Source organism: Bubalus kerabau, chromosome 3 (genome assembly GCF_029407905.1).
Source record: "Bubalus kerabau isolate K-KA32 ecotype Philippines breed swamp buffalo chromosome 3, PCC_UOA_SB_1v2, whole genome shotgun sequence".
In the NCBI taxonomy this organism is placed as follows: Eukaryota; Metazoa; Chordata; class Mammalia; order Artiodactyla; family Bovidae; genus Bubalus; species Bubalus kerabau.
Window position 1 is genome coordinate 41,242,670 of NC_073626.1, and position 269,872 is coordinate 41,512,541.

General features: G+C 49.2%; 7 protein-coding genes, 1 long non-coding RNA gene and 2 other non-coding genes across 19 annotated transcripts; 4 read left to right on the forward strand and 6 right to left on the reverse strand.

Moving 5' to 3' along the window:
• Window positions 1-652: 652 nt before the first annotated feature.
• Window positions 653-40,394, reverse strand: C3H6orf89 (chromosome 3 C6orf89 homolog). 6 transcript variants are annotated; one of them, XM_055571555.1, is made up of 10 exons: window positions 40,234-40,390; window positions 30,414-30,515; window positions 30,213-30,285; window positions 29,498-29,705; window positions 28,819-29,032; window positions 13,960-14,114; window positions 13,689-13,828; window positions 12,387-12,516; window positions 9,226-9,349; window positions 653-6,014 (listed from the first exon to the last, which is right to left on the reverse strand). In XM_055571555.1, the coding sequence occupies exons 4-10, from the start codon at window positions 29,684-29,686 to the stop codon at window positions 5,920-5,922; spliced, it is 1,047 nt and encodes a 348-aa protein (XP_055427530.1). In that variant the 5' UTR covers window positions 29,687-29,705; window positions 30,213-30,285; window positions 30,414-30,515; window positions 40,234-40,390; the 3' UTR covers window positions 653-5,919. The 6 variants fall into 6 exon arrangements, with proteins under 6 accessions (XP_055427530.1, XP_055427531.1, XP_055427536.1 ...); XM_055571556.1 differs by lacking the exon at window positions 30,414-30,515 and having other exon boundaries at window positions 40,234-40,381; XM_055571561.1 differs by lacking the exons at window positions 30,213-30,285; window positions 30,414-30,515 and having other exon boundaries at window positions 40,234-40,394.
• TRNAE-UUC (transfer RNA glutamic acid (anticodon UUC)) lies at window positions 21,798-21,870 on the forward strand. Its single transcript has one exon. It is a non-coding gene; the product is annotated as a tRNA-Glu (tRNA).
• Window positions 40,395-44,125: 3,731 nt separating the features above from the next.
• On the forward strand, window positions 44,126-64,757 carry PPIL1 (peptidylprolyl isomerase like 1). Of its 3 annotated transcripts, XR_008711612.1 has the most exons (5): window positions 44,126-44,439; window positions 47,539-47,693; window positions 62,743-62,811; window positions 63,572-63,843; window positions 63,985-64,757. XR_008711612.1 is itself a non-coding variant. In XM_055571563.1 (4 exons), the coding sequence occupies exons 2-4, from the start codon at window positions 47,540-47,542 to the stop codon at window positions 63,790-63,792; spliced, it is 444 nt and encodes a 147-aa protein (XP_055427538.1). In that variant the 5' UTR covers window positions 44,127-44,439; window positions 47,445-47,539; the 3' UTR covers window positions 63,793-64,757. The 3 variants fall into 3 exon arrangements, 2 of the variants coding, with proteins under 2 accessions (XP_055427538.1, XP_055427537.1); XM_055571563.1 differs by having other exon boundaries at window positions 44,127-44,439; window positions 47,445-47,693; window positions 63,572-64,757; XM_055571562.1 differs by having other exon boundaries at window positions 44,130-44,439; window positions 63,572-64,757.
• A 14,331-nt stretch (window positions 64,758-79,088) lies between these two features.
• Window positions 79,089-181,609, forward strand: CPNE5 (copine 5). 2 transcript variants are annotated; one of them, XM_055571564.1, is made up of 22 exons: window positions 79,089-79,183; window positions 94,377-94,417; window positions 96,161-96,207; window positions 121,942-122,045; window positions 123,494-123,533; window positions 123,750-123,826; window positions 125,574-125,633; window positions 127,678-127,728; window positions 128,009-128,072; window positions 144,193-144,296; window positions 148,573-148,677; window positions 158,024-158,065; window positions 160,784-160,859; window positions 165,161-165,214; window positions 169,161-169,222; window positions 174,086-174,132; window positions 176,145-176,326; window positions 176,932-177,059; window positions 177,303-177,405; window positions 178,146-178,203; window positions 178,616-178,689; window positions 179,923-181,609. In XM_055571564.1, exons 1-22 carry the CDS (start codon window positions 79,089-79,091, stop codon window positions 180,139-180,141), a joined length of 1,833 nt encoding a protein of 610 aa, XP_055427539.1. In that variant the 3' UTR covers window positions 180,142-181,609. The 2 variants fall into 2 exon arrangements, with proteins under 2 accessions (XP_055427539.1, XP_055427540.1); XM_055571565.1 differs by lacking the exon at window positions 127,678-127,728.
• On the reverse strand, window positions 147,839-152,129 carry LOC129645973 (uncharacterized). Its single transcript, XR_008711613.1, has 3 exons — window positions 152,066-152,129; window positions 149,384-149,549; window positions 147,839-147,916 (listed from the first exon to the last, which is right to left on the reverse strand). It is a non-coding gene; the product is annotated as an uncharacterized LOC129645973 (long non-coding RNA).
• Window positions 181,610-184,764: 3,155 nt separating the features above from the next.
• Window positions 184,765-185,793, reverse strand: LOC129647236 (galanin receptor type 3-like). The gene has a single exon (XM_055574418.1). The coding sequence runs from the start codon at window positions 185,791-185,793 to the stop codon at window positions 184,765-184,767; it is 1,029 nt and encodes a 342-aa protein (XP_055430393.1).
• A 5,276-nt stretch (window positions 185,794-191,069) lies between these two features.
• RAB44 (RAB44, member RAS oncogene family) lies at window positions 191,070-229,459 on the reverse strand. Its single transcript, XM_055571571.1, has 14 exons — window positions 229,383-229,459; window positions 218,329-218,546; window positions 211,573-211,684; window positions 209,690-209,864; window positions 207,865-208,011; window positions 207,002-207,092; window positions 206,500-206,595; window positions 204,052-204,239; window positions 201,812-203,274; window positions 198,176-198,257; window positions 196,738-196,852; window positions 195,543-195,644; window positions 193,317-193,393; window positions 191,070-191,673 (listed from the first exon to the last, which is right to left on the reverse strand). The coding sequence occupies exons 1-14, from the start codon at window positions 229,405-229,407 to the stop codon at window positions 191,583-191,585; spliced, it is 2,982 nt and encodes a 993-aa protein (XP_055427546.1). The 5' UTR covers window positions 229,408-229,459; the 3' UTR covers window positions 191,070-191,582.
• Window positions 229,460-231,766: 2,307 nt separating this feature from the next.
• On the forward strand, window positions 231,767-231,872 carry LOC129648178 (U6 spliceosomal RNA). Its single transcript, XR_008712759.1, has one exon. It is a non-coding gene; the product is annotated as a U6 spliceosomal RNA (small nuclear RNA).
• A 4,471-nt stretch (window positions 231,873-236,343) lies between these two features.
• LOC129647237 (BLOC-1-related complex subunit 8-like) lies at window positions 236,344-237,048 on the reverse strand. The gene has a single exon (XM_055574419.1). It carries the CDS (start codon window positions 237,046-237,048, stop codon window positions 236,740-236,742), a length of 309 nt encoding a protein of 102 aa, XP_055430394.1. The 3' UTR covers window positions 236,344-236,739.
• A 7,616-nt stretch (window positions 237,049-244,664) lies between these two features.
• On the reverse strand, window positions 244,665-262,470 carry CDKN1A (cyclin dependent kinase inhibitor 1A). 2 transcript variants are annotated; one of them, XM_055571569.1, is made up of 4 exons: window positions 262,345-262,470; window positions 260,327-260,457; window positions 247,949-248,395; window positions 244,665-246,477 (listed from the first exon to the last, which is right to left on the reverse strand). In XM_055571569.1, the coding sequence occupies exons 3-4, from the start codon at window positions 248,382-248,384 to the stop codon at window positions 246,428-246,430; spliced, it is 486 nt and encodes a 161-aa protein (XP_055427544.1). In that variant the 5' UTR covers window positions 248,385-248,395; window positions 260,327-260,457; window positions 262,345-262,470; the 3' UTR covers window positions 244,665-246,427. The 2 variants fall into 2 exon arrangements, with proteins under 2 accessions (XP_055427544.1, XP_055427543.1); XM_055571568.1 differs by lacking the exons at window positions 260,327-260,457; window positions 262,345-262,470 and adding an exon at window positions 252,908-253,045.
• Window positions 262,471-269,872: the final 7,402 nt, after the last annotated feature.

Consider the following 269,872-nt stretch of genomic DNA (forward strand, 5'->3'; position numbering starts at 1 on the left):
CCAAAAATTATTATTTTTTTAAAAACTGAAGAAAAGAGAGAATACTAAACACTATATAGGAAATGGCCACATTTATGCATTTATATAAAATTGTGCATATATCACAAAGAAATTATCAAAAAAGAATGAACACACAAAAATGACTTAAATCTGCAACTGAGTTAACAGAGTGCCCCAAGTGGCCTCAACCGTGGGGCCTGGGGGTGAGCTAGCGAGGGCGCCAGCCAGTGAGGGGGCCTCGCTTTCCTCCTGCAAGGACCAAGGACACATGGGTGAGGCGACACTGTGAGGGCACCTGGGCTGTGTGCAGCCAGCTGGCAGAAGGAAAAAGGTGTTGAGGGTCTCATTTGAATTTTGGGCAAAGTGCAAGAACAGGGGAGGGTATTAACAGGAGGACTGAAATTTGAGAATTGAACAGGAGATCAGAAGCCATTGCAGGCAAAGGGTTAGAATGGGGGTAAAAGAAGCATCTGTGAATGTGAGCGAGTGCAAAGCTCAGTGCGGATGTGAGACAGGACCCAGGCCGGGGTGGACAGGTGACCTGGAGGCCCACAGCAGAGGCCTGCCTCAGGAGTAGGATGTGACTATCAGTCTCCAAGTTGCAGGAGAAGAGAAAATGGGACACCAAAGGATGACACCAAGTACAGGCCAGTTCTTATCAACCAACATACACACTTTTAATTGCAAAAAGTAAAAATTTTTGTCACATGAAACCTTAATGTACATACATTCTTTACAAGTTTGTGGTACATTAACTTACAATCAACATTCCAAACTGAACACAGAGTAACATCTTAGACCACTCGGACAGGTGTCCACTCCTCTGCTCACTGGGAACCCCCGGGGCCCGCCACCCCTGGCTCCCTAGAGAGGAACTGCAGCCATCCTGGATCCCGTCCCTGGTGGCGGCAAGGACTTTGCTGAGTGCCCAGTTCCCACTCCCTTCCGCCCTAGGCGTCTGTCACTGACCTTGCAACAGGAAGGACGAGGAGGAAGAGACCATGGCTAGCGTTTTTCTGAGGATGAGACTATGGAGAGAAGTTTGGAGGGAAGGTCATCTATGACGGAGGTTGCGCCTTCTCTGGGAATAACAACATGTGTCCACCCAGTTCTGGTCACCAACTCTCACAGGTAAGTGTTTGTTCCTGAAATGGCTGGAAGTGCTCTGAGGGGCTGAAGCTTGAAGGCTGGGACCCTGTTGAGCTGTAGGTCAAGGTGGCTTTGCAGGCTGACCTCACCTCCCCCCCAGAGCCGTGGAGAGGGATAAGGAGATAAATTAAGCCTGGCGTGAAGCAGATGTCCCGACTCTCCAATTTCTGTCTGAAACTCAAAACTAAGCTGGTTTCCCTTCTCAGCACGGGTGTCTGCAGCTATGGCCCACTCTTGGATTGACACTGGCTGACAGACAGACAGACGCATGAAGGCAGGAGTGGCCTGTGGGCAGCCCCATCACGTCTGGACAGTTCCAGGCCTCCGCTTAGGAGTTTCGTAACATCTCTTCTCTCCAGTATTCTGCAAAGATCTGGACATCTCACAGTCTCCAGAGAGGGAGACATGATGGGTGTAGTTAGCTCTAATGCTGAAATTATGCTGGGCAGGAAAACCAGACGCAAAGCAACCTGGACGACAGACGAGCTGGCTGGAGGGCTTCTCACTAGGGCCAGCACTTAGGAGCCACGCCGCGCCCAGGGCGGGTAGACTCAGATGTGGTGCACGAGGGAGACCACCTGTCCATCTTCTCTGAGATGCTTCTGCAGAAGCAGCTGCTGGATATGGAGAGGCTGATGGCGACAGAGCACAAACTTTCCATTTGTGACAGAGCTCGCTCTGTAAGCACCTCACCTGCCTAGCCGCCTGGCCCTGAGGTGCATCAGCTCTGGACCCGATATCCGTGGGTACGAACGTGGAGAGACTCTCAAACCAAAATGCTATGTTAAAGCACATCTCTGGCACTCCCTTCCTCCAACCAATTTTAGTGGGTGAAAAAGCTGAAAAGGGGAAGTTAATGAGTGTGGAACTTATAAGTCAGGAGAGTCTGTCTTCTAGCGATAGGAAAACTTAAAAGTCTAAAATATTCCTGTTTAAGAACTGATTCTCGAAAGGTAGACAAGATCGACTCTCTCCCTGCACTAGTCTCTTTCCTCTACAACCTGGCCGCCTGCTGGGTGAGGATTACATGAGAAGCAAACGTCTACTCTGAGGGTTTCAATTTTCACTATGGAAGCCGCTGGCTAATGAGCAAAACTGCATCCAGACTGTATTAAAATGACTGAGGGACTTCCGGTGGTCCAGTGGTTAAGACTCTGTGCTCCCAGTGCAGGGAATGTGGGTTCAATCCCTGGTCAGGCTACTAAGATCCCACACCCTATGTGGTGCAGCCAAAAAAAAAAAAAAAAAAGAACACTGCCTATATAAAAAACATAAAATGATTGAGGCCATCACCTGCAACTAAGGAATTATTTTGTTTTAAAATTGCTCCTACACCGAGGCCTATGCTGGGTTTTGGAAGAAGGGAATAGAAAACCACGAACTAAAAAAACAAGTGATGCAAACTCCAAGGGGACCCACAACTGGAATTGGGCTGAGTCCCTCTGCTGGTCACACATCTGGAAACTTGCGATGATGGGAAAATGGCTGGAACATTCACTCCTAAAAAGCGCTTTCAGATGGGGACGAGGGAAGGGCTTTTTATAGAAGTCATCTGTTAGCTTCTGTCCATTTCTGTCTCAAACAGTTTTGAAAACAAACCCTGAAGAGCTCCTGGCTTGCTGACCCTGCCCCTAGGTTCTCCCGCTCAGCTGGGCACACTAGAGTCAGCTAGACCCACGGCTTTCCTCCTGGGCACCACTCTGCACTGGCGCAGGAAGACACTGCTGTGGAGCCAGCCATCAGCCGCCGACAAAGGAACTGTCCTCAGCCCCAGTTTCTTTACTTGTAAATGAGGCTCTCATAGCTGCTTCACAGGACTGGGCAAAGATCAGAGGAGATCACGCGTACCCAGACACTCTGAAGCTGGAACAGACTATTTCATTATTAAGAAACATTACTATGTCTTTCTCTCAGAAATGACCCCAAATTTGTCTATTTCATAGACTCTTTTGTATTTCACCAAAGAGGCAGATTCTGTTTTCATAAACCATGGTTACTTTACTCTCTCCTCCTGCTGAACAAATTGAGAGTGGGGAGAGGGTAAGTTCTACTTATGTTCTTCATGAACCAGGACAGGGGTAGTGTTCTTTTCAACATCCGACTCTTGGGGACCTCAGGACACCTGGATATAATGCCTCAAACTGGGGCCAAAGCAGCCTTTCTCCCCAGAGAGCTGACTTCTCCCCAGAGAAATGCAGTACATGAGTTTCACTGCCATGTCACCTCTTGGTAAACACTCAACAAACTTGGGAGCAAGGCCCTCTGTTTCAAGCAAGCCCTGTGACTGTTCTTAGGGTGGTGGTAGACACGGGGGTTTCCATGGCTCCACCAGCCCCCTGACCCTGCTTCCTCATCTTCATGAGCCTCCTTCCCACACTGGGTCATGTGGAGGAACTTTTGCTGCTTCCACGGAGGAGCTGAGAGCGAGGTGAGCAGGGGTGACCCCGCGCCACCCTCACACAAAGCCTTGGGTAACTGGAAAGGAACTAGCTGGTTACTCACTGACCACTGACCAGTCAGTGGTAGATTCTGCTTTTCAGAATTACCTTGAGAAGAAGGTACATTACTTAAAAAACCTTCTTTGAAGAATTTCACCCCTAACATAAATCTATATTCAATTCTGAACTGGACAGATTTTAAGTAAAATGAGTAGTGTACACACGGAAAGTTTCTACTTATCTGCTGCCAGACCATTCTTTGTTGAAGACAGCTGACAGCTCTGGGGACCTCCCACAGAAGGCCTCAGAACAGCAACACACACACAAGGCTAGTTCAGTTTTGAGTTGAAGAGGGCATTTTATGATCATTTAAGGTGTGAAGGGCTGTAGTAAAATGGGGAAGGAACACCTTGATGGCATTTTTATGATCATTTAAGGTGTGAAGGGCTGGAGTAAAATGGGGAATTTGGATCACCAAAACAGTTGCTTTGCTCCTAAGGAACCCTCTCTTTTGTTAACCCAAAAGTCCTAATTTAAGAGAACTCTGAGAGACCTCTAAAGAACTTGTTTACATATCACCAGGGGCAAGGACATTGCAAAGGCTCTAAAAGTATGCACAAAGTTGGCCTCCGAATGGTCCCTCTGATTTAAAACCTCTTAAATTGTAACTGCTTAGCAGCGTGCCTTTTATACGGACATGAAGTTTTGTTTTTCCTGTATTACTGCACACATGGTACTGATTCTTTTAAGCAAAAATTCCCTCAGGTACAGTTCATCCTACTTTCACTCAGGTCCGTGGAGGAGGCTCTGAGCGATGTGAACCCTCCCTGTCCTTTACAAGCCCCTAAACAGGCCATTCAAGCACACACTGATCCTCACTGACGCTCATGAGATGTGTAGAGAAAGAGGGCCTGGGACAAGGTGCAGGGGTGCCTCCAAAGGATGACGAGGACCCCACAGTGAGTCCCATCCTCTTCCCCCACCACTGTCTGCCTCTAGTCCGTAATTCAACACAGATGACACCTCCACTATCTGTCTGATTTCTGAAGTTTAGAACCAGAGGCTGTAGCGTGGTCTGCCTCTTTTCCTTCAGCTTGGCAATGGCATGATCAGAGGCCAGATATTTAACAAAGTCAATAAAGGAATAATAAAGGGGGAAAGGAAACAAAAAAAGAGTGTCCTTATTTGTACACTTAATACATACAAAAAGCATTTGGGGAAAACAATGAGCAGAGCGAATCATCCAATCAAAAGGAACACGGTTTTGTATTTTCATAAGAATTAAAAACACCTTGCCTTGGTTCCCAGTACAGAGAGAGAAATCATTTCAAGACAGAGAGCTGCACAGTCGCACGCCCAGCTGACCAGCACTTTGCGTCTGGAGTTCCTTCCCTAGCCACGTGACAACATCACTTTGACACATCTGTAAAACATCTTCTCGGCAGAAAGTCGGACCCTAAAGATCAAACCCAGGGAGGTGCCCTCTCCCCGGGCCAGCACTCTTAACTCACCCCCTTCTGAAGACATTTGGTAAAAGCAACACGGCTGATGAGAGCAGTGCTGCCTCAGCAGTAAAGGGCTCTGGTTGGGCCAAGGGAGGGGTGCTGGGAGCCCAACTGCTGAGAAGCCAGCCAGACAGGCGAGGGAGCAGGGAGGGAGGGAGAGACTGAGAACCTGACCGAATGGAGGAAGGTATTACCTTAGGAATGACCGCTTCAATTATAATCAGGCTCTGACCTGGCACCGGAGACTCCGAGAGCCACGCGCACTTGGGAAAGAAGTGCACTTCTCGAGTGCAGTTTGAGGTTATTTGATCCTTTTCACTGGTTCGATATTCCACTGTGCTTGGGAAACTGCCATGACTTCTTTAACCATCCGTGGCTTTCCAAAAGATGTACAGGGTGGTGTTACCAGGGAGATGGGACAGGCAGGCCCACCTGGCAGAGGATGGCGCTGAAGTCAGGACCTGCTGACTGCCCTCTCATGGCCAGGAGCCAGCAGAGAGGATCATGCCATGCAAGTGAGGGAGGGCACCAACCCTGCTCCCTGCCTGAAGGCAGCCTCAAGGCTTTGGTGCCAAGGGGCTGGGAAGAGGCCCGTCTCTCATAGACGGGTATGGGTGGCGGAGTCCTGGCCAAGTGGCTGGGCTGGAAGAGTTGGGAGGCCCAGGCTCCGGCCTTTGCCTCCAGCACACAACTGGCTCACACATGCATGCACGGGGCAGGTGACTAAGTAACCAACCCCTGGAAAGTGGTTTCATCGTTTTTTGTTTTTACTCTCCCCCTTTCGATCTGGTCTTCAGCTCTCAAAGCTGTTCCTTTAGATCTGTGTCCTATAGCTCTGACAGGGTGGTTCCATCGCAGACAACCAAAGGCTGGACCCCTCTGGCTATAATGTAGACCTTCCAGTGGGTGGCACCAGCGTAGCCTTGAAGGGAGACAGCGACAGGAAAGCGTGTGAGTGGTAGGGACTGGGCCGACTTGTGGGCACGAGCTAGGCGGTTCTGCAGAGCTGCCCTCAGATTCACCTACAGGCACAGAGGCCATTCCTGCTCTGGAGGTCTGTGAGCTCTTCCTAGCATAAGTGTCCCCAGCTATCATATGGGTTCATCCAACCATGAACCAAAGTGTTTCAGCGTCACCCCTCACCTGGGTAACTGTGAATCACAGTTCAGCAGGTTTACAAAAGCAGGATGTTCTAGATACGGCTGATGCATCTGTGTGTGCTAAGTGGCTTCATCTGTGTCCGACTCTGTGTGACCCTATAGACTGTAGTCCCCCAGGCTCCCGTGTCCATGGGATTCTCCAGGTAAGGATACTGGAGTGAGTTGCCATGCCCTCCTCCAGGGGATCATCCCAACCCATGGATCGAACTTGCAGCTCTTACGTCTCCTGCATTGGCAGGCGGGTTCTTTACCACTAGCGCCACCTGGGAAGCCCTAGATAAGGCTGATGTGCATGTGTGTGTGCTAAGTCACTCAGTTGTGTCCGACTCTTTGCAACCCCACAGACTGTAGCCCATCAGGCTCCTGTGTCCATGGGATTCTCCAGGCAAGAATACTGGAGTGGGTTGCCATACTCATCCAGGGGTTCCTCAAGGGGAACTTCCTGACCCAGGGATCAAATCCGCATCTCCTGAGGCTTCTGCACTGCAGGCAGATTTTTTACCACTGAGCCACCAGGGAAGCCCCAGATAAGGTTGATATGGAGCATCAATTCTCAGGGTAATTTTTTTTCAGCAAAAAGACAGGATGGGTTCTAAGGGAGGCCAGGGCGCCCTGTCCAATTCTCCTGAGGTTATACACAACATGGTCTCATTATAGAACATCCAGATTAACCCAAACCAATACTTCCTAAATTGTATTCTGCAAACAGTAGCACCCTATAAGACAGTGCAGGGAAAAAAGGGTTCTGTGGTCAAGTAAGTTTTAAAAACACCAGATCCCTCCAGGGCTTTTCAGAGCCTGTTGTACACTAATGTGTACCGTGTTTCAACAAGACAGGCATTTCCCAAAGTCGGTGACTCAAGAGCCCTATTTGCCAAGGGTCCTTCCCAGGGGCTGTTTTACGAACCCTAGAGTCATGACCTGTATCATTTGAGCAATGATATCTAGGAATGGACTAGAAAGGTAAAATTTAAAAACTTTAATACATCAGTAACTTCCTGATGAAAAATTTTCTAGAGAAGGATATACACCACTCATCTTTAAACTGGGAGCACTGAATGGAATGTAACCTCTGTTTGGTGACTCAAGAAGGGTCACTATGAGCCATGACTGTACCATCACGGCAGGTAACATGGGCTTAGCAGTGTTAGCCTCTGACGCTTGACACCCACGTCACTCTTGAAAATGCCGTCCGTCATGGGTTTTCTGGTGATCGTGAGCACTGCCCTCTGAATCCAGCCATCATGGGAAAATGCTTATTTTGTCAAAAAACACAGAATCTGCTTGACATGGTGCTATTCTTGAGGGTCTCTGAGGTGCAGGAGCGGCCATCTGTTTTACAGCCACTAAAGTTACTCTCGTCCACTGTCAGGGTCTGCCTTTCTGTCCTCATTTTTCCCTGCGGCAGCTGCAGCCATTGCTTCTGTTTCTGCCGCCGCTTCCCGAGTCCACTGTCCTCCCCAGCGCTCCCCACCCCCAGCCTTCTCCTGACTTGCCCTCTTCCCTGGCTCTCATCAGCCTCCACCCCTTCTCCACGTTCCTATCACGTTCTGCCCTTCACGGACACTGCCAAGCACAGGGCTCCTTTCCCCCCTCCAGTCAGCAAGCTGTCACAGAACGACAAGGACCAGTCTCTGGGTTCTGGGCCATTCTGGACCAGCCACACCAGCCTTTGATCAAACAATCAAAGCTTCTTTGATCACTGCCCCCCAAAAAAAAGTCACGCATCTTTTTTTCTTCCTTTTTTCCTTAATTCTATAATTGGCACTCGGGATGCTTGTGGGAGCTGAAAACCTGGAATTTGGATAACGAAAGTGTTTCTGTAGCTGTCTGAACTGTCAGGCATTTGTAGAACATAAAACAGAAACTTTTTCAAGCACAGCTACACATTCCAAAACCAGAATGCCATACAGACTTGTGCAGCATCACTGCACTACAGAACGACGGGTTTGGAGGAACTTCCACACAAGAATCCTCTTTTCTTGCAGTAATCCTCAAGGGCCAGGCCAGCTGTGCTCCATTATCAGCTAAATGCTTAATTTGTGCATTGTTTTCATTTTTAAATTGAAATAAAAGTTATGAAACTTGGATTAAAGTTTGGCAGTTTTCAGTATGCACCCTACCTCCAAGTGAGGTGAGAGGTTTCTAGGGACCGGGGTCTTCCAAATAGAAAAACTAAAAAGAAATAAACTGGAAAATCAGTCTGGGCTCTGTCAGGGAGTCAGGGCTCCCCTAGGTTTTGTGAGGCAAGAAAAACAAGAAGGGCAATGGTGATGCTTGTTAATTTATTTTGCTTCTGCCAAGACAGTTCTATTGTCAAACTGACAGTGGTTCATTCAAGTCTGTTTCTTCGGAACCAATTTTTAGATGGTTAAGGCACAGAACAAGTCACAGTCAGGAAATCATGGAGCCAAGGGTGGGTCATGACTGTGAGGCTGTGACCAGACTGTGGGATCCACAAGGAAGGTAGTATTTCCTTGTGTGGCTGTTGCCCTTACATACTGCCTGAATTGTTTTACTAGCAAACTGGGCACAGAAAGGGTTTCATCAAATCTGAATAGGACCTCCTCTGGCTTGTCTGTGTAAAAGGAGTCACTTAAAACTGATGCTTTGCCTAACTGACGGTTGGGCCTTGGAATGGTCACCTCTCCTCTCTTGGTCTCAATTTCCTTATCTGACAAGAAAGTATTGCTCTGAATATTTTCCATAATAATTCCTCCTAATTTGAAATCTCTAAAGCCAATGGACACATGCATTCTAAATGTGCATATGACCCACTTCTCTTTGCTACATTTTCTCAGTAATTACTTATCATTACACCTAAGCATAAATAATTGACCTTGCTAATAAAAAAAGCTATTTTTGACTTTAATAAATATTTGTAAAGGCAATATTTAATTTTTAGAATGCTTTTTTGAGTTAAAAACTAAAAAGACCCTGTGGCTGCCCCTGCCCTCTGGGGGCTCCACATACCGATGTCGCCTGGCTCCAGCGGCATCGCCACGGACTGGCAGTGGCTGCGGCACTGGAAGGGCGGGAGGAGCTGCAGCATGGCCTCCCCGCTGCCGATGGTGAACAGGTCATGCATCCTGTGCATCTGGAGGAAAGGACACGGGGGAAGGGAAGGAAAACCAAGTCAAATCCTGGGGCGTGGGAGAGGAGCAGACAAAAACTCTTATACGTGTGGCTCTGGGTTTCCTAGCAGTCTAAGCAAAGAGGAAGACAGAACCAAGAATAAAACTCACAATTTTGTTCGAAAGACAAAAAACAAATTAGTTTCTGCTAAGCATGGCATCTCCCCGTACTGAGTCTAAGGAAAGATTTCTATTTTTTTTTTTTGGCCATGTCAAGGGGGCATGGGGGATTTTAGCTCCCAACCAGAGTTCAAATCTGCATTCTCTGCCATGGAAGCTCAGGGTCTTAACCACTGGACTGTCAGGGAAGTGCCATGGTAAGATCTCTTCTAGGGTTTTTCTTAAAGAGACATTGTGTAGTTTTGTAGGCAACATCTGCAATGTCAGCCCTGTAGCAGAAATGGCTCAAGTTTCATAATTCACAATTTCTAGCCATAGTTTCCAAGTAGGTCATAGGCAAAATATTTAATTGTATTTTAACAAAAGTCTCGCAGAGGCCAACATGCGGTGGTCTAAATATGCAGTCATCTGAGGGTCTGGTTTGATTCAGACAGACAGTCTGCATATCCTCTGGGCAATAGTCTGTGGAATATTATTTCTTACTGTCAGACTTTTCAAGAGAATCGGACAGCAGCAAGTTCAAGTTTACAATTTTTTGGCAAGACCCAGGTGAGCAGATACATGACGCTACTGATTAAGGACTAATAACAGTAAGATCAGCCTCTGATTTTGAAAGCTAAGGATGTACAACTGCACGGGTAACTACAGCTCTCTGAGGGCATATGGACTGTAGTCGCCAGGCTCCTCCATCCATGGAGTTTTCCAGGCAAGAATACTGGAGTGGGTTGCCATTTCCTCCTCCAGGGGATCTTCCTGACCCAGAGAACAAGCTGGCATCTCCTGCATCGGCAGGTGGATTCCCTACCATTGAACCATCAGGGAATCAGTCCTGCTTCCAGCAAGCATTAAGTGCAACCTGCTGTGTGCCTGGGGTTTGGGAGGGGCAGGGAATAGAAACAAAGGGATAGGGTGCTCTTGGTCAGACTTCTCTTCCTGTCTAGATGGCAAGAGAAAACCCCAAACCCTTATGCGCCCTTACAAAGCAGGAGTCAGAAGTCTGACTCCTTAGGCCATGTCCTGTCTTTCCCTACCATTTGGGTCCTCCAAGCCCGAGAATGTGGCCCTGGCCTCTCTTGCCTCCCAACCCTGGCCTCCCCACTGCTCCGCACAGGCCCTGGCCATGCTCGGTGTCCATGGCAATGCTTCGGGCCACCGCTGCTGCTGCTGTAGTGCAGGAGGACGAGTGTGCGCAGCTGCGGGACTGGCAGAAGCCCTGTCACGAGCAGTCTGGAAGAAATTCCAGAAGACCAAAAATTAAGCAGATGTATCTCTATTTCACACAGGCCTGAGAGGGGCTGGGACCACGCTCCTCCACATTCAGGATGAGGAGAAACAGACAACAGGATGGACTGGGCCAGCCCAAGGCAACATCCTGGAGTGCGTGAAGTGGGCCCTGGAGCCCCTCACCTCTTCCCCCAGGGTCTCTCAACAACGGGACCCCACTGCTTCTCTTCTATCCCAAGGCTGCCTTTTGGAATCTGGGCCCACAGACACATGACTTTACCAGAGTCCAGGGCCCAGGGATGTGGAACAAGGGTGGAGTAACGTGGCTGTGGAGAAAGGAGAGCCTGGGCCAGGGTGGGGAACAGATGCTCTAAGAAATCAGACTCTCAGGATTTCTGCCTATTTGGGCCACTCCCCTTCCAAAAACATCCTTGAGAACCACAACAAGATGATTCTGACAAGCGTCTGCGGAACTCTGTATTCACCCCTTTGGCTGGGCTCCCTGGTGTCCCTGTTCGGCAGACTGCTGAAATTAAGATCCAAGTGGGAAAACCCAAGACAGTGATGAAGGCCCTCACCCGTAATTTTTTCATGTATCATAATTATGAAGATGAAATCATACCAGGGCCCCGAGTTCTAGCCGAAGGCAGCAGAATAAACTTCTTTAAAACCTGAGGCCAGAGCCCAGCACCTCCACCCTACAGCTGGCAGGCAGACGTTCTTACTTCTAGACAAAATGATTGTTTTTTAAAGGCTTTGAAATTCCTTTAACACGATTCAGCACATTTGGACCCAAACAATAGTGTCAGGAGGTTAAAGACACAACCCAGAGTTGGTAGGGGTCGCAGTTCAGCAAATTTAATTTTTTAACAAAGGAAAGTTCATCCTTTTAATTATTCCAAACCAATCCAGACTCAAAAAGCTTCCTCAGGGTTGAGACTCAATAAAAGAGCAATTCAGAGAAAAGAAAACAGACACAAACACAGAACAGCTCTGCCCAGTCTGCTGGCCCCAGAGGTAGAAACGTGGGCTCCGGGTACTTGGCCACGGATGGAGGTGAAAAGGCAGCGTCACACACTGCCTCAGGCACGTGTTTGTCAACCCTTCTGTTCCCAAACCACGCTCCCAAGCTTTTTGCACTCCCTTTTTACTCTCCATCTGAAGCTTCTCATTTATTTCTGGGGAAAGCCAATCTGGGAGTGGAGAATGAGGTGAGACCTCTTACTAACTTGCTGTGTCCTTGGGCAAATCATTTAATTTCTCACAAAATGAGAAACGTTGGACTGTTCATTTACACACTATTCATTCACAGTCTGCCTGCTCTCTACTTAGAGGTAGAGAAGTCTGACTGCATGCTCAGGACTCTTTAAACTTGAGGATTCTACTTCCTTTAATGTAGAAACATAGCTTGCCCCCAGGTGTTAAGGGCAGGAAATAGATCTGCAAGTTACCAGACTTTCTGGAAACATGCCTTCAGTAAAAAGTCAGGCCACTGCAGGTGTGTTGGCAAGCAGCAGGAAGAGAGAACTCCAGATTCTGTGGATGACCCTTCAGGTCACCCTCTAAGTTGACATGCAGGGAAGGCTTTGTTTATGACATCAGCCAAGGTAACAAACGAGAAAAATTCTAGATCCAAATCTTCTCAGAATTTCCTACCTTACTCCCCACAATAGGTTCTGGTTGAAGAAGGAAGCATTTTTTCAAGGAGGCTTCTTTTGGAAACGGCAGATAGGTGAAAACAGGGAAAAGCTCATGTAAAATGTGTGATCTGTTCAACGGTCTTCTCCTGTAGAATGTGTACAAGAGGGAAAAAGTAGTTAAACTGGGCAACCCAGCCCAACGCCATGGCTAAAGAGAGCTCGGCGAGGGTGGGAAAACTGTGGGTGGTGGGTGAAGAGGGAAAGATGTCAGGACAACAACGGAAGTATTAGGACCATGAAGAGCAGTCATGCTGAATCAATTAACTGAAACATCACACACACACACTCACTCTACAGCCACAATTTGTCTTGTGTGGGTGGGGTGTTTATAAAATCCAGCTAAAACAACATATAGAGGGAGAAAAGAAACACTCCATTCATTCCCTCTTGGCAAAGAGACTGAAGTAACAGCAGGCAGGGCAAGAGAGGAGAAGGGAGGAGGAGGGGGCAACAATCATGACCCTTTTGAAGTGGAGCAGTACGACGTGGGAAGCCTGTATCAGCTCGTAAACCGAGTATTTGATCATGCAAATAAACAGCAAATTTAAAGAAAGGCAGAAACAGAGAAACTACCCAACAAAAAGCCTGAAAATGCAGTTTTAATTCCCTTTGGAATGATTCTAGAAGTAAACTTGCGTTCCTTTTATTTGTAGAAAGCAAGGTTACCCCCAAGAAATAGCCCATGTCGTCTATAAGACCCGAGAAGGAACAGGGAGATAGATGCGGGTTTCAGTGTTGGCTGGGTGACCTTAAGCAAAGTACTTAACCTCTCTGATTCCCACTTTTCCTGAACTGAAAAACGACAATGACAATTCCGACTTCCCAGCGCTATTATGAGCATCTCCAATGAGTAACAGACACTAAGCACCAAGGCACGCTGCCTGGCACAAACAAATGCCACGAAATAACCTTCCCTTTTATTCTTTGTGCTCTCTCTGCAGTCCTCAACACTCAGGACCCACTCAGCATGAAAGCAAACGCTAAACACTGCAGTTAGATGTGAGTGATGCTTCTATTAGGCAATCTCAGTGTCCACCACGGTGACGCCCCTCTTGACACACCTCTTCAGCTCATCTCCTTCTCTCCATCAGTTTTTCCACACTGTGCTCTAGAGTTATCACTTGACTTGGAGGGTGTGCTGTGAAGTTTACACAGTGCCGGGCATGGCAGGGTCTCGGCAGTAATTAGTACCATTTTGACATTTGGTCTGCCCTCTTTCTGTACACACACATGGCTGGGTGCCCCTTTCCGCACTCACCATGGATACGGAAATGGGAACCACCGTCCAGGAAAGCAGCGCCACCACTTGGTGAAAAACCCTTCAGTGAAGCCTTCTGTCACCTCCGGATACTGGCACAAAAAATCCTGAAGCCCCTCAGTCGACAGGGACTGTCCCGTCTTGGGGAGGCAGAAAACAAAAGTGCAACAAGACAACACGGAATTACTTATCAGGAATGTCCCAGGGCCTGGTGTTTTCTAGCCATTTAATGGGTTATGAAGGCAGTGGGAGAACCAGCCTTTCTGCGCACCTTGATCACTAGAGGATGCAGTCTCTCAAATCTCCTTGGGGTATCTTCCAGGAGCATCACCTGGAGGGGTAATTTCTGGGCACAGCCAGTGCAGTTGGCAGGGGTGGGGTCCGACTCATTCTGCTCACAGTCATTTGTCCACCAGGGGTCAAAGTCTGAGAGAGGAAGGGATGTGGAGAAAGCAGATACAGCAGGTGAATCCAGGAGGCCCAGCAATGGAGACACAGAGGCATAATAATTTTAAAAGCTCACAGTGATCACCACGAGCGACCGCTGAAATAGTACATATCAAATAAGTTAACCCTCAAGAAGGAAACAGAGAGCCTAGCTAGGGGACAGAGGTGGAGAGGGGAGGAAATCCTTTTTAACACGTACAAGTATCTCCAAAGTCAAATCAACAACTAAAGTCAGTTTGGGGAGCTGTATTTGTGACATGGGGTTGGAGATGCAGTTGTTTCCCAGTTTTCTAACCTGTGACCAACAGGTCTGAACGGGCTACAGCACGTGGGGGAGGGGCGGGCAGGCAGGGTGGTCCCACTGCCAGTGATGCCAGCATTTCTCTGATATCCTACACCCTGGGCTCACAGGTACAAGGCCAGCCCAGGATGGCTCTGGGAATGAAGAGTGAGAAATGGGTGCAGAGAGAAGGGATGGAGAGGAGAGACGGGACTTTTCAGGGCCCATCTGTGGAGTAAAGTAAATGGCCTCTGCTCATCAGCACTCTGTTCCAGTTTGGGGGAGGGGAAAGGGCTACTAACCGTGGCTTCCAGCCCCAAGGACTGCAGGGTGGTGAGAACTAGAACTCCCCACTCAGGCTCTGATTGAGAGCTTGCTGGCTCGCCCACACCCTACTCTGGTGGGTCCTTCTTTGAGGGGTTGGCTCTGTTTCTATGCAGCCCTTCTTGGTTTTCTCTGCGTTCCTTCCCTCTGAGACTATTCTGTTCATAATATTATTTCATTATGTCTTGTTTGCTTTCTGTTCCAGTCTGGGTTTCATCTGTGTTCTCTGAGTTATGTGTTTGTGATAGATCTTTAATTTGAATCCAAAATGTTTCACCAGATGGTTTCTGATTAAAACCCAATGAAAACCCAATCAGGAGAGAGCCTAGAACAAAAGACAACAATCGAATGTGGCTGAAAGGAAATCAGCTCTTTGAGCCAAGAAACAGACGTGGAAACTGACTCTTAACACAAAACATTTTCTGTAGTGAGCACAAGGCAGGAGTCTGCAGGATAAGGAACACTCACCGGGGAGGGCAGTGCATGTGCTCAGCGCGTCCCGAGCCCGCATCTCCTGCAGACAGACCCTGTGTCTCCTGCAGGCAGCACCACCCACTATTCTCACCCCCGGGAGGAGCACACAGCGACCACCGCAAGCCTCCACGGACAGCAGAAAAACCTTCAGTGGCACCTGTTTTAGCGGCACGCTGAGGCTGTGGTTACCCTTTTACTTTCCCTTCTGAAGTATTTTCACATGTTCCTTACTAGAGGTCAAATATGATGAACTCTTGTCAAAACACAACTCCAGGTAATGGACATACAATGAGGCATAAGTCATCATGTTCAGTCATTCAGTCGGGTCTGACTCTTTGTGACCGCACGGATTGCAGCCCACCAGACTCCTCTGTCCATGGGATTCTCCAGGCAAGAATACTGGAGTGGGTTGCCATGCCCTCCTCCAGGAGATCTTCGCAACCCAGGGATAGAACCTACATCTCCTGCGTCTCCTGCATTGATAGACAGGTTCTTTACCACTGAGCCACCTGGGAAGCCCCAAATGCAACTTCAGATCAGATCAGTCGCTCAGTCGTGTCTGACTCTTTGCGACCCCATGAATTGCAGCACGCCAGGCCTCCCTGTCCATCACCAACTTCCAGAGTTCACTCAGACTCACGTCCATCGAGTCAGTGATGCCACCCAGCCATCTCATCCTGTCGTCCCCTTCTCCTCCTGCCCCTAATCCCTCCCAGCATCAGAGTCTTTTCCAATGAGTCAACTCTTCACATGAGGGGGCCAAAGTACTGGAGTTTCATATTCAGCATCATTCCTTCCAAAGAAATCCCAGGGCTGATCTTCAGAATGGACTGGTTGGATCTCCTTGCAGTCCAAGGGACTCTCAAGAGTCTTCTCCAACACCACAGTTCAAAGGCATCAATTCTTCGGCGCTCAGCCTTCCTCACAGTCCAACTCTCACATCCATACATGACCACTGGAAAAACCATAGCCTTGACTAGACGGACCTTTGTTGGCAAAATAATGTCTCTGCTTTTGAATATGCTATCTAGGTTGGTCATAACTTTCCTTCCAAGGAGTAAGCATCTTTTAATTTAATGGCTGCAGTCACCATCTGTAGTGATTTTGGAGCCCAGAAAAATAAAGTCTGACACTGTTTCCACTGTTTCCCCATCTATTTCCCATGAAGTGATGGGACCGGATGCCACGATCTTTGTTTTCTGAATGTTGAGCTTTAAGCCAACTTTTTCACTCTCCACTTTCACTTTCATCAAAAGGCTTTTTAGTTCCTCTTCACTTTCTGCCATAAGGGTGGTGTCATCTGCATATCTGAGGTTATTGATATTTCTCCCGGCAATCTTGATTCCAGTTTGTGTTTCTTCCAGTCCAGCGTTTCCCATGATGTACTCTGCATATAAGTTAAACAAACAGGGTGACAATATACAGCCTTGCATATCTGAGGTTATTGATATTTCTCCCGGCAATCTTGATTCCAGCTTGTGTTTCTTCCAGTCCAGCGTTTCCCATGATGTACTCTGCATATAAGTTAAATAAGCAGGGTGACAATATACAGCCTTGACGTACTCTTTTTCCTATTTGGAACCAGTCTGTTGTTCCATGTCCAGTTCTAACTGTTGCTTCCTGACCTGCATACAGGTTTCTCAAGAGGCAGGTCAGGTGGTCTGGTATTCCCATCTCTTTCAGAATTGTCCACAGTTTATTGTGATCCACACAGTCAAAGGCTTTGGCATAGTCAATAAAGCAGAAATAGATGTTTTTCTGGAACTCTCTTGCTTTTTCTATGATCCAGCAGATGTCAGCAATTTGATCTCTGGTTCCTCTGCCTTTTCTAAAACCAGCTTGAACATCAGGAAGTTCACGGTTCACATATTGCTGAAGCCTGGCTTGGAGAATTTTGAGCATTACTTTACTAGCATGTGAGGTGAGTGCAATTGTGCGGTAGTTTGGGCATTCTTTGGCATTGCCTTTCTTTGGGATTGGAATGAAAACTGACCTTTTCCAGTCCTGTGGCCACTGCTGAGTTTTCCAAATTTGTTGGCATATTGAGTGCAGCACTTTCACAGCATCATCTTTCAGGATTTGGAATAGCTCAAGTGGAATTCCATCACCTCCACTAGCTTTGTTCGTAGTAATGCTTTCTAAGGCCCACTTGACTTCACATTCCAGGATGTCTGGCTCTAGGTCAGTGATCACACCATCATGGTTATCTGGGTCGTGAAGATCTTTTTTGTACAGTTCTTCTGTGTATTCTTGCCATCTCTTCTTAATATCTTCTGCTTCTGTTAGGTCCATACCATTTCTGTCCTTTATCGAGCCCATCTTTGCATGAAATGTTCCTTTGGTATCTCTGATTTTCTTTAAGAGATCCCTAGTCTTTCCCATTCTGTTGTTTTCCTCTATTTCTTTGCATCGATCGCTGAAGAAGGCTTTCTTATGTCTTCTTGCTATTCTTTGGAAGTCTGCATTCAGATGTTTATATCTTTCCTTTTCTCCTTTGCTTTTCGCTTCTCTTCTTTTCACAGCTATTTGTAAGGCCTCCCCAGACAGCCATTTTGCTTTTTTGCATTTCTTTTCTATGGGAATGGTCTTGATCCCTGTCTCCTGTACAATGTCACGAACCTCATTCCATAGTTCATCAGGCACTCTATTGATCAGATCAAGGCCCTTAAATCTATTTCTCACTTCCACTGTATAATCATAAGGGATTTGATTTAGGTCATACCTGAATGGTCTAGTGGTTTTCCCTACTTTCTTCAATTTAAGTCTGAATTTGGCAATAAGGAGTTCATGGTCTGAGCCACAGTCAGCTCCTGGTCTTGTTTTTGCTGACTGTATAGAGCTTCTCCATCTTTGGCTGCAAAGAATATAATCAATCTGATTTCGGTGTTGACCATCTGGTGATGTCCATGTATAGAGTCTTCTCTTGTGTTGTTGGAAGAGTTATGACCAGTGCATTTTCTTGGCAAAACTCTGTAAGTCTTTGCCCTGCTTCATTCTGTATTCCAAGGCCATAAACTTGTGTTGAGTCAAATCCAATTTAAAAGTCTTAATTCTCACAGAAGAAAAGCTGCCAAAATAGAGCCCTGAGGCAACATACTATGTTACAATTATACAGTTTCAGTTTCCAGAGTACTTGTGAGGGAGCGGGAGGGAAGGGAAGAGAAAACTAAAGTGATCAGCAGCGAGCCCAAAGTGAGTTGTATTTTCGCAGGTAGTGTACTGTTTACTCTTACCATGTAATTATTGAGGAGGCATCACTATTCTGCTTTTACAGATGAGCAAACTGAGAGTGAAGGCGAGAGGAATCACCACCCAAGGGGGCGGGGTGGGAACAGCACAGAGGCTGCTGAGGAAGACAGTGCCGAGGGCTCTAGGGCTTCCTTCTAGGAAGGTTATTCTGCGGCATGACTAGGGTGTCCTGCAAGAGGGAGGCTGGCAAGAGGCAGACCCAGTCAAGCTTTGTTTTTGTCCTTTTATTGGGGAGGGAGGAGGTGTACGGTGATGAGAGGGGAAGTTTAACGACAGTGCAACTGAGCCAGTGGCCTTGGGAACAAGGGTGATTCCAGAGGCAGTGATGACAAAATCCATGGCTCTCGGCAGCACTGTGGAGACCATCTATACAGGCTGAGATGGTCCAAGAGCTCCTCATTTAAGGGAGACCCTGGAGGGCTGCAAATACTTATTATCACATTTTTCTGCAGTAACATGTCATATTCCAAATGAGTCCGTTAATTATGACAATCATATCAGGAGTGAAGTGCTAGGAGAAATTCTAATTTATACAAAGGCGCTTCATGGGCTGTGCTTGTGCTTAGTTGCTCAGTCATGTCCGACTCTTTGTGACCCCATGGACTGTAGCCCGCCAGGCTCCTCTGTCCATGGGGATTCTCAAGGCAAGAATACTGGAGTGGGTTGCCATGCCCTCTTCTAGGGGATCTTCCCAACCCAGGGATCGAACCCAGGTCTCCTGCACTGCAGGCGGATTCTTTACCATCTGAGCCACCAAGGAAGCCTGCTTCATGGGCTAGTAGCAGCAATTCTGAACCTAAGAGTATCAAGAGATTATTTTAACTTTCACTTAATTTAGTTTTATTCTGAGCTTTAGGTATTCTTGGGATTTCCAGGTAGAGATGCTTGAACAGCAGGTTGAGGAAGAAAACCCAGAGAGGAAAAGAAAACAAGAACAGAATACTAAAAAGAGAATTTAAGAAGGTGGCGGAATACAAGATAGAGATCTCTAGACATGTGAACATCAACAGTGGTCTTATATTGCATCTGTGTGTGCTCAGTCGCTTCAGTTGAGTCTGGCTCTTTGCAACCCTATGGACTGTAGACCGCCAGCTCCTTTGTCCATGGGATTCTCCAGGCAAGTATACTGGAGTGGGTTGCCATTTCCTTCTCCAGGGGATCTTCCTGACCCAGGGATCAAACCTGCATTTCCTGCACTGTAGGCAGATTCTTTACCCACTGAGCCGCCTAGGAAACCCTGTTCTTACACTACTAATCATAATCTTTTAAAAACAGAAATGGAAAATGATCTCATTCATAATAACTGGCAAAAAAATTTAACAAAAAAGGTAAAACTATAAAATTTTACTGAAGGATATAAAGTAAGACCTAGATAAATGACTAAATGTCATAAAGATATCAAGTCTACTCAAAAACACATACACATACATTTAATACAACTGGACAGAATTGTGTCCGAGTCTCCTATAGGTGAAGGTGGGGATGAGGCAGAGCTGTGACAACTGCGTTCTCAAGTTTCTCTAGAAAGAAGCAAGCATGAGAATAACAACAGCAACAAGCCACCACCTGCCAAAGTAACTCTAGGAGAGGTTCATGTGCCTAAAGGCATCCTAGAGTAACAAAAATGAATTATAAAGTACGGTCACGTTTATAATCTATGGGGAATACACCCCTTAGGCACAGGTACAGTTAGAGAATGTAGTAAGAGCCTCGTGATAGACACTGGGCATGGGGCAGACCCGAGGACCCTCACCTCTGACTGCTCATGGCTCACCTCTGTGCTGTGCAGGAGGAGGGCAGGTCTGGAGGCAAACGGCACTGTTCTGTTCTCTCTGTGTAGATAATATGGACAAGTAGTCCACAGAAAAACAAATACAAATGGCCTAAAAACACAACTGAAAAGACATCCACCTTCAATGATAATTGAAGAATTGCAACTTAAAGTGAGATACCACTTTTCAGTCACTTGACTGGCAAAATAATAATATCCAGGGTAGATGAGCAACACATGTTAATGAAAGTTACACACGGACATAAGTTTATGAAGATAATTTTTTAGTATTTATTAAAATGTAAAATGTCCATGCTTTCTGACCCAGGTATTCTACTTCCAAGAATCTGTTTTACAGAAATAATAGTGAAGTGTTAGTTGCTCAGTCATGTTTGACTCTTTGCGATCCCCTGGACTATAGTCCGCCAGACTCCTCTGTCCATGGGATTCTCCAGATAAGAAAACTGGAGTGGGTTGTCATTCCCTTCTCCAGGGGATTGCCCTGACTCAGGTAACAAACCTGGGTCTCCCACATCGCTGGGAGATTCTTTACCATCTGAAACACCAGGGAAGCCTCACAGAAATAATAGTACATATATATAAAAATATGTGTATATGAATGTCCCAAATCTTTTTTTTTAATAACAGCAAAAAAATCTGGAAACTGTTAAATTAAGCAATACTCAGACAATGGAATAATATAAACTCCTGAAAAATGTGTATTCTGGGTTGAACAGTGTCCCCCTGCTAAAATTTAAGTCCTTCTGGAACCTCAGAATTTGATCATATTTGGAAATAGGTTCCTTGCAGATGTCATTAATTAAAGATGAGGTGATACTAAAGTGGGGTGGGCCCTAAATTCAATCTACATGCATTCTTATCAGAAGAGAGGCCACATGACGACTCCCAGAGGGAAGATGGCCATACAGAGTTATGCAGCCACAGCTAAGGATGCTGAGGACTGATGGCAACCAGCAGAACCTGGAAGAAGCCCAGAAGGATTCATCCCTAGAGCCTTTGAGAAGGAGAAGAGCCCTGAAACACCTTGATTTTAGATTTCCAGCCTCCAAAACTGTGAGAAGATTAATTTCTGTTGTTTTAATTCGCCTGACCTTTGGTACTTTGTTACATACAGCAAGCCAAAAATATTTACATAAGCCTTCCTTGTGTGTGTGAATCAAAAAATATTTTATATTTATAGATACAAAGTATAGGGATCTGCACAGTCATGGAAAAACTCAGAAGGATGGATGTATATTCAAGTTATTACCAGTGGTTGCCTGGGTGGAGGAGGTGGGAGGGGTAGAGGTGAGAGAATTTACTTCATTAAAAATATATTTTTGGATTTTCCTGGCAGTGCAGGGGTTAAGACTCTGTGCTTCCAATGCAAGGGGCACAGGCTTTATTTCTGGAAGAGAAATAAAGATGCCACATGCCATGTGGCATGGCCAAAAAAAGTTAAAAAAAAAAAGTATATTTTCAAAAATCAAAATCTTATGTCTTTTTTTTTGGTCTTCACATATGTTTTATGTATTTTCCAAATAAAAATGTCTTTGGAGGGAATTCCCTGGTGGTTCAGTGGTTAGGACTCTGAGCTTTCACTGCCGAGGGCCCAGGTTCAATCCCTGGTTGGGGAACTAAGATCCTGAAAGCCGTGAAGTACGGTGGGGGAAAAAAGAATAGATACGTGTACATGTACAACAGAATCATTTTGCTGTACACCTGAAACACAACATTGTTAATCAACTATGCTTCAAACATTGTTAATCAACTATGCTTCAATTAAAAAAAAACATTTTTTGTATGTCTTTGAAGACCATGAAGACTCAAACCGAGAGTATTAACTTTAAATGCAGAGTTTAGTTATCGCGGAAGGCAGGCCCCTGAAGAGGCCCCTGACAGAAGAGGAACCTGGGCCAGGTTGGTGGCCAGCCAAGGAAGATGGGAGGTGATGCGGAAAAACAATCCCCAGAATGGGGGTAGTTCATACACTCCATCTGAATTAAGGGGAGCTCATGCACTGGAGAAGGAAATGGCAACCCACTCCAGTGTTCTTGCCTGGAGAATCCCATGGACAGTGGAGCCTGGTGGGCTGCCGTCTGTGGGGTTGCACAGAGTCAGACACGACTGAAGCGACTTAGCAGCAGCAGCAGCACTTCAAGAGGAAGAGCTACTCTGGACTTCTCTGCAGCCTTTGTCACCAAGGTGGATAAAGAATGGGCTCATATTTGTTTCAGAAAGGGATTGAGGAATGGATAAGCAGTGAAGTGACCAGGAGGAGGGGGGCTGTGTACAGTTGGGGCTCCTTTTCCCCTTCTCACAGAATTTCCAACAACAAAAGGAGAAAAGACCAGACTTCAACTTGGCCTCCATCTGTCTGAAAAGGTTTTGCCTGCTGTGTGCTCTGTGAGCAAAATCTCACTCACACTGGAAAATAGCCAACAGCACACAGCAGACCATCCCACACCACCCTGGTCCACGGCTTTTCTTCAGCTACCAAACACGCTGCATCTCACTTCTTTTCAGCCCTCCTCGGAGTCTGTCCACTTGTCCTCCAGCACCAAACAGAAAGGAAGCTGGATGGCAATCCCTAACTTTCTTTTGATTTCTAAGGTTTCCTTACTCAAGGTATCCTCCTTATACAAGCTATGTATGTTATACTGAAAAAAAACAGTTGTGCCAGAGAAGTGAAACTCCACATTATTAGAGTTCGATAAAAGACAGGATCTGGATTCCAAATTTTCACTCTGATCACGGCATCGTTTCACTGTGTGAGATGTCAAAAACAGTCTTGTGGACAAAACACAGCCTTGAAGGTAAGGAGGGCAGAAACTGTAACCTCCCAGGCTTCTCTGTGAGTTGGGCACTCTGCAGAACAGTGGCGAGCCAGGGCCTGTCAGGAGGCTTCCTGGTGCCTGAGAGTTGTTTACAAAGGAAACGCAACCAGGCTGGCTCGCTGTGTATATATATATATATATATTTCTTTCCAGGAGCACAAAAACCTCCCTATGGGTAAAAAGGATAGGGAAGAAGAAAGACACAAAGTCAAGGCCAGCTCCACGAGAGCGGGGTGCCGGAGGGGGACTGTTTTGTTCTCTGCTCTGTTGAGAACAGTGCCTGGTGTACAACAGGGTCTCGATACACACTCACTGAATGACTGACTGAATGAATGAAACTTTGACTTTTCAGAAGATTTAACGATAGGATTGGGCTTCCCAGGTGGCACTAGTAGTAAAGAATTCGTCTGCCAACGCAGGAGATGCAAGAGATTCGGGTTCGATTCCTGGGTAGGGAAGATCCTCTGGAGTAGGAAACAGCACCCCACGCCAGAATTCTTCGCAGGAGAATTTCATGGGCAGAAGAGCCTGGTGGACTACAGTCCATGGGGCCGCTGAGAGTAGGACATGACTGAGCACACACACACACACAACAATAGGATCAAGTCCATCAGGAGAAAAAAAATCAGATGATCTGAATTTGGAGAAAAACCTCAAAATAAGAATTAAATAAATATAACCTCATGATTTCTTAGATGCCTCATATTAGAAATGTACCTAAGAGAAGCCTGCAAAGTCCACAACAAAGCCTCTGTGACATTCACTGGTGCGTGCTCAGTATTTAATCAGGCTATGCTCCAGCAGCTCATTTTGCTTAGCACTTCCGGCTCCCTGGGCATGAGGCAGGGGTGAAGCCTTGACCTTGGCCAGGCCCCCTGCAGGAGTGGCAACAGGCCCAGAGGCACTTTCATACACCATAGGGATGGAAAGAACCCAAGAAATCATTTTGCCAACAGCTCTGCTGTCAGGAAGCAATGCGTATGAACAATTCCAAACTGTAGAGTTCAACTATTTTTGTAAGTCCTCCTCGTACAGAAATTTGTCTCTAGATGTGAGACTTCAGCTAAGTTAGTCAACCCCCTTGCATATCAGCTCCCTCATCTCTGAAATATTAACATAAAATGTTAACTGCCTTATGTGATTGCTGTGAAGACTGAGGAACACAGGGTGCAGTACATGACACAGTGCCTGGTATACACACTGCAAGTGCTTGACGGAGCTGTCGTCACTTTACTCTTTTATCTGCAAATAAATAGGTCTGAGCACTGGCCTGGACTCTAAGTCTGATTAGTTCTAAGTCAATGAACGATCTACTATTCCCCAAACTCCTTAATACTGGGAGATCCACTTCAACCACCCCTTCAAAGCTCATGGATACGTAACCTTCCAATTATGCAGTACACATACAGAGATGCACCTTCTAACTGTATGTGAGGAACTGACCCAGGCCTTCTCAGGATATATGAGTGCTACAATTAAAAATCAGAAATGCCCAAAGTAAACAAAATAGTTCAGTCTAATAGTCTAGTCAAGGCTATGGTTTTGCCAGTAGTCATGTATGGATGTGAGAGTTGGACTATAAAGAAACCTGAGTGCCAAAGAATTGATGCTTTTGAACTGTGGTGTTGGAGAAGACTCTTGAGAGTCCTTTGGATTGCAAGGAGATCCAACCAGTCCATCCTAAAGGAAATCAGCCCTGGGTGTTCTTTGGAAGGACTGATGTTGAAGCTGAAACCCCAATATTTTGGCCACCTGATGTGAAGAGCTGACTCATTTGAAAAGACTCTGATGCTGGGAAAGATTGAGGGCAGGAGGAGAAGGGGACGACAGAGGATGAGATGATTAGATGGCATGACCGACTCAATGGACATGAGTTTGGGTGGACTCCAGGAGTTGGTGATGGACAGGGAGGCCTGGTGTGCTGCAGTTCATGGGGTCGCAAAGAGCTGGACACGACTGAGAGACTGAACTGAACTGAACAGGCTGGAACCTGGCTTGTCTGAGGGCAAAGGGAACAGGCAGTAAATGTGATGTGATGGAAAGAGTGGCAGACTCAAGTTAAGAAACTAAGGTTCAAGTGCTAGTCTGTCATGTGTAACTGGGTAAGCAAGCTATTCCACCTCTTCCAGCTCAGTTTCCTCTTCATAAAACAGGGGCATGGAAGCAACCTAAATGCCCATCAAGAAAGGAATGGATAAAGATGAGGTACATATGTACAATGGAATATTACTCAGCCATTAAAATGAATCAAACAATGTCATTTGCAGCAACATGGATGGACCTAGAAATCGTCATGCTGAGTGAAGTCAGTCAGACAGAGGAGGTGAAAAACTGTATGATACCCCTTATATGGGGAATCTAAATAGAAATGATACAAATAATCTTATTTACAAAACAGAAACAGACACAGATTTACAGAACAAACTTATGGTTGACAGAGGGGAAGATTCCAAGATAGAGAATTTGGGATGGACGTGTACACACCACTGTACTTGAAATGGAAAATTACCAAGGACTTACTGTATAGCACATGGAATTCTGCTCAATGTTATGTAGCAGACTGGATGGGAGGGGAGTTTGGGGGAGAATGGACTCATGTATATATATGGCTGAGTTCCTCTGCTGTTCACCTGAACAATCTCAACATTGTTAATTGGATACACGCCAATACAAAATAAAAAGTTAAAAAAAAAAACACAGGAGTATGTACCAGATCAACTCTAATGTTCCTTTTGAGCTCTAAGACAATGATTTTAGGGAAGGATAAAATCCAAGAGGACAGATGGCAGGGTCAAAATGGATATAAAGGTAGGAGGTGGGAGATGGGGGTGGGAGAGTGGGTAAGAACTAAAAATGTAAATGTGAAGGGAAAACTATAGGTTAATAAGAGAAAGGATTGGGACTCTCTGGTGGCCCAGTGGCTAAGACTCAGAGCTCCCAATGCAGTGGGCCAGGGCTCAATCCCTGGTCAGGAAGCAGAACCCACACGCTGCAACTAAAGAGCCTGTGTGCTGCAACAAAGGCCTGGCACAGGCAAACAGAATAAATCAATCAGTGTTTTTTTAAAAAAGAGAGAGAAAAGATTAAGTCAAATAGTAAGTCAAGGCTTCCCTGGTGGCTCAGTGGTAAAGAATCCGGTAAAGGATCTGCCTGCCATGGTTCCATGACTTACCAGCCTTGGATTCTCAGGCAAGTGACCTAATCTCACTGTACTTCAGTGTCTTCTGTAAAACAGACATAAAACCAGAACCTGCTGCCTGGGAATAGTGTAAAGATCCAGTGAGCCACCACATGGAAAGCCCTTTGAACAGGGCCTGGCAACTGGCAAGTACTAAGTAAGTCAGCTTAGTTATTTTCTGCTACAGAGTGGGGTGTTTACATGACTCACCACAGAGTCACCTCATTCACCCTATGAAGAGGATTCAGGGGCAGGGTTTCCTACCCAAGGCTGAAACCTAGGAAAACAAAACCCCACTTCTGTTGCGTTTGTTCCCTGGGCAGAGTCAAGAGGGAAAGCCGCCAGAAGTCAGGAGGAGACCTCACAGCGCTGGTGTGGTGCATCTGGAGTTGCCGCTGCCCCAGCAAGGAGCGTCAGATGGTCGCTGGGGGCACCAGGCAGCCCTTAGGAAACGGCACGCTGAAGGCTTTCTGCTGGGGAGCCATACTCACTTTACATTCTCTTTCTACATTGACTTTAAAGGTGCTGCTAAGTAGTCCTAACTGAAAGGCCGCTGCTTTTTGGTACATGACAACAGGAATGATAATTTATGTGTTTTGCTTTTCTGGCCCTCTTCCAGGACCAGCAGTTTGCATTTCTTTTTTTTTTTTGGCCTCCCAGGATGTGGGATCTTAGTTCCCTGATCAGGGATCAAACCCATGTCCTCTACAATGGAAGCTTTGAGTCTTAACCACTGGACCCACCGGAGAAGTCCCTGCGCTTCTGTTATCTAATTCTCCCCAACATGTTTCCATTCACCCCTTATTTCATTATGCATTCTTAAGCTTCCCTCCAAATGCTATGCAAGATGCTGTTACATGTCTACAGCTTCCCAGAATTATGAGACATAGGAAAATAGGGTAACAAATCTCTGTTTACAAGTAAAAGCAGCTTTGTAGTAGAATCAACAACATTAAAGACCTAAAACCACACCCTTCCATCCAAAGCTCTCTCTTTACAAGTGCGCTCTAAGGACTCATTTTATTTCAATATGCAAGGCAAAATATTCATTTGGAGTGGCCAAACAACCTGGCTTGTTGAACCTGGCTTGTTGACAAGACACTGATGTTTCTTGAATTTTTAAACCCTGATACACAGAATGAGCAATCACTGTCCACTGACTATGTTTCCTTAACTCAAGAGTCTGTGAAGATGTAGTTTATAAGATGGGGAGAAAGAAAATAAATGCCGTGAACCTGGTCCTAAACACTGCGGACTTCCTCCCACGTGCCACAGAGCAGAAGAGGAGCTTCGGGAGGCTGGGAGGGGAAGACAGGATAGGGGCTGGTGCATCCGAGGAAGCAGGGCAGGCTGGCCTCACTGACCAGTTTCTCTGGCTTTTTCTTCACGTGCTCTGGACCTCCCTGATAAAAGAGTTGGAGCTCTGTTGATGACATTTCAAAAATAACCTTCCCAATAAACATTAGAAAGTTAAATCTGGAATTTAAAAGTCTAAATATATGAGTTGATTAAAAAAAAAAAAAGACTTATGAGGTGGGGTTTTTGTTTTACAATGTTCCCTTCCTCTGATTTTGATATAATTCTGGAAACCTCTTAAGGATTTCCCCAAGTGTACAAAAATAGCTTTCAAAGGAGACCCAAACCAAGTGATGATTTTTATGACTGATTAGGTCTTGGCTTACAGAGCAGCACTATGATTATAAAGCTTGGTTTCAACTCCTAACTTTTTTTTTTGGAAAACAACATTGAAGAGAAGACATACTTCTTTAACAGTTATTTTGAAGCCTAAAGTTTCAGAACATGGTTATACAAAAAGTTCTATAATCCATTTGTGGTGTTAATGTACATATTCCTTCACACAGGCGAATAAGATAAACAGATAAAATAATAGATGACTAAAATAAAATCCCCAAATAATATCCTGCTATTCTTTCTCAAAAAGTAAACTTCAAGTCTTACTGCATTACACTATTTTCAAAAAGGCAACTCCTCAAATGGTCTATCGGAGCAGGAATTCCTGTGCTACCACTGTACTGTTACTAAATTAAAGTGTTTCTTAAATTCAACTTATTGGCAAAGTTGTATACTTATGAATCATGAAACAGAAAAGATTCAACTGAAAGAGAGGGATACACCTAGACAAAAACCTAGCCCAACGGGCTAAGGACTATTAAGGGGTTGGACTCAGATGCTTTCAATAAAGCAATAGCTACTTATTAAAATATCTATTATGGATAGGGATCATAGGAGATAAAATGGTAAAGATACACTCAAATCCTTCCTATGAGGAAAAACTCTCATCCCCAACATGTGTGTTTAAGAATCAGGGGGCTTGAATTTGACAACACCAGATGTGTTTCTCTGACAAGTTTCTTCATCCTCTGAGCCTCAGTTTCTCAATCTGCAAAATGGGGTAATAAACCCCATTCCACAGAGTTTTACTGAGGATGGAATTAAATGAGACAACACAGCAAAGTGTCTCTCATTAGATGTCAATAAATGTGACCTTCTTTCTCATGACATACTGCCAAGAAAGCTGTATCTAATAAGTAGTGAATGTAGTGCTCTACCTGGAAAGGGTCGGTCTTCCTTGCCCCCACGCAGAGGAACTCCCTTATTTTCTGGCATATATTTCTTGGTAATGGGCAAAGACATCAGCCGGATGTGATGGATGAGTGAGCGCCAGGTGTAAGCTCCGGAAAGCACTGGTTCAGGTGCTAATGGGCTGAAAGGTTGAACCACAAAGTAGGCAGTGAGCAAGATTAATCCCAGGGTTATGAAGACCTACAGGGAAAGACAGGAAATGGATTAATAATAGTCCCAGCAAATGAAATACTTTAATGCCAAGGGGAAAAGAAAAAAAAAACAAAAACAGGCATCTTCTACTATGTCCAATGTGTTTTAAGAACTAATCCATTTTCATAAACAAGCCACTGACATTCACTTCTGAAAGGATTTAAAGCCTGACAACTGTGACAAGTGCAAGGCTCAGCAAGTCTGTATCACATGGATCCAGGGCCATGCTCACCATTTAAAAATACACGCAAATACAGCTATCCATAAGTACACAGCTTTCATCTACAACATTTAACAGAAGAGTCAAGTTTCCTAATCATATATGGTGACAAAGAGTAAAGGCCAATTACTCATAGGAAAAACCAAGGTTCAGTGGTGGAATCAGTCAGCAGTAACATCTGGGGAGAATGTTGATGGGTCTGTGCTCTGTCTAAGCTATTTCCAAGTCTTTACCTTGTACATAGCTAGAAGGAGTGGATACTGGGGTGGCCCCCTCTGAGGTTCATTCTTCTCCAGCAGCTGTCTGATAAATTTTTCAATTGCCTTCTCTGACATGCCACACTGATGGCCCGTCTGTCTTACCAAATCAACAGTCTCTGAGAGTTTGTCATAAATGCTGAGCTCATTAGCGGCAAGATCCATGTCTTCCAATGCAGAGTCTCTGAGAGACAGAGAGAAAATAAATGTAAAAAGATGGTTTCTTTAAAGTACTTCCTTCTCAAAGCTACATCCTTTAGAACAGTACTTCTCGGCCACCTGTGGGGAGGGACCAGTTCTGTGTTTTTCCCAATCCACTGCTGACCAATTCTTTTGTAAAACATAATGAATATGTCGAGATAATGTCAAGATGTGATACAAATTTTTAAGTGTTTCTTAATTGTGGGCTAGTAACAAAAATGGTTTACAGACCAGCATTGGTTCCCAAACACTTTGACGAATACCAGTTCAGAGCACAAAAACAAATCCTTAATGGGACTCTGAAATGCTAGTGCCCATCCAAAATGATTTTTTTTTTAAATAAATATTCATTTGTCTGTGTTGGGTCTTAGTTGTGACACTTGGGATCTATGTCGTGGCATGAGGGATCTGTTAGTTGAGGCATGTGGGATCTAGTTCCCTGACCAGGGATCAAACCTGGGCCCCCTGCATTGGGAGCGAGGAGTCTTACCTACTGGACCACCTGGGAAGTCTCCCAAAAGATTTCTGAAACCAATCACAGGAGATCTGCTACAGGTAATTTACTAAAATAAAAAGAAATAGACTGTAGAAAGTGTTATTGATCAATTACTTCCTTCCTTTCACATCAAATGAACCTTTTAGCAACATGAGAGAAGGAACTGATCACTGAAGGCAAGATTTACTGAGGAACCTGCTGATAAGCTTCGTTCCTGGCTGAGCAAGGATTTCAGACAACACAAAACCACGGCATGGGGGCGCTTCACACTTGGCAGGCTGCAGTCCTCATGCTTTTCTGCAAATAGAATTTAAACAACAGAGGGCATTTCATTTGTATTTTACATGTTTTAAGAACCTAAGATCTACATAACTCATTTTAAAATTCAATTTGTGTTCTCACACTTATTTTAAAGCCAGGCCGTTTCACAATGGCCATACAATAAAAGGCAAAAAGTAAAGGCAATATAGAATTCTCCCTGGATCACTTGTAAAACAAAATAAAGCACTTCTCTTTAAAAAGCACTTGGGCTACGGAACAGTGTTTTTCTTCATTTATAGGAGGAAAAAACTTTCCTGGTGGCTCAGACGGTAAAGCATCTGCCTACAATGTGGGAAGCCTGGGTTTGATCCCTGGGTCGGGAAGATCCCCTGGAAGAAGGAAATGGCAACGCACTCCAGTACCCTTGCCTGGAAAATCTCATGGACGGAGGAGCCCGGTAGGCTACAGTCCATGGGGCCACATAGAGTCGGACATGACTGACTTCACTTTAACTTTTTCACAGGAGGAGAAACAGCCCTTGGGATCCATGCTGTCTTCTGTCGGCTGGGAGTTTTGCTGTTGTTGTTTTCATAATGCACAGGGTCCTCTTATTTCACAGATTTCATCCCTAAGGTGTTTCTAACATGGAAAAGCACTAACATGGAACAACTCTATCCCTTCCGTGAGGAGATGCTGCCCTCTGTAGAGCAGAAGAGTCAGGAGATTCCACAGAGGCGGCGGTCTGCGCTCCACAGGCCAGTGCACACCCCGGTACAGCTCCTCCTCGAACAGCGCCCTAGTCCTCAACTGCCTGCACGGCAGGATCACCTAGAGAGCTTTCAGGAATGCTCATACCTGGCCCCAACCCAAGGCTGACCAAATCAGAGTCAGACTTCGAATGGTGGGTTAACAAACAGGTAACCTAGATTCTGAGGACTGGAGGGGTCCCCCACACATTTTAGGGGACACAATCTTTCTCCAAACTCTCTGCCGTTGCTCAAAGGGTTTTCTTAAAGACCACATAGGGCTTCATTTTAAGGTTCAGGTGAAAGGGTGGTGAAAGTCTACTGTGCATTTTCGGGAATTCCCTGGTAGTCCAGTGGTTAGGACTTGGTTCCTTCGCTGCTGGGGGCTGGGGTTCAATCCCTGGTCAGGAAACTAAGATTCCATAATCTGTAGGGCATGGCCAAAAAAAATAATAACAGAAAATAAAATGGATATTTTCAACAAATGGTGCTGGAACAACTACATATCCACATGCAAAAGAATGAAGTTGGACACTTCCTTATACTACAGATAAAAATTGATTCAGAATGGATAGAAGACCCAAAACTAGAAAACAAAGGGGAATCTTTGTAACACTGGACTAGGTAATGGCTTCTTAGACAGGATACCAAAAGCACAAATAGCAAAAGAAAATTAAATTGGACTACATCAAAATTAACAACTTTTGTGCTGCCAATGATACCACCGAGGAAGTAAAATGACAACCTACAGAATGGGGGAGGGTGGTTATCTGCAAATTATATATCTGATAAGGGACTAGCAGTCAGAGTTCATAAAGAATTCTTACAACTCAATTATAAAAAGATAAATACCCAATTAAAAATGGGCAAAATATCTGAATAGATATTTCTCCACAGAGGATAAACAAATGGCCAAGAAACTCATGAAAAGATGTTCAACCTCATTAGCCATCAGTTCAGTTCAGTTCAGTCGCTCAGTCGTGTCCAACTCTTCGTGACCCCATGAATCGCAGCACGCCAGGTCTCCCTGTCCATCACCAACTCCCAGAGTTCACTCAGACTCACGTCCATCGAGTCAGTGATGCCATCCAGCCATCTCATCCTCTGTCTTCCCCTTCTCCTCCTGCCCCCAATCCCTCCCAGCATCAGAGTCTTTTCCAATGAGTCAACTCTTCGCATGAGGTGGCCAAAGTACTGGAGTTTCATATTCAGCATCATTCCTTCCAAAGAAATCCCAGGGCTGATCTCCTTTAGAATGGACTGGTTGGATCTCCTTGCAGTCCAAGGGACTCTCAAGAGTCTTCTCCAACACCACAGTTCAAAAACATCAATTCTTCGGCGCTCAGCCTTCTTCACAGTCCAACTCTCACATCCATACATGACCACTGGAAAAACCATAGCCTTGACTAGATGGACCTTTGTTGGCAAAGTAATGTCTCTCTTTTCAATGCTTTTCAATATGCTATCTAGGTTGGTCATAACTTTCCTTCCAAGGAGTAAGTGTCCTTTAATTTCATGGCTGCAGTCACCATCTGCAGTGATTTTGGAGCCCAAAAAAATAAAGTCTGACAGTGTTTCCACTGTTTCCCCATCCATTTCCCATGAAGTGATGGGACCGGATACCATGATCTTCGTTTTCTGAATGTTGAGCTTTAAGCCAACTTTTTCACTCTCCACTTTCACTTTCATCAAGAGGCTTTTTAGTTCCTCTGCACTTTCTGCCATAAGGGTGGTGTCATCTGCATATCTGAGTTTATTGATATTTCTCCCGGCAATCTTGATTCCAGCTTGTGTTTCTTCCAATCCAGCGATTCTCATGATGTACTCTGCATATAAGTTAAATAAGCAGTGTGATAATACACAGCCTTGACGTACTCCTTTTCCTATTTGGAACCAGTCTGTTGTTCCATGTCCAGTTCTAATTGTTGCTTCCTGACCTGCATACAGATTTCTCAAGAGGCAGGTCAGGTGGTCTGGTATTCAAGGAAGTGTAAATCAAAACCTCAGTGAAATGTACCTCTCACCCACTGGGATGGCTATAATCAAAAAGTCAGAGAATAACAAGTGCTGGCAGTGGAACTCTTGTACACTGCGAGTGGGAATGTAAAATGATGCAGCAGCTTTGGAAAAGTCTGGCAGTTCCTCAAAAACTCAAATACAGAGCTACCATAGGAGCCAGCAACTCCACTTGTAAGTATGTACCCTGATAATTTAAAACAAATTCCCACACGAAAACTTGTTTACGTCACAGTATTCATAAAAGCTCAAAAATGAAAGCAATCCAAATATCCAGGAAAGGATAACAAAATGGATTTCAATAATATTCATACATCAATAATATCCACAAAATGGAATATTACTGGATAAAAAGGAATAAAATACTGACACATACTACAACATGACTGGAGAAGGCGATGGCACCCCACTCCAGTACTCTTGCCTGGAAAATCCCGTGGACAGTGGAGCCTGGTAGGCTACAGTCCATGGGGTCGCGAAGAGCTGGACACGACAGAGTGACTTCACTTTCACTTTTCACTTTCATGCATTGGAGAAGGAAATGGCAACCCACTCCAGTGTTCTTGCCTGGAGAATCCCAGGGACGGGGGAGCCTGGTGGGCTGCCGTCTATGGGGTCGCACAGAGTCGGACACGACTGAAGTGACTTAGCAGTAGCAGCTACAACATGGATGAACCTTGAAAACATTATGCTTAGTGAAAGAAGATAATTACATGACTGAATTTATATGAAAAGTCAAGGACGTGCAAAATAGAGACAGAAAATATTTATTAGGGGTTGCCTAGGGGAGGGGGTGGGGAGAAATGGGGAGTGACTGTTAATAGATACAAAGCTACTTCCCGGAGTGACAAAAATGTTCAAAACAAATTGTGATTGTTGCGCAACTCTGTGAATAAACAAAACCCATTGAACTGTATATTTTAAGTAGGTAAGTTTCATGGCATACATAAATTATATCTCAATAAAGATATTTTAAATGTATATTTATAGAATTTGAACTTATCACTGTTGTGGCATTTACTATACTCACTGCTAAGTCACTTGGCCTATTTCCTCATCCAAAAGACATGAGGATTGAACCAGAATGTTTTTAAAGTTTCCTCTAGCTCTAAAATTCTAGAGGTGTATGACTATTTCTGGAAGTACAAAATGATAATATGATACTGAATACACACACTTCTTGCAAGCTGTACATCCTTCTTCCCTGAGATTCTGATGCATTTCCCGAGATACCAGAAGGATAGTTACTAATAATTTAATGAAGTTTCTACGAGCACATGGCGGGTCTTGGTAATAAGCCTTCTTTTTGTCTTTGGTAAAATCAGTGGTTCTCAACTAGGGGCAACTCTCCTCCCCCTTCCCCCAGGGGTATGTAAAAAGCTTGAAGACATTTGTGATTGACACACTTCAGGGGTACTACTGGCATCTAGTGGATATGATGTTAATTAAACAACCAAAACAAAAAATCTTGTCCCTTTAGGTCAAACTAACAGAGCAGCTCCCTTCCTGGGATCTGTTGAAGGTCAACCCTCAACACAAGGGTTTGTATTAAAAAAACAAAAACAAAGAACTTGCCTCTTAAAAAACAAACAAACACAAAGTCAGGGTTAAGCATCAGGTATATTCATCTAGACTGAGTGAAATCAGCTGAAGCTTGATGGCAATCCCTTTCTCTCTAGTAAGAAGGTCCAACTCTGGCAGAAATGAGCTTTGCCACAGAGAGAAGTTTCGATGAGCGAGCTCGACTCTTAACAGTGGCTTATACCTGAAAGGGCATAGGCAGAATGACCTGCAGAGTTATAAAAATCAAGGTATCATGCAACACCCTTTATACACTGAAATGCCAGAAGCCTGGGAGTGGGACCCCGGTATGGAAGTTTCCAAACCTCTTTCCTGCTGATCACAGGCACACCCCCAATTAGGAGACATTGCTGTGGAACAGTACTTCTCAAGCAGGTGATTCTGCTCCCCAGGGGATGTCTGGAGACCTTTTCGACTGTCAAAACTGGAGGAGTACTCAACATTTCCCAATGATTTTTTTCTTCTCCATGCCAACTTCAAAGTCCCAAGAGGAGGGAAACCAAAGGGAACAGACAGGAAAACCTGGAATTTCTACTTTCTCTCATAGTCACAACTCATGTCTCGCAGCAAGTCTCCTAGGCTTGTATTTACTTCTGATCTTGAACAAAACAATTTCTTACGTAACAGATTATCATCTTCGGTGGGGTGGACACACATTAGTGCACTTGGCAATAGACTGTGAATGATACATTTTTCTCCAAATAAAGCTATACATCAACACACATAAACAAAAACTGTAGGGGGCACTACAGCATCTAATGCAGAAAGACTAAACCTCTTATGATGCACAGGACAACTCCCCATGACAGAGAACTCAAAATGCTAAGAGTGCTGAGGTTAAGAAATCTTGCTTTCAAGAGAGGCCCGGGGGAGATAAGCCAGGGGGCTGTTAATATCTGAAGGATTACTTAAGGAATAGAAGGAGGCAACTGACAACTCTGAAGGGATGTTCTCCACAATTCCTCCTGAGTCTCAGTCTAAGAAAACACAGGACAGAGCCATAGCTGGTAGAATGACTCCAACAGAACTCATCAATAAAGGTGGTTAAGGCAGAAGACAGGATAAGAGGCCAGACAAAATGTACATTTCTCCTTTATACTGTTTAAAACAGAATTTCTCTATTGATATAAATATGTCCTGAACACTGATACGACATCACCCTGGATGTCAAATCCAAAGCTGTTTCCCCAAATAAACAGCTATACCATCTAGGCAACTCTAAGATGCAATACTGACTCATCTAGTTAAAACACAAAAGCTGTATTCAGAAAGAAAGTTTCAAAAGCCCATCTAAATATTTCCCAATCTTCAACTACGGTAGGAACATACAGAGTACCTAACAATAAATTTTCTTTTTCCACATACTAGGTTCTTTAGTATTATGCTAGCTATGTAGCATGATAATCCATTCTTCAGTGTTATGAATATATTCCATTTTATTTTTTCCAATGATTCTCATTGACTGAAGACGTATTTCATTAAACCGGAAAAAAATGTTATCACTGAATTGTAATAAAAACCAAATTCCACATTTAAAGGAAAGATAAATGATAAAACATTAAAATGATACAATTTAAAAGAGGAGCAATTTAAAACTGTAATAACTGCTTTAAATTTACAATTAAGGGAATTCCACTTTTTTGTACTCTTATCATCAACGTTCCTCTTTCTGGACATTTCTGCTCATTGAGACTTGAAGAGTCTAGTGTTTTCTTTGCTCTCTGAAAATATACTGTTGTTCTCTGAATTTTTTATTTTGAAAAATTTCAAGCCTCTAGAAAAACTGTAATAGTACAAAGAATGTTTGTATATCCTTAACTTAGATTCACCAATTGTTAACAAACATTTGGCTATATTTACTTTCTGTCCAACTGTCTTTTTTTTTTACCAGAACCATTTGAAACTTATTAATGTAACACATCATGAAATCACTTCTAAATGTTTCAACATGTACCTTCTGAAAATAAGAGTATTATTCTACATAACCATCAGCATCACTGTCATACCTATTAAAATTAATAATTCTCTAACATTACTTAATATCTAGTCCATGGTCAAGCTTTCAAAAAAAAAAAAAAAAAGAAAGAAAGGCCATACAGCTTTGTTGAAATCTAGGCACCAACCAATGATCACATATCACAGTTAGCTGTTATGTCTCATTGGTCTATTTAAATCTACAACAGATGCTGGTGTTTTGTTTTCTGGCCTTTTATGACACATATTTGAAGCAGGAACCCCCAGATTTTTAAACATATCTCCTCGTCTCACTTTTTCTAGTTTCTATGGTTTAAAAAAAAAAAATTCTTCCTCTCTAGATTTCCAGAGCTTATACTCTTCCTCTCTTCGAAGTTAAGCTCTCAAACAAACAAAAAGTTTCACTTCCCTCTCGTTTCTCAGGTCTGCATTTGTTTCTTTTCCCCTCACGCCACCGATACTGCTTTCACTAAGGTCACCAAAGGCTTTCTTCACATGCCAAGTCCAAAGGACACTTTTTCAGCTATCTCTCTGCAGCAGCTGCCATTCCTATCCATTATCTCCCTCAAGTGCCCTCAAATCTTGGCATAATTCTCTTGTTCTCATTCTCTCGGAATGTTGGTATTCATCACGGATGTCCTTGACTGTCTCATGCCCTCCATGGCTTTAGCCACTAGCTTTAGTGATTCCTAAATCTCTTCTCCAATCTGCTGCTGCTAAGATGCTTCAGTCGTGTCCGACTCTGTGCGACCCCATAGAAGGCAGCCCACCAGGCTCCCCCGTACCTGGGATTTTCTAGGCAAGAACACTGGAGTGGGCTGCCATTTCCTTCTCCAATGCATGAGAGTGAAAAGTGAAAGTGAAGTTGCTCAGTCGCGTCCGACTCTTAGAGACCCCACGGACTGCAGCCCACCAGGCTCTTCCGTCCATGGGATTTTCCAGGCAAGAGTACTGGAGTTGGGCGCCATTGCCTTCTCCACTTCTCCAATCTAGAGCTCTCCAAAACTCAAGACCTATCCATCTAATCAGCTACCAGACATCCTGGCCCAAATTTCTTATAGTCCCCTACGTGTTATGTGTCCATACCTGACTTATTATTTTTCCCCTGCAAACTGTTTATCCTACTATATTCCTTTTCTCAAATAATAGAAACATCAGTTTTCCAAATTTAAAACCTCTCCTCCTGCTTCCTCATCCCCACCAATGAACCAATCACCAAATCCTCAATTTTATATCCTGTATAGCTCTCACATTCATCACCTCCTCTTTAGCTCTACATTAGTGGCAGTCAAGGCCCTCAACATCCCTCCCATAGACCATCACAAAGATATTTTAATTTCTATAGTTCCAACCCCTTTTCTCCTTTCTGAGCCAGTCTCTAGAAATTATTTTTCTAAAACACAAATTGGCTCACATTGCTCATCTATTTAAAGCACTTGAGCACTTTCCTTGACTTCCACGCCCAGCTAGGGAATAATTTAGCATGGTGGTTAAGAATACCGGCACTGGAGTCAGAAAAAGCTGAATTCAAATACTAGATTCTCTATCTATTGTGTGGCCACGAGACACTGTTTTAACCTCTCTAAAGCCTCAGAGTTTTTATCTATAAAATAAGGATAATTGTGTCTTTCCAACCATGTTGTTAAGCAATTACAAGGTGATATATCTAAAACATTTGTCTTATTACCCAAATTAAATACATAATAATTACAATAAGATGAAGTCCAAATTACTTAGCATGACCCACTGGTTACTGCCTATCTGTTCAGTCTTGTTTCCCATTCTTTCCTCACATTCTTTGCTGCCATACTATTTTACACCTTTCTGCTTCTGTACATGTAATTTTCTCTGTTTATAAAAACTATCCCCCTGTGCTTTGTCCAATGAGTGAACACTATTTCTGCCCTTTGAATCTTAGCCCTTCATTTCTGCCCTTTGAACCTTAAACACAACCCTATTACCCTGTATTACATCTATTCCTTGTCTTCCTTGCCACGAAACTGTTTCTTGAAAGCAGATTTTTTGGAGAAAATAACAACACAAACTAATAATAGACATGGAAATTCACCTCAGAGATATGGAACCTTATCACTGCCTGTTGAACAATTTATAGAAAACACCTAAAGTAATCATTTTGTTCACAAACTAATGGTTATTTCACTTCTCATTTTTTAAAAAATACATCAGCCTAATGAGAGTTTAGGTGAACAAGATAGGAACTTCACACTTGGATTTTTTGTGTGTGTGGAGCTTTAAGTAGCTGTGGAAAAACAGGGATTTGAACTGAGTCTTGAAAACTGTTTTGGTCTAAAGCAGAAAGGGCAAACAGGGCCTGTGGTATTTGAATTGGTGGATGTGAACTTCAGTCAAAACTTCAATGTAGCAAAGCTAAATTTAGGTTAAAGCATGTCCTTCCTTAAAGGGAAAGTGTCATAACTCAAACAAGCAAATTTATTAAGGGCGAGATGTCCATGGAAGATTCCACTATGGGAACAACCAAATGAGCAAATAAGAAAAGACAGAAATTATTCTGGAAGTAGTCTCTATTATGAGTGAAAGTGTTAGTTGCTCAGTCTGTCTGACTCTTTGCAACCCCATGGACTGTAGCTGGCCAGGCTTCTCTGTCCATAGAATTCTCCAGGCAAGAATACAGGAATGGGTTGCTGTTTCATCCTCCAGGGGATCTTCCTGACCCAGGGATTGTACCCACTTCTCCTGCACTGCAAGTGGATTCTTTATCATCTGAGCCATCAGGGAAGCCCCTATCATGAGGAGAAGGCCGAATACCTTAAAACTGATGTACTGGCAAATACCAAGGATATGCAGGCTCTTAGACCAGAAAAGAGGTGTGGCTTGCAGGACTAATGATCTTAAAATACTAGGCAACATGAAGCAGGCAAATTTCCTTGTTCTAAATGGAGATTACAAACATCTCATTTAATCAAGCCAATAAACCAAGTCATATTCCTTTCTGAAATCCGAGATGCCACGTTTATCATATACCAAGACCACACTTAAAAAAAAAAATTCCTTCCCTAACAATTATCAGAAAAAGATGTTTCGGAGTGGGGCGGGAAATCTACTGTAAACATTCAAAAAAAAAAAAAAAAAAAAGACAAATCTGAAAGGGCAATGAAATATAGACTTTGCTAGGACCGCTGTTTTGGTCATATTGTGACCCCGCGAAACAAGTTCAATTAGGGCGGAACTCTCGGAAAAAAGGAAGAAGTTTTAAGAAAGTTGACCCCGGAGAGTTGGTGAAGGGTGCTGTCAGTCAGTCCGCAAAACGCCAAAAGCTCAGAGAAGAGGTCAGCGCAGGGGCAGGAGTGGCACTGGCGCGGAAAGGTGGGCTGCGCGAGGATTTTACAGACGGGTGCGGCGACAGTGTTGTCACGAAGCTGCCTCCCCCCTCCCGGCCTCGGGCCCCAATCACTCACATGCGGAGCCCGCGCCCCCTCGGGCTCCTCCCGCCTCGGGGACAGCAAGCCGCCGGGCGAGGAGGATAGGCCGACAACTTCCTACTTCCGGGCGCGCAACCCGGAAGCAACTCCACAGGCGAGGCAGCGCTCCTTCTTCCCGCCGGAAGCTTCCGCCAGAAGTAGATCAGGCGATGTCTCGGAGAACTTGGGAACTATCACGAGATCTGGAGAGTTCGGCTTCTTGCTCCCCCTGGCGGCCAGTTCTTCCCTCTCGGTCTTCTTCAGTCCTTGCCGGCGGTCTCTTTGTGAGCCAACAATTATTCTCTGCCAGACATTACAAAGGGAGAGGGCAATGGCACCCCACTCCAGTACTCTTGCCTGAGAAATCCCATGGATGGAGGAGTCTGGTAGGCTGCAGTCCATGGGGTCGCTAAGAGTCGGACATGACTGAGCGACTTCACTTTCACTTTTCACTTTCATGCATTGGAGAAGGAAATGGCAACCCACTCCAGTGTTCTTGCCTGGAGAATCCCAGAGACGGGGGATCCTGGTGGGCTGCCGTTTATGGGGTCGCGCAGAGTCGGACAGGACCGAAGCGACTTAGCAGCAGCAGCAGTGATTACAAAGGACTTTATATTCATGAAACTGCTTAAACAACCTTCATTTACCCTCTTACTAACCTAGCTGAAGTTTATGGAAAGGTTAGATTGCTCGAGATTACACTGGAAACTCGCTCTGCTCAGATTCTGATCTGGAACATGCCCTGTGTGAATGTTGAACTGAACTGGATAAGGCATGCCTGCTTAGTCATGTCTGACACTCTGCGACCCCATAGCCTGTAGCCCTCCAGCCTCCTCTGTTCATGGAATTCTCCAGGCAAGAATACTGGAGTGAGTTGCCATTTCCTGCTCCAGGGGATCTTCCTGACCTTGGGATTGAACTCGTGTCTCCTGCATTGCTGGCTGATTCTTTACCACTATGCTACCTGGGAAGCCCAACTGCATAAGGACGTGGTCCCTAACATAGGTTATTGACAGTCTACTTGGTGAGAAGAAAATCTGAGACAAGCATTTAGACAGTGATGGAATGTGGCACCAAATTAAAGATAAAGAAGAGAGAAGGAGAGTCTACTACAGACAGGATGAGTAGAGAGGAGACGGAACAAGGGAGATTGGGTTAAGTTTGGTAAAGCATTGCAAGGAAAAAGACTAGCTTGGGCAGAAGTCTGAAAGTGGGAATGCTGATTCCACATATAAGGCTTGGATAATAAAATAGTCCAAAATCTGACTGGAGAAGTCAGTGAGTGGTCAATGATGAAGGGCCTTCAAGCTCAGGCCAAGTGATTTGGGATTTTAATAGGCAGAGAAACCATTTAATACTTCATGGCAATATCATAGTATTTCAGATGAGGGCTTTGGCTGCTGTGTGTAAAATAGATTACTAGAGGGAAACCAAAGGGCAGGGAAGCTCCAGCAAAGGAGCTTCTGAAATAATCCTGGTGTTAAAGGTCTGAAACAGCAGTGGGAATGGGAAGAAAGGAATACAATTTGGGGACCTTTGGAAAAAAGAGTTGACATGTTTGATGATGTGTCATTTACAGGGCGCAGAGATAAAGAGGATGATCCTTAGGATTCCAGCTCAAAAAATGTTATAATTTTGGATTATGTTGTTATAATTATGATGTTATAATTTTTAATAAGGGATATTTATTCAGAAGACACATTAACTTAGATACAGAATAAATGAAGTAAGTACAAGCTGCAATCTAATAGTGAACTTAGAACAGGAATCTAGGCCTCTTTGTCAACTCTGCCCTGAAGCCACTGACACCTAATGTTCTCTTGGGAATAAAAAGTCCAACCAAAGCTGAGCCTTTTGAGTAAGGATTTTGGAATGAGCCAGCAAGGTACTGTCTTATGCTTCTGTTAAACCCCAATGCATCCTCACCATGCCCTAAGCCTCCCAAGATATGTAGTAAGGAACTACATAAGGTCCAGAGAAAGGAAACTCAGATAACAACAGACAGGACCAACAATGAAAACTTTTCCATCCAGCTCAAAGGCCATAACGAGGGCACAAACACAAGACTGCAGGAAGTGTAAATTAATGATACATTAGCACAGCTTTCATCAGTCTAAAATGTAATTTTCTTTTCAAAAAAATAATTTTATTCATTTATTTATGGCTGTGCTGGGTCTTCACTGTTGCACAGGCTTTTCCCTAGTTGAAGAGAGCAGGGGCTACTCTGCGTTGCAGTGCGTGCGCTTCTCAAAGCGGTGGCTTCTCTTGTTGAGCTGCATGGGCTCTAGGCGCACAGGTTTCAGTAGTTGTGGTTCCCAGGCTCTAGAGCACAGGCTCAGGATTGTGGCACACGGGCTTAATTAGTTAAGTTAGTTAAGGTGGTGCGTGGGATCTTTCTGCAGCAGGGCTTGAACCTTTGCCTGCTGCATTCCAAGTGGATTGTTTACCACTGAGCCACCAGTGGTAAACATTTAGGGAAGCCCCTAAAATGTAATGTTCTGTTTATTATTCATTCAATGAAACTCGAGCATCCTATGTTCAGTCCTCTGCGAGGAGGACACAAAGATGAACAAGGCTCAGTTATTCTCTCAAGGAGCGCACTGTCTACTTTGACCTTTACGATCTTGTATACCCTTATTCCTGCTTGGCAATTAAGGAAACTGGGATTGAACTGTGGTCAAGAGCACGGGATCCCAGCTCTAGGACTTTGAGCAAGTTATCTCTGGAAGTCTCAGTTTCCTCAAAGTAAAAGGGGGAATAGTGATATCTACCTCTTGTGGGTTTGAAGATTAAGTGTTGTCAAAAGCTCAAAAATAAGCTACAAGGATATATTGCAGAGCACAGGGAATATGGCCAATATTTTATAATAACTATAAATGGAGTATAACCTCTACAAATTGTGAATGAGGAAATTTTCAAGTCTGAGTTCCATTTGTGTTTGATTTTTAACGGTGTGAAAGTACACAATAGTGCTTACTGGATGCCTGGTATAAAGTAAGCATTCATTTAACTGCCATTATCAAGTGGTGTGCAAAGCATTTACAGTATGTTCACTGATCCCATTTCTTTCTTGTCCTCCCTCCAAACTTCCTCTCATTGTCTTTGATAATGTGTAAACACTCCTAACAACCTTGGACTACCATCTATCCCAGCCACAGTCACTTTAATCCTTGCTTCTAGCCCTGACCTATTTGATCTTCATTCTCCTAGCTTTCCCTTCCTTTATCTCTGATTTTCTTCCCAGTCCTTCCCTCTTCCCTCTCCCCAGACACTTTCCTTTGGAGACTAAGCTTGATTTGCTTTATGGCTATGGGGCTATGGACCTGTTGTTGTTTAGTACCTAAGCCATGTCCAAGTCTTTTGGGACTCCATGGACCATAGATCAGGCTCCTCTGTCCATGGGATTTCCCAAGCAAGAATACTGGAGTCGGTTGCCATTTCCTTTTCCAGGGGATCTTCCTGACCCAGGGATCTAACCTGTGTCTCCTGCATTGGCAGGTGGATTCTTTACCACTGAGCCACTTGGGAAGCCTGACTATGGACATATAAGTTATTTACCTGCTGAGCCTCAGTTTTCACATCTGAAAAATGGGAATAACATCAATTTTACGGGGCTGTTTTGCGGAGTAGGTAACATAATAATGTCCAAGTGCTATGTAAATATACAGCGCCTTACATTAGTGTTAGTTTCTGGCAGCTCTCATCTCTATCCCCTTCCGTTCTCTTCCTCTTCTTGGGTCTCAGCACTATTGTGGGACTAAGAAATTCTTCCAAACGTAAGGTTAGGCTTTAACTCTATTAGAAGTGCAGATTGGACGGTAGGTCACACCTCCCCATGCCTAAACGAACCAATCAGAGAGTCCATAGAATGGCGCGGTCCCTCTCCACTCGGAGATCACCTCCAATGGAGCCTGGCACTTTTCTCCGTCCTAGCAGACAGCTTGCTTTAGCCTCACGCTCTAGATTCTCGGCCTTGGAGGTGCGGGTGGGGGTGGGGGTCTTTTCTCTGCCTGGTATCAAATCCCCCCAATTTTGGCATCTCTCGAGTTGAACGGCGGGAACCGGAAGCCGGTTGCAGCAGCCGCGGGTCCCGGCGAATCGACGCCGGAAGTAGCGATCGCCTCGGGAGGTTTCCGCCAGCCTCACCATGGCGGCGATTCCTCCAGACTCTTGGCAGCCGCCCAACGTGTACCTGGAGACCAGGTGAGGGTCCGGCCTCCGGGGCTGGGCTGGTGGAGGTGACGCGGAGTTTCAGGCTTAGCCTCGGGGCTGGGTTCCGGGCTCGCGCCTTCGGAAGGCCAGCCTCCTCGTGGAGGGGCGGTAGTGAAGGCCGCCTTGGGGCTGAGTGGGGACCGCCACTGCCCGCGTCCGAGCTGCACACCCACTTGCGACAGCGGCCCGAGTGCCCGCCTCCTACCCCTCCGTTCATTCATCCTTCATTCAACCAGCGCGCGTTCAGTCTACAGGCCAGGGACGTGGGATCGGAGGGTCAGAGGTGGATGAAACAGCCTTGCCTTTAGAAGCTTACAGTATAGTGAAGGAGACAGACATGTAAATATTAAGGGTTGTAAGTAGCTCCGTTATTTACACAGATTTTTAGGAGAACACAGGAAGAAGCGCATTCATTCCCTCCTGTCAAAGTGATAGTATTGAGCACCAAACAGCGAGTGCCATGTCCCCTGTGTGTAGCATCACATTTAGTTTACTCCTCTTAGCAACTCAGATCATGTAGGTACTATTCCACCTTCTCTCTAGTTTTAGCAGGGGAAATGTCAAAATTTACAGAGTAAACTGCTTGATTAGTCTTGTAGCTAGTAAAGTAGGGGAGTCTCATTTGGAGCCTGATCTGTTTGCCTGCTGCGCTAGGTTCTTTAGCCCCATTCATTCCATTGCCTCTTTGGAAAAAGTTAAAAGAGATCTTTCCGAAGTAGGACAAATAACCTTAAGTAATTTCTTACTGCTCCAGCAATTTAAAATTGAAATTTTGTGGTCTCACCTTCAAAGGTGATTTTTTTCATCCCATCTTTGCCTGCCTCTCTCTGCCTACAGTCTTCCATTTGCACATCAATAAGCCAGAGTCCAGCCATTGTCTTTCTGCCTTCCTCTTGCTTGTGCTGCTTTCCTTCAGAGCACAGTTCTCTTAGATGCTGTTTTTGCCCCCTGGCCATCTTGCCTATCTTCTTACAAGGGAAAATTCTACTTTTTCTGGTCAACTTGAAAGTATGTAATTTCTCAACTACCTGTTTTTTTTTTTCTTCTTCTAGTTACAAAATAAATGAAAATTTAAATTCAAGCAGTTGTAGAAGTGTATACAGTAAGAAGTGACAGCCACTCCTGTCTGTAAACACACCACTAATAGTTTGAAAAGACCCTGATGCTGGGAAAGATTGAGGGCAGGAGGAGAAGGGGACGACAGAGGATTGAGATGGTTGGATGGCATCACCGACTCAATGGACATGAGTTTGGGTGAACTCTGGCAGTTAGTGATGGACAGGGAGGTCTGGCGTGCTGCAGTCCATGGGGGTCGCAGAGAGTTGGACACAAATGAGCAACTGAACTGAACTGATGTTGGATGATCTGCAGATCTTTTTCTCTGTACAAAAATACATCTCTTTTATGTTCTATATTTAAACAATAATAAGACTGTATGATCATACTGTATGTTTTTTCCTGTAATTTGCATGTAATACATGCAGCCTTCTGTATGGATATTTCATATTTTAGTCATTCCCTCTATGAAGGACATTTAAATTGCTTCTCATTTTTTTGTTAGGACAATTACTGGAATAAACAGCCTTGCACCTATTATATCCTCAAGCACTTTTGTAAGTTTTCACGTAGAGTAGAAACTTTAGAAGTTGAAATTGCTGGCAAAAAGTATGCACATTCCAGATTTGTATAGGTTATTTTCTGATTGCTGTTCCAAAAAGTTATTCCCTGTATTTTAAAAGTATCCACCAGAATGTTCCTCTGTAAGAGGAAAAGCACTTAGAACCGTGTCTTGCACAGAGTAACTGTTAATCTATGTTAAATGTTAGGAGTGTAAAGAATGAATTGCCACTAGAAAGGCTTTTAGAAAGCTATGTTCTAGCACATACCACATTTATTTATAGAGTCCTTATACTGCGCTTCACACCAGGTATTTAGGCTATACAGAGTTGACTCAGTTCTTACATTCTTGGAGCTTGAAGTCTAAGTGTGTGATGAAATGGAGGTAGATAAATGAAATTAAGATAGGAAAGCACCTATCTTAAATCTTATTTGTTCCTTTTTCTTAGCCGCATTTCAGGGGGAAAAGAGCTCATTGCATTGTTGTTGCTCAGTCATGTCTGACTCTTTGCAATCCCATGGACTGCAGCATGCCAGGCCTCCCTGTCCTTCACTATCTCCCGGAGTTTGCTCAGGTCTGGGGCAAGGTTTGCAGTAATCAGGTTTTGCCTTTGTTGCACCCTTCCTCATTACACACAAATTGTACTTTTTTTTTCCATTAATTTTTTTACAAATTTATATGGCTCAAAAATCACTGAAAGCCTTTCTGTCTCTCATTTACTCAGTTTCCACCCCATCCCCAGAAACTTGTGCTGTGCTTAGTCACTCAGTTGTGTCTGACTCTTTGTGACCCCATGGACTATAGCCTGCCAGGCCCCTCTGTCAATGGGGATTCTCCAGGCAAGAGTACTGGAGTGGGTTGTTGTGCCCTCCTCCAGGGGATCTTCCCAATCCAGGGATTGAACCCAGCTGTCCCGCATTACAAGTGGATTCTTTACCATCTGAGCCACCAGGGAAGCCCATGAATGCTGGAGTGGGTAGCCTATCCCCACCCAGGAATGGAACTGGGGTCTCCTGCATTGCAGGTAGATTCTTTACCGGCTGAGCTGCCAGGGAAGCCCCCAGAAACTTATGTATATGTAAATAAATGTGAATTCCCAATATTTTAATATCCAACTTAAATAAAGTTATAAACTGGGTGTAAGATTTTTCTCCCTAATTTAGGGGTTGGTTATATTGGTTTCCAATGATCCGTGATTTGTTGTGTATAAGGCGTTAGGATTTTTAGTTCTCCATAGTTACTTTGCTTGAAAGAAGGACCAGAAGCCCCAGCATGTTTTCCTCAAAGGAGGTGTCTGTGTTTATGTTATTTGCATTGTGTTGTTTTCCTTTGCTGAGCATGAACTCTGACCTTTATCATCATTTCACGACTCAATAAGCTTGCAAATGAAGACTTGTGGAGCGGTCCCATAACGTTCCTGTGTGCCGTGACCTTGTTCTTGACTGGAGCTCTACTGTCCTCTCCCCCTGCAGCATGGGGATCATCGTGCTGGAGCTGTACTGGAAGCATGCTCCAAAGACCTGTAAGAACTTCGCTGAATTGGCTCGTCGAGGTTACTACAATGGCACCAAATTCCACAGAATCATCAAAGACTTTATGATCCAGGGAGGTGACCCAACAGGCACAGGTACAGTTAAGTCGGTGATAGTTTCTGAAGTCTCATCCTGTTTATAACTGGGTATATGGCAACCAGAGCTCTCTTCCAAGTATCAGGGCCTGGGTTAGTTGATTCTGGCGACCACTTCTGCCCTTGCTACCACACACTCTTCCCCAAACACACGCATATGATGAGAAACCAGTCTTGACTCTTGAGCTTTACAGAGTTTCTCATAACTTCTATGTATTGCTTACTAAGAGTAAATAATATCTGCCTGAATTGTAGTAAGTAGCTCACGTGGTAAAGAATCCACCAGCAATGCAGGAGACCCCAGTTCCATTCCTGGGTCAGGAAGATCCCCTGGAGAAGGGATAGGCTACCCACTCCAGTATTCATGAGCTTCCCTGGTGGCTCAGATGGTAGAGTCCACCTGCAGTGCGGGAGACCTAAGGTTAGTCCCTGGGTTGGGAAGGTCCCCTGGAGAAGGGCATGACAACCCACTCCAGTATTCTTGCCTGAAGAATTGCCATGGACAGAGGGGCCTGGTGGGTTGCAATCCATGAGGTTGCAAAGAGTTGGACACAACTGAGTGACTAAGCACACAGTCTGGATAATCAGAAGAAAGATATTTGCAACGTTTTAAGGAAAAGAAAATAGTGGATTCTTTGATTCACTCATTTAAAAAATGTTGAGTGCCTACCTTGTGCCAGATATTTTTCTGAGTTCGAGGGACATCGCTCAGAATAAAGGGAAAAAACCCTCCTGCTCCCAATAAAGCAAGAAAAGGATTCGGTGGTAGGATTTTAGTGGGATTTTAGTGGAAAAGTCAGGGAAGTCCTGTCTGAGAAGGTGTGGTTGGAGCAGGAATCTGAAGGAAGTGAGGGAATGAACCTTGTTATTGAGAGAAGAACATTCCAGTAGGTCCAGAGGCTGTGAGGTGGGAGTCCCTGTAGGAGATCAATTGGGACCTTGTAGGGCATAGTAGTAGAGACTTCAGGTGTTATTCTGAATAAGAGGGGAGCCATTAGAAGGTTTTGAGCAAAAGAGTGACACAATCTGACTTATTCTTTTAAAAGATCACTGAATTCTGTTTGGGGAATAGAGATGGGGCAAGAGTGAGAGCTGGGAACCAGTTAGAAAGCAGCTGTCGCCAGCCAGTGTCGAGGTGGCTGGGACTCGCGTGATAGTAAAGATGGTGGTGAGGAGTGACTGGGTTCAGGTTATGTTTTGATAGAAATAGAGCCAGTGGAATTTGCTGAGGTTGGAAAGAGGGAGGGGCAGGTGGGTGAGAGAAAGAGATGGTTAGGGATGACTTCAAGGTTCTTGACTTGACTTTAGTAAAATGGGAAAGCTGAGAGAACAGCATGTTTGGATGTGGACCAAGAATTTGGTTTGGGTTTTGGGCACTATGTTTGAAAGACTTGTCAGATCTTCTGTAGAATAAGTAATGGGATATGAATGTGGAGTTCATGGAAAGGTCTAGGATCGAGGTATGAATTCGGGAGTTACCATCATTTGGGTGGAATTTATTACTGAAATCGGTAGATGCCAGCATTTATACCTTTCAAGGGCCCTTGCCTCTCAGTCTGCATTTTCTCTGCTGATTCCTACTCCTGCTCTTTTCCCTTTAAGTCAGCTTGGGTCTCTCTGGCAGCTTTTTTCCCGCCTTTTTCTTCTTTGTCATTCTCAATTGTCCTTTGTTTATCCTTTATGACTAAGAGGCATTTTAGTTTTTTGATATATATGGACACATTTCAAAATACAGAATATAAAAGAAAGTAGAAAAAAAAGAACCAAAAAATCAGTCATAAGGGGGAATTTCCCGCTGGTACAGTGGTTTGGACTCCATGCTTCCATCTCAGGGGGCTTGGGTTTGATCCCTGGTTGGGGAGCTAAGATCCTGCAAGCCGCGCAATGTGGTCAAAACAAGAAAAATCGCAAAAAAAAAAAAAAAAAGAAAAATTGCTCATAAGGATACCTCCTAAGGATCCCTCCTAAGGATCCCTAACCACCATTAGCTATTTCCCCCAGTATCCCACTTCTCAGAAATAATGAACATTAACTTTTGGTGACCATTATTCTAGACATTTTGCATTTCAGATACCTAGTTAAAAGGATGGATCGCCAGCTAGATGGAAATAATTTCAAGAGAATTAGGCTATGTTATGAATACTGTTGTTTTTTAAAGAAAAAGTGTTGCATTTAATTTTGTATCTATTTAACAGAAAAGTTGACTTCTTGCTCTGAAAGATGAGGCAATTATACCTAAATTTATACCCATTCCTATTGTTTAGGGAAAACTTAGTTTTGTCTACCTCCTGTGTTGGGAAAAACTCAGTTCTACCCTCCTGGGCTTCTCCTTTACTTTTATGTGCTCGCACAGAACACTTTACTTCTTACACTTCTGGTCACCAAATATATGGAGTTTTTCTCCCCACATCAAGCAATTCCTTGGACACCAGCTGTGTTTGATTAATTTGCTAGAGCAGGCCACAGAACTCGGGGAAACATAAGTGCTTACTTACCAGTTTATTAAAGGATATGACAAAGAATACAGATGAACAGAGATGCTTCAGGTAAGATCTGGAAGGGTGCTGAGATTGGAACTTCTGTCCCTGAGAAGTTGGGGTGCATCACCCTCCCAATGTGGATGTGTTCGTCTGCTTTGAAGCTCTCTAAAGCCTATACTACTGGGATTTTATGGAGGCTTCCTCCTGTGGGCATGATCAAGTATTAGCTCCATTTCTAGGCTTTCTCCTTCCCTCTCTGGAGAAGGGGCTGGGGCAGACACTGATAATTCTAACTTCTAATTATGACTTGGTCTTTCTGGCGACCAGCCCCCATCCAGGAGCCCCCCAGAGTCACCTCATTGAAACAAAAGATGGTCTTCGTGCTCTTATCACTTAGGAATTTATAAAGGTTTCAAGAGCTGTCTGTTAGGGACAGGGTCAAAGACCAAATATTAGAACAAGAAATACTCTTAGTGTTCTTATCACTTGGGAAATTACAAGGGTTTTAGAAGCCCTGTGCCAGGAACCAGGGACAGGTATCTATATTTTTTTCCGTTATCTCACATCTGTCCTCCCTCCTTTGCTCCCAATTTTGTGTTAGTTTTGTTTTTCCTTATCAGAGTTTAGAGCATTTTCTATACTGCACCCATGAGTCCTTTGGTTACAGAGTGAGTTTACATTTTCAGAGGGTTCAGTGCTCACCACTAGGCTTTTCTATTCGTAAGTACTAGGAGGCAGAAATGGCTTTTATTGCAAGGGCTGGAGGGTGTTATATTTTTTAATTCAATCATGTTTAACAATGTCTTCCAGTTAAAAAAAGACCATGACTATGTACACTTGGGCCAGACAAAATCCCTCAGATTTTTGCAGACAATTCTGCTCCATTGCCTTCTGGTTTAGAACATGGCTGTGGAAAATACTGAGGCCAGATTTGCTCCTTCATTCAATACAGGGAAAAATTTTTTTTTGTATTTCTGAATATTTTCTCTTTTATACTTACTGGGTTTTCTATTTCATGGAACTAGTTTTTCTTTGTTTCATCACCTCTACCTTCCATATCTGTCACATTTCTTCTGAGTAAGTGAGGTGATGTTTTTCTATTTTTTCTTGCACCCGCTGAAATAATCTCAGACCTTTACTCTCTGCCTTATTCAACTTTGAGTCATGTCTATTCTGTTCTCTACTGCTCTGACTTATTTATTAGTGCTGTCTTCGTGTCATTTGGCTCTCAAACTTTGCTCAGCTCTGCAATCTTTTCACCTTATCCTGTTGATTTATATTACCTTGTCTTTGAGCCCTTGTTTTGTTGAATTTTTCTTACTGTTGAAGTGTCTGTAGCTGCGACAGCCACGGAGAAGCTCTTCTTGGGTTATTTTTCTCCCTCCTTTTTCTCCTTCCGTTTGTTGTATATGTTCGCACAGTCTCCGTGCCACTTCTTGTCGCCTTATCCATGCTTCGTGTCGGAACCTGCATTGAGCTTACCTTTTATTCGCTTGGGTACAGTGTAAGTGGACTCTCTTTGTCACTGTCCCCACCTATGTGGGACCGGCTACCTTTCCCATACCAAATACTCGGTTGCCAACTTCTGCTCTGTCTTCCCAGACTCCATGCTAGTGGTGGTCTTCTGCCCTGGGCCCTGGGCCGCCCTTGAGTGTAGCTGGAGCCGAGGAAGAAGACTCATACCATTTATCGTTCTCAGCTGTGTTTCCACAACAGAAGATAAATTAGCAAGAGAATAGCCTACAAATTCATTTCATATAAGTTGTGCATGACATTTCCTTTACAAGGAAATGGAGACCTGAAAAGGTCTGAGCGTTTCTTTGCAAGCGTTGATCAAGTGGAAAGTTGTTGGAAGATGTTATCGGACGTATGAGTATGAGCTCAGTGTAGTAAACTAGGGGAGACATAGCAAGGCTTGTTCATTCAGATTTCTCTTGATGTCCTTCTTTCTTGGAGGTAGGAATGTTCCGTTCCTCTGGGTGTACGAAGGGTGTCTCTCACTTGAGGGTCTTTATGCCCACTTCAGGGGAAGGTCAGAAAGTCCTTCCTGCACCTGCTATTTCTCAGATTCCTTCAACTTGAAATATTCAGTATGGAACCTTATTTTGGAGTAGTGTATCCTAATCCCCTATCATGGCCCTGTGTTTCTCCTGCCCACTAAGGCGGCTGTTGCTGGTAGCCTGACCGCCACTGCGGAATGCCTGTGGTGTGTGGGCTTCTGCCTTCAAGAGCTTCTCCTTAACTTCTTCAGGGCTATTCACCTCCTCCCCTTATTGGCTTCATAGAATTGGAGGGCATGTGTAATAATTCTCTGAGTGACGTGCTTCCTTTCCTGATTTCTACTTTTAAGGAGTGCAGGAAGAAGAATCTCTTAATTCTTTCCTTGACTGACTTTTCAGAATCTTTGGAATAAGATTGTCTCTCTTTTCCAATTTGGTTTTTGCTGATGAATTTTTGACTTGGAAAGAGATTGAATTTTGGGGGTTTGCTTCATCCATTATTGGAGGGGGCAGAGTCTAATTCTGCTTCACTCCACTTTCTTGGTCTGAAAATGTCCTGTCAACACGTTGATGTACTTCTTTCCTGTCTTCCTCGTCTCCTTTGTTATGAGATAAAATTTTAATTTATAACACCAATAGAACTGAGAGTGTCCTTGATTAGTGTACAAGAATTGGAAGTGACTCAGATGTGAGTGCTCATATCAGAGCTTTCCAATATTTCTATACTTGGTTCTCAATCCTTCATAATGTCACATTTCCCTGATGTAATTTTAATGAAATTGAATCACTCAAAAGATTTCCAAATAATTGCATCCAACCTCAAGTATAGTGAGTAGTTGAGCTAAGCCTGCTGGCAGGCCTGTGATGGAAGGCAAGCAGGAATTGGGCCCTCCTGGGTCCCGAGTATGGACTGCTAGCTGATTAGGTAACACAAGATATGCTGCGTGTGGCATCCTGAGCTCCTCAGCAGGTCAATGAATCATTTCCATCCCCAACCGTCCCTCAGTCTGGCTTCTCTGTAACTATACTTTGCATGATCTTTCTGATACACCTTTGCCAGATGTTTTCTGAGTTTGGCTATCTTTGACCTCCTGTTCATTTTAAACCATTTTTTTCTTTTAAATCTCCCTTATTGTAATAATGCTGTGTTGAAAGCGTCCTTAGCCCTCTGAATGTCTCCTGTGTCTTGTCTGCTGACTTGTCTCCTCTCCCTGTGTGACCTAGCTCCCTTCAAGCTCTCCTTTCACTCTTCCCGCTCTGCACTTGGCCTCATGGTGCTCGCCGGCTGCCGTGATTGCGCTGATTAACTACATGCTGATTATGCTGTGCATCGCCCTCACTCTGATTTCATCTCCCCTCTTAGTAGCTCCAGGAACACCTAAAATGTAAAGTGTTGAACAGCAAGCTCATTGTTACTTCTATTCATTTGATGAATGTTTGGTAAGAGTCTGTGGGGTATCCTGTACTATTCCAAGGTCTGTGAGGAGTATTTAAACATTAGAAGCCAAGGCATTTTTCTCTTCCTTGCAGAGCTCCCTGCCCTGCCAGGAAGACAAGATACTCGTTATAAGAAACAATGGGAAAGTAATAACATGGGGGCTTCCCTCATAGCTCAGTTGGTAAAGAATCCGCCTGCAATGCAGGAGACCCCGGTTCAAATCCTGGGTTGGGAAGATCCGCTGGAGAAGGGACAGGCTACCCACTCCAGTATTCTTGGGCTTCTCTTGCAGCTCAGCTGGTAAAGAATCCGCCTGTAACGTGGGAGACCTGGGTTTGATCCCTGAGTTAGGAAGATCCCCTGGAGAAGGGAACAGCTGTCCACTCCATTATTCTGGCCTGGAGAATTCCATGGACTGTATAGTCCAAGGGGTCGCAAAGAGGTGGACACAACTGAGTGACTCACTTTCAGAAAGTAATAATACAATAAATATGCACATTCGTGGTTATACGCTTTCGGTTATCTATAGAACATAGGTTGGAATAATTCATAATAAGAGGAAAGTACAGTGGAAGTGGGACTGGAATGGGATGGAAGCATATTTTGAGGTGAGCCTTAAAGGAAATGTAGAATTTTAACTCTTGAGAGGACAGGGAAGGGCGTTTTAGATTTTAGAATGAATGCAAAGAGGAGGCGCAAGGGAGAGAGGCCTCTGGGGTGTGAGGGAGAGCCGTCACCCCGGCATCATGTCTCGCACTGGGACTGGCGGTGATGCAGCCCAGCTACCTCTCCACACCCAGGACAGATGCCGGAAATGTGATTTCTAAGGCCCCTGAACTGCGTGTTTAAGGGATAGTAAGGAAGGACCAGTTAGGGACAGAGTGCAGAGTAGTAGGAGAGAGTGGGGTTTAGATCAGGCCAGTTCATGAAGACTCAAAGACAGAAGTTCAGATTTGATCCAGCATTATCGGGGACCATTTGGGATGCTTTGTAAGGAAAGTATGTGAGGACATTTAATCCACCCGTGGTACATGGCAAGGTAATGTAGTGTTGGGGTGAACAGAGGGTTGTGGAGCCTGGTGGGCTTGGGGTTGAATCTTGGCTTCACATGAACACTTCTTAAATGTAGACAAGTTATGTAACCTTGCTGAGCTTCTTATCTGTAAATGGGGAGTATGGTTATATGTACCTCATGGGGTTATTGTGAGTAGTAAATGAGCAGATGTTTGTAAAATGGTTAGCGCAGACTTGATACAAAATATGAGCGCAGAAACATACGGTTTTTATTATTCATTTTGGTTATTAATTCATTTAACAAATGTCTGTTGGACTCCAGGCATTATTTTAAGAGCTGGGGATACGGTAATGACTAAGAAAGCCCTTGTGAAACTCATTCTAGTAGGAGAGAGGGAACAAATAAGTACATAATATGGGTGACAAATGATATAGAAAAAAACGATGGATAAGGGGGTAAAGCAGGGATTCTCAATCTTGGCATTACTGACAAGTTGGGCAGGACAGTTCTTGGTTGTGGGAATGTCCTGTGCCTTGTAGGATGTTTAGCTGCTTCCTTGACCTCTACCCCCCAGATGCCAGTAGAATCCCTCTGTGATAACCAGAAATGTCTGCACGTATTGTTCAGTGTCCCCAGGGGGCAGAGTGTCGCCTGGTTGAGAACCACTGGGATATGGAGAGAGGTGGTATTGTGGATAGTGTGATTAAGGAAGACCTCTGGTAGGCTATGTGAGCAGAGCTCCGGATGAAGTAAGGTAGTGGCCGGGCCATCCAGAGGGAGCAGCAGTCAGAGGTCTCAGTGCAGTGTGCTCTACACGAACAGCAGAGGCCGGTGTGTCTGGGGCAGGTGGCAAGGGCGAGAGTGGCGTGGGGCCCTGGAACGTGTTGTAAGTTGTCGTGAAGACTTTGCATTTTGTCCTAAGTGTAGAGAAGTGTCACTGGAGGATTTTGAGCAGAGGTCTGCCATGATCAGACTTGTTTTAAAAGGATCCCCCTGACTTCCACGTGGAGGATAGACTAGTGAGGAAAGCTGGAGGCAAGGCCAGAAGCATGGAGGCTAGTTAGAAGGTTTCATTGTTGTCAAAGCTAAAGCTTATGGTTTGGACTATGGTGATAGCGGTTCCCTTGGTGCTGGTCCTCTGGGAAGCGCATGCCTGGATAGAGTTAGGGGGTCAAGAGATTTAATGGGGTAACACCTGTGAAAGATAAAGGGGTGAGGGAGCAAGGACTGGAAAGAAAAGTCTTCATGTAACAATGCAGGTCTAACATCTGTGATAGAGGAGAAGGAAGCAGAGGAAAGTGAAGAGCTGCAGTAAAGGTGGGATTCAGGAAGGGTGACGGCAGCTGTGAGACGCTGCTCGCAGATCAGCAGGGTGAGGCCTGACCACCGACTGTTGGGCTTAATGACGACATAGTGGTACCGACGACCTTGACAAGAGCCGTCTCCACGGAGTGGTGAGGGCAGGCATCTGGATGGAGAGCATCAAGAGGCCAGAGAAGCGGGGTGGAGTTTTTCTGGGAATTGATGCAGAGACATAGGGGGAAACTTGGAGACAGTGTTTGTTACTGTTGCCTTTTTTCCAAAATGGGAAATAGTAATACCATGCTTTTATGCTGGTAGGAATGATGTACTAGAAAGTTGATATAGGAGAGCGGAACATCGGAGTTGCAGAGTTTTTTAAAGGTGAATGGGCTTGATAGGTATGTGGTGGTAGGATAATCATTTGGACAGTTGGAGTGTATTAATAACGGAAGAGGGAAAGTAAACGGGTAGAGATGTAGGAAGGAAAGAGGATTTGGTGGTGAAAATATGTGAAAGTTCTCATCTTTTTTTCAGTGAAATAAGAAGCAAAGTTACCCATAAAGAGCAAGGAGCAGTCAGGGAGTAATGGAGGTTTGAAGACGAACTAGAATAAGCTCAGGCAGACTGACTTCCAAGGTGGATCATGATCTACAGTCACCTCTCACAGAAAATGTTCAGATTATCTCAAAGGGGGCTCATCATCACTGATACCGCTGTGTGTGCTTCATGTTATATATCACATGGTTTCTTGCATTATCTCATTTAATTCTTGTAACAGTCTTATGAAATATATGAAATATAATTCTATGAAATATAATTTCTACTACTCTTCCTATTTTACAGACAAGGAAACTGAGGCTTAGAGAGGGTAAGTGTCTTGCTTAAGGTTGCACAACTAGTCCGTGGTGAAGTGGGACCCAAAATCCAGATCTCTTTGGCCCCAAAGGCAAGTGAGCCTGAGAGGACTCTTATCTTAAGAACTGTAAAGCTTCTTGGGAACTGTAGTGTCATTTGCTGTGTTAGATCTGGTATCTGGCATTTGCCCTGGCAATCCACTAGCAGCCCCACTAGTCAGCTTCCCTTTCCTACTGTTAACTAACAAAGTGGTTGTATCAGTTTCGGATCCTTTCGGCTGCAAGTAACAGAAAACCACAGAGGCTTTGTTTTTTTTCATGTGACAATATGTCTGGAGTTGAGCAGTTGGGGGCATTGGTTCCCCTGCCTGGTGGGGTTGTCAGGGATCCAGGCTTGCTGTGTCGTTCCACTCCTCCATTCTTAGTGCTTTGGCCTTTGGTATCAAACCTGTCTTATGGTTGCAAGATGGCTGCTGTTGCTGCTGACATCACCTCTGCTTTCCAAGGTGGAAGATGAGAGACAGAGGAGTCTGTCCCTTTTTGTCAGGAAAGCTGTAGCTTTCTTAGAAGTTCTATTCAGTGGCTTCTGTATACGTTAGTAAGTCAGAACTGGGTCATCTGGTCACCCCTAGCTGCAAAAGGGACTGGTCAGTACCTGCCTTTTTTGTCTCTGAGGTTGAGGCAGGCTGTGGAGAAGGGGTTGGAAATGCTCAGAAGACAGCTTCAGTACCTGTTAGAGGCTCCTTGCTGGAAGAGAGGCTTTGATTGGATTGTGGTTAGTCACCTTCTCGTGTCAAATGCCCCAAGCAGAGCTTTCACACGGGCCTCCTAATGAGTAAACTGGCTGACCTTTGGCTGCTTTAGGGCTGGGTATTGATCCATGATCCCATCAGCTATGGGAGAGGTGGGGACAGGTAGCACCAAGTTTGGTGATCTTTGTGTGGGAAACCACTCTGCATGTCTCAGATGCCACTTCAGTTCATCTTGAGAGGTTTCTGTAGTTGGTGAACAGGAGCAGGAGGAAGAGACATCAGAGGACTTTTGGGAATAAGAAAGGATTTTTGTTTTGTTAGTTTTAAGAAACAGAAAGCACAGGTCATATGGAAACAGTTTAAGGAATTTCAACTGCAAAAAAATTCTTTGTGCCAGAAGATCCCATTAAAAGAGTGAAAAAAGTAAACTGGAAAAAAATACTTGCAAAAGCATTAACTGACAAAGGATCAGTATCTAGAATAATCCTACTAGTAAAATACACACACACACACACACACACACACACACACACATTGTAAAATGTCAGACCACTCAGTTGAAATGTGGCTATTGACAGAGGAGGAAAGCTAAATAACCACTAAACATGAAATTATGCACAGCTCCAGGGAAACGCAGTTTAAAACACAAGAGAGCTGACACATGTTAGAAAGCCTGGCAAAAGGACCTCAGGCAGTGAGAGTGAGAGCGCTTGGGGGCGGTGCACATTGGGGCCACATCTGACAAGATAGTTGGGGAAATGTAGTAACGGTGAAACGCTCATAACCTGTGAGCCTGCACGTCCCCCAGTGAGGTATCGTCCCTGAGCGCTCCTGCACTTGTGTTCGGGAGACAGTAGAAGAATGGTTATTGCAGCATAGTTTATGATAGCAAAAACATGGGCAAGATCCTAAATATCCATCGCCATGAGAAAAGGTAAGATTGCAGTGTAATCAGACAACAGAATGAATACTACGGAGAGCTGCCTGGAACAAAATGGATGAATATCACTTACAGTGTGAGCCAAAAAAAGCTAATTGCAGAATAATATATAGAGTATTGGAGAAGGAAATGGCAACCCAGTCCAGTATTCTTGCCTGGAGAATCCCATGGACAGAGGAGCCTGGTGGGCTACAGTCCATGGGGTCGCACAGAGTTGGACATGGCTGAGCGACTTAGCATAGCTCATTTATATAAACCTAAAAGCATGCAAACAACAGTATCCTTGTTTAGGGATGCAGACAGTATGTAGTAGAAAAGAAAATGCACAGAAATGACAAATTCCTGGTCAGAATAGTATCTGAGAGGAAAGTGAGCTCCATCACAGCCCTTGTTAGCTCTTGGGGAACAGCGGAGTTGAGAGAGGGAAATGGGGTGGGGGGTGTGTGCTTGGGGTCTTTGGATCTGAAACCGTCTGGTGTCATTTCAGGAGGTTCCAAAGAGTTCCCAGTACCACAGTTCTTTACATCTCAGCACGGAAAGAATTCAGTGAGAGGCAAAGAGATATAGATAAGTGATTTATTAGAATAGGACGCTTGTGTGTTTACAGGTGGGCAGGCGAGGGGTTGCCACGTCCTGAGAACTTGCTGGGCTACAGTTTTATAATCAAAGGAAAAGCGGGGAGCCAGGGGAAGAACTTTTTTTGTCTTTTCTGAGTAGACGTTATGTTTCTATCATCAGTTCCTCCTCCAGGTTGCATAGGAAGGTTTTTCATCCCTATATGGTTAAGTTAGGTCCACAAATTACTGTGTATTTTATGTGTGCAGAGAGCGCGTCCTGGGGGTCATTAACTTACTGAGCTTACTGGGCAAGGATGTGGGGCTAATGCCACTATTGTTTGGGGGCAGGTCTCATGCTTCTAAGCAAGCCTGCTCTTTATCATTAACTTGCAGGGGTCTCCCATGTTTTTTCTACTTACAGTCCCCTAGTGGGGTTAATTACTTAATCACGTACTTTGTCCCTTTACTCTGTCCCTATCAGACTAGCCATATTTTCTTTCTTTCTTCTTTTTCTTTTTATTTATTTGGCTACACCAGGTCTTAGTTGCGGCATGCAAACCCTCAATTGCAAATTCTCAAATGTGGGGATCTAGTTCCCTGAACAGGGATTTGAACCTGTGCCTCCTGCATTGGGAGTGAGGAGTCTAGCCACTGGACCACCAGGGGAGTCCCTGCACACTTTTATTCCTTGAGAGCAGGGTGCACAGTTGTTTGTCATATTATTCTCTGTATTATGTCTGAAATATTACATATTTTGAGTAAATGTGTGAAAGAGAGGACCAAGGAGTGAAAGAACTTGGAGAGTAGAGTGTGGAAACAGGCCTGTGCTTGTGCCAGAGGAGCCCGCAGTGCATTTTGACCGCAGAGCTTCCTAGTTGTTGGCTTTGTTTGTGATCATTGACCTGTTGTGCTCTCGCACCAAAGAACTCTTTAATTACTCCTGTCCTCCTACCGTCTCTCCCCTATTCCACATGCCCAAAGGAATGCTTTGATTGGAATTATTTGTCTTTCTGACATTTTGCTGCAAACCCTACTGAACTGAATTAAGTTATGAAAAGATAACATTATGACTAAACTCTTCACGGCCCGAAGTACTTGTCAAACTATGTACTGGTCAAACTATGCCTAGTGAGTAAAAAGGGGCCTCCAGGCCCTTTCTTCTCATCTCCTGGTTGCTTAAACTCCAGGCTTCATCCATGAGGCTCTGGCAGTCCTTGACTTGCAGAGATCATACTTATGAGCTGCTGAACTTCACCCTCCGCTTGCTCATTCAAGCCCTGGGGGTAGGGCTTGACCTGGATTTGTCCCCATAGCCCTCTTTCTCCTCTTTCATCTTCAGCCCTAGCCCTGCAGCTAACCCCCCTACCTTCACCCCAGGCTCAAGCAGGAACCTTGACCCTGTAGTCAGAGGGAATGTATTGGTTATATAAGTGCTGTTTGGAGGTATACTGACAAGTTGGGATTTTTGGAATGAATTTTTACATAGTTTGGTAGCTCGGTAATTTTCCAGAAGCTTAGGTAGCCTGGGCCAGGTGGGAGGTTTCCCCAACTCTGTTAGGATTCACCCCCATGCCTCTTTACATGAGAACAGTGTTTCCTTCCTGAACTGGGGGCTGTGACAGGCTCCCTGTGGTGGAGCATCCTAAAAGATAAAGCAAAGGATTTTTTTTTTTACCATGGAAACATCTTAGCAGGGCCCAGGGCTCTCTGGGGGTGGACATGGTGCTTTAACATGCTACTTTCACAGCAGGCTATAAAAGAAAGTGAGCTCCCTGCCTCTGGCCAGTTTCCTGGCTGCCAGGCAAGCAGAATAAGCTGGTAAAATCCACTGTTCACTTTGTTTCAGGCTGTTTTGTCTTGACTGGTCAACTTGAAAGTGAAAGTGAAAGTCACTCAGTCATGTAAGACTCTTTGTGACCCCTGGACTGTACAGTCCATGGGATTCTCCAGGCCAGAATACTGGAGTGGGTAGCCTTTTTCTTCTCCAGGAGATCTTCCCAACCCAGGGATTGAACCCAGGCCTCCCACATTGCAGGCAGATTCTTTACCAGCCGAGCCACAAGGGAAGCCCAAGGGTACTGGAATGGGTAGCCTATCGCTTCTCCAGCAGATCTTCCCAACCCAGGAATTGGACCAGGGTTTCCTGCATTGCAGGTGGATTCTTTACCAGCTAAGCTCTCAGGAAAGCCTCGAGAAGCCAAAATAGTTCAACAAGGCATATGGTTGACTAAATAATTGATTAGGAAAGTTATCTCCTATTAGGACATTTTTTCCTATAGTAAATTCTTATTTAACATATCATTTTTTTCTAACAATAAACCTGGGTGCCCAGCATAGCAAGAGTATGGACTGTTGTATCAATAATATACATAATGTGGTGGTGGTTACCAGCAAATTGTTCCCAGTGCCATGTTTCTTCATATCCTCCTTATGTTGTAGCCACATGTTCCGGGAAACAAACTCACTCAGAAGGACAATGCAGATAGTGGAGTGCAGTTTGTTACACCGGCGGGCCCAAGGCAGAGTCTCCTCTTAGCCGAGGACCCCGACCAGTTTTTGTGAAAACTTTATATACCCTAAGTGTACTTGTTCAAACCCACCTCCCCAAATTCCTTGAAACGAGTCTGGACAAGGTAAAAGACAGATAGGATCAAAGTTAACCCATGATTTATGTCTCACAAGACTAGATAAACAGTGGATATTTATCAATAGCCCTGCGGTCATATCCCTATAAACATAATGGAATTTACCACTTTGTTCTGTTACAGAGATAATTAGCATATTCTTTTAGGCAATGGAGAGTCCAAGTACAAGTCTTGAGGCTCTTTTATCCGGGGGTCTGATTTTCCATTGGTATGCCGCTTTTATAGACACTGGGCACAGAGTTCAGAGTCCACTGGGAGGGTGACCATGCATGTAGCCTAATGTTCGCAGCCTGGCCTGAGATGGAGTCCAGCTCTGTCTGTCTCCTCCTTCACTTACAGTATGTGGCCTGTCCTCTTAAAGAATTCTGCTTACTGTAATATTATTATTTTCTGCCACATTGCCACTTAGCACTGTCCCTTTTTCTCCTTAAGCTAGTTATCTTTGACTTAAATGATTCTTTTTCCCCTTCATCTAGGTTAAGGATAGTGAATAGGTTTCAATTCTTATGCCATCTCTGATCCATTGAAAACAGCTGTCTGGAGTTGTGGGTGGGTACAGATTCAGAGGCCAATCTGAGCTCTGCAGGGAAGAATGCTGATTAATTAGCAATGTCTGTGACAGGCACAGGGTTAGGTCTTAGACCACTCCTGTCTGAAGTACTCATAAAAATGTAAAAAATTAAGAAAGCTCTTAACACGTCAAGTCATGAATGGTGGTTATTGTAGATTGTTAGATTCAGGAGAATTTGCTATTCCTTTGATAATGATCTATGTTTTCTGTATTTTGACAGTGAACATGTATTACTTTAATAAGCAGGAAAAAAAAAAACAGTGTTATTTTGAAGAGAGACGTCCTACCTAAATGAAACTGGTGATTTGAATGTGCTGTGTCAGTGCTTGATTCTGCTGCTGGCTGTGTGGTTGCAGTGTACTCAGCAGGCGGCTGGGTGTGCGCAGTGATCTTCCTTTCCTGTACTCCAAACAATCTTTTGGCCCTGGACCATAGTTCTTGTTGTGTGGTGGGATGTGAGACTGACTGACTGGTTTCCCATCTTCTAACTGGCAGGTCGAGGTGGTGCATCTATCTATGGCAAGCAGTTTGAAGATGAACTTCATCCAGACTTGAAATTCACAGGTAAGTGTATGATCTGGCTGGACTGGGTAGGAAGAGGGAGTGGATTTTAAAAGCTCACTCTTTTGGCAGTGATTCAGGGTGACTGCCTGACGCCATGGCGTGGTGCCATGTAGCTGCCCAGCTGCAGTGCCCCAAAGAGCTCTGGCCGATTAGAGAAAGCGGCGCCTCTCGGAGTCCTGAGCGATTCAGAGCACTGGTCTGAGTGATCTCAATTCTCACTGCTTGTTGAATGTTGCAAGAAAGCAAAAGATTCTGCAAAGAAGCAGGAGACCTTCCTGGATTTTTGAGGGGAATTGAGAACCTGGTCCAGCAGTTAGCAGGGATCATGATGGATATAAGCTGAGGAATAGGTGAAGACAGGGCTTCCCTGGGGGCTCAGAGGGTAAAGTGTCTGCCTGCAATGAGGGAGACCTGGGTTTGATCCTCGGGTCAGGAAGATCCCCTGGAGAAGGAAATGGCAATGCACTCCAGTACTCTTGCCTGGAAAATTCCATGGATGGGGGAGTCTGGTAGGCTACAGTCCATGGGATTGCAGAGTCGCACATGACTGAGCAGCTTCACTTCAGGTGAAGACAAGGAAGAGGAGGCCATTGGGGTGGTCCAGTTGTCAGCCTCTGTGCTAGTAGAGAGCCTGCCCTGAGAGCAAGGTTGTCCGGTTGGGTGCTTGGTGTGGCTTCTTTCTATCCCTAGGCTGGTATAGCAGGTCCAGGCTGGAGTGTCAGGGTTACTCATACTCTTTCCTCTTCCTTTTTGCCACCAGGGGCTGGAATTCTCGCGATGGCCAATGCAGGGCCTGACACCAACGGCAGCCAGTTCTTTGTGACCCTGGCTCCCACCCAGTGGCTTGATGGCAAGCATACCATTTTTGGCCGTGTGTGTCAGGGTATAGGCATGGTGAATCGAGTTGGAATGGTGGAAACAAACTCCCAGGACCGCCCCGTGGACGATGTGAAGATCATTAAGGCATACCCTTCTGGGTAGACCTGCCCTCTTGGCCACACCCTGGTCTTCAGAGATGGCCCCAACAAACCAGTATGCAGATGACCTAAAATGACTCATAACTCTAAACTTCATTTTGGCCTTGCAAATCTGAGGCACTGAGGAGGCCTGGGGTCTTGGGTGAGTTAGAGATGGAAGTGTATTTTGATCAGATGCTTCTTTTCTCTTCCCCAGTGCCTGCGTTGACTGAGTATTTGCAGAAACGCTCTTACACGATCTTTCACAGACAGCTGCTCACTGCACATGACCCACACTGCTCCTTCTCGTGTGTGTCTGCTTTATGGACTTCAAACAAAGTGAAGCCAACTCTGTCATTTAGCAGTGCCTAACAACCTCTTGTAGAAATTTATATTCTGGCCTACACTGCAGTCTTTAGTGGCTGACAGCCATAGAATTCAAAACCAAGTAGTGTCTATCAGCCTTCTTAACTATGTGCGCCCCCTATTTCAGTCTCTTGCATTTGTTCTTCCAGGGATTGTATGCATCTCTGTATATATTTTTCCTCTCAGAACATCAACACTGCTGTTTCTGACACTTAGACATCCCACGCAAAGCCACATTGAATTTTTGCCAAATGAAAAATGCATCCAACAATCAAGTTTCTAAGAAGGTGTCAAGTGGGGAATGATAATGTGTAATAATCGAGAAATGAATTTATTAAAAAGCAGACACATTGACCATTTTTTCTCCAGGAAGGAGTAGAAATCTATAGTGAGCATAAATGCAGACTGTGAGTTCTCCTTAAAAAAGCAGTGTTCTCATAACGGAGAAGCACCACTTAAGTTTTTTTAAACTAAAACTTAAGAGAAATTAGGTAAAGAGAGTTTATATATATATTTTTAATCTTTGTAATTTTTTTTAAGGAGGGAGTGGTGAGGGAAAGGAAGTTAATACCTATGGAATGCATAGAAACTTCCAAAATAAAATGCCATTGATGGTTGAAATCACTGCTGTAGTCTGATCTTAAACATTGTACAAGGTTCTGACAGCCATTTGGACCTCAGAATCATCTCAAGTAGTACTTATTGTAGGACTGATCTTTAGGTTTTCATATCATTTTAGGTTTGGGGATCTCTAGTAGATTTCTGCCATCCAAGACTAGGTTTAACTTTTAAAGGGAGGTACCAGAGAAAGTTAAGTGATGTCAACCAGCAGTTCTGAGTGAGGGGGACGCCCCTGTGGATTAACCAGGTGGATGTGCTGAGATACCTGAACCATTAGGTGGACTTGCAGGAGATATACCCGCGTGTCATCATGAACCAGGGGCAATGTGTGTTGTGGTATTTGCTTTCTTAAATGGATAGCTCCTTGACTGAAAGAGGATTATAGCTTAAATGTTCCTCCTGATCCCTCTCTGATTTTGGAAATGGTGATTTACTTTATGGAATGGCCAAACAAGGTTCTGTTCCCCAGGCTTTCCCCATGCACATCTTTCTCTTTTCTCTCAATGACAAGAAAGCAAAACCCAGTAACAAACTATGTAAATGACTCTGTAACCTCCCAGAGATGGTTTTAGGGTACAGAGTTCTATTGTAGGAAAGTAGAAATACATTTCTTTCAGCTTGGACTGGGTGGACATAATTGGATCCTCCTCTGGGAGCAAGGAATAAGACACTCAACCACTCACCTTCCAGAATTATAATCCTGAAAATCCCTGTTTTCACCCAGGTCATGGGAGTGGTGGAAATGTGTTATGGCTACTTTGAGAAGTAAACAAGGTTGTGATTACGTTGAGAAGAGAGCCACACAGGCACAGTTCCTTGTTTCTGGATGAGTATACCACACGTATGCCATGGTGATCATACATGCAAGCACATGCCAGTTTTCAGAAAGGATGTGACCTCAAAGAGTAAAACTTGAACTGAGTCACAGTTTCTAGTAATTCTGCCAAGTAGCCAGAGATGTAGAAATTCCTGATTCTGTGTAAAGGGAGCTTGTGTAAAAGGAATCCTGGTTGACCCTTTTGTCATATGAATGTTCACGTCCTCTCTGGAGAAGTACAGTTAGGACAAGTCTCATGGAAGTGGGATGTGCTGGGACACAGCTCATTTCAGTCACAGCTCAGATAGATCAAGATGAGGGTAGGTTATGTGGAGAACGCAGAATGAGTTTGTAACTTAGATGGAGATTAATGAAATAGGTCATGTACCCAGACTGAAAAGTGCATGGTCCCCACGGGGTCTAGCCCAAGCTTCTCACACTTTGCCACACATAAGAATCACTGGGGAGCCTGCCCTTAGAAAGCGGATCCAGATTCAGCATCTGGCCAGAGATTTCTGCATCTCTGACCAGCTCCCAGGTGATGGTGATTGCTGGTCCAAAGACCACACTTTGAGTAGTGAGAGGCTAACTCTCACGTTTGCCCATCATGATATTGGGGCAAGGGGTGGTTCTTAAGGGCATGGGCAGTCAGGACATTAACCTTTTCTTCTGCCTCCTAGACCAGTAGTGTTCTCAGAAGATTAAGAAGATTGAAGGGATTCAAAGCACAGGGTGAGCTTTACCGGCTCTTGGCTTTGGCAGCTAAGGTGCAGCTTTAAGAACCAGTGCCCTTCCACCTTCCATTCCCATTTAGTGTACCGTGGACATCAGACCACGTGTGACCCTGAGATCCTGTGGGCACCAGAATGACTAAGATGGTATGATTTAGTAGACATCACAGAAAGGCAGGGATATGTCGTCATCGGTCATGACACTGAGGGTAAAGGGCTCTGAAACCAGACTGCCAGGCCTCAGAGCCCAGCGTCACCACTCAGCAGAAGTATGATGAACGTGTTCCTTAATCTCTCTGTGCCTTGGTTTCCTCAGAATGAGGGCAGTGGTCCTTACCTCTTAAGGCTGTTGTGAAGATTTAATGAGCTGGAGCAAATACTCAGAACAGGGACAGGCCTTTGGGAAACAGCTGTCCTTCGCACCAGTGGTCCTCGAAGCCACCGCACACCTCTCCTGCCTCTTCACCCCAACATTTCAGCGGCCTGAGGTTGCACATCGCTCCCTCCCACCAGGCTAAACTCCGAGAGCAAAAACCCTTGTCTTACTCCTCTCTGGGAGCCCCCTCAGCACCTTATGCAATTCTTTGAGAGGTTATTACTGAATAAATCAAATTAAAAATTGTTCTCTGTCAGGAAAAGGTTGAGATCCATTTGCAGAAATAGCTTTACCAACCCAAGCTTTAGCTTGTACGGCAGCAAAGCCTTTCCACTAAGCCCTGTGGAAGTCCTCAGCTTGATTTATTTTTGGATTGCGTCTCCAGAATATGTCAAAATAGCTTTCCCTGCACACGGGAAACGATTCCTACCCCCAGATCCTCGAGCCAATCCGAGCTGTCACTGTGGCCCCTTCTGGCACTACATTCTTGCAACGTGTGGAGGAGGAAACACTGAGAAGCACGTTTGTGTAAGTGGCAGAGTTTACTGCCTACGAAGCCCTTCAGGGTCTCAGAGCCCTGTTGCCTGTAGGGTAGGTTACTATTCATGTCGATACCAGGACAGGAAATTGTCCAGCAACATTTTTAATTTTTTTAACAGATAAAAGAGGGGAGGGAAAAAAGCAAAATGTATAGGGGAAGAAAACAGGGTCTCGTCCTAAGGCTGGCTCGGTCTGATTTTGAAAAAATGGGTCCTTATTTGTTCAAGTAGGTAATTCATGATCCCTAACTGCATCCCTAAAACCACAGAGAGCCAGTTTATGGACAGTGAGCTGTAAGGCTTTTGTGTGACCATTGGACAAATCACTTTACCTCTGAAACTCTGTTTTCTCATTCATCAGGCGAAGATCAGAATGAGGCCCCTATTAACCCTAAGTTTCTAAATCTAGGTCATTCTGAGAAGATTCCTTCCACTGCCAACTTTCCATTTAGCATGCTGTTTTGGAAATTTGCCACTAGAGGCCAGTGCGAATACAATTTAGCCTTACAGTCTCTTAGGGAGGCAGAAGCCTACCAATGGCTTTCAGGATTGATTCTAAGCCAGGCCAGGCACCCCTTTGATGTGGAAAACCAGCGACTGCTCAGACTGTGTGGGGCCAGAATTGAGATGTAAGCCTGGCACTAACAGGCCTGGGAAGGCTCTTTCTCCTGTCTACAGGACTAGGTGGAGAAGTCCGCCGTGCATAGGAACGCGGAATGAGCCCCGGTGCCCAGGGCCTGGTTCTGTGATATGCCCCATGGTAAAGAGCCAGGTCCTTCTTAGCCACTTTATATCCCTCAGCAAGTAGCTTTGGAGCCGTCTTTTAGGCCCAGCAATAGCAAGTACTTCCATAGAGGCAACCAGAAGGACCCTTAAAGAAAAGGAGATGCTGTCGCCCTTGCTCGGATCCATGGTCTGTGGAAGCTGCTTATGTGTATTTTTCTCTTAATCCCCAAAACCAGCCTCTGAGGTTGGCATTTAGTATGCCCATTTGCAGATGAGCCAACTGAGACCCAAAGACAAGTAGAAAGCCTTGGACAGAGTGAAAGGGTGTATGGAATAATGGATCCAGGGTGGCATAGCTAGTGAAAGGCAAGTTCTCTCGAACTTGAGAACTTCTGATGCAAAGTTCAGCCCTTTTATCTCTACCTTTGACATTCAGAGGAGGAAGATGAGGTGCAGAAAAAGAGAACGATCTAGGTGCAGGGCACGGGTGAGGACCCGAATCGCCTGCCTTGCAGGCTATCCTGTCCAGCTGCTCTATCCTAGAGCATCCTCAGGTCAAGTTGGCCAGGAAGCCCCAGCCTTAGCCATCTTCTTGAAGGCCCTTCTGAGCAGAGCCTGCCACAGTCCTGCCGAGGTTCAGCAGGAGGAGGTGAGGGAGGGAGGGAAGGAGCACAAATGACCCTAATCAGTGTGTTTATTAGATCATAACTGTATTAGCCTCACCACTCAGCTAATCTCAGAAATCACTTTCCCCTCTGCGAGGATCTGGCCACAGCTCCATTAAAAGCTGGCTGGCCTGAGTACCTGCGAGGGAGCTCTCATACAGCAGAGGCAGTGGGGAAGGAGGGAGAAGCAATATTTCTTCCTCATTACGCTGATGGGGAAAATGGCCATTTCACAGTCACTGTATAAGGAAAGCCCCCGAAGAAAAGGAAATCCAAGACTCACAGTTGTCCTTTTGGCAATATTCAGCTCTTAAGAGAAAACGTTCCCTTTGTTCCTCCCCTTTTCAAAAGCACGTGTAGCTGTGTAAGCTAGAAGACGGTAAGGAACTCGTGTTTAGGGAACATGCCACGCGCTTTGCATGTATTACTCCATTTAATCCTCTCCAAAAGCCCGTGAACAAGACATCGTGATGTCCGCTTCAGAGATGAATCCGTTTTGTAGATGAAGGCTCTGTGTTGATTGACTGGGTCTTGGCAGGGCTGAGCTTCGGGCTTTGGGTCTGCTCTCTCCCTTGGTCATACCCGAAACCCTCCCCCCAGGAATGCTTTCCTTACCATCCTGTGCCCCCCTCCTCTCTCCAGCTCAGGCAACATGGAGGCTGGTCATTTCAAGCCAGGTTGTTGCATGACCTTGGCAGGCTTCTTCCATCTGTAGAATGAGAGGGCCAGACTTGGTTTCTCACCATGCTGTGGTCTAAACTTGGGCAGTTTTATGATGGTATTTCCTTCTAGCACATCCTCATCTAATTGGAATCTCATGCCAGTTTGGAGGGGATAGGCGGAATGGGTATTATTATCCCCATTTTTTTAAGCTGGGAGAACCCAAGAAGCAGAGATACAATGAGGGGTTCAAGGTCACAACGTTGAGTGGTCGGAGTGGAGACAACCCTGTGCTGCCCCCTTGCCCCCAGGCAGGCGGCCAGGCGAGCCCTGAGAGGCCGTCAGCAGCTTCCAAAGCCTGACGCCTGAGCCTCAGCCCGGCTCCTGATAGGCTTATCGGAGAACAGGGGACACACGCTTCCTGTAATCAGGGCAATTTTCTTAGCCAGGGGTGGAGGAGGAGGAGGCAAGATGCGAAGTGTGTCTGACAAGCAGGGCCCAGAGTTAATAGAACTCGGGGAAATCGCAGCAGGCAGCTGGAGACGCCAGCAGGCGCACCCCTGGGGCAGGGCCGCAAGGACTTCAGCTTCCACACAAAGCCAAGCTTGTGGCATTTCGTGCACGTTTCTGTTTTCTTCTGCAGCCAGGTGGGCAGATACAAGCAGTTTGGCATGAAAATGAATTTATAGCTTAAAAAAAAAAAGTTTTTACCCTTGGTGGCTTTTCAGACTGCCCCAGTGCAGGTCCAGCCAGGGGATGTGCTAAAAGAACTGCAGGGTAAGGAAAAATCCAAGGGTGGGGGTGAAATGACGGCCCCCCCTCCCTACCCATCCGCCTGAGGCCTATGCAGACCCTCAAGCAACCAGGCCAGGGGGAGAAATGGGAGGGGGTTTGGGGAATAGACTCAATCAAGGCTTTCAATCCAGCTATTCTATCCCACCCCCCGGGCTGATCAGGAGAACATCAAGTGTGTTGGTGGGAGGCTGGGACTTCAGAAAGTGACATAGGCTGCTTTTAAGCTTCTGAAGATTCAAATGCGAGGATTCATTCTCCATTTCCCAAGATGCACAAATAAGAGGAAATGGCTGAGATCAAATGAAGAGAGAGTTCAGGAGGCCCAAGAGCAGACTGGCTGACTGAGAAGTAATATGTTCAAGTGTAATTAAATCCAGCAAAAAAGAAGAGAGGGAGGCCGAGGCTGGGAAAGGCCAGGCTATGGAGGACCAAGATCCAAGGACCAAAGCCTTCAGGGTACACTCCCTGTTAAGTGGAGAAGAGAGAAAAATCTACCTAAGAGAAATGTTTTGGAGGTTCAATGGAAGGAGAAACTTGGTGACCTTGGGTGAATCCAGGCTGGCTTCCTGGAAGTGATGGTACCTGACAGATGGGTAGAATATGGGCCTGGTGGAGAGAAAATGGCAGGAAGAAGGGCCAGGGCCAACCATGTGGCTGGTTCTGGTTGGGTGTAAAAAGCTGATAGTGGAGATGGAGGTTCACCTGGCCCCTATCACCAAAGGCCCGGAGATGGCACAATTGCGTTTATAAAGTCAAGGGGACCCATCCTTTCTTGAAGGAGCTGAGCTAAGAGAAGAAAAGATCTAGGAGTTCATTCTAATCTGAACAACTGTTAGTTTTTACCTCCAGTTGCTACTTGTTGGCAAAATAACCTCGGCCATTTTCTTTCCCTCTGTAGGACTCAGACTCCAAATCTGTAAAATCAAAGTGAGTTGCATTATCTTTCAAGTCCTTTGTAGCACTGAGGTTTCCAATACCACAATAAAGAGCTAAATACTGGGTTAAATGTTGGAGGGGAGGATCGAGGAGGGCAGAGAGTGACATGCTGTGATGTCTGTGCTGTGGTGAAAAGTAAAAGGGACAAGGCTCTGAGCACAGATCACATCGCGCCAGACTAGGCCCCGCAGCCACATGAGGGGCCACGTCACAGACACCAAGACTCCTCGACAAGCCCTGAATAAAGGCTGAAGGAGTTGGCCTGGCGTCAGGCAAAGACAGGGGCTGGGTTTGCATCCTGTCCTCTGCCACTTGTCTGTGTGAACTTGGGCAAGTTAAGACCCATATTCTATAGATTCCTAGAAGGTAACTCAAAACAAGTGCTCCAACTCTACTAGACAGAGCTTCTGCGGAGACTGGGTCTCCCTCATCTCTCTCTCCCTGGTAGTGAACTAGCCCGGCTCGTGGCACAGAGTTTATCAAATGGGACAATAGCATCATAGAGTTACTGTGCGGATTCGGTGTGTGATGGGTGTTAAATTCGTATTGCTGTGCTTATTACATGGTAGGTTCTCGGTAAACAAAGTAAATGGATAAGATCTATTTCCTTCTCTGTGCTAGTGGCCATGGAGCCCAGAGAGTCTCAGTCTGAAAGTTGTCAATGCAACAACTGAATTCATAATAGATGCTCAATAAATGCTGGATGGATGAAGGCTCGGTGTGAGATGTATGTGGTGGTAACCCTGTTTGGGACTGCTCAGTAGAAACCAAGGGTCCTCATTGAATAAGTCAGTGTTTCAGAGGGGAGAGATGAACTTATGAACTTTTCATATAGTCATATTGAGGAGCAGATAGATGGGCCCCAGGGTGAGCAGCTGGGTTTCGTTCCCTGTGGACAGAAACTCCACAACAGCAGGAGCGAGAGAGGAGGCTAGGTCCTGCCCAGGTAAAGGATAAGAGACCGCGTATTTCTCATTCTCGAAATCAAGAACTTCCTGACTATAAAGCTCGTTGGAGGTCAAAAGGAGTGATGTCAACTACCCATAGGCCTCGTCATTGGAATCCATCTTGACTAAGAGATGATCACACATACATGGGAAGCTCCTGAGATTCACCAGATATGGACTCAGAACCAGACAAATCAAAATGATCAGCCAAAGGAAACCTGGAAGAAACACCCCATGGAAGTGATTCAAATTACCACGAGGTCACAACACTGAGCCTGCCCATAGACTCTTTTCCTCCTAATAAACGCTTTACTTTTTTCACTACTCTCTGTCTCTGTGTGGAAATTCCTTTCTGCACAGCTGATGGGCCAAGGCCTTGTCAATGGCCACTGGTCAAGCAGCTAGGATATAGCCCCTCACTGCTGCTACCCAATCCCCATCTCTGGCTGGGAACCAAAACCCTACTTCAAGCCGCTGCAGGCCAAGTCCAGCTGACGTCAGTATGATCAACTGAGCACCTATTATGTGCTACGCACTATTTAGGAGCTGGGAGTGTAACCACAAACAAGGCAAGGTTCTTGCTTGTATAAAACTTGTATTTTAGTGGGGAAAACAGAGAAGGATATCATTCTGAGGAATAATAAAGGAGGGTCAGGGGCAAAGAGTAACAAGGCACTGTGTTAGGTATAATGGCCAGGAAATCCTCCTGCAGACAAGGCAGAGACCTGAGGGCCCCAGGGCCAAGTGTTCTAAGCTGGGACTTCCCTGGTGGTCCAGTGACTAAGACCCCATGCTCCCAATGCAGGGGGCCTAGGTTCAATCCCTGGTCAGGGTACTAGATCCCACATGCTGCAACTGAGACCTGGGGCAGTCAAACATAATTTTTTTTTTTCTTTTTAAAGTATTCTAGGCTGAGGGAACAGCACTATAAAGGCCCTGAGACAGGAGCCTGCGGGTCAATAAGGAGGCCAGTATGGCTGGAGTGAAGGTTGTGATGGGCTGAAGTCAGAGAGGAAAGATGAGCTGAAGTCAAGAGAGGTCACAGGCCTTTTGGTCCACAGCCCACAGCCCATCAAGTCCTCTTGGCACAGAGGGAGATGGAACCCAAGGCAAGGTCTCAAATAGAGGAGTGACGCAGCCCTGGGGTGGGGGTGGGGGCAGGGGCACAGCCTGGATCCGAGGGGCTAGGAAAGACTGCTGAACCTGCAGCAGGAGTGCCCTGGGGCTTCCCTTTGCCCGGATGACTGAGCTAGTGGAGCTCCCGTGTGGGAGAGGCAGAAAGGAAGGGTGGGGTGGGGCTCTGGTTGGGATGGTGGGGCAGCTCCAGGAGGAATGGGGGCTGGAGGTGCGGAGAGCTCCATGGCCAGCTTGTGCCCCTGCCTTCAGCCCTACCAAACAGGGCTGCTCCCAGACCTTCTCAGGCAGGTCCACCTTGCACTTGGGCATCTGACCTCACTGTTACTACTGGAGTGTCTTATTGAGGGAAGAGGCGGATGACCTTAAGTTCTTTACTCCCCTTCTCTAAACATTTTAGTGAAAGAAGGGGTTTAATCAAGATGATCTCAACCATGCCCCTGCTAGCATTTCTAGTAATGGATGGAATCAGACACTGCATCTCCCTCACCTCTCTACTGCCATGATGGTTTCAGGTTCCTGCCACGCCCTCTGTCTTTCCCTGTCTCCCCAGGACTCCCATGCACTGTGGCAGGGTCTTCACTTCCCAAGGGCACCCAGCCAAGGGAGTACGCAGAGGCTCAAATCCAGTCCACACTCTGGTCCACGAGCCATGTGCCCTGGCTGGCTCAGGACAGCATTTACCCAAAGGCCTTTTTCCAGTTTGTTCTAAGATGCAGTATGGACGGCCCCCACTCCCTGTCCCATGCACAGTCCTTCTTCTGCTCCTTTGTGTTCTTTTCGTCTTATCATCCCCAGCCTTGTACAGGGCGGATCTGAGGGCAGCGTTTACACAACAGGGGGTGGGGGGTGGGGTAGGAGACGGGCAGCAGCTGCCTCATCTGTGAGCTCTGCCTCCTAAGCCCCGTGGTGCTTTTCCTCTCCTTATCAATGCTGCGGGTTGCCTCTCGAAATTGCTCTGCCGTCATTAACACCGCGGATTAGGTCAGATGAGAGAGCGTTTGCAGTCTTGGATGGCAAAGGCAAAACGCTGATGCTGATTATTCCACATCTTCTGGGCATGGCCCAGTCCGTGCTCACAGTCTGTAATCAGAGGGACAAGGGTTGGTTACGTGGTGGGGTGGGCAGGGTGGTGGTTGGCTCTAATCTGGCTGCCGGGCCCAGACAGCAAGACTGCAACCCCTTCTGGCCTGCCGGCTGGCTTCCCTGAACTTCACAGGTGACCTCAGTTACTTGCTGCCACTATCATAGCCCTTAAAGGAGAAATGACCTCTCCAGTGGCAACGCCCAGAGGCTGCTCTTGAACCATCAGCAATTCATTTGTGCAAGGACTGTGAGCATTTTGCCCCAGGCCTGATCAGCGAGTTTTGTATTCTGGGGTCACTGGTTAACCATGGAGCTCAGGGGTGTCTTTCAGACTCGCCCTCCTCCAGTGTCCCCTCCTGAAAAGCCTCAGTGGCCAGAGGAGGCCAAGGTCCATGGCTTTGCATCATGGCCCCTCACCTCCTGGCCTCCCATTCTATCTCTGCCACCTTCATCCTGCACTCCAGGGTCTCCAAACAGCTCTCTGGCCCTTAATCTTGCTGGTCGCCTGCCAGAAGCACCTGCTCAGCCTTGTCCTCCAGGCAGAAGTCCATCTTGTGTAGCAGCTGCTGTCCTGTCTGTACCCTCACCTTTACCATTTCAGTGGCCCAGCCCACCTCCCGCTGTTGGCACCTGTACTCCTCTGCCTGCAGCTCTCTCTGGCTTCTGGAACCAGCATTACCACTCTCATTGCCACACGTCAGGTTAGACGTGTGCCAGGAAATGAGCACTCTCCAGAGGCGGCACTCAGCCACTGAGCCTGTGACTGATGAAAGCTGTTGTGTCCACACCCCACCCTGCTCCCTCACCCCTCTGGTGGGCTGAGTGTGAGGTGTGTGCTGCATGGTCTCCCAGAGCGCCCTGGTGGGAATGAGCCTAGGTGCCTGCAGGGATAACCGGCTGGATAAACCACCCCTATTGGCTGCCTGCCCCGCCTCACCTCCACACTCCCCACATGGTATTTCCTTCATCTCCCAAATAAACTACTCACATTTAAAGCTTTCTCGCAGGGTCTGCTTCTAAGGAAGCAAACAGACATCATCTTCAACGTCCATCTCAGTATCAGCTCCTTTTTGCAGTTTCTTCTGAGCCTCCCTTGCACCCACTCCTGGGGAAGAACTATTGGTCACTCCTCTCTGTGGCCCTGGCCCTTTATGTCTGCCTCATCAGCATTGCTCTTGCTGCACCATCATTTATTTTCTGCATGTCTTGGGGTCCCCACTGGCCTGGGAATTCTTTGGGGACGATACTATGTCCTTTTCATCACCTTTTTAATCCTCTGAGCCTGACACAGCACCCGGCACAAAGAAGTTGCCCAATATAATTTTTTTCCCCAAAGAGCCACGATGGAAATGCAATAACTAAGAGAGAGCAAAAGAAAAATAAACACCATATATGAATGCATATATGTGGAATCTAGAAAAATGGTACAGATGAAACTATTTGCAAGGCAGGAATAGAGACATAGACTGAGAACATTCATGTGGACACAGTGGGGGAAGGGAGGGTGGGATGAATTGGGAGATTGGGACTGGCAAAAGAGATAGCTAGTGGGAAGATAGCTAGAACAGAGAGCTCGGCTCAGCGCTCTGTGATGACTTAGAGGGATGGGATAAGGGTGGTGGGGTGGGAGGGAGGCCCAAGGAGTGGATATATGTACACATCAAAATTATTCATTTTGATGTACAGGGCTTCCTGGGTGGCTCAGTGGTAAAGAATCTGCCTACGATGCATAAGATGCAGGAGACACGGGTTCAACCCCTGGGTCAGGAAGATCCGCTGGAGGAGGGCATGACAACCCACTCCAGTATTCTTGCCTGGAGAATCCCATGGAAAGCGAAGCCTGGTGGGCCACATTCTATAGGGTCGAAAAGAGTCGGACATGACTGAGTGTGCACACATGCGCAGCAGAAACTAACACAACATTGTAAAGCAATTATATTCCAATTTTTAAAAAGTATTTTAAAAAGAAATAAATCAGTGAATAAAACAGAAAAAAAGAAAAGAAAAGAAAAAGAGGGAATGGAGAGAAACAAATTCCAGAATCTTTCTAGAAAGAGACACAGGGGCTGCTATGCCCAATGCTGTAACATTACAAGGTTATGTGATAGAACTTCAGTCTCACTATTCACCTGCTCAACAAGCTGCAATGACTCCCACTGTTGTCCTCCTCAACTGGACCTAATTTCATGGATGTCTGTCTTTTTTAAATATTTATTTATTCATTTGGCTGCACTGGGTCTTAATTGCAGCATGCAAACTCTTTAGTTGTCGCATATGAGATTTAGCTCCCTGACCAAGAATTGAACCCCGGATGCCCTACATTGGAAGCATGGAATCTTAGCCGCTAAACCACCAGGGAATTCCTATGGACGGCTTTTATGACCCTTCAGCACCTGGCTCCATCCTAAGAGGCAATCAAGACTTCTGTTCAGAGTCAGGCTTTGGTCTCAACCGCCTGGGTTCAAATTCTTGCTCTGCCAGTTCCCAGCTGGGTGATTGTGGGAAAGTTACTTAGCTCCCCTGAAATAATAATACCTCACACCTATACTTGAGAATTTATAATCATGCACAGTCCTTGTAAATATATTAAAACCACTGAATTGTATACTTTAAAATGGTGAATTTTATAGTACACAAATAGGATTAAAAAAAATTAATCACAGTGTCTGGCCCAGGGTAGGCTCTTTGAAAGCAAAACGGTGGTTATCATTGTGACCAAGGAAGCTTTCCAAGGGAACCTAGCACCTGGTCAGACACAGAGTGGGTATTCTGTAAACACTGGTGGACCCAGTGGATAACATATTCACAAGTGTGTTTGGAGCATGTCTAGGACAGCTACGTGGGGGAAAGCGGGGAGTCGGGGACATAGATTCCAAGCCCAGTTTTGCATCCCTTGGGAAAGGAGGCCCAACTTATTCTTGGTGAAGACAGGGTCTTAAGCCCAAACCAAAGAAAGGAACCTTTCAACCCCGCAGTGCCCCACCACCCTGGGCATCCCCTCTCTGTTCTTGCTGTCGGGGCCCAGGTCGCAGAGCCTAGTCCAGCAGATCCTAAGCCATGGGTAAACGGAAAACACTTAACCCAGGCTGACAAACGTGTTCTTATATTTATCTTTGACTCTGGCTGTATCCGATGTTCTGGGAATTGACTTCAAACAGAATCTCGAGCGCCGGTTAAGGCCCAGCTGCCAAAGCCAGGCCCGGAGGGCGCGGCTTTCCCAGAGCCGGTCTCAGGCTTTGATCCCCCCAGGACCCTTCCCGGGCAGAGAGGCTCGTCGGCTCTAAATGCCGGGGCGATGGGGAAGAGGGGGTTCTAGCTTAGTAAAGCTGAGATTCAGGCTGAGGAGGGGCCGCGGGAGATTTCCTAGGTAAGAGTCTCTCTGAGAAGCCCTGGAGAGACGCTACAGCGCTACAAACCCAGGGGCTTATCCAGGAGGGCTAGACCCCGGCAGAGTGGAACCGCAACCGGCCAGGCTGGAAGGGGGGCCGCCAGAGAGGGGCCTCGACTCTCTCCTCGTTCCCCTGCCTGCGATCAGAGCCCGACACACAGCAGGCGCCTACTTGGTGCAGGTTGCAGAGAAGCCTGGAGAGCTCGGGCCGCCCTCTGCCTGGTTGGAGGAAGCTTCTAGACCCGGGGGCTGGCTAAGCCGTGTGGTCACGACGGGCCGGGGATGGGGAGGGCTCTGTCGCGTGGCTTAAGTGGCCGACTCCGCGTGGCCAGGCCCGGCGGGGGCAGGGGCGGATAGGGGAGCGCCCATGTACCCACGCTGCCTAGGCCTAAGGACCCTCACTGAGGCCGCCCCTCCAGGCACTGGGGTCGGCCCCACACGCTTCCCCAGGAGATGTAAAATCTGTTTCTGGACTGAGACCCGCCCCCTCCCCCGCGTTGGGGCGCACCCTCAGCAGAGACACCCCCCCCCCAAACCTCTGGGGGAGATGCTGTCTCTGTGCACAGATCCCTCCCCACCCCCGCTCCGCAGAGACCCTTCCCAAACAGATGCTCCTAGGTTCAGACATCCCTCTGGCTCCCGGGGTACCGAGACCCTCCGGGAGGTGGGGAGTGGAGCACGGGCGCAGACGAAGACGCGCACGGCCGAGACCATCTCTAGCCGTCACCCCCTAGCCTCCCAGCATCTGGAACCGCGTCCCCAAGCCCGCCACACGCACACACACACACACACACACAGATTCACACGCTCGCACACACACTCGCGCGCAGACCCCGCCCGCGGCCCCGCCCCGGCCCCTGCGGGCGCCCCCTCCGGCGCTCACGGACCCAGCAAGCGGCCCGCCCCGGGTGGCGGGAGGCGGAGGCTTCGGGCAGATTTGATTTTCCCGCAGCCCGGGCGCCCCAGAGCCAGAGCCCGAGCCGAGGAGGTGGCGCTCGGAGCAGCGTCCCCAGCCTCGCCGCCGCCCGCGCGGAGACCCAGCGAGTGGCGCCGCAGCTCCGGCGCTCCGGGTTCGCTCCGCGTTGCCTGAGTCCCGCCGCCCCCGCAGCCCTAGCTCCACTCGACCCCCCACACCCCCTCTCCCTCTCCTGCACCCCTTCTGCCCCCACCCCGAGCTCCCCGCCCCTTTCCCGGTGCTCTCTCCACCACTCCGCGCGTCCCTCCCGGCGCCCTGGCTTCGGGCCCCTCCGCCTCTCCCCGCTGCGCCCCAGCTCCCTAAGCGCTTTGCCCCTCAACACTGGGTCCCCAGCCTCCTCGTGGCGTCACCCGCACCCCCTCCTCTCTCCTCGGCCCCCGCTCCCTCCGCCCCCTTCCCTCTCTCACTTCCCACGCCCCCTCTTCGCTCTCCTCTCTCCTCCCTTTGCCGCCCAGCCCCGGCTCGGGAGTTGGGGGGAGAGCCCAGGGTTTCCGTTGCTCCGGAGGAGGCGTGAATCGCGCAGGGATTGACTAATTTGGGGTGGGGGCACGGTGGGCTATGGAACAGCCCGAGGACATGGCGTCGCTGAGCGAGTTCGACTCCTTGGCGGGCAGCATCCCGGCCACCAAGGTGGAGATCACCGTGTCCTGCAGGTGAGCCGCCCGCTGTCTGGGTCCCCCCGCCCCGCCCCTGGAGCCGGAGCCCCGTCTACCTCCGTGCGCCCCCTTCCAGAGCGTGCTCGTCTCCAGGACGCCCCTCTGCCTGTCGGGCAAGAGCCCATGCCCAGCCACGGGTGGCCAAGGCGGAATGGGAAGCCAAGCTCAGGGTCTTATCCGGGAAAGTTTGCACACCAGGCTGATGTTGCGAGGAGATAAGAAGACGCGGGGGGTAGGGATCCGGGAGCCCGAGGTGGGAGAAGAAGGTAGTGAACGAACACAGCAGGGTCTTCACGCCGTCTGTTTCTGATCGTCCCCTCCCCAAATGGAGAAGAGAGGGATTTGCCTCATCCTTCCCAGGCGTGCCCAGCCTCTGCCTTCTGCGCCCTCCTTCCCTGTCTTCTCCCCGCTCCTTCACCCCAACTCCACCCTCTCCTCTCTCCCTCCCCCCACCTTGCAGACCCCAGGATCCTAAAGCCTTTCTTCACCTCCAACAGCAAAACCAACTCGGGAAAGGATCAGATTGGCTCACTCATGCTGAGCTGTGGATGACTGATAACAACTCGAAGTGACACCATTAAAAAAAACAATAACTGGGGTATAAAATCTTAAGCCAAAGGACTAGGACAGTGAGTGTGGAAGTTTAGAGTCCAGCAGGGGAGGGAGGGGAGTTTTTGTGGGCTCCCACCCCTAAATCCTCAGCCAGGTCACACAGGCTTTGGGAGTCACTGGGGGGAGGGCATCGGAGCTGGGTCTCCCCAGGTTCTTCCATCAGAGAGGAAGGCTGCCCCAAGCAGTGAGGGGCACAGGTGGGCTAGGGGGGGATGTCTCCCCTAGTGCAGTCACCCTGCGGCTGGCTTAGGGTCACTGCCTTGTGGGGACTGTGAGGAACACTGTGGTCAGTGCAGACCCCACCTCTGCAGGAGATGCCATTCCCTTGCCCAGAGTGACCAACAGCATCTCTGGGGTCCCGGGTGCGCACTTGTCCCAAATCGCCTGCCCCATCCTCTTCTAGGCCTCTCTTTGGTCGGACATTCCACCCACCTTCGTGGCACCCCCCGCCCCCCCCCCACAACCCTGTATTCCCAAGTTGTGGCCCTGGGGAGATGTATGTAGATGAACCAGAGGAGCTGGGCTGGGGTGTGAAAGAGGAAGGATTCGGGGAGCAGGAGTGGGGGTTAGGGGAGTAGGAGTGAGAGCTGATGCGGTGGAACATTGCTATCCCCTCGTGTTAAGGCCCTTCTGGGGGCTCCTGTGATAACGCCCACGTTTCTGCCCCATGGTCCCACACACAGTTTTGTCAGGATCATTTCCCAAGGCCATTTGCATCTTGTCATTACTCCGCTGGGAGATTCCTGATGGCCCGTTAGCTCGGGTCTCACTTCCTCAGCCATCCACAGCTGCCCCAGCCCGCCCTTCCTTCCCCTGCGGGCATACAGCCTGAGGCTCCTTCCCAGCCCAGCCTTCAGTCATGCCCCTGTCAGAGCTGTCTCGGGGTCCTTTTCACCCCAGAGCTTCTGAACGGCACCTTCTCCATCAGATCTCACCCAGTCTTCATTTCTACCAGTTTATGTTCCCGCCCCCCATCCTGAAAAGCCTAGCCTTATGCTCCCCACTTCCAGCCATCCTTCTCACCCATGGGACACCCAACCCAAATCACTGCCTCAGGTGTCCACTGAGTCCTGAGCACTCAGCCTGGGCCAGGGGATCTCTCGCATACTGAGCCCGGAACCTCTGAAGACATCTCGGTTGTATAGACTTCATTCCTCTTCCCCTAAAGTAAACTGTTTTTTTCTTTCTTTCTCTCTTTTTTCTTTTTGGAAGTGGGAGTCCCCACTCTGACTCAGATTCACAAACCCTCTACTTCCAGGGCAGGGAGAGGAGGCAGAGGGCACAGGGCACCGTGGCTTTGGATCAGACACCTTAAGATGGAATCTGCTCCACCACCTGGGACAAAATTTTAGCCTCGATTTGTCCCATTTGTCAAGTGCAAACCACCTGCAGCCCTAGGAGGTCCCATATTCATTGAGAAACCTTACTTGCCAAGGTAGCTCACGTGCTTGGAAGCGTGGCTGGCACGTAGCAGATCCTCAGTAAATCCTGTTGGAGGAATTACAGGACTAGAGGATCATGAAGCATCCAGCATGCTGCTTTCCACTTGTTTCGCATACAGTAGGTGCTCAATAAATAGCTACAATGATTACTGTAAGGCAGTAGCATTTGGCCCCTCCTGTTTACTCTCTGAAAGTAGAGGTGTTCAAAGACTCAAACCTTTGGCCTAGGTGGTACCCAGGGATGCAGTTGAGTTCCTGGGGGATGTGGTTCTGGGATCAACCCTGGTGCTTATTCCTTTTCATGGGATATCAGGCTGGGGATGGGGGCATGACCCAGGCCCTGCTCTCCCACCCTCCCTGAAGCCAGAGGGTGGGGAAAACGGGGTTCTGGTAGGAAGGGGTGAAGGGAGGAGTCATCTGGAACAGAGAGGAGGCAAGGAGCACAATGTGGGTGGGCTTGAAATCGTCAATCCGTCTCTTTCCCTCAACCAAGTCCAACTATCCAGTTTCTAGAACAGATTGAGAGAGGGAGAGAGAAGAAAGGAAAAGGAGGAGGAGGGGGAGGAGGGAGAGCTGCACAGAATGGCTTTCTCCAGCATATTCTATACTGCATGGCCACCAATTACTGGAAGTCCTGGCCTCTTCCATTGCATTCCATGGTCAGCATTGACTGAGCCCTGGGGGAGGAGGCTATGGGATGCCCCTGCCCTGAGCATCTAGGTGACAGGGAATAGTGGGCAGGGGCACGGAATAGTAGGGCAGGCAAAGGTGCTGATGGACTGAGTTCCAGAGGGCTTCAGAGCAGGCATCTCAGGATGAGGGGGCCAGTGTTTCAAAGGAACTGGAAACTGTCCTGGGAGCTAGTTCCCTCCCCTCTCTGCTTCTTAGGAAGGCCCCTGCCACCCCTGCAGCCCTCGGAGGTCTCTGCTGTTGCCTGAGGGAGGAACTGACCCCGCACCATGCCTATCCTAGGACACTGCTAGCTGAGCCAAGCTGCTTGGCACGGGGACACTTGTGAGCCCCAGCACAGGATCACAGTGGACGCCCACCCACGCCTCTGCTGAAGGCAGATGACACCGTGGGATGGACATGTTTCAGCCCCTGGTTCTTTGTGTTGGTATTTCTTGGGCTAATCTATAGTCTCTGTATGTGTGTTTTTGTTAATCACTCAGTCATGTCCAACTCTTTGTGACCCCGTGGACTATAGTCCATCAGACCCCTCTGTCCGTGAAATTCTCCAGGCAAGAATACTGGAGTGAGTTGCCATTCTCTTCTCCAGGGGATCTTTTCTACCCAGGGATTGAACCCAGTTCTCCTGCATTGCAGGCAGGTTCTTTACTGTCTACTCCCAAATAACTGTTTTTACCAATTTTGGTAATGTTGTTCAGTTGTTCATTCGCGCCCGACTCTTTGTGACCCCATGGACTGCAGCACGCCAGGCTTCCCCATCTTTCACCATCTCTCGGAGCTTGTTCAGACTCATGTCCATTAAGTCAGTGATGCCATCTAACCATTTCATCCTCCGTCCCTCCCTTCTCCTTCTTTGGTAAACTCAGGGTCAAAGATTTTAAAGCCTCTGGTTGTCTGGCTCAGTGTTTAAGACCATGAGTCTGTGGGGTCTGTCTGCCTGGGTTCAATCCCTGTGATCCTGGGTAAAATACTTAACTTGGGCCATGGTTTCCTCATCTGTAAAGGAAGTGTAATAATCCCTATCACAGTAGAAGGATTAAATGGATTAATTCAGGAATAGTAATTTATGTGCCTATTATTTGACACCTGAAAATAAATAAAAATCTGTCTTTATAGCTGGTTTGTGTGGGTCTTGGAGATCTGATCCATCTAGGAAATTCTATTTCCCCCACTCCCAGCTTTATTGACATATATTTGACATACGGTGTGCATTTAGAGACTCTGAGGAGTTGTTTTGGGAATAATGGTTTGTGAAAACGGATTCCAGCAGACATCGTAGAAAATGTGAGCCACGAGCTTCTCCCTCCTCTGACGGTCTGTTTCAGACCTTTCCTGACTTTAGTAGTCTCCCTGCAGACCCAATCAAAACTTACCTGTCAAAAAAACCCATAAAACCTCATCTGTCCAGTGCCCTGTTCCCAAGGCCCCCACTATTTCTCTATGCCTCATCTGATGCAGGGATCCAGACCAGCGTGTTGGTTAGAAAGGGCAATTTGCATTTTTTATGTAACAGAAACCTGTGCACATCCCAGGGGTCTTGCTGGCAGAAGCAATGCACAGTTAGTTCTACATGGTGGGATTCCTGAGACCCGCAGGGCAGGCAAAGGGGACAGCCCAGTGGCGGGCAGTGGCTTAGCCCTGCTGGGGTCTCTCAAGCGGCTGCCCATGCTCCTGCAGCAGACGTGGGGCTGGTGGCAGCTGTTGCCTCTGCCCCAGAGATGTTGTTTTCTGCTCTCTGTTCAGGTTGGCATTTTGCTGCCCTAGGGCTCGAGAGGCAGCCTAGCTCCAGAGCGGTGCCCTCAGCCTCTCAGAAGGCGTGTGAATGGGCTCAGAACACTGTCTTCTGACAGCCAGGGCGAGGGTGGTTTTGGCGAAGGAGGGGGCCTGGGGGCAGTGTGGCAGCTGTTAGAGCCAGTGCTGGGGAAAAGAGACATATCCAGCCACTGAATATGTCAAGATACCATTTAGAGGAGCCAGGGGAATAATAACGGTGGGATTTATTGAGTGCTTACTACATGCTAGGCACTTAACACCTGTATTAGGCTGAACCACATGCAGTTGCCTATACTCAACTGTTTTTTAACCTACCCAAATAGCAATTTGGTCCAAACTCAGATTTTTATTAGTTTTCAATTGCTGTATAACGAATCACCACAATCATAGGGCTTAAAACAATGGCCATTTATTATCTTACCGTTTCTGTAGGGTCAGCAGCCCAGACACAGCACAGCTGGCTTCTCTGCTCTGGGTCTCCCCAGGCTGAAATCGAGGTGTGAGCAGGGGCTATGATCTCATCTGAGGCTTGGGGTCCAAGCCAAGCTCATTTAGGTTGTTGGCAGAGTTTAATTCCTTGCAGCTATAAGATGAAAGCCCTGTGTACTTTTCGGTTGTCAGATTGGGGCTCTTAGCTCCTATAGGCCACCCTCGGGTCCTAGCCACGTGGGCCTCTCACAGCATGGCAGCCTGCTTCTTCAAAGCCAGTGGGATAAATCTCTCCAGAGTCTGCAACTTAATATAAAGTAACAGGAGTGAGTATCCTATCATATTCCCACTCACACTCAAGGGGAAGGGATTGTGCAGGCTTGTACAGCAGGCATGGGAATCTTGGGGACCGTCTTGAGTTTCCGCCTACCACAATGACTGCATCTTTTGTAACCTTCCAACCACCCTGTGAACTAAATAGTAGTATTTTCCCTTTTCGCTGATTAGAAGATCAGGGCTCAGGTTCAGGAACCAGTACCATTAGTGTGTTTCAGAAAAAGGGATCCAAATCCAGTTTCCTCAGACTTCAAAACCTTGAGAGCTTCTTCACATTGAGGATTAGGGTGTCCAATGATGAGGATTGCAGTAGGGCCTGGGTTCCAACCATGGTAGATGAAACCAAGAAGTAGGTACTCTATCTCCAGAGATGAAAGAGGCCTTCTTGCTCAGTGATGCCTTTGATTCTAAGCGGCAAACCCAGAGGAATCCCTAGGAAGCAGAGGCCAGAGAGGGTCACAGAATGGCAGCTGGCCTTCCACGGCATCCAGACTATAAAGTAGCAACTTATCATCTGTCCTCTCCCAGCCCCTTGTTCTTTCTGCTCAGACTTAAGGCCATTGCTAGAGATGGCCTACCACTGGAGAGAGAGAGTGGAGAGGAGGTGAGGGGAATAGGTGGAACAAGCTTTGGGGCCCAGAGGAATCAGGTTCAGTTAGGAATGCTTTGGCTGTAAGTAACAGGAATTCTGATAGTGGATCAAACCCAAAATACATTTATTTTTCTTAAATCACAGGGAATCTGTAGGAAGGTCTTCTCAGTTCTGGTTTGTCTGCTCACTTTGCCTAAGCACCCAACTGCCCTTCTATCTTGTCATCATCCAAAAGGTGGACCTCATTGTTACAGAATAATTGCCTCTGTTCTAGGCATCACAACAGCATCCCAAGACAAGAAGCAAGACATAAGGCCAAAGACCTCTCTTTGAAAAGCTCTTTTTTAATCTAGAAAGCACAATCCTTCTCAAAAATTTCTCAGCAGACTTTCCCTTCTATCTCAGTGGCCAGAGCCAGGTTTCATGTCCACCCCTAGACCAGTATATTAGTCAGTTTGGGCTGGTATAACAAAATACCATAGACTGGGTGGCTGAAACAAGAGAAATTTGTTTCTCACAGTTTTCAAGGACAGAAGTCCAAGATCAGGTTGTCACATTCTGGTGAGGACTCTCTTCCTGGCTTCAGATGGCCACCTTCTCACTGTTCTCACATGGCAGAAAGAGAAAGTGAGAGCTAGAGCCAACTCTTCCTATAAGGGCACTAATCCCATCATGAAGGACCCACCCTCATGACCTCAATCAACACTATTTCCTAAGACCTCGTCTCCAAATACCAGCACATTGAGGGGTGATATTTCAGTGTATACATTGTTGGGGTTACACAATCAGTCAACAGGAACAAGGGACAGGAGCCTACCTTTTCTGACTTCAGGGCAGCTGCATCAGATAGCTGAACCAGTGTGGATTCTGTTAGGAAGAAAGTGAGGAATATTTGTTGATTGGATAGCCATGGCCTCTGCCACAAGGAGGAGGCTTTCCAAGTGATCCATAGGTTCCCTGAGATCCCTGAGGCTAAAAGGGGCCTAGAGTTTGGGGTCCTCAGATTTTCCTGCATTTAGTAGACAGCCAGTGTTAAGTGACTGGGGACTGATTTTCTAAGCAGAGCTTGGCTGGACTCTTGACAAACTCTTTTTCTGCTAGTTTCCTGGTCAAGACAAAAAGACTTAGACTGATTCCAAAACATTTCAAAGTGCCTCTGTCCCCTAATATCCCCTCTGTCTTCCCACAGTCCTCTCTGCTGGCCTTGCATAGGCCTGAAGTTCCCAATAGGAGAAATTTTAAGATTTGATGAATGGGACAGGAGTGGGCATAAGGAAGTGCTGCCTACATTTCTATTGTAAGCTATTGGCTTCTCAGCTTCACAGGACAAGTATATGACTGCATGCACTGGTGAGGAAACTGAGGTTAAGTAGCTTGTTCAGGGTCACAGAAATTACCATGTGTCAGTGTGGAGATTCTAGTTTGAATGGATCTGAGGCAGAGCTCAGGCTCTTTTCCTCGGTCACGCAGCTTAGGAGGGACAATTATTACAATAATTAATAATAACAAAAATGCAAATGGCTCCAGGAAGGAGAGCTCTTTAAGCCATGTGAAAATTGCTTTTTAGACCTTGGCGAGGTTGCTTGGCACGGAGACAGTGCACGGGCGTGTGGAACAGGATCTGAAAGGGGAGATGGGCGAGTGCCAGGGGCTGGGTGCCAAGGTCCCTCTCCTCCCCAGCTCCCTCCTTGCCTTTCCTGAGATTACTTCTGCCTGTTAGGACAGGGAGCAGAGCAGGGAGAGATGGAAAGCCCTCCAGTTCTCTTCAGCTGTTCCTTTGCGAGCAGCCCTGATGAAGCTAGGGGACAGGAAATCGGGGAGTGAAGATGTGAGGGGCACTGCTGGCTGGGGTGGGGATTTGGGAGACCCAGGGTTTTGGTAACACAGGCACCCCTGCCTCCCCATAGCACCTCTGAATGGGCTCCAGCTTCAGAGTTCAATCTCAGTGTTCCAGCTAAGCTGGAGGACACTGGCATACCTCAGCCCCAGCTACCTTCCTTATAAAAGGAGACAGTGTCTGTCTCCCTGCATTGATATGTAGGGTGAATAGGGTATCATAGGTTAAGTACCCAACAAAGGATTTGGTGCAGGTTATATCCATGACTGGGCTTCCCTGGTAGCTCAACTGGTAAAGAATCTGCCTGCAATGCAGAAGACCCCAGTTTGGTACCTGGATCAGAAAGATCCCCTGGAGAAGGGATAGGCTACCCACTCCAGTATTCTTGGTCTTTCCTGGTGGCTCAGATGGTAAAGAAGCTGCCTGCAATGTGGGAGACCTGGGTTTGATCTCTGGGTTGGGAAGGCCCCCTGGAGGAGGGCATGGCCACTCTAATATTCTTGTCTGGAGAATGCCCATGGTCAGAGGACCCTGGCAGGCTACAGTTCATGGGGTCGCAAAGAGTCAGATACGACTGAGAGACTAAGCATGCACATATATCCATGGTTAATGTGGCCCTCTTGCACCCACTGCCTACTGGGGGTTGACCAGATGTTTGGTGTTGAATTGTTCTATAGAGAAATAGGGTGCTTCTAACAGGCCCCTCAAGCTCTGGGGTCTCTCCAGCCTCTTTAGGATTCCTGTTTCTCCCTGATAGTGACTCAGTTGTCCTCAGTCTGTTCTCCTCAATGAGGAGATGGGCAGTGATGGGCTGAGGACATGTGGGTGCTCACGGTCCTAATTAAGCCCAGCAATTAGGGAACAGAGAGGGGAGAACACAAGGAGTCCCTACAAGACACCTTATCCTGCACAGGGCTTTTGTGAGCACTTATTGTGTGCTAGCGTATTAAAAAGCACAGATATCACTTTGCCCACAAAGGTCCATGTAGTCAAAGCTATGGTTTTTCCAGCAGTCATGTATGGATGTGAGAGTTGGACCATAAAGAAGGCTGAACACTGAAGAATTGGTGCTTTCAAATTGTGGTGTTGGAGAAGACTCTTGAGAGTCCCTTGGACTGCAAGGAGATCAAACCAGTCAATCCTGAAGGAAATCAGCCCTGAATATTCATTGGAAGGACTGATGCTGCAGCTGAAGCTCCAATACTTCGGCCACCTGATGCAAAGAGCCAACTCATTGGAAAAGACCCTGATGCTGGGAAAGATTGAGGATGTGAGGAGAAGGGGATGAAAGAGGATGAGATGGTTGGATGGCAATCACTGACTCAATGGACATGAGTTTGAGCAAACTCTGGGAGATGCTGAAGATCGGGGAACCTGATGTGCTGCAGTCCGTGGGGTTGTGAAGAGTTGGATATGACCGAGCAACTGAGCAACAATAACATTGTATGCCAGGCACTGAATAGCAAATTACTGTGTGTGGGACACTGTTCTGTGTTGCATGTATGAGTCTTAATTCTTAGAAAACTTGTAGGAAAGAGGGGCTATGATTACTCCCACTTTACAGATGGGGATACCGAGGCACAGGCAGACTAAGTGAGGTCCTAGATACACGGGAAGAGCTGGTTTCTGGACCCAGCATTGAAGATGCAAGTTATACGTTCATCACCACCAGCTTTTTGCCAGAGGTTGCAGGGATGCTTAAGGACGCTGTTGGAAAGAAACTAAACCATATTTCCTTGGTCTTTTGAACCTGATGAACCTCTTTGAGAATGTGATAAAAACTCTCCAGAAGAAGAATGCGTCCATACCGATCAATATGCCACATTTTGCTAATAGTTTAAAGGGGTTCATGGACCTCAGTTAGGGACATACAGTCAAGAAAAGCTGAGATACATCTTCTTGGAGTGTTTCCTTATTCTGTATCAAGAGTCATTGCTAGTAAATCCATGGAGCATGTATGGGCTTTGTTTGCATGCATGCTCAGTCGCTCAGTTGTGTCCGACTCTTTGCGACCCTATGGACTGTAACCCGCTCCTCTGTCCATGGGGATTCTCCAGGCAAGAATACTGAAGTGGGTTGCCATTTCCTCCTCCAGTAGATCTTCCTGACCCAGGGATCAAACCCACATCTCCTGGGTCTCCTGCATTGGCAGGCCAATTCTTTACCACTAAGACACCTGGGAAGCCCATAGACTTTGTTTAAAGATTGAAGATGTGATAATCAGTTCACCCAGCAATTTAGGTCAGAGGAAATGTACCCAACCCCCTCAGACTGGGGCTCCCCGAGGGCAGAGCTGTGTCTCCCCTCAGACTGGGGCCCCTGATACAGGGTCCAGTATCCTCTGAGATTTGGTATCTGCTAGACAAGGCTGTGTTTCCTCTCAAATTCAGGCTCCTTGATGGAGGGTTATGTCTCCCCTCAGATTGGGGCTCCCTAAGGGTAGGACTGTGTCTCTGCTCAAATAGGGCTGGTTGAGGGCAAGGCTGTGTCTCCCCTCAGACTGGGGCTCCCTGAGGCAGGGCTGTGTCTCCCCGCAGACTGGGGCTCCCTGAGGCAGGGCTGTGTCTCCCCGCAGACTGGGGCTCCCTGAGGCAGGGCTGTGTCCCCCCTCAGAGTGGAGCTCCCTGAGGTGGGACTGTGTCTCCCCTCAGACTGGGGTTCCCTGAGGACCCGGCTCTGTCTCCTCAGATCTGATCTGCCTGAGGGAAGGCTGTGCTTCTTCTCAGATTCAGGCTGGTTGAGGCAAGACTGTTTCCCCTCGGATGGGGCTTCCTGAGGGCAGGGCTGTGACCCCTCTCAGATTGTAGCTTCCTGGAGGCATTGCTGTTTTTCCACAGAAGAGACTCCCTGTGTCTCTTCCTCTTTCTGACCAGAGAGCCTCACCTTCTATTCTGACTCTTTTAAGCCCCTCCTCGGGAGGGTGTCACTCTCAGGCTCTGTCCTTTAGTACTTGGCAGGAATTCTCATTTTGGCCTTTCTGTCTTTGCTGGGGTCTTCTCCCCTCACCGCCCAGGGCATGGTCATTCTTCCTGCAGCTGTTTCAGAAATTATTCTGAGGGGAGAGCGGTGAGGAAAAGAGCGTTGGCCTCGGCTCCCTGACCTTGATTTAAGGAACAAAAGAAGCCAAACTTTAGGTTGCAGCTTGGACAGCTGAAGTATTTTATGCTTTGGGGGAAAAAAATATATTTTGCCTGTTGGAAAGAAAGTCTCTTTGAGTTCTCCAAAGACTGGAGAAAAGCACTTGTGGTCTGGTCTCTTTGTATCCTTGCAGTTTGAGCCCTGCTTCATGGTAGAGGATCTGTTTTTTTTTTTACCCCATGGCTTCTTACTACCCCTGCGCCTGTGGGCAAGTCACTCACCATGCCTGAGCCTTGGGGTCTCAGTGCATCAGCCCCAGTGGGAAACTGGGAATGTAGATGATGGGATGGGCTTCCCTGGACCTCTAAGTGTAGAAGTGGCTTGTGTTGCTCCTCCTGTCTCTCCTTTGTCATCAAGTGAACCTGAGCGCTCACCAGGAGAGTGACCACTGTGCTCAGCACCAGGCTGATGATGACTAAACTGTCTGATGAGCCTCACTATGTCCCAGGGCTTCACAGCAGTTCTAAAGGAGGAGCTATTTATAACTCCATTTTACAGATGGGGAAACGGAGGCACAAGGAAGGCAAGTAACTTGTTCAGAGGGGGGATGTGAACCAAGCTCGTGTGACTGCAGCCCACACACTTAACCATCAGGCTCTGCAGCTAAGTGGAAGTACAGGGGCCGACCCTGAGCATGACCCTGTGGGGAGACAAGAGCCTCGCTCACCCGTCTGGCCATTCCTTTTGGTTTTCCTTCATCCACTCAATTTGCCAGGGCCCTACTCTGAGTCCAGTGCTGGGTTGGCCTGGAGCAGCGCTGGGGTCGCTGCCCCATGTGAGAGACAGTGTGTGTGTGCGCTAAGTGACTTCAGTCGTGTCCAACTCTTTGCAACCCTTTGGAGTGTGGGAGACAGAGGCACCCTGATTTTGCAGTCCAGGGTGTGCCGAGTATGGTCATGGGTCCTACAAGCCAGAGAATGGCACAGTACAGGCCAGAAAAAGCTCTGAGGAAATAGTTGTTGGTCAGTGTCTGTCCAGGGAAGGCAGAGTTTAGAATGAATAGGAATGCTTCTGGAAGGAGGGTAAGGATAATCTCAACAGAACAGAGGGAAGCAGGTTTGCATTAACCTCAGGGCCATGGCCAGGATGACCCTAAGTCTCAATGAGAGTCCAAGGTCACTGGGCAGGGAGCCACCGAAGCTAGGTGGCTGGGTTCTAGTTCTTAGTCCAACCGGGTGTGCTCACCAGGAGAATCCCCATCGCCCAGACCGGCCCCATCTGCTTCTCTTGGAAGATAAAACTCCATATCTGTGTCTCTTTCTCTCAGTCACTTTCTCTTTCTTTCATGTGCATGCATGCGCGCGCGCGCGCGCACACACACACACACACACACACACACACACACATATGGCCATATCTAGGCTGGAATCCAGAGTTTGACTCTCTCTCACCTAGACATGACTGAACCTGAGTTCCAGCTAAACTTGAAGGATACCTAGAAGTCAGTTGCCTTCTCTCCGAGTCTCACATTCCTGATTTATAAAGGAATTAGAAAAGGTGACCTCTGAGGTCCCTTCTAGCTTGAACATTCTAGGATTTTATGTAATTACAGAATTTCATTATAGAATTCAAAGATAAACCTCAGCACTTGCTTGAGAAGAAGAGTCCCCCTACTCCCCCACCCCTCAACCTACTTTATGACTTTCCAGCTTCTCTCCACGCCTCAGGTTCCACCACTGCAGAGTCATCTTTGGAATTTAGGCATTTTGTGTAATTCCAGACCAATGCTCCTGCCCTGAATCTAGCACACTGAGGAGGAGAGGGTCCACCTGGGAACAGATCAGCCCACCTCAGTGTGGAAAGAAAGTGAAAGTGAAGTCGCTCAGTCGTGTCCCACTCTTTGCGACCCTGTGGACTGTAGCCTACCAGGCTCCTCCGTCCATGGGATTCTCCAGGCAAGAGTACTGAAGTGGGTTGCCATTTCCTTCTCCAGGGGATCTTCCAAACCCAGGGATCGAACCTGGGTCTCCCGCATTGGAGGCAGACGCTTTAACCTCTGAGCCAAAATAGGTGGTGTCTTACCTGTGGCTCCTCCTGCCTGTTTTTCAGAGCTGCCTGAGTGTGTCATTTCAGCTGATGCTCACTGCAGAGGGCTGGGAGGTTTATCATATGGTTTCCAAAGTGACAGCTGCTGGGAGCAGTTCTGGTAGAGGGGCAGTGGGGGCCGACATAGGGGTTCTATGCCTTTGGGGTTCCAGAGGGCTAGCAGGGTAGCTACCTTCGGGGCAAGGCCCCTGAGTGAAGAGACTGGAGCAGAGGATGGGAGTCTGTTGGGAACCAGAGCTGGAATGATGGACCAGCACAGTCTGGGCCTCCCTGGAAGCAGAGCATGCTGTGTGCTGTCCCCAGGAGGCTGCTGCGCCTGTCAGTCTGTCTGTTGGTTGGTCTTGGGCTCCCACCTCAGAGTGAGGGGTGTGGGTGGTGGGGCTGGCTGTGGGTCAAGGTGTCCAGACAGGCTGTCTCTGCTGATGGCTTCAGTGTTGGTGACTTGGGGGAAGGTCTCCTTCTAGACCCCTCTGGCTCTACCACTGCTGGCCATGCCCTGTCCCTCCCTGGGCCTCAGTCTCCCCCTCCTCAGGGAGAAGGTGAAGGGATAATCCTGAAGGTTTATCTGTTACCTGATCACAGATAATCCGGCTCTGATACTGGGAGTTGGCTGGCAGGAAGCCACATAGCCCTGTGTCTGTGGCTTCTCCTCTCTGTGGAAAGGGTACAAGGGGTCTGTAGTGGGGGAGTGGGGCATGGGAGTGGAGAAGGGGGATGACAAGACCCCCAGGGACATCTGAGAGGGAGGTGGGACATGGATGAGGTGGTTGGCAAGGGCAGAGTGGGACTCTAGGGCAGTGTAGGAAGGAGTCAGTAGCACCAACAGGTGGGCGGGGTGGGGGGTGCCTCACAGGAAGCCCCTTCAACAATGAACCCCTTGCCCAAGTCAACAAGGGTCTTCAAGGAGCAGGTCTCCCGGCGGGGCCCTCTGGGGGACTGTGTGGGACACAGAGTGATCCCCAGGGGGTTGTGAGGAAACTGGGCATTGATGCCCCAACTCCTGCCCATCACTGGCTGAAGGCTGCCCCGGGGAGTGTCAACTCCCTGGTTATTTGCAACTCTGTCCACCTGGGAGAGCCCTTGGAAGAGAAGCAGGAGGAACTAGGGGTGTGGATGGGAACTCTGAGGGTTGAGGAGGGAGGGAAGGCCGAGCCTCTCTATTGTACAGATGAGGAAACCGGCCCAGAGATGTGGGGTCACTTCCCGGCTGGAGACCAAGTTTCCATCGGGCCATGTTGTGTCCTGCACAAGGACGACCGCAGGTCACTGTGCAGCGAGGGATGCCAGGCGTGCAGGGCACATCCTTGCCCAGTTGCCCTGTTAGATGGGATCCTGCCTCCCCAGCACCAACCTTGCAGGACCCTGAGAGGACTGGGAGCTAATATTTGCCCAGCACTGAGCGCGGCGCATGGGGCTCAGTGAGTGGGAGCTGTGATCGCACAGAGGCAGGGAGGGAGGGGGATCCACACCTGTCTCTCTGCCCCCAAACACTGTGTCCATCATCTTTTTTTGTTGTTGTGGACCATGTCACGTTGCTGGCAGAAGCTTCGTTCCCCAACCAGGGAGTGAACCCTGGAGAGCACCACGGAATCCCCTGTTGTGTCCATCATCTTACTGCATGACTTCAAGTCTGATTGTTAGGGCCATGTGTGAGCTCTGACCTTGATCACCGAAGGGCCCTGTTCAAATGAGTCTGCATCTCCTGGGAGGTGTCATTAATTAATCCATAGGCACAGGGGAGATAATAGAGTCAACTGGCTCTAAGTAGAGCCCTGGGAGAATGGAACAGTGAATGGAGAAGTTTTTGATGGCTTGATTTCATTTTATTTTTTCAGAGACAGAGAAGTGGTAAAAGGAGAATTTCTAGAACAGAATTTTTAGGACATTGGGCAAGTCGGGATTTGGCCCAAGAGCGAGGTGCTGTGCAAGCTAGGGTACTGGGGTCCACAGGAGTGCGTGGTGGTGGGGGTGAGAGGTAGGGAGCACAAAGTACCCTAGGAAGGCTGAGCTGAGCAACCTCGTGGGCCCACCCAGCTCTAATGAGCCCTACTAAACCACTGTGGGAGTTGGTGATGGACAGGGAGGCCTAGCGTGCTGCAATTCATGGGGTCTCAAAGAGTCGGACGCGACTGAGCGACTGAACTGAACTGAACTGAACTGAAACCATGCAGAAGGAGCCTCCTGCTTCCTGTTTGCCTGAAGCCAAGCCTGAGGCTGCCTCTGGGTCTCAGTAACAGCCTGAATCCCCTGAGATCCCGGGGCTGTGCTAACTCCTGCTCTCTCCCCGTCTTTCAGGAACCTTTTGGACAAAGACATGTTCTCCAAGTCTGACCCACGTAAGTCCTGCTCTGACAGTAGTAACAGTAGCAACAATAACAACTGCATTGTGTTTGGTTTATTTTGTTCTTTCCCATATTTTATTATAAGATAGTCAATATACTTCCCTGTGCTCTACAGTAAGACCTTGTTGTTCATCCATTTAATATATAGTAGTAATCCCAAACTCCTAATTTATCCCTCCCCACCACCTTTCCCCTTTGGTAACCATAAATTTGTTCTCTGTGTCTGTAGGTCTTTTTCTGTTTTGGAAATAAATTCGTTTGTATAATTTTTTAGATTCCACATATAAATAGTATATGATATATGTCTTTCTCCGTTTGGCTTACTTCACTCAGTAGGACCATCTCTATGTTGCTGCAAATGGCGAAATTTCATTCTCTTTTATGGCCGAGTCATAGTCCGTTGAATATACGTACATCTTCTTTATCCATTCCCCTGCCCGTGGACATTTAGGTTGTATCCATGTCTTGGCTGTTGTAAATACTGCTGTAGTACATGTACTGGGGTGCATGTATCTTTTCAAATTGGAGTTTTCTCCAGATATATTCCCAGGAGTGGGATTGCAGGGTCTTACATCAACTCTGTTTTTGTTTTTGAAGAAACCGCCATACTGTTTTCCATGGTGGCTGCACCAATTTACATTCCTACCGACAGTGTGGGAGGGTTCCCTTTTCTCCACAACTTCTGCAGCACTTGGTACTCGTAGACGTTTTTGTGATGTCCATTCTGACTGGTGTGAGGTGACACCTCGCTGTAGTTTTGATTTGCATTCCTCCGATAATAAGCAGTGTTGAGCATCTTGTCGTATTCCTATTGGCCATCTGTATGTCTTCTGTGGAGAAAAGTCTACCTAGATCTTCTGCTCAGTTTTTGATTGGGTTGCTTGTTTGGTCTGTTATTGAGCTGCATGAGCTGTTTGTATATTTTGGAAATTAAGCCCTGTTGGGTCGCATTGTTTGCAAATATTTTCTCCCAGCCCACAGGTTGCCTTTTTGTTTTGTTTATGGTTTCCTTTGTTAACAATGGCATTAAGAGTACTACATTGGCCGACACGGGAGCCAGTACTGAGTGCTTACCAAGTACAAGGCACTGTTCCCGTACATCAAGGCTGTCTGATGTTTCACCGACGCCGTCTGCAGAAAGAGAACTGGTGGGGCGGGAGGATGTGAAACCTCAACACAACCAAGCGGGTGGGGAGGGCTCAGGGTGTTTGGGGCCAGAAGGTCTCAGTCCCAGGGAAACCAGTGCGATGTTTGTGGCCTAGGGGCATGAGCACTGGTTTTGGAGCCCAGGGTTCTAGCTCTAAGCAATGCCGCTCAAGTATATGACCTCAGACAGGTCATTGGCCTCCTCTGATCCTCAGTTTCCCCATCAGGAATGTGGGGCTGATGGTAACAATAGACCTCCTGAGGCCGCCTTGGGCTCTAAAGGAACAGGCAAGTCTCAGATGCCCCTTCCTGCCACATCTCTGCCACTCAGTCCTCCTTCAGGCCCACCTGTCCACCCGCCTCACACTTCACACTTGCTCTGGCCTAGACTCGAGTGGCCTGACCCTCCTCCCAGACCCCTATATTCTAGGCCCCCTACTCCAAGCTGACCTCACCCCCACCCAGACCCAACAAGGCTAACCAAGACCGAGTGTCCTGAGGTGCTTGACCCCCCAGAGCCCTCCCCATCTGGGGCGCACATCCTTCTCTTGGCCTGGAGCGTTAACCCGTTTTTCTCTCCTCTCCTCACAGTATGCGTCATGTATACTCAAGGGATGGAGAACAAGCAGTGGCGGGAGGTAGGTACAGCCCCGCTCCCACCCTGGAAACGCCAGCCTGTCCCTGATGGTCTGTCCGTCTGTTCATCTAACTCTGGAGTCCTCCCACCTGGTGACTTATTACCAACTCCAGCATCTCAGCTCCCGAAGATAGTAAGGCATGCAGAGTCTTAGCCCTGCTGATGCAAGAAGAGACGAGGTGGTGAGAAAGTTCCTGTCCTCAGGGAGCCCCCGTCTGACTGGGGAGACAGGGAGTCCCGGCCCACCAGGGTCGTGGCCTGAGGCGTGGGTACAGCATCTAGCACTGAGTCGCCGCCTCAGCGGCTTTCCTGGGGTTTTGGACTAATGTGAGTGAGCGTGGCTTTAGTTAGGTGACTCCCTTCTGCTTTGAATCAACTCCCAACTCCTTAGTCTGAATTCCCAGCTCTGCCATAACTCAGGATGCCCACGTTTCCAGCCTTGTTTCAATTCCGTTGTCCCCCAGAGTCCAAGTGTCTTTTGCTCCTGGTGACAGGGACTCTAAGGAGAGGGCGGACTTGAAGGGCTTACTGTCAAGAATCACAGAGACTTTTAGTGGGCGGGTGCTAGATACCTTTAGTCTATTCCTCACCCAAAAGCCAGAGGAATCCTATTACAACCCAAGACAAACCCTGTCCCTCCTCTAGTCAGAGCCCTCCAGCAGCTCTTGCAACACCGAAGTCTCTGTGGTGGTCCACCAAGCCCCACGGGGTCTGACCTCCTTGAGCTGTCTGACCCATCCCCTGCTGCCCATCCCCTCCGTCACTCCACTCCAGCCACGCCTGCCTCTTCCTGCCTCAGGGTCTTTGCACTTGCTGTTCCTTCTCTCCGGATGCTCTTTTCCCAGACGTTCATGTGGCCCCCTCCACAATTCCCTCAAATCTGGACTCAGACATCACCCCATCAAGGCCTTCCCTTGGCTACCCACTCTAACATTTCAACCTCTCCAGCACATATGCACTTTCCTGCTTAATTCTGCCTCCCTACCACTTTCCTCCCTGCCAACACCCCACAGCATGTGTGATCTCAGTTCCTCAAACAGGGATCAAGCCTACACCCCTTCCTTTGGAAGCTCAGGGTCTTAACTGCTGGACGCCCGGGGAAGTCCTGCCTCCCTATCATTTTTCACTATAAACCATAAAACCAGTAGGTGTTAAATGGCTGTTGGAGGAGTGACTGGATTAGGAAAAAGGCGGGTGATAGAGGCCAGCAAGAATGTGGCAGCTTTTGTCCCCTTCCTAACTCTGCTTCCTTCTTCCCTCACACCTTCCATGCCAGTTGGTTTTCAGGTGCAGAGGATAAAAGGGGGAACGGGCCGAGGGGGAGGGTCCTGGTAGCCCCTGGCTCCTGTCTGAACAAAGAAGGAGCAGACCTCCTTACTCTTGGAGAAGAGGATCTGGCCAAACAAGGATGGCGTGAAAGTCTGGGAGGTGAAGAATGTTTTCTTCCATGGTTGAAGGGGTGGAACCTCTATGAGGAGGTGGGGGTGAATTTATCCAGAGGTGGTTTCCCGTGGTCTTTGTGGTCTTTGTATTGTGCACACTCAGCTCGCTCCTGGTGATCAGAAGAGGATCCAGGATGGGATGAGAGGGGTTTGACCTTGGCAGCCCCACCTGTGCCCTTCACAGGGAGGGAGGAGGCCCGGGGCTCTGAATAGAGACTTGGCTTGGGGTCTCCACTGAGAGAGGCTGGCGCTCTATCCAATGGGACAGAGGCAGCTTCAAAGAGCAGAGGGACACAGGTCTAGCCCCCGGGGCCTGCAGAGAGGGAAGGAAAGGAATGGTGCACTAGAAAAAAAAGTCAAAAAGCCAAGAGCCTCCAGGGGTGGGGCTCCCCGGTGGCTTGATGAGAATGAGAGACTGCCAGGCCAGTAAAGCTTCAGTAATTCAGACTCTTAGTCATGAACTCTGGAGGAAGTCATGAACCGCTTCCTCTTTGGTGGACTGGCCGGAACATCACCTGTCCTGCTCTCTGCTTCTCCCACCTTCAGATTTGGCAGAAGCAAGTGGCCGAAGTGCGTAAATTTTACCCATAAAATGTATGGGCAATATTTCCCCAGGGACTGGGCTATTGTTAACTTTTTTGCCCTCTCCAAGACTCTAAACCAGTTAAAAGTCTAAACCAGATTGCAGGGGAAATGTTTATTCTAAATTAACTCATTACTTTTGAGGCCTTTGGCGGAGCTTCACAGAGAGCAGGAGTGTCCTAACATCTCAGTGATTCATTCAGGAAAGTATGGATGGGCCTCTTTGGAAGAGCGCTGCTCCACGAACCCTTAATTACACTCTGTAATGAGGCTTGTCTCATTTGGGTCAGGGTCCCCAGTTGTCCACGTTGCATCTTTTTTTTTTTTGGCCATGCTTGGGGCATGCAGGATAGTAATTCCCCACCCAGGGACTGAACCCGTGCACTGAAGCACGGAGTCTTACCCATTGGACCGACAGGATTGAACTGATAGGAAAGTGCCCACGTTGCATCTTGTTATCACACACGCCACAGGATGAAACAGAGGAAAGGAGACAGGCCTTGGAGTCAGATACACCTGTGCGTTCACTCCTGGCTCCAGCCCTTTCTGGAACAAATTTCTTAGCCTCTGTGTTTCCACACATGGAGATAATATGGGGATAACACCGACCTCATAGGCCTGTGATGGTTGTAGGGCAAGGTGGCTATAATGTGCCTGCTGTATAGTCATTGTTTGGTAAATATTATTGTACAGCATCGGCCAGATTGTTGGGCCTTACTGGTCCCTCTTCAGTCAATATTTACAATAGGAAGCATCCATGAGGTGCTGAGGGAAAGAGGGAGACAGGCCAAAAGAAGAATTTCACCGAAAACACAGATGGAACGGGGAGTGTTCAGCCTGGAAGGGGAGATCCCCATGCATGAATAATGCGGAAGGAGGATGTGATGAGAGGTATTGATGAGAACAGAATGGGCGTTCAGAGGAGAGAACGTTACAGTCAGGGTGTCATTCTGGTTTTTAAATGCAATTGGAACCTAAACACCAGTCACCTGTCTAAGGGGTGCTTGACAGGGATCAGAGGAGACTGAGGGTTGGAAGAAACTTTGGGGCTCAGCAGGCTCACCCTCCTCGTCCTGTAGAGGAGGGGGACTGGCCTCGGCTGTTGGAATTGGAGTGCTCGACCCCAGCGCAGCGGGAGCGTCCACTTGGGGGAGCTGAGTGAAGCTGGGTTTCAGTGAAGCCGGGAGACGTGGTGCTTGCAAGGGCCCAACAACAAAGGTGGAGGTGAAAGCACAGGCTTGGAGGGGACGGGAGTAAGCAGGCCAGTCTAGGTCTTGGGTGGTCGAGACATATGATAAAAGGCTATTTATAAAGGAGTGCGCGGGGCTCAAGGAAACCAACGAGGGCTGGTGAATCGCAGAGGCTGGCAACAGTGGGAGCTCTCCAGGCCTGAGGCGGTAAGGGGAAGGCCGGGGTGGTTCCTGGAACCCCAGGGCAGGGCCCTCAGTGGAGGTGTGAGGTCAGCCCGGCCACCCTCTCTCTCCCCACCCTCTGCTCTCCTGCCTTCACCTCCCTTTGGGGGAACCTCCTGGGAGACTTGGGGCAGGGGCTGCGGATCCAGTCCAGACAGGTTGGCCTTCCAGGCACAGAGCAGGGTGGGGAAGGGCTTGAAGTGCATCCAGAGGGGCAGACAGAGACTCCCCAGACGGGCAGCGAGTGAATTGCGTGAGGCTGGCATTCAGGGGGTGTTGTGGGTAAGATACAGGGAGAGGCAGCTGAAGGGAGCTCATGACCATCAGACTGAGGACTGCTTGGCGCTTGGCTCATAGGGTCAGAATGTCAGAGAGAGGCTGATCCTGTTTATAGGATCCGTCAGCACCATGTCCAGCCTTCAGGGGTGAGGGTGGCAGAGCTCTGTCAATGGGCTACCCTGGGACACAGGCTTCAAGCTACTTCTAGAGAAGGGACGTTTCCCTCAAACACATCGAAGGCCCTACTGCTTTGCCTGATTCTTTGTGTGACCTGCAGAGGAAAATATCAGGAATGGAGAGGTTAAAGAATAATCCAGACCCACCTCGATGGAGTGGCCCCTGCTATGGAAGACTGCTTTCCCTGGTAAACACAAACCCATTCGCATGGCTCCACATTTCATTGCAAAATGCCTCTGCATGAGCTTGGATTTTGGCCGAGAGCTACTCGTGCCATGGCTGGAGGGTATCAAGTGCAGGCACCGCAGTTTCTCCAGGGAGGGTCCAGACCCCCCTGTTTGCATAAGGCCGCAGAAGGATGAAAGCTGCTCTCGCAGCCCCTGGCTGTGGAGTTCCAGCTGATTTTAACTGTTTGGGTCATTTTAATGCCTTCTGAGAAAGCTCCATCTTCCCAGCACCTAAATCTGTCACTGCACTTTATGAAAATTGACTCAAGATGTAATTTTAGCCCAGGAAATTGAGCACTATTTGCATCAAGGCTTGCCGGGGCCTTCTGCATGTCCCGGGAAGGGCAGGATGGCCAGGCAGGAGGAGTCCCAGAAACGCTCTCACTTAGGAAGAGGGGGCTGTGCGTGGGTCCCCATTTGAAAAGTGTAGGGGTGGGGGTGATCCCTGCCCCTCCCTTGCCAGGTGGCTGCCCAGGCTGAGGGCCCCTGGGAAAGGAGGAGATGGGTATCATGGAATCTGAGGGTGTCCCCTGATGATTGACCCACACCACCCGCAGGGCATGCGGCCCCAGCCACCACGCCCACGCGGCCCTGCCTGAGTGCTCAGTCTATTTTTGAGCAACCTCAGCCTGCTAAACATCTTAACACCAGCTGGGAATGACAGTTCATCTCTGAATGTTCAGGATGATCTTCTTCAGAGCATCTTGACATGAGCCTCCACATAACTTTAACTCAACCTGCTCTGTGCTGGGGGATGGAGGCTGGTGACACAGAAGGGGACTAGATACTGTCTATGGCCAGAGCCCCCTTTCAATTCAGGGAGGTAACAAAAACCACAATAACAGCAGTAGTAACGCTAATAGCAAACACTTAGCTAACAGTGATGGACCCTGGCACTGATGTAAGCATTTACCATTGTAACTCATTTAATCCTCACAGCAACCCCATGATAGAGGTAGCCGCAGCATCATTGTTATTATTATTATTGGCCCCATTTAACAGAGGAGGAAACTGCAGCACAGAGAGGTTAATGTGAAAGGAGTTTCTGAGCATGACGTCAGAACTATAATAGAATTATATATAAAGGGCAAAATTCCACTTGTTCCTAATTCCATACTCGTTGTGCAAAATAAGCTGGTTTTCTCTCCCACGTGTTCTTTCAGTGTTTGAGGACAGCTCACAGGGCCCTGTTAGTCTGCTTTGGGGCAGACTTAGAATGTGACCCTTTCTCTCAAAGTCGTTCTTTATTTAAGTGTCTCTTGTCCCTTTGCCAGTCTGGGCACACTTTCTGGAACACATGTCTGTTGTCAGTGTTCTTTCCAAAGTGCGTGTCCTGCTCTGTCCCCTTCTCTAGCTGAGAGCACCGTGGGTTGGCTGTCTCCTCACCGGGTCTTGGACTAGACGATCGTGCTTTCTGTGGGTCTGTTTCCAAGGTTTACATGTCTGTCGACACTGTCTAGAATTCCACTGGCCTCTTCGACAGATGTCTTTGACTTATTTCATACTGAGTTTTGGGGCTCCTGGATCTTTCTCACATGGGCTGCTATCCGAACAGAATTCCTCTAGCTCAGATTTGGCAATTGCGTTTTTGAATCTAGATGCGAGGTTTTACAGTTACCTCTGTTATGTGTCATTTGGCAGATCCAGTCTGTTGTTATGGTCCTTGACGATCACGTTGAATTATGGTTGTGCATTCAGCATCCTGGTTCTGCCTTCTGGTCCTGCGCCAGCTGCAGTCATTTGTCCACGCAAGTGATAGGGGTTGAGTGAAACGGAGTGCTGTGCTCCTCCGCTCGAGACCTTTTCCCAGATTGATCTAGTCCCGAAGGACATCATGAATAACGGTCAAACGACTTGTCAGATGACACCCTGAACTTGATGTCCAAAACCCTGCATTCCTATCCCAACTCTGAGATTTGCTATGTGACCTGGGTGAGGTATTTATCTTCTCTGAGTCTCATCTTACTCATGTGTAGAATGAGGTTAGGAGATCTTCTTGGGAGGACTAAGATAACGCTTGTGAACTATCAATGGTAGAATATTATTGCCCGGCTTGGGCACCTGGCCCTTCATAATGGGAATGGCCACACTTGGAGACCCTGGGAATCAAACCAACATGCCCTCCCAGCATCTAGGACTCATGAATGACAGCCAATATTCTGTATGTAATATGCAAGCTTCCTGGGAAACTTGAGTCCCCTCCTCAGAGGCTGTGGGACCTCACTGGCTCCAAGGAATGAGGGCTTCCTGGGGGAGAGGGCTTCCCGGGGGAGGGGGCTTCCCAACCCTGCGTGTGAGGGTCCCTCGTCAGGAGGGGCTCTTTCAGGAAAGGCCAGACACCGGGATGTCATGCCTGTGTCATGTGCAGAGCACTGCAGTGTGGCATACCAGCCACCAGGATGGGGACCGCTGGTGGCACAGGAGCTCTTTCCCAGCCTTGAGGGTGCCTTTGTCCCCTGCGGTGTTTATCCGGGGTGTCTTCTCAGTCTGCCCACGAAACCCTGCCTCTCTGTGTGCCTCATCCCCCCTTCTAGACCCTGATCATCCTCCCTGCCTCTGGCCCCAAAGGTCACCCCCAGATTCATCGCCAAAGTCTCCTTTCTTGCTCCTCCTGAACAGAATAGGCTTTCTCCTGGCCTCCAAAGACTCTCTGAATCACAGCTCAGGAATTCATCCATTTCCCAAGGCTTCGACATCAACCTCTTAGCCTAGGGTTAGAGCCTCTCCCACTTGGACTCCGCTAAAAATGGCCATAAGATAGGAGCTACCAGGGATTCAGCCCTTGCGGTGTGTTCTGCTCGCTCGTCCCTACCCTAACGCTGCAGCCACAGAGAGGAGATGTGATTGGCCCAGATCACAGAGAGGAGCTGAGGCAGGGCAAGGGGAAGCAACTTGTGCATGGCCATGCACTTCATCATGTCGGGCTGGGACTCAATCTGTTATGAAGCCTCCTGACTCTGGTTGGCCGTCCACAGCTGCCGGACCTTTAGGGGAGACACCTGTCCCCACGGTCAGGGCTGGGTCAGGCACATCTGTTTCTGCTCAGCCTTGACACTGGGCCTACATAACCATGAAATCAGGACCCAGGCTGATTTCTCCACGTGCGCCGTGAGTTAGAGTGAACCATGCGTGCATGCTAAGTTGCTTCAGTCACATCCAACTCTTTGCGACCCTATGGACTGTAGCCCACTCCTCTGTCCAAGGGATTTCCCAAGCAAGAATACTGGAGTCGGTTGCCACGTCCTCCTCCAGGGGATCTTCCTGATCCAGGGATCCAACCTGCGACTCTTAACGTCTCCTGCATTGGCAGGTGACTTCTTTTGCCACTAGCGCCACCTGGGAAGCCTAGATTGAATCATTCAGATTTGCAATTTGAAAATATTGGCAGTTTCACATGGTCTGACAGTTAAGGTTAGGCTCTAACTTAATATTAGCAAGTGGTCCCTAGTCACACACCTGTCCTTACAAGCTCAGAGAGGTCCCAGGGCCTGCCTCTAACCTGAGACGCTTCTCAAGGCAGGCCGAGGGGATGCTCCTGGGTTGATGATGATCAGGCCACGGCAGCCTCCATCTGTGGGAGAACCTGGGGTATCCCAGACCCACTCCCAAGGCATGAGGTCACACTGGTCTCTGCTGAGTTTTGCTCCCTGCTTGTTCAAGCACTTAAATGCTTATACAGACCTTCTAACCATCCAGTTGTCTCTCTACACCTTCCTGTTAGCTGTGAAAAATCATTGCTAACACCCCTCTGTTAATATGGCTCTCCACTGCCCAGAAGATAGTGTATTAAAGGTGAAACCTCCTAATAAGGGTCTTTCCAGTGTAACTCCCACTTGTAGGATGGATGAAACTCATTAAAAAATAATTTAAAATCATGTGATATAGACAATAGAAAAAACCCTCTGCTGTTTGACTCCAAGCTTTTTCCTCCTACCTCAGGGCCTGGTACCCACTTAGGGAAGAAACTCTCCTTTGCTCTGACCCTCTCTCTGCAGCCAGCATCAGAGCCCCCAGTCTGGGGTACTGCCCACTCTCACTCTGTTCCTCCAGAGGTAATTTTCCACCATGCCCTTGCCTTTATCCAACTCTGATCCACCTTCAGCTCTCTATCTTAGCAGCCAAGATTGCTCCCTGATAACTGATGATTTAAGCTACTCAAAGAATCAATCAAGATGTACAGAAAGTCTGTATAACAACAGGCCTCCTTTACTGAGTGCCTGCCGTTACCCTGCATCTCAGACTCATCATCTCTGATCCTTGTAACAACTCTGCAGGCAGGTACAGAGCATGCCCAGACCGTGTAGTGGGGGTGGGGTCCTGGGCAGTTTTAGGAGCCAGACAAACCTGGGTTTGTTTTAGGACCCTGATACTTGGAGCTCTGTGGACTGAACCAGACACTTATCCTCTCTGAACCTCAGATTACTCACATGTAAAATGGGCAACTAGCAATACTCACCTGCTCGATTGTTTAAGGATTTGAGATAACACAGGGTAGGTTGGGTGCTTCGCTGTTAGATCAGCTGGTAAAGAATCCACCTGCAATGCAGGAGACCCCAGTTTGAGTCCTGGGTCGGGAAGGTCCCTTGAAGAAGGGATAGGCTACCCCCTCCAGTATTCTTGCCTGGAGAATCTCTGTGGACAGAGGAGCCTGGCGGGCTACAGTCCATGGGGTCGCAAAGAGTCGGACATAGCTGACTAAGCACCACACCGTATGGTGTAGGCTAAGCGGAGAAGCCAAGTAGGCACTTGGTAAAAGATAGCTCTTGATCGTAGATCACTGATGGGCTCTGGGTGCCGGGCAATGTACCAGGCAGTTTATATACGTTCTCTCAGGTGTGGAAGCCAAGAGAAGGGAAGTCACTCAAGTAAGACACTGTGGTAACCTCCAGGGTCCAGAGGGTAGCAGGGAGGTCCCTGCTCTCAGAGGCCTTACAGGAAGCTCTGTCCCTGGTGTGCAGAATGATTGCAGGAGAAAGGACAGAAGCAGGAAGACTATATGCAGTGTTGTGGAACTCCTGGGATGAGAGGGGGTGGAGAACTGACATGTACACAGAAAGACTGAAAAGCCTCCTTTTATTGATCTTGATGAGGGTGTTGGATCAGATCCTCTCGAGGCCCCAGGTTTCAGACTACAACTAGTCCAAGAGCTGCCCGAGAAGTTTAGATTGGAATTCTCAGCACTTCACAGCAGGGAGAGATCCAAGGGGAATTCCGGGGGGAGATGGCACCATACCTGGGACTCAAAGGATGGTGGGAGGAAGAAAGGGCATTCCAGGAATGGGGCCTCACAAAAGCAAAGCCTGGGGTGTGAATGGCCTGCATGCATTCACATGATGGCTGTGACTCGGTCTGACTGCGGCCCAGGGTGTGCTGGAGAGAGGTTAGCAATCAGCTTGAGAGGAAAGGAGCTTGGGACGGAAGGGTGGCGCCTGCTGGGAGTCCTGTTGGGGGTCTGCAGTCTTAAATGTAATCATGGTTTCCAGAGTGAGCAGTCAGGGAACAGGCATTTATGGAGCACCTACTATTCGCCACACACTGGTCCAGGCACGTAGTGGAGGGCAAGACAGGCAGAGTCCCTGCACTGGAGAGGATTAGGATGGTCAGCAAGGAAATTGATTTCAGGTACTGGTTGATAAGTGTTGTGAAAAAGATAAGACAGTGTAATGAGATAGAGAGTGACCGGGAGAAGGGAGCTGCTTTAGTTAGAGGGGTAACGGGCAAGGCCCTGCCGAGTTGAGCATTGAGTAGTGCCATGCCTAAGTCTGGGGGTGGGAGGTTCCAGACAGGGAACAACAAGTGCAGAGGCCCTAAGGTGGGAACAGTCTCTCTATACTCAAAGGACAAAAGAAAGCCGGTACCATTTGAGTGGCGTGAATGATAAAGGCAATGGGCCGTGTGGTCACAGAGCTTGAAGGGGCAGATTCTGTAGGGCTTTGTAGGCCATGTAGGAGTTCAGACACTGCTCTTAGTGCAGTGGGAAGCTATTTGAGGGTTTTGAGCAGGGGAGTGATGTAGCCTGGCTTGTGTTTCAGAAGGACAGCTCTGTCCCCGGTGTGCAGGATGATTTCAGGGGAAAGGACAGAAGCAGGAAGAGAGTTTGCAATGTTGTGGAACTCCTGGGATGAGAGGGGGTGGGCACCGGCAGTGGGGTCAGGTTGATGCAATGGCCAAGAGTTTAAGAGTGAAATGAAATGACCCTCCACCCACTAGGCTGTGAGCCCAGTTTGGGATCCCTGATGACCAACATAGGACCTGGCCCTCATCATAAAACGTAGACCTTTATCAAAAGATGGAAAGTGACAAGTGGACCATTATTATTGTTAAAGCCCAGAGCAAGAGACAAGCCTCTCAAGGAGGAAGACTACCACACCACCATGGGGTTGGTTTTCCAGACTCTCCCCTTTTTGCAATCTGCCTCTGCAAAGAAAGGCTGCTCTTGGGAACTTCCCTGGTTGGTCCAGTGGTTAGGACTCCACACTCCCAATACAGAGGGCCTGGGTTCCATCCCTGATCAGGGAACTAAATCCCATGTGTCACAGCTGAGACCTGGTGCAGCCAAATAAATAACGGTCACTCTTGAGCCTTGGGTCCCTTGGGCAGCCTTTGGTGGGTTTTGTTCCTGAATTTTCAGCTGAATTTCAAGGGTTTTGACTCCTGTCATCAGCAGCAGGCAGTCCAGGACAAAGGCCTTGCTTCTGGGAGGGACCAGGCGGGGCCACAGATATCTGCTCCCAGTCTTAGGCTTTAGAACCTGCATTATTACCGTATCTCTTGAAATCCTGACTTTTCTACTTCTCAACCTCTCTGAGCCTTAGTTTTTTTCATCAGCACATGGGACTCTGGGACCCTGATGCCTGCTCCTTTGGCTGTGATGGGACGAAATGACAGAATCACTCAGCTCAGTGCCTTGTTGTGCTCAATGCTTAATTTTTTTTTATGAATCCATTTTATTTTTGACTGCTCTGGGTCTTCGTGTTGTGCGGGGGCTTTCTCTGGTTGTGGAGAACAGGGATGACCGCGCTGCAGTGCTTGGGCTTCTCGTTCCAGTGGCTTCTCTGGCTGCAGAGCACCTGCTCTAGGCGTCTGGGCTTCAGTAGTGTGGCAAACGGGCTTAGTAGCTCTGTGGCTTGTGGGCTCTTCCCAAACTAGTGATGGAACCCGTGTCCCCTGCATTCTTATCCACTGTACCACCAGGGAAGTCCCGTGCTCAACACTTTAAGGATGATGATGATGATGATGATGATGCAGCAGCACAGTCAGGCAAAGCTGTGGGGTGGCTCTGTCCCCGGTCCTGCTGATCCTCAAGAGGAGGATGACGCACATTCCTACTGCCTCGTGCAGTCCCCACATCACCGCACCCCGTTATCCCCGGTGGCCCTCACCACAGCCCTGATGAGGAAGCCGAGACATGGAGGGGGGGTCCCTGCTTCACCCAGAGACTGCTAGAAATTGGCAGAGCCGGGACGTGCTATGGTCTTCTGAGTCCGAGGCTCTGCTCCTCTCATCTGCCCAGGCCACCGACTTTCAAAATGGGCTTTTCTAGCTCTAGGCTTTGAGGTGGTCCCTCCCGGGCCGACTATGAAATTTGTGAGTGGCTCCTGCCGCCCCTTCCCCCATTCAGCCAGAGGTGTTTATTAGTTCTGTGTCACACATTAGACAGAAGCCTACGCTTCCATTTAGAGAAAAGAGTCAGCCTTTCTAGTAAACCCCGAGGATCTAGGCCAGGTCCCTTGATAGCTGAGAAATCTATTTACTCTTTGGCGTTAGCGTCCAGGCACACTTCACAGCGCTGCGGCTAAACTGCTGAGAGCGTGGGCTCTGAAGTCAAGGCAACTGGGTCCAAATCGAGGCCACCACCTTCCCAGTGGGGGCTCTTAAGCAAGTGCTTAGGCTCACAAGCCTGCTGTGGGGATTAAAGGAATTGATTCATATAAAGTATCCAGCACATAGAAAATGCTCAATAATGTCTCTTCCTATAAGAAGCTGTAAGTTAGACACCGCCGATGGTATCATTTCACTGATGGTGGATCCGGAAGGAACCACTGCCCCAGCCACTTCAAGAATCTGGATGTCATCTGATAGGAACCGTAGACATTTTGGGGTGTGCTAAGGAATAGGTGCTGTTATGGCAGGCTTTCTCAGGTTCCCCTGCTCCCCCAAAAGTGCTATAGCCAAACCCAAGACCCAGCGGCCTAGGCAGGACCCGGAGGACAAGCCAGGGGAGGGTGTTTCACCAGCAGCTTGGCAGCCAGGCTTGTTGGTAAATGGACCATTCCGCCAGGAGCTGGGACAATTTAACAGATTATCTGGAACGATGACTAATTAGGAACTAAGCTTTTTGGCAGGATGTCTTTTATTATAAAGCTTGGTAAAATTTCACAGGCCACTGCCAGTGTCTGGGGCCAGATCGGGAACCTTCTTCGTTCAGGCCTGATCACCAGGAAAGCCGTTGGAGCCCCAGGTCCCCTGTCTCCACCCTTGCCCTTTCTCACCTAGAGGCCTTGCCAAAGCAGGAAGTGGTCTGGGAGGCCATAGAAGTCATGGTTGGCTCTGGGTGACTTTAGGTAAGACTCTTGCTTTCTCTGGGCCTGGTTCTCCTCACTCTCCAAGGCAGAGGTGGCCACAGAATCTTGGACCCCCTCCCACGAGAGAACCTGAGAGAAATTTCCAGGCCCGAGATGGTGGCAGACCTGGCAGGGGACCGGGTGCTGTGTGCCCTATCCCTCAGCCCGTGCCCTCCTTCCTGATGCCCAGGCCTCCGGCCATTCTCCCCAGCCCTGGGTGCCCACCGGGTCCCGTGTTTGCAGTGCCAAGCAGATTCCCCTGTCCCATTTCTGTTTGAATCAGATGGCTTTCTGGCCTCTAATTTTAATCCCGGTGAACATGATTCATGAAGGTCCAGGGGTTGGGCCCTGCAGTGAAACTTTTAGAATCCCCCATTAAGAGACATCAGTAATGTATGAGAATTATAGGGGGACTCCAGCTGGTGAAGGGTGGGCAGCTTGGTGGTAGAGAGCAGCCTGTCAGCTCCCACCTCCCTCTGTCCTAGCCAACATAGCCACCGGGGGCCTCGCAGCTGAGGGGAGGTCTCCGAAGCTTCATCTAGCTGTAATTTTTAAAAAGGCAAGAACTGTGTAAAGTAGTGGTCATTAATATTGTTCGGGCTTTCAGAGCCACCCACTCATTCCTGAGCCAGGGGCTGGTGGTGAGTGGACACTGCAGGACACAGTGCCTCCGTCACCCCTGGGGGCCCTGGCCCTCTCTTCCGACCTCCTGGAGCTCAGTTTCTTCATCTGTAAAATGGGGATGGTAATAAAGTCATCTCCCCGGGGGTCGGTGGGGGCGTTAAATGAAATTGTGGATGTCTGGAAGTCTTTTGAAGATGAGACATCATGATGAGAAGATCTGATGAAAGGAAGAAACCTGAGGTGCGGGGTGGACAGGGGGTGTCCACAGGCTTCCAGGACACAAGGGCACTGCTCAGAGCCAGAGCTCCACCTGGCCTGGGCTCCTGTCACCGCCCTTTTCTTGATCAGCTGTGTGACCTCCATCAGAGCACCCCCTTTCCCCCTTCCCTGCCGCTCTCTTCTCATTGGTTGAGAGCGTTTGGTTCCTTCTGGCCCTAAAATCTTCAGTTCTAAGTCAGCTTGTTGTGTGTGCCATGTGCTCAGTCTTGTCTGATTCTTTGTGACCCCATAGACTGTAGCCCACCAGGCTTCTCTGTCCATGGAATTTTCCAGGCAAGAATATTGGAGTGGTAGCCATTTCCTCCTCCAGGGGACCTTCCCCACCCAGGGATCAAACCTGCGTCTTCTGTATTGCAGGCAGATTCTTTACCCACTGAGCCATCGAGTCAAGCTGTTAATCAGTGAATATTTATAGAAATCACAGGAAGGACCAGGACTATGGTGTGTGTGTGTATGTGTGTATATGTGTGTGTAGGGATTAGAGGTGGGGTGAGAGTTGAGCAGAGGAATAGCTCGGGGGCATCCACCTGTACTACTCAGCCCCACAAGAAGAGTTAACCAGATGGAAGGGACAGTAAGCACTGAAGATGTTCAGGAGTTGCATGCATAATACTAAGTTGCTTCAGTCGTGTACAACTCCATGACTCTTATCAACTGTAGCCCACCAGGCCCCTCTGTCCATGGGATTCTCCAGGCAAGGATATTGGAGTGGGTTGCCATGCCCTCCTCCAGGAGATCTTCCCAACCCAGGGATTGAACCCACATCTCTTATATCTTCTGCATTGGCAGGCAGGTTCTCTACCGCTGAAGCCACCTGGAAAGCCAGTTCAGTGGTTGAGCTGGGGCAAAGACTGGATAGGACATAGTCCTAGCCTCATTCACAGTATTAACCTCTTATTGGTAAGTGACTGGACCAACTCCTAACTGACTAGGAGCCAGACTGCCTGGGTTTGAATCCTCTTCATTCCAGACATTTGCGGTGTGACCTTGGGCAAGTATCTCAATCTCTCGGAACCTTATCTTAGTTTCCTTATGTGTAAAATGAAGGTGATGATAGTGCTGCCTCATCGAGTTATTATGAACATTCATTGCAGGCGGATCCTTTACCACTGAGCCACCAGGGAAGCCCAGTATTATGAACATTAGATGAGTTAATCTGGGGAGAACACTGAGCCCCTGGCGCCTGGTAGGGCTTGGCAACAGTTGATGTCAGTATTGAAACCCACTGGGCGGCAGATGCTCCAGGCAGCCTTCCATACACATTTCCTTCTAGCCTTGCCCAGGAGAAGGAAGGAGGCTCTGTTTTATTGATGGGGAAATGTGCTCTCTGAGGGGTTACCCAGGTGGTCTCACATAGATAAGAAGCAACAGAGCCCTGGCCAGTGTGAGGTTCCTGGGCCACTGGCTTGGCTACCCCTCTATACCTCCCTGGCTGCAGCCCCCGGGGCCCCGTATCCAGGGTCATCTGCATGGAGCTGCCTGACAAATTGGGAGACATCCCTGAGCTGCTTGCTGTCACTGCCCCAACAGAGAGTTGTGAGGGAGAAGAAAGGGACTAGGTTTTAGAAATCTGAAAGGAACAGAGAGAGCCTCTCCCAGGCTGGCTTAGTTCTGCATCTCCAGTGTCTGAGCTGGGAATGAGCGGGCCAGGACTCTCTCCCTCCACAACCACTAGCAGTCTCCTTGTACAAGCTTCCTGCCCTCCCTTTTCTATCAGTGAGCAGAGTGGATTTTCTTTTTTTTTTCTAATATCTCTTTATTTTTGGCAGTCTCGGGTCTTAGCTGCAGTAGGCAGCTTCACTCTGGTTGTTGGTCCTGCAACTTGTGGGATCTTAGTTCCTGACCGGGAATCAGACCCGAATCCCCTGCATTGGAAGGCAGATTCTTAACCACAGGACCACTAGGGAAGTCCCCAGACTGAATTTTCTTCTCTAGGCCTGGGTGGCTAAGCACATTTTACACATCCTACTGCCTTTTTCTAATGGAGGCCTGGGGGCATTGCTAGGTGTTGAGGGGAGCCCACGGGAAGGGCCGAGCCTGGATCTTAATGGAGCAGCTGGTTTCTAAGAGCAAAGGGCCAGCACCGCCTTTTCCCCTCAGCCTCACCCTGTATGTCGAAGATGTTTGGAGAGAAACCACATAAAAGTGGGGCCACCAGGAGACTCAAGCACAGAGGACCCCTTTAGATGGAGGACCGAGACCTTCTAAGGTGTGGAGGGTGAGTAGGAAATGTTAGTGGTCAGGGCCAGGAGCATCTCAGAGACAGGGCAGAGTTCAGAGACTTGGGAGACATACACTTCCTGGGTATGAAGAACCAGAGCATGGACTCATACATTTACAGAGGATGTTTTATGCCTCGGGCTCTCTTCTAAGTATGTCGTTGTTGTTCAGTCGCCCCGTTGTGTCCGACTCTTTGTGACCCCACAGACTGCAGCACGCCAGGCCTCTCTGTCCCTCACCATCTCCCCAAATTTGCCCAACTTCATGTCCATTGCATCGGTGATGCCATCCAGCCATCTCATCCCCTGACGCCCTCTTCTCCTTCTGAAGTATATTACATACACTAAATCATTTAATAATGCTCTGACAACCCTATGATGTGTGGATAAATGGTCATTTCCATTTTATGGAAGGGGAAATTGAGGCTTAGAGAGGTGAAGGTGTTGCAGGAGGTGGGACCCCTTTCAGGGCCTGAGAGTGGGCTTTTGTCTAACACTCAGAAATGAATTGTTCCAGAAAACACATGTGCTGACAAAGCAAAAGACTTTATTGGGAAGGGGTGCCCAGGTGGAGAGCAACAGGTTAAGGGAACCCAAGAGAACTACTCTGCCACGGGTTCACAGTCAGGTTTTATGGAAAGTGAAAGTGAAAGTCGCTCAGTTGTGTCCAACTCTTTGCAACCCCATGGACTATACAGTCTGTGGAATTCTCCAGGCCAGAATACTAGAGTAGGTAGCCGTTCCCTTCTCCAGGGGATCTTCCCAACCTAGGGATTGAACCCAGGTCTCCCACATTGCAGGCGGATTCTTTACCAGCTGAGCCACCAGGGAAGCCCAGGTTTTATGGTGATGGGATTAATTTCTGGGTTCTCTGACCAATCATCTTGCTTGACCCTTATTTGGTCTGATTCAGGGTCCTTCCTGGTGACGTGTGCATCTCTCAGCCAATATTCTGGGAGGATTCCAGCACAAAGGATTCTGGGAGGCTGGTAGGACATATTATAGGCTGGCATCTCCTCACTCTTTGGCCCTTCCTGAATTCTCCCGATTAGTTTTTCAACTGTAGCACCATGTTCCTTATCGGGACCTCCTGTTGTGAGGCAGCTCATGCAAGTGGTTATCATTGTGCCTGACCAATGTGATCAATTTCGGTCAGCGGTTCCCTAACAAAGGAATTTGACCAAGTCACACAGTCAGTGAATAGCTGAGCCAGGATTTGAACTTAGGAAGTCTGGCCTCAGACTGCTGTATTAACTACTTTATTGCCTTCTGTGGGAAACCCTAAGATCTGTCTTCAAAGCTTGAATCAGTGGTTTATAAAGCTTTCTGAAGATATGCTTCCCTTTGAGAAATTGATGAAAATCATGGCTTCTCTCCCCAGAAAATGAGGACATGTACAGACATTTGCATTCAATTTCCAGGCATCATAGCCCCCTCAGAGCGGGTTCTAATCTGGCAGTTGCCCTTCCCTGCTGGGCTCTCAGGCACCTGTGTGGATGGGGCCAGGATGTCTACTTTCTACAAAGTAAAGGCTGTGATGGGAGCCTTGGTCCCTGAGAGTCCCCACAGAGTCTCACAGGTGGGATGGTTGTGCTGGGACCCTGCATCCCAGAGGGCTGTCACGGACCTTGGATATCTAGGCTGCCTGACAGGAGTCACAGACTTTACTGGTGACAGGAATGTTACAGTGTCTGAGAAGAATGGGGTGGAGGTGGGGACTGTTCTTGGTTTATGGTCCGTTAAAGATGGAAATTGTATGAGTGTGTGAATGTGTTTGTGAGAGAGAAAATATATCAGCCAGGGGCCCAGCAGGAAGGAGAATTCTAGTCAACTGGTTTCACTGAAGAGATTTAATGGATTTCTTTCAAAGGTGTGGGTGAGGTTGAGGACACCCACAAGGAACGGTGCCGCACTCCGGGCCTGGCAAAGACAGGGAGCTGTTCCCACCCAGGCTTGAAGGGGCAGCGGGAGGAGACAGTGTTGCTGTGTGAGAGTGGGAGGTGAGTGAGGTCAGCGGGGAAGCAGCCCCTCCCAGAACCATGGTGCTGAGACTAGGCGGGAGCCGGAAGTAATAGCCCAACCTCTCTCTCCTCCCGTCTGCCAGTGCCTCCCGCCGTGTGTGTATCCGACTCTTTGTGACCCCCATGGACGGCAGCCTCCCCCCAGGCTCTGTCCATGGGATTTTCCCAGCAAGAATACTGGAGTGGGTTGCCATTGCCTACACCAGGGGATCTTCCCAACCCAGGGATCGAACCAGAGTCTCCGGTATCTCCTGCATTGGCGGGCGGATTCTTTACCACGGAGCCACCCTCTGGCCAAACCCAACTGGAACCCCCAGGGCAAGGGAACCGGATGATGGAGTTTGGTGGGAAACAGTCTCCTGGAGTGTAGGGCAGGACCGAGAAGGAGCTGGGCAGGCCAGGGCAGTAGCACTTCTCTCTTTAGCAAGAGAACCAGCCTCCAAAGCAGTCTAGGCCTAACCGCCAGCCCAGTGCTGCCTGCAGGTTGGGACACCCCTATCTTGATTCAGGCCTGGCCCCTCTCGGCCTTGTAGCTGGATGTGGGAAGAGAAGACCTTGCTTGACCGTCCTAGGTTCTCCATCCCAGCCCTGCACTGGCCCTTGTCCCAGGACACCCGCCCCCGTAAATCTCCACTTCTCTGTGTAGCACAACCCCTGAGAGCCACTTAATTTGGTCCTCAGAGAAGTTCCAAGTCTGCCTCCCCACTTTGAGGGCCTCACTGGAACTTATGATATGTAATTAATGCTGCTTAATTGATATTCTTGGGGCTTAGTCATAGGGGTTTTAGGGCCCCTTGGGAGCATCTTTTGTGACACGTCAGGAGCTTTTCCCACTGGGTTTGGTTGCCAGGACAAGAAGTAAGCTTTTCAGAGGGTAAACACCCTGAATTTCCAGGCTTTTTTCTCATTTGTGCTTTCTCTTTCTTCCCTCTGGGAGGCTATCCCTGTCAGTGGGGTCACAGTCCCCTCACCACCCAATCATTCAGCCCCTTCCCCTGTTTCACACCCCAGCCTGCTCAGTCCTGCACTTGCCACCTACCCAACAATTCTCTAGGGTTCTCTGCATTAGAATCACTTGGTAAAACAAAACAGATTTCGGGCTTCCCTGCAGCTTTGTTAATCAGAGAGTTCCTGAGGCCCCCAGTGTTCGGTGGTCTGTTCCCCAGACTATAAGCAGTGTCAGGCCCCCTCCCATCCTTAGAGACCAAGCATGGACAAAGGGCTTCAGCGGCGCAGGTCCTTCCTGGGAGCTGGCGGACTTGGCTCCGGATTCTGGGTGGTGAGGGGTTAACCTACTCCCCCCTCCCCCCTCCCCCCATCCCACTCCCCAGCAGAGCCAGATCTCGAGCCTCTGTGTGCTTTCTTCCCACTGCTAGTTCCCTAGCACTTCATCTCTCCAAGTCCCTTAGGCTTGAAAGCGCTCTAATTCCATGTAGAATGAAATACAGCCAAATTGATTACAAAAAAACCCCCAAAACTATCAGTTCATCTGTGTTCTGACCATCATGAATAGAAGTGTAAATTGGGTCTGACAGAGACCCGGTGGCTCCTTGGATTTTTTAAGTCCAAGTTTTCATGTTTTTTTCATTGTTAGTAACCCAAGTAATGAAGGCTATAAAACATCTTTAGTAAGTCCCTGGGTTGAAGATTCCGTACGCGGTAGTTTGTAATATGCATATGTTAATTACTCCGGGTCCTGGTAATTCATCACCGCCCAGCCCGGCTCGCTTGCCCCCTTTCCTGCTCTAGGAGATACTGGGTGCCCTTGGAGTCCCCCTCCCTGTCCTGTTTCCAGGGGAACTCCATTTTCTTCTCTGGCAGAGATCAATCTCTAGGGAATTCCCCTCTATTGAAGCCTCGAGTGCCGTTTTAAAAGCAGCGCTGTCATCTTCCCTAATGGGTGTTTTCCTTGGAGTCTCTGCCAGGAGTGGAAGGAGGAGGCAGGCTGCACAAAGGCATACTTGCTCTTTCTGGGCTGGGATTTTTATATAAAATCCTGCCGGAGGGATTTTTTTTTTTTTTTTAATGTGTTTGAGAGAGGAAGGCATTGTATTGAGGAGGAGGTAGGTCCCTTTCTTAAATGAGGATTCTCTGGAACCTGGGTGTTTTCCTGGAATAGTCTACATTCTAGAAAGCTATTAGGAGAAATTTTGTTTGCATCTGAAGACAAGAGGTATTAAAAATTAGCAAAGGCAGGAGAGGAAAATTCGGGAACTCTTTTGGAACCAGGGTTATAGGTTATAAGATTGTTATGGAATTTGGTGGGTGGGGCAGGAACTCAGTCTTAATTCAACTCAAAGTCCTCCCCAGTGACTGGCACACAGGGAAGTTTCTATAAATGCTTGCGAAGTAAACCTCATATTTACTTGGCTTTCATAATGCTTGAGGACTCTTGGCAGTTAGATGAAGGAAAAAACATAAGGAGCTTTGGAGTTAGACATACTTAGGTTTAGACCCAGCTCTGCCTAGCTCTGTGACCTTGGGCAAGTTACTTACCTCTGATTTTCAGTTTGCTCACTTGAAAAATCCCTGGAGAAGGAAATGGCAACCCACTTCAGTGTTCTTGCCTGGAAAATCCCATGGACAGAGGATACGGGTGGGCTACAGTCCATGGGGTCACAAAGAGTCGGACAGGACTGAATGACTGAGCACACACTTGCAAAATGGGTAACAACTCACAGAGTTTTTGTGAGAATTGAATGAGATGAATTCAGTCACTCAGTCGTGTCCGACTCGGCGACCGCATGCGCTGCAGCACGCCAGGCTTCCCATCTTCGGGAGTTTGCTCAAACTCATGTCCATCGAGTTGGTGATGCCATCCAACCATCTCATCCTCTGACGTCCCCTTCTCCTGCCTTCAATCTTTCCCAGCATCAGGGTCTTTTCCAGTGAGTCAGTTCTTTGCATTAGGTGCCCAGACTTTTGGAGTTTCAGCTTCAGCATCAGTCCTTCCAATGAATATTCAGAACTGATTTCCTTTAGGATGGACTGGTTGGATCTCCTTGCAGTCCAAGGGACTCTCAAGAGTCTTCTCCAACACCACAGTGCAAAAGCATCAATTCTTCGGTGCTCAGCTTTCTTTATAGTCCAACTCTCACATCCATACATGACTACTGGAAAAACTATAGCTTTGACTAGAAGGACCTTTGTTGGCAGAGTAATGTCTCTGCTTTCTAATATGCTATGTAGGTTGGTCATAGCTTTTCTTCCAAGGAGCAAGCATCTTTTAATTTCATGGCTGCAGTCATCATCTGCAGAGATTTTGGAGCCCCCAAAAATAAAGTCTCTCAATGTTTGCATTGTTTCCCCATCTATTAGCCATTAAGTGATGGGACTGGATGCCATGATCTTAGTTTTCTGAGTGTTGAGTTTTAAGCCAGCTTTTTCACTCTCCTCTTTCACTTTCATCGAGAGGCTTATTAGTTCTTCTTCACTTCCTTCTGTAAGGGTGGTGTCATCTCATGTCTGAGGTTATTGATATTTCTCCCTGCAATCTTGATTCAGCTTGTGCTTCATCCAGCCCAGCATTTCACATGATGTACTCTGCATAGAAGTTAAATAAGCAGGATGACAATATAAAGCCTTGACGTATTTCTTTCCTGATTTGGATCCAGTCTGTTGTTCCATGTCCGGTTCTAACTGTTGCTTCTTGACCTGCATGCAGATTTCTCAGGAGGCAGGTAAAGTAGTCTGGTATTCTTATCTTTTGAAGAATTTTCCACAGTTTCTTTTGATTCACATAGTCAAAGGCTTTGGAGTAGTCAATAAAGCAGAAGTAGATGTTTTTCTGGAACTCTCTTGCGTTTTTGATGATCCAACGGATGTTGGCAATTTGATCTCTGGTTCCTCTTTCTTTTCTAAATCCAGCTTGAACATCTGGAAATTCACTGTTCATGTACTGTTGCAGCCTGGCTTGGAGAATTTTGAGCATTACTTTTGTAGCATGTGAGATGAATGCAATTGTGAGGTAATTTGAACGTTCTTTGGCATTGCCTTTCTTTAGGATCGGAATGAAAACTGACCTTTTCCAGTACTGTGGCCACTGCTGAGTTTTCCAAATTTGCTGGCATATTGACTGCAGCACTTTCACAGCATCATCTTTTAGGATTTGAAATAACTCAACTATAAAGATCCACTTAATCTACTGACTATTCAGTAAGGGGCTCAATAAATGTTAGTTTTCTTCCTTCATCCTGCATGCATGCTAAGTTGCTTCAATCCTGTCCGTATGGACTGTGGCCCTCCAGGCTCCTCTGGCCATGGGATTCTCCAGACAAGAATACTGGAGTGGGTTTCCATGCCCTCCTCCAGGGGATCTTCCCCACCCAGGGACTGAACCTGCGTCTCTTATGTCTCCTGCATTGTCAGGCAGGTACTTTACCACCTGGGAAGACCCTGTGTTCCTACTGAGAATCTGCTATTCTTAACACCATCTGCACCTTAAACTTATGTAGGGAACTTTTAAAAAATACAGTTGTTCAGACCCCACCCATTGAGCCTTGGATTTAATTGGCCTGTGGTAGGGCTTGAGTATGGGTTTTTGTTTGTTTTTTTTTTTTTGACCCTGCCTCAAGCCTTCTGGGATTTTTAGTTCCCCTGCCAGGGATCAAACCCTCACCCTTGGCAGTGAAAGGGCAGAGTCCTAACCACTGGACTACCAGGGAATTCCGAGCATGGGTTATTTTGAAAAATCTCTTGTTAAAGGATACATTTTTTAAAGATAAAATAATGATTCCCACAGAAATATAAATTGAACACATAGCAAAATTTTATTCTACTTATTCATTAATGAGGGAACCAGTAAGATGTTATTACTGGTTCAAATCCAACAATGCGAGCACATACACAATCACGAATGCTGAGATGAATTTACAAATAGATGCAAATCCACTGGGTAATAATCAAATAATCAATTGCATTCCACTGAGGGAAATTTATTTGCATTTCTGTGGATAAGAATCATTTGCATTACGTTATGCCTTCTGTAATTTACAGAGTTGTAAAAAAGCTCAGAGGTAATGAAAGATGCAGACCTCTATGAAATCAGATACCTGGACTGGTATGTGAAACAGGACACCCAGGGATCTGCTTTTTGGTACGTTTCAATGACTTCCATGCTTCCCCAGCCAGAGGAGTGCATCCTGCCTTAGACCTTTGCGTGTAATTCTGTGATGACTGTTCTCACACTGTCTTGTAGTTATTATTTGAGTCTGAGCTGTCTCACCTATGACAGAGGAGTCCTGAAATACAGGATTCATATTCTATTTATCTTTATAGCCCAGGACCCACCACGCTGCCTGGCCTACTTTATAAATGCTTGAAAACTGTTGAATTCATCATTGAATTGAATTGGATAACTCAAAGAAACAAGCAGAACAAGTAGTGTTCTTATTTATTTATTTTTGGCTGCTCTGGGTCTTTGTTCCTGTGCTCAGGCTTTCTCTAACGGCAGCGAACAGGCTTCTCATTATGATGTCTTCTCTTGTGGCGCGTGGCCTCTAGAATATAGGCTCAGTAGCCATGGTACCCAGACCAAGAATCGAACCCATGTCCCCTGCATTGGCAGATAGATTCTTTTTAATTTTATTTTAAACCTTTATTAAACTCTTTATTGGGTTATAACCACTTAACAATGCTGTGATAGTTTCAGGTGAATCACGAAGCAGCTCAGCCATACGTATACGTGTATCCATTCTCCCCCAAACTCCCCTCCCATTCAGGTTGGGTAGGCTGATTTTCAACCACTGGGCCACCAGGGTAGTCCCAGAACAAGTAGTGCCATTTTCCATCTTCTGATGAGGAAGCTGAGGCCTTGAAAGTCTCTGATCTTGTCACATAATCAGCTTGTGATAAAGTTGGAACTCAAACCCTCTCATCCATTTCCTCCTTCGATCTTACTTCATTCAACAATGAGTAGCTACTCTGCACCAGTCACTGGGAGCAGTGGGCTTCTGCTGTCCTTGCTCTCAGAACCTTACATGTAGAGCAACATGCTTAGAGAACGTGAGCCAGAATGCCCGAAGTCAGCAATTATTAGCCTTATGACTCTAGACAAATTACTTGGCTTTTCAGTGCTTTCATTTTCTCATCCATAAAATAGGGAAGCCTACCATAAAAGGATTAATTAAGGGAATATGGTGCAAAGTGTTTACAGCAGCTGCTGGTGCTATAATCATCTGTGAAAGATGAGGAAAACTTGGATCCTCCCATTGCTTGAGAAGCTCTATCTATTGGGATGAAAAGAGTAGATCATGGTTAGGGCATGTGGTGAGTGCAGTCATAGGGATATGAGGCAAACTACGGGAGTTGGAGAGCTGGACTTCTGGGGACCTGAGTCCTTAAGCATTAGCATGGGAAACCACATGGGGTTTCCCACATGGCTCAGTGCTAAAGAATCCGCCTGCCAATGCAGGAGACAAAGGAGATTCGTGTTCAATCTCTGGGTCAGGAAGATCCCCTGGAAGAGGAAATGGCAACTCACTCCAGTGTTCTTGCCTGGAAAATTCCATGGACAGAAAAGCCTGGCGGGCTACAGTCCATGGGATCGCAAAGAGTCGGACACTACTGATAGACTAACACACTTTAGCCACTTAAACAACAGGGTCATGAATCTGGGTTCAGCTTTGTGGAATCCTTTGCCTCAAGGTCTCTCACAAGGCTTCCATCAGGGCGTTGGCCAGGACCTCAGTCCTTTCAAGGCTGGGCTGGGGCAGGATCCCACTTCTAAGTTCATTCAGTGGTTTTTGGTAGGATTCAGATTCTCAGGGGTGGGTTGGCTGATAGCCACCGTGGTTCCTTGCCACATGGGCCTCTCCATAGGTCAGCTCACACCATGGCATCTGGCTTCATCACAGTGAGCAGGAGAGAGGGAAGGTGCCCAAGACAAAGCCATAGTCTTTTTTGGCCGTGCTGTGTCTTTGTTGTGGTCCTTTGTTATGGGAGCTCCTCTGGTTGTGCATCACAGGCTTAGTTTCCCGCTAGCATGTGGGATCTTAGTTCCCCTACTAGGGATCAAACCTATGTCCCCTGCATAGAAGGCAGAATCCTAACCACTGGACCATCAGGGAAGCCCCGCCATAGTCCTTTATAACATAACCTCAGAAGTGACTTGTGTTCTAGTCCAATCTTCATTAGAAGCGAGCCATTAACTCCAGTCCATGTTCAAGGGGAGAGGATTACACAAGGGCATGAACACCAGGAGAAGGGATCTTCAGAGATCCCACAGCCCCTGTCTCTGCCTTGCATTTACCATCAGGGCATCAAATCAGTACGCCTAAATCGAAATCAGTCCGAGAAGGAAGGTAGTCATAGAGGTAGCACAAGTTCAGTGTGCTCACAGAGAGGTGTCTGGTTGGAGGAATCAGGACGGTTTCCTGGAGGAGGCAGCATTAACAATGGACCTTGAAAGAGTGGAGGACACGCCACTGGCCGAGAAGGGGAGGCCAGGTGAAGGACACAGCATAGGCCAAGGCAGGGAAGTGGTCAGTGAGGGGCCTGCTCAGATGTCCAGATATCAACACCATCTCACTTGGGAATTCCCTGGCCATCCAGTGGTTAGGACTCTGTGATTTCATTGCTAAAGATCCCAGTTTGATCCCTGATTGGGGAACTAAGATCCCACAAGCCAAAAAAAGCCCACACACAAAACAAAAAACAAAAACACTCTCTCACTTGAGTGGAACCTATGTAAAGAAAATGAGAGTAAGGGGATGGCAGTGGAGATTAGAACCGAAGGTAGATGGCTTCCACTGTTAGATGAGGGAGCTCTCTCCTTGACGAGGGGATGAGGGTGGGGGTCAAGGGCTGGAAGAGGTGTGGTTTCCATTACTACTGGGTTCAGGACTGGGGAGTCTCTGAGTCCAGTCCCTCCAGCCTGGCTGCGAGACCCACGCCCCTTCTCCTCTTGCAGTTTGGACGCACCGAAGTCATCGACAACACACTCAATCCCGACTTTGTGCGCAAGTTCATCGTGGATTACTTCTTCGAGGAGAAGCAGAACCTCCGTTTTGACCTGTAAGTAGAAGATGGTGCTGAGGTTGGAGCTGGGGAGGAAACCACGGTTGGGAGGTGGGGCTCCAGGACTTCTTGTTGGGGCAGCGGTTTCCTCACTCAGGAAGGTAGGAGATCTGTCATATCAGAGGAAGCCCAGGGTTGACCTGGGAGAAAAGGGACTATTAGCTGAAGTCCAGCCCCACCCACATCAGGAGATGGAAGAGAGGTGGGGAGAGGGAACAAAGACCCCCCCCTCCTCCGCCGCATTTGTCTAGTGTGGAAGGGCACTGGGCAAGCTACCTGATTCTGGGGCGGGTGGTTGAGGAAGATCTTGGGGGCCACTCCAGCTCTGCCTCCAGGGAGCCCAAGTCCCCAGTGAACTCTTCCTCTGTCAAAGCTGGCTCTGGGGGCGGGTCACCTCCAGTTTCCCCTCCTGCAGAGGTTACCCGGCTGATCAGACTCAAAGCATCTATGTGTTCATCACATGGATGCAGAGCGCCCCTCTCCTGAGGTTAAAGGTGAGGTTTTAGTGGGGTTTTAGTGAGGTTTTAGTCTGATGAGTAGGTGGAGGAGTGTTTTGTTGTTTTGTTCGGGATATAGGGTGGTTAGAAAGGACTGTGCCCCCAGAGAATTGTGGATGGAATGGGGAAAAGGGGTTGGCAAAGAGGGAGCGAAGGGAAAAAAATGCAGTAAAAGGAGACAAAAGTGGAGGGAGGAATAGGAGGACTCGAGGCCCAGGGCAGTCAATGCAACCCATTGCTGGGAAGTCAGCTTCCCAGGTGGTACTAGTGGTAAAGAACCTGCCTGCTGATGCAGGAGACACAGGTTCAATCCCTGGATCGGGAGGATCCTCTGGAAGAGGGCACGGCACCCCATTCTAGTATTCTTGCCCGGAGAATCCCATGGACAGAGGAGCCTGGCAGGCTACAGTCCATGGAGTTGCAAAGAGTCCGATACTACTGAGTGACTAACACATACACAACTTATATATGGGCTTCCCTGGTGGCTCAGTGGTAAAGAATCCACCTGCCAATGCAGGAGATGTGGGTTTGATCCCTGGGTTGGGAAGATCCCCTGGAGAAGAAAATGCCAACCCACTCCAGTATTCTTGCCTGGGAAATCCCATGAACAGAGGAACCTGGAGGACTGCAGTTCATGGGGTTGCAAAGAGTTGGACATGACTTATTGGCTAAAGAACAACATAACTTATATATAATGAAGTGCTCAAATCTTAAGAACCCTACCCCATGATGCATTTTGATATCCATTTATCACCCAGATCAAAAGACACACTAGGTCTAGCACCTTGGAAGGCTACCATTTGTGTCTCCCTGCTATTATTCCCAGAAATGTCCACTGTGTTAGTGCCTGGTTTGGGGAGAGCATGGGTTCTGGCTCAGCTCAAGAAGCCAGACAGTTCAGGGCAGGCTGCCCCAGCTGCCTTCACCATCTCTCTGTGTTCCCTGCAGGTATGATGTTGACTCCAAGAGTCCTGATTTATCCAAACATGTGAGTTCTGCCAGCACCTGCCCAGCAATTCTGAAAGTCTCCTAAATGCCAAACTCTGAGTTGGCCTTGGGCTTCACTATGACACAGAGTGTGTGTCTGACGCTACATCCTGTCATTTCAGAGCCCTCGTATATCCAGGTGTGGGGTGATGGGGGAGGCAGGACGACTGTGAGCCTAGTGGGTGACAGTGGTCTTTTTTGCACCCTGGATGCGCAGGATTTCCTGGGCCAGGCCTTCTGCACCCTTGGAGAGATTGTGGGGTCCCCTGGGAGCCGCCTGGAGAAGTCCCTCACGTAAGTATACAGGGAAGTGGGGCCTGTCTGGGTTGCTTCCTCAGTGATGGTCCAACTTGCTGTTCATCCTTGCTGAGGGCTAGCTCAGGGGAGGGGCAAGCCGTCAGCCAGTCATCATGGGCAGTCAGAAGTATGGAGACTGAAAGGGCCTTGCCCTTGCAGGATGTTTAACCCAATTATCTTGGAGGGACCTCGGCTCACTTATTAGAGCCCCACATTCCTTAGAATGGCCCGAGACCTTATGTAGTCCACTCCCACCCCCACCCCATCATTATATAGGGGAAGAAACTGAAGCCCAGAGAGGGAAGTGATTTGCCCAAGGCCACATAGCTAGGAAGTAGAAGAGCTAGGATTTGAACCTAGGGATCTGCTCACATAGAGTAGCCTTCAGATTGTTCGGATGGTGAAGCCCTCCCCACCCCACCCTGCCCCTGCATCATAGGGTTTTCAGTGCTTTAGGGGGAAACTATTACACTGAACAGGCTCTGCCATGAAGAGTCCCAAGGCTTCTCACAGTGGAGCCTGGTGGTGGCTTAAGGGACCAGCCAGGGTTGCCCACGCAGTGGGGTGACCTCTCTTGTCCCTGTTTCTCAGGAACCCCCAGGAGCAGGGCCCAGGCAAGAGAGGCCTGCAAACTGGGACATTTGTCCAGGTCACAGGGTAGGGTGGGCAGAAAAGCACCGCCCCCCACCCCCCGCCCCGGCTTCTGCCAATTTCACACTGGACGCTGTCCCCTCATCATGATCAATAACTGCAGAATGTGTTACTGGGGGGTGGGGGCTGTTCTCTTTCCCAGGCCCTGTCTCTGACCCCCAACAACTATGTGGAAACTTCAGAGCCCCCAGAAAGTCCTCCTTGTCCCTCAAAAGGTCTCATCCTCTGGCTTCACGGAATATAGTGATAAATAGCTATCATTTCTTGAGAATAGGGAGTAATCCCATGTTTGAGGGCTCTGAAGCTTATAGAATTTGGGTCCCAGGAGTCAGTGTGTATCTGTCTCTCTCAGCTCCCAACTGCCTGGGTCAAAAGCACCTGAGTTATTTGGGTCTGTTTCCTGTGCTGGCCCCTGGCCCTCCAGGGGTAGAGGGGCACACCTTCCGGGGGGCTGGAGAGAGACTTTGGATTGGGGAGGAGCCAGTGGGAGGAGCTTTAAAGGTCAAACAGGATCTAAAATGTGGAGATGCAGGGTGCTGGTGAAGGAGGGGACCTACTCCCCCACTGAAGCTTTCACATGTCCAAGTCTAGTTGTTTTCCTGGCTAGACCTACGAATGGCTTCCTTTCAATGGGTGTCTGTTCTGGGCCAGACAGTGTTTCGTCTCTGTGACCTCACGAGGTCAATCTCCCCATTTCACAGCCTGCACACTGAGGCTCAGAGAGGTCATGCAGAGGTTCTCAAACTGAAGCAGGCACCAGCATCCCCTGGAGGGCTGGTTTCATAGACTGCTGGGCTCCAACCCCAGGTCCAGGCAAGGGCCCGAGAATTTCCATGTCTAACACGTCCCCAGGGGAGGTGATGCTGCTTGTCCAGGAAACACACCCCAGGAACCTCTGAGGTGAAGTTGCCCAGGGCCTCACCTTGTTAGGTTTGGGAAGAATACCTCTCCTTCCCCTGGCCTGTGGCTCTTGGACCTATTCTGATGTTTGATCCAGAACAGAAACCTGTCTCCAAGAGTTTTGGTGATGCCGAGAGCTCTGGCCTCTCAGGACGGGGATACTCAGCTCATGACATGCTCTTTCTCTCCACAGAATAGGAGCGTTCAGCCTGAATTCCAGGACAGGCAAGCCCATGCCAGCTGTGTCCAACGGGTAGGCCATCAGACACCTCTGGCCCTGGAGTCCTCAGACATTCAGCCAGCTCTGCAGAAGAGGGCCTTGGGGTCCTGGTCCTGTCCCTGCTCTCACCACTGTGCCTTCTTCAGTCCTGCTCAGGGGCACAGAGAGGGTCCCGGGTCCCTCCTACAGGACCCGGGCACTTGGGGCCACTCTGCAGCTGGCCCTCCCCCAACCCAGGCTAGAGGTCTGGCATCCCCAACCCCAGAGGTCAGAGGACTTTGGGGTGCAGGGTGGGGCTTAGAGATAGGGGCTGTTTCTGGGCATCAGCAGGGACTGGGCCCTCTTCCTTCCTGTCCTCTCCCCAGGCCCGGTTTCTTCGCCCTCCCGCCTCTCAGCCTTCTCCTCCCTTGTCTTTATCTCCCTCTTCTCCAGTGCTTCCACTGCTGGACGTCAGCCTCCTCACAGAGTAGATTCTGCTAAACCCTCACTTTCCTCATTTCCTTACCAGCTGTGGTGGGCTAGCCACTTTCCCCCAGCCCCAACCCTGACCATCTGCTTTTGGCTGGCCTCATGCAAATATGGCCATGGAGACCCTCCCACTCCTTCCGTTTCCTCTCCTGGTTGGCAAGAGGGTCCACACCTGGCAGGGGCTAGGGGGACCAGGATAGGGAGCATCTGCTTGGGGGACCCACCTGGAGAGGCCACTGGCCTTTGCTGAGGGCCCCTATAAGCTGGGGTCTCAGTAGCTGGATTGTCCATCCGACTAGCAGGATGTAGGAAAGGGGCCTTCAGGGGACCCAGGGATGCCCGCAGCCCAGGAAGAGTATGGATGCTAATTTACAAGAAGAGTAGAAAAGCAGCAATTGGAGAGAGAGCAGGAGTCAGAGAGAGAAACAGAAAGGGAGAGCGAGTGGGAAGGGAGGGAGAGAGAGAAAGGCCAGGCAGGTGGGAGCTGACTGGGGCTGGAGAGCGTGGAAGGAAAGATCGGAAATAGACGAGGGCCTCAGAGGCAAGGAGAGGAGCAGATGGAGAAACATTGGACAGAGGAGGCTGGTGTGAGCATTCTATCTCCCTGGTCAAACAAATCAATCTTTACCAGCAGGCAGGGCCGGCTGGGGGTGGAAGGGCTTTGGGTTACTCAGCTGGCTGCCCAAATCTAGGGGGACAAGCTGGCCACCTGGCTGGGGCAGGGGACACTCCAGCTGCAGCCCTGCTCTGGCCACCTCATCTGGAGGGATCTGAGCTATCTCATCAGCCCCCTGCAGAGGGCCAGCTCCCCTGCCTCCTCTGTTTGAGACTCTCTCCCTTCAAGAGCTGGCACTGGAGAGCGCTCCATCAGTGGTTCTCCTGAATGTGATCCGCAGCCAGCATGTGGTCCTGAGGCTGGCTCGAGTGTGGGCTGCATTTCATCAGCTTTGCAGAGTGGTAAAGGGAGCCAGGCAGGGAGAGAAATGGTGCTCTTGAGGCCTCCTCTGCGTCAGGCACGATGTGTGTGCATATTATTTTGTAAAATGGATGCTACAGTCACACCCATTTTATGGGCTAGGAAACTGAGACTCAGAGAGGTGCAGTAATGAGCCCAAAGTCACACAGCTACTGGACAGCTGCCATTTTCTTCTCCCTCCCAGGGGCTGGGAGGGACCTCCCCCCGCCCTGGGGTTAGTCCTAAACATCGGAGTGCAATGGGCTAGTACCTGGGCGGGGTGGGGTCCCTCCTGACCAAAGGAAGAGGTCGTGGTAGAACCCCACCCTGGGAACTTGCTCCCCTAGAGAGGATTCTCTGGGGGAGGGGAGCCAACTTCACGTCCTGGTCGCCCACCTCACAGAGGAGCCTCAGGGTTGGCCGAGATCTCTCTCCCCCAGAGAGACCCCAGCCAAGAAGTTGCAGGGGAGGGAGCCATGGGAGACAGCCTGGCAAGCTGCCACCCAGAGTACACCCATCCTCCTGTTTCACTGCCTCTTACTGCTCTCCGTCCTCCGATGGATCAGAGTGGCTCAGAGCTGGGATGTTCCGGGACTCTGGGGATCAGCTGGGTGCAGGGTGGGGTGGCTAGCCCACGAGGTCTTTTGCCCACAGAAGTGGTCTCTGGACGGAAAGTTTGAGAACCACTGGTCTGGAAGCCTCCGGGTGAGTCTGGATGCTTTTCTAGGACTTTCAATGCAGACAGTACCCTTCTTGGTGGGCTCTTGGGGAGCAGGGGGTGGGGCAACTCTAGGCCTGGGGGCCTGGCCCAGGAAGCAGCGCCCTAGATCACAGGAGACTCTGTCTTCTTAGGGGCTTCAGAGCAGATCTGCTGGATGGTGGTCGGGAGGTGAGGGGAGGCTGAAGAGGGCTGATTCAGGGAGAGCTCAGGCTTGTGGCTCTGTCTTTGTCTGACTTTCCATTCTCTCATCTTCTCCTCTCTCAGCGGTGTCCCAGGGAAGAAATGTGGCACCATCATCCTGTCCGCTGAGGAGCTCAGCAACTGCAGGGTGAGTGGCAGAGGGACTGTAGGACAAGACCTGGGGTGGGGGGGTGGGGATGGAGGGCAGGCTGGCCTCCCTGGGACCCCGGGACCACAGGGTGTCCTTGGAGGCAATGGGGGAAGGCAGGGCTCTTCAGTCTACCTTGGCTGTCGTAGAAGTCCACAGCTTTGGAGCTGGAAGATGTCTCCCCTTTTTAGAGCTGAGCTGACTGAGGCACAGGGAGAGGAAAAAGCTCGCCCACGGTCAGCCGCTGAGCTGGGCTGGGAGCCCTGGTCCACTCCCCGTCACTGCCACGCTCACTTGTCCTTGAGCCAAGACTGCCTTGGCACCAACACTGGCAGCAGAGAGGCCTTTTCAGTCTGGGAGGCTGGGCACTTGGCATTTAGTTGTCATTTTTCCCTTTTAGTTCTGGAGTAGGGTGATGCCCCTACATGGGGCTGAGGGGGTGAGAGCATGTGGTTGGGGTGTGTGTGTGTGTGTGTGCATGCACGTGTATGTTGGGAAGCCAGAGTCTGCAGTCCTACGCAGCCCTTGGTTTTGCTTCTTCTGTGGGACTGCAGGGAAGCAGGAGGTAGGGACAACTGGGGGGGGAGCTGAGGGGTATTAAAGGGGTATTAAAGCCAGGGACTTTAATAACGAGGCTGTAGGGCCTCAAACTCTGCATTCAGGGGCTTCCAGTTGGAGAATAAGACACAGAATTGATATTCTTTGGGAAGTACAGCAATGGCGGCTGCTGCTGCTGCTGCTAAGTCGCTTCAGTCGTGATCTGCTCAAACACAGTTGCTCTATCTGCTTTCTCTGCTAGTCTGTTTACCTCTGTGGGTCTGGTGGACCTTGACCCCGGGACTAAACCTCCCCCACATGTACACCAACAGAGGGCAGGGCGTGCAGTAGGTGATCACAGAGGCTCTTCTGTGAATCTGTAATTGAATGAACAGGAAGCCCAAACCAAATGTTTAGGGGATGTGGGTATAACTGCTACACCTGTATATGCTGGCGATCTGGACACTATTGGAGTCCCCACAAGGGAGAGAGTCAGTTCAGTCACTCAGGTGTGTCCGACTCTTTGTGACCCCATGGACTGCAGCACGCCAGGGTTCCCTGTCCATCACCAACTCCCGGAGCCTGCTCAAACTCATGTCTGTCGAGTCTGTGATGCCATCCAACCATCTCATCCTCTGTCATCTCCTTCTCCTCCTGCCTTCAATCTTTCCCAGCATCAGGGGCTTTTCCAATGAGTCAGTCCTTCGCATCAGGTGGCCAGAGTATTGGAGTTTCTAGGGGAGAACAAGGGCAAGAACCCAGCCGATATGTAGACTAGAGCTTCTATTCAAGCTTCCTGAGCCTCAGTTTCTCCGCCTATATGCTGGGGCTTGCTGTGAGGATTAAAGGATGTGAAGGTGACCATGCCCGAGGGGGCTCTCCTCCTAGTGGGTGTCTGGGGAAGACCGAATCTGAATTCCCTGAAACCTAAATTCAGTTTGCCCTCAGCTTCTAACTCAGTCGGTGGCTTCCTCCCTGGTTTATAATTAGACAAAGTAATACAAACGAAAGTGCTTTGGAAATTCTAAAGCTCTAGATGGTGCTGGGTGCTGCTATTGGTCTAGTTTTCCGGGATTGGTAAACAGTGTGTGTTTAGGCTCTCCTCCTCCTCCCCGACTCTGCCCTCCTCCCCCTGCATCCACGGATGGCAGCAGCTTCTTTGATTTAAGCAGTTTCAGAGCAAGTGGGGGTGGGGGGCTCCCTCCCTTCCTCTTGAGATTGTCAGCTCCTTTTCTTTGGGGGCATCTTTGGCTGAGTTCTGTCTTTCCCTAGAATACTTGCAAGGAAAAAGAGACTAATTCCCAGCATCTGGCTGAATTAAAATAATTACATCTGATCGGCTTTGCTTCTGTCATCCCAGCATTCAGTAGGAGGATCAAAGGAAGAGGGTGGAGTCTGAGAGATGGTTTTTCACCAGAGCTGGGCTTCCTGCTCAAATGAATATATTCTGCTGGAGCAGACAAACCCTCCCTTCATCCATGGGGATGGTGTGGGCAGGCAGGAACCAGAGAAAGATTAGAGTTGACTCCAGAGGGTCATCAGCATGCTTTGATGGGTTATAGAAAAGCCCTTCTCATGGAGAATTTAAATACCAAGAAAGTTCCAACAATCAGAATTTGACCCCAGATATTATTCAGTGATACTTGATGTTGACAAGGCTGAGCTTAATCTCCTGAAAGGCCTCTGAATTACCAAAGAATTCATCATGGTCAGCAGTAAAACAGTGATTATTGCATGTAATACTGACCAATATTTGCATAGTCCTCACAGTTGACAGACTCTCGTGTTGACACTCTATTTGATCATTCACCATGGGATTCAGGGGGCTTCCCTGGTGGCTCAGACAGTAAAGAATCTGCCTGCAATGCAGGAGACAGGGGTTCTATCCCTGAGTCCGGACAATCCCCTGGAGAAGGGCATGGCAACCCGCTTCAGTAGTCTTGCCTGGAAAATCCCATGGACAAAGGAGCCTGGTGGGCTACAGTCCAAGGGATCACAACTGAACAAGTAACACTTTCACTTTCGTGGGACTCAGGGCTGTGTAGGTGTGAGTGACCCAGTGTCCAGATGCAGAGAAGTTGGAGTGTACTGCTTAAGACTGCAGGATTCTAACCCAAGCCTGTGGTCTGGGAGTGTTTCCCTCATCCAGTGAAGTTCTGAACCTTCATGGCACATGGAACAGCTATGGGCCTTGTCAGGCCAGTAGCCGTTAGTAGGCCTGATGAGTGGATGGACTTCTAGAGAGAGGCAGGAGGGTATTGTGGGTGCGGGTGGTAAATAGCTCCTAGGCTTCCCCTTCCCAGACCCCTAGCTGCCCCTAGGCCTGCCAGGCAGACAGACAGCCTCGCTCTGGAGCCACAAGTCCCTGGCCAGATGCACATTCTCAATGCCATCCAGTCAGGTCCCTGCACACACTGGTGAGAGTGTGACTCACCTCTCACCAGCCAAGGAAGAAGCCAAAGCTCCACCTGGCAGCTATCCGTCCCCATCTCCTTCTAGATATCATCAGCCTGGCAAATAGATGGGGAAACAATGGAAACAGTGACAGACTTTATTTTCTTGAGCTCCAAAATCACTGCAGATGGTGACTGCAGCCATGAAATTAAAAGACACTTGTCCCTTGGAAGAAAAGCTATGACCAACCTAGACAGCATATTAAAAAGCAGAGACATTACTTTGCCAACAAAGCTCTGTATAGTCAAAGCTATGGTTTTTCCAGTAGTCATATATGGATGTGAGAGTTGGACCATAAAGAAGGCTGAACACCAAAGAATTGATAGTTTTGAGCTGTGGTGTTGGAAAAGACTCTTGAGAGTCCCTTGAAAGGAGGTCAAACCAGTCAATCCTAAAGGAAATCAATCCTGAATATTCATTAGAATATTATGCTGAAACTAAAACTGCAATACTTTGGCCACCCAATGTAAAGAACCGACTCATTAGAGAAAACCCTGATGCTGGGAAAGATTGAAGGCAGGAGGAGAAGGGGATGATAGAGGATGAGATGGTTGGATAGCATCACTGACTCAATGGACATGAGTTTGAGCAAGCTCCAGAAGATGGTGAAGGACAGGGTAGACTGGTGTGCTGCAGTCCATGGGGTCACAAAGAGGCAGACACGACTGAGCGACTAAACGATAACAAAGCCTGCTTGTGTTTTCATTCATTTCATTTCATCAAATATGCTTGGGCTCAGTTCATGCCCTCCCAAAGTTTTCAATTTTGTGTGAAAGACAGAAATTGCCAGCCAGCAATGACTGTACTGCAGGGTCATCAATCCTGTCAGACCCGTTGCCTCTTTTTTACGACAAATATTTCACAGCACTCTTTACTATCCTGAAGGAAAATTCTTGGACATACCATATAATATGCCAAAATACATACAGGTGAGGCAGTCAGCCCTTGCAGCTACCTAGAGGAAGATCAGCCCAGACAAAGAATACCGTAGCTCTTGGAAAGAGTAGGAAAACAATAGTGAGTGACATTAGAGAGGCCAAGGTGTGGGTGAATGTGGGGGCCAGATGGTGTGAGACTTTGTGGATGAGAAGCTTAGCTTTAAGTCCTGATAAAGTCAGAACTCTCATTGTTCTAAAGACAAACTTCAGAGAGAGCCCAGTGTCTCCATATGTGAGTCTTGGGAAGATTCCCGGAGAAAGATAGGAGTAAAGAGGTAAGGTGAAGTGAGGGAAGTGGTGAAGGTCTTCTGATTGCCAGAATAAGCAGGTTGATCTTTGGGAATGATTTGTGTGTGTGTGCATGTGTGTGTGTATGTGTGTGGTTAGCACAGCTATGTGTCCTGCATGATGAAAAATCAGCATTCAGATATCACCCTTTTATTTTTTATTTTTAAAGGAAGAGCAGGTCCTTAGTTATTTTGGGTTGCACTTGGTCTTCTTTGCTGTGCATGGGCTTTCTCTTCTTGCAGGGGCTACTTAGTTGCAGTGCTTCTCTTGTTGCAAAGCACAGGCTCTATGGCATGTGGGCTTTAGTAGTTAGGCATTCGGGTTCAGTGCTTGTGGGACATGGACTTAGTTGCTCCATGGCCTGTGGGATCTTCCCGGACCGGGAATCAAACCCATGTCCTCTACATTGGCAGGCAGATTCCTATCCACCGTACCACCAGGGAAGTCCCAGACATCACCCTTTAAAAAAGTTAGTTTGCAATATTTCGGTCTTAGAAATCATCTTTCTGGTTAACAACAACAACACACAGAATGAAAGAAATCAAAACAAAAACATTTTTCCTGATGCTGAAAAAATAATATGTTCCCAACAGACAGTTGAAAATACAGACAAGAAACATCACCAAGAGATAATCATTGTTGACATTTTGAAGCCTTTCCTCCAAGGCTTTTTTCCTGTGTGTCCAAGTATATAGTTTTTTCTTATAATTAGTAGAATATGATATCCAGATTTATTTTTCCCATGTCATTAGATATTCTTGGAAGACATATTTAATAGCTACATATCAATTTTATGTTGTATGGATGGGCCATAATTTATTAAATCTGTTCTCTTAAAGGGAAACAATATAATTAATACCTTGAACATTCTCATAGCTGACTTCTTCCATTTTTCTTTGAACTTTAGTTGATGGAGTTTGGTTAGTATCCTAGACACACAGGCTCAATGAGTGGGAGGAAAAATGGCCAATCTGCAATTCTCCGCTTGTGAATGACCACATCAACAGATACACAACTGATTGGCTTGCTTAAGAAGCCAATCATTAAAACAGCAGAGAAAAACCAGCCTGACCTCCACGTGGTTATTCAGTCCATGTCTAGAGACAGGCGCAGCTCCTAGACCAGCCTGAACACTCGCCATCTGCGTGAGAATAAACTGCGGCCTGTGCAGACTTCAGCACCATCCCTAATGCCTTCACCCAGGCCTCTTGCTTCTGCAGGCTTACCCAGGGGGTAAGCAGGGGCTCTGGGGCTAGGCCCCTCTGTGAATGCAAGAGCCCTTCCAGAGGTCAGTGGTCACAGAATCACCCCCAACTCTGAGTTGTGTTCACCCTGGAGGAGTGCTAAATCTCAAAGTTGTGGCTAATGATTCATTTTCTTACCTTTTTTAAATTTAATTTTTAGTTTATATTGGGATATAGTTGATTTACAATGTTGTGTTAATTTCAGGTGTATGTGTGTGTATGTGACCACACGTGCTCAGTCACGTACAACTCTGTGACTCCATGGACTGTCGCCCGCCAGGCTCCTCTGTCCATGGAATTCTCCAGGCAAGAATACTGGAGTGGGTTGCCATCAAAGCGATTCAGTGATACATTTACATATGTTCATTCTTTTTTCAGATTCTTTTCCCTTACAGGTTCTTTCTTTTCAATGTCTTCATTTTTCTGACTAAAAAAGACAGTACACTAATTCCAGGAAATTTGGAAAACATAGCAAATATTAAGGAGAAGACCATAAATGTCACTCTGTTCCACATCTATTTAAAAGTGTTTCTTAAGGTACAGAATATGAGCAGTAGGGCAAAGCGATTAAGAACTTGGGCTCTGGATCCAGACTAAATGCCATTGCTTACTAGCTCTGTGACCCTGGGCAAGTTGCTTGACCTTTCTGTACCTCAGTTTCTTTATTTGTAAATGGCTTTATTTTATTTAAAATAGATTTTTGATATTTTATGTGTCATGGAATTTTTTTTTTTTTTTAAATACCGCATTAAAATCTTTATTTTGATTACTGAGATTTTTGGAGTCGCTTAAATTTTCACTGGCCTTATCCTGGCTCTCACCCTGGGGGCTGCCAGCAAGACTCAAGCCAGAGTAACCTTCCATTCTCCCCTCCTGGCTGTGGCTACCCTCTTCCAGCCTTCAGCCCACCTGCTGACCTCTGGCCTCCAAGGCCCTCTCCTGGGTCAGGGAGGGCTAACATGTTAGAGTAGGCCAGGCCACCACCCCAGAGAGAAAGGCTGTTTGTGCTGTGGTCTCGCCAGCAGCCTGATTAACATGCGGAAAGATGCAAATTGAAGCAATCCTGCTGTTAGAGAAGAACTTAATATGTTTTTTAAAAAGATGGGGTGAAAAGGCAGAAATTGCAGAAAATTATATATTGCTGGAGCTGTTTTTACCATCCCTGCAGTTGATTCCAGAGATGCTTCTGGTTTGGGAAAGGCATTTTATGTGCTCAGGGAGCCCCCCTCTCTCTGACTGAGAATGTCAAACAGCAGGATCTTTGACCCTTGGCCAGATTTTGCTGCTCCCTAATCCTGCTTGCCCAGTACATTTTATTGCCTCTTCTGGAGTCACGTGTATATCAAGGGCTGATTCATTTATTAACCCTTATTTAAGAGGAACAGTCAAAGCATAGTAAATATGACTATTACCATAAACCATGTGAAAGCGTGAAAGTGTTAGTTGGTCGTGTCTGACTCTTTACAATTCCATGGACCATAGCCCACCAGGCTCCTCTGTCCATGGAATTCTCCAGGCAAGAATGCTGGAGTGGGTAGCCATTCCCTTCTCCAGGGAATCTTCCCAACCCAGGGATTGAACCTGAGTCTCCTGAATTGCAGGCAGATTCTTTACTGTCTGAGCCACCAGGGAAGCCCAACATAACCCATAACCCATAGCCACCTTCAAAAGCAAGTCCCTCAGCAGCTCCATGTTCCTTGTCTCAAGGGCTCCCCATGGGTTGTGCACCCTTTAGAGAGGAAGGGTGCCTTGGTTACGGCTAGAAAGTCTCTGAAATTTTGTCTTATGGCCATGGATTTGAATGGCCCCATACTGTTTATCATAATGGGCTTTTGGCAAATGTTACTGGGTCTAGATGGTGTTAGGGAGGACAGATCAAGTTGAACAACCAAATAAATCTCTATCAACGCTGCACACATATTTGCTATGGGGGTGCGGTAGGGGAACGAGGTGTGGCCCACTGATGGATTTTTCCAGTTAGATGAATTTCAGAGCCAATCTTTTATCTTTTTTTTTTGGACTAGTTTGCACAGAGGAGACTTTTCTAAAATGGATTTCACACTTCTCTGACTTCTCAAACTGAGACTGCAGAACATAATTAAACTTATCTTGATGATTCAGGGTCATCATTTGGAATCTCAGTTATTAATCTTTGGAGCCAGACTGTCTGGTTTCAATCTAAGCTTCTCCTCTTATTAAGCTTTGTGGCTTCAGGAAAGAGTATTAACCTCTCTGTGCCTCAGTTTCCTTAGCTTTAAAATGGGAATAATCATTGTATTTATCATAAACACTAGCTGGACACTGGCAATTTCATATGGGTCAGCCTAGGAGTAAATGGCACTCAGAAAGGGTTGGCTTTGATTCTTTTATTTAATTTTTTTAAATTTTATTTATTTAATTATTTTTGGCTGTGCATGGACTTTTCTCTAGTTGTGGCGAGCGGGGTCTTCTCTCTGGTTGTGGTGTGCAGGCTTCTCACTGCTGTGGCTTCTCTTGGAGCACAGGCTCTAGGGTGTGTGGGCTTCAGTACCTGCAGCACATGGGCTCAGAAGTTGTGGTTCCCGGACTCTAGAGCCCAGGCTCAATAGTTGTGGTGCATAAGCTTAGTTACTCCGAAGTATGTGGGATCTTCCCAGATCAGGGATTGAACCTGTGTCTCACACATTGGCAGGTGAATTCTTTACCACTGAGCCACTAGGGAAGCTCCTTAAATTTATGAGTGTAGTTGCTTTACAATGTTGTGTTATTTTCTGCTGTGGCTCTGATTCTTTTAGCTGTTCTATGCTAGGCTCTGTGGACTGGGACTTAACATATATTATCTCCCTTGGTCTTCCAAACAGTCTCAGGGGGAAGTCTCTGTTTTCCAGAGGAAATGCCAAGACTTAGGTGAAATTGCTTGCCCCACGCTGCTCGGCTGGCAGACAGCGGGGGTGGGGTGGGAGTCTAATCAGGGGCTGTGGCTCCTCTGTACTCTTTCCTCTGTCAGGTGCTGTGCTGGGACCATGACCCTCCCAGTGGAGCCCTAAATGGTCCCTGAAGTTATGGTCTATTAAGTTCTGCATTAATATTTTTCTGATATTTCTACTCCCCTTCCTGATCTTGCAGGGCCCCCCATGGAGTTTCCTAGGCAGTAAAAATAAGAGACTGTTCCTCTGGATTTTGTGGCATCTGTTTTGGTTGTTTTCAATATATGTATGCATTTTATTGGGCTTCCCTAGTAGCTCAGACAGTAAAGAATCTGCCTACAATGCAGGAGACCTGGGTTCAAACCCTAAGTTGGGAAGATCCCCTGGAGAAGGCAATGGCAACCCATTCCTGTGTTCTTGCATGGAGAATTCCATGGACAGTGGAGCCTGGTGGGTTATAGTCCATCAGGTCGCAAAGAGTCAGACATGACTGAGCAACTAAAACACACACATTATATAGTCAGCCAGTATAAATTGTCATGTGTAGCTCGTCTGTGTTCATTCAGGTGAGGGTGTCACCCAGGTGACCCCCAGCTGTGGGAGAGGTCACTGTGATAACCACCAAGTTATGTCCTGGGGAGGCTGAAGGGACCCTGGATTCCCAGACTGTCCCCTGAGCACCAGCCTTCCCCAGATGCCAGCCCATATGGTCCCTGTGGCATTGGCACCAAAACCTAAGCTGTCCAGCTTTAAACAACAGTGGGGCATCCTGTCCACTGCATCACTTTTTAGAAGAAGAAGCAGGAAGAGGGCTTGAAGAACTGCTGGGACTCGCTAGAACTCAGAGCTCTGTGTTCCTTGCTGAGGCTCCTCCTCAGCAGAGTATGGTCCTCTCTGTTTTCTGATGTTACTAATGGTTCCATCCAGGGGGAGGAGCCAGGACCCCCTTGATGGGCATGGGATCTGTTCACTGGGGCTTTCCAGGTGACACTGTTGTAAAGAACCCACCTGCCAATGCAGAAGACGTAAGAGACATGGGTTCGATCCTGGGGTTGGGAAGATTCCCTGGAGAACAGGGCAATCCACTCCAGTATTTTTGCCTGGAGAATCCCATGGACAGAGGAGTCTGGTGGGCTACAGTCCATAGGGTTGTAAAGAGTTGGACACGACTGAAGTGACTTAGCATGCATGCACGATCTGTTTAGCCATACAAGACCTGCTCTTGGCTTAATGCTCTGCTGTCACAGTCTTGAAATCTCTTAATACTCTTTGAAAAAGGACCTCACCCTTTCCTTTGGCCCTGGGTCCCACAAATTACACAGCCAGCGCACAGTTCAGGGAGGTGAGGGGAGCCCACCGGGTCCTATGCCACCTCCTTTTCCTAGGCCTTGGGATGGAGCTTGCCAGGAAAGCATTTAGGTGCCCCCTCCATCCAGCATGAGATGCGATTGGAAATTTCTCCTGGGTAGAGCTAATAACTGTTAGAAGTGGACTTCAGTTCAGTTCACTCACTGAGTTGTGTCTGACTCTTTGTGACCCCATGGACTGCAGCACGCCAGGCTTCCCTGTCCATCACCAACTCCCAGAGCTTTCTCAAACTCATGTCCATCGAGTTGGTGATGCCATCCAACCATCTCATCCTCTGGCATCCCCTTCTCCTCCTGCCTTCAATCTTTCCCAGCATCAGGGTCTTTTCCAATGAGTCAGTTCTTCACATTAGGTGGCCTAAGTATTGGAGTTTCAGTTTCAGCATGAATATTCAGTGAATATTCAGGACTTCCAATGAATATTCAGGACTGATTTGCTTTAGGATGGATTGGTTTGATCTCCTTGCAGTCCAGGGCACTCTCAAGAGTCTTCTACACAGTTCAAAAGCATCAATTCTTCAGTGCTCAGCTTTCTTTATAGTCCAACTCTCACATCCAAACATGACTACTGGAAAAATCATAGCTTTGACTAGACGGACCATTGTTGGCAAAGTAATGTCTCTGCTTTTTAATATGCTGTCTAGGTTGGTCATAGCTTTTCTTCCAAGGGATAAGCATCTTTTAATTTCATGGCTGCAGTCACCATCTGCAGAGATGTTGGAGCCCCCCAAAATAAAGTCTGTCACTGTTTCCATTGTTTCCCCATCTATTTGCCATGAAGTGATGGGACCAGATGCCACAATCTTAGTTTTGTGAATGTTGAGTTTTAAGCCAGCTTTTTCACTCTCCTCTTTCACTTTCATCAAGAGGCTCTTTAGTTCTTCACTTTATGCAATAAAGGTGGTGTATCTGAGGTTATTGATATTTCTCCTTGCAATCTTGATTCCAGCTTGTGCTTCATCTAGCCTGGCATTTCACATGATATACTCTGAATAGAAGATAATAAGCAGGGTGACAATATACAGCCTTGACGTACTCCTTTCCCAATTGGGAACCAGTCTGTTGTCCCATGTCCAGTTCTAACTGTTGCTTCTTGACCTGCATACAGATTTCTCAGGAGGCAGGTCAGGTGGTCTGGTAGTCCCATCTTTTGAAGAATTTTCCACAGTTTTCTTTGATCCACACAGTCAAAGGCTTTGGCATAGTCAATAAAGCAGAAGTAGATGTTTTTCTGGAACTCTCTTGCTTTTTTGATGATCCAAGGGATGTTGGCAATTTGATCTCTGGTTCTACTGCCTTTTCTAAATCCCTCTTGAACATCTGGAAGTTCACGGTTCATGTACTGTTGAAGCCTGGCTTGGAGACTTTTGAGCATTACTTTGCAGCGTGTTGCTGCTGCTGCTAAGTTGCTTTAGTCGTGTCCGACTCTGTGCAACCCCATAGACGGCAGCCCACCAGGCTCCACCATCCCTGGGATTCTCCAGGCAAGAACACTGGAGTGGGTTGTCATTTCCTTCTCCAATGCATGAAAGTGAAAAGTGAAAGTGAAGTCGCTCAGTCGTGTCCGACTGGTAGCAACCCCATGGACTGCAGGCTACCAGGCTCCTCCGTCCATGGGATTTTCCAGGCAAGAGTACTGGAGTTAGATGAGTGCAATTGTGCAGTAGTTTGAACATTCTTTGGCATTGCCTTTCTTTGGAATTGGAATGAAAACTGACCTTTTCCTGTCCTATGGCCACTGCTGAGTTTTCCAAATTTGCTGGCATATTGAGTGCAGCACTTTCACAGCATCATCTTTTAGGATTTGAAATAGTTCAACTGGAATTCCATCACCTCCACTAGCTTTGTTCGTAGAGATGCTTCCTAAAGCCCATTTGACTTCACATTTCAGGATGTCTGGCTCTAGGTGAGTGATCATACCATCGTGGTTATTTGGGTCATGAAGATCTTATTTGTATAGTTCTTCTATGTATTCTTGCCACCTCTTCTTAATATCTTCAGCTTCTGTTAGGTCCATACCATTTCTGTCCTTTATTGTGCCCCTATTTGAATGAAATGTTCACTTAGAAGGCTAAAGATGTTTCTGGAAGGGTGTGAGGGACAGCCCTGAAGTCTAAGTGCCTTCATTACTGCCACTGTGTCATCTTCAGTTCAGTTCAGTCGCTCAGTCGTGTCTGACTCTTTGCCACCCCACGAACCGCAGCACGCCAGGCCTCCCTGTCCATCACCAACTCCCAGAGTTTACCCAAACTCATGTCCATTGAGTCAGTGATGCCATCCAACCATCTCATCCTCTGTCGTCCCCTTCTCCTCCTGCCTTCAATCTTTCCCAGCATCAGGGTCTTTTCCAATGAGTCAGCTCTTTGCATCAGGGGGCCAAAGTATTGCAGTTTCAGCTTCAACATCAGTCCTTCCAATGAACACCCAGGACTGATCTCCTTTAGGATGGACTGGTTGGATCTCCTTGCAGTCCAAAGGACTCTCAAGAGTCTTCTCTAACACCACAGTTCAAAAGCATCAATTCTTTGGCACTCAGGTTTCTCTATAGTCCAACTCTCACATCCATACATGACTACTGGAAAAAACATAGCCTTGACTAGATGGACATTTGTGGACAAAGTAATGTCTTTACTTTTTAATATGCTGTCTAGGTTGGTCATAACTTTCCTTCCAAGGAGTAAGCATCTTTTAATTTCATGGCTGCAGTCACCATCTGCAGTGATTTTGGAGCCCCAAAAATAAAGTCAGCCACTGTTTCCACCGTTTCCACATCTGTTTGCCATGAAGTGACAGGACCGGATGCCATGATCTTAGTTTTTTGAATGTTGAGTTTTAAGCCAGCTGTTTCACTCTCCTCTTTCACTTTCATCAAGAGGCTCTTTAGTTCTTCACTTTCTGCCATAAGGGTGGTGTCATCTGCATATCTGAGGTTATTGATATTTCTCCTGGCAATCTTGATTCCAGTTTGTGCTTCTTCCAACCCAGCGTTTCTCATGATGTACTCTGCATAGAAGTTAAATAAGCAGGTGACAATATACACCCTTGATGTACTCCTTTTCCTATTTGAACCAGGCTGTTGTTCCATGTCCAGTTCTAACTGTTGCTTCCTGACCTGCATACAGGTTTCTCAAGAAGCAGGTCAGGTGGTCTGGCATTCCCATCTCTTTCAGAATTTTCCACAGTTTATTGTGATCCACACAGTCAAAGGCTTTGGCAGAGTCAATAAAGCAGAAATAGATGTTTTTCTGGAACTCGCTCTCTTTTTCGATGATAAAGCGGTTGTTAGCAATTTGACCTCTGGTTCCTCTGCCTTTTCTAAATCCAGCTTGAACATCTGGAAGTTCACGGTTCACGTTATTGCTGAAGCCTGGCTTGGAGAATTTTGAGCATTACTTTACTAGCGTGTGAGATGAGTGCAATTGTGCGGTAGTGTGAGCATTCTTTGGCATTGCCTTTCTTTGGGATTGAAATGAAAACTGACCTTTTCCTGTCCTGTGGCCACTGCTGAGTTTTCCAGATTTGCTGGCATATTGAGTGCAGCACTTTCACAGCAGCGTCTTTAGGATTTGAAATAGCTCAACTGGAATTCCATCACCTCCACTAGCTTTGTTCGTAGTGATGCTTTCTAAGGCCCACTTGACCTCACATTTCAGGATGTCTGGCTCTAGGTGAGTGATCACACCATCGTGGTTATCTGGGTCGTGAAGATCTTTTTTGTACAGTTCTTCTGTGTATTCTTACCACCTCTTCTTAGTATCTTCAGCTTCTGTTAGGTCCATACCATTTCTGTCCTTTATTGTGCCCATCTTTGCATGAAATGTTTCCTTGGTATCATCTTGGATGACCTCTAAAAGTCTCAGTTTCCTCATCTGTAAAATGGGGAGACTAGAGGAGTTACTTCTTATATGTGTGTAAAGAGGGCTAACGCAGCACCTGGCTTCGAGTAAGTGCTCAAGAAGTCAGCCATTCTCTAATCCAGGTCTGAAGTCCTCGATTTCTCAGGAAGCTCTCAGATTCCCAGAGTTTCCCAGTCCTGTCTCCTTGTCCCTCTGAGGTAGTCAATGCTGAGGCACAAAATAAAAGCTGCCATTACCTGGGCACCTCTGGACGCTGGCTGCTGTGCCTGGGCACTGCCCCTAGGGGCTCCCTTCAGGGGACCCTTCAGCCCAGGCTAACTGGAGCCCAGCTGTGCCCCGAGTCAGAAGAAATCAGTGATTCTAAAGATATAGGAAAGCGGGCCTCATGAAGGGTAGTGTGCTCTGTGCTGAAAGAGGCATCACTTTGAAATCATGTTGCCTTCATACATGTTGAATTTCTGCTCTGCCAGTTGCCAGCTGTTCATCTTGGGCAGGTTACCTAGCTTCTGCAACCTCCAGCATCCTCATTTGTAAAATGAGCATTATTATGAAAAAGGATGATTCTGAGGGCTAAATATGCTAAGGCTGTAAAGCCCTGAGCCAAGGGCTGGCCTACACAGATGGTAACTAATCGCTGTTTGTGGAATGAATGAATGAATGAATAAGCTAGTGGGTGGAGCTCTGTTTGCTGTTGTCAGATGCCCTTGAGGGAAGGCTTGTGAGCTGGTAGAGGTGGGCGTGGGGCAGGGACAGGGGCCACACACAGGCAGGGGCAGGGAGGGAGAGGGGAGAAATACCCAGATCATCATAACTCATGCACACACAGAACTCAGTGTGCGCCGTATACTCCTCAATGTTGTCGTCAGTTAACTCATTTCATCCTCTGACAAGCCTACGAGGTAGCCTTTCCTGTATCCCCATTTTACAGATGAGGAAACTGAGCCCAGACAGGGAGAGGAGCTAGATCACACAGCTAGTGAGGGATGGAGTGGAAGCAGGCAACCTGGCTCCAGAGACCATATTCTTAACCAACATACCGTATCCACCATCCCAAGCTTTTTTCCTTTTTTTTACAAATTGATTTATTTATGGCTGTGTTGGGTTGCTGTGGGCTTTCTCTAGCTGGGGAGAGCAGGGACTACTCTCTAGCTGCGGTGGGCAGGCTTCTCATTGCAGTGGCTTCTGCTGTTGTGGAGCATGGGCTCTAGGGAGCATGGGCGCACTAGTTAGACTTTGTTGCCCCATGGCATATGGGACCTTCCTGGACCAGGGATTGAACCCATATCCCCTGCATTGGCAGGTGGATTCTTAACCACTGGACCACCAGGGAAGCCCCCTGCCCCAACATTTGACCATGTCCTTTGAGCTGTGAGAGGTGGCATCTTCATCTCTGCCACCACTCTGGTCCTCACTGGGCTGTGGGACTGATCTCCAGAGACCCTCTTCCCCACTGAGAAGAAATGGGCAACATGAGAGAGTGGGTATTTCCTGACAGGCCCGGCCCTTGAGGGCAGGCCAGGCCCCAGGGACCATCACCAGAACCCTAAGCTCTGGCCAGTTGGCAGCTGACTTGTCGGGATGCAGAGCTTTCAGGCTGAAGAGCCCACACGGGGATGGGCAAAGAGGAGGATGCAGGGGCATCTCTGCCCAGTGCCCTGTTGGCCACAGCGAGCCGGGGGGCCAGGAGCCGTGTGAGAGGAGGCGCCCAGGATCCTCACGGGGCCTGGGTACCTGCCACATGCTCTTGGGCTGAGGGTTGGGTCGGCCAGGGCCGTTAACTCATCAGAGGAGGCAGAAACCTGGGGCTCTGTTTGGCAAACTTGTGGGGGTTGCTCCCTGCTCTGAGCTGTAGGCTCCTCAGCTGTAAGATGAGGGAGCGGGGGTCACGGTCTAGCTGCACCCGCCTCAGAGTTAGATGGGTCTTGTGTGTGTCAGTGCATGTGGAAGACATGCTTAAACTCAGGAGCCAAGCAACCCTGTGAGGGAATGAGGCGATGTGGACCGCGAGGGCTCTGGGGCTGGGTGGCCAAGCTCAGAGTGGCTCGGGTTAGTCATTTCAGCTGTGAGCCACTCGGTAAACAGTGATGACACCATGTGTGTGAGCCTCGACTGGGGGGTGACGTGCCTGCAGCGTGCTCTCCTTCAGCCCTCGCCACGGCCCTCTGCGGCGTGCGCTGCCATCAGCCCCACGTCACAGAGGGGAGACTGAGGCTCCGAGAGGTCACCTCCGCATCTGCTCACGCAGCAGCAAAGTAGCAGAGCCAGGATTCTAACTGGGGCAGCCAGCTTCACAGCCCAGCTGCTCCGCCAAACCTGCCGGGGAGGGCTGTCTGAAAACAAAATGAGACCTTCCAAAGTGTGAGCTCAGGGCCTGGCACCTTGTGCCAGGCAAACGTGAACTGCTGCTGTCCTTTCTAACTGGCTTGGTGCCTGGAATCCCCAGGCCCCTGGGCCGTGTTTCCACAGGGACGGGGGTCCCTCTCCAGCCCTCTGCTGCCTCACACTCCTGTTCTCCTTCCTCCCCACTAGGACGTCGCCACAATGCAGTTCTGCGCCAACAAGCTGGACAAGAAGGATTTCTTTGGGAAGTCTGACCCCTTCTTGGTGTTCTACAGAAGCAACGAGGATGGAACGTGAGTTCTCCGGCAACACTTTCAGGGGCACGGGTTGGGGGGTGGGCTGAACGGTGATGGCTTGGGCTGGCTTGGGCCCCTGCTCTGGGTAGACATCAAGGGGCCCCAGGAGCTCCAGGGGCTCCTGGCTGCACAGATGGGGCTGGTGGGGGACAGATGGCAAGCCCTCAGTGACATTCTGAGGGTCTTAGTGATGGTGAGTGCTGTGTGTGTCAGAGATGGAGGCAAAAACAAGCGAGAATTCGGGGTCCATCTGACAGTCCACTCCTTCTTCAACATCGATCAGTCCCCATCTCTAAACCTAGTCTTCACCCATCCACAGCCCTCTGACACCCCACGACACATGTCCTCCCACTTCTTCCTCCTCAGCGTGGCAAATCTGCACCCATCTCCCCACCTGGCCCCACACTCTGCCACAAGCTTCATTCAAATTCCCTCCCATCTTTGAAACCAACTCCCCCCTCCCCAATCTCCTTCCCTCTTCTCCTTCATCTGGAAGCCACCCACAGTATGATGGAAAGACAGATGACTCGTTAGCCAATGTAGGTCAGTGATGTACACAGAGGGACAGATTCTAGGTTGAGGGTCTGGGGACCTGAGTCCTCTCCACCAACCGGCTGTGTGACCCCAGACAAGTGTGCCCCCTCTCTGGGCCCGTTTTCTCATCAGTGAAATGATCTGGTTGGATGAGGTGGTCTCCACGGTCTCTTTAAGCATCATAGCTCTGGGAGGCTGCTGCCACTTACGGCTGGGATTCTGCAGAATGAGGAAGCCAAGGGGCCAGGGAGGTTAATTAGAGAAGCGCTGCTGGAGAGGGAAACTGGGGAGCAGGTTTTGAAGGAGAGAAAGAAAATGGGTCCATGAGGGTTGGGGGTTGGGAGGGGAGGGGAAACTCAGGGAAGAATAACAGTCTAGAGAAACAGTGTGTGCAGAACTAGTGTGCCCTGAGCAGAGGGCAGGGAGGCCTTGCTAAGGCCCCTCGAATCTGAAATTCGTATGTGTGTGTGTGTGTTGGGGGGCAGGGCAGCAGCAGAGAGGAGGTGTTTAACTTCAACGGAAAAACGGATTTTTAAACCTGAACGTACAAAACAAGGGAAATTTTGTACGATCATTTGCATAACAAAAGGATTCTTTGTCTCACCAGAGGACTCCTAGCAGAATTTCTTTAAATAATCCTTGTTGACTTTGATTTGACTTGAGGGAGGGAGGGACAGGTCAGAGTGATGTTCTGGGTGCCCATGGAAATGTCCACTCAGCTCCCCTCCGGCGGGGCCGCGCCAGGGCTGGTCTCAGAGGGGAGGGCCGGGCCGGCAGCGGGGAGGGGCTTGGGCTCTGGAGCAGGAGATGGGTGTGTTGCAGGGTGTTAGCCCATGATTAATCTGGCAGAGCGGTGTGTAGGATGGATGGGGAGGGGGCGGGGGCTGGGAGAGACTCGTGACTGACACGGTGAGCAGGTGGGAGGTGCTGAGCCCGGCGAGCTGCGCGGTGGAGACTGGCAGGGGCGGAAGCGGGAAGGGAGGATGGGGCGAGAGGCCGGTGCTTGGCCCGGCGTGGCAGAACTGGGGTGGGGGCTGCAGCCACACCCCCTCCCCGGTAGAGGAACTGCGGGGAACCCAGAATGTTGAAAATAACAGAGGAGTTGGTCAGATGGGGCCGGCGATGGGGGGTTATTTGAGGGCGGGTTTCCCTGGAAGCAGGGGCTGGGTCTCTCTGGGGTGGGGGGATGGGGGCAACCCAGGGCAGCTGGAGAAACTGATCCAGAGGGAGTGAAATGTCACGCCTGCCATCCCAGGAGGGAAAAGGGCAGGAACCATCCACAGAGCAGCCCCTGTGCTGCCGGCCCCTCAAACACCTCGTGTCCTTCAATCAGAATCATTCGACTGGGAGCAGGAATGTGGTGATGGACAGCCAGGCTCGCCAGTGGCTGCCGGTCATCAGCTATGTAACCTTAGGCGAGTGTCTGAGCTGATGGAACTTTCTGGGATGGTGGAAATGTTCTGTATCTCACTGCCCCATATGGTCGCCACCATGTATAACTGCTGAGCCCCTTGAAAGGGATTAGAGCGACTGAGAAACTGAATTTTTTTTAACTTTCATTTCAGTTAACTTAATGTGAATAGCCACGTGTAGCTAGTGGCCGCCATTCTGGGCAGTGGAGCGCTACCCTCTGCGGTTCAGTTTCTTGGCGATGGGGAAAATCCTAACACTTCCCTCCCAAGGAAGCCGTGAGGATTAAATGAGTTAATTCGGGTTATTAGAGCAGGGCCTGGCGGCATTCGTTACGGTTCTTTCGGGGAGCTGGGGGAGCGCAGTCTCTCCGCTGGGGCTGCACAGCTGGAGGCAGCCGCGCTGGGACCCCAGCTGGCATCTGTCTGAGGCTGTTGGTTCTCACCGCCCACCCCCGCACCCCACCCGCGGAGCATGTGTTGAAATGAATTGAACTGAGCTGGGAGATGACTGCGGGGACCCTTTCCGCACCAGGGCCTCCTACCCGCCTGCCGGTGGCAAGTACATCAGGGGATCAGGGGCCTGTGGATTTAGCGATGGAAGCGGGGAGGTTGGGGAAGCATAAAGAAAGTGGTTTCAGGCAGGAGTCTGAAGCGGAAAGCAGACCTCACAGGGCTCAGGAACAAAGACATACAGGGAGGACTTGAGGCTTCAGAGCGTAGCCGGCTTGCTCAGGCAGTTTGGCCGGCCTGGGAGAGGAGCTCGAGAAGGCAGGTGAGGAGGCCGAGAGGGTCCACAGTAGGTCTGGTGTCTGTTCAGGTGGGCAGTGAGGGCTTTTGCGAGGTGTGAACCTCCCCCGCCCCAGCCCCGCACCACCAGTTGCTGCTCCAGAGTCTCCCTTCTGTCCACTCCCCTCATCCCGCCCCACCCCAGCCAGGCTCCTCTTCCTGCCCAACCTGCTGCCCCAGCCTGCGGGCAGCAGTGGCCCCTCCTCCCCGGTCCCCATTCCTCTCATCACCAGCTCTGGGGTGTGTGGGGAGGTCTCCCACATGAACCTCACACTCCAGCGGGTGGGCGAGAAGGAGCACAGAAGAGAAATGCTGAGCCGTGGTGACAGAAATGACATTTTGACTTGAAAATTGCCAGAGAAGAAATGGCACAGGGCTGTGTGCTTAAAGGCAGGGCCCAGGCACCTTCCCAGGTGACCTTTCCAAGCCGGGAGGTAGCTGGGGTGGGTGCTGGGGAATCTCAGGGGCACAGACCCAGCCCTAAGCTCCACTCGGGCTCCCAGCTGCCCCTCCATGGGGGCTTCCAGGGCAGGGCCCCGTTAGGCATGGCATGGGGAGTGGGCCAGGAGCTGGATGGGCACCCAGCTGGGATGAAGCCAATTCTGCACTTTCAGTTTGCAAAGCAAGCTCATGCATTCAGACTCGAAGAACCGAGAGGGTCTTAGAGATCATCTCAGCCAGGGGCTTTAATATCATTGGCTTGAAATGCCAGTGAGGGCTATGGAGACTCTCCTCTGAGAAATACATTTATTCGTTAGTTCATTCCAAAAAAATACTACATGAACACCTGACTAAGGTCCAGGCGCACTTCTGAGCGCTAGAGTTATACCAGGGAACAAAGAAGACAAAGCCTTGACATTATGGAGCTTACATTTTGGTTTCAGACTGTAAAAGAAATGAGAAAGACCAGTCAAATGTCAAATAGTGACAGATGGGATGAAAATAGCAGACTGAAAGGGACTAGGAGCTGTCAAAATCAGGGGACCAGGGGGCTGTAAATTTTAGATAATGGTGCTCTGGGCAGGTACTCATGTCACAGACATGACATTTGAGCAAAGACCTGAAGGAAGAGATCAGGTGAGCCAGGAACATGGGAATCTGGGTGAGAGTGGTCCAGGCAGCGGACAGCAAGCACGTGAAACTCAGACACCCAGTTCCACCAATGATTTCAAGGGTTCACAGATTCCTAAAGCAATGCCCCCAGATCCTTCCATGGGTCTCAGATAAAGAAAGTCTGATAGTGGCCAAGTCCCTGGGATCACAGGTGAGGAAACAGAGGCCCAGAGAGGGACAGGCTTATTCAAGGCCCCCCAGAGAGCATCAGGGGCCAGAACCACATCTCCTGACAGTCCTGCCTGGTGCAGGAATCCTCTCTGCAGCATTTTCAAGAGATGGCTATCTAACTTCAGCTTGGATGCTGCTAGTGACGGGCAGCTCATCATCTCACAGAGCCGTTCTCTCTACTGAGTGGCACCTGCCGAGACGGGCCCGCCAGCCCCTCTGGTGTCAGGACTGACGGCCCCCCTTCTCTCCTCTGCCAGGTTCACCATCTGCCACAAGACAGAGGTCGTGAAGAACACCCTAAACCCAGTCTGGCAAACTTTCTCCATTCCCGTGAGAGCCCTCTGCAACGGGGACTATGATCGGTGAGATGAGAAACTGTCCCTCTCCCCAAGCCCAGGTGCGGGACGCATGGTCGCGTGGATGAGGGCCAGCCCATCGGTAGGAGGAGACCTCCTGGAGCTGCGTGCTGGCGGCCCTGTTGAGGGCGGGCCTGGGAGTCCCTCTGCCTCCCTGGGCAGTGTCTGCTTTTCATCTCTTCACAGCCCTTCCCTCCCCACGCCCCGTCTCTTTCTTCCCAATCTGAGTTCCCATTGGTGGAAACCCTCCAAGACTGGGGGTGAGGGGTGGGGCTGGAAGGTACCAGGGATTTCTGGGAAGCCAGGGTGTTGGGGCACCAGGCCTGGAGCTCAGTGGCTGGTCTTTTCACTTTTCACTGTGCCCCAGAGGGCAGATCTAATTGCAGGCAGAGGTGGCCTGGTCCCCACCTGCCCCATTTCCTGGCTGAGGGACTCTGGGGAGTCAGGATCCTAGGATATGCTCTGCCAGACAAGTTGCCATAAGTGGGGGTGAAGGATGCAGTGCAAAGAGCTCGTGGAGTTTTTTTTGATCCTTCAAAGCCTACTCATAATACACGTCCTCACTGAGTGCAGATTGCTGAATGTGGATACCAGATACGTACTTTCTAACCCTGGCTCTGTGATGAAAAGGCACTGTCAACCTGGGCCGACTCTGGCCTGTCTGAGCCTCAGTTTCCTCATCTGTAAACTGGGTATTTAAACATCCACCTACCTTGTAGGGCTGCTTTGACGCTCACATGATACAACCTATATAATAAGGCTCTGGTTTGGAGACCTGGGTTCAATTCCTGGTTCGGGAAGCTCCCCTGGAGAAGAAAACGGCAACCCCCTCGAGTATTCTTGCCTGGAGAATCCCATGGACAGAGGAACCTGGCAGGCTAGAGTTCGTGGGATCGCAAGAGTTGGACACGACTTCGTGTTACCTTTCTTTCTTTCTTGCATAAAACGCTTCCCTGGTGGCTCAGTGGTAGAGTCCACCTGCCAATGTAGGAGACACAGATTTGATCCCTGGGTTGGGAAGATACCTTGGAAAAAGAAATGGCAACCCACTCCAGTATTCTTGCCAGGGAATTCTCATGAACAGGGGAGCCTGGTGAGCTACAGTCCATGGGGTTGCAAAATAGTCAGACACGACTTGGCGATTAACAGCAACAATGCATAAAACACCATTCAGTGTTTCATCCACAAATGTTTGTTGACTCCCTGCCATGTGACAGGCACTGCGTCAGATGCTGGGAAGTCAGCAGGAAGCAGAACACACAGTCTTCACCCTTCACCCAGCCTCTGGGAGTTTACATGCTAGTGGGGGAGGCAGACATTAATCCAATAATCACACAAAGAAACGTATAATTACAAATTGTGGTAAATGCGACGGGTGGGGGAAAGGGGTTTGTGGGACGGAGCTGTAACACAGAATTGGTCCGTGTTTAGTCACAAAAAACCAGCCTGGTTTCCTGGTGATTGCTAGAGCTGGTGGGCAAGCTGGTAGGGGCTTCCTGGTCAGGGCTGCCCAGGTGTCCCTGAGGGAGCTGGGCCTCTGCTGGCCATTCCGACAGGGACACTCGGCTGTCAGAACAGACGCCTCAGGGCACCCCGGCTGGTGGCATTGGCGTGGGTTCCCCAGTGTTCTGTTCCCAGTGGCTCCTGATGGGGTGTGTGCGGTGGGTGAGGGGACAGGAGTGAGCAGATGGTTGGCCTCCAGGCACCCCTGTCTCCCTCCCTCTAAGGCTGCTGATCCAAGAGATGAAGCAGCTTCTTTTTCCTGCCTCTTGGCTGGGACAAAACCACCACAATTTATTCCGCAGGTGGTCATGGGGCACCTACTGTGTGCTGGGCAGCTGTATGGCATTCAAGGGAATGTAGCTGCATTTCCGGGCTTCCCGGGTGGCTCAGTGGTAAAGAATCCACCTGCCAAGCAGAAGAGGCAGGTTTGATCCCTTGGTCAGGGAGATTCCCCGAGAAGAAAATGGCAACACACTCCAGTAGTCTTGCCTGGGAATTCCCATGGACAGAGGAGCCTGGCGGGCTACTGTCCATGGGATTGCAAAAGAGTTGGGCATGACTTAGTGACTAAAGAGCAGTGGCAGCCACATGTCCATTTTCAGGGGGATTATAGCCTGACCACAAGGAGCACACATGTGCATACATGTATTTTATTTTAGTAGTATTATTTTGGCCACCCCGCTTGACATGTGGAATCTTAGTTCCCTGACCAGGGATCGAACCTGCTCCCTCTGCAGTGGAATCATGGAGTCTTAACCCCTGGGCCACCTGGGAAGTCCCTGCACACATGTATTTTAGATAGCTAAATAGCTGTGCAAAATGAGGCTGGAAACAAAAAGAGGCATTTCAGTCTAACAAACTCCTGTGTCTGGCCAAGTCCTGGGCCTTCTAGGGTGGTGGGGAATTGGCGGGGTTGAAACGGTAGTGTCTAAAGGAGGCTCAGGGGAGATTGGAAGGTTCAGGGGGTCAGTTCCTGGGGACCAGGAGGAGGGGTCAGTTCCTGGGGACCAGGGCTGTAGGAAAAATGGTTGGGATAGAGAGAAAAGGAGGGGGACGTTCAAGGTGGGGGATGGAAGGATGTGGCAGCTCAAGTCTCAGGGGCATCCAGCTGACCCCCCACACCCCTACATCCCAGGGTAGGCCTCCTAGGAGCCTCAGAATCCAGCCTTGTCAGGGTCAGCCAGGAGGGCAGCCTGGCTTAGAGGCCTGGGCTCACTGTTCAGCCATCAGAGGAATTGAGGGCTGGTGAGGAGGTGCAGGTCACGAGGAAAGTCCAGGTGGGCTCCCATATCCCCAGCCCATGCTGAGTCCTGGACTGGCTTCCGCCCGAGATGGCCACAGGCAGCTGGGGCCCTCCTCCAAAGCCAGGAACAGGTTGACTGTGATGTGACTGACTGTGGTGTGAATGGAGCGGTCACATGTGTCATCCTGGCCTGGTGAGCCCTAGGGTCACCTACATACCCAACAGCCACTCAGGAGTGCTAGAATTTAGGAGGCCCCGCTGGGCAGGAGAGGGTGGGCCTTGTTCAGGAAAGCAAGGCCCCTTTCCACACCTTCCAGGACACCTCTTACAGCCTCACAGGGCACATTGGCTTTAATCCAGGAGGCCTGTCTTCTAAGCCAGCCAGATACCGGGCGCTGTCTTGGGTGCTATGGACACAATGAACTATCAGATCCAAGCCTCCTTCTGAGGTTGCTCCCAGGCCAGGGTGGGAGACAGACGGGTCATAATCATAACAGCAAAGGCTCCTATAACACTTTCGAGGTAATTGATGTATGTGAACTAATTTAATCCTCCCAACAATTAGTAACCTCTTCTGAAAAAAGGTACAAATACCACCCGCATCTCATTGGTAAAGAGACTGAGGCCCAGAGAGGTTAAGTGACTCACCCAGGGTCTTACTGCCAGTCAGCGGTCGTTCCAGAAGCTGGACCCCGGCAGGCTGACCCTAGAATCTGTGTTCTTAAACTCCAGCGCTCTGCTGACAATTGGTCAGGACATGGGGTGGGTGTGGTGGGATTGGAGAACAGCTCTCAGAAAGCTTTGCCCGCAGGCTGGGGCAGGTCTGCTTTGCGTCTGGAGGTCAAAGGAAGACTCCAAAGGCCTGACATCTACCTGGATGAGGGAGTGAAAGAGACAAAGAGGTTATCAGGGTTTGGAGCTTGGAGGATGAGGGATGGTACCACTGATGGAAATGGGAAGTGTGACAGGGAGCCAGGGTATGTGGCTATGAGACAGGGACAGTGGGGTTCTACTTAGGAGAGAGGAAAACAGGATCTGGGGTCCCCAAGGCCCCAGGGGAAAGGCACAGGTCAGGAACAGGAGAAAAAGAGGGGATGTCAGAGAGAAAAGAGGGGTCCAGAGCCGGGCAGCCATAGCCAGAGGGGAGAGACAAGAAGAGGGTTCAAACAGAAGTATCAACTGCTGTTGTGAAAAAGAGGGCCAGGGGGTGAGAACAAGGGGTGTGGTGAGAAAGGGTAGTTTTCTTGGAATGATGGGGGTGGAAGCCAGTTAATCTTTTTAAGATTTACTGAGTCTTTAGGACACGGGCCAAATTGTGTCCTAATTGGTTGAAATACAGTATCTTATTTTATGAATTTAAATTTCACAGTAACCCTAGAAGGTGGTATTAGTGAGGTGCCCATTTCACAGATGGGGTAATGGAGGACCACAGATTCTGTAACTTTCCTGGGCAAGGAGAAGGTGCGTTTCTCTTCCCCAGAAGTCACCTCTAGTCTGGCCCTGTGATTTGGGATTCCCCTAGTTTGGGGTCGCTCTAACTGTACTGTATTTCCAGTCCACATAAGGCCAAACCCAAGCAACCCAGCTGAGCAGAACTGGAGTCAGAGGAAATCACATCCAGATCAGAATGAATCTAGCCCTCCAATAGGGGGATGAAGGCTCTTCTCTTGCCTTCTGCAGTTCCCCTGCTCTGTCCTTGAATATTCTGTGACTTGAGGATTTGTCTCTGTTCAACCAAATTCCTCTAGGCCAGGCTGCTCTCGCTCACACCCTCATGGTGAATGAGTAGCTTTTAAAAGAGTGAGCAGGGTGCTGAGTTTTCACCTGAAGAGATGAGAGGATTCCCAGGAGCCAGAGAAACTCTGGCCTGGCCTGAACAAGTTGCTTCTCCTTTAAGCCCCACTGCACACTGAGCCCTGGGAGGGGCTGGGCACAGCACGAGGGCCTCAGTTAGGAGTGTCTTATCCCAGCCCACACAGGTACCCCCTGCACCCAGACAGAGGAGGCAAAGCAGCGCTGTACAGCCGGGCTTGCCCAGTGCCCCTGCCGTCACGTCTCCTGCCTGCCTGGGCCCGTGAGGCTCGATGCTTCTCTTCTTCTCCAGAGCATCTCAGAGTAATGGGCTGACTCAGTTACTTTAGGGTGAACCCTGCAGGGCCTGTCTGCCCTGGGAACTTGTAAGCATCAGGGAAGCATACCTTCTCTTGCCTGGGAGAGGTAGAGGTTCATTAGGAACAGACCCACAGCTCGGCTCGGAGGACGCTACAGACAGAGGTGCTTGGTGTGCTGGGAGGGAAGCCGGGCGTCTCTGCCAGCATCCCCCACCCTTGTGGGCCTGCTGAGGCTCACACACACCCCGCTCTGTCATCCCTGCCCCACACATTCAGAGACCCATAGGACACCAGCTCCCAGCCCTGCGCCCAGTGTCACTACTGACCAGCTCTGGGGAAAGCCACTCCCTTTGGAATTTTTTTTTTAATATTTATTTATCTGGGTGCACTGGTTTTAGTTGTGGCTCACAGGATCTTCCATCTTCATTGCAGCAGGCTGGATCTTTCGTTGCAGCCTATGGGATCTAGTTCCCTGACCAGGGATTGAACCCAGGCTTCTGCATTTGAGCACAGAGTCTTAGCCACTGAACCACCAGGGAAGTCTCTCCCTTTGGGATTTTGTAGAAGGAGGGTCTTGTTACTCTGGCCCACTTCACAAAGTTTTAGAACATCTTAGTCAGTCAACAGGTATTTAATAATATGTATATTATGTAATGGGCTTCCCTGGTGGCTCAGCAGTAAAGAATCCACCTACAATTTGGGAGCCGCAGGAGACATGGGTTCCATCCTTGGGTCAGGAAGATCCCCTGGAGGAGGGCACGGCATCCCACTCCAGTATTCTTGCCTGGAGAATCCTGTGGACAGAGGAAACTGGCAGGCTACAGACCACAGGGTCGCAAAGAGTTGGACACGCCTGAAGCAACTTAGCACGTATGCACACATATTACCTAATAGATGCCAGGCACTGTTCTGGAGGTTGAAGATACAGCAGTATCTTCAACAAAATGAACAAAAATCCATGGCCTTGTGGAGCTGACACTTATATGCTGAATGGGAATTGTTTGGGAGACGGGAGTTTAGAAAAAAGGCTTGAATGTTTTAGATGGAACAAACATGTGTCCGGTGCCAACTGTGTGAACAATGTAGTTGCCTTCTGATAGCAATTGTAAAGTGGGTGTGATCATCCCATTTCACAGAGGAGTAGTCTCCAGGGCTTCCCCAGTGGCTCAGTGGTAAAGAATCTGGCTGCAACACAGGAGATACAGGAGTCATGGGTTCGATCCCTGGGTCAGGAAGATCCCCTGGAGGAGGGCATGGCAAACCACTCCAGTATTCTTGCCTGGAGAATCCCATGGACAGAGGAGCCTGGCAGGCTAGTCACACAGCCTGGGTCACACAGGATCTAGAGGGTCACACAGAGTCAGACACAACTGAAGCAACCGAGCAAGCACACAGCAGTCTCTGAGGGTGAAGCCTTTTGCCCAGGGCCATGCAGCTAAGCTCCTGGAAGAGCTGGGATTGCCACCCAGGGCTGCCTGCCCCAGAGACCACTGTCTCCCCTTTCTGCCTCACTGCCTCCCAGACGAGGTGCTCTGTGTTCTGAGCCTTTTTATGTCAAATAAGATGTTCATTGTGTGAGGTCACTTCATTGTCCCACACCCAGGAGCCCCTTCTCCTGGGCGCTGACCCCAGAAGTCACAATCCAACATGAGCCCTGGCTGGGCCTGTGCTCAGGGATTGGGAGCCACGACGTGCAGCCCAGGAGTGGCACACGGGGTGACCTGGGGCTGCCCAGCCAGGGCTAGACGGTGACAGAGCTGTTAGTAAGTAGTCAAAGCTGTGTCCGGCTCCTGCCACTGCCCCCCCATCTCTGGGCACTTCCTTCTTCCCCGGTTCTGGACATTGCAGCAGCCAGCCTCCTGTGACACCACCACCCCTACCACCACCACCCCTCGCAGCCATCCCTGGATCCTTGGTTGCTCAGGAATCTCACCCTCAGTGGTCTCAACCTCAGCTGCAACTTCCCATCCCCTGAGGAGCTTTTAACAATTCCCTGCACAGGCTGCACCCCCCCAGGGCAACTGATTCTGAATCTCTGGGGTGAGGCCTCAACCATCAGGATTGCTAAAGCTCCCCCATGGGATCCGATGTGTAACCAAGTTTGAAAAACGGTCATTTCATCTAGAGAGGTTAGAGGCTCTGGCAGCACATTAGAATCAGCCAGGGGACTTGTAAAAACTACCCGTGCCTGAGTCCTTTCCATACCAATCGAACTTGCCTTCTGGCGGTGGGATTTTTAAAAAACCTCCCCAGTGATATTTTTTTTTGGATCTCCAAGGCTGTGGCTATGAGTGGGGTCCTTCCACAGCCTCTGAGCGTGGGGCTGTCCCTGATCTGGTCACCTGAGGGACTAGTGTTGGTGATCCAAGGGGAGGGACTTCTTGCTGAGGTTCCTGAAGGTCCCCTGCAGAGCTGGAGGGGGAGGCTCTGGGGAAGGACTGGGAGACACTGGGGAACAGGGTCCTGGCTCAGATCCTCACCAGCTGTGTGACCCTGGACAAGTCACTGGGTGCTCTTAGGGCTCAGTTTCCCCAACTGAAAACCAGTGGCTGGAGGTCATGTCTCCAGAAGATGCATAGCCGCAGCACTTGTGGAGACTTTCAACCTAGATTCCTGGGCCCTGCCCAGAACTGCCAAGAATTGGACCTGGGCGGGGGGCAGGGTCTATGTGTCTGAAAAGCTCCCTGGTGATCTGCCAGGTGTCTAGGCTAGGATGCTGCCAAGGGCACTTTCAGCCTTGTCATTCTAGAAATCAGAAGTTGCAGAGCCCAGGTACCCAGGCTCAGGTGTCCTTCATTTAAGTAAACTGCATGTGAAAAACTACCCCAAGTGTGGCCTGAATGCTAAAGTGGAGAGAAGGAGGCATTTTTATAGAGACCCAATGCACGCCAGGCGCCTTTACCAACCTGTCTCCACAGCTGTGCTGTATGGCCCTTAATTGTTGTCGTTGAGTCGCTAAGTCCTGCCTGACTCTTGCAACCCCATGGACTGTAGCCCGCCAGGCTCCTCCATCCATGGGATTTCCCAGGCAAGAATACTGGAGTGGGTTGCCATTTCCTTCTCCAGGGGATCTTCCTCACCCAGGAATCGAACATGCATCTCCTGCTTGGCAGGCGGATTCTTTACCACTGAGCCACCGGAGAAGCCCCAGGGCCCCTCACTATGCCTCCTTTAAAATGATTTCATGCTCAGTGGGGTTAAATGACATCTCCAGGTCCCACTGCTCAGGGCCCAGCATCCCGGTCCACACCCCAGCCACTTTCCACTCTTTCCAGACCACCAGCCCACCTTCAGAGGCCTAGGTGTTTTTTTTTTTATTCCCATAATAATTCACCTCAGAGAGACGTAGTGTTTTGTTTCTTCACAGGAATTCAAAGGATTTCTCTACTTGGTGGGCTTCTGTGCCTGCCCCATTTCACGTTTTGGTAACAAAAAATCCAGTTGCTGCCCAACCTCTGGGGCATCCCTCCATTTCCAGAACAGTTTCTATGCCAATTCGGGAGAATCCACACCCACCCCCAGGCCCCATGGAGGCTCATCTGAAGGCAGACAGCGCCTCCTTCTGGGAGCTCCAGAACCCCAAGGCCGGCTCCATGCAGCCCTGAGGAGCTGGGCTGCGGCCACGGGCGGGATGATGAGATATTCATAGAACACCGGCCCAGGCAGCCGCCTCTGCCTCCCCCATTTAGAACTGAAGGCTGGAGACCTCGGCGCCCCCCATGCCTCTCCCACCTCCCCAGACCCTGACCCTGCAGAGGGACCCAGGTATCTGCCCCGTCCCTGGGCATCCCTGGAGGACGGCTGGCACCAAGGGTTAACCTGCAGCCCTCCACCACCCTCCTCCGCCTCTGGTCTGCTAGCCTGCTGCCATGGAAACGGGCTAAAAATAAAATGGGCTCCCAAAGCCCAGCACGGAGCTCAGGAGTCAAAACAAACTAATTAAAGCAGCCAGGCTAAAATGTGAAGATAATTACGCCCTCACTCGGGAGCCAGTCTGGCATGGAAAAGCTCCAAGGGCCATCCCCAAGTCAGGGCCCCTGAGCCCACCCCTGACGGGTGGGGTGGGGGGGCTCCCCACCACTCAGACTCCTCGGACCCCGGGGTCCCACCACACAGTCTTGTGACTCTGCCCCAGGAGAGCCCACCCCGCTTAGGCCTTGTATCTAGGGAACACATTTCCCCTACGACAGTCCCACCCCGATAGACGCAGAATATGGCTTCATGCTGAGACCTATGCTCCCTTTGGGGTGGCCAAGGAGAAGGCGGAGTGAACTAGAGTCTGAGGTTGCTTCTCTACATCTGGCCTGAAATTCAGGGAAGTCTCTATGCAGTTTTGGGGCTGCCTGGGTCCCTGAGACCTGAGGCTGCAGAATCGGTCCTTTGTCTCCACCATGGGCCTCTCCACCACGGGCCCAAGAGCAGGAGAAGGGCCCTGTGCTCAGGCCACGCAGGTGCTGGGTCAAGTCCATCCCACCACGGGCCCTTTGCCTTCCAGGACCATCAAGGTGGAGGTGTATGACTGGGATCGAGATGGCAGGTAAGCTGGCCGAAGGACAGCAGGTGAGCAGGGAGGGGGCCGCCCCCGGGGGGAGGGCGGGCCTTGCTCTTGAGGAGAGAGCTGTGCTCAAGCCTTCCACGCATGGCAGCTCTGGGGTGAGGGGCCTGGGTTTTCCTTGTCCCTGCCCAGCTCCGCTGAGGCACCAGAAGGCCAGTGTCCTGCAGGAACTTGGTGCAAGGGGAGTAAGAGGCCTCTTTTCCTCATAGTTGTCTAGCAGTCAGCCCAGTGTCCAAAGTCTCCCCCACACTTGGGAGAATTTAGGATTTTCTGAAATGTGTGTGTTCTAAGGTACAGGCAGATGTTAGTGACCTCCTGAGCGTTGGTGATCACGTTCTCTGTGTGAGGCTAAGCATTGTGGGGTGATCTAAGTGCAGAAGACAAGCTGTCCCTCAGAGACTTCCTGAAATCCAGCAGGGAGGCCCTTGACTTCTCAGAGGAGCTGTTTGCAGGGAGCAGGGCTGGAGGGGGCAGGATTTGGGGGAGGTGAGCTTCAACGCAGACGAATGGGCCCAGGAGCCGTGAGGCAGAGCCGAGGAGGGCTGAGCCCAGCACTGGGCAGGCGGTGGGGGCGGGGGGGCGGCCAGGGTCTTCCTCTTCTGTGCATCTAAGTGCCCCCAAGGAGCCGGTATTGCTGGAAATCCATAGACAGGACCAGAATAGGCCTCTCGCAACTTTAGCAGAACCCTCACCCGCTCTTGCCAGTTGAACCAGATCCAAGTATGCCATCCCTCCTGACTTTTGTGAGCCCTGCATCCTGTGGTGCTACAGAGGGTGTCGTAGAGGGGCTTTAAGCCCTGCAGTCTCCACTGGTACCTCCTAAGTCTGGGACGTGGACAGGGGATGCCGTGGAGAGCTGTGCACACGCAGCTCTAAATCGGGCCCCAGCTTCTTCCAAGGAGCTCACCTTTCCAACATCTTCCGATAGAGAAGCTCCAGAACCAGCACCACCTCTGCCAGCTCACCCTGGCCCCTCCTCTCTCCACTTTAACCACATCACAGGCAAGTGGCCTCAGGCTTCCACCCAGCACTCACCTCATCATCTTACCCCGGGGTTCCCCATGCTTCACCTTTGCCAGGGAAGCTGGAAGTGGCTTGAAAAAGCTGGCTTAAAATTCAGCACTCAAAAACTAAGATCATGGCATCCAGTCCCATCACTTCATGGCAAACAGATGGGGAAAAATGGAAACAGTGACAGACTTCATTTTTCTTGGGCTCCAAAATCACTGCAGATGGTGACTGCCACCATGAAATTACAAGACACTTGCTCCTTGGAAGAAAAGCTATGACAAACCTAGACAGTGTACTCAAGAGCAGAGACATCACTTTGCTGACAAAGGTCCATATAGTCAAAGCTATGGTTTTTCCAGAAGTCATGTACGGATGTGAGAAGGCTGAGTGCTGAAAAATTAATGCTTTCAAACTGTGGTGCTGGAGAAGACTCCTGATAGTCCCTTGGACTGCAAGGAAATCAAACCAGTCCATCCTAAAGGAAATCCCCCCTGAATATTCACTGGAATGACTGATGCTGAAGCTCCAGTACTTTGGCCACCTGATGCAAAGAGCCAAGTCATTGAAAAGACCCTGATTCGGGGACAGATTGAGGGCAGGAGGAGAAGGGATGAGAGGAGGAGGATGAGATGGCTGGCTGGCATCACTGACTCAATGGACGTGAGCTTGAGGAGATTCCAGGAGGTAGTGAAGCACAGGGAGACCTGGTGTGCTGCAGTCCATGGGGTTGCAAAGAGTCAAACACGATTGAGAGACTGAACAACAACTGGAGGTAGCTACCAGATGCCATTGGGCCCCACCATGAAGGAGCTCATAATCTGAAGGCTGAACGCTGTAAACATGTAGACAAAACACAGTGTGGACTCGAGGTCTCACGCTCCAGCAGGTGCTTCTGGCCAGCATGTTCACCACCGCCCACTATGGGACAGTGACGGTGAAAGGCAGCCACCCACAGAAGGGACGGGAGTTCTGCTTTGCACAAGGTTCTGCTGCACTTAGCATCAACACACGCTTGTGGAGCAGAGATGCAGAAGATAGAAACACTGCAGAAAACACTTCAAGCTGCCTGGACTGACCTAGTGCTAAATGTCTTTTCAAAACACGTTATTGGAAAAATGTCAAGTGCACAGAAAAGTCAAGAGAAGAGTTTAATGAACACTTTAAGCCTGTCACCTGACTCGGACAAGTGTTCCACGTGGCCACAGTGGCTCTATCTGTGTTTTGCTGATATAGTTTCAGTTACGGACATCATGGCATTTTTACCTCTAAATATCTCATTGGGAATGTCTGAAAAATAAGGGCATTTTTCTACCTAACTACACATGTCATTCATTATAGCACCAGACACACTGAGCAATAATTCTTGAATATGATCTAATATTCATTTCATAGTCAAATATCCCCAGTTGTCCCCAAAATACCTTCTATTGCTCGTTTATTCAAGTAAGAATCCAAGTATAAGAAGTAGGTCCCATTCTCCAGGACCCTGCTCTTTGCTGGGTTACAGCTGGGTTTCTGGCCCCATGGGTGACACTCGGCTCTTCCCAGGGCCCCACCATCTCTGCTGGCGTGGACCCCTGGAGCGGAGGCGCTGGGCAGAGCTGGAGCCGGGGGTAGGGACGTGAGAGGGGGCGGGATGGGTGTGAACAGCCTCGCGTCCATGTTCTCAGCAGCGCCCTTCCCTTGCAGCCACGACTTCATTGGGGAGTTCACCACCAGCTACCGGGAGCTGGCCCGCGGGCAGAGCCAGTTCAACATCTATGAGGTGAGGTGGGCTTTGCTCTGACGATACGTAGCTCCCACAGTCTCTGAGGCCCACAGGGAGCCCGGGCTTGGGCCTTTGCATCTTCTCCTGTGAGGTGGGTGTTACTGTCCTATTTCACAGGTCAAGAGACTGAATCTCCGAGAAGTGAGGGGACTTGACCCGAGTTCAGAAAGGGGCAGAAAAGGCCAACGATATAAGTTTATCTGATCCAGATCATTGAGTTATATTCCACACCCCCAGCCCCGAAGACAGCTCTTCCAATCAGGCAAGGGGATAGAAGTGCTGGTGGGGCATGATACCAGCAGGTTCCTGGCTCCAGACCCGAGGTCCTGAGTCCTCCCTTTCATCAGAGCAGTTGTAGGGCCTGCAGAATGTCTTCTCTGTCCTAGAAGGAAAGAGAGGGACAGGAGCCGGGGTGCCTCCATCTAGACTGGGGAACCTCGGACAAGACACCCAGTCTCTTGGCAGATAAGAGCCTCTGCCCTCAGGACAGTCTCTACACTGAGCCTCTGCCTGCGTGCACTCTTCTCTCAGGATACGCTCCCAACCTCACAGACCAAGTTCAGGCCCTGCTCTCTGGTGGCCTGTTTTCTGGCACAGAAGTGAGGCAGCTCCATGGACAGCACAGTTCATGCCAGACCCACTGAACTGCAGATGCTTGTAGCCTTCGTTTACGGCCCAGGGTTCCTAACCCAGCTCTACTGTGTATAAGCTGGGTGACCCTGGTTGAGCTCCTGCCCCACTCTGTGCTGTGCACACTGAGAATTAAATTACTAGAACCACGCCTAGCCCCTGGTGAGCATTACGTCAGTGCTATCTCCTAGTATCATCTGTCGAGAGCCTGGGTGCCAGGAGATTTACATTTCACAACCGTCCTACGAGCTGGCCCTGTCCTCACGTCGCTCAGCGAGTGAAGTCGCAGAGCTGGCTTTGACTCCCATCACCGAATCTGAGTCCCTCCTTGCATTCCTCCCTCAACCTGTATCTCTGTCCTGAGCGGACAGGTCTTGTGTTCCAGCTGGACTGGAGCACCCCAAGGGCAGACTAAGTGACAGCCCTTTCTGTTGCTCTATTCACATTGGCCTGGGTCCTCCTAGGCACACAGTAGGTGCTTATTATACACCCACGCTGAATTCAGTTAACAAGGCTATTTGTGAGAATGGATCGTGGATGAATTGCTTTGTAAGAGCTCTGACACTCAGTTAATTGCTTTGTTTTCTGCAAGGACAAAGGACGGAGCTGTCTCTTTTCTCCCACCCACGCAGCAGGCTCCTCCTTTCTCTGGACTCTTTCTTTTTTTTAATTTCTTTATATTTGGCCATGCTGGGTCTTTGTTGCTGTGTGGGCTTTTATCTAGTTGTGGCGAGCGGGGGCTACTCTCTCAGCACGTGGGCTCTAGAGCACAGTTGTGACGCAGGAGTTTAATTGCTCTGCTGCATGTGGGATCTTCCTGGATCAGGGATCGAACCCATGTCTTCTGCATTGGCAGGCAGATTCTTTACCCCTGAGCCACCAGGGAAACCCCTCTCCAGACTCTTATTTACTCATTTTTTGGGCCATGCCACATGGCACATGGGATCTCAGTTTCCCACCAGGGATTAAACCCCACCCCCTGCATTGGAAGTACAGTCAACCACTGGACCACCAAGGAAGTCCCTAGAGTCTTCTAAGAAAATTTTTAGGGAAGGGAAGGGAAGGGAAGGGGTCAGATCTCTTGGAGTCTGGCCTTCTAAGGGTGCTTGACAGGCTCAGATGAGGCCATGATCTCTCAGGCTTAAAGCAGGAAAGGTTAGATCGACTTGTTTTCTCAGTCGTTGAGCCCTGCTCCCTTGCGAATGAGAGAAACCAGCACTGGCAAGCCGAAGTGCTGTCTGCACACACTGGAAACGCGGCAGGGGGAAAAGGAATTAGGTTCTGGCTGCCGAGGGGCAGGCCTGGCACGTGGAGGGCATCTCTGGGAGGCCAGTTTAGGCTCAGGAAGGCCTTTCTAGTGTCTGAAGTGCCTGAAGAGAGAATAGGCTTCTGCCAGGAAAGACCCTCATCTCAGGCCCTGGCATCGGCCTGGGTGTCCGCCGCACATGCCCAGCTGTATGTGGCCACTCCTCAGACTGAGCCTCCTAAACTACTGCGCTGGCTAGAGTCCCTGCCACCCTCGTCTCCTCTGGCCAGCCGCTTCTCCCTCCTGTGCCATCATCACAGGGACCACGGCCCCTGGGGAGGCATCCCTGATGCCTTCTGCCCGCATCCCACGCCCAGTCCATGACTGAATCCTGCTCCTCCTGCCACCTGAATATTCTGAGGCTTGTTCCCTTCCTTTCTGTCCACCCCCACTGTCACCATCTCCCCTGTCGGGGTGGGGGGCTTTGCAACAGCCCCCTAATGGCCTTTCCGCTTCTACTCAGTAACCCAAAGCTGCCTACAAAATGGTAATCGACCTCACTGCTCCCCTGCTTACTACCTGGCTATTCACCCGCTGTCTCAGCCTGGTTCACCCAGGGGAGCGGGGAGCCATCAGCCACCCCAACTGATGTCCAACAGGGCCCTTTACCTACAAGGTAAGGCTGAGCTCCTTCACACAAGCGTCATGCCCCCGCGACCTGCAATCTCTGTGCAGCTGAGGTGGGGGCGTGTATGAGCGGCTGTATACATCACAGCTCTAGGAGCCCCTGGGGTCCGGCCCGCTCCCCGTCCCTCTGCCCACCCTCACTTTCAGCCCCATTATGCCATCTGAGGCTCTCTGAACCTCCATACTGGCTCAGTCTCAGTGGCTTCATTTGTGCTGGTGCCTCCCCGGGGCTCCCTTTGCTCTTCTTCACCTGGTTGGGCCTCTACCGAGCCTCAGAGATGGCCTGTGATGCTCCTCCCCCAGGAAGGCCCTACCTGCACACCCACCAAGTCTGAAGAGGGTGCTCCTGTTCCCTCCTCCCCCACTAAAAACAGGCCTGTTACCTGTTTATCATACTACGTGCGTGCGTGTGTGCTAAGTCGCTTCATTCATGTCTGGCTCTTTGCGACCCGTGGACCCCACCAGGCTCTTCTGTCCATGGGATTCTCCAGGCAAGAATACTGGAGTGGGTTGCCATTTCCTCCTCCAGGGGACTCTTCCTGACCCAGGGGTTGAACCCACATATCTTAGTCTCCTGCACTGGCAAGCAGGTTCTTTACACTAGCGCCACCTGGGAACCCCTTATCATACTTCCTACCTCCCCCCTGCCCCGCCCCCGCCCCAAAGACCATGACATCCTCAGGGGTGGGGACAATGTCTCATTCACCGTTGTGTCCAGAGCCTGCAGAGCTCCTTGTCCTGGGAGCCACTCAGGGGTGGGGGCGATGTCTCGCTCACCGTTGTGTCCAGAGCCCGCAGAGCTCCTGGTCCTGGGAGCCACTCAGGGCCCCCTTGCACAGGAGGGCAGACCCCATACCAGCCCTGGGGACCCTGGAGACGCTGGGGACGTGAGGAGAGGGAGAGGAGAAGGCTTCGAACTCCAGCCCAGGAGTGGGGAGGTTGCTGGCCCCTAGGGGGTGCTGGTCCCCTGCATGGCGTTTGGGTGCAGCCGCTTAGGGCTGGAGAGGCTGGTACATGGGGAGGGGGGGAGGGGTGTGCATGCCCAGTGGTGCTGGAAACCCCAGAACAAACAGGATGTTTTCTCAGTGCCCACTTCACAGGAAGATCTGAGAACAAAACAGTGCTTTAATATTGAAACAGTTATAATTAGAGAGTGCACATGTGGAATACAGGCTAATTTAAAGATAACAGAAATGACTTCAAAGACATATGCTTGTGGCCAGGTCTTTTGGTGACGCCCAGACCCCCAGGAGTCCATGTTCATTCCCCTCTGGTGGGAGAGCTGCTCTGGAGTAGATGTTTGAGATGCGGTAAATTCTAGAAGCCCCACACGCTCATGGGACAGACTGAGAGATCCAGGCACAGGGTAGTCTTGGGGCTGCAATGTGCCCCCGTCTCAGCAGCCTCCCAGTGAACTGTCGTCCTACGAATCCGTCAGGCAGCACTGGGTCCGCTGCATGGCCTTCAGGCCTGTGGCGGTTCTGAGGCTGTTCTGGGTTTCTCCCCCCAGACTTCTCTCCCCCGTTTCCACCTGCACAGCTTGCCAGACCTCCCACCTGAACTTCCCACCTGTGCCTGAACTCCAGCTCTTTCTTCCTTCTGTGTCTCCCTAGTCACCCTTGACTTCCTCCTTCTCGTCTGCCCCAGGGCCACACCCAGCCCCTGACTGCTCAGAAACGCTCCTTCTTACCTGGTAACTGGGTTTTATTTTGTTTGTTTGTTTTTTTCTCGGCAGGTGGTAAACCCAAAAAAGAAAATGAAGAAAAAGAAATACGTGAATTCGGGCACAGTGAGTAGCCACTCCCTCTCTGAGGCGGATGTAGACTTCCTGAGCCCTGCGCTAGGTCTGGTGGTCTGAGTTGCTTTACTGCAGGGTGTGGGAACCAGACCTGGGAGTTGGGGGTGGGGAGGGGTGGGGCTGATGGAGCAATGGGGGTCGGGGGGACGGGCCCTGTGATTCAGGATGAAAAATCCCAGAGAGAAACTCCCGTGAGGGGCTCTTCCTGCAGGAAGGAAAAAGACTTGAACTTATTGGGCTCTTACTCTGGGAAATTCCCCATTGGGGTGCTTTTCACAGGTTGTTTCCTTAAGAGGCAGGCATTATCATCCCCTCGTCACAAGAGCGGAAACCAAGGCCTCAGGCAGGGAAGTGACTCAACCAAGGTCACAGAGCCGAAAGGTGGTAGACATGGCAGTGAGCACAACAATTAAATCTGCACCTTGCAGCTGCTATGGACACGGCCCCTCCTTAACCGAGACCATCCTGGGATCACACTGGCCCAGCGGCTTCCGGGGGCTGATCTTCAGCACATTCCTGCATTTCTTCAACAAATATTTAGTGTGTGCTCCCAAGTGCCAGGCACTGTTTGGGGCAGGAGGGAATAAGACTGATGCAAATCCCTGCCCCCCTGGTGCTTATTGTCTAGTTGGGGGATGGGGACAGGAGACAAGTGCACCCACAAATACCTGTGTGCATCAGGTGGTTGGGAGTGCTGTGGAAAAAAGTATAGTGAAGTGTGGAATCCAGAAGAATGACATGGATGATCTTACTTGCAAAGCAGAAAGAGACACAGACATAGAAAACAAACAAATACCAAGGGGTAGGGGTGGGATGAATTGGAAGACTGGGGTTTACATATACACAGTATTGATACTATGCATAAAACATAACTAATGAGAACCTACTGAGTAGCACAGGTCAGTGCTCTTTGGTGACGTAAATGGGAAGAAAACCCAAAAAAGAGGGGATATATGTAAACATATAGCGGGTTCACTTTGCTATACTGAAAAAACTAACACAACATTGTAAAGCAACTATGCTCCAATAAAAGTTAATTTTAAAAGTATAGTGAGATAAATCAATAGAGAATGCAAGGGCCAAAACTTGCTATTTTATATAAAATAGTCAAGGAAAGCTTCTCTGAGAAGATAACCTTTAAGCAGAGATTTAAGCAAGGTGAGGGAGCTAAGGATTAAGGATATCAAGGAAAAAGAGTTCTAGCTGTAGGGATCAGCATGTGCAAAGGCCCTGAGGTAGAGCCCACCAAAGCATTTATAGAACAAACCGATGTCTTAGCAGCATAAACATACCCAAGTCTGTACCCTTTGTGTCCCTCCCACTCTAGAGGGCCACCACCCCAGAGAGAATACAGCCAAACGCAGCCATTTGAGTCAGGGCAATGGCAACTCCAGACCAGACGAGGTCACAGGCAGGGGCCCCCAGGATTCCTCCGAGGAACCTTATTTTCTCCATCTGTAAAATGGGTCTAATATATCATCCCTACCCTGTTGAAGGCACAGGGTGGCTGTGGCAGACTCATGGGAGATGCAGGACTGTAAACTGGACTCTGCTGACCACCGCTTCTCTGATTATAACTGCTTCACGTGCAGGCGTGGAGTAATATTTCTTGTCCAAAGCTGCAGGGTTTCTCAGTGGGGATGTTGTCAGCCTTTGAGGCCTAATAATTCTTTGTTTTACAGGACTTCCCCATATGTGGTGGGATGCTTAGCCTCCCTGGCCTGAGCCCATAGCTAGCAGTAGAACCCCAGTCATTGTGAGACCCCAAAGCTCTCCCTCACGTTCCCAAATGCGCCTTGAGAGGGCAGCACCTTCCCCAGCTAAGAAATATTAGATGTACAGCTAAAAAAATAATAAGGTATGAAACCCACTGATCTCATCCAGCTTTCTTGCTTTAGCGATAAAGAAACTAAGACCCAGAGAGGGGACATGATGTCTCAGGTCACACAGTGAGTTAGGGAAGGGGCAGGGCTAGGCCCAGGTCTCCTGACTTTCCTTTGATCCAGCATTTCCCAATCTTTACCATAAAAAAAAAAAAAAAAAATCACTCAGCGTTCAGGATCCCTATTAAAATACAGATGCCCAGGCCAGGTCCCTGGGGTTCCATTTTAGGAAACCCAGGCTGGGAGCCCAGGAATCTATATTTAGCGCTTCCCATACTTTACTTGCTATGTGCAGGATTTCCTGGGGATCTTGCTGAAATGCCAAGAGTCTGCATTTCTACCCAGCATCGGTGTGATGCTCATGCTGCTTGTTCAGGGACCACACTCTGAGTACCAAGTCCCTGAGTCAATCCATATGGCCAGCCAAGTTCAGCAATTAACTGCTTCATCCCAGGGCCTGAAGCAGGATTCAACCCTGACTGCATGTTAAACTCAAGTGAGGAGCTAAAAATAAACCAGGGCCATCTCCCTACTCCAGAAAGCCTGATGATATTGATTTAGGGTCTTCAGTCCAGCTGCAAGATGTTTTAAAAGCTTCCTGTGGAGTCTAATGATCATAGAGGAGACGCCATGCCACAGTCCACTCCTAGAGACTAGGGAGGCTTTGTCCATCCACAGCGAATGGGGGTCTCCAAGGCCCAACTCAGTACTCACAGACTCTCCGTTATTTGGGCTAATGGCTCATCCGCTTTGTCAAGGGGAAGCCCTACCTGGTCTCCCCACCGAGTTGATAAAGATGACTGAATCTGTACCAGTAGGGGGCGCTACAAATCCTAGCGTGGAATTCTCTGACCCTGGTGAACTGTCCCCCGCCCCATTCTCGCCTCATTTAATTGACTTTGCCAAGATTGAAGGCAGAATGAGAAAGGGATAACAGAGGATGAAATGGTTGGATGCAATCACCAACTCGATGGACATAAGTTTGAGCAAGCTCCGGGAGTTGTTGATGGACAGGGAAGCCTGGTGTGCTGCAGTCCATGGGGTCTCAAAGAGTCGGACACAACTGAGCGATTGAACTGAATTGAACTGCCAAGCTTTCATTTGTCTCCACGATCCTAAATCATCATAACCCACTGCCAGGTAGTTGCCTGTCTTGGGAAAGCTGATGCCAAAGTTGGCAGGGGCATAGGTCAAGCAGCATCTGCTTAGGCAAGGGGGCCTCAGGTGCTCAGTTACCTCCAGGGAAAGGACAGGCTACTTAGGAGGGGCTTGGGTCTGAGAGGGTAGAGATCGGGCGATGCTAGAGGAATGAGGTGGGACAAGTAAGGTTTAAAACAAGTGCAAACCAAAGAGGCATATTTCAAGATTAATGCATATGTGCGTGCTCAGTCCTGTCCCAACTCTTTGTGACCCCATGGACTGTAGCCCACCAGGCTCTTCTGTCTGTGGAATTTTCCAAACAAGAACGCTGGAGTGGGTTGCCATTGCCTACTCCACGGAATCTTCCCGACCCAGGGATCGATCCGGGTCTCCTACATTGGCAGGTGGATTCTTTACCACTGAGCTAACAGGGAAGCCCTTCAGGATTAATAGGTAGTGGATTAATATGGAAGCACGAAGCTTGTCAGCACTGATCTTAGGCCTGTGTCGGGAGAACCCTGCCTCTCCCTCTGCACCCGTGTCCACTTACAGAAAACTCAGTTCCTCGGCTTGAGCCTCTGTACTCCAGTGACAGAGACAGGGCCCTTCCAGGATGCAGTTTGGCATCAAGGTCAAGAGCACAGGGTCTGGGGCCAGACAGATCTGAGTTCCCATCTTACTTGGTCACGTCCTGGTAGTGTCCTTGGACACACTGCATCACTTCTTTGAGTCTCAGTTTCCTGGGCTGGAGAATGGAGATAATAATAGTACTTCATAGACTTGTTGTGGGCACTGTTTGCAATGATGTGGGTGAACCTGGCACATGCTGGGGGCTCCATCACCATCTACAAAGCTCCCCGCACCCCCTCCCCACTCAGTGCTCCCCGCTGACCAAGCCTCTTTTTGTTTTCAAGGTCACGCTGCTTTCCTTTGCTGTGGAGTCAGAGTGCACGTTTCTCGATTACATCAAAGGAGGGTGAGAAGAGATGCAGCCTGGTTTCTTTGGCCTCAGGGGGAGGGAAGGGGCCCACACACATGGACTTGAGCCGAGCTGACCCCACCTGGCCTCTCTGAGGTCCTGGCCAGAGCCTGGGATGCTGGGCTCTGATCAGACCTCCAGTATTTGGGCTCAGACAACTCCCCAGAGCGCTGCAGGGCCCTGATGTGGCTGCAGAGGGCGCTGCTGAGCCATGGGGGAGGCTCGCTTGGGTCGTGGGCGGTCTCTGTGCCGAGGGGACCTGCAGGTGATGGGGACTCCGTGAGACTCCATGACAAAGAGAACTAAGGGCTTAGGGAGGTGGAAAGGCCCTGATCTAGGCGTCAGGAGGCCCAGACCCTAGGCCCCTCTTTGCTGTGAACTGGCTGGGGTACTTTGGGCACATCACTTTCCCTCCCTGGGCATCCATCTCCTCTGCTCACATGGAGAGGTTGGAATTAAGTGAATTCTAAGGTTCCTTCCTGCTCTGAGCTTCTGATACCTATGGTCTGTCTGGGAGGCGGTGATTAACCTGCCCAGTGTCATTAGGGACCTATGAGGAACAGGAGAAACTGGGACAGAGGCCAGGGGATGATCCCACACAAGTTTAAGGAACAGAGAGAACCAGAGGGGTTGGCCTCCGGGCCAAGGCAAGCAGAAAAACCTGGAGACTCCAGCCAAACAGCTCATGAGGAAAGAGCCTGACTCTGCAGTGAGGTCCTGCCCAGCACGCTCCCTGCCAGGACAGGTGCCAGGGCAGGGGTGTGGGTAGCCGAGAGCCCACAGGTGCAGGCAGGTGAGTGACTACACCTGTCTGGAAAGGAGACAGGCGGGGCCATTGCCAAAGGTTCATCCCAGCCAAGCCGGCGCTCGGCCACCTGGTTCTCAGGGCAGAGGGAGGAGTCAGGCCCTGGGAAGCCACACTTACTCTCCCATGACGTGCCTCCCTGCTGCCTCGAGCCTGCAGCCCGCAGGCTTGCAGCTCTCCTTGTCCCCGCTGAGCACACGCCCTTACCGCAGTCCCCCAGAGGCCTACCCGTCCCTCCCCAATGTCAACTCCAGCCCCTGCCCTTGCTCCTTCCCCCATCAGAACTGCTCTGTGGTCTATCCTATTGAAAAACCACCCCTGACATCCCATGGTAATTTTCAAGCAGCCCTCATCCTGTTTATCCTTCCCATTTGCATGCGTGCACGCTAAGTCGCTTCGGTTGTGCCCGACTCTGTGTGACGCTATGGACTATAGCCCGCCAGGCTCCTCTGTCCGTGGGCAGACTGCCCCCGATTTACAGGACACAGGGGGCCAGGGAAGATGATTATCTCCATTTTACAGAAGATGTCCGAGGCCACACCACTTAGTCAGCAGCAGGGTTCATCCCGCCATCACAGGCTGCGTTTCTTCCATAGTAATGAATCCACCAAGCTTCCCTTGTAGCTCAGTTGGTAAAGAATCTGCCTGCAATGCAGGAGACCTGGGTTCGATTCCTGGGTTTGGAAGATCCCCTGGAGAAGGAAATGGCAACCTGCTCCAGTATCCTTGCCTGGAGAACACCATGGACAGAGGAGCCTGGCGGACTACAGTCCATGGGGTCGCAAAGAGTCAGACACGACTGAGCGACTCAATCGCCGCCACCACCACCATTGAATCTGCCTCATAGCTACGAGGTGGGGTGTGAGAGAGATGGATGAGTCCAAGGGCTGGGTGCTGTGAGGTCTCGTCATCTTGCTGAGAGGGTGCTCACAGAGGCAAGCCCTGGCCCTCCTCCTCTCCTCTCTTCACACTCTGGAGAGCCTGGGTGAGGGAGCCGTCAGCTCTAGGGAGCAAGAGGCCAGCATGCGTGTCCAGGCAGGCAGCTGATGGAGGCGTTTGTCTAGGGATTCTCTCCTCCCTCACCCACCTGGACCAGAAGGAAGGCTGTGGGCGCCTCTGTCCCCTTGTCGGAGTCAGAGATGGAACTGGTTGCTGAGCAGCCTGTCCTTGCCCTTAGGCAGGAGAGGTGAGCCTGCAGGGAGTCACTTTTCAACAAAAGTACCTGTTTTTCAGTCCTTTCCTTTCCTGAGCCATTTCAGAACCAGAGCAGGAAAGACTACTTAAGGAGTGAAAAAGCCCGCCTCTCCCTCACCCTTTTTTTTTTTTTTAATGTGGACCATTTTGTAAAGTCTTTATTGAATTTGTTACAACATTCAGTTCAGTTCAGTTGCTCAGTCATGTCTGAGTCTTTGCGACCCCATGGACTGCAGCACGCCAGGCTTCCCTGTCCATCATCAACTCCCGGAGCTTACTCAAACTCACGTCCATCGAGTCAGTGATGCCATGCAACCACCTCATCCTCTGTCGTCCCCTTCTCCTGCCTTCAGTCTTTCCCAGCATCAGGGTCTTTTCCAATGAGTTGGTTCTTCGCATCAGGTGGCCAAAGTATTGGAGTTTCAGCATCAGCATGAGTCCTTCCAATGAATATTCAGGACTGATTTCTTTTAGGATTGACTGGTTTGATCTCCTTGCAGTCCAAGGGATTCTCAAGAGTTACAACAATGCTTCTGTTTTATATTTTGTTTTTTTGGCCACGAGGCATGTGGGATCTTAGCTTCCCAACCAGGCTTTGAACTCTCACCCCCTGCATTGGAAGGTGCAGTCTTAACCACTGGACCACCAGGGAAGTCCCTTCTCTCACGCTCTATTTGGAAGAGCCAGGCTGACAGGGTCCCTCAGCTGCAGTCCTGCAGGCCAGAACCACCTCTTGCCACCTTGTGGCTCCTTCTCCCTCAGAGCTTGGAGTCTACTGAATGCTCTGGCCGAGGGCAGCAGACAAGGGGGAAGGCGTGTGGGGAGGTCTCTGGCCAGCAGACCCTGGCTGGGGTCTCCTGCTCACCATGTTCTTCCCCCTTCCCGGAGATGGATGGTTCCCTGAGCAGAAGCTCAGCTCTGATCAAGTGGAGCGAGGGCTGTGGTTTCTGATAGGGACTGTCTGCTCGGTGCAGGTGAGGTGAGCCCTGCTTGCGTGCCAAGTCACTTTAGTCGTGTGGACTCCTAGTGACCCCATGGACTGTAGCCTGCCAGGCTCCTCTCTCCATGGGGTTCTTCAAGCAGGAATACCGGAGTGGGCTTCCATGCCCTCTTCCAGGGGGTTTTCCTGACCCAGCGATCGAACCCGGGTCTCTTACGTCTCCTGCATTGGCAGGCGGGTTCTTTACCACTAGGGCCCCTGGGAAGCCCAAGGTGAACCTCACCGTATATCATCCATGGTCACAACTCAGAACAGAATTTTCCTGGGTATGATCCTAGAGCCCCCTCCTCAGAATCGCTGCTTGAAGGCAGGGGATGTTTGCTGATTCTGGGGCCCCATCTCAGACCAACTCCCTCCCTGGGAGGGAGGCCCTGGGACAGTCTTTGTAAACAAGCTCCCCTGGTGACTCTACACTCACTGTGTGTGAGAATCACAAGACTAGACTTTATCAGGGATTCGTGTCTCGTCAGCTTTGTTTTGTCAGCATCTGGCACGGAACCTAGAACAGCCAAACCCTCAGAAAGTTTTAACCCTGAATATGAATCCTCAAAACCTAATTTTTTTTTATTATGGAAAAATTCCAAACACAGGCAAAAGTGGAGAGACGGTATGATAAGCCCCCAAGTACCCTCCACCCAGATTCGGCAGTTACCAGCTCACAGTCTTGTTCCACACACTCACCCTTCCACCCAATTATTTTGAAGCAAATCCAGACATCATATCTCATCCCCTAATTACTTCAGGATGTGTCTCTAAAATAGAAAAGGACTCTCTCTTTGTAAAATATAACAGCAATACCAAAATCACACCTAAAAACCTAGTAGTTCCTTAATGCCAACTGTCTAGTCAGTATTCAAATTTCTCCAGTTGTCTTATAATGTTTTTGAATTGGCTTATTTGAATGCAAAATCAAGGCAAGGTCCATATATTGCGATTGGTTGATTTGTCTCATAATTATCTTTTGTTTTTTGGTCACACCGCTCCTTGTGGGATCTTCGTTCCCTGACCAGGGATTAAACTAGGATGCCCTCAGCAGAGAAGGCGCCCAGTTCTAACCACTGGACCACCAGGGAATTCCTCGTTATCTTTTCATCTAGTGGTTTCCCCAAGTGCCTGAAGGGCTTGCTAAAACAAATTCCTGCACCCCACCAAGGGATTCTGGTTCAGTAGGTCCACTGGGGGCCTGAGACTCCTCACAGATTCCCATGTGATCCTGATGCTGCTGGCCCATGGGGGATCTTCCAGTAATGCTCCTACAGAATTTCCCACAGGCTTCCCCTGCATCCCCCACAGTGTCACTTAATGTGTTTCCTGTAAACCACTGGTAGATAGTTCTGGAAGCTCAGCTGGATTCCAGTCCCATTTTTTTGGCAAGACAGCTTCATGGGTGGTGTTTTGTTCTTCCCTCAGGAGATACACAATGCCTGTTTGTCTTTTTTTTTGTTGTTGCAGGTTAAACAGTAAGGCCAAATCAGGTTTAACCCTGAATCTGACTCCAAATTTGAGCCAGGAATACAGGGAAACCCTACTTCACTGGCCTCCAGTGGGCCCAGGGGCAGGGTTTGGAGAGGAAATAAGTAATCGTAGCCATGTGCCCAGCAGAACGTAAACATCTTTGGAGAGCTGTCCCACTGCCTCACTCTTTTGATGCTCACAGCAGTCCTCTGGGGGAGGGCGGGGCTGATGCTACGCTTCCAGTTTTCCAGACCTGAAGGAGACAAATGCTTCACCCAGGCTACATACATGGCATGCGGCAGGGCTGGGGCGGAAGCCAGGGTTCTCACTCCGGTCCAGTACGCTTCGCCCTCCCCACAGCCCTGCCTTTGGCCAGCTAACTCCCCTGTTGTCCTCCTTCTTCTAGGACCCAGATCAACTTCACGGTGGCCATTGATTTCACAGCCTCCAATGGTGAGTAGTGGGCATGGGCCGAGGAGCTGGGTAGGGGCTGGGGGCCTGGAAAAGAGAGGGCTTTTCAGGACTGTGGTAGTTGTCCCTAGTTGGACGCCAGGTCTTCCATACTCTCTGGCCTCATCCGCCCAAAGAGGAGGAACTTGGGCCTGGAGGACCAAAGATACAGCCAAGGTGGCAAAGGCATTTGCTGATTGGATCATGGTCACTCACAAAGCCGGGCTCTGGGCCTACATACCCTGAGCCTTGCTCTTGAGGACACCCAGCCTCCCTGGGGGAATAGGAGAGCCACGCTGTGGGGAGCCCTGGAGCAGAGGTGTTTCCTCACAGGATCAAACCGCACAGCCCCTTGCAATCCAGGGCTTCCCAGGTGGCACTAGGATAAAGAACCTGCTTGCCAATGCAGGAGATGTAAGAGACGCAGGTTCGATTCTTGGGTTGAGACGATTCCCTGGAGGAGGGCATGGCAACCCACTCCAAGTATTCTTGCCTGGAGAATCCCACGGACAGAGGAGCCTGGTGGGCTACAGTCCCTGGGGTCGCAAAGTGTCAGATACGACTGAGCGACCGAGCACGAGCGGGAGCATAATGTGCAGGCCAGCCCACAGGCTGGAGGGGAGGCAGAGGCAGGACTGGGAGGCGGGGCACCCGGGAGCTCCAGGCCTCACTTCTGCTCGGCTGCCCCAGCTTCCTTCCTTCCCTGACCTTCTCCAGGGTGACCGAGCGGTTGGGAGCAATCAGTGCCTAGCTGTTAGAGCCATGACAGCCTTCCTTGGATTCTGGACCTGCATTAAGCCCTGCTCAATCAGAAGTTCCTCAGGCCTGGTAGTCCGCAGGCATGTCAGAAACCTCTCTCTGCAAGGCCCTACCACGGCAGAGTGCTGAGATGTCAGAACTGGGGGGGCGGCCAGGGGGTACGGTGCTTAGTATTCATAACAATGAGGAGAGTTATAGTAACATCTGTTTAATCCTCACAGTAGTCCAGTGAGGCGGGGACTATTATTAGTATAGTATAGTGTTAGTTGATCAGTTGTCTCTGACTCTTTGCGATCCCATGGACCGTAGCCCACCAGGCTCCTCTGTCCATGGGATTCTCCAGGCAAGAATACTGCAAGTAGGTTGCCATTCCCTTCTCCAGGGGATCTTCTCAACCTAGGGATTGAACCCAGGTCTCCTGCATTCCAGGCAGGTTCTTTACCATCTGAGCCACCAGCGAAGCCTGGGGACTATTATTACCCCCATTCTACTGCTGGGGAGACTGAGGCTGAGTGGTTAAGCATTCGTATCCAAGATCACACAGCAGGAAGTAGAAAGAGGATTAATACTTGGCAGCCTGTGCTGTACTACTCTCGTTAATAAACAAGTAACTAATATATGGACCATATCAGTGGTGAAAAGGGCTATGGAGAACAAGCCAGGAAGAGGGGTGGGGACTGTAGCTTTCAATAGGCTCCAGGGAAGACCACAGCAGACCTGAAAAGGGAGGGAGGAAGGCATGCGCACATCTGTGGAAGGATGTCCCAGAGCGGAGGGAACAGCCTTTGCCAAGGCCCTGAGGCGGGGATGGCGAGAGGCTGGAACCGAGGGAGTAACGGGATGGTAGGAGATGCGGAGAGGTGTCACTGGAGGCCGGTTCCAGTGGGGCTGTGTGGGCCCTCGTAAGGACTTCAGATTCAGCTCTGGGTGAAATGGAAACATTGGGGCGTTTTGAGCAGAGAAGAGGTGTGATTAGGTGAGTTTTGACGTAGACTCAGCCTGGTGGGTGTGCTGAGTGTGGACACAGGGCAGAGACCTGGAGATCAGGCTGCTGCAGTCCTACGAGCAAGAGGCTAGATTCACAGAGGAGGGACTCAGGCTCCATTCGGAGGGTTTCGCAGCCATGGTTTGCTCAAGGATTGAACGCTCAGTAAGGGAAGGAAAGGGGTGCCGTTGGACACCCCCTTCTGCATTCCAAGCCCGGTGACTTGACATGTCCGGGCCATCCACTGTCCCCCCTTGTACCCACTTCGCAGGGAACCCCTCGCAGTCCACATCGCTGCACTACATGAGCCCCTACCAGCTGAACGCCTACGCGCTGGCGCTGACCGCCGTCGGGGAGATCATCCAGCACTACGACAGCGACAAGATGTTCCCCGCCCTCGGCTTTGGGGCCAAGCTGCCCCCGGACGGCAGGGTGTCCCACGAGTTCCCACTGGTAGGAGACCCCCGGGAGAAAGGGCTGTGGCCTGGGGTAGGGAGGCCTTGCCCATCCTGCCCACCTGAGGACTTGAGCTGCGGGCTTTGTGGGGGCAGGCTGCCTACTGGGGCTTGGAGCGGGACTTGTATCAGAGCTCAGATCAGAACCCCACTCCCCACTTCGGTCACAATCATCTCCCCTGTGAAGCCACCCACAGTGGGCTCTGCCCTCCTTTTCCCAACAAGACCCTGGTGGAGGTGGAGTGGAGTCATGGCTGAACTATTCCCTAAGACCTCAGAAATGAGGATAAAAAGGGTGTGCATTGGGGTCTGAACAACTGCAGGTAATTCTAGGATGGGAGGATGTGTCTCAGCAGACACAGGGAGACACAAGGAGCCCGTCTGGACACTGCTCACCTGGAGCTTGTGGGGCCCTTCATGGTGGGCCCTGGGGCTCTCTCCCCAGCCCCCGCCCCCGAGCCCCTACCAGAGAAGAGTCTAGGAGGGCCCAGGCCTGCAGGCCTCCTCCATCCTGGCCCAGCCGCCCCCCCAGACCACCCCTCTGCCCTCCTTCCCACCCCTCCTTCCTTCCTGGGCTCAGCTCCCCACCCGCTGTGCTCCCAGAATGGCAACCAGGAGAACCCCTCGTGCTGCGGCATCGATGGCATCCTAGAGGCCTACCACCACAGTCTGCGCACGGTGCAGCTCTACGGCCCCACCAACTTCGCCCCCGTGGTCACCCATGTGGCCAGGTGAGCACGGGGTCACTGGACAGCCCTCCCCACAGCTCGCAAGGGGCTTCCTTCCCTCCCCATCCTCTCAGGAAGGCAGGAGGGCACATCTCTTCCCACTGATTTACTTTTGGGGGTGCCCTGACCCTAAAAAGACCCCCCTCCCACCAAAGAGCTGTTGCACTAGTGTTCAGGGTCCTTGTGCGGGGGGACGGCGTGCCCAGCGTCCCAGCAGACAGACCGCTGCCCCCCGCCCTGCCGCAGGAACGCAGCCGCAGTGCAGGACGGCTCCCAGTACTCGGTGCTGCTCATCATCACAGATGGGGTCATCTCGGACATGGCGCAGACCAAGGAGGCGATTGTCAATGTGAGCGGGGGAGGGGACAGAGGGTGGGGAAATGCCTCCTTTGGGGAGACCTGTGGGGCATGGCTTCTCTTCTTCCTGCCCTCTTCAGGACCACTCCTGGTTTCTCGCTGTAGAGCCTGGAGGGCCAACAGCAGGGTTTGGGGGGCAGAGGGGGTCCAGCTGATGAAGGATCCGACTGGCAAACTCTGTACCTACCTCTTCATCACACTGGGTGGTCCACTCCCTCCAGACTCCTATGGCTCTCTCATTAATCCATCTCTGGGGCTGCTGCCCCAGACCCCAGCCCGGCTTGGCCAGGTAGAAGAGATGGGAGGTCCCAAGAGGTGGAGACGGGGTGGTCTCCCTGCACAGGGGCTCTGGCCACAGCTGGCCCTCCCTCCAGGCCCACGTAAAAGCTGTCCCACGTGATGGAGGTCCAGAGGCAGAGGAGAGGACGGGGTGTCTTGCAGAAGCAGACCTGTGACCCGCTTCCCCTCTGCCTCCCTCCTTCTCGATTCCTGCTTCCTCTCTGGCGTCCCCACCTCCCTTCCCTTTGGTCTGTGCCCTCTTTCCCGCCTCCTTCTTTTTCTGTGTTTCTCTGTGTGTGTGTCTCTTCTCCAATTCTTCCCTGACCGCCTTCCTTTCTTCTGTTGGCCCACCCCTTCCCTTCCCTACCCACAATCTCCCCTTCCTTTTAACTGGCCCCTCGGCTGGGCCCACCTCCCTCCACCTTCCGTGTCATCTCCCACGTTGCCTCCCAGGCTGCCAAACTCCCCATGTCCATCATCATCATCGGCGTGGGCCAGGCAGAGTTCGACGGTGAGTCCCCACCACCCCCCGACATGTTTCCCCAGAGGCTTCAGGCCCTTGGGAGTGACCCCTCCCAAAAGAGCAAGGACTCACACCCCGGTCTGTGTGAGACTGTCTGGGTGAGCAGGCAGGGTGTGAGAGTGCGTTTGTTTGCACAGGGAGGGGTGTGTCAAGGTGCGTACCCCACGCCCACACCCAAGGCTGTGGGGAGGAGGCCCCAAGTCACTCCTCCAGCCTCCACCCTGGGAGCCTGTGCGGGGTGGGGGCGGGGAGGGCTGCCCGGGACTGGCTCCTCCTGTCTCCTGGCTTCAGCTTTCTCATCTCTGACACGGGGCCTGGGCCGGCGGCCTCTGTCCTGCCAGGCTCAGGTGCCCTCCTGTTAGCTCCCCCACCCCTTGTCTTTACCCCCTCCCCCCAACAGCCATGGTGGAGCTAGATGGCGATGATGTGCGGATCTCCTCCCGGGGAAAGCTGGCCGAGCGCGACATTGTCCAGGTGAAGCCCAGACCTTGGCTTTCCCCACAGAAAATACAAGAGCCCCCTTAGCCAGGCTGACCTCACTCCCCCTTCTGGGGGCTTCTCTGGAAAGGGGCCCTGGAGGGAGGCATTGGTAGTCCTAGAATGGCTTGGCCATCATAGAAGGAGATAGGTGTCAGTTGTGGGGCTGGACACCCCCCCAACATGTCTGAGACTCACCCCTAGCCTGGTGTTACCCCAGCTGGAACGCTCACACCCAGCCCTCCCTGAGCCTGCAGCGTCTCCTGTAGAACACAGAGGCCTAGTTTCTCACACCTTCTGTTGCTTTCTGCCGGGCTGCCTTCCGAAGTGAGATGGCAAACCCTGTGGAGGTGGAGGCGGTGTCTAAAGGGCTGCTGCAGCCCTCTTCAAGAATGAGTGTTGCCTGGTTCACTGAATCAGTTCCAGCCTCTCCGCGGAGAATGGCAAATGTAACAGCAGACAGGTCTTTGTCCTCGGGGAATCCCTGTCCAGTCAAGCCTCAGAATGCGCCTCAGTAAGCACACACCCCTCTGTGACTGTGCTGCAGACTGAGTGCCTGGTGCTTAGGAGATTCAGAATAAAATAAAAACCCCGACAGTCTCCATACTGCCTCCTCCCCCATTAAAAAAATTCAAATGGAGGAGGGATCATTCCAGATGTGGAGACCAAAGCTGGGGGGCTAGCAACTGAAGAAGGGCAGTCTGGGAGGTGCGTGCAAAGGCCTGGAGGCAGAAGTGAGCCTGAGGCACGGGAGTGGGGGTGGGGGGGCATGGGGGAGGCAGACACCTCCTGGGAGGAAGCCATAGGAGTGGAACTGTAGGTGTTGGGCCAGAAAGGGAACCCAAAGAGACAGAAGGGACTCTGCTGAAGAGGTGGGAGGAGACCTGCAGGGTCCATTTCCCAGAAACCAGGGATTCCCTTCAGCATTTCCTGAGTGTCTGCTAAGTTCTGATAAGTGCCTCTGCTTGGTGCAGATACTTAATCAGAGATTAAGGAATCTTGTTCAGTGGTGTATCCTGGCATGAACAGTGTTCAATAAGTTATTTTTTGAGTGAAAGAATAAGGACTATGATACAGCCCTTTAGAGAATCACTATGCCGAGGAAGGCTTGGGTCAAGCCAGGCAGAAGCTGGGCAGGAGTGGGACAGGAGCCCAGGCCTGGAGATTTGGGGGTGGGGGCTGGTGTCCAGAGGGAGACCTGGCCTCACCCTGCCTCCCCCTGCTGGACAGTTCGTGCCCTTCAGGGACTACGTGGACCGCACTGGCAACCACGTGCTGAGCATGGCGCGCCTGGCCCGTGACGTGCTGGCCGAGATCCCCGACCAGCTGGTGTCCTACATGAAGGCACAGGGCATCCGCCCGCGCTCCCCGCCCACGGCCACGGCTCGCTCTCCCCCACAGTCTCCAGCCCGCACACCCCCAGCTTCCCCGCTGCACACGCACATCTGAGCGTGTGGTCTGCTCAGATGGCTGGGGCTTAGGCCAGTAGAAAGGTAGGCGGGGTGCCCAGACCCTGCTGCGGTCCACCCTGCCCAGCCTATGGAACACGTGTGCCTGGGAGGCTGGTTGGGCGGGGCTTCTGGAGACTCCTCCCACACTGCCCCACACCCCGAAGTCTGGAGGTACAGGTGATGGAGTTGGGGATCTTGGCCCCTCCTTCTCTTCTTTCACCGACGCCTGGTTCTGGACCAGCCAGGAAGATGTTAATCAGGACCATCGGGGTTTCCCCTTAGCCCACCGGGGCAATCTTCGTCTGCTCCTTTATCACCCTGAGCCTGGGCTGAGCCTCCCACCACCAGGTCCCCTGCTCCTGTAGTGTCTACTCCTGTACCAGCCCCCTGACCCCCACCTCAGTGTCTATCCTGTCCCTCTTTCCAATGAACCCCATGAGGCTGCTGGGTTTTGAGGAATGCCCAAACACGTGACCCCCTCCCTGGGACCCTTGCATGCAGTGGGAGTACTACAGACCCATGAAGGAGACGTGGTGGTAGTGGATGGAGGCCGCATGGTGGACGAGGAATGCGAGCTTATCAGGCACGGAGTCCTTTCTGGTGCCTCTCCAGCCCAGTATGATGCTGGTTCTAGACAGAAATCCACAGGCCTCTCCTGGTCTGGGCCCAAAGAGACCTTTGCAGTTGGCTCCTGGCCTCAGACACCCCTTCTTTCCCCAGAGGCTGCCCAGGGTCCTTGGGGTGCAATCCTTTACAGCCCACCTGGAGGCTTGGGCAAAAAGCAGCCCTGCTCCAGCACTCTGACACTGCCCCTCTATCCCATGGGGATGGGGGATCCCTGGGTTCAACCCTGCCTCCAGCCTCTGCTGACTGCAGGAAGCCAGGCAAGGCCTTTCTACCTTCTGGATCTCAGTTTCCACATCTGTAAGGCAAGAGGGTTGACCAGATGGCCCTGGGTTTACCTTTGGCTCTGATAGTCTTAGAGTTCACAGTCATCCTGTGTCCAGCTTCCCCCATCCCACTCCTCACTAGTGCTGCCCTTTAAGGCCGTCTTGGCTGTAGGGTCACCCTGTTCCATCCCATCACCCCATATCCACCCTAGTCCCTCTGCCTTGGGCTCCTGGCCTCTGAGCCAGAGCCCTTGCCCCTGTTGTGGGAAAGGTGAGAAAGATGATCTCATGCCTGGGCCCCCACCCCAGCTGCCCAGCCTTTACCCACCTGGGGAACAGGTCATGCATGCCAGTCCCTCCTGCTGCATGGGGCTCCTCTGCCCACTGAATCTCCCATGCCTGGTGGAGACCAGGCCACACCGCGTCTGTTGCAGACACTGCGTCCCTCCCCATCATGCATGACGGTGGCGTTTCTATGCTGTCTGGTCCTGTGCCCGTCTCTGAGACAGTCTCTGTGTGGAATTTGCCTTAAACTGAAGTAAATTGGATTCTTTTACTAAAGTTCTTTGTTTTCCTTTATCCTTTGAAAAATAGCACAGATGTTGCTGTGTGAGCGTCCAGGTGCTCCTCGCTCTCTTCTTTCCCCTCTTTTATTCAACAAAAATGTGCTGAACAGCTATGTGCCGGGGTCCGTGCTAGGCACTGCGGATGCAGCAGTAAACGAAACATGGGGGCCCCGTCTCCGTGTTGAGCTTACAGCAGGCACGCGACAGGACAGGGGAAACACAGCAAGCGCATAAACGAATAGGTAAATAACGATTTCCAGTGGTGGTAAGTGTCACAAAGGAGAATAAGAGGATAGAGAGGGACAGGGTGACATTTTAAATGAGGTGGTTGGGGAGGGGGCCTCTCCGAGGAGATGACAGTTAGATGAACCCTAAGCAAAGGAGAGAGAGAGGCATACTGGTCTCTGAGGCAAGAGGGCTTCAAGGAGCAGGAGCAGCACATAGAAGGCCCTGGGGTGTGTTTGAAGGACAGCAGGAAGCCAGTGGGTTGAACCTGCATTAAGGAGGGAAGAGGAGGCATTTCCTTGGTGCTCCAGTGGTTAAGACTCCACACTTCCATCGCAGGGGGCACAGGTTCAATCTCTGGTCAGGGAACCAAGATCCTGCATTCCACAGGGGGCAGCCAAAAGCAGCAAGGAGGGGACAGTGCAGGAGATGGGCTTGGGGGTGGAGAATCTGGAATGTGCAGGGCCTTGTGGGTCACAGTAAGGTCTTCAGTGTTACTCTGAGTCAATCAGGGAGCCACTAAGGAGGTGAGAGAGGTGAGCAACAGGATCAGATTATTCTGTGAGTGACTTCATTGCATTTGCTCACTCATCTCTCAGCAAGTGTTGAGTGAGCATTAGTGCCAGGCCCTGCTCAGGTTTGGAGACCCTGCTCACACACAGTCGCACCCTTCACAGGCCTCTAACCCCTGCTCTGGAGAAATAAGCAATAAATACTACCACCCTAGGGTATCAAGATGGAACCAGGGGGAAGGGCCAGAATCCGTGGGTACCAAAGGGGGACTCTTGGGACAGCCTAGACCACTGGTCCCCAACCTTTTGGGCACCAGGGACTGGTTTCCTGGAAGACAGTTTTTCCATAGGGCTGTGGAGATGGTTTCAGGATAATTCAAGCGCATTACATTCATTATGCCACCGCTGATCTGACGGGAAGCCAAGCTCAAGGGGTAATGTGAGCGATAGGGCGTGGCTGTAAATACAGATGAAGCTTTGTTTGCTCACCCACTGCTAACCTCCAGCTCTGCAGCCCTGTTCCTAACAGGCCACGGATCAGTACCAGTCTGTGGCCCGGGGGTTAGGGACCCCCGGCCTAGACAACGCACAGATCATGTGTCCAGGATGAGTTGCCGCACCTGTGTGACAGGGCCATCTCTCCTCCCTTGCAGGAGGACTGTCATAGGGCCAGAATAACATGCAGCTGTGCACATATGAAGCGTGTGACATGCACAGGACCTGCTGCGCTCAGTGTGCAATAAACACCACCTTCCTCCTCATCACTGTTCACATATGAAGCCTCCTGTGGCCACACATGGCCTCCTGTGGCCATGAGGGCCCAGGATCACAGGGAAAAGGGATCTCTCCTTTCTCTGGGAGAGTTTGCTCTTGGATTAGCCCTCCAGGCGGCCATTCCCAACCTGCACATCACAAGACACTGGTACTAATTACACCAAAGTTTGGGACGTGCTTGCTTCTGACGATTTTATAGTAAATTAGAGCTGATTCACCACTATCCTTATAATTAGATGCCCCTCTGACTTGCATTCCGATGCGCTTTGAGTGGGAACCGGGTTGGGTCACGGCTAGAGAAGAAGGAAGTTCCCATAACCAGTGGCCTGATTTCCCTCACCTTGGGCACCCATGGGAAAGGGTTGGGAGGAGAAGACCGCCGCCTGGCAGGGGAATTGAGGCTCAGAGCCGCTGCCCCAGGGCGCCAAGAGCGTCTTCACTGTGCTATAGACAGTAGCTTCTCTCCTGGGTTCTTTTCCAACAATGTGTTCCACGGAACACTGGTTCCCTGGCAGGGGTTTTGGGAAGCTGCTGGCTCCAAGCCCCTCTTAGAGAGTCCCAGGGGCTGTCAGGGTGTTTGAGGCTCTGATTAGTCTTATGGCAAAGAGACTATATTTCTTGAGCTTTTTGACCATGGTGTGTGTGCGTGTGTATGTGTGTGTGTGCGTGTGTGTGTGTGTGTGTGTGTGTGTGTGTGTGTGTATTTAGCTGTAACACCATCATCAAGCAGAACATGCTGTCTTGGGAATTTCAGTAGAGACACATCTCCCTGGTTCCCAGGCCAACACAAAAGCCTGAGGCTTTCCCCCAGGAGGCCTGAAGGAGGGCATGGAGTTGGGGAACTTCTCAGAGGGGATGGAGTGGCAGAGGTGAAGCCATTTGGTTCTGGAGAGAAGGAAGAGGCCCCAAAAGGCGTCCCTCATCAGGAAGAGAAACCACAGAGAAGAAAAGAGGGTGTTCAGGAATTCACAGACCCATGGCTCCACTTTGACTTTACTTCATGGGGTTCTTATATTGTGCTGAGAAGTGTGTGTGTGGCAGAGCTGGGGGAGGGCAGGCAGAGAAGGGAGAGGAGATTGAAGGGCCCCCCTCCCCAGACTACGAGCCCCTATTCAGTCTGCCCATTCAATCTCCAGGCCTTCAGGATTGAGGACCCCAGGTTATCAGCCCTCAGATCATTCTGCTACTCACTTCTCAGCCTTTAGAAGTCCCTTTCCCACTCTCATTTCAAATGCCCCTGAATTAACAAAAATGAGATTATACTAATAATAGTAATGACCAATACTCATTTACTAAGCACCAGGCATTCTTTTAAGCACTGTATATTCGGGAAGTTTATCTTCATAACAACCTGTGAAAAGGGTACTATCAGAATTCTACTTTCCAGACGAGAAAACTGAGGCATAGAGAGGTTAAGGGACTTTTCAGGTTATACACCTAGAAAGCCCTGGAGCCCATAGGTATCCATCTGAGCCCCAAGGTAAAACAGGTGCCATGATCTAGTTGCTATTTAACTGCTGCATCACCTTTGCTGGGCTGCCTCCCATCTCTGGATCTTCGTCTCCCCACTGGTAAATTGAAGGGGATGGGATCTAATGTTGCTAGGGGTCTTCCCATCTCTATTGAATTTCAGCCTTCCCATCAGCCTAACCTCTCAGACCCCCACCAGGCCCCAGGGGCTTCCCGGGGCCCCATCACGTCCAGGCTGGACACTCTCCATCACCACACCAGCTCCGCCAGCAGCCCTGGGATGCCTGGCTGCCAGCGGCCTGCGAAAGAGGTCCCCGAGCCTGGCCCGGAAGGGGCGAGAGAGGTAGAAGCAGAGGAGGGGGCTGACAGCGCAATTGGAGTAGGCCAGGAGAGTGCAGAGGCTGGAGGCCATGTGAGCCATGGGCGTGGCAGGCAGGTCACCCACAGCCGCCACGTAGCCCAGCACGGAGCAGGGCCCCCACATCAGCACGAAGACCACCAGCACCACGAGGATGAGCCCGGTGTTCTCCCGGTGCTCCCGGGCGCTCTCCCCCACGGGGCCCCGGGGCTGCGTCCACAGGAGCCAGCCCACGTGGCCGAAAGAGCAGCCCAGCCCCAGCACGCAAGGCAGGAAGGCCAGGGCTCCCAGGAGCGTGAAGTAGAAGGAGGTCTGAGCAGGGTTCAGAAGCAAGAGGCAGGCCCGGGCCCCCTCCTCCACGACCGCTCGCTGGAACAGCCAGGTGGGCAGCGAGGCCGTGAGGCCCAGGGCCCACATGGCCCCACAGAGCAGCCGGCGGACACCCGGGCCGGATGGGAGGGCCAGGTCAGGCCGGGCCACGGCCACGTGGCGCAGGAGCGCCGTGGCCACCATGCTGTAGAAGGTGCAGAACATGGTGGCGCTGTTGACGGCCTGGCTGGTGGTGCAGACGGTGGGGCCCAGCCACCAGTCCTGCTGCAGGAAGCTCAGCAGGAGCACCGGCACCACACAGGCCAGGAAGAGCAGGTCGGACAGCGTGATGTTCACCATGAGGCTGTTGGTCAAGGAGAGGAGCGGGCAGGGGGCACCCGGGCCCCGGCCCACCACCAGCAGCATCAGCCCATTGGCCAGCAACCCCACCAGCAGGATGAGGCCACAGACCCCCACAAAGACGAGTCGGAGCGGTCGCTCGGCTGTGGCCGTGAGCCCAGCGCTGGACGTGGTGTTGGCCTCCATTCTGCTGCTCCAGACACACGAGGACATTACAGAAGCCAGCCCGCAGGCCGCCTTCCTCTTTCCCTGCCGAGCTCCCTCCTTTCACAGACCCCTGCACACGGTGGGTGCCCCGGGCCTACCCCAGCCCCTCCAGACCTCTCAGCAACCTGGTGGGATGGGCTCTGTCAGTGCCCCGTCAGAGCCCTGGGTTCAAATCCTGACTCTGCTACTTGGGAGTGCCGCTCGTGTGGCTTGCGCTGCTCAGCCTCATCTATAAGGAATCGAGGAAATAAAGGAAGTAAAACAGGTGTCAACAGTAAATGTCCCTCAAGGACGAGATGGAGGTGATTTTCACTTTCTTCATAACTGCTGTATTTCTAAAATTTTGCAGGGAGTACAAATTGAATCTGATAAATATTTATATATTAGTATATATGTTTATTATAGTATATATATCTGTATTTATATATTATATATGATATTACTATAATATTATATATTATATATAATATAGTATACTATATATAATATTGTAATATTGTATATTACTATATATTATATATTGCTGTATATTATATATTACTATATATCATAATATATAGTAATACTATATATATTACTAGCATGTATATGACACTAGTATATATATATAGTATACACACTACATATATGTAGTATACTAAGTATATATATATAGAAAGTATTATATATACTAAGTATATATACTAAGTATTGGAGAAGGCAATGGCACCCCCCTCCAATACTCTTGCCTGGAAAAATCCCCTGGACGGAGGAGCCTGGTAGGCTGCAGTCCATGGGGTCGCGAAGAGTCGGACACGACTGAGCAACTTCACTTTCACTTTTCACTTTCATGCATTGGAGAAGGAAATGGCACCAACTCCAGTGCCTGGAGAATCCCAGGGACGGGGGAGCCTGGTGGGCTGCTGTCTATGGGGTTGCACAGAGTCGGACACGACTGAAGCGACTTAGCAGTAGCAGACTTAGTATATATAGATATACTTAGTGTACTACATATATGTAGAAGTATATTACATATATGTAGTGTGTATACTATATATATATATACTAGTGTCATATACATACAAGTATACTGTACTTAGTATACTTATGTAGTATATATATGTAGTGTAGTCTACATATTTAGGATAGCATATATATTATATATTTAGCATAGTATATATATTTATTTAGTATATAAATATATATATGCACTATACATGTTTTTAAACAAAACCTCACGCTGCCTGTGAAATGAGCAAGTTTTAATTTGAAGTTCAAGTGGAAAAACGAATATGCAAGGGCTTTGAGAAAGGAATAAAGCCCCAACAAGTGCTTCCCAAGCATGTTTGCACATTGGGATCAGCTGAAGAGTTTAAAAAAAAATAACACTAATACTGGGACTTCCTGGGTGGTCAGTGGTTAAGACTCTGCGCTTCCACTTCAGGGGGCACGGGCTCAAATCTCTGGTCAGGGAATTTAAGATACCTCATGTCACTTGGTGCAGCCAAAAAAATATTAATTCATGGGTCACACTCCAAAGACCCGATCTGACTGGTTTGGGTTTGGCAGTTTTGAAAGACCAGCTTGGAAACCACTGCCTTCAGTGCCCATGCTGAGCTGCTTACTGGCAGGGTAGGGGAACTGCTGCACTGCGCCCAGCCCATCACCTCTGCTGAGGATGTGGGGAGTCCCAGCGTGAGAGCGCACAGGCTGAGAGACGGGGTCAAGTCATCCCAGAGCTGGCTCAGGGGCTGATGCCTTCGTCTTGCATGTCACAGACAGGCCAGGACCCCAGAGCTTTAGTGAAAGGCAGCTTACCCCTTAACTCAGAAACTAAATAAATATTTCCTGAGCATTTACCCAGAACCAGGTACTAGGCAAACAAGCAGCAAAAAAGACAGTTCAGTGGGATCCTGATTCTTGTTTACATCCCCTTGTCTCCTGAGCAGGGAGCGGGGGTTGGAAAGCCCCTCTACAGCTGGCTCAGAGCCAGGGGTCCCCTGAGTCCCTCCTGCAGAGGCTTTGCTTGTTCTCAGGGTGCCATGGCAGCCACTTGCCTGAGAAGAGACAGTAGGTGGGGAGGTCTCTGTAGATTCTGCTGCCGACACCCCAGGTCTCAGACTCTGGTTCCAGGGACTGCAGGGGAAGGAGAAACTGAGGGACCCCCTAACACCCTAACTGCCCGGATGAATGCCACTCTCCAGTTCTTTGTCATCGCTTTTTTGTTTCTTCCGTCTGGCCCAGACTTGCCTGCTGATGATGCGAAACATGATTGGAGAGGAGGGGAGGGAAAGGGCGAAGGGATGGGGAAAAGAAAAGGCTCAAAGGACCTTGCTGCTGCCCTATCTGTAGTCTATGCTAAGTCGCTTCAGTCGTGTCCGACTCTAACTCTGCCCGTAGACGGCAGCCCACCAGGCTCCCCCATCCCTGGGATTCTCCAGGCAAGAACACTGGAGTGGGTTGCCATGTCCTTCTCCAATGCATGAAAGTGAAAAGTGAAAGTGAAGTTGCTCAGTCGTGTCCGACTCTTCGCGACCCCATGGACTGCAGCCTACCAGGCTCCTCCGTCCATGGGATTTTCCAGGCAAGAGTACTGGAGTGGGTTGCCATTGCCTTCTCTGATCTGTAGTCTATAGAAAGGTCTATAACTTCAGGGTTAAGCTTATAGTCACTAGAGCCTGAGTTTAAAGCCTCCCTCAACCACTTGCTTAGATGCGTGTGTGAGCGAGCTTGTTGCTTCATTCGTGTCCAACTCTCTACGACCCTATGGACTGTAGCCTGCCAGGCTCCTCTGTCCATGGGGATTCTCCAGGCAAGGGTACTAAAGTGGGTTGCCATGCCCTCCTCCAGGGCATCTTCCCGACCCAGAGATCGGACCTACGTCTCCTGCATTGCAGACGGATTCTTTTTTTATCACTGAGCCACTGGGGAATCCATCTACAATCTACTCGATCTTCTCTGTGTAACTTTCCTTATCTGTAAAATGGGGATTAATAACAGGCCCCATCTCGTGAGGCTGATGTGAGGATTAAATGAGGTAATACGAGTTACGTGCTCAGAACAGTGCCTAGCGTAGCAAGTGCTTGGTAAATGATGGCTAGTGTTCTGATCCTGCCCACTATCAGTTCCAAAAAATCTCTTTTCTGCCACCCCTGCCCAGACTCCATTTTATCCTCCTGCCCTCCCCTTCTCACTCCAAACCCTGAGACCCATCAACGTAGTCCCACCCTCTGTTTCTTCATCAGCTTCAAGCTAAGTTGTGACCAGAGCCCCCTAGACGGACATGCCCTGAGAACTCACCCCTTGCCTGGAAGTTCACTCTGAGGTCTATCCTGAGTCCCTCCTGCTGCCTCCTCACCTGCCTGTGCTGCTCGGAAGTTCCTGGGCTCTGCTTGGTGACGTGGGGCCCTTTGACACCAGGGCAGACTGGTGACTCCTCCACCTCTGTGCTCTGCCGTGAAGCTGGATCCAGTCTGCGAAAGCTAAGAGAAGGTTCTGGGCAGGGGTGCCGTTCCTTCTAGCACCCCACCTCCAAGGAGCTAGCTGCCCGGGGCGGGGACAGAGCTGAGATGGGAGGGGCGGGCAGAGGGGCACTGCTGTACCAGATTCCCCCAAAGGACAGGGGCGCTATCCGCTCTACCACTCCCCCAGGAATCACACCCTGCCGACCTGCCTCATTAACTCGCTGACCGGTAGGACAGAGATGCTGATGACTGCCAGATCCCCAGACCCCAGAGAGAGGGCCATGAGCCACAGCAGGACTTGGCCCCCACTCTCAGCCAGGGCTCGGCATCACTTACGCCGGCCCACCTCTTCCTGTCTCTGAATGTCTCTGGCTGTCTTTCTCTGAGCACACTAGGGCCTAAAACCTGCTCAGAACAGGAGGAGGGCTGTGGGCTCCCAGGACCCAGGGAGGGGGAAGACACAGGGGCTGAGAAAGAATCATTGAGGCAGACTGCTAAGAGAAGCAGCTGATCACAGGGATTGTTCTGCACTAGAGATGGGACCCACTAAAGGAATCTAATGTAACCTTTGCTGCCTTCTGATACAGGAATCTTCTCCACCTCACCTCTTTGCCAAGTGTTCCCTGGCTTCTGCTTGTTTGCCTCTGGTGACAGAGAGCTCAGTCGTGTAGAACTGAGCAGAGGGATAAGGACCAAGAACAGAGGCTTTTTTATATATATATAATTAATTTTTACTCGAGTGCAGTTGCTTGACAGTGTTGCGTTAGTTTCTACTTCACAGCACAATGAATCAGCCACACGTAATCCTATGTCCCCTCCCTTCTGGACTTCCTTCCTATTCAGGTCACTGCCGTGCATTAGGTAGACTTCCCTGTGCGGTACAGTATGCTTTCATTGGTTATCTATTTTATATGTGGTATCAATAGTGTATATGGGTGTCAGTCCCAGTCTCTCAATTCCTCCCACCACCACCCTTCCCCCTTGGTATCCATACATTTGTTCTCTACATCGGTGTCTCTATTTCTGCTGTCTCTTTCCGCTGTCTCTTGCCCTCCTCTTTCTCCTTCAGTCTCTCTCTCTGAACCTCTGTCTCTGGAACTGAATTTGCTTGTCTGTCTACAAAACTGAGGTTTCCTCTGATTCAGAGGAGGAAGTCACCAATATCCGAATGATTAAGAAGAACCAGATTCAGCAACGTGCCCACTCTGGACCACAGTACCTGGTAAGCATTTCTGTGGTTAATGGTAAGATGTGACAGTCCACATTTACAGCAAACACTGATGACAGGAGATAGCATAACACCCGAGGCCATCTAAGGCTTTCAAAGCAAGCTCCCCAAGGGCACTGAAATCCCCGGCCCCGGGTTATAACGTACAGCCACCTTTCAGGAGGCGAATGTTGTGTAATTCTGGGAACTCTCGCAAAAACTCCAAAGAGGAGCCTCTGAATAATCTGAATCCAGTTTCCTGCTGCTCCCAGGCTCCCCCAGCCACACCCCAGCTGCACTTTGAGTGTATCCAGAAATTGACAAGTGTATCCTCAAGGCCGAGGTTGGCATCAGAGGCACCATGGCATGGAGCAGGGGGTGAGGTCCCCAAATTTGAGCCCTTAGACGCAGATCTTGGGAAAAGAGAGTGGGGTTGGGGCTCAGTGAGATGAGGGGAATGGAACATACCAGGGGCCATCAGCTCTTCCCCAGGAATCAGATTCTGCTTGAAAGAAACCCTCTGTTTGCAAACCAACACATTGAGAATGACAAGGTTCACCAGCTTTGCCAGGCATGGAACAGTGGGACTGCTTTAATAAACAGAGTACTTTGCAATTAACAGGCCATTTCAATTAGGAATCAGCACCGAAGCAAGCTCTTTGAAAAGTTTCCCTCCCGCCCCTCAAGATTTATTCTTATTTCTGACTACAGAAGGAATACCCAGTCATCGTAGAAGATCTGTAAATACAAATACATGTAAAAAGGAAAACACCCCCACACCTTTACCCTATAATTTTATCACTTAGAGATGTTTTGCCAATACTGTGGTGTATTTTCCTTAAGTCCTTTTTCTGGACTTTTCCTTTCTTTAAAGAGTTTTAACTGGCCCCCCATCCCCACCCCACCAACCTTATTACTCAGAAAAGTCCCTCTCTGGGAGTGTAAAGGCCAACATTGGTGCAGCCTCTGCCCTGGGGTCTGAGTCCTGACCCAAGGACGGTTTTCCAGAACTTCTGAGCTAGTCATCTCTGTCACTGCTGTGTCCAGGCGGGTGGGACAGGAGCCAAGGCACAGGAAACCCAGGGAGGTGGCCAGCCCACCCCGGCCAGGCCAGCGCCTCAGGAGCAGCAGCCAGCTCTCTTTGGAGGCTTCTCGGGGGCCACCTCCACCAGCGAGCCCTTCAGGCGCTCTTCTTGCATCTTGAGGGACCTGCGTGAAGATGCCCGGGCATCAGTCCTCTTTCTCACCTGCCAGAGGCAGCAGGGAGGGACCCAAGGGTGCAGCTGGGGGCTGGACCCCCTGAACTTCTGCTCTGCCCCTGCCCTGCGTTCCACATGGCATGAAACACCTTTCTGTCTCTTCCCTAGCATTCTCTGCAGCCTACTGCGTGCCAGGGGCAAGGGACTCTGATTATGACCGTGACGCCAGCAGGTCACGTCTTGTGTAGTGTGGGAGACCGAGACGGGAAGGGGCCACCAGGACCCAGGAATGGGGCGGCACAAAGAGGGACTTCACACCAGATCCTGGAAGGATTTAGGGTGCAAGGAAGCAGTGTGGGAGCCGAGACGGAGCACTGGACAAGGGTCCGCTTGCAGAAAAGAGGGAAGGCTGAGTTCTAGGCAAAGGGCAAAGGCTTAGTGTCAGGAGAGAGCTGGGGGATCGGTGAATTAAAGCCTCTTCGTTCATTCTTTAATTCACAGTGTATTTCCTGTGTGCCTGGCGTTGTCCTAAATCACAGAGCCTAAGGACTGAACAGCCAGAAAGAAGCCCTGGAGGCAGTGAGGATTCAGGGCTCTGCCAGCCAGGAAGCCAAAGTAGGGCTTTTATTCTAAAGCAGAAGGAAGTCAGTGAGCGGTTTCCTGTCCCAGGGATCAGACGGGATCAGGTTTGCAGTTCAGCAAGCTCACTCTGAAAGTTGCTTTGTCAGAGAAGGGACCTAGAGATCGTGTCACCCAAGACCCCTCCCACCTCTCTCATTTCATTCATTAATTGAACACCGACATGCGCCAGGCTTCAGAGGGAGGAAGTGGTAGTCACTCAGTCATGTCCGACTTTTTGCGACCCCGTGGGCTACAGGCCACCACGTTCTTCTGCCCGTGAAGTTCTCCAGGCAAGAATACTGGAGTGGGTTGCCATTTCCTTCTCCAGGGGATCTTTCTGACCCAGGGACTGAACGGGGAGGAGATGAACCAAAAAGACTTGGCCCTGCTAGATCTCCAGCCTGGTGGGGAAGGCAGTCAGCGTCAGGAAAACGGACAAACTCTGAAACGACAGTTTGCCAAGAAAGGCTTTGTGGGACTTCCCTGGCAGTCCAGTGGTTAGGACTCCGAGCTCTCACTCTGAAGGCCCGGGTTTGATCCCTGGTCGGGGAACTAAGATCCCTCAAGTTGCTCTTTGCTGCTGGGAAAAAAAAAGAAGAAGAAGAAGGGTTTTGAGGGACACAGAGAACGAGATTCAGAATAGTGGTGGGAGCAGGTGTGGTCAGGGAGGGTTCCTCTGAGTGGCTTAAGCTCATGACTGAGGGGGCCAGGTGGGGGGCAGGGAGATGGCACTGGAGCCTATCCGGGCCTTTGGGAGGCATCTGAATTTTATTCTAAATGCAGTGGAAGTCACTGGAAGCTTGGGAGGGCACGGAGGCTCAGAGAGGGGACGGAGACTTCCAGGAGGTGGGGCCGCTGACAGGACTGGTGGACCTGGAGTCGGGAGACTCCTCACAGGGCTCTCACTCCTTCCCCAGGCTTCTGAGCCCTGTGCTTTCTCAGGTGCTTCCTCAGATGGGCCTCCCCTCCCGCAGGAGTCAGCTAAAGGCTGTCCAGGAGGTTCTGGGCGGGGAGGGGTAGGGCAGCACTCACCGGGCCAGGTGCACCACGGGCTCCAGGATGTTGTGACCCAGCGCAGCGCTGCACTCTCCAAAGGAGACCCCCAGCTCCTGCAGCCAGATAGATGGGGGTACAGGTGCCGTGGAGGAGACCCCCGAGAGTCCAGGTGGCAGCCCCCACCACCGAAGACCCGACCATCAGACAGAGTCCCATCCAGTACATCCCCAAGCCAACCCCAAGGGGCAAGGCAGCCTGTCTCTGTCTCCCCGTCTCCATGGTCCCCAGCCTTGCCCCTCTGCCCACTGTCTCTCCATTTTGGCTGGCCAAGGTGTCAAAGACGCCACCCAGAAACACCCCACAGCCTTCAGAGTAATGGTGGGAAGCCCGTATTCCAATTAGGAGAAATGTCCTTGGGGATATTTTTAAGTTGTCTGTGTTTGCTCAGTCGTGTCTGACTCTTTGTGACCCCATGGACTGCAGCCCATCAGACTCCTTTGTCCATGGAATTTTCCAGGCAAGAATACTGGAACGGGATGCCATTTCCTACTCCAGGGGATCTTCCTGACCCAGAGATGGAAGCTGTGTCTCTTGCGCCTCCTGCATTGCACATGGATTTACCACTGTGCCACCTGAGAAGCTCTTTAAAGTCATTTGTTGTTTGTGTGTATATATATATATATATATATATATATATATATATATATATATTATGTTTTCAATTTCAGAAGTATTGAATTGGGGGAAATATTGGGAAATATAGCATAAAAATTTGTAAGTACAGGGCTTCCCTGCCGGCTCAGTGATAACGAATCTGCCTACTAAGGCAGGAGACACAGGTTCCATCCCAGATCTGGGAAGATCCCACATGCCACGCAACTAAGCCTGTGTGCCGCAACTATACAGGTTGTGCTCTAGAGTCCAGGAGCCACAGTTTCTGAGCTCAGGCTCCCTAGAGCACATGGTCTGCAACAAGACAAACCACTGCAGTGAGAAGCCAGCCCACCGCAACTGGAGAGTAGCCCCACTTGCCGCAACTGGAGAAAGCCTGCTCAGCAATGAGGACCCAGCACAGCCAAATATAAATAAATAAGTAAATAAATTTTTTTAGTGAAAAATGTAAGTGCAAATTATAAGCCACTTTTGTTAGTGTTTGAATATATGTTGAGTTGACCAAAGCCTCTTTAGAAAAGAATGGAATGAACTTTTTGGCCAATCCAATATTTCCATTCTCTTTTATATGACCCTTTATTATTGGGGGTGTGGAGTGTGGGCTAAATATCATTATACTGTTAGGTTAAACTGTATGAAATTGCTGCTCTGATAGATGCCAAACAGTCAAATATCAGCAATCTCATATGATTCAACCTAACCTGTCCCCAGAGACATGGCTATTTTTCTGACTTAACATTATATTATAAGCATTTCCTCCACAACCTTAAATATTTTTCAGAACAGGATTCTTAATGGCAAATGCTACCTTTTTGCATGAAGCTCCACAAATTAACCACCAAATGTTGCCAAGTGTTCTCATAAAGAACATTCTCATACAAACACGTTCAATTATACACAGGATCTATTACGTTCTTCTCTTAGGAACTATTATTTCTGACTCTTTCCTTAGGATAAATTGCTAGAGGAGTTCCTGTCAAAGGCGGTGAGCTATGACTTTTAAGAGGAAAAAATTCCCACCAACCAGAAGCCACAGTGATGACCTCATGGTTAGGAGAAATGAGAGAAGAAATGGGAAGGAAATACGATATGGAAATGTCAAGAGGGGTGGTGTCAGAGGTAGGGTGGGGAGTGAGACTTTTTTCCATCTTAATTATTCTCCAGATTTTCTGGAACGTAGTTCAACTCTACTCAAAAATAAATTGTATCCATGCTCCCCTGTCTGGTGGTGGGGCTTTGATGCAATCTTTCCAGGGAAGAATTTGGGTCTTAAGATAGAATAAATTAGAAGGAATGTTAAGTTAATTAGAGACCAGAGATAAAATGAAGATTTGACTGGGAATTTTAAGTGAAGCCTGAAAAGCTTTTTACTCTGAAGGTACTTTTTATGTAGGTCAGGACACTGTGGGGATTTGCTAATGCAACAGTAAGGTTCAATGTCCTGCTCTCTGTTGCCGTCTCATGTCCGGGTCTTGGGCCCGGGTGGGTGGAAGGCTGTTAGTCTCTGATGAGCAGGGGCAGGAGCCCAGGTTCTCTGTGGCCCGGCCCAGGGTGACCTATTCACTACCCGCCAGATGTCCAGCTGCTCACCTGGGCCAGTTGCTGCCCAGCCTCAGTGGACACTTGCCGATACTCCTCACAGTCCGTCTTGTTTCCCAAGAGAAGGATGACCACGTCATCAGATTCTGCATCCTGCACACAGAACATGTTCCCTCAGCCACACGTGTCGGGCACCTGCTGTGAGCCAGGCCCTGGGTGGATCTGACCCTGCCCTCCAGGAAAAGCTGACCCTGTGCCTCTCCCCACCCTACACACACAGCCCACTTTCTATATCACACCCACTCCATGCTCTTCCCACCTCTGATGCATTCCCTTCCATCTGCAGCAAACCTACCCCTCCTCTCAGCCTGCAAACATGTCACCCACTCTCCAAGGCCAACCTCAAAGTCACCTCCCCTCAGAAGCCTTCCTGGATTGCTCCTGCCCAGGCCTGTCGTTTCCTGCCTGTGCTGAACAGCCTAGCGTTAGATTACACGGGCTGCCTTGACTCATCTCCTAACTGTTTTATGGATGATAATAATAATAGCTTCTGTTAATGGAGAGTTCACTATATACCAGGTACTGTGCTGAAAGCAGTTATAAACGTTAATCCTCACAACTCCTCTGTGAGAAAAGTTGGGCAATTGAATTCAGAGAGTTTAAGTCACTTGTCCGAGGTTACAGAGTTGGGATGGGGTAGTTGGGATTCAAACCCAGGTCTCATCAGAACCCAGTTTCCCTCAACTATTACTTTATTCTCCTTCCTTGGCATCTCTTCAACTAGACCAGAAACTTCTAGAGAGAAGACAACATGTCTTTCTTCATATCCCTCTTCTGTGCTAGTACGTGCTCTAGAATTTCAGGATATGAATTTCATTCTTACGTATATCAAATACATATGTGGGGGAAAGGACTAGACATATATGGACAAAGGAGTGATCATCTAGAGTGGCACTAGACTTGCATTATCCCCAGGTGTTAAGAATACATCACAGAGCTTTGGTGCATAGTAGAGAAATGGTCACAGGAAGGAAACAGGAAGCAGTTTGTTTTGGAGACCGTGCTATGTGGTTGTGGCTTCTTTGTACTACTACGCTCCCAGCCCAACCAGCCACATGCCCTCAGCAGATTGTCACCCACATGTCCGTTGTGTCCTTTGTAATCCTGGGACAAAGAAAGGAGTGGGAAAGACACAAGTTCCCTCTTGACTGCACACTGGGCCCAGCCCCAGCAGCCAGCAGCTCACCCGGAGACAGTCCAGCCAGTAGCGCACGTGGACAAAGCTCTCCTGGGAGGTGACGTCGTACATGAGCACCACGCCGTCAGCCTTGCGGAGCAGCTGCCGGGTCACGCTGTGGTACCTGCCCAGACAGTCCGCGCCAGTGATGCCAGGCACCCTGACCCCAGGCTCCGGCCTCTCTAGGCCTCAGCTGCTACATAGGCTTCTAACTGCTTCCCAGAGAGGGTGTGCGTGTATTTTCCTTCTTCCGGTGTGCTTATTGTTGAATAGGTTAACAGTCCTCATGGCTCAGATTTCAAAAGGTACCAAAGGGCATCTAATGAAAAGTCTCTCTCAGGCAACTCTACCTTCATCCTGCAGCTACCCAGCCCTCCTCCCCAGAGGCAACCAGAGTTACCCATTATTCAAATAGTCTCCCAGGGATATTTCATGCATATACAAAAATGCATATATATACTCATACACACACACACACACACACACACACACCCATACACACACTGTTTAAGCAAAAACAATGTAAAACACTGTACTCACTAATATTCAATACTCTGTTCTTTGTTTTCTCCAGATAATAAAATGTCTTAGAGATATTTCCCTATTGGTACATAAAGGGTGACTTTCCTGGTGGCTCAGATGGTAAAGAACCTGCCTGCAAGGCCAAAGATCCAGGTTCAATCCCTGGATTGGGAAGATCCTCTGGAGGAGGGAATGGCTACCCACTCCATTATTCTTGCCTGGAGAATTCCATGGACAGAGGAGCCCCGAGGGCTACAGTCCTTGGGGTCACAAAGATACATAAAGAGGATCCTCCATCTTTTCTCCGGCTTCATTATATTCTATTGTGTGAAGAGACTCTAATTTATTTAACTGGCCCACTACTGATGGTGCTGAGGAGGCATCCAGTGTTTCATAATATAAACACTATTGCTGTGAACAATCTTGGGCCTTTGGATAATATAGTATGAATTTATCAGTAGAATGGATTTCTAGAAGTAGAACTTCTGGGTCATAGATGATGTCCCTTTTCAGCTTTTGATCGCTACTGCTTAGCTAGAAAGTCGAAAGCTAATATTTTCAGAAGGATAGCTGAGAGGACTTCCCTGGAGGACCAGTGGCTGGGAGTCCAAGCCTCCACTTCACGGGGGCATAGGTTCAATCTCTGGTTGGGGAACTAAGATCTCACAAGCCACAAGGTGTGGCCAAAAAAAAAAAAAAGTGATTGAGTAGCTGTGCCCTGAGGGCCGTGTTGGGCTGAGGGGGCCTCTGGGTGCGCTCTCCTGTCTCCTGCCCTGGGCCTGGGCTCATCTCTCCATCCCCCACCTCCTGAATCCTCAGCGGGTACAAGCTGCATTTGCACTTGGTAGGAGTCGGGTCGGGTCGGGGCTGGGCTCCACTGCTCTGCAGTCCAGGCTCGGCCACTAATGTCGACAGCATCCATTACCTCTCCTGGCCAGCTGTGTCCCAGAGCTGCAGTGCAAAGCGCTTGTTGTCCACCAGCAGGTTTTTGACTCGAAAATCCACTCCTAGGACACACAGATGAGAGTCAAGCCTACTTTCAAGTTACCATCCAGGACTTGGAGCTGACGCCTGCCTGAATATACACCTGCTCCCAGTACCAGCCATGAGGGGTGGGAACTTTTGGCAGCCGGGCTTCCCTTCTGCTCTTCAAACCCCATCCGCACTTGAGGGTCCCCATCCTCCGAGAAGAGCATCCTGTTTTGCCTACCCAGCTCCCACTGCACTCCCACCCTGACAGCTGGCTGACACGAGGCACCCTTTGTTTTCACCTCTATGAAAATACCTGTCTTCTCAACTACATGGCAATGTTTAGTCCTCAGGCTACTCAGGAAAATCAGTTTCGTTCATTTATTTTTTAATAATACTTCTTGTTTCATTCCTAATTATTGCATGCATCTTTATTCTCTACCCAGACAGCAGGGCAGACAGGCAACCTGGGTGGGTGAAGGGAGTGCCGGCTTCAAGGAGGACCGGTTGGGCTCTGAGCTGTCCACCTTCTGCTGCTCTACTGCCTGTGTGAGTCACTTCACCCCTCTGAGCCTTCCTTTCTCATCTGCAAGGTGGCGATTTAAAAAGACCCATGTCACTGGGTGATTGGGAGGATTGAATAACTTACGTTCAAGGTCTGGTCCAATGTCTAGGGGCTGCTTGGGAAGTGGTCATTTTTATTATCTACTATGAATTCTCATCTTTCTGAACCTCCACCTCCTAAAAATTTCACAGACCAATCCTTCCCTGGGTCATGGTTCCAGACCCCTCTTATCCCTGGAAATGTGGACGTACTAGTGAAATCCCCGGGAGGCTTGGAATCTTTGGGGAGCAACTTCCTGCCAACCCCCAGTTCCCAGGGATGGGGGTGAGTGGGATGGGGGTGACGGAGAGGGGCTGTTTTGTCCCTGCTGAGCCCACCATGGGGCGCCAACCAGCTCAGGAAAGAGGCAACTCCTCACATGATCCCTGAGCCAGTAGAGACCTTCCTCAAGGTGACACATGGTGACCCCCACAAGCTCTTACTTCTGCCCCTGGTGGTGACAAGCCACAGACGCCCCCATCTGTGCTCCCCAGAGGAGACTGGGGGAAGTGGCAGCCAGGAAGTCCTGACCTCAGCAGAAGTCTATCTGCAGCATCCATTTCTCTTTACTGCCCCCTTTCCTGAAGGTCTAAGGAAGCCCAGGGTTTGCAGAAACTTCTGCGGTTACCCAGTCCCACCCGCTGTGATGATATCCAGTCTCTGCGTAAACATCCGCAGCATGGTCTATAGAGCAACCCTCATGATTATTCTTTGCATTTAGTAACTTCCATTACTCCCACCTTCCTCCTCCCTGCCCATCGCCCACCCTCAGTCTAGCCACGTATCCCCACATGTTACAACTTAAACCACATAAACTGTCAGAACTATAATGTCTTCTGCTTCCCAAGAAATCTGCTGTTTTACATAAACAACCCCAGGGAGCGGGCAGCACTGAGCGTATAAAAGCATAGAGCCTCTAGGGTGAGGGCCTGTGCTTTGAAGGCAGATGGCCCCAGGTATGAACTTTGGTGCCCAGATAGGGCCCAAAAGTTCACCAGGACTTCAGTTCTGTTTTCCTCATGTGTAAAATGGGGATAGCTGCAGAGAAACCTCACAAAAATGCGCAGTCAGCTATAATTCAATTGGCTCTGGCTCTGGTCCTCCACCAGCCCTGTTCTCCAAGGCAGACAGGCGAGAAAGCGGGGTGGGAACAGAGGAGGGTGATGCTGAGTGGGGAGATTACAACTGAGGAAGCTGGAATCATCCCCAGTGACAGGTAAGCCCAATGGATGATGATCACTGGGGGCACCAAACCACAGCTAAGTGTGGGACAGATTGGATATCAGGGCTTCCCTGCTGGCTCAGCTGGTAAAAAATCGGCCTGCAATGTGGGAGACCTGGGTTTGATCCCAGGGTTGGGAAAATCACTTGGAGAAGGGAACGGCTACCCACTCCAGTATTCTGGCTTGGAGAATTCCAGGGACTGTATAGTTCATGGGGTCGCAAAGAATTGGACACAACTGAGCCACTTTCACACACACACACTCCTCCCGGCTGACTAGCAGTGCATGCAGGCTTGCCTTGTCTTTTTACAATCATGCAACTTGTATTTTCTCTATTGAATTTCATGGAAACTTCTTACCACATGACAATGGGAGAGGCTCATAGGCATGAGGGGGCCCTGGCACAGAATAAGGCAAGTGCCTGGTGCATTGCCCGTGGTCAGTAACCAGCAGCCTGGGTCAGCAGTCCTCACACTTTTTGAGACCAATGACCGGTTTCATGGAAGACAATGTTTCCATGGACTAGGGTGGTGGTGGCGGGTGGTGGTTTGGGGGTGATTCAAGTACATTGCATCTATTGTACCCTTTATTTCCACTGTTATTACATCAACTCCACCTTAGATCATCAGACATTAGATCCTGGAGGTTGGGGACCCCTGGCTTGCGTGATTAATGATGGTGGCCTTGCAGACCCTGTGACCCTGTTCAACATCAGAACAGACCTCCTGTGGGTCCCCTGTTCCTGAAAACACTGCATTTTTAACTGGCTCCCCAGGTGAGGCTTCTCAGGCAGAGAAAAGTTCGAGAAGCTGTCCTGGGTGAGGGGGTAAGGGAGTCTCCTAGGTAAAGTTTGAGAACTTTACCCACTGGTCTACCACTGGGGCCCAGTTAGCATGTACCTAGACAGACACAAAGACGCAGATCCCTCCATTTTTACCCCAAGCCGAACATTCCCACGAGCTTTTTTCTATGGCTTTACATGAGTGACCACATATCCCAATGTTAGGGAGAGGAGGCTTTGCGCTTTAGGACATTTCATTTGCAAAAGCCACTGGATTGGACATTATCAAAAGTACTTATAATAATAACAACCATAAAAATAACTAATACTAACTGAGCACTTAATACGTACCAGATAGTATTCTAAGACCTTGATATGTATTAACTGATCTAATTCTTACAGCCCCTTTCAGAGGTCAGCACTTCGGTTGCCCCCATTATGCTCAGAGGGCTTGAATAATTTGCTCCAAGTTCATATCATTAGTAAGTGGCAGAACTGGATTCTGAACTCAGGCACCGGTGTTCCTAACTTACCCCACTCTACAAATACATTCTGTGTAAAATATTCAACTTGCCCAACGTAGCTTCCTGCCAGAGCCTGGCTGGCTGGCCGGCCTAGGGCTGGTCTTGGGCAAATTCAAGCAGCGGGGTCCCTGAGGTGGCCTGCCCAGGGGCCATGTGGGTGGAGACCGCCTTGTTTTCACCATCGGCTGGTGCTGCCACCTAAATTGTAGGTGCTTTGTTAACGTGGCATGTTATTAGCTAATCAGATCAATGCAGAGAAAGCAAAATACCTATAATTAGAGATGATTAGTAAAATAGCCAGGTTACGCGGGTATAAAATAACATCTAACGCAGGGCCTGTGGCGAGGGCAGAACCTACAGCTTGCTCGGGGATGGTTTGCTCTGGGCCTGCTCCAGCTCGCCAGCCCGGTCCCCCAGCTCTCCCCTCCCTCCCCTGCCATCCTCTGCAAGTGGCTCTTACCCACAGTCGCTGTCAGCCCAGTGGCGAAGCTGTTCTGGTGCAGCAGGTGCAGGAAGGAGGTTTTGCCCACGTTCGAGTCTCCCAGGAAGATGACGTGGAAGGCGTAATCAGGGTCGGCCAAAGGTTCATTGGCCGCGCGGTCCCTGGGGAATGGGGTCAGCCCCGGACCTCCAGAGTCCATTCTTGAATCTTCAGGCCTGTTCTCTGCCCTTGGCTCCCTGGACTTAGAGGGGGCTTGTTCTCCTTCTGCGTGGGCAGTTGTAGGCCGGGACCTGGGTTGGGCTTCCAGCTCAGCCCTGGTGGGAAGGGTTTGTGTGGGCTCTGGGGGCCCTGCTCCATCCCCAGGCTGAGCCCCCATGGGGGGAAAGCCCTCTGATGGTTTCCTGGGAGCCGAGGCTTCTGCTTCAACCTCAGCCTGCGCTCTGTCAGGTGGGCGGGGCATGGGCTGGGGATCGAGCTGGGGGAGTTCTGAGTGCTCGGGTTTCAGGCCACGAGCCTCGACGGTGAGCTCTGACCTGAACTTCCACCCTCCCTGGTCCACTGCTTTCCTTTCCTCAGCCCTGGGCTCCTCTTCCAGGCTCTGGGGGAGGAGAGCTGACAGCCCAGGGACCCAGCCATGAGCCTCCTGCAGCTCCCGTGAACAGCCCTCTTGTGCATCTGGGCTCCACTTGCCCAACTCTGATCCATGCATGGGAGCCGGACCCTCAGGCACCAGGCCCTGGGAGGGCTCATCCAGCCCCACCAGGAGGGCTCCAGCTCCTGAGGACCCCAGCCTTGGCTCAGAGCCAGCAGAATGGGGGTCCCGATGGAGGGCCTCTCTCTGCCGGGGCGGCTTGGGTGGGACCGGCCCAGGGCCAGGGCCCTCGTCATCCGGGTATGAGGTCTGGAGCTGTGTGCTGGGCCCAGCTGAGGCCTGAGGAGGGGGCGAGGTCACTTGAGGAGGGGGCCCATCCTCCAAAGGAACAAGCACCTTGAGGGCAGCTGCCACCAGGCTCCCTGGCTCCCCAGCTGAAACCCCTGGGAGACCCCAGGGGAAGTGGACCCCGGGGCCAAGCCCTGACTCTTCCTTAGCTTCCGGGCTGGGGGGCTCTCCGGTCTGCTCTGGGGGGCTCATGTCCGGCCCATCTGGGTTTGCTCCTTTCTCTTCCTCGGCCCCAGAAGGTGCCCCAGGGGGGCTCCTTGGAGAGCCCCCTGTATCTGAAGAGGGCTCCTGAGCAAACAGAAGAGCATGTGGCTCTGAGATGGAGATCTGCCTGACCACTCGGGGCGTCGGGGGGCCTGAGGAGGCTTTCGGGGTTGGGGGCGGGCTCCAGGAGAGCTGCAGGGCATGGAGGGGGGTGCTGCCGATGCCGCTGAGGAGCTGGTCCCAGTCATCGTTGTCCCCAAACAGTCCAGGCAGGGGAGCCTCCTCGGAGGAGGCTGCCTGAGCATCTGGAGCCTTCTCCTCACCTGTTCCGGGGACACTAGGAAGGGTGCAGGAAGCTAGGGTCAGGGAGGGGCAGGTAGCTATCACACCCATCCTGTCTGCATCCTTCAGCAGCAGGTGCACACCTCACAGCTGGCCCTCCCTTAGGTCTTCCCTTCCACAGGACTTCTCACCCGGCACTCACTCCCCACCCCTCTCCTCATCCAATCCTGCTCATCCTTCAAGGCCCATGTGGAGCCTCACCTCCTCCAGGAAGCCTTCCCACTATTCCAGCCCATCCCACTCTGCCAAGGATCCAGGACTGCGCTAGCCTCTGTGTGTGTGTGTGTGTGTGTGTGTGTGTGTGTGTGTGTGTGTGTGCCTGAATCCCAGTTGTGTGAGTCGTGTGTGTCCGGGCATGTGATTTTCCCCCCTCTGCCCCCTTGTCTGAGAAACAGGCATGACAATCCCAGCCCGGTGAGGTTCTTGTGAGGTTTAAGGAGGGAGTCTGTGTGTGGCTTCCCCGGTGGCTCAGACAGTCTGCAATGCGGGAGACCCTGGTTCGATCCCTGAGTTGGGAAGATCCCCTTGAGAAGGAAATGACTACGCACTCCAAGTATTCTTGCCCGGAGAATCCCATGGACAGAGGCGCCTGGTGGGCTACAGTCCATGGGGTCACAGAGAAAGTCGGACACGACTGAGCAACTAACATTCACTTTTCACTTGCACGGTGAGCTCTGAAGGCTGAGCAGAGTCTCTGAGAACTCAAACCCTTTCTCCCCTCTTGCAGGAAGCCCTCCGTCTGCAGCCCAGCCCGGGGATGGCAGCTACTTGCCTGGGTTCCTCCTCCATCTGCCAAGACACGCGGCCCCTGGCAGCATCCAGGTGCCCCCGGGTCACCTGCAGCTGCCCCCGCACCTCTTCCAGCCGCCCAGCCAGGTCCTGCTCGGCCTCCCGAAGCTGCCGGTTCTCCGAGCTGGCCTCCTGGTGTGTGCTGCTGAGACGGTGGAGCTGGGCCTCCAGCTGCAGGAGGTGGCGGGTGATGGGGAGAGAAGCCCAGTTGCCCTTCAGGGGGACTAAATAGCCTCCCAAGACCATGGTGGGGTACAGACTCCAGGCTCCTGGAGACCCAGCTTAAAACATAGGATCGGGTGTTACCCTCTCATTGGCCTAATTAGCTCCATTACCTCCCACCCGGGAGAGACATTGGAATTGGCAGGGTAGGGAAGGGAGGGGGGATCTGCGTAAGAAGTACAGGCAGCTAGCAGCACCAGGGGCCACACCCTCCTCTGCTCAGTGCTCTGCACTGGCTGCTCATCTCTGAGCCTGTGTGGTCACTAAGGAGCTCCTGGTCCAATGGCCGGTCACAAAACCGGGAGATGGAGAGCTGCTTGACCATGCCGAATGGAAGGCAAGGTCCCCACGACAGCCTTCCGGACCTGCAGTCTGCCCCCACCCCACCCCCATTACATCTCTGGCTGCCTCTCTCACGACCCTGCTCCCTGCCCCCTCAGTCTGTTCCAGCCCCCAGGCCCCTTTACTGGTCCTTGAACACGCACAGCGCGTCATGCCCACCTCAGGGCCTTTGCACTCACTGTGCCCTCTGCCTGGACTGCTCTTCCCTCAGATACCCCAGGGCCCACTCCTTGCCTCCTTCAGGCCTTTACTCCAAAGTCATCATCTTAAGTGAGGCTTCCTTGACCCCTCCTCTCAAAACCCTCCTACCCTTCTGCCCTGTTTTACTTTATTCTCCTTAGCACTTTCACTATCTAATAAGTTATAGACTTTACTTGCTTATTTAGTTTATCACCTATCTCCCTGACTAGACAATAACCCCACAGGCAGGAGATATGTGTCTGTTATGTTCCCTGGGAGCTAGCGTGGTGCCTGGCACATAGTGGACGCACCATAAACAGTGGTTGGATGGAAGAATGAATGGCTTTGGGGGGAGAGGCTTCACACCCAAAGGGGACAGGACAGAATGGTCCTGTGTGGGAAGTCCAACCTCCTCTATCACCAAAAGGGGCCTGCCTCAGCCTCCAAGGCTCCAAGTCTACAAGGGCTTCCCCTGTGGTTCGGCTGGTAAAGAACCCTGCAATGCAGGATACCTGGGGTTCAATCCCTGGGTTGGGAAGATCCCCTGGAGAAGGGAAAGGCTGCCCACTCCAGTATTCTGGCCTGGAGAATTCCACGGACTATATAGTCCACGGGGTCGCAGAGAGTTGGACACGACTGAACGACTCACTTCACTTTCAGTCTCCAACGGGCAGCTACTACAGAGGCTCCTGGGAGATCAACCTGTATCAGGAGGGTGACACCAGGTAGCAGAACCAGGAGGGAAGGCTGTGGGAACCTGGTCCAGTGATGAAGGGATGCTGGTTGTCCTGGTTACAACACATGGTGATTTTACTAAGGCCAGTGGCCTGAAAGTTGAGGAAGGAAGAGACAATGGGGCTGTGTCTCAGACCCAAAGGCTTAGCCATAAGGCCAGCCGGAAGTGATAACAGGTTATGAGACCTGGGGTGTTGGGGTAGCAGGTATTAGGTTGACCTAAGAGGAAGCTAGGTCAGGTTCAGAGATAGCAACTATGAGGTATTGGGCTGGCTAAAAAGTTTGTTCGGGTTTTACCATAAGATGTTAAGAAAAAAACCCAAACACACTTTTTGGCCAAGTCAATATAAAGCACCTATTACATTCCAGGCATCATCTTAGGCCCTCAAATACAGTATATCTAATCATCACAGCAGCCTTCTAAGGTAAAAGTTCTGCTCTCCATTTCTCTGATGAGGAAACCAAGGCTCAGAGAGGTTAAAATCCTGCCCAAGCTCACTCAGCTGACAGCAGAGATGAGAGCTGAGCCCCACCTTATTACCAAGACTCTCCAATGTTGAGACTTCATGTTTGCCTGGTGTTTTCTGGCTTCAAAAGGCTTTCCCATTTATTACCTCTTTTGACACAACTAGCCAGGGAGCTGCAGTAGATGTAGCTATTCCCATTTTACCGATGGAGAAACTAAGGCCAAGACAAGCAACGCTCTTTCCTGAGATTCGCGGGGCTTTTAATTGAAACAGCAGGAAATTGAGCCTGGACCTTCTGATTCATGTCCCAGGGCTGCCACTGCCCTTACCTGGCCTCGTCTCAGAAAAAGGGCCAGAGACATCGCTTTCCTTGGGGAGCCACCTCTGATGCAGGAGCCCAGCAGCCCAGTGAACCCTCCAGAGGTGGGTATCAGAGTCCACAAATCCTCAGAAACTGGGCTTCCAGGGGAGCCCTTCTCTCTCACCTCCCTCTGGCCCTCGGTCAGCCGCTGCACCTCGCGCTCCTTGGCCTCCAGCACCTCCTGCATCTGGGAGCTGAGGGCCAGGCCCCGGGAGTCGCTCTGGGGAGCAGAGAGGTCTCAGCTCCCCCTGTGTGGCCGAGTCCAAGATTCAGCCGGCCTGGGTTGGCCCTCTCCGCCTGCCACCTCCACCCAGGCCTGGGGTGCCCGGTCCAGGATGTGTCCACAAGGAGGGGGGTCTCAGGACAACTTCCCTGGCCCAGGCAACAAGGAGACAGAGGCCCAGAGAGTGGGAGGAGTGGCCCCGGGGGACCCCCGAGAGCTGGCAGCAGTGAGCACTCCCCACCCAGTCTGTCTGAGCAAACCATCTCTCCGATGCTGGGGGGGATGAGACGATCTGCTCGCAGTGGCCTCCCACTGCCCCACGCTGGCCAGACCTGGGCTCACTGCGCGGGCAGCAGAGGGATCCAGGGCTGGGGGAGAGGCCGGCTGGGGCTGGGGGGCTCACCTCGGCCTGCAGCTGCTGCTTCTCCCGCTGTATCTGCTGCTCCATCTCCTCATAGAGCTGCTGGACCTTGCGGTGGTGGTCAGTGTCCCTCCTGGAAGCAGTGGGACGGGTCAGGCAGCACCCTGCTACCCTGCTGCTGGCCGGGGCAGTCTGGGCCCGTGTTTAGAGCCTACCCTACTGCTCGGCTCACTCTGCCAGCGGTCACTGACCCCTGTCACCCTGGGAACTGTCATCCCAGTAACAGCTCCTGACCTTGACAAAGGCCCTTGATAGATATGGATCATCTGAGTCCATCCTGCTGACTCAGTAACCATCATCGGGATGTTGGTTCCTGTCTCACAGTCCCCAATCACTCTGTCCCCACTTCCTGCTGTCACCATCCTCCTATCCACCCCCACCCCCAAGCACAGACTCCCTGGCAGGGCTGAGCCCATGCCAATCCCAGGATCACCACATGCATGGCAGTCTACGTGAGTGGTGCCCTGGAGTTAGGTGTCCCAGTGACCCTGCACCAGGACACACTGGCCCATCCCCTCTGGCTGAAGGCTTCACTCTGTCCTTCCCAATAGATTCCCTTAGTTACCCCTTCTTCTAGCTCAGCTCTGCCCATCCAGCTCCCAGGCTCTTCTGTGAACCCCTGGCCTCCATTCTTCTGGAGCTGAGAAAATTCACTTAAGATTCAACTAAGGGATTTTCCTGGTGGTCCAATGGTTAAGACTCTGCGTTTCCACTGCAGGGGGTGCGGGTTCAATCCCTGGTCGGGGAACTGAGATCCCACATGCTGCCATTAGCACAGCCAAAAATAAAAAAGATTCAACTAATGTAAAGAGCATCCACTGTGTGCCAACCCGGCCCCAACTCACTTCCTCAGAGTCAGCTCCAGAACCTCCTTGTCGGCCCGTGCCTCCTGTAGGCGACTGTTCATCTTGGCCAGAAAGCCCTCCAGGTTGCCTGCCAGCTGGGGCTCCTCCTGCCGCAGCTTTCTCCATAGCTGCCAGATTTCCGCCTGCCTGGGAGGGGAGGACGGCCAGAGATCACCCTTGAGTGGGACCAGGAGGCAGAGGGAAGCCCACTCCTAGGTTCTAATGGCCACACTCCAAGAGACTGTGGCAGCTGGGTCACAAAAATCTCCTTACACTCTGCAAGGTGCAGCTCAAGTGCCACCTCCTCCAGGAACCTCTCCCAGTTGTGCCCTTATCCCTTCACGAATCCCCACATCCCGTTGTCTCTCTACGGTTTGGTGATTCATTGTGGGGCGGGGGGATCTGGGAGTCTGATGGCCCAGAGCTTCCATCTGCCTTCTCTCTTCTCCCATTCTGTGGCTGCGTGAACTTTAGCAAGTCCCACAACTTCTCTGAGCTTATTTGTAACATGGCCACTGGAGAATGAGGCGTAGCCAGTGGAGAGCATCAGCCTGGGGTCTGGCACTGAGCTGGCATTCAATAAATGCTGCTTTCATATGGATTTAATTAAGTCGTGAAGACAGATGCCTGAGGGCTGAGCCCAGGCCAAGCTGCCAAGTAGGTAAATCACTTACCACCACAGCTCCCCTGCCAACCTGTATCCCAGTCCCACCCTGCCTGCCTACAGCGCCTGCCCCACCCTCTGAGAGCTTGTCCTCAGAGCCCTGTGGGGCAGGGGAACTTGGGAAAACCTGGGCAGATGGGCGACGGTGATTCCCTTGCTAGTTCTAACAGAGCCAGTGGGACCTGGAGGGGTGTGCTATGGGTATTTTTAGGCAGGGTCCCTTTCTCTAAGCATGCTGCTGCTAAGTCGCTTCAGTCGTATCCGACTCTGTGCGACCCCATAGATAGCCGCCCACCAGGCTCCCCCGTCCCTGGGATTCTCCAGGCAAGAACACTGGAGTGGGTTGCCATTTCCTTCTCCAATGCATGAAAGTGAAAAGTGAAAGTGAAGTCGCTCAGTCGTGCCCAACTCCTAGCGACCCCATGGACTGCAGCCCACCAGGCCCCTCCGTCCAAGGGATTTTCCAGGCAAGAGTACTAGAGTGGGTTGCCATTGCCTTCTCCGACTCTCTAAGCATGAGTGAACCCCAAAAATCCCAGAGCCCAAGACTGTCTCCAAGCCCTCCTGTCTCTAAGCCTGCCCAACTCAGAGCATCACCACATCTGAAATCACTCCACTGGGGGACTCTCTTTTGGGGAAAAGGCACCCTTGGGAGGTTTGTATTTTTGTGAATGTGGGTCCTGGGACTTCCCAAGAAGTCCAATGGTTAAGACTCTGCACTTCCAATGCAGGGGGCTCAGGTTCGATCATTGGGGAGATAAGATCCCATATGCCACGCCAAGGGGCCAAAAGAAAGAAAGAAAAAAGATCATGGGTCCCTTTAGGGAGCTGATCCTTCAACTTGCCAATCTTTCTGGGGAGTGACCTTATAGGGCAGAACAGGGAGGGAGGGCTTGAGTGGGATGGACTCCCAGTAGGTAGGCTTTCTCCATGCCGGGCTTCGTTTAATCCCACAGCAATTCTTCTGCTCACCCTGCAGCCAGGGAAACGCAGGTAAGGGGTTAGGCTACTTGCCTGCAGTCGCACAGCCAATAAGTGGCCAAAGCAGGATATCCGCCCAACGCTACCTGGCAGCTCCCGTTTGATCCTGCGTCTGGGCCAGTGCTCGTCCCCTCTGACAGGCGGTGCCTCCCCCCGCACCCCCAACCCTGCTGGCCTTACTCAGGCAGTGAGTTGCTGGCTCCTAGTTGCTCCATGAAGGCAAAGAACGCCTCCTTCTCCTCACTGTTGGCCTCCTCCACCACCGGGAAGCTGGTGGTTACAGATCCTCGCTTGGAGAGCAGTGGCCTCTTTCTGTGGAGCCTGTGGGTGCTCGAGCTGGAGCCAAAGATGTTCTCTGCAGAACAAAGAGGGACAGAAAGGAGCAGAGTGGGGTTGGGCTCCATCGCTTGACTTCCCACCTTGCCCTGCTCCAGCCCTTGGGGAAATGGTTTTATCTGTGTCAGTCACATTTATACAGGGCCAGGGTCATATACTCCTCACGTCAACCAGGGACTACTCAAGGTAGACCCTGTGCCCATTTTACACATGAGCATCTGAGGCTCAGAGAGGCCAAGAGATTTGCTAGAAGTCACACAGCAGCTCCACTGTGGCCAACACATTCTTTTCACTGGGTCAAAGGATAATCATTGAGCATCTGTTACGTGCTGGGGAAAAATTGGCCCAAATCTCTGCCCTGGTGGAGCCGACATTCTATGAATACTGAAAAGGACACATTTAATAAATAAATAAAATTTCCAAGTGAGCTAAAGGAAGGAACAGGGTAATTTCCTTTGAGAGACTAGACAGGATCTACTTTAGAGAGGGTGGTCAGGAGGGTCCTGAGGAAGTGACATTGGAACTGAGATGTGACTAAAAGGAAGGAGCAAGTGATGTGGTTTTCTCAGGAAGCGTATTCCAGGTTGCAAGAACAGCACATGCAAAGGCCCTGATGTAGGAACTAGATTGGCAGGCTGGAGGAGGTGAGTGGTACTGAGTGAGCCTAAGAGGTGGAAGGGTCTCAGTAATGCTGGCCGGTAGGCCCTGGGAAGGGAGTTGAATTTTGTTTTGTAGGCATTGGGAAGTCTTCCCGATAGTGGACACAACTGGACACAGATGTGAAGATGGCCCCTTGGGGCCACATGGGCAACAGTGTTCTGTCTGCTGCACCCCTGATTCCAGGCCCTAATTTCCCCTCCCTGCTCCCAGCTTCTCAATCACCAGGGCCAGAGCAACCATCTCTTGGGAGGGCCCAACCTATAAATGCAGATTCCTGGCCTCCCCTTTCTGTTGTCTCCCAAACACTTGGAGACTCAGCAGACCCGAGAACTAGGGGTGGCTTTGGCTACATTAAAGGCTGACAATCCTTTTTAGAGTCTCTACAAGGACACCACTCCTTCCATTCCCTGGACCAAAGGTCCTCCCCATCGAGCTCAGCTGGAATATTGTGTATTTCCAGCTTTGATGTCTCCAGGTCCTTCTAGGCCTGTCTTAAGAAGCCCGTGTTGGAGCTGCCCTGCCCAGTGGGGGCTAAGGGTCTGGGGAGCCTCCACCCACTAAATATCACCCTCTGCTGCTCCCTGGAGCCTCATATTCCTTTAACCAAAGCCAGAATGTGACCTTCTCCAGGCAGAAACAAGGACTGTGGTCTCAAGAACAGGGGGTGTCTAACCTCCTGCTCAAGGGAAAGTTTTTACTGGGGAGAAGATAAGGGAGGCATCTGAAGGCAATCCTGGAGGCCTCTCTGGAGGAGGGGAATGCTCAGGGGACACCCCGCCCACCCCTAGCAATGATTTGCTCTTGTTGGAAAGGGAGTGAGGTCTCCTGGGCTAGAGTCTTAAGTCTCAGCTCTGCCTTGAACCAACTGGCTTCCCACTCAGTTGAGAGCCTCCCATGAGAGGCTTAGCATTCTCATCTCTGCGGTCATTCATATGTCATCCACACCCAGAACTGCCCTCAGGGGTGTCGTGAAGGTTCTGTGATGGGTCACTGCGACCTTTCCTGTCTGCTCAGCCTCGCCTCGTGCTTGGCACACCCTTCGGGAGGCCCTCCCAGGACAGACATACTGAGCCCGGAGCTGAACTCTTCAAGGGAGAGGCGTCCCTTCCGCTCCACATCCACCCAGTCAAAGATCATCTCCAGCTCATCCTCGCTGCTCAGGAAGCTGAACTTGGCTGCCTGCAACGATAGAGGTAAGTTGGGTGATGTTCCTACCAGGGAAGGCTCTGGGCCACTCTCAGAAAAGGAGAGGTGTTTATCTTCAGCCACCCCCACCTCCCCTCTCCCCATTTTTGGAGTCCAACCCTCAACCTGACCTCAAGACCGGTCCTTGAGTCTCTTGGACTCTAGCAGAGCCTTGAACTTCATCCTCAGTTTTTCTATTCCTTCATCCAGCATCAAAACCTACCTCTTCTGAGTCTCATCCTGTTAGGACTGTAATAAAGGACAGTAGCCAATCTTTCCCACGTGTTTATCACTATTTGAAAATTACCTAACACTGGAAAATAAGTCCCCAAAGTGGACAGCACACCCTTTTGGTATTCTACAGGGGCCAAGGCCACCCAAGCATCTTCTAGATTCTATGAATGCACTTTGTCTCATGGTACTGATTAGAGATCCCAGACTAAATGAAGTCACATGTTAACTTGTAGATTCTGTTCAAGAGAGGTGTAAATAACTTTTGCCTGATGGAACAAGATAATCCCAAAGATTTATGACCTGTTGTACATTAACCAGCTTTAAGCAATCTACCTCAACAACCTGATTGTAACATTTCTCTGTGAAGTTATCCCACTTTTCAAATGCTCTTTCAACCATTCAGAACATCTCCCATTAATAAATGAGTTAAATAAAATCTCTGGTATAGATTCATTTTATTTTTGTCTAAGGGTCATGATTTTTATCTTCTTGGAAATTCTGCTTTAGCAGTTTTGGAGGTTCCATGGAGATGCCCCAGTGGACTCAGCTGTCATAACCCAGTAAACTGTGTTGCTAGAAAAGCCCTAAATGGGCTCTGGGAACACAGGCACTTTATATATATATATATATATATATGTGTGTGTGTGTGTGTGTGTATATATATATATATATATTTTTTTTTTTTTAACTTATTTGTTTGGCTGTGCTGGGTCTTAGTTGTGGCATGTGGGATCTAGTTCCCTGACCAGGAATGGAACCCAGGCCCCCTGCACTGGGAACATGGAATCTTAACCCCTGGACCATCAGGGAAGTCTTGGGCACTTCTTTCCTTGGCTCTTGAAGGGAATCCCAAGTGTGATAGAACTTTGCTTGCTGATTCTGTTTCTCCAGTTTTTATGTATTTGATTTTACAGATTTTCTGCTTTTGGTTTTAGCGGTAGCCACGATGGGGAATTCTGTTTTACGGACTGACTATTTGGAGATCTCCATGGGATACATGATGGAGACCTAGTGTCTGTCGGTTGAGACACAGTGGAAAATCTGGTTTGCTAATCTTTTGTTGGTGGTGGTGTGTTTGTTTTTCCGTGAATGACCTCAAATCAGTTAAGAATTTTGTGCCCACTGGGGAGGAGAATAGCTCTTTGAAATCTGAACTGGAGTTTTTGTGTTTCTGTGTTTACTTTTGAACTGTGGTTGGAGTTGTAGAAAAGAAACCAGACTGTAATTCAGAAAGGCCCTTAACTCTCATTGTGAGTGTGAGCATTTTTCTATACCTGGGTATTAATGATTTAGAGTACTACGTCCCTTACAGAGGCTCTGGGTGGATTGGTTTGTAGAGACAAAAAAGTGTCTATATAAATCTAATGGCCCTCAAAGTCACAGAAAATAATGAAACCAAACTCCTAAGGCTTTAAATGTGCTGGACTTAAAAAAAAAAGTTCCTCTTATGAGAACTAGCTAACTCAGAAAACTTTAAAGGAGTCAGATTCAGATAATTAAGGTGAATCTTTGATCAATTAGATTGGTTTAATAATTTTTGTTTACAAAAGATAAATAATAGCAGTCTGTATTTCCCCCAACTTATATTTATATAATACAAGGATACATTCTATGGCAAATTTTTGTTACGTATATTCTCTGTCACAATTTTTTAAAGTTGTGCAAGGCATATGTACGACTGTAGAAAGTTGTGTTATGTGTATTTGTGAGCCTTGCTGTTTACTAAAATGCTGTCCAAGACAGTTCTCAGTTTTTTACCCATCCATTTTTTTCTGGGAAATAAAAGCTGATTACTTTGTTAAAAGTTATAATCACTACAGTGTTTTACTTGATACTAGAAACAGGAGTGGCAGAAGAACAACTGTGTCTGCAAGGAAAATGGGATGTGCTTTTGCTCTCCAGGAGATAAAGGAGGTGGTTTTGTTTTAAAGTATCTGGCAAAATCTGAATGGATATAGGGGATTATAGAGGGTTTGTTGAAAGGGAATCTTATTTGTCTTGATTTTATAATACCTGAGTCTGAAAATAGGCTATAAAGTTTATGTTAACATTTTGATAAATTTGGCTCAGTTTTGATGGGTTTATAAATAAAGAAATAAAACTTGTGAAACTTTGCCACATGTTATATTCATGCAAAACTAGAATTTGGCTCCATCTCTATTAAAATGATAAACTGGTCTTAGAGCTCCAGGCAAGGGTTAAAAGAGGGTTACTATTAGTCTTCTGTGTAAGTTGCCCAGATAACTGTTTCCATGTCTCAGCATAACAATTTTCTCTGCTTTGTTTTGGCTCAGTTGTGTTTTAATTTTCATAAAAACAGAAAGCAAAGCCACTTTCCATATAAAAGAGCTAAATAACCTTGCAATAGTATTGCCTTCTTATAGAGTTGGACTTCCCTTGTGACCCAGCAGTAAAGAATCCTCCTGCCAATGTAGGAGATGCCCTGCAGAAAGATACGGCAACCCACTCCAGTATTCTTGGCTGGGAAATCCCATGGACAGAGGCATCTGGCGGGCTACAGTCCAGGGGGTCACAAAGAGTCAGACACAACTTAGAGACTAAACAGCAAAAGTGTTGCCTTCTTCTATGTTTATTTCAAAATGCTTTATTTTATTGTCACTGATTATATAGGAAACCAAATACTATTTCTCAGGATCCCATGATTGTATCTTAATCTAGTGCCCTACCTTCTCTGATACCTTTTTGGGTTTGCCTTCCCAACATCAGATTCTAAATTTAGAAGAAAAAATAAAAATGTCAAGATATCATTCTCTTTATTTGTTAAATACCTCATCACTATTATAAGAGCATCATGGGAAGAACTGTCAGATCAGAAGAGATATCCAGCCTTTCCTAGGCTAAGTTTACATAGGTAAAAAGCCTTTGTATAAATACTTCATAAATTGCACGCTTTAGGGAAAGGCCCTAGAGATTTCTCAGTGTCTTTGCTATGCAAACTATGTTCTTTAGGGGAAATACTGATCAAACTTCATGAAATAGTTATATACTGTATCCCAACAGAACATTTTACTCTCTTCCATTCTGACGCTATTAGGTTACTGTAAAAAGATTGCGGGAAGCTGCTATATAGCACAGGGAGCTCAACTTGCTGCTCTGTGATGGCCTAGAGGGGTGGAATGGGTGGGTGGGAGGGAAGCTCAAGAGGGAGGGGATATAGGTGAACATCGACTGATTCACGATGCTGTACAGCAGTAACTAAGATAACATGGTAAAGCAACTCTACGCCAATAAAAAATGCAAAAAAAAAACAAGCCCCAGGCTTTGAGTCTCATTACTAAACACATTTCTGCTTTCCTACCCTTTCCAACCTACGCTGAAGGCTTGGTTACAAACCAGCTCAGTTTGTGTCTTCCACAAAGTGCAGCGTCAAAGCCGTTTGGAAAAGGACTCTATCAGGTTCTATTAACTATTGCTGCTTCGCTTGGGTACAGGGTTCTAAGCTGACAGTAGCCAACCTTCAGACTGAGCCAGTGGATTACAGTTGCTAGAACTCTTTTCAGTCCAGAAGCAGCCAGCTTACCCAAGATCCAGTGGATCAAGAATTAATCACATGGAACGAAATCGATGGTTGAAGAAAATTGATTTACGGTTATTTGTTGGGAATATAGTTGGTATGGTTATTACTATTGTTTTGCTTATTTGGCTGGTTTGGGTCTTAGTTACGGCACTTGGACTCTCAAGTTATGGTGCACAAGCTCAGTAGTTGCGGCATTCTGGCTTAGTTGCCATTTGACATGTGGGATCTAATGCCCCAACCAGGGATCGAACCTGCATCCCCTGCATTGCAAGGTGGATTCTTAACCACTGGACCACCAAGGAAGTGCCAGTACTATTTTTTATTGCTTTACTTTTATGGATATTATGAGGAAGTCCTCTCTCTGGCTTCTTGAAGTGACGTGAAGTGAAGTCGCTCAGTCGTGTCTGACTCTTTGCAACCCCATGGACTGTAGCCCACCAGGCTCCTCCGTCCATGGGATTCTCCAGACAAGAATACTGGAGTGGGTTGCCATTTCCTTCTCCAGGGGATCTTCCCGACCCAGGGATCGAACCCAGGTCTCCCGCATTGCAGGCAGACGCTTTAACCTCTGAGCCACCAGGGAAGCCCAGTTTAGGAGAGTATGCTTTTGTAAACTGAAATTTGGGCTTCCCTGGTGACTTAGATGGTAAAGAATCTGCCTGCAATGCAGGAGACCTGGGTTCAATTCCTCGGTCGGGAAGATCCCCTGGAGAAGGGAATGACTACCCACTAGAGTATTCTTGCCCGGAGAATCCCCATGGACAGAGGAGCCCGGCGGGCTACAGTCCATGGGGTCACAAAGAGTCAGACATGAGTGAGCGACTAACACTTTTACTTCACTTTCAAACTGAAGTTTAATATTTTAAGTGGTATTTGAATCTCACTGATCCCTTCCTGACTCAGAAACCAATACTTTTCCTGAATCTCCTTCCTTTCTCTGGCACTTATAGTTATTTACAACAGGTTCAGTAAGAATCTGTCCTCCTTTTTACTGGGATACAGTCGGATAGATCAACTGTTTAACCAGATTTTGATTTAAAGGGTGATTCTCATTTAATCAGGTGTGACAAGTCCGCTGTAAGGAGCGCCCTTGGACGCAATGCCTGCAAAGCTGGCCTGAAAACAGGTAACGTGAAAGGTTACTTTTGGGCAGGAGAGGGACCTTAGAAAAATTGAGAACCTCAAGAAGAGAAGTCCCTCACATATGCAGGTGAAAACTAGTGGAGAGAGTCTTGTGCTTGGTTTCCATAGAAGTAGGGAAGCCAGCTGGTTTAAGTTTGCCCAAGACTTTCTCAGTTTTAATACTGAAAGTCCCACATCCCAGGTAACCCTCCAATGCAGGCAAACAGGGACAGAAGGTCACTCTAGATAGAAAAGCCAATTTCAGAGGTTTTACAATTTCAACTTAAGCTTCCATATGAAAACTTCTGGAGAGAAGCTAAAATAGCTCAATACTTCAAAATTTCAGATTTGCAGAGCTTACAGAAGTGATCAAGCCAAACCAAATGAGATCAGCCTTTTTTATGTCAAGAGTAAACTTTGGAGATTATTTATGATCACAGGAAATTACTGGACACTTGGAAATAAAGTGAAAAGGTACACAGCACACCCTTTCAATATTATATGGGAGTAAAGACTACCCAAGCCTTGTCTAGACAAGAGGAATGCACTGAGTTCATCTCATTGTTTACCTTGAAAAGTCCGACATATTGAAGTTACTTGTTAACTTGTAGATTTTGTCCAGGAGAATTGAAAATAAGTTTGTCTAGTAGTACAGACAACCCCAAGGATTTGTGGCCTGTAGGACATTAGTCATTTTCAAAAATGAACTCAGCAAACTTATCCTCACACTCTTCTGTCAAATTGCCTATGGTGGTGGTGGTGGTTCAGTCCCTAAGTCGTGTCCAACTCTTGTGACCCCCTGGGCTGTAGCCTGCCAGGCTCCTCTGTCCATGGGGATTCTCCAGGCAAGAATACTGAAGTGGGTTGCCATTTCTTTCTCCAGGGGATCTTCCTGACCCAAAATCAAACCTGGATTTCCTGCACTGCAGGCAGATTCTTTACCAACTGAGCTACAATGGAAGCCCAAATTGCCCATAAATACTTGCAGCTTCTCAAATGCTCCTTGAGCCTGTCATAACATCATACTGAGTCCCTCACTGACTGATAATAATAATAATGATGAATTAGCTAGCTCTTTGATAAGTATTGATTTTATATTTACTCAAAAGTCTTTTTTCTTTACCATTTTGAAAATTATAATTTAACATCAGCCATTTGTACTTTTTTTGTGGCTCTGAGGGTAGAATACAGATAGGAAGGGTCAGTTTTGATGGAAAAAGGTCAAAGTCTAGAGCATGGAACAAAATCAGGAGGAGACAGCAGGTCCAGTGAGATGCCAACAACTCACATAGGACCCTTTGTAGAAAATGAAGAAAAAAACAAGCAAAAAAAAATCAGCCAATCTCAGTCTAGGTCACAGCCGAAGATTCCTTATTGGCATGTACAACATTGGCTGATCTGTTTCACTGAAGTTTGCTGACATTAACAGGGTTTTATTTCCAGGGCCCTGACTGCTCCCCAAGATAAACTTCCCTGCTCAATGGGCTTAAAATTATACCATCTGCAAGTTCTTTCTTTGACTTAAAACCTTTCCTTTATTAAAATGCAAGTGTTTCTGGAAGAGGGTAATACAAAACCTGATCAGTCATTCCCACCTTAGTATAAATAAATCCCTAGCCTTTCCTAAAAGCAAATTTGAGGTGAGAGAAAGGGAAAAGAGCAGGGACGGTCTGCCTTCCTGGAAGGGGAGTCTCAGAAGGAGAAGCAAAGGGATCCAGGGGATGGGATAGGGCCTTGGGCTCACCGCCAGATCCTCTCGAGTGACAAAGCCCCTCTCCTCGGCACCGCAGTCCTGGAAGAAGCTCTGCAGTTCTTCAGCTGACTGGGAGGACCAGGACTCTGGCTCGGGGGCCACCAGCACATCCTGGCCATCAGCTGGCTCTCGCATCTGCCGCCGCCGGCTGGAGCCTAGCTTCCGTCCTTTCCGGGTCACTCCGAGTCCACTCTCCATGGTGCTCTGGCCTTGGGGACAGAGAGGTGAGGGGGCACTGGGCTGCTGAACACGCTCACTCCCTGCTCAGAACTCTCCCACGACTCCCGATCACCCCTGGAGAAAATCCACCGTGGCCAGTGAAGGAGCCCTGGCTGATCTGATCTGATCTGTGCTGGCCTCTCGGACCTCATCATCCCCACCCCCGACCTGTAGCCTCCAACACGTCTCACTCGGGGCCTTTGCCCTTTTTGCTCCCTCGGGCTGGAATGAATGTCCTTCCTGGAGCTGTCCACACACTCTCATCTCCTTCAATTCTCCACTCAACTGTGGAAAGTCTTCTGCAGCCTTTCTAGGTTCTACTTTTTGACTTGGGGGCGGTTACTCAGGGCGGTCCAGGATCTCGCTGTCTGAAGGAGCAGGAGCAGCTGAGCTATCCCTCCTACTGCTCCTCCACCCTCCTCTCCCCCGCCTCCCAGCCTCAGCTGGCCCCCAGCCTCTTTTTCCTCCTCAACATTTCTCCACCCCTTTAACATACGCACCAGGGAATCAGCTCCCCACGTGGCTCTTATGGCCTTTCAAGACGTGTCCATCCTTCGCCCCCTCACTTCCACATCCCATCATGGTCCATGTCAACCTTTCTGAACTACCCACGGTTCCTGGAATTCCAGATTCTTGCCCATGCTTCCACCCTTTGCCCCAAACCTCCCTGATTCCCCCACCCCCTTGCCTAGCTGATACTTCTTCCTCCCTCACCTTAGAGGCCACCTCCTCTGAGATCCTCCCTAAAGCCCCCCTTCACACCTCAAGCACATACTTTATGTGGCCTGATGACGTGCTGGGCTCATGCATGTGAATGTTAAGTCACCCTGTGCCTCGGTCCACACTGCTCCCAGCTCCCCAGCATATTCATCAGGGCTAAGTCACTTCAGTCAAGTCTGAGTGGGTGGCCGTGCCCTCCTCCAGGGAATCTTCCCAACCCAGGGATCAAACCCAGGTCTCTTAGGTCTCCTGCGTTGGCAGGCAGGCTCTTTACTACTAGCGCCACTTGGGAATCCCTCCCTAGGATGTAGTAGATGCTCAAGTAAGATGCTCGTTCACTGGAATACTTTTATCTGTCACTGAAGGTCAGGTAAGTCAGTTGATAAGGGTTTTGATGGATAAGGATTTGTCCAGGTGAGGCCTCAAGGTAGGAGAGAAGGAGGCTGGAGGCTGGAAGGAGAAGAGTCAGGTCCTATGCTGGTGGGAGGGAGGGGGCCTGGGGGGGAGTAAGTCATGGGCACGTAAAGCTGTATTGAGGGAAAGGGATTGACGTATACATAGGCAGCTTCGTGCAGGCGGTGAAACTTGAGTCAAGCTCTAAAGAGGGCAGGTAGGATTTAGAAGCCTTGAACAGCGTGTGTGAAGGGACCGGGGCAGCGGAACCCCACACCCACTCTGGGCTTTCTTTGTTGGGGTCAAAGGTCACAGACAAGCAGAGTAGAAGGATCAGGAGGCTCTGCCTCAGGGGTAACTGGCTCATGGCAGGAATCTGGGGCCACTGGTCTAGGTTCCCCTTAAGCAAGTTCCTTTACATAGGTTGCACAGGAGCTGAATGAAGCAATTCCTCACTCTTGAGGAGGCCCCAAACTTTTAAGTGAAGTTGAGTCTCTGTCTCTCACTGGCTCCCCATCAGTTATTGCCTTTTTCTCTTCCCTTTCTGCTTTTTTCTGTCCACCTGGTTTCTCTCCATTTCTCTCTGTCTCTGTCTATCTGTCTGTCTGTCTGTCTCTCTCTCTCTCTCTCTCTCAGGGACTTCAAAGTCTGCTGCAGATGCAGTTTTGAGATTACAGATGTAAGGGACTTCCCTGGTGGCACAGTGAATAGGAATTCACCTGCCAATGCAGAGGAATGTTCGATCCCTGGTCCAGCAGGATCCTACATGCCACGGAACAACAGAGCCCATGCACCACAACTACTGAAGCCCACATGCTCTAGAGCCCATGCTCCACAGCAAGAGAAGCCACCGCAATGAGAAGGCTGAGCACCGAAACTAGAGAGGAGCCCCCACTCACCGCAACTAGAGAAAGTCTGCAGGCAGCAAGGAAAGACTCAGCACAACCAAAATAAACTAAATAAATAACAAATTGCTTTTTATAGAAAGATTACAGATGTCAGGCTGCAGTGGTATACTGGAGTCACATCTTGCTGCTGCTGCTGCTGCTAAGTCGCTTCAGTCGTGACCGACTCTGTGCGACTCCAGAGACGGCAGCCCACCAGGCTCCCCCGTCCCTGGGATTCTCCAGGCTCTTGCCTGGAGTGGGTTGCCATTTCCTTCTCCAATGCAGGAAAGTGAAAAGTGAAAGTGAAGTCGCTCAGTCGTGTCCGACTCCTAGCGACCCCATGGGCTGCAGCCTACCAGGCTCCTCCGTCCATGGGATTTGCCAGGCAAGAGTACTGGAGTGAGGGGCCATTGCCTTCTCTGGGAGTCACATCTTAGGAGCTTGCAGAAAACCAGTTGTGAGTCTCTCTTCCCAACTCAGCAGCTTGAAATCAGCTGTTGTGGGAGTATTTATACCATCAGTTCAGTTCAGTTCAGTTCAGTCGCTCAGTCGTGTCTGACTCCTTGCGACCCCATGAATCTCAGCACGCCAGGCCTCCCTGTCCATCACCAACTCCCGGAGTTCACTCAAACTCATGTCTGTCAAGTCGGTGATGCCATCCAACAATCTCATCCACTGTCGTCCCCTTCTTCTCCTGCCCCCAATCCCTCCCAGCATCAGGGTCTTTTCCAATGAGTGAACTCTTCGCATGAGGTGGCCAAAGTATTGGAGTTTCAGCTTCAGCATCAGTCCTTTCAATGAACACCCAGGACTGATCTCCTTTAGGATGGACTGGGTGGACCTCCTTGCAGTCCAAGGGACTCTCGAGAGTCTTCTCCAACACCACACTTCAAAAGCATCAATTCTTCGGCACTCAGCTTTCTTCACAGTCCAACTCTCACATCCATACATGACCACTGGAAATACCATAGCCTTGACTTAGATGGACCTTTGTTGGCAAAGTAATATCTCTGCTTTTTAATATGCTATCTAGGTTAGTCATAGCTTTCCTTCCAAGGAGAAAGCGTCTTTTAATTTCATGGCTGCAATCACCATCTGCAGTGATTTTGGAGCCCAAAAATATAAAGTATGACACTGTTTCCACTGTTTCCCCATCTGTTTCCCATGAAGTGATGGGACCAGATGTCATGATCTTCGTTTTCTGAATGTTGAGCTTTAAGCCAACTTTTTCACTCTCTTTCAATTTCATCAAGAGGCTTTTTAGTTCCTCTTCACTTTCCACTATAAGGGTGGTGTCATCTGCATATCTGAGGTTATTGATATTTCTCCCGGCAATCTTGATTCCAGCTTGTGCTTCTTCCAGCCCAGCGTTTCTCATGATGTACACTGCATATAAGTTAAATAAGCAGGGTGACAATATACAGCCTTGATGTACTCCTTTTCCTATTTGGAAACGGTCTGTTGTTCCATATCCAGTTCTAACTGTTGCTTCCTGACCTGCATACAGGTTTCTCAAGAGGCAGGTCAGGTGGTCTAGTATTCCCATCTCTTTCAGAATTTTCCACAGTTTATTGTGATCCACACAGTCAAAGGCTTTGGCATAGTCAATAAAGCAGAAATAGACGTTTTTCTGGAACTCTCTTGCTTTTTCCATGATCCAGCGGATGTTGGCAATTTGGTCTCTGGTTCCTCTGCCTTTTCTAAAACCAGCTTGAACATCTGGAAGTTCACGGTTCACGTACTGCTGAAGCCTGGCTTGGAGAATTTTGAGCATTACTTTACTAGCATGTGAGATGAGTGCAATTGTGCGGTAGTTTGAGCATTCTTTGGCATTGCCTTTCTTTGGGATTGGAATGAAAACTGACCTTTTCCAATCCTGTGGCCACTGCTGAGTTTTCCAAATTTGCTGGTATATTGAGTGCAGCGCTTTCACAGCATCATCTTTCAGGATTTGAAATAGCTCAACTGGAATTCCATCACCTCCACTAGCTTTGTTTGTAGTGATGCTTTCTAAGGCCCACTTGACTTCACATTCCAGGATATCTGGCTCTAGGTGAGTGATCACACCATCATGATTATCTGGGTCGTGAAGCTCTTCTTTGTACAGTTCTCCTGTGTATTCTTGCCACCTCTTCTTAATATCTTCTTCTTCTGTTAGGTCCATACCATTTCTGTCCTTTATCAAGCCCATCTTTGCATGAAATATTCCCTTGGTATCTCTAATTTTCTTGAAGAGATCTCTAGTCTTTCCCATTCTGTTGTTTTCCTCTATTTCTTTGCATTGATCGCTGAGGAAGGCTTTCTTATCTCTTCTTGCTATTCTTTGGAACTCTGCATTCAGATACTTATATCTTTCCTTTTCTTCTTTGCTTTTCCCCTCTCTTCTTTTCACAGCTATTTGTAAGGCCTCCTCAGACAGCCATTTTGCATTTCTTTTCCATGGGGATGGTCTTGATCCCTGTATCCTGTACAATGTCACGAACCTCCGTCCATAGTTCATCAGGCACTCTGTCTATCAGATCTAGTCCCTTAAATCTATTTCTCACTTCCACTGTATAATCATAAGGGGTTTGATTTAAGTCATACCTGAATGGTCTAGTGGTTTTCTCCACTTTCTTCAATTTAAGTCTGAATTCAGCATTAAGGAGTTCATGATCTGAGCCACAGTCAGCTCCAGGTCTTGTCTTTGCTGACTGTATAGAACTTCTCCATCTTTGGCTGCAAAGAATATAATCAGTTTGATTTCGGTGTTGACCATCTGGTGATGTCCATGTGTAGAGTCTTCTCTTGTGTTGTTGGAAGAGGGTATTTGCTATGACCAGTGCATTTTCTTGGCAAAACTCTATTAGTCTTTGCCCTGCTTCATTCTGTACTCCAAGGCCAAATTTGCCTGTTACTCCAGGTGTTTCTTGACTTTCTACTTTTGCATTCCAGTCCCCTATAATGAAAAGGACATCTTTTTTGGGTGTTAGTTCTAAAAGGTCGTGTAGGTCTTCATAGAACCATTCAACTTCAGCTTCTTCAGCGTTACTGGTTGGGGCATAGGCTTGGATTACCGTAATATTGAATGGTTTGCCTTGGAAATGAACAGAGATCAATCATTCTGTCATTTTTGAGATTGCATCCAAGTACTGCATTTTGGACTCTTTTGTTGACCATGATGGCTATTCCATTTCTTCTAAGGGATTCCTGCCCATAGTAGTAGATATAATGGTCATCTGAGTTAAATTCACCCATTCCATTGACTTCCCTGGTGGCTCAGACGGTAAAGCGTCTGCCTACAACGCAGGAGACCTGGGTTCAATTCCTGGGTTGGGAAGATCTCCTGGAGAAGGGAATGGCAACCCACTCCAGTATTCTTGCCCCCACCCACCAAAAAGGAGGGCTCAATTTATACCATCAGTTCAGTTCAGTTCAATTGCTCAGTCGTGTCCAACTCTTTGCGACCCCATGAATCACAGCACGCCAGGCCTCCCTGTCCATCACCATCTCCCAGAGTTCACTCAAACTCACATCCATCGAGTTGGTGATGCAATCCAGCCATCTCATCCTCTGTCGTCCCCTTTTCCTCCTGCCCCCAATCCCTCCCAGCATCAGAGTCTTTTCTAATGAGTCAACTCTTCACACGAGGTGGCCAAAGTACTGGAGTTTCAGCTTCAGCATCATTCCTTCCAAAGAACACCCAGGGCTGATCTCCTTCAGAATGGACTGGTTGGATCTCCTTGCAGTCCAAGGGACTCTCAAGAGTCTTCTCCAACACCACAGTTCAAAAGCATCAATTCTTCGGCGCTCAGCCTCTTTCACAGTCCAACTCTCGCATCCATACATGACTACTGGAAAAACCATAACCTTGACTAGACAGACCTTTGTTGGTAAAGTAATGTCTCTGCTTTTCAATATGCTATCTAGGTTGGTCATAACTTTTCTACCAATTTATACCATGGGAATCAGCAAATGTTACAAATCAGAGTTTCTTCCCCCAAAGAACAATCACAAGCACATCCATTCCCAGACCTAGCATGCATTTAAGTGACCACTGTTTACTGAACACCAGCTGAATGCAGGCAGAGTGGGAACCGAGCCTGCCATGGTGTGTGTGGCTCCATTAGGCAAATTAGGAAAAGTGTTCCTTCCTCCCAGCAGAGGCAGCCCAGTACCAGGGCCCAAGGGTTGGCAAGTGGCCAGTTGGCTGGAGTCCAGTCCCCCCTCTCCCTGTTTGACCAGGCACCTTTGTGCAGGACACAACCTACATACCCAAGTGGAGCCCCTGGCCCTTTATGTATATAGGCGTGGACTAACTCCTGGTCTCCCTTGGAGGTACTCACACAGCTTCATGCAGAAGAAGCACAAGATTAATTACAGCACAGTGTGGAAGGGGCGGCAAACCTGTGTGCCAAGTGCTGTGAGAGCACTGCAAAAGGAGCAACTCACTCGGCAGTGTCTATCAGGGAAGACTTCCTGGGGGAGGTGACATAATTTAGCAGTGACTTCCAGGGCAGAAGAGATCAGACTTAACCCTGGATCCCCTCATGCTGCCCAGCCTTGTTCTGGGCATGTGTTGGATCCTCATGCCCTCATGTTACTCACTGTTTCCTCTTCTGATTCACACTGTCCCTCAGAATGTGGGAAGTTCTACCAAACAACTAGTAGACTCAAATAATACTGATGTTGTAAAAGAAAATACAAGGCAGGGGGGACTGTTCTATATCCAAGGGAATAAAAATAGGGAATCCTCTGGCCATCTGGTGGTTAGAACTCTGCACTCTCATTTCCAAGGGCCTAGGTTCAATCCTTGGTCAGGGAACTAAGATCCCACAAGCCATGTGGAGCAGCCAAAAAGAAAACAGAGAGAAAGATAATAAAAATAAATGACACCTAAATATATTATGTGATTGTTAATTGGATTCTCCTTCAAAAAAAAAAAAACAGTAAGAATAAGGGATATTTTGTGGACAGCTGGGGAAATTTGAATATGGACTTTATATCAGATATTCACTGAGCAATGTGAAATTTTTTCAGTGTAACACGTGTTGTGATCATGTAGAAGAATCTCTGTCTTTAAGGGATTCATGCTGAAGTATATATAATGTCTGCATTTCACTTTCAAATGGCTCTGTGTAAATACATAAGCAAATTAAGAGGAAATAGTGTGTGTGTGTAGAGAGAGAGTAAATGGGGCAAATTGTACACCATCTGTCCAATAGCTTTCATTGTACTATTTGCTCAACTTTTGTAGATTTGAAAGTTTTCTTAATAAAAAGCAGGGGAGATGGGAATTGCCTGGTTGTCCAGTGGTTAACTTTTGAATTGTGATGCTGGAGAAGACACTTGAGATCCCTTGGACTTCAAGGAAATCAAACCAGTCAATCCTAAAGGAAATCAACCCTGAATTCATTGGTAGGACTGCTGCTGAAGGTGAAGCTCCAATACTCTGGCCACCTGATGTGAAGAGCCAACTCTTTGGAAAAACCCTGATGCTGGGAAAGATTGAGCGCATGAGGAGAAGTGAATGACAGAGGATGAGATAGTTGGCTGGCATTATCGACTCAATGGAAGAGTTTGAGCAAACTCCAGGAGATAGTGAAGGACAGGAAAGCCTGGTGTGCTGCGGTCCATGGGGCTGCAAAGAGTCAGACACAGATGAGCGACTGGACAACAACCATTGGTTAGGACTTTGCACTTTCCCTGTCGAGGGCCCAGGTTCAGTCCCTGGTTGAAGAACTGAATTCTCTCAAGCCGAACGGCAAGGCCAAAAAATAAACATAAAAACCAGAGGAGGAAAAACCAAGCCAAGAATGAGATTCCGGGAGTTAGAATAGAGAATTTCATCCACAAATCCAACTGTCCTTCCACTAGTATCAATATCTCCACAACCACATCACCCTCCAAGCTCTCCCTGGAGACAATGACGAGATACACACCCCTCCTTGGGCTGCATCTGTCCACACCTGGAAGTCACCATCCATCCTCACTCACCGTCTCCCTAAGAGGGGGGGTCTCCTTCCTCCATGACCCGACGACTTTCCAATAGGCTGGGCCTTGGGCCTTGTATGTTATAATCAAAGAAACACTCACTGAGCATCAGTACCAGAAGAGGGTCCATTGCACCCTCTTGACCCATAAATGTGGAAAAAGAGGCCAAGAGAGGGAGTGATTTCCAGTCCCACTGCTCTAGAGTCAGGCAGACTCTGCCTCTCCGAGCCCTGCCGCTCACAGGCTATGTGTCCATGGGGAAGTCACATAACATCTCCGTGCCTTATTCTCCTCACTGGGACATGAGACTAGTGTCTCCCACACAGGGTTGCCGTGAAGATGAAATAAGACAGTTGAACTGGAAACATCACTTCCTATTCCCAGCAGAGCCCAACTCACATTTTAGCTTTACTTTTTTTTTATCTTTTTTTTTTTTTTGGTCTCACCACGTGGCTTGCAGGATCTGAGTTCCCTTGCCAGGGACCGAACCCATGCTCCCTGAAGTAGAACCTTGAATTCTTAACCTCTGGACCACCAGGGAATTTCTCCAGCTTTACTTTCTCTCAACACTTGTCACCTTCCCAGAATAGAGTCTTTTATTCATTTATTTTGTAAAATTTGCATCTCCTCTTACTGAATAGAAGCCTCTTCTGTTTACTGCTCTATTTCAAATGCCTAGAACAGTGCCCTGCATACAGTCAGCGCTCAGCAAATATTTGTTGAATATATAATCAATGTAAAGCACTCAGAACTATGCCCCGAATATGGCATAGGATAACCACTGGATACAATAGCCCATGACATCGGTGGTGATAGCATGGATTCGGGTGAAATTCCATTTGAGTCTCATAAAAGTCAGATGTTGTACAGATATGATTTTATACCCACTCAACAGGTGAGAAAACTGAGGGAGGGGGTTCCGAAAGGCAGAGGCCACCAGCCCAAGCCATGACATCGGAAGCAAACCTGATACCAGACCCACTCTCTGGGTTTGTCACAGGACAGACTTGCCCCAAGACCGCTTCTCGGAGAAGCACCTCCTCGGTGGGCAGGAAACGCCTCTGTGGATCACAGACACCAGACGGAGCAGCCGTGATGGGCCAGGGCTTTGAAACAGGGCAGAGTGGGAGGCTTTGCTCCGGCTGTCAGACTTAGAAACTCAAGTTCCACGTGCACTTCCGTTGATGGAGATAACACACATGAGGCAGAAAGATAAGATTCTTGTTGTGGAAGCTTCGAGAACTGAAGCCCTGGGGAGGAGAGTCTGCTGTGATGTGGGTGCCATGTCACTGAGGATGCCAGGCTCCCACAAGTGAAGGGAGTCACAATCCTGAAATAGAATCCCTGTGGCCACATCGCAGGACATGGGATGCTCTTGGCACCCTGTGGGGGAGTTCCTAGTTGAGCTGCACCCCATTTCCACCAGTCCCCTGACACTGCGTAAGGACGCAGCGCCTACTGGACACCTCGCCATTCCCCACTATGCCTCAGACCTCAGTGTCAGCCCTCTGAGCCCGTCGAGTCTTCTCTGCCCAGGTGGCACTCAGCGGCCCCCTCCTTGCCTGTCAGGAGTCCTGGGGCTGAAAGGCAGCAGGTGCCCTAGGGCCAGCACCGCCTCAACGTACCTGTCACCATCAGTCAGGGACAGGGAGATCCCCCTCACAGCTGAGAACAGTGCCCTAAAAACAGTCTGTGTCCCATCTAGGCCAGGGATGGGCACTCAGAAACAACGGGAAATCCTTCAGTCAGTTCTCACAAAGGTGTACCTGTGCATACACACAGGCATATGCACGCACGCACACACACACACACACACACTCACTACTCCCTCACACTCACTACTCCCTCACAGTCAGACACGACACTTGTCACAACCTCTGGTGTGTACCAAGGTTCCTGCCCACTCAGAGTCACTCAGAGCAAAGCCCTTTGAGTCTGCCAGCAGGGGCATCCCTCTGTCAGCGCCCCCTCCTCCGCCACATCCCCGCTTCTTTTCTTTTTTTTTTCAGCTGCACTGCAGGGCCTGTGGGATCTTAGTTCCTTGACCGGGAATGGATCTCAGGCCCCCCAGCAGAGGAAGCGCAGAGTCCTAACCACTGGACAACCAGGGAAGACCCCACATTCCCCTCACTGGTCATCACAGCCTCACACCTGTAACCGTGGGAAATGCCATCTTGCCCGGGAGCAACGCATGCATGCGCACACACACCCCCGGCACTGCGCCCTCTCCCCACCTCACCCAAGAAATCGAATGAAATTTGAGGCTAGACCTGAGGGCTAATGAATCCTGCTCCCAGTCCTACCAGAAATCAGCTCCCCATTGTAGGATTCGGCTCAGTGAGCAGGGACCACAGGCTTTCCCTCAGGAAGTGAAGAGCCTCGTAAGAGGGTGCTGTGGGGACCAGGGCAGAATTACAACAGGGCACCTGCACCTCGCCAGTTCCATCGTCCTCTCTTCAAAGGGGTGAGGACCTGGGTCTGTGCTTCACTCCACCTCCTTCAGTAACTGCAAGTAACAGCGCTAGTCACAGAACTCAAGTTGTCCAAGTCAGCAGATCCAAGAGACCTCCTAGTATATTTATCCTCTCTCTTGCCCCTGCTAACCTCAAAAAGAAACCAAGGCTCTGAGAAGCCAGGTGACTTGCCCAGGGTCACACGACCATTTAAGGGTAGATAATTTATCCGAGTCTCCTGCCCAAATGCCTTCCACTAGCTGCAGAGAGCTCCAGATTCATGAGAAAAAGCCTCAGCCCTTTGCACCTCATCCCAGCAGCTGGGTAGGGACCACAGCTCCCTCCCCCATCCTCACACCACCAAAGAAAAGAAGCATTGCAACTCCAGGGTCGCTCCCACCTCTCAGAGGCTCCCAGTCGTGCATGTAGCCACGTACCTCCTGGGCCCGGTAGTGAGGCAAAAACTGCCCCCAGGAGACCACGAGCTCTGGAACTGTTAACAGTCTTGCTTCTTGCTTAACCACTCTTTCCGTTCCGTGGCAAGCCAATCTCTTGTGCTAATCTATGGGACTTCCTGTCGAAGTGACCAACTGGTTATCCTTTCACAATCTTGCTTGGTACTCCCGAGGCTCCCTAGTCCTCAAATCTTGGAACTGAAGAAAGCTGGAGCTGGTGGAGAGACCCCTGTAATCAGAGGCTCAGAAAAGTAAGGTCACCCAGTTCTCAATGGTGAAGTCAGAACTTGGACCTGAGTCTCGGATTGCCAGATGGATTCCTCAACTTATCCCAACCAGAATGTTCAAGAGCACAATTATGGCTAAAGCCAAGTGTATACACCATGCCTTACCTCAGATTCTCACCCTCAGACCATGTCTTGGAAATCCAGGGGAGGCCCACACCCAAAGTACCTTTAGAGAATAGTCTAACCTAATACCAGAATTTACTGTTGAACTGTGTCCATTAGAACTGCATGGTTCAGTTCAGTTCAGTTACTCAGTCGTGTCAGACTCTGCAACCCCATGAATCGCAGCACTCCAGACCTCCCTGTCCATCACCAACTCCTGGAGTTCACCCAAACTCATGTCCATTGAGTCGGTGATGCTATCCAACCACCTCATCCTCTGTCATCCCCTTCTCCTCCTGCCCTCAATCTTTCCCAGCATCAGGGTCTTTTCAAATGAGTCAGCTCTTCCCATCAGGTGGCCAAAGTATTGGATCTTCAGCTTCAACATCAGTCCTTCCAGTGAACACCCAGGACTGATTTCCTTTAGGATGGACTGGTTGGATCTCCTTGCAGTCCAAGGGACTCTCAAGAGTCTTCTCCAACACCACACTTCAAAAGCATCAATTCTTTGGCGCTCAGCTTTCTTTATAGTCCAACTCTCACATCCATACATGACCACTGAAAAAACCATAGCCTTGACTAGATGGACCTTTGTTGGCAAAGTAATGTCTCTGCTTTTGAATATGCTATCTAGGTTGGTCATAACTTTCCTTCCAAGGAGAAAGCGTCTTTTAATTTCATGGCTGCCATCACCATCTGCAGTGATTTTGGAGCCCAAAAAAGAAAGTCAGCCACTGTTTCCACTATTTCCCCATCTATTTCCCATGAAGTGATGGGACCAGATGCCATGATCTTCGTTTTCTGAATGTTGAGCTTTAAGCCAACTTTTTCACTCTCCTCTTTCACTCTCATCAAGAGGCTCTTTAGTTCCTCTTTACTTTCTGCCATAAGGGTGGTGTCATCTACATATCTGAGGTTATTGATACTTCTCCCGGCAATCTTGATTCCAGCTTGTGCTTCCTCTAGCCCAACATTTCTCATGATGCACTCTGCATAGAAGTTAATAAGCAGGGTGGCAATATACAGCCTTGACATACTCCTTTTCCTATTTGAAACCAGTCTGTTGTTCCATGTCCAGTTCTAACTGTTGTTTCCTGACCTGCATACAGGTTTCTCAGGAGGCAGGTCAGGTGGTCTGGTATTCCCATCTCTTTCAGAATTTTCCATAGTTTTTGTGATCCACACAGTCAAAGGCTTTGGCATAGTCAATAAAGCAGAAATAGATGTTTTCCTGAAACTCTCTTGCTTTTTTGATGATCCAGCAGATGTTGGCAATTTGATCTCTGGTTCTTCTGCCTTTTCTAAAACCAGCCTGAACATCTGGAGCTTCACAGTTCACATACTGCTGAAGCCTGGCTTGGAGAATTTTGAGCATTACTTTACTAGCATGTGAGATGAGTGCAACTGTGCAGTACTGAAGCATGAATATAAATGGATGAACTTATGGGGACAAAATAAAGAATAGAAAGGAATAGACTCACTTTATACGGGAATTTATTGCATAAAAAAGATGGCATTTCAAATTAGTAAAGAAAAGATGGTTTAGTCAATAAACCGTGGAAAGAATGGCCTAAATATCTGCCAAAAACAAAGTTGGAACTCTAACTCTAAAAGAATTCCAGATCAAAAGTTCAGGCATGGACTTCCCTGGCGGCCAAGTGCATACAAATCTGTCTGTTAATGCAGAGGACACAGGTTTGATCACTGGTCTGGAAGATTCCACATGCTGCAGAGCAACTAAGCCCGTGTGCTACAACCGCTGAAGCCTGTGCCCTGCAACAAGAGAAGCCGCTGCAACGAGAAACCCTCAAACCACAGCGAAGAGTAGCCCCAGCTCACCACAACTAGAGAAAGCTCGAACAAAGCAACGAAGGCCCAGCGCAGCCAAAAGTAAATGAATAAAGCATTCTGGCTTTAAAAAAAAAAAATTTAAGCATTTAAGTGCTTACTTCAGCAATACATACTAAAGTTGGAATGATACAGAGAAGATTAGCATGGCCCTTGCACAAGGATGACACGCAAATTCATGGAGTGTTCCATGTTTTTTAATACAGAAAGACAAATATCATATGATATTTCCTATATATGGAAATCTTTTTTTTTTTAAAGGGTACAAATGAACTTTTTTTACAAAACAGAAATAGAGTCACAGGGATGTAGAAACAAACATGGTTATCAATGGATAAGGTGGGAAGGGATAAATCGGGAGATTGGGATTGACATATACATACTGCTATATACTAGGGCCTTTCCTAGTGGCTCAATGGTAAAGAATTCGCCTGTCAATGCAGGAGAAACAGGTTCAATCCCTGGTCTGGGAAGATCCCTCATTCCTCGGAGCAACCAAGTCTGTGAGCCACAGCTACTGGTCCTGTGCTCTAGAGTCCAGGAACCTAAACTGCTGAGCCCATGGACCGCAACTACTGAAGCCCAAATGCTCCAGAGTCTGTGCTCCAAAAAAGAAGCCACCGCAATGAGGAGCCCACGCATCGCAACTAGAGAGTAGCCCCCACTCGCCACAACTAGAGAAAGCCATCGAAGCAATGAAGACCCAGCACAGCCAAATAAATAAATAAAATTATTTTTTTAACGGTAAAATAGATAACTAATAAGAAATTGCTGTAGAGCACAGGAAACTCTACTCAGTACTCTGTAATGGCTTATATGGGAAAAGAATCTAAACAAAGAGTGGATGTATGTATATGTATAAATCATTTTGCTGTACACCTGAAACTTACACAGCATTGTAAATCAATCATACTCCAATAAAAAATTAAATAGAAAAAAAGAACTCTTGATGCAGATAATTGTTTAATATACTGAAAGTGACTGGGAAATCAAAACGATCTGGAATTTCACCATTGTTATTTTTTGCACCTCTTTACAAATATACCATTTATATATTTAAAATTTTAAACATAAAAAAATTCATACAACTTTATGTTGTTTGCAATTTGCTTCAAAATAGTCAAGGGATGGAGGAATGGGTAGGGCTTAGCTGAAATGAGACTGAAGGTGAAAGTGTTAGTCACTCAGTCATGTCCCACTCTTAGGGACCCTATAAATTGTAGCCCACCAGGCTCCTCTGTCCATGGGATTTTCCAGGCAAGAATACTGGAGTCGTTGCCATGCCCTCCTTCAGGGGATCTTCCCAAACCAGGGATCGAACCCAGTTCTCCTGCATTGCATGCGGATTCTTTACCTTCTTGAGCCACGAGAGAACCCACTCTGCCCTGTTCTGATTGCCGTTGAAGTTGTTGAGGGTACTGCTGCTTCCTTTCTTCTCTCTACTTTTGTGTATGTTTGAACAAATGCCAAAAAAAATTACTGGGTAATTTAAAAAATAATCTTGGAGCATTCAAGGCCTTTCCAGTCATATCACAAAGCGTTAGAAGCCATAAAAGAAAAGATTGAGCTAGTCCACTAGACATAAATTTTTTTTAAGAAAAAAATAAAACAACTGAATGGCAAAAAAAAAAACTCACCATTGATGAATCAAAAGGTAAACAAACTATGAAAAAGTATTCATGTAGCATAGAAAATGAACTAATTTCCTTTTTATTAATATATCATGAGTTCCTATAGATAAATGAAAAACCAGTAATACATGTGAGAAATTGGTATCATTTATGAATATACAATTTGTGAGAAATAAAATGGCTTTCAGATACATGAAAAATGTTTATCTTCACTTATGATAAAAGAAATAAAAAATAAAGCTATAATGAGATATCATTTTAAGTTAACCAGTTGGTAAAACTAAACAAAAAGGGGATAATATGCTGTGTTATAAAGGATGTAACAGGAAAACATTTTCACAAGTTGTAAGAATATATATTGGTACATGTTTCATGAAAAGTAATGTGATAATATCTATCAATATTTAAAATGCAAAAAGCCTTTTACTCAACAATTTCACTTCTACTCATTTGTCCTACGGGTGACGTACAAAATAACGATATAAAAGGATATTCATTACAGCACTGTCTGTTGTAGCAGAAGATTGGGAACAACCTAAATTTCCACCAACAGGAAACTATTAACACTTAATAAGTTCTGATATTAGCATATGATGGACAACGAGAAAGATCCAGGCAGACTTTCAGAAGATATGGAATGACCTTCAGAAGATATTGTTGAATGAAAAAAGTGAAGTGCAGAACACTGAGTATAGTGTGTTTTGCATGAAGAAGTGCATGTGTGTGGATGAATTTATGCTATATAAATGCACATGCAGTTGTACATGTCTGTAAATGCATAGGATATTTCTAACAGAAAAGACAAGAAGCTGGTAACAGGTAGGCTGGAAAGAAGTATTGTGATGGGCAAACAGGGAGATTTATGTTTCATTGTTTATTTTGTAGCATCTTTAGACAATATCCATTCAAAACTAAATTTAAGAATCATTTGTACATATTCAAAGAGAAAGTGATGAAGGAAATGTGGTAAAATGTTAACATTTAAGGACTGTTGGTGAAGGCTCTATAGGAATGATTCTACTATTTTTGTAGCTTTTCTGTATGTCTGAAATGATTTCAAAACAAAAAGTTTCCAAGATGAATAAACTTAAGTTCTAAAAAAATACATACTCTCACAACCAACCATCATTTTCACTCCCTTCTTACTGCTGAAAAATTGGCACTCAGAGTTTCCATGGCATTATTGAGCTAAATAAAAATTCATTTTTAATACAACAAAAATCTGTTCACAATTTTATTCTTGTAATTTTTGTTGGCACATAGTTGATTTACAACGCTGTGTTAGTTTCAGGTGTATAGCGAAGCGATTCCGTTATACAGATATGCATATCCTCTCTCTTTTTTTTTTAGACTTTTTTTCCCATATAGGCTATTGCAGAGGATTGAGTAGAGTTCCCTACACTATACAACAGGTTCTTACTACTGGTAATTTCATATATGGTAGTGTGTATATGTCAATTTCAATCTCCCAATTTATCCCACCCCTGACCCCTGGTAACCATGTTTTTTTCTATATCTATGACCCTACTTCTATTTTGTAAATAAGGCTTTTTGTATTCATTTTTTTTAGAGTCCACATAGTATGCAATATATTTGTTTTTCTGTGTCTGACTTACTTCACTCAGTATGACAATCTCTAGGCTCACCCACGTTGCCGCAGATGGCATTATTTTGTCTTTTTGTGGCTGAGTCATAGTCCATTGTATATATGCACCGTATCTATCTGCTGCCAGACGTTTAGGTTGCTCCCCTGTTCTGGCTTTTTTAAATAGTGCTGCAGTGAGCCCTGGGGTGCGTGTATCTTTTTGATTTATGGTTTTCTCTGGGCAGTGCTGAGGAGTGGGATTGGTGAGTTACATGGTGGTTCTATTTTTAGTTTTTTAAGGGCCCTTCATACTGTTCTCTGTAGTAACTGGACCAATTAACATTCCCACCAATAGTGAGGAGGGTTCCCTTTTCTCCACACTCTCTCCAGCATTTACTGTTTGTAGACTTTTTTTGATGATGGCTATTATGGCCTGTGTCAACAAATATTTATTGAATGTCTAATATGAGCCAGCACTGAGAATACAAAAGTGAAAAAATAAGGAAAATCCATATACAATATAATATCTGATAGCCATAAGTGGTATGAAGACAAGTAAAGCAGAGTGAAGGGATTGAATGGTGCGAGGTATATTTTAGATGGCGTGGCGGGGTGGCGGTCAGGAGAAGTCTGTCCGAGGAGCTGATACTGGGATAGAGTATGTGAGGAAGAAGTTTTGGAAGAAGCATGTTCAGGGAGAGGAAACAGGGAGTGCAAAGGCCCTGAGGCAAGAACTTGCTTTGTGTACAGGAGGAGCAATGAGGAAACCGTTGTGGTTGAAGCAGGTTGCGGAGGGCAGAGTGAGATGAGGCCAGAGGTGCAACCTGTAGACCCTGTAAGGACACGGCTTTTTATTGTAAGTGAGACAGAAGCCACTTGGAGGATGACAAGATCCTGTATGGGTTTTATTTAATTTTTTTTTTCAATTTTGGCAAATGCAGTGATTTTAGGGACTCATGAAACTGAAGAATTAAGATTTTTCTGTGTTAGGTACAGCTAGATCCAAGGTCCCAGGCTGGATGTTCTTAGGTTCCACGTTCCATCTGCTGAGCTTACCAACTCGAGAAAGAAGATGGTACTTTTTGTACTTTTCCAGAAAATCTTCAGGGAAGACCTCTCGTTGGATCATGTGCCCATCTCAAACCAAGCACTGTGACCTGGGAGATGGGGTGCTCTGATTAGTCAGGCCAGGGTCCCACATCTACCCCTGGGGTCAGGGTGTCTTCTCTATATGGCCTGAGTGGGGTGGGCATTTCTGCTTGAGGTAGAACACAGTCCAGGCAGGAAATTACACAAATGTCTGCCTCAGCCTGTAGAGAAGGCTCCAGTCCACGCTTTCTTGTCTAGATGGAGAAAGGTAGGACCAGAGAGGGTGAGAGCCAGGCCCCACATCACACAGCAAGTCAGAGGCAGGGCTGGGGCCACATTAGACCAGGGTCTGCTCTCCCCTAGCTGTGTGACCTGCACAAATGATACCACCTCTCAGAGCCTCTCTTCTCCCATCTGTATTTGGGGTGACATCTCCCTTACAGGGCTGTCTGAGGATGAAAGATGACCACTGTGAAGTACCCGGCACAGAGCTGGACACACAGCAGGTGCGTGGTCGTGGCAGCAGTTATTGGCCCGAGGGGCCATGGCCATGTCCAGGGCCAGTGAGGGGCGGGTAAGAATCCAAGGGCAGCAAAGTCTCGTCTCAGAACGTTCATGGCTGGCCCAGAGGCAGGAGGGATGCGCTGGCCACACTTGCTTGGTCTTCGGTCCCTGCCAGGTCCCGTAAGGTTGTGTCAAAGAGTCCAGCTTTGGTCAGGCTGGTCAGAGGGGCCAAAGCACCTCCAAGTCTCTTCCGGGATCAGGCTGAGGAGGGTGGGAGTGGTTCCTCGGGGCTGTGGCCCTGGGCCGTGGCGTTCACGTGGTCCCGGATGCTGATGGCCTGTTTGAGGAGACCCTCCATGCTGCGGAAGTAGACCCTGCTGTCGACAAGGTTCTTCAGGGCACTGCAGGCGTACTCCACGGTGTAAATGGCTCCCTGGCTCTGCTCCTCCCACCGCTGCATGTCAGCCTTATGCTGGGCCAACTCAGGCAGAGAGCGGCGCACATGCTCCTGCAGCCGGTACAGGGCCTGTGTGGGTTTTAAAAGGATCCTTGTGGCTGCTTTCATTGTGGAGAATAAACTGTGTTACACAGAGGCAGAACGAAGCAGGAGACCAACGAGGCGGCTGCTACAATAATCCAGACAAGTGATGGCTGGAACCAGGGGGGCAGCCACAAGTAACGAGGAGAGGCGACTGGACTCTGGATATATTCCTGAAGGAGGGCCAGCGTGCTTGCTTCTGCATTTGGGCAATTGCAGGAGATCTGGGACCTTTTTCTCTCCAGCAAGGGACTCTCCCCACTTCTGTGAGAGTAGAGTGAGTTTGGATTTTTAAGATCAAGTCCTCAGGATCTCAAGGCATCCCAAGTCCATTTTCCCCCACCCCCACCACCCCACCGGCCAACAATGGAAACAAAAGGATACAGAGACAGCAGGGGGAGGTCCAGCTATCTCTGATGGAGCCCCTGTCACAGAGTCGAATCTGTAGGTGGTGAGAGCTCAGCCTGGCCTCCCCCTCACACCAGCCCCAGGGGAGGAACCTGCCCGTGAGACAGCTAGCAGGAAGACATAGCTTGATGCTAGGGGAAAAATTAGATGCAGGCCTCTTGGGACACAGTAGAGCTAACTTGAAAATGCAACGTCACTAGACTGAGCTCGGAAATTTTACAAAATTTTACAAAAACGGAATGAAGGAACGAGGATCAAAGACAGTGAGATGGTTTTGTGAATGCAAAATTCTACGCTTACTAATTTTCTTTTAAAAAAATTTTTATAAGGTGAAAGTGAAAGTGAAGTCGCTCAGTCAGTGTCTGACTCTTTGCGGCCCCATGGACTGTAGCCTATCAGGCTTCTCCGTCCATGGGATTTTCCAGGCAAGAATACTAGAGTGGGTTACCATTTCCTTCTCCAGGAGATCTTCCCGACCCAGGGATTGAACCTGGGTCTACCGCATTGTAGGCAGATGCTCTACCATCTGAACCACCAGGGAACTGTTTATTGATTGATTAATTGATTGATTTTCATGTATATTTTTTTAGCTGTGCAGCATGCAGGATCTTAGTCCTCCAGCCAGAGTCTTAACCACAGGACCTCCAGGGAATCCCTAATTTTCTTTTTTTTTTTTCAACTTTTTATTTTGTATTGGGGTATAGCTGATTAACAATGTTGTGATAGTTTCAAGTGAACAGGGAAGGGAGGGAGTCCCTAATTTTCAATTCCCTAAAGGGCTTACTTGGTGGCTCAGACGGTAATCTGCTTTCAATGTGGGAGAGCTGGGTCCGATCCCTGGGTCAGGAAGATCCCCTGGAGAAGGGATTGGCAACCCATTCCAGTATTCTTGCCTGGAGAAATCCATGGACAGAGGAGCCTGGCGGACTACAGTCCATGGGGTTGCAGTCAGACACGACTGTGTGACAAACACTTTCAAAGATGCTTGAATTCATGTCACAGTTTAGTAAACTGTGAAGCAAGATACTCTCTGTTCTGGGGTTCAGTGGTGAGAACTGGGGCTCAAACCGGGAGACCTGGGTTCCCTGTGTCCAGCTCCCAGGTCCAAATTATTTCTAGAATGAGCTTAGATGAGCTGGTGATCTCAGGGGAAAGGAAAGCCAAGGAACTGATTAAAGTTACATTTATATAGCGTGTTTTACCTAAGACTGAGAAAATCTAAGCAACAACAAAAACCCAGGAGGGACACAGGAGACAGGTGCCCTAGGCTCCTCTGAAGAGCTGTCACGTGGCTGTAGCCCTGGGCGAGGCACTTCCCCTTTCTGGGTTATCGAGCAAGCAATATGACCTGGGTCATCAGCGTGAATATCCTGGCGCCCCACCACTTCCTAGGGGTGTGCCCTCAAGCATGTGACGTAAAGGTTGGTTGCCTCAGTTTCTTATCTGTGAAATAGAGGCAATAATGGTGCCCACCTAAGAGGTGTGTCATAAGGATTTGATGCTATAAACCTTATAAGGCATTTCGAACCGTGTTTGGCAGATGATAATCAATGTCAGCTGTTGCTACTTTTGTGGTTGTCAGAGGGAGACTGAGTTACAGAACTGCCAACTTCTCCATCCTAGCCCTTGGCTGGTAGCCTGGTTCACACGCCAGACTGATTGTCGAGGGATGAGGGGCAGTGACGTAGGAGCTGGGATGGGGTGGGGGTGAAGCTGAGGACTAGAGAGAATGTTCAGGTCAAGGAAATTCAAGCCCCTGTGAATTTCAACAAATACTTGTCCAGCACCCATGATGTGCTGGGAATTTTCAAAGTGCTGGAAGACAGCACTGAATACAAGAGGCAAAGACCCACCTTCATGGTGTTTGTGTTTCTGTGGGCTGAGTGGGAAGGGCAAAGCTGCAGTGATCTTTGCTAACTTGTTCACCCGGACGCTAGGCTGGCTGAAGGGTTGTAGCAGCCACTGCTGACACCCCTACCCGCATCCCTAGCCTCAAGTCTGTGTTTACCAGAAGTTTTGGTAAATAATTCCTAGCAGGGATACAGCATCTCATCTCAAATGCTTGCATCTTTCTGGTTTACTCTGGCATCGCGAAAACTACACCCGCCCAAGGAGCAACCTGAACTTGCTCCTGGAGGCTGCCCTCAATCGACAATGGCTGGCGTCTGTAGTTAAGTACCCCAGAGGTACCTACGCAAGTACCCTGAGAGATAAACCCAGGACACATTCCACACAGTCTCTGCAGACCTCACGGTTGCACACAGCAGACCTTGCTCACCAATACCTCCATTGGCCTTTTTTTTTGAAAGTGAAAGTCGCTCAGTCGTGTCCGACTCTTTGCAACACTATGGACTGTATAGTCCATGGAATTCTCCAGGCCAGAATCTGGAGTGGGTAGCCATTCCCTTCTCCAGGGGATCTTCCCAACCTAGGGATGGAACCCAGGTCTCCCATATTACAGGTGGATTCTTTACTGCCTGAGTCACCAGGGAAGCCCCCCTTTATTATTATTATTTATGTATTTATTTGGCTGTCCAGGTCTTAGTTGTGGCATGCAAGATCTAGTTCCCTGACCAGGGATCAAACCCAGGCTCTCAGCACTGGAAGCGCCAGGTCTTGGCCACTGGACCACCAGGAAAGTCCCCCCTCCGCTGGCTTTTGCCTTTCTTTTCCTTTCCCACATTCCCCACTTTCCATGCTTCCAGAGCCACTTCCCAGGTAAATCACCTACATACACACCCATGTCTCAGGTTGCTTTTGGAGGGGGGAGAATCTAAGAAAGTTGGTACCAGAAATGGCAGAAGGGCTTCTGAAAATGGCTCCCTCACCAGTGAGATGACTATGGGGCCTGATGCTGGCAGTGAGTAAGGAGATAAGTTCCCTGTAGGCTGCAGCCTCCTGCTGACCAAGACCCAGCTGTGGGAGGTAGACCTGGGAGACATACAGAAAATACAGGGCTATCCCTGGTGGCTCAGTCAGTAAAGAACCCGCCTGCAACGCGGGAGAACTGGGTTTGATCCCTGGGTTGGGAAGATCCCCTGGAGGAAGGCATGGCAACCCTCTCCAGTATTCTTGCCTGGAGAATTCCATGGACCGAGGAGCCTGGCAGGCTACAGTCCATTGGGTTGCAAAGAGTCGGACACGTCTGAGCAACTAAGCACTCACACATGATAATTATGAGGATTTGGCACTGGCTAACCTCTGTTAACTTCCCTAGAAGTCTTGAAGAAAGAGAATCACAAGCTCAACTCAGGGCAGACCATGGGAGACAAGAGACCTCCCCATCAAAGCATTTGAAATGGTCCTCATCTCTTATGGCCCAAGGGCAGACTGTGATGATAATCAGCCTCAGTTCAGTTCAGTTCAGTTCAGTTGCTCAGTTGTGTCCGACTCTTTGTGACCCCATGGACTGCAGCCTGCCAGGCCTCCCTGTCCATCACCAACTCCCGGAGCCTACTCAAACTCATGTCCGTTGAGTCGGTGATGCCATCCAACCACCTCATCCTCTGCCGTCCCCTTCTCCTCCTGCCTTCAATCTTTCCCAGCATCAGTGTCTTTTCCAATGAGTCAGTTCTTCCCATCAGGTGGCCAAAGGATTGGAGTTTCAGCATCAGCATCAGTCCTTCCAATGAATACTCAGGATTGATCCCCTTTAGGATGGATTGGTTGGACTTCCTTGTAGTCCAAGGGACTCTCACGAGTCTTCTCCAACACCACAGTTCAAAAGCATCAAATCTTTGGTGCTCAGCTTTCTTTATAGTCCAACTCTCACATCCATACATGACTACTGGAAAAACCATAGCTTTGACTAATAATCATAGCTAATAACCACAGCTTTGATAATCAGCCCCAGGGTTTAGTATTAAGGTGGTAGAGCTACAGGAGAGACCATGCATGCTTCAGCCAGCAAGGAGAGAGTAGGGCTCTGAGTCCTGGCGTGGAGGTGTTTAGATGGATGAATCTTACACTCCCTGCTTCCCTGAGCCCTCCAGGCCTGCAGAATGCTCTCCCCTGCTAGAGGAGAACACCCACCCATCACTTTAAGATTCACCCCACCTCCCCTCTCTACCTGTAGACAAGGGTCAGCAAATGCTTTAAGAGTAAGAGAGTAAATATTTTAGGTCTGTGGGCCACATGGTGTCTGTCCCAACTACTCATGTCTGCTTTTGTGCTACTTAAAGTACAACAACAGCCACAGACAACAAGCAAATGGGTGTGTCTATATTGAAGTAAAACTATACAAAAATGGGCAGCTGGTCCCTGGAGCTAGAGTTTGCCAGCCTCGTCTCTTAGACCAATAATTGGGTCAGGTCTCAGCATTGCCTGAGTAGAAAAAGTAGAGTTACTGCTACTGGAGGAGATAACTTGCCAGAATGCTACAGGTCTGACTGATATGTTTTGGTAGGAACAGGGCGAACGTATGGGAGGAGATCTCAGGGGTGTGGGACTGGGACTGGGGGAGAGGAGGAATACAAGGCAGCCAAAGACAGTGTTTATTGAGCCTTCTCTCTTGACTCAAGATTAAACAGCCCGGGGAATTCCCTGGTGGTCCGGTGGTTAGGGCTCTGTACTCTCACAGCCCAGGGCCCAGGTTCGATTTCTGGTTGGGGAACTGAGCTCCCGTAAGTTATGCGGCGCTGTTCCCTCCTGGAGTTCAATGGGTCCAAATGAGTCTGTGGCTACTTCCCAGCCCCTGAATGCAAATTGGGATGGATGTACTCAGCAAGTCGCGGAACGCTCAGATTGGTTCCCTAACCAGTGAAATAAAAGCCCTTAGGGAAAGGACTGAGTAGAAGTCTCTTCAGTTATCCCACTGGTCAAGATGGTAAATGAGAAGCAGTACCACATCCCTGGTAGAATTGCAAAGGTTAATCCTACCCTCAGAAACTTAAAGGACACAGTGTTTCCCAATCCGCTCCCACCTGCTCCTACAAAAAAATAAACAAAGCATGGTGACTGATAATGGTCACTGTTATCAGCCCTGTCACTGATGACAGCCCTAGTTGCCACCATTACATCATAAAGTATAGCATGTCCACTAGAATAGTCTCCATAGCTCTGATTGTAAGAAGCTAATAACATGGCCAATGCATTCTTTCCAATCCATATCAGGAAAGCAGATCAAAAGTCATGACCACATTCCCCGCAAAAATTTAGGAACCTATCATATTAGTTAAGATTAAAATGGCCAACTGAGTTGAGGCATGCGGGGACATTTCCTCTATGGTTGTTGTTCACAAGTCATCTCTGCGTCTTTGCGACCCCATAAACTGCAGCACACCAGCTTCCCTGTCCTTCACTATCTCCTAGAGCTTGCTCAAGCTCATGTCCACTGAGTCGGTGATGCCATCCAACCATCTCATCCTCTGTCGTCCCCTTCTCCTCCTGCCTTCAATCTTTCCCAGCATCAGGGTCTTTTCCAGTGAGTCAGTTCTTCACATCAGATGGCCAAAGGATTGGAGTTTCGGCTTCAGCATCAGTCCTTAAAATCAATATACAGGGTTGATTTCCTTTAGGATTGACTGGTTTGATCTCCTTGCTGTCCAAGGAGCTCTCAAGAGTCTTCTCCAACACAATTCAAAAGCATCAATTCTTTGAAACTCAGCCTTCTTTATGGTCCAACTCTCACATCTGTGCATGACTACTGGAAAAACCATAGCTTTGAGTAGACGGACCTTTGTCAGCCAAGTGATGTCTCTGTTTTTTAGTACACTGTCTAGGTGCCCCACATGGTTAAAGGACAAATTATTATACTGTGGACATCCTACCACTAAAGAGGCATAGTGCTGGTGGCCGATAGGGACTTTGGAGGCAGTGTACTGAATATTGCTCCAGCAATATTGGACGACTCATGTATTGTTTAAGTGGAGTCCAGAGCTAAAGAGGCTCTGCAATAGGTCCTCACTATGGGGAAAACACTTGGGACATGTGACCCAGCATATCCCATAATACTAGAAATATCCATGGGAGATAAGCAAACAGTGTAAAGTCTCCAAAAGCCCCAAGGGCAGAGCCTCATCTCAGACCCTTGGGGTTCTGGAGGAAAGCCATGGTCCATAGAACAGAGGCTTATTCGGTATTTGAAAAGTAGTTCTTGGCCAAACTGCAGGATCCAGAGCAAAGAAATGATTACTGTTTTAAGCTACTAAGGCTTCAGTCAGTCAGTCTTAGGGTTGATAAATATAAACAGATAATCAGAAGATTCATGTAAGAGTACCTTGTTCTTTTTAATGTCATATAGGATTCCACTATATACAGATACCACAGTCTATGTATCTGTTCTTATGTTCTGGACATTTAGGTTGTTTCATAGGCTCTGTTCTGGATAATGCTGCTATGAAAATATCTTTTGGCACAAATGTGTGTTTATTTCTCTTGAGAACAAACCCAAGAATGGAATTCCTAGTCATCGTTCCTCCTCTAGGCTCGAGGGGAGGCATCTTTAGAAGATATTGCCAAAGAGTTATTCCAAAGGAGATGAAATAGTTCACACTTCCACCAGGAGATGTGAGTTCCAGTTGCTCTGTATCCTCACCAACACTTGGCATTATCAGTCTTTTTCATGTTAGTCATTCTGGTAGATGTGTGCTGCTGCTGCTGCTGCTGCTGCTAAGTCGCCTCAGTCGTGTCCGACTCTGTGCGACCCCATGGACTGCAGCCCACCAGGCTCCACTGCCCCTGGGATTCTCCAGGCAAGAACACTGGAGCAGATTGCCATTTCCTTCTCCAAAGCATGAAAGTGGAAAGTGAAAGTGAAGTATCTTAGTCGTGTCTGACTCTTAGTGACCCCATGGATTGCAGCCCACCAGGCTCCTCCGTCCACGGGATTTTCCAGGCGAGAGTACTGGGGTGGGTGCCATCGCCTTCTCCACTGGTAGATGTGTACTGGTGTCTTATTGTGATTTTGCATTTTTTTTTGTAATTTGCATTTTTATATCTTATAGTTTGCATTTTATATCTTTTTGTAACTTGCACTTTTTCTGATGAGTCACAATATATTCTTTACTTTTAAAAAAAACCACAGACAAGAACCCAAAATACTGACAGTGGCGATCTGTAGAGGTGTGATGACTTATCGTTTTGTTATTGTCTGCTTTTTGTTCTGTGGTCTTGGTCTTTCTTTTGCTAAACTGTTTTTTTTTTTTTTTTTGAAGTGCTTATGTAATTTAAAAAACCTCCACCTACTTGTTCTTATAAATAGTAAGGTATATGGACCACAACACTAATATTACAAGTAAAGTCATCAGGAATATTTATTGAGCACCTGCTGTATACTCAGCACTGTGGGCAGGGCTTTGAAGCGTACAGAGCAGTACAGGACTTATTCCCTGCCCTTGAGAGGCTTCCAGTCTAGGTGGAGACAGAAGAAACAGGACATATGGGAGCTAGGAGAAAACAGTCCAGGCCAGGATGCTACAGGAGCTGGAAGGTGTCTGGGGTCAGACCCACCAAGTGGTTCAGCGCCAGGAAAGACAATGACTCACATCTCCCAGACCCATATTTGCCCACTTAGCATGTCCTACCCACAGCCTCTGCTCTCGCCATCTGGCTCCTTCAGCTGTTATTCAAAGTGCAATGAAATGGGGGAAGGGGTGGGGCAAATGGAAAAAGTCCTTGGACGAGTTCCAGGGGCTGGTGTCACACTGTCCCTCCTGGAAAAATCTGCTCCTCACCCACCTACCCCTGACACAGAGAGATCCCATTCAAGGAGACCTGCCTAACCACCCAGGACCCCCACCCCAAGAGCTAAGAGGAGGGGGCAGTTGCTGCTTGAGGTAGAACTGGGGAACCCTATGCCTAGCATGTCCCTTCCCCTTCCAGTCCACTGAGTTGGGGGTTAGGGCACCCCCCCAGAGCTGCCACCCAGGGCTGAGAAGATACTAAAGGGAAAGGGCATGGATGAAGTGAGAGGAGCAGAGAGGGACTGAGAGCCTGGCTGGGAAACAGGGGCCTCTGGGGCTCCTGGAAAAATGCAGGGGACAGGGAAGCCAAACACTGAGACTGGCTCCCCTGAGGATGGTGGTTGTGGAGGGGGGGAGTGGGGAGGCGGGGGTGGTTTGCTACGGGCCCCTACCTTCCCCATGCCTTCACAGGACAGAGGTGGGAATCAAGGGCCAGGAGGGTGTCCAATCCCCCAGCCCCATTTCCAGGCTGTGCCCACTTCAGGGTCACCCTGCCCAACCTTAGAGGGGGCAAGGGGAACCAAAGTTTTGATGACGCCTCCAACTCTGTTGGGCCCCCTTCAAAGTGCTATCTATTTACTTCTCAGATTGTAAGGAATTCAGGTCTGAGAATGCAGGAAAGAGGGGGTAGGACTTCCTAACACCCAGCAGATGGCAGTGGGGGAGGGAGCCAGGCCCCTCCAGAGAGTGCCACCCAGAGAATGGGGGTCATGCCAGCCTCAGAGAAGCGAGGACGAGGAAAGCAAAGGATGCCGCTGTTGCTGCTAAGTCGCTTCAGTCGTGTCCGACTCTGTGCGACCCCATAGACGGCAGCCCACCAGGCTCTCCCATCCCTGGGATTCTCCAGGCAAGAACACTGGAGTGGGTTGCCATTTCCTTCTCCAATGCATGAAAGTGAAAAGTGAAAGTGAAGTCGCTCAGTCGTGTCCGACTCTTAGCGATCCCATGGACTGCAGCCCACCAGGCTCCTCTGCCCATGGGATTTTCCAGGCAAGAGTACTGGAGTACGGGTTGCCATTGCCTTCTCCGAGCAAAGGATGAAGAGGGTTTAAATAATGGTTCATATAATAAAAATACCTAGCAATCTAATAAGCCTATTTTTTCCTGCTAATTTTTTTCTTTTTTAAATAATTCTAATGCCAGAGGCTGGGGGTGTGGGAAGGGTGGCAGCAAGCAGGGTATGTACAAGAGGAGGCGTTTAAATTAAAACACAAATAATAATTAAGACGCACAAACTGAAGGACCAAGGCAAAAGGTACAGAAGAGGCCCGCAGTGGCCCCCTTGTTCCCACGAGGACGTGCTTCCAGCAGTGGGGTTAGGGCTTCCTCTTGGAGCAGATCAGCCTGCGTTTGGAGTGGTAGAAATCTGGGGAGAGAGAACAGACATCAGCCAGGCCAGGAGGAAGAGGGCCCAGCAGAGCCACCCGCCCAGTGCAAACTGCAGAGGGACCAGGGACCCCTCCCCAGGGCCAGAGAGTCACACTGCCAAGTACAGGGAAGAATTCTGGAAACTTCTAGCCCATCTCCCAGAGGGCTACATACAGACAGAACATCCCCCCACGCTTCACAGAGGTGATCAATAACAGACTTTACATCCATGGGCCTGCTTTAAGCCAAGCTGCCCAAATGCAGTGGCTGCTAATCCTAGGTGGCTGTTTAAATTAACTAACATTAAACTAAAAGAAAAATTTAGCTCCTCATGGCAAGCACTCAGCAGCGATATGTGACCAGCAGTAGTGGGCATCTGTTTCTTTGCAAAGCCTGATCTATCAGAGAGCACTGCTCTGGAGATTCCATTATTTGATCCAGGAAAAGTGTTCTGCATGATGTCTGAGCCATATAAAGGTTAGTTTTATTATTATTATTGTTAGTTTTGACCCAGCTGCAAATGTGCTGCAGGATTCTTGGCTGCACTGCTCTAAGCTTCCATTTCCTCACCTATAAAATGAGGATAACACTGGTACGGTGCTCGGAGGATTAAATGAGATGTTTCCGGAAAGACCTTGGTTGGATCTTTCCTGGTGGTCCAGTGGCTAAGACTCCTTGCTCTCAACAGAGGTGGCCTGGGTTCTATCCCTGCTCAGGGAATTAAGATCCCACAAGCCGTACAGCCAAAATAATAACAGTAATACATTTGTAAAGTTAAAAATAAAAAGGCGTTGGCTGAAGGCCTGGCATCGTTAGTGTTCAACTGCCAGCCTCACTTATTCCATTTTCCTCAAGCACCTGCTATGTGTCACACACCATCCAAGGTGCTGAGGATTCAGTTATGAACAAGAAAGATACAGATTTCTTTCTTGTGAAGATAGGATCCTATTTAGGGAGATGGACTATATCAAAATATGTAAGTAGCTGTTGATAGTTTAAAAAGTGCCAAAAAGAGAAAAATAGGCTGAGAAGTGCAGGTGAAGGTGTGTATGTATGAAGGGGAAGGCAAGTTAGGTTTGGATAAGGCAGCCAGGAAATTATCATTCATTTACTCTCCACGGCAAATTCAGCGTGGGACCTTAGGCAAATCATTCTACCTCTCAGAGTCCTGTTCCTTTGCCTGTAAAAGGATGCCAAGAATGTCCTATGATATTAGATCACTATAAGGACTAAAATAAATCTAGACACTTATCAAAGAGCCTGGCACATAATCAATGTTCCAAATAAATGTCACCTAATTGGTCTTGGTAGTAGACTTGCTGTGTGACCTCAGGCAAGCCACTTCCCCTCTCTGGGCCTGTTTCCCCCCTCTCAGAGCGATAAGTAAGCTGGGCCAGATAGGTCAGCCCTTGCAGTGAGTTCTGGGAGTCCTAATCCCTTGCCGCCTCCTCCTCTGCTCTCGTCCTCACCTGTCATGCTGGTCTGCCGCCGTTTCCGGCCCTGGGAGGGGCCAGGCCCACCGGGGGTTCCCTCGGGCCGCTCAGGGGAGCGAGTCACGAGGGTGCAGGACAGCGACAGGTCCAAGTGGTCCTCCTGAGACGTGCCCTGCAGCAGGGCGGACGAGGGGCTCGGCCGCTTGCCCCCTCCCAGGTCGTCTCGGGGCCCCACGGGCAGGTAGAGCTTGGGCAGGCCGAGGCCCCTCACGCGCTCCCAGGCGAAGTCCCCCTCCAGCGGCGTCTCGGTAACAAAGTCGAAGTTCCACCGCTCTCGGGCCTCCTGCACGCAGCTGGCCATGAGGGCGTCGCAGTCCTGGCGCAGCTGCTCGCTGTCCACTGGACCAAAGAGGCAGCGGCAGGCCTTGCTGCTGCGGGGGATTTGATGCGCGTCCCTGGACAGCTCAGACATGGCACCTGTGGCTGGAACACAAGGAAGACCCGGGGCACGTAAGTGAGATGCTCGGGAAGTCGGATGCTCCCTCTCCGGGCCAGGCCACTGCGTAACCTCAGGCGCAGTTTCCTTACTAGAAAGGGAGGTGAGAGGGGCTCTCGGGTTCCTGCCACAGGCTCTCCCAAACTCCACCCACAGAGAGGGTGTGAGGGGCAGAGTCAGTCAGGCTGACACCCCCAGGTCACTGCGGGAGTGGGCAGCTGAAGGGCAAGTTTATGTCAACAAAGGCAAGTTTATTGCAATAGCAGGGTTCAGGGTCCTGTTTACCACTGGGTGTTATCAGCTAAAATCAATTTGTTTTTCCCCCTGAGGTGTCCCTCATGGGTGTGAATGCCCCCAGGTATGTGTGAATTGTCAGTCCAGCTGTTTCCTAACTCCAGGCCCCGGCCGGCTGGGGAGGTCAATTCCCAAGTAAATGGATGCCTCCTCTCAAATCCCTCAGTCTAGATGCTCATGTGGAGTAATCCTGCTCAGTTAGTTAAAACTACTCTGGATTTTAGGGTTAAAAAGCACCTGGGTTCTAGTCCTCGCTCTGCCACTTCCTACCTCAACTTTCAAAGAGTCGCTTCAAGTCCCCTGGCCTCAGTTTCCTCATCTGTAAAATGGGACTGCATACATGTCTAAAGAGCAGGGCTATAGATGCAGGCTCAAGGAAATGATTGGCGGGCCCCGCCAGGTGAGGCAGTTGAACGGCTGTATCTTGGTGGTTAAAGGTGAGGGCTCTGGAACCAGGCCACTTGGGTTGGAATCCAGGCTCTCCTGGGCGACCTTCGACAAGTGGCTTAACTTCTCTGGGTTCTGTTTTCCTCCTCTATAAGATGGAGATGTCCATGTGTCGAGTTGTCTCTTATGTATGCTGGACGAGGGTGTTTGCTATGACTAGTGCGTTCCCTTGACGAAACTCCGTTAGCCTTTGCCCTGCTTCACTTTGTACTCCAAGGCCAAACTTGCCTGTAACTCCAGGTACCCCCTGACTTCCTACTTTTACATTCCAATCGCCTATGATGAAAGGGACATCTATTTGTGGTGTCAGTTCTAGAAGGAGATAACAATAGCGAATGTCTCAGAGGCCAGATGTGAGGATTCGCTAAGCGGTTGTAGATAACGCCCTCTGAGCAGTACCAAGTACAGAGAAAGTGTTTGGAGAATATTATTTCTCTCTGCCTTTAGTTCTGGCTGACTCCTCCCCATCACTCCACCTGGGCCACCACCTCCTTCAGACAGCAGCTGACAGGTGTTGTGGGCTGAGGGCCTTTCCCAAGGATGTCATCAGGCAGGCAGCCTGCGGGTAAGGAGGAGCTAGGCAGGGCAGGGCAGAGCAATGATTTCTCCCAGGCTGAGCCACATCCTGCCAGGCACATCAGGTGACCCGAAGTCTAGACAACCTGGAAGCCCCTGCCCCATTCTGCCTGCATCCAAGGAACCCGTTTTGCAGGCAAAGAAAATTAAAGGCACCGGTCTACCTGGTTCCTCTCCTCCCACTTTAGGAGAGGGAAAACTGAAGGTGAGCTTGCCCATGAGGGGGTGCTGGCACCTCCCTGCCCGGCTCTGGCTTGACTCCAGGGCTGAGCACCTGCGTGACTTTAACAGGGACTGGGTTTTCCTGGGGACAAGTCCTGATTTGCAGGCTCTGAGGGTGAAAGCCCTGCTGAGTGTCCTCCTGGGGCAGGAAGCCCTGGACCCACACCACATCTACCTGTCCCCACTCCACCTCTCACAGTGAGTGAAGCCCACAACTCCAAGTCTCAACACACAGGGGAGGGGAAGGCACTAGACAACCTCTGACCAAGTTTAAACGGCAAGAGTTTTAAGACTTGCTCTGAACCCACACGGTTAAAAAGATCAATAGTGTCTACTCAAGCTGCCACATAGAGAGGGGTTACATAGCACAGTGGACAAAGCCCACAAATAACCTTTGCTCACTCTCTTCAGGGGTAAGGATTGAGATTTATTTAGGTATTCTATGTGCCAAGGGCTGTTGTAAAAAAGTTTATGGATATTAATTTTTGGAAGAAATGGGTATATCAGCTCTTTTTACGGAAGAGGTAACCAAGGCTCAGAGAAATTAAGTAAGTTTCCCAAGGTTGCACAGCTCACCAGTGGCACAGCCAGGATTTGAACCCAGCCCTGAACACCCTGTGTTCTGCGTTCTGGTGTTGAACCCTACTCCCTCTCTAATTTTGAAGTTTCGTCACCAGAGAGACCCATCAAAACCACTTGAGGAGCTTTTTCAAAATGTAGATTTGACAGGCCCCTTTTTCCCCAGACAGTTAAATTCAAGGGCTTGACAGTTCTCCAGATGGGCATGCTTGGGATGCCAGCCAAGATGGGACACACAGAATGGCTTGAATAGACACTACGGATCTCAGGTCTCCATTGGCAAGAGGAGGAACCCTGCTAGGGTTTTATCATGCCTTGGACTTCAACCATATTTTCATTCCCAAATAATCAGTAAGCACTCAGTAAACACTGCAGATCCAATGGGGGCACTATTTTTAAGAGAGGAGTGGGCAGACTCAGCATCAGTACTAGAGTAGATTACATTGGGAAGCAAAGGCCGGTGAAGCCTCATTCCACGGGAAGGCGGATTAGCTATTAGCGATGTGGCCAGAAGAGGGCGCCGGTCTCCAGGAAATCACGCGCGGAGGGGGAGCTGCGTGGGCAGAGCCTGGGAGGCCGGCAGCGAGCTGTGATGAGTCAGTTTCCTGCAAAGCGCTCCCCGCCCGCCAAAACTTCGCTTCCACTGCCGCTGCACGTCACCCTGGGGTGGGGAGGGGGAGTGGGAGGGGGCTCGGGGGCCGCGAACACGTCACGCTGAGCCAGTCAGGCTTCCGAAACGCCCGCCACTATTGGGAAACAGCGCGCTCTCGCGCCGCCTCTTGTGAAACACACGCGCGCAGGCGCGTACACACACACACACACACACACACACACACACACACACACACACACACACACACACACACACACACACACACACACACAGCACGCACGCACAGGCGCGCCGAGATCTGGTCCCTCCACCTTATCTCCACGCCCAAAGCTAGGGATGAGTCAGATCCCTGAAAAATAAAAATAGACGGGAGCAACGAAAACAAAACCGCTCTTAAGTCCTCCCCGAAACGCAACGTGGAGGAAGGGGAAGGAGGGAGGGAGCTGCCCGGGCGCCCTAAAGCACCAAACCCATTTCTAGGATTCTTGTCCCTACGGGGAGAGCGCAAGTGTCCCCCGAGGGCCCCAGACAAGGCGGACGCACTGCAGTCCGCGCTGGGCAGTGGCGTCCGAAGGGCGAATCGCCCTGCTCTGCTCAGCCCTGTCGTCCTTGGAGAGGGAATTCCGGACTGGGTTGCGGCCGCCTGGAGCGCCCGAAAGCAGGTGACGGAGGCCCGGAGCAGAGACGCACCCCGAAGCCCCATCCCTCACAACACAGGACCTCTCCTTCCCTCCCCCCACCGCCCCCGTCGGGGGCTGGGTGCCCCCACCGCGCCGCAGAGCAGAGCTCGTCTCCCGTCCCCGACTCCGTCCGGCCGACCCAAGGGCAGGCTGGGCCGGGGTTCTCCCGGCAGCGGTGAGAGAGAGGTAGGTCCGGCTTCGGGGCTTCCCTAACTGACAGGCTGGCGCAAGCCCACCCAGCGCCCGGCCGCGGCTTCGGGTCCCAGAGGGCGCGCCTCGGGGCAGGGACCGGACACCCGGTCTTGGACCTCCCGGTGTCCGGTTTCCCTGGGAACACTCTGTGCCAGCCAAATAGGTCACTGTGCTGATGGTGGCGGCGTGGGGGGGACAGAGACCGTGGAGAAGTAGGGAAGGGACTTCTGGCGGAGCCACAGTCTCCCAGCCCTGGCGGAGTTCTGATGTCACCCGACTTGTTCCCCGGGGTCTTCTTGTCACCGTGAGTCACCTCCCAGCTTACTCTTAAGGAACGTGTCCCGACACGTTCCCAGGGGCCCGGGACACAGCCGGAGCTGACCTCAGCAGCACCGGGGACTCCGACCTCGGTTCTGGGCCGGGACGACACCGATCGGATCTGAGAACCGCCCGGGAATGGATCCCAGATGAACCTGTTCGGCTTGGCTTTCCCCGCCCCTCCCAGAGCCCTGCGCAGACCGGGCTTCGTCCCCACGCAGCGAGCGCGCCGAGGCTGGAGCCCCGGGCGCACCCTCGGCGGGTCCACGCCTTCCCTCGCCCCGGCGGAGTTTCCAGGAAAGGGATCGCAGAGGGGAGATCCCTGGTACTTGGGCGCCTTCTCCGCTCCCGGAGCCTCCGACGCATCCCGGGCCCTGTCCCCGCACGCGCACTCGCAGCCCTTGGTGTGCCCCAAACTGAGACCCGCGCGCAGGGCCCCGCGCGCCATTCACCTGTGAACACAGGACACACGCGCCCCCACGGACACACACCCCCGAGGGGCACGGACAAACACGCGAACTCGCTCGGCTCGGGAGCCTCAGCTCGGGATCCTCTCTGGCCCGCCCCGGCTCCCTCACCTCTTCTGGGGGTCTCGGGACGTCTCCGTGAATCTGCGCGCAGCGCCGGGTCTCCCAACCACGGTCTCCAGCCGCTGCTCACACCTCAGCTGGCGCCGCCGGACGCCGGGCGCCGGGCTTATAAAGAGGCTGGAGGCGGGACCGGCCGCTCCGCCCACAGCGGCGCTTCTGCTCCGGCGGGTCCCTGGTGACTCCGCTGCCAACCTCACAGGCTGTAAGGGCGCGCTTCCCTCCTTCCCACTCTCCGCGCCTGGGTTTGTGCACTTGACATATTTCCGCACTGAGTCCCAGTTCTGTTTGTTTTTTTCCCCCAGTGTGGGGGGTGGGGGTGGGGAGGGCGAGTTGGACCTCCCAGCAACGCGACGGCGGCGCTATTGGGGCCGGACGGACTAGCCCCCTCTCTGACCCACCACCGACTGACTCTGGGCAAGGATTTACCCCGAGCACCTGAATAAACCACGAGGAGTGACATTAATAAAGAAAAAAAAAATCCTTTTTTTTTTTTAAAGAACACTTCACTTTGCAATTCCCAGAAAAGCCCCACTCTACCACCATGGGTCCCTCACTACACCACCTCTCCCCATCACCTGAGGCACCCAGAGACCCCAACAAAGCATTTTTGGAGGCCAGAACGGATTCAATTCCCTTTATTTCACAGAAGAGGGTTCAATTCCCCGTATTTCTCAGAAGAGGAAATCGACTGAAGCCCACAGAACTAAAGGGGTGAGAAGTTATTTGTCAAATGCTCCAGGGAAGGACGGAACTGGGGACACTGATAAGCAAGGGCTAACCTGGTCTCCAGGGGAAATGGGACACTGAGCTAAGCTTCCCACCCCCTCCTCCTCACCGCCTGTACCTCCCCTTAGCAGAAGAAATTGCCGTGGATTTGCGGGCTGGGAAGGGGAGGATTGGGTGGGTGAGTCATCTCCTGGGTAATCCCCACCACATACACTGCTGGAAAGGGAGGCTCAGAGGCCTGACTCAGGGGATACAGCAAATCAATGGTGATGGTTAGAACACAGACCTTTTGCTTCTCATCCAGATCTCTCTGCTTATTGCCTTCTCTGTTTTAGCAGCTTTAGAATGCCCAGCACCCGTCATTTCCAGGCAATACACTGAGGTGACACGGATGAAAGCAATTCTCGAAAGGCCAACCAGTGCTTCCAACAGATGCAAAAGCAAGTGAGGTGCCCTGCTGCTCCCCATCCCCACTTGTACCCCACCTTGGCTTCCTTCCTTCATCTGAAACATTTTCGATTTCTGCTTGTAAAAAAATTGCAGAGAACAGAGTGTTAATCTGAACAGAAATCAACTAAAATATAGAATGCAGGCTGGAAGCAGCTACAATTACTGACCTCTAGGGCTGTTCGGCGTCTGGAAATCTCTGCCCAGACATGCCCAGTCTTCTTCCCCCAAAGCAGCTGACCTCAGGGAGGACAGGCCTGCTTCTCCTCTACTGCTGGGACAGGAGCCCGGGGAGGGGTGGGAGGACCCTTTACCAGACCCCCTAGCCTGCCTGATATTGGAATCAGGCCAGAATTGTAGGTGGACTTTGGAAGAACCTCAAACAGGCCAAGACCCCAGGACCAGCCCTCTCGTCTCCCAGCTCCACCCTCCCTACCTCCAACACACCCGTGCCCACACCACCCAAAGGCTGGGTGTCAAATGTCCAGCACAGGATGGGCACATCCTCCTACTGTCTCGAATCCCCTTGGCTTTCAGACATCATAAATAGACTTGACATTGTCTATCTGTTTACTTTGGGGAAAAAAAATTTAATGATGGCTTGTATTGAATTAGTTTTATGGCCCTGAGCTTCACAATGAAATAATTCTTTTTGTTGTTTTTTGGGGAAGTGATTTTTTTTTTTTAATAATTTTTAACTCACCACCACCACAACAGAACTCAACAAATATTTATTAAGCACCTACTGGTGTCTAGTACTGTTCAGCACCTAAAAAAAAAAAGTTTCCAAGCATTCACTTGAATGTGTAGCCAGGTTTGCTCTTAAGAGAGGGCTTCTGCCCTAAAGAGGCAAAGAAGCAGGTTGATAAAAGCCACACTCAAGATCCAAGTCCCAAAATACACACACACACACACACACATACACACACAGAGAGGCATGCAGGTACACAACAGATCCCAGACCAGTCCCAAGGGGTCTGAGGCAAATCACATATTCTGTTCAGGGAAATGCAGACCAAGGTCTCTCCGGGGTCTTTGGGGGTCTCCTGTTGTCTAAAACCCCACTCTTGTCTAAAACCCCACTCTTGTCTAAAAGCAGGCAGTCCCAAGGACAAAACAGCCACCATCTTCTTCTATGCCAGGGCTCAACATGTTAGGACATGTTCCCAAAGGCCTGAATGCTAGTCGGGCCTGCAGCCTGATGCCAGGTCTGCTCCTAAGGAAGCAGGAGGCTTAGGGATGTAAAGAGGTTGAGCCTGAGGAACGAGAGGACCCAAATTAGTCCCATCCAGGAGGGAAGTGATGATGGAAAGGAAAGTTAGAAAAGCCCTAGCCCGAAGAAGGAGGATGTGAGGAAAACTCAATGGTGGCCACAGGAGCTACCCAGGAAGGGAGGGGAAGTGCTAGGAACAATGTCAGTATTTCTCAGAAAAGGCCTGGGGAGTCCCTAACAGGGGCAGAGAGCTTTCAGAGGAATTCACCTCCACACAGGCTCCCAAGAAGTGAGACCCCAGAGAAGAGGCAGAACAGAGACATTATTATATTATTGAGCAGAAGTCCCACTTGCTTTTTTTTTTTGAAGAATAAGATTGGGAGCTCCTCCCACCCCACCTCCTGACCTTCCAGGGGCTTTACCCAGCCAGTACCAAGATCAGGACTGAACATACGGTGAGGCAGAGGAATTTGTGACAGAATTCATGCCACACAAATACTTCCAGCTTCCCTAAGCTAAAGATTTCATCTTATCTAAGTCTGAAATTTCACCATTAGAAATTCATTTATTTGGCATTAAGTTCTGCTCTTCATTAAATAAAATCATATAAGCAAAATGCTTAGCATAGTGCCTGGCACATAGAAATCAGTGGTGATATTGAATGTGCAGGTCCTGCATAGGGTTCTGGGTGGCATAGCACAGTATGAATGAGTTGATCAGATCATTTAGGGACTAGAAGGTGGTGAGGAAATGCTGTGAACACAGGCCACCTAAGGAATGAAGGGCTATCTGTGCCTTTGTATATATTGTTCACTCTTCCCAGAATGAGTGTCCCTGATCAATATACCCCACCTCCACTTCCTTCTCCACCTATTGAACTCCTATTGATCCTTCATGACCCAACCTACATGACCGCCTGGGGTAAGACTTTCTTTCTCTGGCTCCCAAAGTTCCTGGTAAGCAGTCCACTCCACTGTGCTTTGCTGGTTTTTCTGGTTCATGTGCCTACTGCATCCTCTGAGCTGGGAATCCAGAGGGGATGAGCCTATATTTTATTCATCTTTGTACCCTCAAGGCCTAGCAGCCTCAACCACAGCTCAGTGAATATTTATGGAAGAGCTATTTTTGGCCTGCATTCTGAGGTTATGCTTCAGTGCTGCTGCTTCTGAGCCCTCTCTTTTATTTCATTCATCTATTTACTCATTTATTCATTAAAAATAGTATAATCAATACTCACTGCTCAACCCATGGATTAGAGTATTACAAATAATTGCTATTAATACCTTCCTGTGACTTCCTCTATGCTGACCCCTCCGCCCACCCCAAAGTAAACACTATCTTGAATTTTATGTTGAACTGTCCTTTGTTTTCAATAGTTTTATTACACGTGACTGGAATAGTAATGCTCTTCCATTTATATATGGGAAACTTGTAATTTAGGCAGGGTAATGTGATTAGTTCTAGCCAATGAGATGTGAACCTAAGTGACATGTGTATCTTTAGAGCTGAGGTCAAGTGAAATTCTCCAGCCTTTCTGTCCTCCATGGCTGTGGCAAAAGTGAGGCCTCATGTCCCAGATGGTGCCATCTCAGTGTGGTAGATCCTCTATCAGCCTAAGTTCCTAACTGGCTGGCTGTGTGGGGCCAAGCACTCCACTGGCTTGTATAAGATATGTTTGTGACTGGACTTCCCTGGTGGTCTGGTGATTAAGAATCCACCTTGCCATGCAAGGGATGTGGGTTGATCCCTGGTCAGGGAACTAAGATCCCACAGGCCATGGAACAACTAAGCCCGTGCACCACCACTAGGGAGTGTGTGCACCTTAACAAGAGAGCCCACGTGACGCAGTGAAGATTCTGGGTGCAGCAAGTAAGACCCAGTGCAGCCAAATAATATATATTTTTAAGATATGTATGTGAGGAAGAAATAATCCACTGTTACATGAAATCACTGAAACGCGAAGCTTATTTGCTCCTGCAGCATAACTTACCTACGATTTATCCATATGGCTATGGGTGGTTGTGCTTGTGCAAGTTTGTGGCACACAAAGTACAGCTCTGGTTATTCACACTCTTTTGCAATTGAATCTGACTTTATGACTCTTTCAACCCATAGAATGGGTTATTCTGTGCCTATTCTAGGCCTAAGCCTCAAGAAGATCCAGCAACTTCTGCTTTTGCATTCTTGGGGACATTGAGACTCCACCTGAGAAGTCTGATTACTTTGAGACCACCAGGCTGAGAGAAGTCACGTGGAGGCCACATGCAATATAAGACGGCTACTTCCACACACACAATAGCTCCAGCTGACCTCCTAGCTGACAGCCAACATCAACAGTCCAACCACATGAATGCACCATCTTAAAAGTTGATCTTGGGACTTCCCTGGTAGCTCAGTGGTAAAGAATCTGCCTGCCAATTCCAGGGACATGGGTTCAATCCCTGATCCAGGAAGATCCTGCATAACACAGAGCAACTAAGCTTGTACACCTGTGCTCCAGAGCCTTGGAGCTGCAGCTACTGAGCCAATGTGTTGCAACCACTGAACTCAGCAAGCCCTGGAGCCTGTGTTCTGCAACAAGAGAAGCCACTGCAGTGAGAAGGCCACGCACCGCAATGAAGAAGAGCCTCTGATCATTGCAACTACAGAAAAACCCACACAGTAACAAAGGCCCAGTACAGCCAAAAGGAATATTAATTAAAACACTGATTGTTCACCCTCAGTTAATCCTCCCCAGTTGAAGTCACATGGAGTAGAGACAAGCCATCCTCAATGAGCCCCCGCCTAAATGGTAGACTTGTGAGCAAATCAATGATTATGGTTGCCCCTATGTTTTAACATGGCCTGTATGCAGCAATATGTTATTAAAACAGGGCTCAATCATTTTCACTGTTATTTCACGTCCAGTGATCCCCATCTCCTGTCAGTGGGCACTTTGGTTATTTCCAATTTTGTGTTATTATGCATCAGATCAGATCAGATCAGTCGCTCAGTCGTGTCCGACTCTTTGTGACCCCATGAATCGCAGCACGCCAGGCCTCCCTGTCCATCACCAACTCCCGGAGTTCACTCAGACTCACGTCCATTGAGTCGGTGATGCCATCCAGCCATCTCATCCTCTCTCGTCCCCTTCTCCTCCTGCCCCCAATCCCTCCCAGCATCAGAATCTTTTCCAATGAGTCAACTCTTCGCATGAGGTGGCCAAAGTACTGGAGTTTCAGCTTTAGCATCATTCCTTCCAAAGAAATCCCAGGGCTGATCTCCTTCAGAATGGACTGGTTGGATCTCCTTGCAGCCCAAGGGACTCTCAGGAGTCTTCTCCAACACCACAGTTCAAAAGCATCAATTCTTCAGTGCTCAGCCTTCTTCACAGTCGAACTCTCACATCCATTCATGACCACAGGAAAAACCATAGCCTTGACTAGATGGACCTTTGTTGGCAAAGTAATGTCTCTGCTTTTGAATATGCTATCTAGGTTGGTCATAACTTTCCTTCCAAGGAGTAAGCGTCTTTTAATTTCATGGCTGCAATCACCATCTGCAGTGATTTTGGAGCCCCCAAAAATAAAGTCTGACACTGTTTCCACTGTTTCCCCATCTATTTCCCATGAAGTGGTGGGACCGGATGCCATGATCTTCATTTTCTGAATGTTGAGCTTTAAGCCAACTTTTTCACTCTCCACTTGCACTTTCATCAAGAGGCTTTTGAGTTCCTCTTCACTTTCTGCCATAAGGCTGCTATAATTATTCCTATCCATGTCTTTGGGCTACATTTGCAAGTTATTCTTGATTATACACCCAGGAGTAGAATTGCCTCCACAATCTTCCTGTCAGGAGATAAAATGATTAATGAAGCACCTGCGTTTGGCATTTGGACCTGTCTGTATCTTTCAAGATTCCTGGAAAAAGTCTAAAGCACTGAACACATGTTTGGGATTATCACTGCTTGCATTTTTGTGGAAGAACAAAAAAGGAATCCAAAGGAATGAAGCACTAATGGTGGAATTTCAGATATTGGACACCTGTCAATAAACATTTGGTGGCAAGAGGAACTACCCATAGACACTGAGTTCAATCCTCGGAGGTAGCGTTTAAAGCCATCAGGACATCTCTCTTCCAGATCCTTTAGCCCAGAATAGCTTTCTGAATGATGCCCCAAACATAGGAATCAGGCATTCTTTCATATTTTCTTTCCTAACAAATTATTTTTAAGCCCCTCCCAAGAAAAAGCCCCAGCACACATCAAAGTTCTGAGGATCTTGGGTTTGGGTCCTCCAACTGCATAGTCAGATCCATTATCTGACCCCTCACCATCCCCACCTTCCCCCACTTTCCATCCAGGATATGTGCTTTAGACTCATGTTACAGATGGGGAAATGGAGGGCCCAAGAGGTGCTGGCTTGGCTGAGATGACACAGGCAGAGATTCCAGGCAGACCCAGGGCTCTGGTTGTGGGCCCTCCCTCTCTGCTCCCCTCTCCTGTCAGCTGTCTGTCCTTATCTTTGCTCCCCTAGGATGGCGCTGAGTGTCACACATAGTCAAAATGCTACTAGGGCCACTGTGGAATGTAACAGCTGCAAACCCAATCCCCATATGCTGGTGGCCCCACGTTCAGAGCTAAGGTTCAGAGCACCTGCTCTGAGGGATGATTACCAAAGTCTCCTTTTGGGTACAAGCAAGTGGCTCAGTGCAGGGCTGAGAAAGAAAAGTGGAAGTGTGTGTTAGGATGACACTGTACTCTGCTGTGCTTAGTTGCTCAATCGTGTCTGATTCTGCGACCCCATGGACTGTAGCCCACCAGGCTCCTCTGTCCATGGGACTCTCCAGGCAAAATACTGGAGTGGGTTGCCATGCCCTTCTCCAGGGGATCTTCCTGACCCAGGAATCGAACTGGGGTCTCCTGTTTTGCAGGCGGATTCTTTACCAGCTGAGCTACCAGGGAAGCCCAGGGTGACACTAGACATTGTAATAAACGAACTCTCAAATTCCAGCGACAACCCAATACTTTATGTCTCACTCACATAATGAATACAGTTGAGTTGTTCTGGTTGGCAAGTAGCTGACCTCCAGGTGTGACGATGATTCAGGGACTCAGGCCCTTTCCATCCTGCAGCTCCACTATGCCCAAGGGCATCAGGACCTCTGCTTCCAGCTGGAGGAAGAAAGAAGAACACGAAAAAGGTATATGCCTTTCTTCACACCTGGTTCAGAAGTAACACGTATCATTTCCTACCCACAGTGCACTGGAAAGAACTTGTCACGTGGTCCCACTTAGATGCAAGGGTCTGTGTAGTCCCCGGCTAGGGGCACAGATCTATGATGATCTGCTAGCCGTCTCTGCCACAGCGAAGGAGCAAGGCGGATCAGAACCCCTTCTTCCTCTTCCCACTCCCTTCCCGCAAGAGAGTTTTTTCCTGCTGAGTTTCTGGACCTGACCACAAGGAGAACAGGAACACCTCTGAGCTGCATGACCTTGGACCTCAAATCTTCATCTATAAAACGTGTACTGTTTAAATTTTTTTATTTTTTAACTTGGCCTTGCCACGAGGCACATAGGATCTCAGTTCCCCAACGAGGAATCAAATGCCTGGCATTTCAATGCTTCTGCATTGGAAGCGCAGCATCTCAACCACTGGACCTTCAGGGAAGTTCGAAAATGGGTACTTTCATATCCATGATCGTACAACCTTTGTGAGAGGTTGAAAAAAAAGGGCGGGGGGGAGGGGTGCGCAGTAGACATGATGCTCCTCATTTCCCAGAGGAAGAAATCAAGACACAAAGAGACAGTGTGACTTGTATAAAGTCACACAGCAGGACCCAATTTCCCCCTTCTGGTACACAAGTTTGGTTTGTTTTGTTTTGACTAGACAACATCAAAGTCTGCTGAGAAATCACTGGATCGAAATGCAGGAAAATTCCCTACTCAGCAAATCCATCTGAAAATCTCCAGGGGACCTAGGAGGATTACTGAGAAAAAGCCTTTTACTGCCTGAAATGTAGGTAGTTTTAAAAAAAATATTTATTTATTTGGCTGCATCAGGTCTTGGTTGCGGCTCATGGGAACTATGCTGCAGCACAAAGCCTTCCCTAACTGAGGTGCACAGGCTTAGTTGCCCTGTGGCATGTGGGATCTCGGCTCCCCAAGCAGGGATCAAACCAGCATCCCCTGCATTGGGAGGCAAATTCTTAACTGCTGGACCACCAGGGAAGTCCCTGCAGATAGTCCTTGATAGGGACCCAGCCTGGACCTGGTAGGGGAGAGGGGGCCTGCTGTGGTGAGACTTAAGGGAAGGTCCACTCCTCCTTTATCACTTTGCAGATACCCGAACTCCATTTTCAGACCATCCGTCCTCCAGCTCAGGGATTCTCAACATAGGGAATGGGAGAGAGGGGAACCCCCTTTTGAAAAATGTTCACATCCTACAAGTACACCGAATCTCTCTGGAAGAAGACACAAGAAACAATGAGAGTGGCTGCCTCTGGGGACAGAGGCAGGTTTGTTGTGTCACCTCCATGGGCACCATTAGCACCATCTGAGTCTGTGTGGACAGCGCCCCCTGGAGTTGTGCTGTGTACCACCCTGAATGCAAAATAGGCTTATTCCTCATAATATATTCTTAATAGCTAACTGTATTTAAAATAATAATTAAACACAATTAAGAACCTATTTCCAGGACTTCCCTGGTGGTCCAGTGGTTAAGAATCAACCTTCAAAAGCTGGGGCTGAAGGTTCCAATCTCTGGTAAGGAACTAAGATCCCACTTACCTAAGCCTGTACCGCAACAAAGATCCCACATGCGGAAACCAAGACCTCCTTGCAGCCAAAAATAAATAAGTAAATATTCTTTTAAAAACTTATTTCCGATTTCTGGTCCCCTTTCTGAACCTACTGAATTAAAATTGTGTGAGGGTCAACCAGCTACACAAGGATACAGGGGTTTGAAAAACCTCCCCAGTAACTGAAACCTCCCAGCCCTCCAGCCTCACAGCTTTGGGAACCCTGATTTAGTCTACCCGTGCACAAGGGCCCCTTCCTTACCTCTAGAAGTTCTCAGCAGAACTTCCATCTCAGTTGAGAATCAGAGAACTGGGAATAGTGTCTGTCACTAAGTAGGGGTGGGGGGAAAGGCTGAAGGGGCAGGTGGGGTGAGAGCGCAAGGCTTAGTGAGCAGGCCAGCTTTGCCCCCCAGGCAGTCGGGTCCCCCAGACGCCTGCAGCTCCGAACCACTCCGGCTATTCCCGCCCCACCCCCACCCCCACCCCCACCCCAGTGTATCGCATCAGCATCTTTGGCCGGCACAGCCCCGGCTCGGCCTTGCCCGGGCTTGCCTTTTGTTGCATCATCCTCTGGCCTTGCCGGCTGCCAGGGGAGCAAGCCGCCCACTCACCGCTGGATAAAACCAGCTAATTATATCACCGGGAGACCCAAGGAGGGAGCACGTGGGTATTTTCAGCTGACCCAGCCTGTTTCTACTTGCTTTGCATGATTGTTCTTCTTCTTTCAAAATAATAATAACAACTACCAACCAGGAAAAAAAAAAAAAAAATCGCCTGGGGCTGTGGAGCGTGCTCCTGAAGCTAGAGCAAGGGTCCACCTGCTGCTCCAGGAGACACCTTCTCAGCCCTCGGCTCAGAAAAGGACAATCAAGTCTATTGATTCTCAAATCAGGGCTCAACAGACAAACAGCTCTGAGAACAAGATACACTGGAATCAGCAGAATCAGGAAGACAAATATTTCTCTGACAGCATCAATAACATCCTGAACTTCCCTGGTGGCTCAGATGGTAAAGAATAACAGCAGCATAGTAATTTATCTTCTCAAATTTTTAAAAAATTCTATCTGTAGTTTAGTCAAAAGTAGAGGGTTTTGTTTTCCCATGCATTCCTTTATTTATTTTCTGAGGAGTTAGTACAATCCAAAGATACAAAATGATACTCAGTGAAAATTCCCTCCTAACCCTGCCCACCGGCCATCCATTTCCTTCCAGAGGTTGAGGCTGGTCGTTTGTATCTCCTTCCAGGGACAGTCTATGAACATCCTGGACTTCCCTGGTGGCTCAGGTAGTAAAGAATCTGCCTGCAATGCAGAAGACCCAGGTTCGATCCCTGGGTCAGGAAGATCCCCTGGAGAAGGGCATGGCTACCCACTCCAGTATTCTTGTCTGGAGTCCATGAACAGAGGAGCCTGGTGGGCTGCTGTCCTGCTGCTGCTCCTGCTGCTAAGTGACTTCAGTCGTGTCCAACTCTGTGCAACCCCGTAGACGGCAGCCCACCAGGCTCCCCCGTCCCTGGGATTCTCCAGGGAAGAACACTGGAGTGGGTTGCCATTTCCTTCTCCAATGCATGAAAGTGAAAAGTGAAAGTGAAGTCGCTCAGTCGTGTCTGACTCCTAGCGATCCCATGGACTGCAGCCCACCAGGCTCCTCCGCCCATGGGATTTTCCAGGCAAGAGTGCTGGAGTGGGGTGCCATCACCTTCTCCGGGGCTGCAGTCCAGGGGGTGGCAAAGAGTCCAATACCACTGAGTGACACACTTTCACTTTCATGAGCGTCCAGGCCCACAGTCTTTCATCCAAAACATTTGGGAACAAATGGGTTTCAAGATGCAGAACTTCTAGGATTTTAGGCAAGTAATGAGGTACGCGTACCATGTATTTTGTGACACTTTCCCTCCATTCGAGGGTCTGTCTAGGCTCTGTATAGGATGATCCTTTGTCCCAGTTTTAACACTGTAAGTTCCACGTCCAAGGAATCCCTCAGTCACAGGCAAGCATGATGATGGGTTGGTTACCTTAGGTCTGAGGTATAAGATAGTCACACTAACTGGGATAAATAACAGCTACAAATGGCTCACATTCTTTCAGCTCTGGTTTTGCTACCGATAAATTTGCCACAAACTGAAGGAAAAATTGCAGCCATGAAATTAAAAGACACTTACTCCTTGGAAGGAAAGTTATGACCAACCTAGATGGCATATTCAAAAGCAGAGACATTACTTTGCCAACAAAGGTCCGTCTAGTCAAGGCTATGGTTTTTTCAGTGATCATGTATGGATGTGAGAGTTGGACTGTGAAGAAAGCTGAGTGCCGAAGAATTGATGCTTTTGAACTGTGGTGTTGGAGAAGACTCTTGAGAGTCCCCTGGACTGCAAGGAGATCCAACCAGTCCATCCTAAAGGAGATCAGTCCTGGGTGTTCTTTGGAAGGAATAATGCTAAAGCGGAAACTCCAGTACTTTGGCCACCTCATGCAAAGAGTTGACTCATTGGAAAAGACTCTGATGCTGGGAGGGATTGGGGGCAGGAGGAGAAGGGGACGAGAGAGGATGAGATGGCTGGATGGCATCACCGACTCGATGGACGTGAGTTTGAGTGAACTCCGGGAGTTGGTGATGGACAGGGAGGCCTGGCATGCTGTGATTCATGGGGTCTGAACTGAACTGAACTGAACTGAAGGAAAAAACCCTTGGTTTTCTGAGTTTTTTGAATTTTGAAATTGTGGATGAGGGGTTGTGAACCTGTCAGCAAATATGCATATATTCTTTTCACCCACCAGAATGAAAACACAGTGTTGGACTCACTGCTTTTTTTTTTTTTTTTGGTGTTTATCTTAGTGCTGTCCCACACCAGTGCAGAAAATACCTCCTGTTCCTTTGTACTGCTATATAATATTCTGTCGCATGGAGGAACATTTAAGCTGTTTCTGCCCAGTCTTTGGCTGTCATAAACACACATAGTTTTAGGTGTAGCTAACTACATGGAGGGGGCTGGGGGCAGAGGAGGAGTCAGATCTTCATTCCTACTGCTGATTTGTGACTGCGAGGTTAAGCCCAAGCCTGCTCAGAAGGTGAGAGAGAGACACCAAAACCTGCTGAGGTCTCCCAGATCTCTTGTACCTGTCCAACCACATGCGTCATGGAAAGTCATTCACATTAAGAATGGTTTTCCAAGCAAGAAAACAACTTATATTCAGACCTACTGTCTTAGGGTTCTCCAAAGAAACAGAACAAATCGCTCATTCTTTCTCTCTCTCTCTTTCTATACATATAGAAAGAGAGCTCACAGTCACAGAAGAGATAAAGCTGGGGTACATAAAACAACCCCAGAGAGTATGAAGTGTCTTGTGTGGGATAAATTGGGAGTTCTGAGCACCACCTGAAAAAGTCCCCTCAAATATAGTCCAGAAGGGGCTTCCCTGGTGGCTTAGCAGTAAAGAATCGCCTGCCAATGCTGTGAACATGGGTTCCATCCCTAGTCCTGGAAGAGCCCACATGTCTGAACTGAGCATGTTTCCTGAGCTCAGGAAAACTGAGCCCGTTCACCACAACTACTGAGCCTGTATTCTAGAGCCCACGAGCTGCAACTACTGAAGGCCACACTCCTAGAGCCCATGCTCCGCAACAAGAGAAACCACAGCAGTGAGAAGACCACGCACTACAGCAGAGAGTAGCCCCCACACTCTGCAACTGGAGATGGGCCACGCATAGCAGCAAAGACCCCGTGAGGCCATCAATCAATCAATCAAATATATACATATATATATATAATATGTTATAATATATATATTTATAATCCAGAAGGCCAGAGAGACACTGGGAGTTCCTGCCAAACATTGAGACAAGCAGGCTTCCCCTCTGGTCAATTTCACTTGTTTTTAAATAAAAACCCAAATTTTTAATAAAATGGGTCAGCACAGCAGTATTAATAAAGCCTAAATGTAAGAACACAAGCTCTCAATAAAGAATTCAGGTACATTAGGGCTCCTTTCTCCCTGACCTGTGACCATTCATCAATTTCACCCTGGTTAAGTCTCCAAATTTAAAACATTTCCCAACTAGACTTGTCATCCTGTTTCTAAACTGCCAACCACCGTGGGATCTCAGAGGCTTCTTGTTCCACATAGATTCAAAAGGTCTTCCAGCTTCTCCTGTCTGCCAAGGGCTTTGCTTCACCCCAGGACGGAGCCATTTTTCTTGAGACTAAAACAGTACAAGACTACATTCATTCATTCATTCATGATATTACCAGCCCAAATGATGATGTGTAGAGGTTATGGCTGCAAGAGGGGACATAAAATACTGTGCGCCAATAACAAAGGAAAACAGGCTTACATGGGTGAAAATGCTACCCAAGTGAGTCTCTGTGACCAGACCCAGTTAAAGAAAGGGGCTGGATTTCAGCAGATGGGAACTTGAAAGTCTGAATGAGGAACCCCCTTCCTAAAACCAAGGGAGGGTTCAGGTGGGGCTTAAGTTTATGATAGAAGTCTTTTATAATAATAAAAAAAAAGTCACAGCTATAAATATAGTACTGCCAGGGCCCTTCCCATGCAAATAAAAGTCGTGGAAACCTGCCTTCATTAGCTTACCATAAACCCACGCTCCGTGTGGCTAAACAAGGATCAGGGAAGAGGTGGCGTATTGGCAAGGAGTGGCACCTGGGGCCACAGTTTAAATCGTAAAGGACCAGAATGACCTGGGCTGGAGGAGAATGTGGGAGAGGCAAGAGAGAATGGATAGGGCCATCCTGCTGTGCCCAGAGTAGCTTGTCTCATGCACCCTGGACCCCTCCCCATGCTGGCTCTACACAGGGTACTCTAACGGATGGTGCCCCAATCCCTGCCTCCCCCAATAGTAATAATATGATAATAATAGTAATAGTAATAATTAGTATTACAGAGGCTCACACTTACTGAGCACTTTCTATGTGCCACATGTTATTCTCAGGACTTTGTCCATAGTCACTTGGTGAGTTTTCGTAACAACTCTATGAATGAGACACCACTCTTTTCATCCCCATTTTAAAGATTGGGAAACTGAAGTAGAGACAGGGATTAACTCATTTGCTCAAGACAGACAGGGACAGAACAAGGATTTGAACCCAGACAGGCTGGCTCCAGAGGGAAAGCTCTTAACCACTAATAACAATAACAGCTAACACTTAGGTCCTGATTATCCTGTGTCAGCTGCTCTTCTGAGTGATCACATGTGTATCAGCTCAATTAATCCTTACAGGTACTATTACTAGCCCCATTTTACAGATGAGGCAACCAAAACACAGAAAGGTCAAGTCGTTTGCCCAGGTCACACAGCGGGGAAGCTGCATAAGAGGGACTTGAACCCAGGCAGTCAGGTTCCAGTGACCACATTCTTGTGCCCTGAACTGTACCCTTGTGCCATGACTGGATTTAAGGGTAATCTGAGAGCAGTGGCCATGGCTTACATTTCTCTGCATCAAGTGTGGTGCAACACTGTGGAATCTAATAAGCACTCAACAAATAGTCAATGAATTTTTCTGTAAAATAACCTTTCCTGAATATACAAAAGTCGTATTTCAAGTCTATTGTAGAAAATCTGAAAAATACAGAAAGACTCCAAGAAGAAATGCAAGTCATCCTCATGCAACAGAGACAACCACAGTTCACATTTTGGTGTCTTTCCAGCCAGTGTTACAAAATAGGGATCCCACTCTATGCCCTGTTTTGTAACCTCCTTTTTTCTCACTTATCAATACATCACAATCATTTTCCCACGTCTTTACATTTTCTTCTGCAGCTTCCACAGAGCAATCATTTGTGAATGCTCAAGTGACTTGCTCAGGGCGCTGCCAGCAATGAACCAGAATGTCACCCACAAACAGCCCCTTCCCCAGGGGGCTCCTCGTAAACAGTCCTCTCCCACCAACCTCTCTATCCCCTACATATGCCCACCTTATACACTCGACCCTCTCCTACTTCCTGGCATCTCTAGAAATCCCTTTGCCTTCCTTCTTAGACTCAGGGTCTCTTCCTCAGTTCCTGCCAAGGGCGTGTCCCCATTCAACACCACTTACCTCTGTTTTCCTATTTTCTCCTCTCCAAGTCACCGTCACCCTTCTCATACCCTCCCTCAGCCACGATCAAACTTTTGCTATCCTGTGCCCCATTCCCACAGAACTTGCTAGAGACATCCAGTTCCATCAACAAGCAGGCATTAGGCAATGTCTGTTGCAATGTACTGAGTGACACAGGAGACAATGCCAGCGAAGATGCTAGAGGCTGCAGTGTGGGAGTCCCTCGCAGGCATTTTGAGCAGGAGTCATCAAGATACAATGCCTTTACCTAAAAAGGGGTGGGGGGGGGGGGTGTCTCTCCTGGTGTGTGATTTCCAGCCACCAGACCAGGACTGTGAAAGATAGTTTGAGGCAAGGATCTCTTTTGATGTACTTTAAACCCCAACAGGGAGGTGGAGGCCTAATCCACCCTGAGGGTGGGGCGGCCTGGGCACTTTGCCCTAATAGGATGGAATGAAAGACTTTTGAAAGTGGTGGCTCAAGACAGGTGGCTTCTTGATTCTAGCCGCTGTGTCTCAGGATTGGGGGGGGGGGGCGGCGGGGAGCGGGGGGACTGTGCAGACAGCTGGCAGGAGCGGGAAGCCTGAGTGGGATGCCCAGGAGGACAGGACTTCTTTCAAACTTGCTCTGCCTGACCTGTGCCATGTGACCGCAACAGGTGCCTGTGCTTTTTGGCATCTTGGCACAATAGCACCTACCTTACCTACCTCACAGTTTCGTGTAAGGATCAAACGAGGTAAGCTCAGTAGTGTTTTGCCAAGGGTAAAACCCCCAAGTTAGGTGTGCTTAGGACTCTCTGCCTCTTTCCTTTTTTTGGAAGGTTCTGATAACAACTTTGCTTTTAGAGCATTTCCTCCTTAGCTGCATTCCTTTTGTAGACGAGGGACAGCAGTGGCTGCAAACAGGAACCACTCCCGAGCCTCTTTAGATCTGGGCCACTGCGGCCCCTTATCTCTTTGACCCCGAAGCAGCCTGATTTTATCACTGGCACTAATTGAAGGTCCAAGCCTGATTCATTTGAACAGTGTGTGGGGTGACTACTATCACGGATTCCCCGCTCCTCCCTCCCCCCACACCCCACCCCCATTCGAGGCATTTCCTGGGACTTAGGACTTTCCGTGTTAAAACCAGACCAATCCCAAGCACAGGGCGACGACCGGGCACCACAGGTGTACCGGGGGCTGGGCGCGTCTGGGGTGGAGTGTATACCTGTCAAGCCTGCTGAGGTGTGGATACGTGTGATTATTCACGTTTGATTCACGTGTGATTATGCACAAACATGTAGCGTGGATCTGTTGGTACCTTGGCGTTTTGTGTGTTGAGTAAATGTTGCTGAGTGTGTAATCATGGGATGTGTGCGTGTCTGTAAGATGCATGAATTATGCGCAGGGCTTCTATAGTATGTCGTTTTTAACATGGTGTGGGTAATATTAGCACGTGTGTGACAAACGCGTTTGTTTTTTCAGCCAGGGTTTAAGTGTATGTTTTGTGTCTGGTGTAGTGTGCAAGGTATGCGTGTTATTTGGATTGTGGGGTATGTGTGTGTGGAAATTGAACTCCACGTGGGGTTGAGAACGACTCAAAACACACAGTGTTTGCAGTCTTCACATGTGGAGGTGGTGCACTGTGTGTGTGTCGTGTGTGCTGTGCTTAGTGTGCCACGGGATGCATACAAGTCTTTGGCAAGCAGAGTGAAGGCTGGGTGTACCCTGGCAGGTCTGCACCCGGTGTAGGGGTT

Excerpts from the sequence above, each read along its gene's own strand:
- LOC129647237 (XM_055574419.1), bottom strand. The coding sequence starts at position 237,048 with ATGAAAGCAGCCACAAGGATCCTTTTAAAACCCACACAGGCCCTGTAC.
- PPIL1 (XM_055571562.1), top strand. The coding sequence starts at position 44,384 with ATGGCGGCGATTCCTCCAGACTCTTGGCAGCCGCCCAACGTGTACCTG. Across the intron at positions 44,440-47,538 it reads AACGTGTACCTGGAGACCAG|CATGGGGATCATCGTGCTGG; the intron begins GTGAGGGTCCGG and ends CTCCCCCTGCAG. Across the intron at positions 62,812-63,571 it reads TCCAGACTTGAAATTCACAG|GGGCTGGAATTCTCGCGATG; the intron begins GTAAGTGTATGA and ends TTTTGCCACCAG.
- C3H6orf89 (XM_055571561.1), bottom strand. The coding sequence starts at position 29,686 with ATGGATCTTGCCGCTAATGAGCTCAGCATTTATGACAAACTCTCAGAG. Across the intron at positions 14,115-28,818 it reads GGAAGACCGACCCTTTCCAG|ACTTTGACCCCTGGTGGACA; the intron begins GTAGAGCACTAC and ends TTCCTCTCTCAG. Across the intron at positions 13,829-13,959 it reads TGCATCCTCTAGTGATCAAG|ACGGGACAGTCCCTGTCGAC; the intron begins GTGCGCAGAAAG and ends TGCCTCCCCAAG.
- CPNE5 (XM_055571564.1), top strand. The coding sequence starts at position 79,089 with ATGGAACAGCCCGAGGACATGGCGTCGCTGAGCGAGTTCGACTCCTTG. Across the intron at positions 125,634-127,677 it reads ATGCCAGCTGTGTCCAACGG|AAGTGGTCTCTGGACGGAAA; the intron begins GTAGGCCATCAG and ends TTTTGCCCACAG. Across the intron at positions 128,073-144,192 it reads AGGAGCTCAGCAACTGCAGG|GACGTCGCCACAATGCAGTT; the intron begins GTGAGTGGCAGA and ends CCTCCCCACTAG.
- CDKN1A (XM_055571569.1), bottom strand. The coding sequence starts at position 248,384 with ATGTCTGAGCTGTCCAGGGACGCGCATCAAATCCCCCGCAGCAGCAAG. Across the intron at positions 246,478-247,948 it reads GCGGCAGACCAGCATGACAG|ATTTCTACCACTCCAAACGC; the intron begins GTGAGGACGAGA and ends CTCTCTCCCCAG.
- RAB44 (XM_055571571.1), bottom strand. The coding sequence starts at position 229,407 with ATGCACGACTGGGAGCCTCTGAGAG. Across the intron at positions 211,685-218,328 it reads TCACTCGAGAGGATCTGGCG|GCAGCCAAGTTCAGCTTCCT; the intron begins GTGAGCCCAAGG and ends CTATCGTTGCAG. Across the intron at positions 203,275-204,051 it reads CAGATGGAGGAGGAACCCAG|TGTCCCCGGAACAGGTGAGG; the intron begins GCAAGTAGCTGC and ends CACCCTTCCTAG.
- LOC129647236 (XM_055574418.1), bottom strand. The coding sequence starts at position 185,793 with ATGGAGGCCAACACCACGTCCAGCGCTGGGCTCACGGCCACAGCCGAG.